The sequence below is a fragment of the Diceros bicornis genome, chromosome 1 (assembly GCF_020826845.1).
Source record: "Diceros bicornis minor isolate mBicDic1 chromosome 1, mDicBic1.mat.cur, whole genome shotgun sequence".
In the NCBI taxonomy this organism is placed as follows: Eukaryota; Metazoa; Chordata; class Mammalia; order Perissodactyla; family Rhinocerotidae; genus Diceros; species Diceros bicornis.
The window spans coordinates 80963664-81238953 of NC_080740.1; the positions used below are offsets into that span (position 1 = coordinate 80963664).

The window sequence follows — 275290 nt, forward strand, 5'->3', positions numbered from 1 at the left end:
CTGGAGGAAAAAGAAAGGCACTCTTGGCAGTAATTGTTCAAACATAAGTGCAGATAAATCATCTTAGAGACAGTAATGTGAGTCACCAGTCAATGGGATTCTATCTGCCAAAACAATAATTGAAAACAACCAAAACAAAATCCTTCTAAACTTTTCTGGAAACCAATGATAGTGTGGTAGAATATGCTCATGCCTGTGTCCTCTTAAACACGAATTTTCTGACAGAAAAAGAGTAGCAGTCATGCCTGTGAAAAAGAAAATGAAGTGGAGAACAAAGTAATTACCGGATATTTCAGATCCAGGAGGTGTTACTTGGAGAAAACATCTATGCAAAGGCACATCCACACAGCTAGAAGTGTTAGGTGAAGGGATTCATGTTGCTACCCATTTTTCCCCTTTTATGTTGTTCTAAGGGATTATAGTCATAGCCTCTTCTTTGTCTTCCTGTAAGAGAGAAGAGAGTAAGCCAAATAATGAATTGCAATCATTGTCAGTAACTGATGACTTTTATGGCTGCTTCATTAGAACAACTGAAAAAACAGAGAGAGGGAATGGTTAGATATGTATCAAACATAGTGGAAAAGATATTTTACATGCTTACCCTAGAATTCTCCTTAGAGAGCAAATTGCGCTTAAGGAAATACCTTGAGAAGCCGCTTAAAGTAGTAGGTGAGACTCTTCCAGGAACTGGTTAGCAGGAGACAAGGTAATAAAGTGATACCTAAATTGCTCTGCATTATAAATGACCTAGGAGAGGTGAGGAGGGAAAAAGGAGATGGCGAAGAAATATATCCAAAGACATTTTTTTAATTTATTTTATTTTTTGTATTTAATTTTTTGAGGTATAATTGACATGCAACATTATATTTGTTTCAGGTGTACAACATAATGGTACGATATTTGTATATATTGTGAATGATCACCACAATAAGTCTAGTTAACATCCATCACCGTACATAGTCACAGAATTTTTTTTTCTTATGATGAGAACTTTTAAGATTTTCTCTCTTAGCAACTTTCAAATATGCAATAATTCAGTATCATTAACTATAGCCGCCATGCTATACATTACATCCCCATGACATTTATTTTATAACTGAAAGTTAGTACATTTTGACTCCTTTCACCGTTTCACCCACCGCCCCGGCCCCCGCCCTGCCTCTGGCAACCACCAACTATTCCATCTGTGAGCTTGACTGTTTTTCCCAATTTATTGAGAAATAATTGACATACATTACTGTATAAGCTTAAGGTGTGCAGCATGATGGTTTGACTTACATATATTGTGAAATGATTACCACAATAGGTTTAATTAACATTTTCACATAGAGACATTTTCATATAGAGAAAAGAAAAGAAAAAAAATTCTCATAATGAAAACTCTTAGGATCTACTCTCTTAAAAACTTTCCTATATATCATACAGCAGTTTTAGCTACAGTCACCATGTTGTACATTACATCCTTAGTACTTATTTATCTTATAACTGGAAATTTGTACCTTTTGATCACCTTCCTCCAATTCCCCCTCCCCCCAGCCCACCAGCCCCCACCTCTGGTAACCACAAATCTGATCTCTTTTTCTGTGAGTTTGGTGTTTTGGGTTTTTTTAGATTCTATGTATAAGTGAGATCATACAGTATTTGTCTTTCTCTGACTTATTTCACTTAGCATAATGCCTGTCAAGGTCCATCCATGTTGTTGCAAATGGTGGGATTTTCTCACTTTTTATGGCTGAATAATATTCCATTGTGGTGTATATATACATATATATACACCACATTTTCTTTATCCATTCATCCACTGAGGGACTCTTAGGTTAATTCCATGTCTTGGCTATTGTAAATAATGCCTCAATGAACATAGGGGGTGCATATATCTTTTTCAGTTAGTGTTTGCGTTTTCTTCAGATAGATACCCAGAGATGGAATTGGTGGATCGTATGGTAGTTCTATTTTTACGAAGACGTTTTTAAAAAGTGATGTTCTGTATATGATTTCCAGGTGTTTTTGTTGCTACAATGTTAACGCCTCTATCATCCTTCTTAAACCCTCAGTTAACACTGCCATATAGACAAATATTGTGCAAAGATTGTTGTTTTGATGACAGTTCAGAAGGCGTTCCCTACCTGAGTCAGTGTCATAGAATAAAGGCAACATGGACATGGCGTTGGGGTGACCATAAACTGAACTTAGAGGAAAGAGCTGGCACCGAAGGAGTTGAGAATGTCAGCTCTGTAGGAATATGCAGGAATCTGGAGAAATTGGATTTTCCCAAAGAAGTGTATCTTATCTATACATATGATTGGGAAGATAAAGCCAGCTGACGTCTGACTAATATGGAATCCTAGGTTTTTGAAGAGACAGCTTTTCTCAAGAAAGTTATTTATTTTTAACGTGCACACAGAAATATGGCCATTGGTGCAAAGCAGAGGGTTGCATGTCTCAGAATCATGGAATTCCAGCACTTGATCTTTGAGAATATCTCACTCAAGTGAGTCATTTGACAGAGGAGGACAAAATCCATGCCATAGTTATCAGCAGAACTGAAAGTAGAACTGAACTGACTTGGCTGTCTAATGCAGAGCATTGTCTGATCTATCGGGTTGCTTCCATTTTAAATAACAATGACTTTTTTCTTAAAGACTTATTAATCACTTTTGCTCAGTTTTATGTGTTTGAGCACTTAATATATGTTAATTTATAGTATTTGGACCCTGAGAACCTATTAGATATCATGAAAATAAAAACAGAGAGAGACAAAGTTGAACTTGAATCAGAGAGGTTGGGGGATGGGAAAAGACTAATTACAGAATTAAGAAAACAAGGCATGTGTCAGATTCTACTCTCAACGGCAACAAGTTGACCGCCAAACAGAGCTGCATTTGAATGTCTGAGGACAGTCACAAACTTTTCAAGCTCTACAGGGAGTGCATTTGGGATGAAAATATGAGAAACGGAAGTAGGCTGTGACCCAAAAGTGAAGTTAGTGGCTTGAGTTCCAGAATGTTTCACAACATTTCACATCTCATCTCTCTCGAGTGGAAGCGATAGAAAAAGCATTTTTCTTAAACATATACGAAATTACATTAAAAAACAGCAACAACAAAAACAATTCCTTTTTTTGTCCTCCTGGAAAATCATGCCAGGACCTTCAGATACAACAAAAGTCAAATAGCATAGTCTATCCCTTAATTGCAAAGAAAAGTAGCTATACTCTGCTAAGTCAGTAATTACTAGACGTGAAGCATTTTACATATGATGCTCATTTAATAATTCTGAATCTTGAGGGATATTGGATACTTAGCAAGGGCAGAAAGCTCACCCAAAGCCGAGAAGGTGACATAATGGTAAAATAAGGCGTGGATCAGAATGGACTCACTAGTCAATTTCTCCATTTTTATACACATCTCTTTCTTCAAAGATTATGAACAGCACCAAGAGAAAACAGGCGTTTGGCAGAAAAAGCTTTTATGGCCCTGATTTCTTCTCATGTTGTCTGAATTAGAGGACATTCAAAGATTATAGGTTGCTATGACAGGGCAAAACGTATTGTCACTGGATTTTGAAATACATTTCAGTGATGTCTCATGGCAGTGTTATGACTTTAGCAACTGGCAGTAATAATGGTCAGGAATTTGGGGGAACTCCATGTTGTAAAATCAAATCAGTACTAAGCTACTGAGAACACTTAGAACATCATAAAGCAAGGAGCAGAAGTTTTGCTTTGGGATTTTAATCTCATATATTCTATAAATCAAGAGCTTATAATATATTTTAATACATTCCTTGAAGGCTCCAAGCTTTGATCTTTGGCTTCCTCTTCTCTCTGTAGATTGTGTACAAAGCAAGCTTTGAGAGTAGAATTTGGCACCATTTGTTGCTAGTCTTAGAGAAACCAAGTCCAAAGCCAGAGATAAACATTTTTCTACTGTAAAATTTTGAAAGCAATAGTGCTTATCTCACTCTGTTTGATAAGCAATGCAAATTCAAGTGGCTCTCATTTTATCCACACTTGCTTTAATTTAGAAGATTCTCAATAGCGTATATGTGAAAATTGTATTGTATATTTAAGAGAATATTTAAATTGACTTGAATACGTTTTTAAAATCCATTACCAGCACTATACTTTTTACTTTGCAATATTAAAAATCTCTTTCATTTCTCTTTCTTTCACGATGAGTTTTTCCTAGTGATAGCGCATCTTTACAATAGGAATGCAGCCCTATTGAATAGAACCGTGGCTATGCATGACAAATCTCTTTTCTGGACTGGACAGTGAAACACATACTGAGATAAACTGACAAAGATTATCTTTGGCATAGCTGCGTAGGACCTGACCACTGCCCATATTATTGGGCAGTCAGATATGAAATTTTGATAGAAAGGTGGATCAGTACAAATCCTGACATACTGACAGTGAGTCTCCTCCCTCCTCCCCCCAAGTTCTTATTTGCTCTGCACACATTAAAATTCTGTTTGGATATCAGCAAAATTCCTCCTCTGCCACAATCCATCTTAAACCAGACAAGCATGTGTCCTATGTTTCCAGCAAGGTAACCTGATCACCAAGTGCAACGATCCCATTGAATTTGCTCTATTTGCCTGGATTTCTCTAGTACTTGCACTAAATAATTGAGATGGGTCCTGGCCCAAGCTCGTTGACGGAATATACCTTTTTCATCTGTGGGTTTGGCTTTTTCACCCAACTTTAAGGGAAGTTTAAGCATTTACTGGGATGACTCCTTGGAGGGTATTTCTCCTTGGGGTACTTTCTATAAACACATATATCATTCTTTTCTGGCTTTCCTCACTAGGAAAAAAAGAGGGTGTTCGCATTTTTAAAGGCTGTCTCTCTGCATTTTATTATATAAATCAGTTTTCTTGCTGAAGTCAAAGGCCACTCCCCCTGCTGCATAACAATACTTTTCAGCCTGATATTAAACGCTGGCTTCATTTTACTTTGTAATATAAAGCTTCACTTTGGCATTAATATCATTCAAAAGGTAGCTGCCCACATAATATGTTCCTTTTAAACAAAATGGGAAAACACACATTTATCAAACAATTTTCAGTATGGAGGCTATAGTTTTGATTGCATCAACAAACCTTAGCCAATCAGGCTATTACTTCTGAAAGATGCCAGATCCATGCATCTGACAGGATATTGAATAGCCAATGAGTTTATTCCTGCATAACATATTTGTAGAACCCTTTATAACGTAGTTTTTTTTTTAATGTTTTCTAAGCCAGTGTTAAAGAACCCGTGTCAAAACTGAGACATACTTTTGTAAAGAAAACAGTGTGCTTTCCTGGGTACTCGAAGATGATGAATGGCAAAAGCAAAATTGAATTTGTTTCGCTATTTGTGCCATGTACTTGTGTAGATTTTATGTCAGTGAGGACACTAGAAATGGAAGCTTTCTGTTTTGCTTTTTGTGAATTATTCTAATAAAATCCATGTCATGTGTACACAGCCAAGCCTAGGTCCAGCCTGGACACGAACTGTCCTACCTGTGCTGACGTGAATTTTATCCATTGAGGGATAAATCCTTCCTGTGTATTGCATGTCACCTTGTAGAAATAATGTTACAATATAGTTTGGTTTACAAAGTTATGTAAAGCCTCTGTCCAGTATCTGTACATATATTTTTCTTTTCCTTTTTCTGATGTATTTCCAAAGGATACACTGCACTCCCTTAGCTTATGATTCTTGAGGGCATCATTTTCAAATAATTTATTAAAGTAGAAAAATAATATGGTGGTCAATCCATCTACATGCCCACCTGCAATTTCTTTTTCCTATTGCATTTGACACTTAATTGCAAATACTGAGATGAAATTGACCCAGAGAAGTCTTGCCAAACCAACCCACAAACAAAAGCCACAGTCCATTCTGTCTGTCACTGTGATTGATAAGGAAACCAGTGCCTTAATTTGTCAGGTGATTTTCCCCTCATCCTGATGAACTTGCCAATCAAACTTAGGAGACAAGCAAGAGAAGAAATAGATTTCAAAAGAAGGAGCAGCAGCAGGTGACGGACTTTGCTGCTGTTGCGGCTGCTGCTTCTGATTTCATTTTTTCTTATTTGTTCTTCTCTCTTCCTCTTGCTCTTCTCCTTCTTCCCTTCTTCGCTCATTTCTATGACCTCTAACTCTTGGAAATCTTCAACTTCTAGTCGTAATCTCCGGTTATGGCAAAATACCCACATCCATCACTTAGATGCCACAAGTGGCTATGCCAGGCTGTGAGTCACAGAGCTCTCATGTTTTTATGTTTCAGTGTGGTTTTTATAACTTTCCAATATCAGGCCCTCTGACATACAAGTCTCGTGATCCTCTTTCACATCACAAAATGATGTTCTAGAACCATCTGTGCTTAGATTGCTGTGTGTGGTGGAAGCTAAAAACGTGACATGCGTTTCCAGGGTGCCCCATCATCCACCTCTGGCATTTTTCTCTTAAAAAGTAAACACATACACATGCGTGTGTGCATGCACACACAATTCTGAATGGAATTCAGAAGACATATAACACTGGGAACAGCTCGCCTCTCAGACATTCCTGAGAGCTAGAACTGTATCCTCCCTCATGGTCAGAGACTCAATCGGCCTCCACTGGAAACAAAAAAAAAAGTGGCTGCTGTTGTAAGAGACAGCCTGATCTAATTGATCCCAGCCCCTCAGGGAGGATGTTCTCACTTAATTAAGAGCACAGCCACCTGCTTGGAGTACTGGCATCTAGCAATTCGCTTGAGCAGGTCCATCCGCGGATTAGGGCACCAGCTTTTACTGACCACGGTACTGAAATACTAGCACAGTAAGGTCTAAAGCAGGTTCTTCAACTGTCATAACGCTGGCTGAATTATAGCTGATTAGACTACCGAACATGAGAATGCTGATGGGCTGAGAACAAATCAAATCTGAGCGAAACCACACTGCACTAATAGAATAATAAGACAGAATGCTTGAGAGAAATTATTTATACATTGCTTTGCAAAGGTCCTGATCATTCATTTACTTTATGTTCTCCAGCAACTATCCTCTCTAAGATGTTTAATCAAAACCAACTTTAGCTGTTCTGTTTACTTTGGAGTGCTATTGGGACACTTGCCCAATAAAAAATTCATATGTTAAGAAAGAATAGCAGCTCTTTTTGGCTTCTACCACATATGTGTTAATTCACACAGGTAAAGCCATTTATGGGAACAGGTATAACTTGGCTTTTGCAGAATTTTAAAGATCCAAAACATGACCAATTTCTAAACAAATTTCAAGGATTCCTTGAATTATTGGTTAGCAAACAGAAGGCCCAGATGGATACAGTTTATTATTTAAAGAAAATTAAAGGTTCTAACTACTGACATTGTGGAGAAATTATAAATTCACTAAAGTACTAATTAGAACTACTTATCATATGCAGTTAAAGGGCACCAGCGAGCAGGCTCAAACTGAACTTGCTTTTGTTTTACGTGATTTAACTGCTCCACGTTTTTCTTTCTGCTCCTGATTGCTTGGACTCTACGTAGCAATGCCAATAGTTAGTAACGCCAGTAGTTAGTAGACCTAAGATAAATATTTATAAAATTCTTTAGATATTAAAAAAATCTAAATTTTTTTTTTTTTGTGAGGAAGATCAGCCCTGAGCTAAGATCCATGCCAATCCTCCTCTTTTTGCTGAGGAAGACCAGCACTGAGCTAACATCTATTGCCAATCCTCCTACTTTTTTTTTTTTCCTTTTTCTCCCCAAAGCCCCAGTAGATAGTTGTATGTCATAGTTGCACATCCTTCTAGTTGCTGTATGTGGGATGCCACCTCAGCATGTCCAGACAAGCGGCACATCGGTGTGCGCCCCGGGATCCGAACCCGGGCCGCCAGTAGTGGAGCGGGCGCACTTAACCGCTAAGCCATGGGGCAGGCCCCTAAAATATTTTTGATCAAGTATGTGACGTTCCTACCCTTTAAATTTTAAAATACACTCTCTAAATTCTAAAATATATTCTCTTTATGTTGTTGTTGATTACCTTTAAAAATTTCAAGCCCTTTCACATTAAAGGTACTGTGGATATGCAGAATGATGTTGCTTTTTTAATGTTTTGTTTAATCACCCATGTGTTGGTAAACATATTTATATGGTAAGAATAGTTAATATATATTTATATTTAAACATTTTTGAAAAATACTTTTGTTTTAATGGAGTGGTCTAACACAAAGACTGTCACCCATTACATATTTTTAGGCAGGATCTTTTTTGGTTTTCATTATTTGTCATGAGAATTAATAAATGGAATTTTTGTACTATATTGCAAGTTTCAAAAACATACACAAAAAAAGCAAAAGTCTTTTTTGCTCCCCCACTCAGCCACAGAGATGATCACATTTATCAATTTTTATAAATATCCTCAATTTTTTGAAAATATATACATAGTGTGCGTGTGTTAGTTGTGTTTTTATAAATTTTTAATATGAATAAAATCAAGTTCTTTTTTTTGTAACATTTTTTGGTAACTAACTTTTTCACAGAGCAATATTTTTAGAGACTTTTCCATGCCAATGCATATCAATTTACCTATTTTTTTAAGGGCTGCTGAGTCTTTTATACAGTAGATGAGTCAATTTATTTAAATATCCTTTCTGTTGATGAAGACTTAGGTTGTCTTCAACATTCACTCTTAATGTTGCCGTACACGTAAATACAAGTATACCACCCATATCAGATGTCTAGAAGTAGAATAGCAATGTCGAAGGGTAATGCATTTTATACTGAATAGAGATGTGGGTCCTTTAATGTAGGTGAAAATGCACATCATTTCTTCACTGTTCCTTCTGCTTGATGAACTTTACCCTTTGTGTAGTCCCGTGGCTTCTTTCTCACTCAACTAAGATTTCTGAATCTTTCTCCACTCTCTGTAATAAGACTACTACTCCATTTCTCATTGCCAAACCTTTACTTAGTTTTCTTTATTTCACGTACAAGCACCCGATCTACAGTACATTTATTGGTTTAATTATTTATTGTCTGTATTTATCTGTTTTGCTCTCTGCTATATCTCTGGTACCCAGATCAGTGCCTAGTGCTTAATATTTGTTGAATAAGAGGAAAAAAAATGAGTGGAGAAATGAACTATAATTTTACCTATATCAACTCCTTGTCTTGGTATTTGGTTTTCCATCTTGAACGCATGAAAACATGGAAAATCAAAATGTAAAAATCACATGCTTTCTTTTAATCATGCTTAAAGCTTTTAGTAAAATTTTTGTTAAAAATATATATGAGTTTCTGTGCTAGGGGAAACATCGCCTTTGTCTCTGTAAGAAGAAGCATGTAATCATTCATGAACACCACCAAAAGAGAAGGGAGGACTGCAAAGGTTTTGTGATCATCTGAAGTATAATCCACTTAAGGCATTAGATAGTTTGATACAAGGCAATTTATCTACTTTTTGATATCAGTACGGAAGGGAGTAATCTACCGGGACCTCTTACAGCAGGTTTGGTGCTTGAATACTAAGAATCTTATTGACCGGTATTAATGTAGTCACATCAAGGTCTACTTCCTGGTGTTCTCCAGAAGCTCTGCCCTGAGAAGCTTCCTTCTTTACTGCCTCTTCTATTTTCTTTCCTTTTGTGTTGCCGAGTCTTCAATAGGATGGTTTTGCAGACGATGATATTATATACCATTTATAACCAAATAGAAAATAAGAATTTAGAACATTGTTGTCAATCTGCCTTCACTCTCTTAATTTAATTTTATTTATTTAGCACTTCAGAATGGGAGGTTTGGAGGATTTAATTCTTAAAAGCTAATATTCGTTTTCTGATCATTTTTAATACCTTGACTTCCTAAGTAGAATTTCATGGGTTGAACAACTAATCAACCCAGAGATGCTTCGAATAAAAGTAATTCAGGAATTTCAACACATTAAAGGTCAAAGGACATAAAATTATAGAGTAAAACTAGCTTAAGAGAAGTAAAAGTAAATCCAGGGTTGATTCCTGAGATAGAATTTATTATCTTATATCATAAATCTGTGGAACACTTAAATTTTCACAAAATAAGTACAACAAATTAGTGCTCTTTTTAAATATGCACTCACTCATATACTCAGCATCTGAAAGGAGAAAGATAAAAACTAACGGAAGCCAGGGCTAAAACAACTGATGAGAGTTTAAATATTTTGGTCTGTCCTTTTTTAGTCTCTATTACATTGTGATTTTCCCTGGCGTCACTGTTTCTAAGAAATTATAAATGACAAACTTCAGGCAATGATTGGTGTAGCTAGAGGTACGAGGGTTATGTAAAGCTTCAACCTCTATAGTTAGAAAACATTCTAAAAAATTAAATCAGTAATAAATTGTCATACCTTAGGATACATAAAAATGCTGTGCATTCCAAGTGCTTAGGTTGTCACTAGCTAGTAAGGAAAAAAAACATTTGTGCCAACTTCATGCATATTAAACATATATATGCCATGTGGCCAAAAAAAAAAAATTGGTTGGAATGTAAAAGTAACTTTTTTAAAGGCTTCTCATGAATGTCTGCACTTCCTTTTAATCTCTTTGGCATTTTATAGTTGGCACTTTTCTCTGGGCTTTAAAAAAATAAAATGCTTTCCTCTGAATAAGAATGAATCACCAACTTATTTCCATGTTTACCAAGAGTAGTTCAAAAGTTAGTGGTGTTATGTAGTTTCAAAGGATTATGTCTCTTATGGAAGTCATTATGCTATAAAATGTGATATTTTTTAGTTAAGTTTACAGTCAAAGATGTTAATTGGTTGCTCAGTCCACTCCACAAAGAACTCTTCTATTTTATGATGCCTAGATTTTGTATTGTTATGTTAGGGAAAAAAGGAAACTTCATGTTTGAGTCAGGGGGGGAAAAAGACTCAAATCAAAGAAAACTATCCTAAACTCTTTGAAGTTGAACCATTTTTCTGGACTTAAAAGTCCAGTCTATTTTGTGAATTACCTTTAAATTTGATCCTAAGACAAACTTTTGTCATTATTTCAAGGATTATGATAGTGTGAGAACTTGCAAATCTTAAATCAAACTTCTTGGACATTAAAAAAAAAAAAGTAATGATTATGTGAACATACTTTATTTTATTCATTTATTCAAATTCATCCATTCATATATTCAATAGATATTTACTGAGTGCCTACTATGGACTCAGCCTTGTGCCCAAATTCCTGGGGATGTAATGGTGAACGATAACAGACAACATTTCCTCTCTCGTGCCTTAAGAATCATACATAATAGTTTTCAAGCAGAGAGGGAATCATTCCACAAGAAGGATATTTTCTCATCTGCCAGCCCCGGAGAAGATTATGAAACAATCTGTGGCAATACTAAAAATTTGTTACTTCATTTGTTTGCCAGAAAGCTCTGGCCACTGCCAATTAATTCAAGATGAGAAATAATTCGGAAAATAAGAAAAAAACCTCAAGGTATACTCAAGGTTGTGTTGACAACCAAGTGACCATCAGATGAAATAAGGTAATTTTTGTAATGGTAAGAGAATGAGAATGTTGGTAGGATGACAGGAAGAGAGATTTCAGATGAAAATAAAATTTCAACTCAAACAAGATTGGTAGAGAAATACCATCTTTAGAAAAAGAGAGTTTGGGTGGTAAATATGTAATAAAGTTATTTTATGATATGCAAGGTAATCTGAGTTGAAATATGAGAGATCCACATCTTTCTATTTTTCTTCATGTTCATCTTCACGTTTAAAGTTTAAATCAGGGCCGGCCCCCGTGGCTTAGCAGTTAAGTGCATGCGCTCCGCTACTCGCAGCCCGGGTTCGGATCCCGGGCGTGTACGGAAACACCACTTCTCCGGCCATGCTGAGGCTGCGTCCTACATATTGCAACTAGAAGGATGTGCAACTATGACATACAACTATCTATTGGGGCTTTGGGGAAAAAAAGGGAGGAGGATTGGCAATAGATGTTAGCTCACAGCCGATCTTCCTCAGCAAAAAGAGGAGGATTAGCATGGATGATAGCTCAGGGCTGATCTTCCTCACAAAAAAATAAATAAATAAATAAAGTTTAAATCAATTGAGACTCAAAGCGCCCAAATTAATCTCTGAATACACCATGTTCATTCGAGGTTGCAGTTTTCTCCTTCGAGGAAGACAGGAGCGGCTTCACCAAATGGGGGAGAAAAAGCAGGGTTTATAAAAAGGTTGAAGAGGAATCGTTTAATTCTCACCGTACTTGGCTTTCCCAGGAACGATTATGTGCTTCTTATGTATGTGACATTGAAAATCTGTACTTTTTATAGTACGCAGTGGGAAAAAATGTAAGCTGTAAAATGTTGCTTTAAAAACGTGTTTAAAAACACTGTTCTGACACTTTATTGCACAATGAGCTTTTACATTAAGCATTTATGGCAGCTACAAATTCACAGCATGGTTTTGATGCAGTAATAAAAAGGACCAAAATGGGTCCAACTGACATTTTACAGCCAGAACAAAGGGTTGAAAGTTTAAAGCTTGTCTATAGCTACTACACGTTACATATTAGCTATGTTATCTATAACAAGATTACATGTTACCACTCCAAAGATATTTCCATCAGTAAATTATTAGTAAATTCGGTATTCAACCACTGTCAAGGACAAAGAACATGAATTTATACGGTCTAACAAACTTAAGGTAATTAGGAGGGACTCCAGTGTTTATTTGTGACCACTGAGTGCATACACAGTTCATCCAAAAATCCATGCTTGCCCAAAGGAATGGACCAATCTCATTTTTACTCTTCCCTGAAGTTCCAGCCAGTCCCTAGTCTTTTTGTACCCATTGAGGGTATTGAGTCAAAAATTCCCTCAGGTATTCTATACATTTTCTGCTTGGATTTTGGCAAAATATTGAGAATGTCTTTGATGCTCTCAATTAGCCAACACAATCACAAACATGTAGTTGAGTCCAATCTTCCATCTACTCAAATTCCTCCACTACCCCCACACAACTGTGGCTCTTTATCAATATCAGATTAGTATGTTGGCTGAGTAATATTTTGCCTAGAGCTTATCCAAAATACATGACAAACTCTAAATTGCTGGTTTGAAACCTTAAGAGAATGAGTATTTAAAAACAAGTGTTCTGTAAAATTCTAGCAGTTCATATACAGGTTTCCTAGGTGTGTTTAAGTCTTAAAAGATACCCAAAGTAGCTTGAAACATACCTCGTTAACTAGGTACCTAGCTAGCTAGAAAGCATTTTCAATAAGAGCAAACAATCTGAGGCTTTACTTAGTTCATGAATTTGTCTATGGAAAAAGAACTAGAATTATTTTCCCAAGCCAATTTTTTGTGAAATTGGCACTGCCAAAGAGGCTCATGACTTGGACATAGCATAGTCCAGTTTCTCAGCATTGTAACAGAAGCCACGATGTGCTTTTCCCCAAGGGCTGGTAGCATTTGCCTGAATGCCATGTTCATCAATTTTAATGTTGGATAGACATTTCAGGGATTGAGTTATATAAAGATATTTACCGGCCAATCTATTCTCAATATTCTGGACAAATCAAGTCTATGGCATCAGTGATCAAACTATTGTGATTTTTTTGAATTGAAGGGATCAAAAAATATAAATCCATAAATATTTTACCAGATTTTATTCTTTTTTAGAAGACTTTAACATACTGTGTTTCATTTAATTTATTCGTATGCTCTTTGATAGCACAGGTATCATTTACATATATGGCAACATATATCTAGAGTCAGAAATCTTTAATTCCTTGAAAAAATATCTCACAATGACATAATGATGTCAGTATAATTAAAATCCTGCATTTAAAATCCTAGGATGATACTAAAGTTCCATTTGTTTCTTCTTGGAGCTACTTTGGAGTCCTTAAATCACATGGTTCATAATGCTATCTTGCATTTATAAAGTTGGTACCACCCTTGAAAATACTGTGTTTAGTTGGCAGCCTGTAACATATGACTCTCCTTATAGCTCAAGCGTGTCTCATCGGGTTCCATTTTATATATTATTCTATTCATTTCATAATCTCATAATGGCAGAGCAAGCTGCTCATTCTCATGACCAAACATGAGAAGCATTGCACTGAAAGTTAAAAACATATTTGGAAATTTTTAGTACTTTGTAAAACTGAACAAAAGTAGTCATGATAAAGAAGGCATAACCTCTACTCCTTTGTTATTGTTACCGGCTTTTACTAATTCAAATGTTATTAATACTATCGTAACAAATTCAAACAATGTAGGAATGTGTAACATGCATTAAAAATGTCTGCCACAACCCATGCCAATCTCCTTCTCACTCTTAAGAGTTTGACATTATTCTTGCCATACTTTTTTTTATACCTGTTTAAACATGTGCATATTATTATTATTATTATTATTTTATTTTGTGTGTGTGTCAGGAAGATTGGCAACAGATGTTAGCTCAGGGCCAATCTTCCTCACACATAAAAAAAAATAATAATAATATATACATGTTTGTTAATAATATACACATGTCTAATATCTGTATCCATCTTCCTCTATTTTTTGTATGTGAGACGCCTGCCACAGCATGGCTTGATGAGTGGTGCATGGGTCCACACCCAGGATCCAAACTAGTGAACCCCAGGCTGCCAAAGCAGAGCATGCAAACTTAACCACCATGCCACCGGGCCTGCCCTGTGTGTATATTATTTTAGTGAGATTATACAACTTGCTTTTTACAATTAGCACTGTAACTTAGACCTCAAGTTTAGAAGGCCATCTCTCCTTGCCTCAAAGATCATTTTAAAAACTCTTATATTTTATTTTCTTCACTTAGATTTTTTCATCCACCTACAACTTGGGGAAGTTGTACTGTGCTGATATACCAATTTTATTTTTATTTCAAAGTGCTTAGCCAATAGTCACAATGACATGTAATAAGTTATTATAACTTTTTGACTCTGAGTTTCAAATAAAATCAAAATGCCATAGTGGACAAAAGGGCAGAGGTTTATGAAAGGAATCTTAACTCTAACCAGGCCAACAACCAAGCTACATTGGTTGGTTGGTTGTTTTATTTATTTTTGTGTGTGTGTGTGTGAGGAAGATCAGCCCTGTGCCAACATCTGCCAATCCTCCCCTTTTATTTTTATTTTTTTTTTATTTTTTGCTGAGGAAGACTGGCCCTGGGCTAACATCCGTGCCCATCTTCCTCCATTTTATATGGGATGCCAGCACAGCGTGGCTTGCCAATCGATGTGTCGGTGCGCGCCCGGGATCCAAACTGGCAAACCCCAGGGCACCACAGTGGACGCACGCACTCAACTGCTTGCACCACCAGGCTGGCCCCTGGTTGGTTGTTTTAAACTGGAATCTAGTAGGAGATGAAATGCAGAAATGTCTACCGAGAATTCGTAGTAAAGTTTTCAAATTACATTTAAAAAGCTTTAAAATGTTTTATAAAAAAGATTTATAAAAAATATAAAATCACAATATATATCCTGTCAACACAAGAAGTATCTGATTCCATAGTGCTTTAAAAAGTCAGTGTACCGGAAAGAGAAGGACACGGTGTCACGGTGGGTGTATGTAGGGCTAGGAAAGAGAGAAGGAAAGAGAAACAGTTCAAGATGTAATCTGTTTTAATGCAGATTCAAACTCCCATGTTTTTTTTAGGAATCATCACTAAAAATATTTTCTAGATGTATAACTATAGATAAGAATGGAAAATAGTGTCTGAGTCATTGAAATGTTAAATCAACTAATTTAAGCCTCTAAATCTGGATGTTTATTTAAAAATTCTTGAAAATAATTTGGTGGTGGTAATGATGAGAACAGAAATAAAAATTAAACATCAGTCTTAACAATATCCATTTGAGGAATTTAATATATCAATATTGAAAGTAATATTTATATTAAATATTGATAATAAATCAAATGAAATTCAGTAATTTAATTGTAGTAATTATTTTTAAAGTTATTATTGAAGTAATAACAAAAAGGAAAAGAAAATTGGCATGTGATCAGGTACCCAAAAAATGAGAAAGAGGAAGTTGAGTAGAGTTGCATCCTGTGCTGCCTTTTCAGAAGATTCTTCCTTGTAATTCAAAATAATAATCTCTTACATTACTATAGACCTGGGGTTCTGAACTTAGGGTCAATGGAACCCCTACCTCTTTATGGGAGTCCACAAATCCCCTGAAAACAGATGCAAACTTCTGTTGCTGCTTGTGGTGGTGATGTGTAGATGTGTGCATTCTTCTCACATAAATAATCTGTGGCATTCATCACAATCACAAAGGAATCCATGGCCCCCAAAAGTTAACAATCAGTGATGTAGATGTCAGAGTGTACAAGGCACTTGCACAGTTATTGACTAGTTTGATCCTTCGAACACAGGAGCAGACCTGGCACTAAGCCCAGGACGCTTTATTTCCAGCTCTCTGTAGTCCAGAGAAAAGTGGCCTGGAAAAACTATTCTCACTCAACTACAGTTGCTACATGTGTAAGCCTTTCCTACAGTATTTGCATTTGCAACTAAAGGAAAAAGGCATGAAGATGTTTTATAGATCCTTGGATGAAGATAAATATTTTTTGTGGGGAGGGAGGGTGGGAGCCTTCCCAGTTTTTCTTACCTAGTCCCCGTTAGCCAAACCCACCACTGATGAATGAAGAAATGAGTATCTCATAAGTGTAAACATTCTACTTTAATGGGATCACTTGCCGGAGGGAAAAAGCCTTCCTTTAGATAGTGGAAGCTGCATGCATTTCTTTGAACCTCAACATTTGAATACCAAGGCATTTGAGACAGAAGAGTTATTATCCTGAAACTCTAGTTCAATTGCTGTTCTTCAAATTAGTTATTAAATCACATAAGGGGGAGAAAGATCCACCATTTCAAAAAAAAAACCAACTCAAAAAATTGCGCCATTATAAATGTCCATCCTTTCTTAGAAGACTGATTTTATGCACTTTCCTGTCCTGAAACACACAGACATCCCATCATCTGAACATCAGCCAAGCTAAAGCAGAATGAATAGAAGCTAAAATATTTTTTAAATGTCTAAATTTTAGCTATTCAGAACCTTGACCCTCTGCCTCTCCAAGTCCTACTCATTGCTAGTGGCCCAACTGAAGAAATTCTCCTTTCCGGTGCCCCTTTTAAGAGTTTTTGCCTTACTGTTGTCCTTTTTTAAGATCATGAAACATATACCAAATCATTTTGATAAGTATGCACTTTTTATGTTTGTTTCTATTTTCCATGTTATTATTAAAGTTTCTTTAGAATAGGAAAAAAAAAGTCTTTATACAACATTGTGATTAAGAAGACATACCCTGGAGCTAGAGAGTTTGATTCCCAGTTTGCCACTTCTTAGAATATAATACTGAGCAGGTTACTTAATGTGCCTGAGGCTCAGTTTTCTCATCTGTAAAATGGGTATAATAGTAACTATACCATAGGATAGTTGTGATGATTAAATGAGCTAATAAATGTAAAATCTTAGCATGACCTAACCTATGTATGTATTAGATATTGTTGTAATTATAATTGTTGTTGTTATTATTGTTATTATTATTATGACATGCCAGTTACACATGAGAGACACGGGAAGTATTTGTAGACTGATGAATCTCAGTTTCTATATCCTACAATAATTCCTGAACCAAAGAAGACCTTGAGCTTATTGATTCTTGTGATTTTTGAACTTCTTGTTGTCATTGGTGGTGGTGTATTTATTTGCTGAATATTTTAAGAATAGGATTTCCCAAATGGAAACAAGCACGGACTTCAGGGCTTCTCAACTCCTTACTCTAAAGTATTGAAAATCATCACTAAAATATAGATGAGGAGACTTAGTCTGAGAGATTTATTTATAAATGTCAAAGATTACATAAAAACTTGAATCTCCTTGTTTCCAGGGCAGTTCTTTTGCTTCAGAACTTAATGTTTTACTCTCCATGTAAACTACATATAATATTTGATGCTGTTAGTTATGCATTTACTGTAGTAAGATGATTCAAATAGTAAATTAGTAGCTCAGTCTGCACTATTACCTAAGCTAGACATGGTATAATGAAGTTATGGAAAAGTTCTGAAAATTGGAAAGTAGATCAGGTAGTTCTGCTTATCATCACTAATTATCAAACAAGCTATAGTCTGGGCGTATCAAGGAGAACACAGCTTTTGAATCAGGTAGACTTAGGTCTAAATCCTCCATTTATCCTAACTAGGCAGCTCTAAGACATCATCTAAATTATTGGATCTCTTTGAGCCCTAAGAGTGGCAGATGCATACAAATTCACCACCTATCCCTGAAATTCCTTGCAGTCTTCCCATATATTAGGCCAAATTAGACTTATGGGACCTAAAGTTTCAAGAAAAAATAGTGAAGGGTACATTTCCTTGTAGAAATCATTTGCCCTCCTACTTAAAAACTTATACTGTAATGCCTAGCATACTATATATAGCAAATGAATATTAATTTCCTTTTTACCCTTCTCTTACCCTACAATCCTAGGCTAGGAAAATAAAATACAGCTGATTGTATAATACATCTAGGAGATAGATATAAATATATAAATTTCATAGTTGCTTCATCATTTTAGGTTTCCTTTTGCCATAACCAAGTTTTATACATATCCCAGTGTATAGCCTACATTCTTATATGATCTTTCTAGTTTTTAGGTGGGCTATATTTTAAATTTATTGAAAGTTTCTAAATAAAAAAAAAATTTTTTTTTTTTGTAAGGAAGATCAGCCCTGAGCTAACATCCATGCTAATCTTCCTCTTTTTGCTGAGGAAGATCAGCTCTGAGCTAACATCTATTGCCAATCCTCCTCCTTTTTTTTTCCCCAAAGCCCCAGTAGATAGTTGTATGTCATAGTTGCACATCCTTCTAGTTGCTGTATGTGGGACATGGCCTCAGTATGGCCGGAGAAGCAGTGCGTTGGTGCACGCCCGGGATCTGAACCCGGGCCACCAGTAGCGGAGTGCACGCACTTAACCACTAAGCCATGGGGCTGGCCCTAAAACAAAATTTTTTTAATGAATATAGAATTAATAGATTTTCTACTTCGTTTTGTGTCAGTTATGGTAAATTGTGTTTTATAAGAAATTTTTACATTTTATCAGATTATTAAATTTATTGGCATAGATAAATTATCCTTTTAATGTCTATAGGATCTGTAGGATATCCTTTTTTTCATTCCTGATATTGGTAGTTGTGTCTTTTCCTTTTTTTCTGGATCATTCTTATTAAGGATTACTAATTTTATTAAACATTTCAAAAACTAAATTTTGTGGACCAGCCCAGTGGCATAGTGGTTAAGTTCGCGTCCTCTGCTTCGGCAGCCCAGGGTTCACAGGTTCAGATCCCAGGTGCGGACCTATACACCGCTCATCAAGCCATGATGTGGCAGCATCCCTTATACAAAATAGAGGAAGATTGGCACAGATGTTAGCTCAGGAACAACCTTCCTCAAGGAAAAAGAGGAAGATTGGCAACAGATGTTAGCTCAGGGCCAATCTTCCTCACCAAAAACAAACAAACAAAAAAGCTAAATTTTGTCTTTGTTTATTTTTTCTATTTTTTTGTTTCATAAATTTGCCTTTAAGGGCTGCTTTAGCTATATCCTACAGCTTTTGATATGTTGTGTTTGTATCATCAGTGTCTATCAGTTCATTATTTTTAGACTATTCTTTGTGATTTCTTCTTTGGCCCATTGGTTTTTTCAAAGTATGTTGTTTAATTTCCAAATTATTCCTAAATATTTTAAATAACTTCCTATTATGTGTTTCAAATTAAGTAACATTATTTTTAGCAAATTTATTTGGTAGGTTTATGGTCCTTGATATTTATTAAGATTTTTTTATGGCCCAGCATATAGTCTATCTTGGTAAATGTTCTATGTGAAATTGAGAAGGATATGTATTCTATTGATGATACATAGTGTGTTGATGGGTTGATAATGTTGTTTGAATCATCTATATTCTTACTGATGTTTTGGCTTCTGATCTATCAGTACCCATGAAATCAGTGTTAAGTTATGAAACTCTGAGCAGATTTTTCAGTTTAACCCTTCAATTCTGTCAATTTTTGCTTCATGTATTGGGAAGCTGCGGTTTTAGGTACACACTTAAAATTGTTTATTGTTGTTGTTTAAGATTGTTACATCTTCTTGATGATTTGACTTGTAATTTGAAATGCTTATCTTTTTCTCTGGAATACTCTGCATCCTGAAGTCTACTCTTTACTATAGCCACACCAGCTTTTTTATAATTTTTGTATGACATAATTTTCCTTTCCTTTTAGTTTCAACATATCTCTATCTTTATGTTTAAATTGTGCTTCCTCTAAAAAACATGCAGTTGAGTCTTTCTTTTTCATCCACTCTGACAATATCTGTCTTTTAATTTGGGTTTTTAGTCTATTTACATTTAATGTAATTATTGATACATTTGGGTTTAAGTCTGCCATCTTGGTGTTTCATTTCTCTTTGTTCCAAATCCTTTTTATCTCTCTAGTCCTCCTTTCTTGTCTTATTTTATTGGATAGAACATATTAAGTATTCCATTTTTTCCTGTTTATCTTTTTAGTCATGAATCTCTGTATTACTTTTATTGTTTACTCTAGACATTAGAATGTATTTCTTTAAGTTCTCAGGCTAACTTCAAAAAATTCTTCTATTTTGTCAATAAGTAATAATCTTACAATAGTGTACATTTATTTATCATCCTCTTGCCTTTTGTTCTCTTGTTTTCATGTAGTTTACCTTACCATATACTATAAATACATATCATATTGTTTACACATAGTCAATATTGTTTTAAAGAGATTTAAAATATTTATCATCCATTTATCAATTTGCCTATCAATCTACCTATTTTCCTATCTATGTATATCAAGTTCCTTTACATTTATTGACACATTTACTCCTGATGTTTTTCATTCCTTCCTGCAAAATTGATTTTCTATCTGATCTCATAGTCATTAAGCCTGAAGAATTTTTTTTAATAATTTCTTGTAGAGCAAGACTATTGGATACAAATTCTTCCAGATTTAGTCTCTGAAAATAGCCTTATTTTGCTTTCAGTTTTGAAGTATATTTTTGCTGGATATAGAATATAGGATTTACAAGCATACCTCAGAGATATTGCAGGTTAGGTTCCAGACCACCACAATAAAGCAAATATCTCAATAAAGTGAGTCACACAAATGTTTTAGTTTCTTAGTGCATATAAAAGTTATATTTACACTATACTGTAGTCCATTAAGTTTGCACTAGCATTATGTCTTAAAAAAAAACCCATATACCTTCATTAAAAAATACTTTATTGCTAAAAAATGCTAACCATCATCTAAGCCTTCAGCAAGTCATAATCTTTTTGCTGGTGGAAGGTATCATAAAAAATGCAATATCTGCAAAGCACAATAAAGTGAAGTGCAATAAAATTATGTATGCTTTTATTTATTTAGCTCTTTAAAGATGTCATTTTGTTGTTTCTGATGAGAAGTCAGCTGCCATTCTCATCGTTTTTCCCTGTATGTAATGTGTCCTCCTCCTCTAGCTGATTTCAAGATATTCACTTTATCCTTGCTTTTCAGTAGTTTGACTATGATGTCCCTTGATTTGGTTTTCTTTGTATTTATCCTGTTTGTAGTTTACTGAACTGTGGGATGAATTCTTCCATAAATGTTGGAGAAATTCATGGTTATTATCTCTTCAAATATCACTTCTTCATATTTTCTCCCTCTTCTCCATCTCTGATGCCAATTACACATATGTTAGACCAATTGATATTGTCCTTCAGATCTTATACACTGTTTCATTGTTCATCTTTTTGTTTGATTGATCTGTCTTCACACTTACTGATACTATCCAGTGCTATTCTCTGTCTGCTGATAAACCCACTGAAGGAATTCTTTTTGTTTCTGTCACTTTTTAAAAAATTTCTAGCATTACCATTTAGGCCTTGTTTATGGTTTGTATCTCTCCACTGGAATTATCTATCTGCTTATGCCTGTTGTGAACCTTTTCTAGTATACCTTTTAGCATATTCATCATAGTTATTTTAAAATTACTCTCTAAAAATTCTAACATCTGATGATATCTTGTCTAATTCTATTGACCATTTCCTCTCTTGGTGATAGATTACATTTTCTTGATAATTTGTATGTCTCATAACTTTTTATTGAATTTCCAACATACATAAAGATTAAGGTAAATAATATCTACAACTAGAAAAGATCATGCCTCTTCCATCTGACCATAAGTATGTGGGTTGTCAATCTAGTTCTAGTCTAGTCTGTATTTGAAATGAGTCTGGGCTTTTTGTTCCTTTGGTTAGATTCATTTCACCACAAGCTTAAAATTATTTGACATGGGATCTGAATGTCTAGAGTGTTTCTGTTTTTTTCCTGTCTCTGCTCCCTGTAAATGACTCTTGCCTAGTACATCATGAAAAGCCTCACTGCCTGTGGGCTGTCTCTCAGACTTCTTTCTTCCTGCCTTGCCCTCAGACTTCAACAGGCCCTGTGTGCCTCTGCCTCAGGAGAATTCCTTTTGGCTTTCCTGCTCCACCTCCAGCTATACAGCCACTGATAGCCACCGCTTCATACAAAGTGGATGAGGCTCAGAGTGTCCATGTGGTTTCTCTCAGTTCTAAATCCTTATCCTCAGATTTCAGCAGGTTCTGTGAGCCTGTTTCATAGGTGGCTGGGCAGGTGGCGGGGCAATCTCAGCTCTCTTGCCCCTCTCTCAGTGGTAGCCAACATCTTCCAGCTACTCAGAGCAATGACTAAATTGTCCGTGGGATTCCTCTAAGTTCCCGGCTCTACCCTCAGATATTAGGGAGCCACATGTACTTTTGCCTCAGAAAGAGTCTCTTTCAGCTGTCCTGTGCTGCCTTCTGTCCTTCTCATCAACATTTGGTGAAGACCTATAGAAAAGAATGTGGGTGCAGATTTCCATTGTTTCTGGATTTCCCTGGGTTAGTAAACCACCGTACCAGAATACCATATATTCAGACTCTAAATTTTTGATAATTTTGGCTGCTTTTTACTCAAAAACTCTATGGAGCTTTTCCACCTCTTCCTGGTGCTCTGTCAAGGAGGAAAGCAGCAATGGCTTGCTTCTGTCTTAGGAGGAGTTTGGCATTTTTAAATTTTTTATTTTATTAAGTTTCTTTGTGATTTCTGCTTTCTAATAGGCTTTAATAAACTGTGATGTTTGTATGTTATTTAGTTTGTTCTTATTGTTTGGGTCAGGGCAACAGTGTCTTGTGACTTTGTATATCCTACTTGGAAAGATGGAGCTGGTATATTGAAATTTTCATAGAACTTTAGCTACTAATTGCTTTTCATCTAGTATGTCTCATAAAAGATAATTAGTCATAGCAAAAATATATTTAGTAATAATTTACTAACTAGCTCTTAGTCTATGCGAGGCAACATTTTAAACATTTAAAAATCTATTAACTCATGGATGCTTCACAACAACCTATTGAATCCAAATATTATCCTAATATTAATGCAAGGAAACTGAGCTTGTAGAAGTTTGTGTAAATTACCCAATATGCAAAGAATTCAAATGATTCAGTAAGATAAGGCAAGCAATGAAATAAAAAATGGGGAAAAGAAATGAGTGGTAATACACAAAAAAGGAAGAAAAAATGGCTCATAAACATATGAAAACGTGTTCAACCATATTAACCACATTATATAAAACCACGATAATATCATTTCCTCCAGATGAGCATAAAAGTCAAAAAGTCAGGCAATGTCAAATGTTGTCAAAGATATGGGACAATGGGTACTCTCATCCAGCAATGGTGAGCATATCTACTGGTACAACCACTTTGGAAATTAGTATGATAGCATCAGTTAGTCAAGCTGAACATTTGCATATCCTCAGCCAAGCAATGCTAGTACTTGGTATATACTTCTGAGAACCTCTTGCATAAATGCAACAGAGACTTTTTCAGAATCAGGATTCAGACCTGGATACTCTATCTTTTGAATTCTTGCTCACAGCTACTACCTTATGCCAAAAGTAACCGGAAGTTCAGTTGTACTCACACAATAAGATTCCTACCACACGTAGAGCTCCAGTTAAGTCCTTGAGAGGCTTTAGAAGGAACAGAAATGTAGAGAGCTGATGGTATGTTCAGAGACAGTGAGACATCCAAATAGACACCAGTCACCAGTCATCAGTCACTCTCCAACTGGGTAAAGATATATGGATTTTTACAGTAGCAGAGCACTCCTATTAAGAAATAAATACCTATAATGAGCTCTAATGGATCTGTTTAAGATTCTGATTACAGCAAAATAGCCCCCTCTTTTGTGGTGAGTGTTTTGGATCCTGACAAAATCCTTCTCACTTAGAGACAGATGCTGCACCTAGGAATTGGAGAAAAAGTATCAGTTTTTACCTAGCTGAAATACAGAGTCCATGCAGTTCAACTCATTTAAACATAGAAACCATTTCTGTTTGTATGTACTTACAGACAGCAATCTCAGCATCTGCAGTTAACAGATCATCCAAAAAGAAATGCTCTCTTGTAACTAAACTCACTATATTTGAATATCCAAACCATTCCAGCAAATGCACCATTCAAAATATTACTTTAAAACAATTTGTTTATGACCATTAAGCCTATTTAATGGATTCCAAAAATCATGTCTTAGGGAAATGTTGGCAAGTTTTCTGTCAGAAGAATGCCTAGCAAAGTATTTTCCAATAATGTCCCAGGACACTAGAGGTTTTTTCAAGTATTGTGTTTAATTACAGGGTTATATACTCTACAATGAAAGAATATTGTTTTCTCTTTCTAAAATTTCTAACCACACCCAAAATAAGTGGCAACAAATTGAATTTTATAACACCAAAGAAAACATTCTGAACTTAATATTTAATAAGTAATTTATTTTCAAAGGCCTATATTCAGTCATAGTCCTATAGCACGGTGCAAGCATTTATAGATGAAGGTCAGTGTTTTTAATCAAGATCAACTTTCAAATAATGCTTATTGGTGTTGCATCTGAGTGTGTAAAAAGTGTGCTAGGTGATGGTGTCATGTCAGAACCACCATCTTCAATGTTACCATTAATCATCTAACCTTCTTCCTTAGGCACCAACTCCAGTACAGGTGAGAGAAAAAGAATTGCATTTAGTTGTGTTCTGCTCTGCTGGGCCCATTCAGAGTGGCTTTTCTGTTTCACTCCAATGGTTTCATGGAAGTAGGGATTGATCTGTGAATCTCTTGCATGATATGTTTGAAATTTTTATATGAGTGTGAAGTGTCAGATGGTGTCAAACTCTCTCATTACCAGGCAGCAGAGGGAAGCTGGGTTGACAAGGAGTTATTATTTTCATAAGATATGGCTCTGTTTTTATTTTTATAGACAACAGGTTCTGTGCTTTGTTGCATGATGCAAAGAAGCTAGTGTTTAGTACCTGATTTAAGTACTATGAATGGTAAATAAAAGTTAATTCTATTACATGCCAATTCTCTTAAAGCACTCAATTCATTGAACTTTTCTTGATTTCTTTCCTTTTCCATGGGTTTCACTAAACCTTCCAGATTCTACTTTCCTTAATAAAAAATATAAGTGTCTACCACTTGTCTGTTCAGCGGGCTACATCCTCTCCTCAATCTGTTCTCTAGCGCTTAAGTACACATTTCAAACAGTGTTGGTCCATGAGCCAAGCGTAGAAGAAATGCTTCATGGGACCACTATGCATGGGAATTCATTTTCAAGTTCCTTTTCTCTTAAACTTACTAATGCCACAAATTACTTAGCAAGAAATGAAGCACCAAGGGAAATGAGACACCTTGATTCCCTAGATTTTTTTCTGTTTACCCTTCCTATTGTCACAGTGCATTTGGTGAGAACCTACAGTAACACTGCTAAGCCCATGGCTTTCTGTCTTTTGTTACACTGGAACTTGACAGAGACATTTTTACACTATAGAATCTACTCCACATTGTGTTTCTTAGATGTTTTCATTGCCTGAAACTCACATGTTGTAGCTGCAGGAATAAGAATGTTATCTTTAGGTCAAATTACTGTGTGGTGAAGCATGGGCCAATTTTCAGTTTAATGCAAATTCTATTTTTGGGTTCTGCATGAAATATCCATTGCCTTTGAGGTGATTATTTCCATTTTATCAAAGAAATGCTGATTGTAAGTTATGAGATGCTGTTAAATTGAAACAGCTTTATTTAAAAACATCTCCACTTATATGATGATATACCAAGATTTGAGTTCCAATTGCAGGGCTTGACAGAGGTAACATCACATTGTCTTTCATATCGCAGATGTCTTCATTTGCGCAACAAAAAAAAAGTGTTGACACTTTACGTTGTAATTATCTTTAATTTTCATAAAACCATAACATAACCACCTATGGCATTATAAAAACATTACTTCAAAATCAGCAAAATTTGCTTAAAATTTCCAATTAATTTTTGCCCCCATTATGATACTAGAACTCATCTTCTGAGGGTGGGGATGTGAGAGTTTGGAAGGTCTCTTTCCACTGATTCATGAATTTAATTTGTCAAATTAATCAAACAATAGGTGGCATTTGTTCCTTCCATAACCTCCAAGTTCATTTGCCATTATTATTCCATAGGAGACTGCCAACTTTTCAAAACTACTTTTGATAAAATCAGACAGGTAATAATTAGAAATCTGATCCAGAGAATTGTGGGGAAGTTGCCTAAATCTGTTAAATAATTTTTCTATCCAGGATGGCAAAAGGCATTTTGGTGTTTGCCATTTTGGTGGGAAAGCCATTTCATATTTTATTACCTCTCTCCTTTTATTGCAAAGAGGGATTCTTTTTTTTTCTGAGACAAAAATGGAGTTCTTCTTTGGGCATTTTCCCAAAGCACAGAATCTTTCCCCAGTTTTGTTCACTGTTTATTAGATTATGATCATATCATTGAACAATATTTTAAGACTATACCCCAAACTCATTTATTTAGATGTCCACAAAACCAGAATAAGAAAATTGAAAAAAAGATTTGAAGAATCATTTGTCTTTAAATGGTAATCTTTTTCTTCAATGTTAGTATGTATTAAAAGTATAAACCAGAAAGAAGGAAGTGCTTGAAGTATTTATGAGAATATTCATTTTTAAGCCCCTTAAAGCACTTCAGGAACACCTACTTACCTACAAATAATTGGTATGCTAATTACAAATCTTTCTTATCTGGTTTCTTTCTGCCTTTCTCAACCCTAAAGCCTTATTACTGAAGTTCTACCATGGGTTTTGATGTTATTACAGCTTCAGAAAACCCAAACCAAATGTCATGTGTCTTTTTCAAAAGAAACACAGCATGCCTCATAGTGAACTGGACTCCTTCTGATTTTCTGTGATTTCTTTGATGGAATTTTTATTTATGTCAAGATCAAGGTCAGAAACAAGTGATTTTGCTGCATAACCATACTTGTATGCAAAGAAAAGTTTATCAGTCTATTTATGCTTTGATCTATCCTATAAAAAGGGAACTTAAAATCATAGAATCATGACATTTTGGAATTGGAAAGGTCCTCAGACATAATCAATGCCATCCCATTTATTTTAGACTAGATCTGATCTAGAGGAAATTGAACCCAAGAGAAATTAAGTGACCTACTGAAGGCTACCCATATTATTAACAGCAGACTCTGGAATAGCCATTGAATCTTGTACTGCAACTCGTCTACTGGCTTTGCTTTACTAGATTTAAATATTTTCCTTTGTCCCTTTTAACTCAGCTTTGATTTTATTTCTATTAGCTAAATTTTCAAACCAATTGGTTATGTTGTCTAATAGGAGATGGATCTGTATCTCGCTGTAAAACCAGTTTTAAAAACCAATTCTTAGATTGTGTATATGCAATGCAAAGGAAGGTAAAATGTTGTAACATATTCAGGGAATCTGGGATTAAAACCTATATATTTTTAGCAACATAATGCTTATATTAGATGAGTTAAAGAAATGAATTTGAGTTATTTGGAGCACCCAAATTCAGTTTAATTAGATACCACCCTTTTAAAGTTGCATCATTCTAGTTACATAGTAAAATTGTGTGATATCTTTTATATTATTTTTCCTCTTTTATTCCATTTTGCAAAAATACAGTTTATTATTATTCTTTAGACTGTAAATAAATTCTTATTTTCTGGCTTGGAAAATACTCACATTTATTTAGTGCCTACTAACATGACAGGCATAGTTTGAATGTTTTCCCAAAATATTCTCATTTAGAATACTAGAATACTCTAGAACCCCACGAAGTAGGTTTTGCTATAACCATTTATCAGAAGAGAAAGTTGAGGTTTAAAGAATTTAAGTATCTTGTCTGGAGTCACAAAGCTAGTAAGAGTTAAAGAAGAGATTCAAACCTAGGAAGTCTAACAATAGAACCTCTGATATCATGTTTAAAATATGATCTTGATAAGATCCCCAATGTCAATTTCTTTCTCAAAGGAAGTTATACCAGTAAATGACACTCTTTTATTCGTTTCTCCATATTTTTACCTTGTAGAACCTAACAATCAGCAGGTCACTGGAAGTGTTCAAGCAGAGATGAGAATCATCTTTCAAAGATATATGCAAGTTGAATAGTATGGGTATAAATTCTAAGATTCCAAGAATTCTAGGTTCTTTGTGAAATGAATTTCATGAGGATACGGTATTGAGAATAATTCTTCTAGGGTTTTTATTTAGAACCATGTCTGCATTGCCAATAAAATTTTTAAATTGAGATGTTTGTTGTTGTTCAAATAGTGTTTCAAAGGCACATATTTCTCTCAGTTTCTCCCTTTTGTTTAGCTTTTATTGATTGTAGCATGGCAGAGTAGTTTTAAGAATGCTGTCATTTGAAACTGGACATCAGAATATCAGTGTCTTTAGATGCCTTCTAAAGAAAAAAGTATTGATGGTACTATTTAGCCTGGGTACCCCTATCTCCCAAAGCAGAAAATGTGGCAAACATTTACGTGTAAACAGTTTATGTGGAAATAACAGAGTTGTGAAGGATGGAGTGATGGAATACAGAAAGAAAAAAAAAGAATACTAGGATGCTTGTCAAGTTGGCCACAGAGCTCAATGGCTCTGGAGATACAATTTAATCTCCCCTATGACCTTCTGAATAGCCATATGAAATGCTTCTCAGTACTATCCACCTGGGGCAAGAAGGGGGAAGCATTTGTTCACCTGCATTTGTCTCCTACTATCAAGTCCCCTGCACTTTCTGTTTGCACAAGCATGAACACTGAGATGGTTCTCACAGGCTCTACACTTTGCATTCAGAGACGCCCCAGGACAAGAAGCAAGAGGAATACCAATGTGAACTCAGGGCAAAGCTCTTTCTGGTTGCATCTGCCCAAAGCTGGTCAAAGCCTGCTCAGCTGGTCACTGTGGAGCAAGAGACAGTTTCAGGAGGATTTGGAGTAGAATATAAGAGAAGTTTATTTCAAGGGCTTATTACACTTTCCAATTCTTCATTCCATTATTTCTGATAGATAGAGAAACACATGCAACATAACAGGAAGAGAATCTATAATTTGGACTAACAGGTACCCTCGAGTTTGGAGTGTGGCTTACTTACCTACACTCAGAGAACTAACCGGTCATATGGTAACATTAGTTAGAAATGTCCTGGGGAGAGGAAGACAGCCTTATGGACTCAGGGGATTGTAGAAATAGAAGAGATCACGAAATGTCACTTAGTCCATATGCTGCCCTGAAGCATTAATTCATAACATATTTTATTGTCTTGACATTTAAATATAGTCAATTGGCACAATTACTTTTCAGAGCAAAGTTTTACTTACTTTCTTCAATAGGGTATCAGTGCTGTCTGCTGCAGCCACAGAATGAATTAAGAAAGTTATTCATGTGTCTACTAAGGGTAATTTAGCAACCCTGGGCTCATCAAATTCTTACTTATGGATAAGGTTATTTGATAACTAAGAACTCAATAAATACGAAACAGGCATACATGAGCAGGAACATTGCTTACGTATTTTCCAACAAAAAGTTTCTATGATCTTTAGTTTAAATATGAGCTCATGTAAAACTGGTTCTTAGTTTTTGGGGTTTTTTTAAACCTTGATCTCTAGACTTAAGTGAAATCAACATTTCCACTCGTGCTTTTGGTAGGGTATAAACATTCCATCTGAAATCTCTTCCAGAAATCTTTTACTGCCTCCTTTTTGGGCCCATATTCTTAGAATTCTTTGTTTGCAATCTATAGGTTCCAATTCAAACTACACCAAACAAAACACAGGCATACATATAAGCATATGTATAAGATGCATATATATAAACACGCATTAGCTGCCCTAATAAAAAGTTCATAGAATTTCTGGCTTTAGTTATGGCTAGATCCAAATGTTCAAGCGATATTATTAGGATTCTCTCCAACTCTTAACTCTTCGTTTGCCATGGTGGCTTAATTTCCAAATGTGGGCACCAAGAACTTCAGATTTATGTTCTATCAGCCTAGCAAACTCAGTGGAAAGGGCATGCTCTTTCCCTCTAGCTTTAGAAAAATTCCCAGGAAACATTCTGATTGGTTGTTGTGATAATTATCCATTCTTGTGGCTAGGAGGATGGAATGATCCAGTTGGCCAGGACTGGGACACACGCCGACTCTTAGAAGAAGGGGGTAGAGTCAACTCCTCCCTAACTGTGTAGATTGATATTAGAGGAACCAGTGAATCTTTAAAAGTAAATCTGAGTGTTGAAAGTGCAAAAGAAAGTAGGTGCATCTTCCATGTTTCTCTAATGACATCTGTGAGTTCAGAAAGTCTGTTTCTCCACTGGTCCAGAAGCCTCTTGAGGACAGAGGCTGTTTCTTGTTCATCTTATTGAAGCTATCATCTATCAGAGTGCCTAGCACTCATTATTGATTAAAAATTAAACTGATCGCAGGTCTTCTAATTAAAAATATCACAACAGTGTCATTCAGTTCAGTTTATTTGTAGAACAAACTGAACCCTTAAAACTACAAGACAAAGAGCAATCATCATCTAATTCAGATTATGCCATGCAAAATAGATCAATAATCAAGATATCTACCCAACAGAGACGATTAAATCCTTAAGAAAAATAGTGTGGACAGCGCTATTGAAATCTGCTTCAATTTTTACCCTCAAAATATTTGGTGATCAGTAGTAATTCTGCAGATTTTTATGCATGCAAATAAAGTAAACGTGCAAATTAATAAAATTCTATCGTGCTTTATCATGACTAATGAATAGCTACAAAATTTTCAATGAGAAAACTAGGTTTGCTACATTTTAAGCATTTCAACAAAAACGGAAGTGGGAATCTATTAATATGAGGTCTATGTGTTTTTTTTTGTGTTTAATCTGTTATAGAAAATAAACTGTAATGTTTTTAAATAAAAAGAAGGCACTTGAGTATATATGCAGGTTTGGACATTTTCTTACCATCACATCTCACCTGTCAGTCACATGGGAATAAAATAATATCTCCTGCTTTAAAAGAAAAATTTCCAAAGTGCTGAAATAGTTTTACACAATTCATGGTGAATGTAAAAATAACCTACAATAGGGTCTTATGCCAAATTAGGCAGCACTTTAGAGAAGCAGGGAATAAAGGCTCAAAGTGAGAGGGAGCTAGGAAGGGAACATTCTCCTCCTTGTCAGAATAATTGGTTCATTAAATGGAAGGAGAGAAGGGGAAGAGATAAAATGGGAGCAGAGTCTCCCACTATTAAATATATATTCCACAAGGTCTCTCTCAACTTGCTTTGCAGCATAGTGACTGATGTACACAGACCCTAATAAGCAACAAAGTGAGGGGAGCTGGACTCTCAATTGTTCAATTCTGGGTTTTTCCAATGACAAAGAGGAGGGTGCACTGGTTTCCCTAATCCCAGGGATCAGGACCTGAAGCTAAGCAAAAGGAAGAAAGGGCTGATTAAAGCCACAGCAGTCAAGACCTTTGTGCAGTTGTGATATGTGGGTGTATATAGACACGTGTCTGTATAAAGAGCACACATGTGGTCAGTGGAGTGCTGTGAGTGAGCCTCTGGGATGAATAGGGCCATTATAAACATAAGTCATTATTAGTAGCCAGCATAAATAGGTTGGCCTGTCATGGGGTTAAGATCTGTGATCCACTGGGACTTGCTACTCTTCAGAGCAAGAGGATGCAGCTGCTGTGTAACAGAAAGAAATCTGTCTTGAGAACACATCCAAGGGCCCATGGAAAAGTGGTTGCTCATAGATGTGGTCTTTAATTAAAGTGGTTGTTGTAGAGAGAGGGTCATCAATTGGAGGTGACCCTTGGATCACGTTTTGATCTCCAACTAACTGTTCAGTTTTATTCAAGGGACAAAGAGTCAGGAGGGAACCAGAGGGAATAATATCAAGGCAGGAGACACATTTACTTGTGATGTGTAAAACCATAAAGGGTTCAAAGTTTGGGTTTTGGTTCAAATAAAATCCCAAGAGTTCAGATGGTTTTCTAAACCCTCTGAACCTCATCAATGCAGGAAAGCAGCTGAAAGAAATCTCACAAGAGCAAAATTGTCCTCAGAACGTTTGGCCACTTCACTAACAAATCTGGCCAAAAAAATACCATCAGCAATTTAGGCAAGTCCAGGCAGATAACAAGGAAAAGTGTGCCTTAAATGCCCTGCAAGGCAGCTTTGCCAGATTTTAGCTACTATTTTCCCAAAGAAAATGGGAATATGAATGGAGGCACGAATGGTGTACGTAGCATTTTAAATGTCTGGTCAAGAAACAAAAAACTACAAGGGCTTACAGAGTCATAGATGGTTGAGATCAGAAAACAAACCGTAGAACCACAGAACGCTCAAGATTTGGTGTAGCAACACTGTCACCCAAAGCATATTCTGTCTTGCATGTTTCCTGACTTCCACTCCTAGAACAGAAGCTTAGAAAGAGTAATGCTGGAAAAATCAATGAGAGGAAAGAGTGAATCTAAATTTTCGTAACAGCCTACTCCCTTTTCATCCCTTCACCCCCATTCCCCTTACTTATCCTCTGAAGGTGCGGAACTGATGGTGGGCAAATCCAAATAGCCTGTTTCTTCTCTTAGCATCCTCTCCTTGTCATCCATGATATAACGCTCTTCTAGAGTCTTAGTACGCTCTTTCTCTACTCTGACAGGGTTTCTCAACCAAGAATTTCTCTCACCCTCTATATCCTGGGCTGTTCTCCTTATTCAGCCATAAATATGCTCTTAGCATTGTAGTTAGAAAAGACATGATAAAGTAATTCATAGTCAGGTATAAATTTTAGAGAATAGCATCATGTATTTTCTCTTCTGAGGTAAAGGTCCTTTAGTGAGAATAATTAATAAAAAAGAAATGATAATGTCCTACTGGTGGGGGGGAATCCTTAGGAGAGGAGGTCCTTAAATTTCATCATGTACAACTATGGTGGATATTGTTGTGCTACCTGGATCCTCTCATCCATCCCCCAGCTTCTGGGACTCTGCATCTGCTGAGAGATCACAGCTGCATCTCTCACTGGGAAATGCCCTTGACCTCGAGATTGGCTTCCCCCAAGAATACCCTCTCCCAGGGACAGCTGTGGCCAAAGATTGGCAGATGCAGGAATGAAAAGCCTTTTATCCCTCTCCCCCTACCACTTACCTCAATGTGACAACCCTAAAGAACCAGCCCAGCTCCAGACCCCCTCTTTGTTTTAGGATCAGCTGAGAATTCTGGTACAACCACATTGTCAGTTGTCTTCTCCTTCTGCCTAATCCTGCTTTCCTCATTTGCTTATAGATGTGTCTCCTGAGATCACTTCCTAATAAACCTGCATATAACTCTCTCATTCCAAAAAACTCAATGTAAAGCAGTACTTCTTAGATTTTCAAGGAGTCCAGTCAGCTTCCCGTAAATACTACTGTTTGGCAGAATGCAGCTGCAGATAGCAGAGTAGCTTACACCTTGCATTAAGAGGAGGGTGTTGTAGGAAGAGCTGAAACGGAGACTGCAGGAGGAAGAATAGATAGAGGTCAGTGGGAGCCTTGGCAATTATGGGTGCATAATAATGCGTCTTAGCATACGAGAGGCAAATCCTTGCCTCTGTCAGACAAGCTATCATTCCATTTTCACCTCCAACCTGCAAATTTCAAAATCGATCCTTACTTTTTATATCTGCCTTCCATGTTGCAGGTACAAAAACATTTCAGAACAAATGTGATCTGATCATTTTCCTATGAATAGAGATCTTAATTATCACATTTATCCATTTTATTTCTTTTGAAAGGTTTTTAGAGGTTGTATATCAATGACATCTCTTCCGAAGGATTTGCATTTGAAAGGCTGTTGTTCAAATTTAATTCACATTTGACACAATGTTTTCTCTTGCAGAAGTTACAGGGTATCTGAAAATCAGTTTTCAGCAGGCTCTATTCTACATCCCTTTGATCATTTCTCTTTTTATTATGGGTATATTCTAAGTGAATTTCATGTATGTTGTGGAAATGAAAAAAAAAAAAGCAGAAATTTTCGTACTCTTTATTCAGTCTCATTTTGATTTTTAACCTGCACTTCCTATATTGTCTTCCCCATGGGGAGTGCTGCCAACAGTAGCCTGCAGGACAGTGTCTCTGGGCTTCCTGGGGTTTCTGGGGGCCTGAACAAGCAATAAACTGAAGGGAACACAGTGCCTTGTTGACGGAGAGTCACGATTCATTTCTATCTCTGACTCTTTGTTCTTCTCCTGTGAGAGCAAACCTGTATGAAATCACTCCATACACCCCAATGGTTTGTTTTGCACGTTAAGCTCTGGCAGTTCTCAGTGAAAACTAAGGTTACGTTCCTCAAACTCAGGCTAGAGTGAGGGCTTTCTTTAAGGGTAGCAGGACATACAGCTTTCCTCCCGGCTAATCCCATCATCTCAGGGCAAAATACTAATGTTGGGTATGGATAGAAGAGGGCCCCTTCTTGAGGAGAGCTGTCCAGCAAGGAGATGAGAGGCAGCTGGAATTAGCAGCTCTTTGTTTTGTATGTTGTTCTCATACTAGGCATCTTTTGTCCCTGTAGTGAGATTTCTACCCCTCCTAGTAGAGATACACCAAAATCAGATGCAAATGCGGGGTACAGAGCAAACTGCAGGATGGTATACTGCTTTGTATCATTGCTCATTTTACAGGTTTTGTCAGTTTCTGAAAAACGGTGGATGATAATTGGCCTAAGATATAAAGCCACACTCGGCTGTTCCAACGAACAAAGAAAGACAGCTTTAGCCCACAAGGCCATATTTTGTGAAATACACTCTTCCTTTTTAATAATGAGCAGATACACAGTGCTCCTTCTCAGCCCTGAAAAATCTGTGGTTTTCCCCCTACAATGTTGTACAAGGCATTTAAACTGGTGCCATTTGTAATGCCGTGGTCGGCGGCATTGAACAAGGAGAGCCTACCTTGTTATCTTAATGAAAGGCGAAGGACTGTAGCACTCTGGCGTGGCTGTGTGAGAGCCGCAATATCCTTCCAGCATATTTGACCTTAGGACGATAGCATCAGAAACAGCGATAGCAAATAATCAGGACCCAGAAGCTGCCATCACAGCCACTATCATGATCTTCTGGATGTATTCAATGTTTCCTGTTTAGAAGTGGGCAAATATTTGTCAAGAAATATAAATATGAAAATCTGACTGCGGAATTCAGGTCACGCGTAGAATGATAGAACAAGTAGCCATTACTCCCCTGGGGAATCAGGAATAGGTTGTCATAAAGAAAATATATTCCCCATCCAAATTTTGTCATCCTGCCACACTGTTAGCACTGTGGCATTGCCAAAAGTGACAAGTGACTCTGGTAACACCAATACCTTTTATTCTTACTCTCTTATTTGAACTCCATCACCATTCAAACTTTTCTTCTTTAAAATCCCACCACTGCTCCATGATTTTTTCCCAGTAATTTACTTGATTCCCTCCAGTCTACTCTAGATACAACAGTCAGAGTGATCTTAAAAGTAAATTTGATTATGTCACCTCCTTAATAAAAATTTCCAATGGCTCCCATAAGTACTTAGAATAAAATCAGACTCTTCAACATTGCCTCACGACTTAGCATGATCTGTGCTTGCCTCTCGATGATCGCTTACCTCCTCTCCCAAACCTTTCCTCAGGTTGCCCCTCTCCCGTTTGTACCTTAAACTGCTTGTTTACTGAACTGCCTCTCACCACTCAGGTCTCAACTTAAGTGTAACTGCCCAGTTGCAGTCTTTCTTAACCAACTTACTCATAGTTGTTTTCTCCACTCGCTGAAACTCTGTATCTAAGCTTTGAGATTGTTTCTTACATAGCAGGTATAATCATTTATAATTGTTTTATGTACTTGTTTTCTGCCTCCTTCTCTAAGCTATAAACTTTAAACTTCTTAAAGTCAAGGATTAGGCTTTTTCTCCTCCATTCCCTTTTTTTCCCTGTACCTCCAGAGCCTACCACAGTAGGCACACATCAAGTATTTAGTAAATGTTTACTGAATAAAAAAATGAGTGTCCGTATAGCCTATTGTATATTAGACCTTATTTTAACTTTCTTCCTCATTTTTCCCATTGAAGATGGAACTTGTTCAACATCCTATCTTATCCTCAACCTCAACATTCTCGTGGGCTGATGAAGCCCCTTCCTTTCCCTTCCTTTATCTTGTGTATTTCAATAGGGAAGGGCAAAGCCAAAGTAATGTCATTGAGCGTAGGAGAGGGCATCACAGATGGGAAGGAGAGAGAACATATGATGGAGGGCACCAGCATGGTTCCGTGTCTTCTCAAAAGGCTCCTGGCAAAATGCGAGCAGAAATAAGCTAAGCAGATGGTGAAAGTCATCTGCTTTTGCAATTCACTTGTTTATGTTTTGCCTGCCTTCCTGTCAGTTTCAGCTCTTGAGCCCTTATAGGTAGGGTCTTGTCCATGGTTATTATTGAATGTGTCAACTCATGAAGGTTGGGTATTTTATAAACATTGACTGTTTAGTACTAAATTGTGTTAGGCAGTGCAGGGACCTTCGGGAAGTATATGTGATAAACTTGACTTGAACCAATGATATTTCAAATTAGTTAGATGACCTTGAATAGAATTGGCCAGAGTTTCCTATGTACGTTTTCTCAAACAGCTTTTACAACACTAATTTCTCTAGTGATATCAGGTGGACTTACCACCTGAATGTGTAAAATCAAGCCATTTTTCAGTAGTTGAATAGTCCTAATGCATGGCAGCAGTAGGAGCTCTTAACATACAAAGTTCATTCATTCAATTAACATTTATTATGGTAGACACTATTTGTTGGTGGTATAGAACACAAGGAAGAATAGTCCTCACCTTCTCACCTTACACTATTTAAACTAGAAAGATGAACAAAAAGGAAAAAATAAATATATACAACTATTTACTTCTATAGCATGATCAGATTTATTTATTGAAAAGTATGTCTAATACTACCCTGGCATAGACAGTGATTTTTTCAAGACTGCAATTTTTCTTGGATTAGGGCTTAAGCTGACAAAAGTGTGTTGCTTGTGGGTTTTAGCCAACACAAAAGCTTTGAGTTTGATAATAATAGGGAGGCCCACAAATCTGACAAGAAACCATTGGTAAAAGCATTTATACGTACGATGTTGTACTTGGTTTTTTGTTTGCTTATTGTTTTCTATGATAATAAACTCTGAGAGTATATGTTAACATTTTAATATACAAATAAAACTGCAATTTTAATATGCTGGAGCTAAATATATGTTTTTTCACAAAAAATAGAAAGCATGTAACAAAACTCCATGATTTATAAATGAACGTGTAAAATGATGACCATGGATGACCAAGATGCACATTATATTATGCTGGTCTCTTATGATCGTTGTCATAGAGGTTAGGTATGTGGATTTGGCAGTGTATTTTTATTAATATTTACATATTATGTTAAGAATATCAACATTGTGTGAGTCCATGTTTAGAAGCTTATATCTGTGAATAACTGTGAAGGGTTTGAGATTTTACCCTACTTTCAAACTACCAAGGTAGATAGCCAACATTTCATAGATGCTGACAGAAACATAAGTCTTCTGGGTCAGAGATACATGACTTGATTACTCACAGCACCACAGGCAGCATAACTTCATGTTTGCATTAGTTCCTCTTGACCTCCAAGTCCCATGGGGCAGTGGCAAGATGGACCCAAGTGGATGCTATGCACATGCTGGGTTTGTGTCATTCTGAGGAACATTGACCTTAGAAAATGGCAATCTTTTAAAGACAGTGCTAGCAAAGCTACCCAGTCTTTGCTCTAGAGGGAGAAATTATCTTTTTTGTATTCTTCGGGAAAAAAATATACCCTTTTCCACAGAAGGAGACACTATCTCTATCTTCCAAGGTTGTTCTGCTATATAAACATTCTTGAAAATGTAGTCTGGGACAAAAGCTGTTTCAAGACACGTACAAATGCAAAAGTATTACTCACTACTAAATAGGCATACTGAAAAGATTCTCAGTTTTAAATAAAACACTTTAAGCAATAAGCTAAAAGACATAATGAGGGCAGTTTATGTTTATAATTTGAATCAAGATGTTTGCATGAAAAATTGATATTATTTAAACTTCAAATTTGAGAAGTCCCATTCTTACACTTTTTTAAAGAATGAGAGCCCAGCTTTGATATATAATAAGCAATCATGCTTCTGACACAGAGACTAAAACTGTTACCAGAATGTTTATTACAGAAATTTTGAAATGAAATGTTTAATTTCTGAGAAAGATAGAAATTGCTTCTTTTAGAAAAATGTTAAAATTTCAGATTATTAGAACTTAAAATTCTTCTAGAAATTCTGTCCTGTCAGAAAATTTTTCATGTTCATTAGCATGATTTAACTCATACAATCCCCCCTACTGCACAGTTATGATTAATTTCAGCATATAGATTTGCATCAAAGATTCAGAAACACAAGTCCACATGTTGCAATGGCCTGTAGATGGTTGGAATGTTCTGCCTAACATGACGAAAATAGAGAAGATGGAGATTTCCAACAAACTCTATCAACTGAAACTTTACCCGTTGTGATATTTTCTGATTTAATTAATTCCTCACACATCTATCAAATACCTACTCTATGTAATACCACCTACAGGGAGTTGGGAAATAACCAAATATGAGATATTGTTTATGCTCTCCAGGAACTCACAATCTAGAAGTGGAGTATAAGAGAAACGACATGGATCCAGCCATGATGTTCTGTACATTTCCTAAATAGTAATACATCATTATAGAACCAAAGCATATTTAAGATTAATCAAGAGCAAAAAAAAGAGGACACTTGCTTCACTTAACTAGACTTTCTTCACCCTCAGAAACACCAAAGTTCAATTCCTTAATGAAAAAAGCCTTGATGCAAATGCATACTAAGCCAAATTCAGCTTTTTAATCTTTTATTTCTGACCTTGGGCAAGTTTGTAAACCTCTGTTCACCTCAGTTTTTTCATCTGAGGGTGGATATAATGATATCCTCTACCCAGCAGTGTTATGGCAAAAAATTAAGAAAAATGGAAAATACTGATGACAGTGCTTGGTACAAAGTTAGCATTCAAGAAATGTTAGATATCATGGTTGTGATTGTTGATTTAAAAAATAGCTTTACTGGGATAGTTTTCAAAAGTGCTTTACTTGACACTAGTGCAATTTATCCACTGAAGTTAATTTATGTATATAACAAACAAATTATAATATTTGGTTAAATATTGGTTAAATATCTGGTTAAATATTTAAAATTTTTTTTTCTTTTTTATCAGGTTTTTGAGACATAATTCACATACCATAAATTCACCTATATGGTGTGTACAATTTTATGAGTCTTAGTCTATTCATTGAAATGTGTAACCATAACCACAATTAATTTTAGAACATTTTATCATATCACCTCCAAAAGAAACACTGTACCCTTCATCATTTACTCCCCATTTCCCCCAGTTCCCCTCCACCCAGCTTTAAGCATCCACTGATATATTTTTGGTCTCTATAGACTTGCCTGTTCTGGAGATTTCATATAAATGAATCATATGATATGTGGTCTTTTGTGACTGGCTTCTTTCACTTAGCCTAATATTTTCAAGGCCCATCCCTATAATAGTGTTGATACCATATTCCTTTTTATTGCCAAATAATATTCCATTGTATAGATTTATCACATTTTGTTTATCCATTCATCAGTTGGTGGATATTTGGGCTGCTTCCACTTTTTGGCTATGATAAGTATTGCTACTATGCACATTTGTGTACAAGTTTTTGCGTGGACACATGTTTTTAGTTCACTTAGGTGTATATACCTAAGAGTAGAAATGCTGGATCATATCTTTAACCTTTTGAGGAACTGCCAGACTGTTTTCCAGAGTGACTACACTTTCTCACCAATGTGTAAAGATATCATTTTCTCCCTATCCTCACCAACACTTTTTATTATCTCTCATTTTCATTATAGCCATTCTAGGGGGTGTGAAGGGGTACTCAGTGTGTTTTTGATTTGCATTTCCCTAATGGCTAATGATGTTGAGCATCTTTTTATGTGCTTGTTGGTCGTTTGTGTATCTTCTTCAGATAAACGTCTATTCAGATCCTTTGCTCATTGTTTAAATGGGTTACCTGTCTTTATATTATTGAGGTATGACTTATTTGTATATTCTGTAATCAAATCTCTTATCAAATATATGATTTGAAAATATTTTCTCCCGCTGTGTGGGTATCTCTAGTTCCTTGATAGTATCCTTTGAAGCCCACAAGATTTCATTTTTAATGAGATATGATTTATCTCTTTTTTCTTTTGTTGCTTTTGTTTTGGTGTCATATCTAAGCTTAAAGATTTTGCCTTAGCCCAAGGTCATGAAAATTTACTCCTATATTTTCTTTTTTTTTTTTATAATTTTATTTATTTATTTTTTCCCCCAATGCCCCAGTAGATAGTTGTATGTCATAGTTGCACAACCTTCTAGTTGCTGTATGTGGGACGCCGCCTCAGCATGGCCGGAGAAGCAGTGCGTTGGTGCGCGCCCGGGATCCGAACCGGGGCCGCCAGCAGCGGAGCGCTCGCACTTAACCGCTAAGCCACGGGGCCAGCCCTCCTATATTTTCTTATAGGAGAATTTTAGCCTTATATTCAGGTCTTTGATCTATTTTGAGTTGACTCTTTGTTTATGATATGAAGAAAGGGTCCAAATTCATTCTTTTACATGTGGATATCCAGTTATCATAGTACCATTTGTTGAACATTGTATCATTTCCCCATTGAACTGTCTTGGTGAAAATCAACTGATCATAAATGTAAGGGTTTATTTCTAGACTCTCAATTTTATTCCATTGATCTGTATATCTATTCTTATTCCAATATCACATTGTCCTGATTACTGTAGCTTTGCAGTAAGTTTTGAAGTAGGGAAGAGTGCATCCTCCAACTTTATTCTTTTTCAATACTGTTTTGGCTATTCTGTATCTCTAAGATTTCCATAGGAATTCTAGGATCAGCCTAAAAATTTCTGCAAAAGATGCCAGCGGGGATTTTGACATGGATGAATCTGTAAATCAGCTTGGAAAGTATTACCATCTTAGCAATATTGTTTTCCCATTCACAAACCTGGGATGTCTTTTCATTTATTTATCTCTCTTTTAATTTCTTTCAACAATATTGCATAGTTTTCACTTCTTTTGTTAAATTTATTCCTAGTTATTTTATTTTTGATTCTATTATAAATGAAATTGTTTTGTTAAATTCATGATCAGATTGTTCATTGCTAGTGTATAGAATAAAATAGATTTTTATATATTCATCCTATATACTGCGACTTTGCCAAGTTAAGTTATTAGTTCTAATAGTTTTTTAGAGGATTTCTTAGGATTTTCTATATTCAAGATCATATCATTTGCAAATGTAGATAGTTTTAATTCTCCAATTTCAATCTGGATGCTGTTTATTTCATTTTCTTGCCTAATTGCCCTGGCTAGAGCTAACAGTACAATGTGCATAGAAGTGGTACAAGTGGACATTCTTGTCTTGTTCCCAATCTTAGGGAAAGCATTCAATCTTTCATCATTAAGTATGATGTGGGATAAATCCCACTTGGTCATGTTGTATAATTATTTTTAAAGGTTGCTAAATTCAGTTTGCTAATGTTTGTAGAGGAGTTTTGCACCTGTATTCATAAGACATATTCATCTGTAGTTTTTATTTTTCTTGTAATATTTTTGTATGGTTTTGATATGAAGATAATACTGGCCTCATAGAATAATCTGGGGAATGTTACTTCCTCTTTTATTTTTTGGAAAAGTTCATAAAGTTTGATATTAATTATTTTTTAAATGTTTGGTAGAATTCACCACTGAAGCCATCTATGTCTTTGCATTTTATTTTTCGTGGGAAATTTTTAATTACTTATCCAATCTCTTTACTTTTTATAGATCTACTGAGATCTGTTTCCAGTTCAGTTCAGTTTCAGTATTTTGTGTCTTTTTAGGAAAATGTCCATTTCTTCTAAGTTATCCAGTTTGTTGGCATACTGTTGTTCAGAGTATTCCATATGATCCGTTTTGTTTCTGGAAGCCCAATAGTGATGACTGCCATTTCATTCTTGATTGTATTAATTTGAGCCTTCTTTCTTTTTTTCTTGTCACTGTAAAGGTTTCTTCAATTTTGTTGGCTTTTTCAAAGAACCCACTTTTGTTTTATTGATTTTCTTTCTTGCTTTCCTGTTCTCTCCTTCATTAATTTCCACTCTAATCTTTATTATTTCCTCGATCTGCTTGCTTTAGGTTTAGTCTGCTCTTTTTTTCCAGCATCTTAAGGTAAAAGGTAGGGTATTGACTTGCAATCTTTCTTATTTTTTAATACAGGTATTACGGCCATACATTTCTGTCTAACCACTGATTTAGCTGCATCCCATAAGTTTTGGTATGTTGTGTCTTCATGTTCATACATCTCAAAATATTTTCTAACTTCCTTTGTGATTTCTTCTTTGACTCATTTCTTATATTGGAGTGTACTATTTAATTTCAACATATTTGGGAATTTCCCAAATTTATTTCTGTTGTTGATTTGTAATTTAATTTCATTTTGGTTGGAAACATACTTTGCATGATTTAAATAATTTGAAATTATTACTTGTTTTGTAGTGTAGCATATGATTTATCCTGGAGAATATTCCATGTGCACTTGAAAGAATATATATTCTGCTGTAGTTTCTAGAATGTGTAATAGATGCCTATTAGATCTAGCTGGTTCTTAGTGTTACTTTATTCTTCTATTTCCTTGTTGATTTCCTTAAGAGCCTAATTCTTCTGACGATTATTTAAAGTGGAGTATCAAAGTGTCCAACTAGTATTGTTGAATTCCCTATTTCTCTTAAAGTCTATTTTAACTGATATCGCTATAGCCTTCTTATTACAATCTTGCGTTCTTATTGCTGCTATTTGCATGATGTATCATTTTTTTCTCATTTTCTTTTCAACTTATCCTCATCTTTGAATGTAAAGTATATCTCCTGTAGACAGTATACAGTTAGATCTTTTCTTTTCTTTTTTTTCCTTCTCTTTTCTAGTCTCTTCTTTTCTTTTCTCTAATCCGGTCTGGCAATCCCTGCCTTTTGATTGAGTTATTTAATCCACTCACATTTAATGTTATTATTGATATAGTTAAATTTACATCTGCCATTTTACTTTCTGTTTTCTATATGTCTCCTGTATTTTTTATTCTCTCTTCCTTCATTACAGCTTTTTTTGGGGGGCAGGGGTGATTAGGTGAATATTTTCTAGTGTAACATTTTAATTCCCTTAATGATTTTTCACTATTTTTTTAGTTATTTTCTTGGTGGTTGCACTAAGGCTTACCATATACACATCTTAACTTATGAGAATGTAGTTCAGATTTATACTAAGTTAATTCTAATAAGATATAGAAATGTTTCTTCTCTATAAGTCTATTCTTTCTTCTCAGTTTTTGCTATTATTGTATACATATTACATCTATATATGTTACAGCAGCAATAGGACATTGTTATAATTATTACTTTATATAATTATATGTCTTTTATAGAAGCTTAGAGAAGAAAAGAGATCAAGTGTATATTTATGGAATTTGTTATATTAACTTTATTATTTATCATATCTAGTTCTCTTCATTTGTTCCTGTGGATTTGAGTTCCCATCTGGTGACATTTTCTTACTTCAAAATAGTTTTGCTTCCACCTGCCTCCTCCTTTTATTATCAAATAGATTTCTATATGTTACAGGCCCAAAATAAAATTATTTGCATTTTTTTATACAATTGCTTTTTAGATCAGTTAAGAGAAGCAAGGAAAAGAAATATGCACTTATACTGTCTTTTATAATTACATAATTTCCTTTACCAGCACTCTTTATTTTTTCATGTGGATTCAAATTACTGCCTGGATTCACTTTCTTTCAGCCTGAAGAAATCTCTTTAGTAGTTCTTGTAGGTCAGATCCATGTCAACAAAATTCTCTCAGTTTTTGTTCATGTGGGAATGTCTTTATTTCACTTTCATTTTTGAAAGATAGTTTTGCTGTGTAAATAAGATTCTTGGTTGACAATTTTTCTCTTTAACACTTTTAACATGTCATCCTGTTGCCTTTTGGCCTTCATTGTTTCTGATGTGAAGTCCACTGTTAATCTCTTTCAAATTTCTTTGTACATGATGAGTCGTTTTTCTCTTGCAGGTTTAAGATTTTCTCTGTGTTTGGCTTTCAACATTTTTACTATGCTGTGTCTGGGTATAGGTCTCTTTGAATTTATCCTCTTTGGAGTTGTTGAGCTTCTTGAATGTGTGAATAACTGTTTTGCATCAAATTTGGGAAATTTTTAGCCATTATTTCTTCAAATATTTTTTCTTTCTTCTTTTTCTATCTCCTCTCCTTTTGATACTCTCATTACACATATGTTGATATGTTTAATAGTGCCTTACAATTCTCTGAGGCTCTGTTTATTATTCCTCAATCTTTTTTTCTTTCTTCTTCAGGCTGCCTGATCTCTATCTACCTATCTTTCAGTTCACTGTTTCTCTTTTCTGTTAGCTCAGATCTAGTCTTGAGCCTTTCTACTGTAATTTTCACTTCAGTTTTTGTACTTTTAAACTGCATAGTTTCCAATTAGTTCCTTTTTAGAATTTCTATAACTTTGTCATTTATCAGTATTCTTTGTTTAATGAAGTATTATCATCATACTTACCTTTACTTCTTTAAGCATGATTTTCTTTAGTTCTTTTAACATATTTATAGTAGCTTATTTGAAGTCTATACCCGCTAAGTCCACCGTCTGAACCCCATCAATGGCAGTTTCTAGTATCAGCTTTTTTTTCCTAAGTATGGGTCTCACATTCCTGTTTCTTTGTATATCTAGTAATTTTTGTTGTTGTTGAAAACTGTACATTTTAGAAAATGCATTGTAGAAGGTCTAGGTTCTGATCCCTACATTTAGAGTCTTGTTTTTGCTGTTCTTTTCTCGTTTAGTTATTTAGTGACTTAGCTGGACCATTTTAGTGAAGATTATTTCCCCTACAGTGCACAGCCTCTGAGGTGACTCCTCAGATCGTGCAGTCTTGGCATGCACATAGTCTCTCTGCGGTGATAGTGGTTTTAGCAGGACTCTGACAGTCTCTTTCCCCAATTTCTCTATTAAACTGTTTGCCTTTGCTGATATGACACCCAGCTGTTAGCCTCCATTAATTGTGAGCTGATAGCTGTGTTGTTTTCAACAATGCCTCAGGGCATAAATTGCTCTAGTGCCTGATCCAATTAAATTCAGTCCTCTTGAAGGGGTAGTCTTTGGGTTAGACTTTGAGGCTTGCTCCAACCCCAAGAGAAATCTTCTTAGATTCTTTCCCTGGTTCTCCCTAGGAAACTTCTACTTCATTTACAATTTAACTCACTGCTCTCATGGAACTACCAGCCTCCTTTTAATTGCTTATCCCCAAAATCTCCATTGTTTTTGACCACACCCTTAGTCTTGAACTTCCCCACATACTACCCTAAATATAGTTTTCTTGAGGAGAACTTTTAAGCTCTTTGTTCTTCAGCCTGCCTCTCTCCCTAGGCAAAATCTCTACACCACTGCTCTGTAGCAGTGAAAGAGAAAAGTGGCCTTCTCTCAGAGTGATGCCCCTGCTTTAGGAGTGGGGTGCTAAGTAGGGTTGGCAGCCACTGGTCTCCTCAGCTTGCCTCTCCTGGCATAGAACCTCCACCCTACTAGTGAGCTGTGCTGAGGGCAACTGGTACCCCGGTATTCTCAGTCTGCCACTCCTGTAGTAGAGTTTCTGCCCTATGAGTGAGAAATGGGTCGAGGAAGATAGCCCCAGACTTCTCAGCTGCTATTGCAAGACAGAGCTGGGGAGGATGAAAAATGCTGGTGACCTAACCCTCCCACAGGGAAACCATGGTTCTAGACTAGGAGCTGAGGAAAAAGGATGCCCTTTGTTCTTGGCGGCACCTTCCCTGGGTAGGGCTTCCATCAAGCTAAACTGGGGTGGGGGTGAGATTCTTGGTTCAAATAACACAGACTCTTGCTGTTCTTAATAAGATTTAACAGATTTTCTTAAATAATTGGTTTTCATTTGCTGCTTGCCCTTAGACAATTTTCAGACTTTATATGGTGGTGGTGGTGGTTGTTAACAGTTTTCACTAGTTATGGTTGTTTTGCTGGGAAGATGGTCTACAGAGCTCCTTGCTCTTCCATTCTTAAAGTCATTCTATGCTTTACTCCTCGATAATAAATTTTAGCAATGTACAAAATAATCTTAATGCTATACATTTTGGAAGAAATCAACTAGCTGTTGTGCAATCTGCCTTACTCATTACAGCAGGAAATAATGTGTTTGTCATGCTTTCTACAAATAAGGGCAGAGATATATTCTTACTGGTTTCTCAAGTTTTGTATTTCTTCCTGACTTGGAATAACCATAGGACTTTTATGGGAACAACAGTAAGACTTGAATTGCTTTATAGGGCCATTTTTAAGAAGGACACTTGACTTTTCCTGTAAGTATTTCCTTAATACTACTCCTAGGCCATACTCCTCAAAGTGTGGGTCTCTATTCTGTCCCATCATGCAATTTCATGTTTACTTCAGTTCAATAATGAAGGAAATCAGAAGGTGCCTTTTCCAATCCAAAAAGTCCAAATTATTAGAAGGCTTAGACTGCAGGCATTCAATTTTTGAAGGCTGGCCTAACATAAAATTTTGTTTTGATTATCTGAATGAGTTTCCTGCCCTGTATTTTCAACTGAATTAGAGAGAAATTATTTTTTCTTGACAAGCACTGACTTTTGAGCAGGTGGGTTAATCGCAAGATTTTCACCAAAGCCAGATTTTTATTTTAACATAATTTTTTCAAAGTCTTAACCAGAAGTTTTTTTAAAAACTAGCCAAAAATGCTTAAATCAGTGGTTCCCAACCAAGGGTGATTTTACCCCTTCCATACCTTCCACCCCAGGGGGACATTTGGTGATGTCTAGAATCATATTGCTTTCACAGTGATAGGAAAGTGAGTATCTAGTGAGCAGAGGCAAAAGATGCTGTTATATATTGTGTAATGCAAAGGTGAGCCCCCAATAATACAAAATAAAAAAATAGTCCAGCCCAAATGTCAATAGTGCAAAGTTTAAGAAGGCTTGGTTTAGAGAAAATCAGGAGTTCTCATATCATACAACCCTAAACTTTGTTCTCTAGTGCTAAGGACTGCTAACCAATTCTCAATTTCTACACCTTTGATATACCTTAGAGATATAGACATTCTAGTTTCATTAACTTGTAGAAATAGTTGGTTTCATAACAGTCCCTAGGATACTTTTCTTTCCCTTTCTCCAGGAGATGATACAAATTAACAACCTCACTGTGATCTAACATCATACCAGTGACTTTCTCTAGAGAAATAATAGTTGTCATGTATACATATTAACAAATACTCAGCAGGAAAGTGCAAATGCAAAACACTTCTAAACAAAAGCAGTCATACTAACAAAAGCCAGACTCCTGAGTTATGTACTTGATGTCCCCATTCTTTCTCATCTCCAAACTGTCAATAAACAAATGTCTTCACTTTTTCCTCTGTCGTAGCCAGCCTCCAAATATCCCTCAATGATTTTGCCTCTTGGTATTCATACCTCTGTGTAGTCTCCTCAGATTGAATAGGGTAGCCTCTCTGACCCCTGGTAGTGCAGAAATGATGGTTTGTAACTTCCGTGGCAGGGTCCCCTTGACTCTCTTTGATCACTTGCTCAGAGGGAAACTAACTACACAGCCATGAGGACACTGAAGTAACCTCATAGTGAAGTTCACATGGTGAGGAACTGAGGCCTCCTGCAACAACCAGCACTAAATTGCAAGGTATGTGGCTGAGCCACATAGAAATAAATTCTCCAGCCCTATTAAAGCCTTCAGAATGACTGCATTTCTGGTCAACGTCATGATCCCAACCTCTTGAGAGATCCTAAACCAGAACCATTCAGCTAAGGTAAGACCAGATTCTTGTGAGCTGTGTGAGATAACAGAAATGTGTGGGATAATAAATGTTGACTTAAGCTGCTAAATTTTGGATTAATTTGTCAAGCAGAAAAAGATAACTAATAAACTCCTTTTAACATCTCTGAAAGCCAGGTATTTTTCTCCATCCTCACTGCCAATGTGGTCCAGACCACAATACCACCTCTGCAATTCCCCCAGGCAGAAGCAGCCTTATGAAATAAGTATTCTTCAGCAAACTTTTTTATCTGGGCTCCAGAGTGTTACATCTCTTAGTGGTACACATACACACACACACAAACACACAGACACACACACACACACACACACACCCCACCATCTTTTTTTCTCCATGGTAAGAAAAGATCCAAATAGAAAAGGCTAAGCTACATTCAGATGTCTCCACATTGTACCAAGAGTCACCATTGGTCTGTGAGACCTTGGTGCTCCAGTGGGAGAAAATATTCAGATTCCCATATTCTTTTATTCTGTTTATCTTTACAGACCGTTTTATCCTATCTTGCAAACTTTTCAATCAGAAATGTTTGGGACCTTTATTTTTTCACATTCCTCCCTATTTTCATTGATTAAATTACATAAGAGATGAAATTTATATCAGTGAAAAATAGATATGAATAAAGGTGACCACCTCTACTCCCAGCAGCATCTTAGCCTTAAGTGAAATTGTGTGAATTAAAATTGGTACTATCCAGCTCCTGTCATCAGCAATATTGAACCCCATGTCCTGCCTAAGCAAAAATTGCCAGTAACTTGGCACTTGTATCACTACATTGTATGCTTGCTTATGTATCTTTACCACTCCACTTTAAAGTCCCTGACGGAAGGGACTGTATCCTGTTAACCATTATATTATATTCACATTGCCTAACTCAATTTTTGGCACACACTAGATGATCAGTACTTGTATTATGGCATGAATGAATAAATGAGTTGATTAATTAACCACATGGATAAGAAAAGTATGACCTTGTTAAAAATCTTACTACCTGGGCCAGCCCGGTGGCACAAGCGGTTAAGTGCGCATGCTCCGCTGCTGCAGCCCAGGGTTTGCCAGTTCGGATCCCAGATGCGCACCGATGCGCTACTTGGCAGGCCATGCTGTGGCAGAGTCCCATATAAAGTGGAGGAAGATGGGCACGGATGTTAGCCCAGGGCCAGTCTTCTTCCACAACAAAAGAGGAGGATTGGCAGATGTTAGCACAGGGCTGATCTCCTCACCAAAAAAAAAAAAATCTTACTATCTTCTTTATTTTTTTCTCTTTCCTTTTTCAGACGTCTCAGTGACTGACAAAGAATCATGCAATTTTTGCTTAAATGTCAAGTTGTTGCTCAGTGTCCTGTCTATAGGTATTTACATACTTCAGAGCCTTCTAATGATACTCACTGGGCTTCCATCCAGAATCATATTATAGCCTAGATTGCCCAAGAAAGTGAAGTTAGAGTATAATTCTTATAGAACTAACCCTGTAGAATGTCTGGAAATATAGCATCATTCTAGCCTAGAACAATAATTTTTTTTTAACTTTTCATAAAATAAATAGCAAAAGAGTTTTCTCAAGCATCAAGCTGCTTTTATAAGGATAAAGAGAATATAGATGTTAGAGCGACTCCAACTCAAAGTAATCCTCCATCTGCTAAGTGCCTTATTTATGACCATTTGTGATGGAAACTTGTCTTACAGGATTCCCCTGTTTGGGCCTTTACTTCCTGGTCCTGGCTGGGAGCAGGCACCATAAACTGCTTATATATTGGCTAGATCTCGAAATAGGATGTCGACGGATTTTTTTTTTTTTTATTTCAACTAGCAACTTTTAGAGGTGACTTATCTGTGAGTTTTTCTAAGCAAATGATCCTGTTCTTCCTGTATTCCAAGTCCTCAGAGTACCATGGTTATGGTTAAAACTATCGAGCTAGCAATTAACCTCCTGCTGTCAATCTAATAAAGAGTTAATGGGCTAATTGTCCATTTTCCTTTCATACTAAATTGACTCTGTTTCCTTCAGTATTGGAGCCCTCTTAAAAGTCTTAAATATTATTCAGGTTATCACATACCCATAATTCACTTCAGGAAAAGAAAACCAGAGTTAATTTTGCAGTGAATGTATCTTATTATTGTGAGAGGAAGAAATAGAATGTCTATGTTACTGCTTAGAAAAAAGCTGCTTAAGTAGCACAGTGCTTTATGATGTTGAGTACATTTTTTGAATAAATGAATGAATGAATAAACATTGAAATAGTTGGCTTTTCTCTTTAGATGTTTTACTACTTGTCCTCATGATTGTTTGGTATGATTATTACCCTTTCAAAAGTAAAAGGTGATAGTTGGATCATCAGAAAACATGGATTAACTTTCAGAATTTGGATCCCTAAATTATCCTATGAATTAGATATAAAGAAAAAGTATTAATTTGGATTTCAATTCCTTTTATCCACACACTTACAGGTTTTAAAGGAGGATTTGGTTATTAGATCAGCTGTGGGAAGCTGGACATATCTCCTGAGCTTCAGTTATTTCATTTATTAAATAGCAATAATTATACTCAATTTAGAGAATTAATGTGAGAGTTAAATATAATTAAATTAAATAATATATTCATGTAAATAGTATGAATATTCAGTAACTAATATTTATTATTATTATTAACTTTAAAGTTTAAGGGCTGGCCCCATGGCTTAGCGGTTAAGTGCGTACGCTCCGCTACTGGTGGCCGGGGTTGGGATCCCGGGCGCGCACTGATGCACTGCTTCTCCGGCCATGCTGAGGCCGCGTGCCACATACAGCAACTAGAGGGATGTGCAACTATGGTATATAACTATCTACTGGGGCTTTGGGGAAAAAAATGGAGGAGGATTGGCAATAGATGTTAGCTCAGAGCTGGTCTTCCTTAGCAAAAAGAGGAGGATTTGCATGGATGTTAGCTCAGGGCTGATCTTCCTCAAAAAAAAAAATATTTTAAATAATTTCACTTAAAAATAGATTAGTTCTAGATAATTAGCTTTTTAATAACCTCTATAGTTCTTTAATAGACAATAGAACTTTTCAAAATGTTTCTTCTCTAAATAAAGAGACTACTTCAATTACAATAGATTTATGGATTTGCTGGTATGTACAGCTTGCATGGCACACCTTGGCTTTGCTGATTGGCCCCATTCTGGGTTAGTGTCTTTTCTTCTGACCAGGGGAATTAGTGAAATGGATTTGGTGCCTACTGAGTGGTGGTTCATCCTGTGCCCATCAATACTGTGTTAGGGGACTTTGTGTATGTTTTCCATAAAGAGTGTTTTCAGCTGGTAATTCAGCGAATAGAGCTTTCCACTCTGATAGTTTCTGTTTGTGGTTAAAATTACCCCCATCCAAATGTTGACTTCAAATGCTATGCTCATCTCCCAGACCAACATCGTTGTTTAGTCCAGCCTCCCAACAGAGCAAGAGAGAAACTCAGTGTTGAATATTTCTGTTCATACTTCCTGAGTTCATCTCTCATCACTGAGGTACTAAGTTTTACTATTCATGTCTTTTGCATGGCGAAAATTTATGAAAAATCTTCTAAATTTGAGGTGTAATTTCAAAGGATATAATTTTATTTTATATAGCACAACCCAAACTTACATGAATTTAATTATCCTTACCAGGAGGAATGACTTCTGAATGCTTTATTGCTTTGAAACATAATGAAAAGGATATCGTTGTTGAAGCCACAGAGTTCTGGGATTCAAATTAGTTCTCCACTACGGAATATGTATATACCCACACAAGCACACAAAAACAAAGTGTTTAGAATCTCTATTAATTTCTAACAATTTGACGACCAACCAGTGACAGTTTAGGTTATCAGTCAAAACCATCTCAGATATCTACCTCATACATTTTGCTTAAATATGAGGTAAAGAAATAAATATGAAACACACTTTTCTGTTTTCAAAAGTACCACAGAGAATGGTGACATTAATTTGAAGTGCAAAGAATTGTTTCAGCCGTGCGCCATGAATAGGTTGGTTGTCAAATGGCCAATGGACAACTCAGAACCAGAATGGATATGGAGAGCATTTCGGCACTCTTGAGAGTTTAGGCATTCTTTTAGTCCTTATTTTTCTTGGCTATTGATTTATCTCAAGATAGAAGATATATTACCAGAGTTTTTACCTGGATGTGGTAATCATCTTTCTTTCTCCCCTTTTATTTCTGCAGAATAAGGTTCAGAAAGCAATGGGATCAGTCAGTCAAGGGAGAGTAGGTATTCAGAAACTGAAGAGATTCATAGTCTTGAGTTAAGACTGCTCAGACTAGGAAAGTGGATTTAAAAGTGATTAACCAAAGCCATGAATGAAAAGGCAGGTCCATAATCAGAAGAGCCTTCTAAAAAGACAAACAGGATGCTGATATTTTTAGCCATGGGTTCGACTGAGTCAGTTCCCGTATTGTATGGAAGGTCTGAAAGACAAGGAGATCCAAGGAGAGAGTTGTCAGATTTAGCAAAGTCAGAGAGCATGCAGCAAGTATTAAATCTCTCAACTGCAAATGAAGGGATAATAATGGTAGAAAAATTATACAGCTACATAATCACATTCCTTTATAATGCCATAATAGCCTGATATCTATAAGCTTATAAAGACATTCAAATATCTGTGATATTGGTGTGTGTATATTTCCTGTCTCCGAATAACTTAAACTTTAGATGGGCAAGCAGTATGTATAACTTGCTCTGTCCTTGAAGGCAGAGGTCCTTGCATATTATAATTTTCTTTCTCTAAATCTAGATCCTTCTTGTTTCCTTTATAGCCCCAGATTGAAAACAAAATGGCAATGCCTCTGCAATAGGGTAAATTGAACTAAAGATGATGTACCTAGGAATAAAGATTTCTCTGCTTATTATAAGTGTCATTTACTGAGGGGAATGTCCTTATTAGAAAGGAACTAATAAGCTTCATTTTTATCCCTTCGTTTTATCCCTAATTTTTATTCCTTCTTCTCTGACCAGGCTTTCTAAGGTGATCCACGTCAGTCACTACACTAGGGTACCACACTGGTTCTCTAGAGATTACTCAATTGCCAATTTTTCTGTATTTAGTAAGTGTGGACTCACCTATTCCACTCCTAGCTCCTGGAAACCCAGATGGTATTTTTCAAAGGAATAATTGCTGAAAAACTAAGGACAGATTTTTAAAAATCTATCATCTGATAAAAATATATAATTTTATGGAATTCAGATCCCTCTCTCTAACATCTCAAATATCTCATCACAGACCATTTTGCTTGGTTCTGTTTTTGGAGTGTCTAGCTCTTACTTACTTCCCATCATTTCAACCTCACGTAAGATGGTTTGCTGAAGGAAGATAGTTGCTATGTTAGCCTGAAGTAAATTTCAGTTGTTCCAACTTTCAGAACTGGAGAACTGATGGGCTCCTTAATACCTTCCAGTACCTACATTTAGGAATAATCTCAGGGAACTGAATCCCAGGATAGCTCAGCTGGCCTTTAGTAGTTCACATTTCCAACTTCTTGGTGAAAAATTTGATCATTCTGCAGAACAGCATCCCAGATAGATTCTGAGCACCTGAGGAATCCAACTTTTTAGCTTCTGATATTAACACTATGCCATCAATCTCTAAGATTTCCTGTGGTGATAAATGGTTTCTCTGATGCACCACCAAAGGGTTAGCACTCTTCTCCAAATCCCTTTAATTATTTCCCTTAATATATGATACTTCCAGCCCCCAAACTGTATAACAAGTAATTTCGAACACAATTCCTAGTCTTCTAAAGCAAATTGATTATCATATTTCTTAATGAAAACCTGTTTGGCTTGAATTCACAGTTTTCACTATCGAGAAAAAAGTTTTTCAAAGCTTTCTTCATCTCTACTACCCCAATAACAATTTAACTGTTCAGGTGAATTGGGCTACGTTGCTTCTTTCTCTTTATTCCCTGTGGGTTTATTCTCATCTAATCAGGAAAAACCTTGAAGGTAAATTTTGGCCCTCAATTTCCTGTTAAAAAAACTCCTTCTTGAAGTCCTTGCAAAAGGATTGACTGTTCCCAACTAACAATGATTTTATATATATATATTTTTTTATGTATATATTATTTCTTTCTTTTGTTACTTTGTTTTGCTTTTGTGTGCATGTGGAATTTTTTTATGTTTATTATTTTGGGGATTACAGGGGAAAAGAAAAAAACTAGTGGTTTCAAAGAGCTTAAATCCCAGCCGCTCTGAAGAGATGTATGCAGAAATGAGAGTATCTATGTGGAACTTTAAAAGGGATACATTTGAATTGAACCTAATAATTCCTTAAGTTGTCACAGGAAAAAAAAAATCTGTCAAATTATTTTTGACATTCTGTGTAGTTTATTTTTATAATTAGTGCTGCTATATTCAGTTTGCCGAATTAGGTCCATTTCTGGGTATTTTATTCTTACAGAACATGAGCGATTACAGTGGAAACCAGCTAGGAAGAAGAATTATAATTGGATAAAAAATTTAAAAGAGTGAATTAATTATTGGGAACTATAATTAATCAGGGTTATTCTTCTCAAGGTTAGCACTTTAAAATGTATTTTACAGGTGATATAAAACACCTCACTTAGTTAAAACCTTTTATAATGATGATAATACACCTTATCACTAAGGCAGAGAGAAATCCTTTTTATATGAAATCTCTGTTTTGTTTAATTTTGTTACCTTTGCTCTATCATCAATCCAGTGGTCAGCCAGCAGAACAGAAGGCAGGATATTTGGGTTTGCAGCATTACCACCCGCTTATGGAAACTTGGAAAGCTGCAGTCACAACTGACACTGGTTTCAGCACTGTTATACCAATTCCTAACGGACATCTGTCCACTTCCTCAAAGCCTTCACCCGACATTTCCGCCTGCCTGACTAGCGTGTGTTTGAGAGAGACCTTTAGTGGGGTGCCCAGGTTATTTTAAATAAACAGGCTTACATTTCAGAAACTAGAATCTTTTTTTTTAACTTTATGTTATGGAGAATTACAAACATACATGAAAGTAGGTAGACTATATATATACGTATGGGGGCAGAGGGTATATGGAAAATCTTTCTGTTTTCCTCTCAATTTTGTTGTGAACCTAAAATTGCTCTAAAAAGAAAATAAAGTCATATAAAAAAAAAAAGTGATAGACTATATAATGAGTCCACCTATATCTTTTACCCAGTGCCAAAACCATCCACCTATGGGCACTTTCACCCCTTCTACTTTTCTGACCACATTCTTTCTCAAACTAATTTGAGTGATAGCAGACATTATATAATTTAACCATCAATAATTTCAGTATGTAATGCTGACATAAAACCCTTTTTATTAGAATGACCATATATACCATTCATACCTAAAAATTAATCATTCTTTAATATTATCAAGTATATTCAATGCATTCAAAAGGGAACTAGAATCTCTGGTAAAAAAAAAAAATTCTTTCTAAAAGTCAACAATTTTTTTAATTTTAATTTTTTTCTATTTCATTTTTTTCTTTATATAGTCAAGTAAACTCATATGTAATGCTTTCTGTAATATCACTTAAAAATTATTTGTGTCTATATGTTTCTATCTATCTTTCTATTTGTATATATGAATAAAGTGATACTTCAAATTACATTTACGTAAAACTGGTGTAAGCTATTTCTGGATGGTGGGATCCAAGCTGATTTTTTTTTCAAAAATGTTGTTTGTTTGTATGTCTATACGCACATACGTATTTTTTCTTTCAAAATAAACTCATAATAATATAATAGAGTCCCATTTCATTGCTGAATTCATGGGTATAATTTAAAATTTTAAACATGTATTCCACAAGGTGGGATATATTGTATATAATCAGAATAATCTAAGTTATCCTGCAGTGGCAAACAACTCGAAAATCTCAGTGCCTTAAAATAGCAAGGATTTATTTCTTGATCACACCATACATTTGTTGAAGACCTGAAGAGAAGTGGGGCTCTGCTCACTGTAGTCATTTAGGAATCCAAGACGACTGAGCAACCAATATCTTGAAGGTTCTTGGTTGCCATCCCAAAGAAAAGAGAGAAAGAGGGCTTTGGAGGGTCTTGCACAGGCAACTAAATGCTCAGCTGGCAAGTCACTTCAGCTCATAATTCATTGGCCAGTCCTAATCATATCACCCTATCCAACAATAAGGGGCTCAGCAAGTGCTTTCCTATTGCGCACCCAGAAGTGGCTGAGAACTGGAAATGCTTGTCAAACAGCACTAACCACAATAGTTCAATCAGTTCCTACATGGATGGGCTACCTGGTTCAGACATATTATTTTTCTATTCGTGTTATCTTTTCTTTTTCAATTTTATCTACCAAAGGTGCTGTGGGGTAAAGCAGGTATAAGAAAATTTTCCTTAAAAGGACATACCAAAGAAAGAGCCTAGCAACATCCTGGGACTCAAAGAAGGTGAACATAATTGCACGTACAATCAACTCTCCTGTACTCAAAGACTACTGTGTGCCAGATACTGGGGTGAGATACGAATTATTTTCTCAGAGGTTTCAGGGCCAAGTTGATACATCATATTTTGCAATAAGAAAGTATCTACTATTGTCACTTGCTGTCCACCTGGAATGGTAATTTAGTAGAGCAGCACTGTGTATAAAGCCCTACCAAAAGGAAATCAAAGAAATTTGTCTTTATTCCATAGGAAATTTTTCAAACTTCTTCTCAGTTACACAGACAAAGACTAAGGCAGCTTACATATTTACTAGGAATCTTCATAAGGGTCATAATGACCTCAGTTCTCTAACCTAGCTAGTTCTAGTCATGCATCAATATCAGTAACAATAAACTTTATTTTTTCAACATGGTTTTCTGTTAATGTTTAAGGGATACCTGTTTATTATGAAAAATTATTTTTTTTAAAAAAAGATACATCCAAATATAAATTACTCAGTACTGAAACACCCAGAGATAACTACTGTCAACTCTTGGGCATATGTCCATGCAGATAGTTTTATATGCATAAGTTTGATTTTTTATGGGTTAGTATTGTCAGTAGCATAATGTACATCTTGTACACTTAATGTACTTAAATGTACTATGCCATTTTAAAATAGTTCACAGTGTCATAATATTGTTCCTTGTCACAATATTACACAAATCATTTTTAGTGTCTGAATTGTGTACAATTTTACTACAATTTATTTAACCATTTTTATTTTTGTTGAACATTCATGTTGGTTTAAATATTCCAACAGATGTAAGCAATGTTGGGCTGAACATCACTATAAATACATAATATACTCAACTTTATTTCCTTTAGATAAATTACTAAACATGAAATTGCTAAGTCAAAATGTATGTACTTTTATAGACTTTTGGTGTTTCATGCTGATTAATCTTCCATACTGTATAGCAGTGTATACTCCCACTAGAAATGCAGAAGAGCACCCTTTATCTTAGAAACTTTGTATGTTAATTAGGGAATTGTGTGTAGCTGCTAGTAAAAGATCTGAAATTATAGTGGCTTTTCTTACTCACAAGCAACAAAAATTCAAACACAGGCAGTTCAGGGATATATGGCAGCTCCTCAATGGCCCATGATTCTTCTGTAAATCTGCTTTCTCTTTTGGAATGCAGTTTTGTTTCTTAATTTTGTCTTACCACCCACAATATGGATACTGTAGCACCAGCCATCATACGTCAATGAGTCAGAATGAGGAAAGAGGATGGGAGGAGAAGGAGGAAAATTGATTTGTAAAATTGTAAAAACCTACCACCTGAGTAAGCTATCCTAAAAGAAGTCATTTTAGGAAGCCCCACCAAATGGTTGTTGTTTACACATCATTGGCCACCTCTATCTGTACAGGAGGATTGGAAATATAATTTTTAGCTGGATATATTGCTGCTTCTAGTAATGTAGGTATTCCTTAGTAAGGAAGCAGTGAGAAATTGATATTGAGTAGGAAATTAGCAGCTTCTGTCAAAACATTGTGTGTGCATATACATAAAAATATATATGTTTAAATCTTTATCAATAGGTCAAAATTATATAGGTTTTTTTTTTTTTTTTTTTTAGTTTACTTTTTGTTCAAGATTTGCCAATAGTTTGTAAACTATTTTGGGGGGAGTTTAAAAAGACCAAGAGATTAATTAAAGTAAATTCAGGCTCAGGAACAGATTTCTAAAGTAAGAAGAATTGGATATCCAATAACTTCATACAAAGATAAATTTTAAGGATATTGTTGTAAATTCAAATGGTATATGTATAACCGGATTAATTATCAAATGTACCTTTATTTTCTCTACTGAAAAAGAAGAGTAATTTATCTATTTAGCAATCCCAAAGAAAACGAAAATTTTTAGAGTATTTTGAAAAATCACCCAGAGAAATGAACTGAAAGTCATGATTGAAAATGATAAATGATCTTTCAAATTACAAAGTCACTTGTGGCAGGTTCCCTAATAGTTTAATCTACTCTCATAGTACCTCTCATTATACCTTTTAATAATAAAATATCCCTGAAGGTAATTATCCCTTCCATTTGGTTTCTTAGAGCCCTATCTCTGATAAACCTTCTGTTAAACCCAGTTAAAAACACACACACACACGCACACGCAATAAGTGTGATAATGTTTTTTTCAACGTTGTTAATTTTGGAGTTTTCAACATAGATTGGCCGTCATGAGATTCTCATGTTTGATCATATACCTTCTACAGAAGAGTCAAGTGAACAACAATGGAGCAAGGCATAGTAGTACCTGGATGGAAAGTTCTGAGATGTAAGTGTAAGAGCAGGTGCTACCTTTTGCTCTGGAGCCTTGGATAAATTCTTGAATCCTTCTGAGTCATAGATTCTCTAAATGAAAGTGTAGGAAATACCTGATTTATAGGCTTGGATAAGAATATGGAAGGTAATAGATTCAAAAGTACTTTGTGCATAACAACACTCTATTCAAGCATAAAATGATATTATAAGTATCATATTAGCTAAACACTTATAACAGGAGAGTCATTTGCCACACATTATTTGTTTTCCTAGAGGTAAAGGGCAAAACAATATAGTTTTAGCTGTTATTGACTTTATAAGTAAATTTCCAGAAGGCCTCAAAAATTATTGGTCCTCCATAAGATGTAGAAATATGAAGAAATAGTTTGCCTTAAATTTCTCTCTTGGGAGCCTCTGGGACTCAACGATAGAAATCTATAGACATTATAAAACTTTTGCATAAAATTTGATATATTTCAAGAACTTGAAATTATTTAATGAACAACAGTGTAATATTATCTTTTAAAATCAATCTTAAAATATAGAAATATATAGTGAGTTGAGATTTTCCATTTACTTGACAATTTAAACTACCTTTATCTGAACTCAGAATTGGGTAACTGTTTTCAACAGTAATTTTCAAGATTCTTCCTTGAATTCCAAATCAGAACGTATAGTGTCCTCCTTAACATATACAGTGTGAAGCTTTTCCAGTAATAGTTGAGTGATTTACACTTTTAGCATCCTCCAGCCCTGTTTCAATCCAGCTCCAGTGAGGAAACCAGAAAACACACTAGGTATTTCTACTGATGGAATTTAATATAAGGAACTGATTTTGCAGATGTTAGAGGACTAAATCAGCACAAAAGGACCACTGAGACAATGCACATGATAGTAGTTGCAGGGTGTAGCCACCACCTCATGAGCTGGGTGAACAAAGATAGTGGTCAGGGTTATCAGAACTGGGAAGATTGAAAGCAAGGCTCCACAAACCTGGAACTCAGACATGAGAGGAGTGGTCCTGCCTCCCTGGTGCTATTTCCTCAGGGTCTCATAGAGCCGACAGTCAGACCTCAGCTCTGAATGGTGCTGGTTTCTCTGGGGGATAAATGACGTTGGTTCAGGAAGCTATGGAAGAAGCCGGAGGCTGGGAACTAATTGCAACTGCAAGACTAAAAGAAACTTATCAGGAAAGTCTGGGACCCTGCCCTCTTTATTGGTGCAATGAAATAGGATGTATTATTGTTTGAGTAGTAACTGTGTTCCTCTCTCCTCTTGTTGCCCCCTCCCCCCCAAATAAAACAAAGCATTTGCTAGCACGGTTCCAGAATCTTTTGTGATTCAAAATTAGGAGAATGGGAGGAAATAAGAAGGACTTTCAGAAGTGAAGAGAGCAGGGGGAGATGCTTCTAGAAAGTTTTCAGGGCTTGAAGGCCTTTAAAATAAGGATGAGGTAGGAAAAAATTAGACAGTGGAGGGAAGGGCTTCTAGAAATAGCGGTGTGGGAACTTCAGTGTTCTTCAAGAGATGCAAATAAAAGTTGGAGTTCCTTTTTAGTTACTATCTGGTAGACAGAGTTTGCTCCATGCAGAAAGTGAGACGTGGGTTTCAACATTTATTAAGTTTGCATAGGAGAGAAGCCTAATACCTTCTTAAAATTCTATAGAAAATACATGTATATATTCCTCCCTATGTAATATTTACATGATGTTGCACATTTATAATAACCACAGACAGAAGACTACCCAAATGAAACCTCTTCTTCATGTTAGGGAAAGGAAGATAGAATCATGGAATGGAAAGGATGGTGTCCACTAATCAAACATAAAACATTATTGAAGTTCTGTAACAATTGTGCTCTTGTATGTCCTTTAATTAATAAAATGTTAGCACAATTAAAAAGAGTGATAATATCTAAATGTTAGTAAATGTCATAATGATTAATTAGATTGGTTATTTCCTACTGACATCTCAAAATAAAAACACTTTCCTACTGACATCTCAATAAAAGAAAATACTCAACTCCGTCATGTTACTTAGAAATAACAAACACCCTAAAATCTTATATTAGAAAAACACACAGTTAACAAGCAGCTTTCAAACTTTTGAAAAGCAATTGAATGGAAAATAGACATTTGGGGCTAGCTCATGTTGCTGCTGTAGAATCTTTTTAGAACTCTCTTTTGCTTTTGGATTGATTTTTTTAAGTGTACCTGAGACTGACAAGGCTTTCATCTCTGCACTCTCACACAAATGTAGATTAAAAGTAAAAGTGAGCAGACAAACAATGGTTATAATTTACTTTCAATCAAAGAGTTTGTCTGGCTTAAGCTATTCTAGGTTTTTGGGCATCTCAAATAAGATCTTCTCCTAAGAGGAAGATTGCCACGTCTAGACAGCAAAGCCTATGACAAAGTATAGTCAATTTGGCAAGTGTTTAGATACAACCTTGTATAAAGGCATCAGTCTAGTGCTCCAGCTTTTTCAGGGATTATTATTGACCTTTCCTATGCCTCAGTTTCTTCACCTGCTTAATGGGGAAACTGATAGTGCCGATGTCATGGATTTGCTGAAAGAATTAAGTGAAATAATGCTTATATATCACTGAGACATAATTGCCAACCCTTAGTAGCTTTATTATTAGCAATTTTGTATGTCACCTAGTCTATGTATATATCAAAAGAATTACTGGAATTCCTAAAGATTTTTGAGTTATTTTACCCATTGATCATTTCTGTTCTTAAGATGTCTTCCACACAAAGATTAATTGATGGCATTTATTTCTTTTTCACATTTAAAGTTTAAGTAAATCTGTTTTTCTATTTGATGGTACTTCTTAAAAAATAGTGTATCTGCTTCTGATAATACTAAGATTAGAAATTACTTACCTTCCAAAACAAGAATTTGGCCTAAATATTTTAACTATTGTTGTTATTAGAAGATAATCATGTGCTCAAAATAACATTACTACTAATAATATAAAAGCTGCAGAATATGAAAGTCCTCCATACCTACTTCACATATGCTACCACTTTTACAGTCTCCCATCATATTTTCCTCTTATTTCATCTCTCTTTATGGCAGGCCTTTACTCCTCACCCCACCAAGTCAAATATTTTACCTACACTACTTCTTTTGCCTTCTTTCTTCTGTCACATAAGCCTACAATAGTTTCCTCATTTAAAAAAATGCATAGCATTACTTTTTTTCTGAATTTTACTCTTTAGAAAACATGTACATAACACACACACATACAAACATGAACACCTGTGAACACTTTCAGATAACCATTCCTAGTTAGAATCAGGAAACATAACTGGAACAGGATCTTAGTGAATGTTAGCTCCCACTTTCTTATCTAGAAGAAATTGAAACCCCCGGGGTGGTTAAATAACAAACCCAGTGTCACTCAAGGACTAGACAGAGACCCATTTTGCTTCCTTCAGCCTGGTCTACAACTATTTCCAAGGTAGGATGTTTACAATTTATCCAATAAATATTGATTGAGCACCTTCGATTTGCCTGGCACTATCCCAGGCACTGGGGACAGAGCTATAAAAAAAAACTGACAAAAAGCCCACCTTCACATTGCTTAGTGGTGGAAAACAAATGAGCAAATAAATATTTAATGTCATGTCGAGGAAAGAGAATTTCTATAAGGAAAAAGAAAGCGTGCGGCCAGCCCCGAGGCTTAGCGGTTGGGTGTGCGTGCTCCGCTGCTGGCGGCCCGGGCTCGGATCCCCGGCGCGCACTGACGCGCCGCTTCTCCGGCCATGATGGGGCTGCGTCCCACGTGCAGCGGCTGGAAGGATGTGCAGCTGTGACATACAGCTATCTACTGGGGCTTTGGGGGAAAAAAATAAATAAATAAAATTATAAAAAAAAAAAAAGAAAGCGTGCAAAATGACACAGAGGGCCACTTTTACACCCCCCTCCATCTGCTCTGCACAATTATATTAGGCTCCATGCTCTTTTGGAATGTCTTCCTTGTTTCTCTAGAACTACTGATTATCCTATCTTTAGGTCACTGATCTGGCCCAATCCTGGATTGCCAACCCCCTTTTTGCTCTATAGGCCTATTGGCCTGCTTTGCTTTCATCATTAATATATCGTTCCCTAATCTTTAGTGGACTGGTCTTCAAACTGTGGCATAAGAAGAGTGTCCAGAGGTTACATGGGCATAGACAGCTTTAGAGCAATTCATTTTCTTAACTGTTTTGCTTTTCAAAATTGCCTTCTTGAGAACCTTTCTGTGGTCTGCCAGTTCTTTCCCAGCTCCCTTTGCACAGTGCTCATCTTGTGCTGTACTAGAAAAGGTGAACTCCCACCCAGTCTGAATCTCAATATGATATATGCCCCAGGTTCTAGAGACTCCCTGGGGTAATTTGAGAATGTAGAGATTTGGTAAAGTGAATGAGGCATTTTATTTTATCCTGGCTACACACCTGTGGTGGAGCTCTGTGCCTATCTATTTATATCTATCATCTATCTGTCTACCTATCTACCTATCTATCTATCTGCCTATCATCTCTTCTTCCATCCAGTATTAAATACTTATAAAGCACCTACTATGTGCTTACTGTTCAGAGAACATATCAGTGAGCAATAGTCAAAAATCCCTGTCCATTTGAAGCTGACATTCTACTGGTAAACTAACTTCTTTCCTTCCTTTTATCCTTCTTTCCTGTCTTTATTTTTACCAATTTATCTTAAATAAGAATTAATAAGTGAGAAAGTTGTCACGGGGATGCACATTATCATTTTTTTAAATAAAAAACTAAAGAGTCAGACATTTTTCTGATTGAAGTTACATTTGATGGGAAGGACTGGTTTGACAAGGAGGATGAGCTTTGCCAGTTGGCTTATTCAGTTGAGTGAACTAAATCTGAAGCTATAAACTTTTGACAAATGTATATTTAAAGCACATGTGTAATATACCTCACTTCTGGAAAATATGTAATTTGCAATTCTAAACAACTGATAATTAAAAATTTGAATATCAATTTAAAAATGTGTGAAGACATATATGATTTTTCAAAATTCTTTGGCGAATACCCAATCTACCATTTTAAAGCTCACTGTGCTAGGGTTCTTCCACTTTAAAATTGATTGTGGGGTGTGGTAGGGGCCTCAAGATTTCCTTGAATTTGCTTTCTTATGTACTGGAAGATCAACATACACTTGATAAAGTTCTTTCCTAATGGAATAAATGGAAGAAAGGAAGGTAATGAAAATGTTTGAAAATTACAAAGTCTTTCTATTCATTGCCCTTTGTTTATAGTTTATGGTGTGTTCCTCATGTGAAGAAGAGTTTCTCCACCTCAACACTATTGACATTTTAGATCAGATAATTCCTTGTTGTGGGAGCTGTCCTGTGCATTGTAGCATATTTAGCAGCTTCCTCAGCCTCTACCCACTAAATATGAGCAGCACCTCCGAACCCTTCTCCTGGTTGTGACAATCGAAAATGTCACCAGATATTGCCTGATTGTTCTCTAGGGGGCAAAATCATCCTTGGTTGAGAACCACTCTGCTATTGTAAGCAGGTGTGTTGATTTTCTTCCTGATATAATAACCAGTAGTCCACTTGGATTTGCTTATCCCTGAAACCAAAATTTCAGTATATGTCTCAGTTTATAGCTAGTCAGAGCAGAACAAAAGAAACCTTTTCAAGATCTATCCTCCTGGGGTTAGTGGCAGAGTGTCTTATACTGGGAGGCACCTATTTCATGGGAACTGTTCCTTTGGGAAATTTCCTCACATTCTACAACGAGTTAGTTCATTTATTCTTTCAGAGATATGTAATTCACTCAGCATGCAAGTGTCAAGTAGATTAGTTGACTGAAAATTAAATCTAGACATTAAATGTATACAAGCAAGGTAAAAATAGTTTCTTAGTTATTCCTAACTGTCACATGTATGGACAACTACAGATTGATTAACTGTAGAACATGATTTTAAAAATGGAAAATGTTATGGTATTTGGTGAAACTGCTTTGAGTGGAAGAGATTCACATCAATGGGCTGTTTAATATGACACAAATTTAACCAAAGCTCTAAGAAAGTAGGTACCAGCTATCCAAATTCCAAAGGGAGGAGCTAGATTATACAAGTAGGACTTACAAAGAAAGAGGTGCCTTAAAACTAGTTTTGCCAAACTTATAAAAAGTTTGAATTTGTAAGGGCCAACAGGTTGGAAACAAAAGAACTTCTTGAAAAAATTACTCCTGATGGATGATGGGTTGATGGTTTTCACTTCCTCCCAAACCTAGTTAAAAAGGCTATAAGGAGGCCCCATGGAGTCTAGAGATGTGACTCTTGCAGTTTAGTGGACATGGTGGACTGGAGTCTGATTAACTCTTGAACAAAAAGGCTACAGCAGAGGCTACCTGAAATGTCTTATGGCAGCAGAGAAGAGGGTTTCATTTGGAAGAAACCACCCTCTCTCCAAATGCAAGTCAAAGATAACTACATGGCATCCCACGGTGGGATTGTTGGCTTAAGGCTTCTTCCCTGGAGAGCATCTGCTCAATGACAAGTGACCTCAGCAGAAGAGGCTGGAAGTACACAGCGAGGTGCAGAACTGAGGAGGAGTGGTAAACAGCTGGCTGAAGGACAGGTACCACCCAAGTAAGAGGAATATGGAGGACATCTGCCAGGAGTAAAGGGGAGCACACATGAAAAAAAGAATTACCTTTACACATCTGCCAATTCCGGAGGAAACCAGCACCCCATTACACAGTGTCAGCCCAGAGAGGTATTTCCTGTCAGCATCCTCCCCTCCCTCCTCTGTTTCATCTTAGAGGAGCCATAGGCAGCCTAGTGAGTGAAGGACGAGGAGCAGCAGCCAAGGCAGAAAAATAAAGAAGCCAACCACGTGTCCTCTTCCTGCTACAGGAGGCAGCCAGAGGAAGGTGGGAGCTGGTGGAAGAAGGGTCCACTGGGAGAAACTTTTAACTTGGAATGACCTTTACAGTTTGTGATCAATACAACAGAGTGGACAAAGTAATTGCTAAAAGGAGATGATTTTTATGGCTGAGATAGACTGAAGCGTGGTTTGTCAAGTAAAGGGAAGGAGCTAAGCTATGAGACCTGCCCAAGATTTCTTCTAGGTGCAGAAGAACTGGTTGCATGAAAAGCATTTGAAGAAGCAGTGAAGGGCAAAAATAAAATTGTTTTCTGATTGCACTCTACGAGTCTTTATTGTTCAACATATCAGTTACACACAAGTAAACACTGAACAGCTTATTCAGTGATAATCCAATTGACAGCTTTATAGTATAATACAGTATCACTTTTATTTTGCTATAAATTATGTATTGTCTGCTCCTTCATCACTCAGACAAAAATGTTCTCAGTTCTCTTTCATCATAATATAGTGAATTCTTGCTCTAGTACTGTACAAGATTTATTAGTCTCTAGTTCAAAAGAACAGGAAATGAAAAGAAAACCACACACAGAAACAATTCAGAAATGCTTGTTTTTGCTTATAAATCTTCCCTAAACATAGTAAAAATAATTGATTAAGGGAGACATTGATGACTGATGTTATAATTCAGTCTCTGGATTTTGATTATAGCATAAACCAACTGGATTTCTGCAACAGAAAAATAGCACTCAAATCAATTTTGCCTTATTGGTATCCTTTATACTACATATGCAATTACACAGCTTAGTGAAATGTCAGATTCCACAAGCATTTATTCTTCCAATGGATATTCTCTTGAATATCTAGAGAAAATTCTCTAGAAAAGCAAAATTGAAATGAATGTTTGGGTTGGAAGTATATCTCAACCAAAGGGGAAACAAGTGCCATTTTCTAAGGAAGTCTCTTGCTACTAGAGAAATTCTATATGCTATATATCAGTATACCTATGTTCCAGATCAGCAATTAAGACTTGGAATTTGGGCGTGTATTATTATTTAGTATTATTAATCTTGTGCCTGCAAAGCTTAGTTAAAGCGAAGGAGAGGGGGGAGGAGAGACAAGAGGAAGAGGGAAAGAAGAGGGAGAGAGAGAGAGAGACAATCTATTTTTAATGTAACTGAAAAATTCTAAGGTAGTTACCTCTAAGTATAGCTGGATCCGGGTGCTCAAGTAGCGTGAAACTGTCTCTCTACATCTTACCTTTTCTTCTGTGTTGACTTCAAGCTCATTTTTCACTCTGTGTTGACCAGTGCAACTAGAGGCTTATGTTCTTTGAGCTCCAAGTTCAGGGGAGGAAGATGCCGCCTTCATGGTCTTCCTTCTGAGATTAGCCCTAAATAAACTGGCATGTGTTGCATGCCCATTTTGAGCACATCATTGTGATCAAGTGCATGATATATGATGATTTTCCAGGTCTGAATAATATTCCCATTGCCAGTTAGGATGGGTGGAACCAGCCCCAGACAAACTATAGGGACTAAAAATTGCATAGGAAGAGGAGTCTTCAAGCAAAATCTGCTCTTATAAGATGAAGGGAGAAAGGAAACTAGGTAGACAAAAACAAGAGATTCCACTTAAGATGATTTGTGTAGTCTCTTAGGATTTAATCTCTACATCTGTAAAACAAACATTAATAACACAAGCTCTATAGATTTCCTAGGCTCGTTATTATAAAGCTTAAATGAGATCATAGATATAGAAGTGCATCAAAAGAAGTGTTGAGTTATGAAAACAAAATTTTGTAGTATGGTGAAAAAGTCTGCAGGTCAAAAAAAGTTGAGTAAAACTGTCTGCATGTATAGAATAACTAAATATCTCCTTAGTGGAGGGTTATGTGATATTTCTCACTGTGCATCAGCAATTATTGATATTTTCTTTTCTAGGACGTAAGGAAAGCATAAAGATGATAATATATATCCAGTTGTTATAGTTCCTCAGATATATAACCCTATGATATGAATAAGCAAGAGTGAAATATTTAGATTCAGTTTATTTCTGGGCAGTCACAAAGCAAATATCCTCTAGAGGATGAGAAGGCTACTTCTTTTTCCTAAGATGACAGCTTGGTGCAATAAAAAAAATATGAACTTCAGATTTGAACAGAACTGCACTTGAGTTCCTGCTTTGCCGTTATATAGGTGTGAGATATTGGACAAGTGACTTAATCTCTCTGACCCTCAGTTTCTCATCCGTAAAAATAAGGATGATAATTAGCTTGTAGGATATTAGTGAATTTTAGAGATAATATGGGCCACAGGATTTTTCACATAGTAGGCACTCAATAAATGGCGATTTCATTCATTTTTATTATTATGCAGTTCTCAGTACACTCTGCTAGCAGTTCTAGATAATAAAATGCTTTCAAAGGATAAGGGAATGACATGGGACTTGAGTTGAGATGAACAGGTCAAGTGCTTGCTAAATCACCTTTGCTCTATTTCAGGAAACCAAGGGTATGAGTCAGAGTTTGAGGGAGGAGCAGAGCCACTGTAAGTGGTATAGAATAAGGGATTTTTAGAATAGGGGTTAGACCTCACACAACTCTGGGAGCTGGTGGAGACAGTCACAGAGGAGAACTGGGTGTAGCGGTTAGCCAGGACACACGGGAGTCCATGTCTGTCTCACACCGCCTGCAACTCCTGCCAGGGTGACCTGCAGGAGGAGCCATGCTCTAGTCTTCACCACCAAATTGAAACACATTTAATCTAGGACTAGCAGACACTGAAGGAGGAGATCAGATGGAAGCTGAAGGACCAACGGGTCTAACTGATGTCCCACACCAAGAAAGTAAGCTACCAGATCAGTGACAGTATGTGCGAACTGCCTGAATGCCTGGAGTCTGCACTGACTTGCAAGGAAAAAATAATGGTCGCTGTTTCACTTCTACCTTCCAATAATGTATGAATTCCTCTCGTGTCCAACATTGACTTTGAACCACGCCGGAAAGGCAATCTGGGAAAGGCAGTTCCAGATTAGTTACGATGATACAGTACAAAGCCACCTCACCAAGTAACAAATCAGAACCCAAAGATTACTAATAAGGAGGAGCTGAAGAAGTAGCCGTTTGTGGTTCACATTAACGAAAGGGGAGAAGCAATCAGAAGCGTTCTCATCCTAGTCTTCTAACGTTTGTACTTTTAAATAATTTCAGACTTATAGAAAATTGTACAAACAACTCCATTATATCCTTTACCCAGATTCCCCTATGTTGCCAAATTTGCATATTCTTCTCCATCTCTTTTTATCTCATTTATCTATAAATAGATAGATAGATAGATATAGATATACATATAGATATAGATATACATATAGATATAGATATAGATAGACAGACAGATACACATACACTTTTACACATTTTTTTCTTGAAACATTTGAGACTAAATGGTACACTTGGAGCTCCTTTATCCCCAAATACTTCCATGTGTATTTCTTAAGAACAAGGACCTCCTCTTACATGACCACATTACAATCATCAAAAACAAAAAAACTAGCTTAGATACCATACTGTTATCTACTCTTCAAAGCTTGTTCAAATTTCACCCCATTATTACAACAATGTCCTTTCTGGCCAAAAAATTTAAAACGTAAAAAGGTCTGGTCCACATTCCAATCCAAGGTTACATGTTGAATTTGGTTATCATGTCTCGCTAGTCTCCTTTATTCTGGATTCCTTAGTCTGCCTTTGTCTTTCATGACCTTGTCATTTTTTAAAAGTACAGGCAGGCACTTTTGTATGTTGTCCCTCTGTTTGAGTTTTGCGATTTTTTTGTCAAAATTGGACTGAAAGATTTGGCAGGAAGAGCAAGAAGTGATGTTGTGTTGTATCTAGTGCATCATGTGAGATAGTATCTGCCTTCTCCTCTAATTTTTAAGATATATTTCTGCACCATCTATGCACTGGTCCTATCATTGCAGAGGGTTTTTTCCTCGAGACTAGAGTTGGCAGATTTTTCCTATAAAAAGCCAGAGAGTAAACATTTTTGACTTTGCAGGCCAGGTTTCTGTCACAAGTACTCAACCTGCTGTTGTAGCATAAAAGTAACCATAGATAATATGTGACAAAAATGTGCAACTGTGTTCTAATAAAACTTTATTTCTGGACATTGAAATTTGAATTTCATGTAACTTTCAGATGTCACAAAAGATTATTCTTGTTTTGATTTTTTTCAACTATTTAAAAATGTAAAAACAATTATTTGCTCCTGAGTCATACAAAAGTAGATTGCAATCAATAGTTTGCTAAGTGCTCCTCTAGACCTGCAGGTATTCTTATTCAAAGCTGCTTCCTCATCCCAGCTTCTCTATCACACAGACATCTCAGCTGTAAAGGCCATCTTTGAATGTTCTCTTTGCCATTGAATATCCTGAAATGTGTAGAGGGAAAGCAGAGTTGTTTAACTTATATTTATAGAAACTGATTTTTCTTTATTACTCCATATTTTTCTCCAGTTCTCTTCTTGTATGTGAGTATTGTAGTTAGAACTAATTTTCATCTATTGCTCATTATACAATACTATTAGTTTGATTAATTAATGCATAATACATCCTGGAGACTAATTTGTTTACTCCTAGTGGACTCATTAAGGCTTGCTGTATGAATGTGAGATTAGGTTTAAAAAGGGAATCACCTTAGAATGATTGACTCCCATGTCTGTTTAAAAAGAAAAAAATCTGACAAATGAAAATCAAGTAATCTATATCCCTCTCTTTAACCATAAAAGAGCATTGAAAGTTTCCTAACGCTATGTGCATATAACTTGACTTCCTATGGTGATATTATAGATTTGCATGATTTACTTTCAAAAATTGGTCATAGAAAAAGCCCATTAAAGCCGTGTGCTAATATTTTCCTCCATAGGTGAATAGAGCAATGAGGACCTGCATCTCTGCTTTAGTTCTCCATGCCAGTGCATATTTTAAGTTTGGTGTCTTGCCACCCATGTTAATGTTATTGCCCCCATGCAGGAATAAAGCAGCTTCTAATAAATAAGACTGCTGTTAGGTGAGCCCTAGCCAGCAAGTATTGTCAAAGGCAGGAGAACACATTTCTTGATGATATATTTTTGTACTGTTTTTTGCCTGTTAGGAATAGTTTATGCACGTTGGTAGGATGAGATGGTGGACGTAATAAATCGTAATCCTTCCTCATTTCTGTTTCTGATGTGCTGGTTTTGGCTGAGTATTTAGATATTCTGACAGAGCCACTATTCAAAAATTCAGAGATACGTAGATGTGTGCACCTGTTCTGTGCGTGTTTCTCCAAACTCTTATCTGTCACCCTGTGCCTCTTCCAAGGTCTTGCCCTTTGAAGAGAGCTGAAATTCAGTTATCAGTGGGGTTTCCGCAGTTGTGCATGCCTGAGGGTTATTTTAGTAAGAACAGGTTTTGTAATTAGAAATCTTGGTGCTGTGAGTGTACCACTGGGCTGAGTATGCAGACACTTCCCCTTTCATTGAGAAATCTCTGTAGAAGGTTTGAGGCAGATCTTCACAGCTTAATTTGCAGGAGAGCAAGTGTATTGTGTTTTTATTGCTTGTGCAGCGCCGAGTCATCTCAGAGAGTGGCAGTGGCGTAGTTTATAAAGAGTTCTTATTGTTGCCTGGCTTTGAGTATTTATGCTTTCAAAGATGTGGAGTAAACAGTTTGTGATAAATTCTCTCTGAGCCAAGGTTATTGGAACTCCTTCACTGGAGATATTTAGGTATTGGATAGGAACCCAACTGTTCTAAGCGGTTTCAATGCAATCAAGTCTGCAGGCCTGGGGTTGAAGATGACCTCCATAGATAGGCTGGCCTTGGGCGAGATTGTTAAGTAGGCAAAGTTCCCAGTTCCATTTGTCATTTCACCAGAATGCCCTCAGGCTGTTCCCTGCCTCCCAATAGTTATTCTACCCCTCATTTCATCAGGCAATCTCTCCAGCCTTCTCACTCAAATTTACCTGGTTGGTGCCCTGTTCCCCTAGGATCTGCATGATTGTGTGAAGTGGTTATTTAAGTGAAATCATTTTAATAACTTACTAAAAAATTCTGGCTTACTCTCCTATTCCTCTATATCGTCTTCCCTCGCTCTTCATTCATTTAACATATGTGCATTTTAGTAGGAGCCTACTGGAACCTCAGTGTCTTCATGGGATAATTCCAATAACAAATATTTCAGATATCACGGCAGAAAAGGGAGGAAAATATTTTGGAGGCCTTTTCACTCTTTTACAACTATTTTATAAGAAAACAGCTCCTGTGATGAGCCAATGCCTTCTCTAATAGTATCAGCCTTTTTTTTTTGCTGAAAAGGTTAACAAATATTAACAAATATTAAAGCTGACTTTCAGAATAATTATTTGGCAGGCTTCCTTGAGTCTTTGCAAATCAGTGACAAGTAAAGGGGCAGGAATCGCAGAAAAAACGAAGCAGCAGCTTTTAAAAGGCAAATTTGGGGGGAGAAGGGAGTGGCAAGAAGCAAGAGGCAGAATAAAATTATAACTCGATTTAGTTTTTGTATCAGCCAGAAAGGAAAAGATTAGTGGATTGGTTTTGTTGCTTTAATAATTATTTTATCTGAAAAGCTTCCTATAAGCTATAGACTAAAGAAGAAGTTGTAGAGCCATAGAGCTTTAGGGCTGGAAGGGAACCTCAGAATGGACCAACCTGTACATTTGGCCAAGCCATGTGTTTTAGAGGTAAGGAATTTGAAACACATAATATAAAATTGACTCATTCAAACTCAAGATAAAGAGGTATTCAATACAATATGGGAAATATTAGAGCCCCTAAAATATGGAAGAACAAAGTTTCAGCTTGAAACCAAGCAATCATAACAGTACAGTGCAGTGATTAGAAGCACATAGTTTGAAGTCCGATATGTATTGAATCCTGTTTTACTAGTTGTAAGACCTTGGACAAGGAATACTATTTTGCTACACCAAGCTTAGAACACTCACTTGTAGAATTCAGATTATTAAGACATATGAGGACCAAATGATGTATCTTGGTACAATCCCTGACATAATGTGGACAATCAATAAATACCTCTTGTTAATATCGCTGTTATTTAAGGAGCAATAATTCTCTGGCAACAGATAATAAATTGGGTAGCATTAGAGAGAAAAGCAAAGTGAAATTATGAAAGTGAGATCACTATGTGCAGTATCTATTATCTGCTCACATGTAGGTATACTCCAGAATTTTCTCAATAGTGAAAGATTTTTTGTTTCATTGTGAGTAACTGCATTCTAAAAAGAGATAAGAACAGAAAGGGAAGAAGAAAGCCCATGATTAAATTATATTGGGGTGATTTAGGGCAGGAGGCTTCAATCTAGGTACATGAACTCCTGAGTCATAAAGATTTTCTAAAGGGTCCAGAAGCATGGAAAGTTTAAAGGGACTTGATTCCCAAATCCCAACTTTTCTATGGATCCCTTCCTAAAATTGATCTGCCCAAGAACCCTGCTGTGATCTTTCTTTATCATAATTGCCTTATCCTAAAGTCACAAAAGAAAGCCAGATATTTTATCCATGCCAGTCCTAAATCTCCTACCAGTATTATTCCAGAAGAGAAAACAAAAGCAAAAACGAAAACCTCTGGGGTGACAAACAAAGGACATTTCAAAATGTACTTGTAATTGATGTTGAGAATCAAAATAGCAGCCCACCCTCACTGTCCATCTCATTGAGAGAGAGATTTACTCTCTGTGTTTAATAACTATTTTTCAAAAATTCATAATATGTGTGTTTTAGTCAATTATATATGAATGATAATTGTGATGCTAACTAAATTTGGAAGAATTTCTTTAATCCTTAAAGCCATATATTCATGACTATATATTATATTCCTGATATAAATCTAATCTTATAGGTTTTCTCTCTTAACTTCTTTAATTTTATATTTGGTTCTTTTTTCTCATGTTGAAATGCTTGGTTCCTAATATTACTCTATATATTTATTTGATTTATCCTACGTTTCATAATTATATCAACAATGCACTAAAAATAAAACCACTAAGTGAACTTTAAGACATTTTTGTAGTTCTTTTTCTTTTTGTCTTAGAATATATACTACTATGGATATATTGTCAGAGTAATGTATTATCATACACTTATATTACCTTATATCTGTATAATGATGAAACCAAATTTTAATAGAATTTTATTCATATTTTACTTCGATTCTAGAGTTATTTCTCATGATTCATTTGTTTTAATATACAAGTAAAATCATTTACATGGTTTAAAAGAGAAAACTATTTTAAATTTTTGTCAGAGAAATCTTGTTTTCATTCTAATTTCTATTCCCTTTATAGGTAAACATTTTTATTATTTCTTATTTCTTTTCCAGTGTTTATTTATTATCAAAATAAGCAAGTACATGCATATGTGTATTCCTTTTTTTTTCTTTTTGTGAGGAAGATTAGCCCTGAGCTAACATCTGTTGCCAATCCTCCTCTTTTTTGCTGAGGAAGATTGGCCCTGGGCAAACATCTGTGCCCATCTTCCTCTACTTTATATGGGACACTGCCATAGCATGGCTTGATGAGCAGTGCGTAGGTCCACGCCCAGGATCCAAACCTGCAAACCCCAGGCCGCCGAAGTGGAGCATGCGAACTTAACCACTACACCACCAGGCGGGCCCCGCATATGTGTATTCTTATCCCCACTTCTTTAAAAATTTCATTTAATATAACCTGGAGGTCATTTGCTACCAGGACATAAATACTGGTCTTCATTCTTCTTTACAGGTGTGTAATACACTCTTCGTGGAAGTATAGTAGTTCATTAAACCAGTCCTCTAATGCTAAACATTTGAATTGCTTCCAACCTTTTGCTGTTTCAAATAATTCTCATATGAATAACCATTTGCCTTGATATTTCATATCTGGATGGTTTGCTTTCCCTCCTGAATGAAGTCCTTGTAGTTAAGTTGCTGAGTCAAGGGGTTAATGCTATGTAATTTTGTTTGATATTGCCAAATTGTCCTCCATAGGAGTTACACCATTTTGTAGTCACTCCAGTAACATTATAGAGAATCTCTTCCTCTACAGCATTGTCAACAGAACTTATTGTAAAACTTGAATTTTTGTCAATTTAATAGGTGAGAGATTACATCTCTTTGTATTTTAATTTTTATATCTCTTATTATGAATGAAACTGATCATTTTTCTTCATATACTTAAGTGCCATTTGCTTAGCTTTTCCTGGAACTCTCTTCACATTTTTTGCCCAATTTTACATTAGGATATTCGACCCATTTTCTTCTGAATTTTTTTAGGAGCTGTTTATGTGCTAAGAGGATAAATTGTTTGCCTGGAATATAATTTCCAAATATTTTTCTGTTTGTAATTTATTTATGGTGTTTTATTTTTCTTTTAGGACTTAATATATCAGTGTTATCTTTTGTTGCTTCTGGAGTTTGAATGCTTAAAGCCCATCTCCATTCCTTGATTATAAGGTAATCCATTCATAGTTACATCTACTGCTTGTAGTTTTTAAAATCTTTAATCCATTTGGAAATATTCTGGAGTAAATTGTGGGATCTAGGTCCAGTTTTAGCATTTCATGAATGACTATCCAGTTGTCCCAACATTACTGATTAAAAAGTTTACTTCTGCTAGTGATTTCAGCTGTCACTGAAAACATACATAAGAATTCTGGACTTTTCTATTCTAAAACATAGCTATCTGACTATTCATGTGCCAATACCTACACTTTTTGAAAAAAAAGTACATCATAGAGGGTTTCTAGTAGATTTAAATTTCTGATAGGTCTATCCTGCCCCTCCTCCCAACTGCTTATCTTTTTCAGATTTTTCTCTTATTATTCTTATTTGGTATAGTTTTTTAACAAGGTCATTGTAATAAACTTGTCTAGCTCCAGATAATAAATTGCTATATTTATTGTGATTATAATAAATTTACTAACTTGGAGATAGTTGACATTTTTATGATATTGAGTTATTCTATCTAAGAATTAGTTTGGCCTTCCATTTGTCCTATTCGACTTTGGATCTTTCAGGAAATTTAAAAATTGTCTTTATATATATAGGCTTTGCTCATTTTTATCAACTTTGTTCCTAGCTATTTATTCTTTAAATTTGCTACTAGAAATGAGGTTTTTCCCTTTCATTATCTGTTCTAACTCATTATTGTTTGAAGATATATAAAATCTATTGATATTTCATGTTAATTATATTCTGCTATTTTACTGAATTTTTATTGTAGGTAGTATTTTTAAATCAATGCTTTGGGAATTTTTTAAGTATATTATCTTATGATTTATACACAGAGGTAGTTTTATTTATTCTTTCCAATTTTAAGCCTCTAATTGTTTTCTCTGGTCTGGTTACATTGATAACATCATCAACAAAATATTTAAAAAGCATGGAGTTAGTGAGCATTTTTGAAATGTTCCTGTCTTTATTGAGAATTCAGCCATTGTCTCCCCATTCAGTAACATGCTGGCTTTGGGCTAAAGTATCTATTGTTCTATTTATCCATATAGATAGATATTTGACTGATAGATTGATAGATATGAATAGATTTACATAGATAAACATAAAGGTGTTAATGAAGCATCTATAAATTCCTCTTCTATTGAGTAATTTTGAGAATTTTACTTTTCTAAGTATATTGAAATGATAATATGATTTATCTCCTCAGATCCACTAACACAAATATCTACTGGTTTGGGGATATTTTCCCCCACTTATGTGCGAATTGAAGTGGGTTGGCTATATTCATGGGTAATGGATCATTTCCTTTACTCTTCTTGTTCACTGTTATGGTTTCCTTGAGGATTGTAGGATTAAACTTAGGCATTAAATGAGGCAAATTTAGATTGTAGGATTAAATTATCCTCTGGGTACTTGGAAGGCTTGATAGATTTCTTTTTGTTGAGTACTATATTTGTAATTTTTTTTTAAAGGAAGATCTCTTTGAGTTCATTCTCTAGAGGTTAAACTTATAGAGATAAATCACCCAGGTGAATGTATAAGAACATTGTGATGTTCTTTTCCTAGAAATTATGTAGTCATGATCTTCTTCCCATGGAGCGTCCCAAACAACTTACATTTGCCTTTGAAATATCTTCTTCCTTGAAATATCTCTAAAGGGTTTTCAGCTCAAAGTCCCAGTATGAGTAGGTTCTCTCCTCCAGGAGAAATCTTCTCTAAGCTTCCTTAGTGACTATCTATCTCCTGAGTATATACAGTATCTTAGACTTTTTTTTTCTTTAGTTCCAGTAGATAAATATCCTCTCAAAAACATATATTGAAAACTTTTTAAAAGGTCCGAGTCATAAGATTAATTTCTTTTTTACCTACTCTCTAAGTTTTAAAACCTACAATATACAGATATTTCTATGTGTAATTATTAGCCATATTTTTTAAAATAGGAAAGCTAACTCTGCTTTCTTTTGAAGTGTTTTGCAAATAAGCCTTTGGTTAAATATAAAAACAAAAGTTTCAAGAAATTCACATACTTTATGCAGGGAATCATTAAAAATTATGCAGCTATCCCTCTATTGAAATGATTACTGCTTCAATCAATTATTACATAATTTTAAGCCAAATAATTCCATATTCCCATAAAAATCAATTTTTTACTTAGCAGATAGTTCAAAAAGTGTATTTAAATTTTAGAACCACTGAATTACATCCCTTATAAAAGATTTATCACTGATGAATATTGAAAAATTGCTAGAGAACTATTCAATATTACTGGAACATTGCTTTATTTTCACTGACAGTCAGATTTTTTTTTTTTTTCTGGAAAAGGCAACATATTTTTCATTTCTTTAAGAATTTAACCTCTTGTGACCCAGCTTCTAAACCAGCCATTGGAAAATAAGAGTGGTCAATGCCCATCTTCCGAAAGAAACAAAACAGCTTAGAACAGATTTTAAAAGATTTTGAAGTTTGTGGGTTTTTTCCTTCATAATGTGAATCCAAAAATCTTCTGAGAATAAATCCTGTTTTCAAGGACTAGTAGAGGTCATCTGTGGCATCGAAAAAGTAGAGGTGGGAGTGAGGAGAAATGAAAACATTTATAGACCTAAGCCCACTCATAAACATCACTTAGTATGTTTATTATTTTATCAGATGGATGTAAGGTGAAGAAAGAAAACTAAATTTTACTAGCCACCTATTATTGGCCCTACCACATAGTCATGTTGTTAATCCTCATAAGTGCACTTTGAGAAAGGCATTCCATATTTTTGGATTAAGAAACTGAGGAAGACCACAGGAATTATAGTAATTTTGTCAAAGGTGACCCAGCTGGTGAGCCATCTCACATCTAAGTCTGAACGTGCATGTTTGTTTGTTTCCTGCTCCTAAGAGTATCTTGATCTTTTAAGACAATACTCTCCAGACTTCTCTCATCCACATAGTACCATCGCATGTTTTGCCATTGCAACGTACCACTTATAGAATTACTTAGTGTTTCCCCCTCTTTACATTGACTTTAGATCTACTCATTTTGTTAACTTTGCCTTGTTCCAAGAAGTAAGAAGCAAACATAGATATGATAGACTAATTGTGTTTTTGTGCGTATATTATAATAAATACACAATTTTTAATTTGTGTTATGTTCATCCATGCATTACCTAAAATATTTTCACTGGTTTTGTACTTACCACCTTTTCAGAACACTGTACTGGAAAGAAATGTACTGTCACTAAGATGCTTTTCTCCTTAGCTCATTTTCAAGAAACTGATCTTTCCTTGGTATTGGGCCACCAGCGTCCCTTGGGCTTTTCCTGCTCTAAAGAAACTATTAAGCAGAATAAAGTAAAAGCAGGAATATCAGTAATCTAGTAGCACCTCAAGAGAGTAAAATTATAAAGGTGAAACTTAGGAAGATGGAATGCAACAAGCCTAAGTAAGGATGCAGCTAACTTTGCTGTGGACAATTCTTGAGGTCCTGACAGGAGGAGAACTGGCCTATGGCTTCCCTGAAGCAAGAGGAAACATGCAGACTGTGCACGTCTCTCCCAGGTTTAAGTGAGTAAGATGGTGGAGAGATTCCAAGGCTTGCTCTGGGGAACCTAAAACGGGTCAGTCTGGCTTTGAGCATCCCACAGATTTTAATGATCCCATCCTCAAAGGAAGAAAACATAAGCAAAAAATTTTCAAACATGAATAAATTTAACTCTATTCAAGCCAATTTAGGTTTTGACCATTGCAGTTCTGGGAAGCCAATTCAAGCAGTCCTTTAAATTAAATGATTTTTGGATATTATTTAAGGTTTCCATGAAGAAAAATCCAGAAAAAACAGGATAATTGTTCATGAAATTATAAATTTTCTATGTTTGTCACCCTTCTGTTTCTCCATTCTTAGAATAGTAACAAAAACCTGACAACAAAAAAATGTAGTCCTGTATTTTTTATTTGGATGTTGTTATGGACTGACTGTATGTGTGCCCCCCAAAGTTATACATTGAAGCCCTAACCCCCAATGTGATGGTATTAGGAGGTTGAGGCTTTGGAGCTAATAGGTTTAGATGAGATCATGAGGGTGGGGCCCCATGATTGGATTAGTGTCCTCATAAGAAGAGGAAGAAACACCAGAGCCTCCCCCTCTACCATGTGAGGATCTGGGGAGTAGGTAGCTGTCTGCCAGTCAGGAAGAGAGCCCTCACCAAGAACCGAATTTGCCAGCACCTTAATCTTGGACTTTTTTCATCCTCCAGAACCATAAGAAATAAATGTCTGTTGTTTAAGCCGCGTAGTGTATGGTATTTCGTAATAGCAGCCCGAGCTGACTAAGGCAGGTGGCAAGGAAATAGCTTGGGGGAGAGTGGGGCTTGGGAGGTTGTTGATTCAGAAAGTAGAACCAGGTGCAAGACTAGTGTCCTGGAAGAGAGATTGCAGAGAATAGCTGGCTTTGAAAGGAGAAGAAATCTGGCAGAATGGTTGGGGATGGAGTAGCATGGCAAAAGGCCAAGGGCAGAGAAACCCCCTGCAAGGTTTAAAATGAGAGAAGTGCCTAGGGGTTTCTGGCAGCTTGTGTGCAAATTTGAGGTGTAAGAGAGTATGAGATAAAGCATGGCGTAACGGTAAAGTACATGAACTCTGGCCTCAAACTGTTTGGTTTTGTGTCTCTGGTCCTCCACTCACTATGTTTGAGACCTTGGAGAGTATAGTTCATCTCCTTGCCCTCAATTTTCTCATCCTCAAAATGGGGAGAATTAAAGTTCCTAATTCAGTGGATTCTTTCCATCAAGTGAAGTAATACATGAAAAATGTTTAGTGTTTATGTCAGCTCTTTATAATCAGTATATTTCTGTTAGCTAATATAATTAACATGAAAGTATTCTTACCGTCATACTTAGACTGCAGAATCAAAAGGTCATGAATAGAAAATTGCCTGGAAAGAATAGATATCGGTGACTTTTCATAAATGGAAGAAGACTACCAAATCTCCTTAGGGATATCAACTGTTTATATTTATTCCAAATGACAATAATTAATGTGAACTGAAAAAAAAAAACATAGATAATTTACAGATGGTCCTGGTTACTTGAAAGAACTGCTGGTGTTTATAAAGGCAACTTCGTTTACTCATCTGTAGCAGATGTTGGATTAATTTTTCAGTTAGTGGTGATAGGTTTGAATTTATTCATTTACCACTGTTTCTAAGAGTTAGCATTTTGTCTGTAACTTCCCAGAGTTCATGGTATTGTGAAAGACTGAAGCCAGTTGGGGTTTCCAACATCATACTCTTAACTCCCTGGATCAACTAGCACCAGAGATTGTAATAATAGCCCTTCTTGCCTTATAGGCAAACCCTCAGATAGCCATAGGCCAAATAATTAATTTTTTTTCCATCCTTATTTAAGAGTTCATGAAGAATCAAGATACACTATTGCTTCTTTTTCTCTTCTTTAGTTAGCAAGGAGATAAAAGAATAAGGAGGGTGGTTTTAGGATAGCAGCATCAGAAACTATACTTGGTTGAATACTCCCGAAGTGTCCCCTCAAAACTGATGTCCACCCAAATGACCTCCTTATTTGGAAATAGAGTCTTTGCAGATGTAATTAGTTAAGATAAGGTCACACTGGATTAGGGTGGGCCCTAAATCCATTCACTGGTGTCTTTATGAAAAGAGGAGAGGACACACAGACCCACAGACTCAGAGGAGACAGAGACACAGAGAAGAAAGCAATGGAGGCAAATATTGGAGTGATGTGTCTGCAAGCCAGGGAACAGCAAGGATTGCCAGGATCCACCAGAAGCTGGAAAGAGGCAAGGAAGCCTTCTTCCCTAGCACCTTCAGAGGTAAGAACCTTCACGGCCCTGCTGACATCTTGATTTTGGACTTCTAGCTGGTAGAACTGTTAAAGAATAAATTTCTGTTGTTTTAATTCACTAAATTTTTGGTAACTTGTTATGGCAGCCCTGAAAAACTAACATAGAAACCCTTTTCCCTCAGTCCTGCATGATAAGGAATGAAAGATACAGCAAAGAAACATAAGTTGACAGCTAAGAGTTAAAATATATTCAGAACAGATTTGTTATCCGGGTCTTGTGACTTCCTCTATATCTTACTGATTCTCAAATATCTCTTAAATGCCTTTAAGTCCTGTGAGAAATGCTGAAGTTCTGTTCTGTTTTTGTTTTTTTTAAACACGTTTTGTTTCATTGCATTAAAGTGTTTCTTATGTCTAAATTATGGCTTTCATTGCTATGCACCAATTATTATTTTAAAACAATTTCGGTTCATTTTCCTTTATGCATATGTCATTAGAGTCAGTGAAAAGAAAACTTCAAAATATTTGTTAACATTGAAATTCTTTCTGCTTCCCCCATCTATCGCCTATCAACCCCAAATTTTTGTTATTGTGTGTCTTTCACAAGGGCAACTTCACAAGATAAGGAATAGTCTTAAAAGAGAAGTGCTTCGATCTTAAAACATAACTCTGTTTAAAAATTCTGTTTGATGACAGAGATTCTTAGAACATTATCTTTAGTATTCTCATTTTTAAGGGATTGAGGTTGTTTGTTACTGCCTTGCATATTAGGAATAAATTGTTTTTGATTTGCTCCACAGTTTTATTTAAGGAACAGAACAATAAATGTTTAAGTAGTAAAAGATAAATATAAAAAATATTGTCAGGGTAATTGAGTTATGCTGAGCCATAAGTATACATTTTGACGGGAGTTTAGTGATATCCTCTCAGAGAGGCCCTAGGAATGGAAGTTTCAGGAAATAGTAACGTATGTTATTTGGGTGGTAGGAGCTTGCCTTAGGAAAGTTACCAGACACTATGGTGACACTAATCAGGAAAATACAAAGGCAGGCTGATTTCATGGGTAAATGTACATTGTCTTTGGGGGAAATGTGTTTCATTTACATAATCAGAGTAAACCACAGTGCTATCACATTCACAGGAGAACATTTGTACCTCCGGTGTTGTTTTAGTGTATATGAAATGCAGTGCCATCTTTTCACTTATATCGTATTGTCCATAGACTCTCTAAAGGTTCTACCAAAATAATTACCATGAATTTTCTGAAATCTTTCATTTTTATCATGTTGTCTTGAAAATGGCCCTCAAAAAGCAATTCCTTTGGTTTCTAAGCATTCTCTCTAACATATCTTGGCAAAGGAAGAGGAGTGACTGAGTAAAAAATGTGAAATATAAGGGAGGAGGGCAAAGCCAGTTAGGTTTACTTAATAGCCAGTGTCTTCCAAACACTAGTGAATCTCTTTTTCCTAAGCTCACAAAAAGATTCTCAGAAAATTTAAATTAACAGTAATTATCCCTGTAGTAGTTTCCTAGGGCTGTCATAGCAAATTACCACAAAGTGGGTGGCTTAAGACGACGTAAATGTATTCTTTCACAGTTTTGGAGGTCAGAAATCTAGAATCATGGTGTCTGCAGGGTTGGTTCCTTCTGGAATCTCTGAAGGAGAATCTGTTCCATGCCGCTCTCCTAGTTTCTGATGGCTGCCAGCAATCCCTAGCATTCCTCGGCTTGTAGATGCATCACTCTAATCTCTGTCTCCATCATTAGATGCTTCCCCTTTGTGTCTCTGTGTCTCAAATCTCCCTCTCCTTTCTCTTATAAGGACACCAGTCATTGGATATAGCGCCCATCATAAATCTAGAATGTTCTCATCTTGAGATCCTTATTTATATCCGCAAAGACCCTATTTCCAAATAAGGCCACATTCACAAATACCAGGGGTTAGGACTCAGATATACATTTTGGGCAGACACTATTCAATCCACACCAATCTCGTGTATTACCAGGCATTCGTAGTCATCTATGGTCAGATGTGTCTTATAAAGCATCGCTGGTTTATTCTAGCCTCCCACACAATCTAAGTAACTAGAGGTGATGTACCCTATTCAGTAGAGCACAACAATCAATAGGGCACAATAAAATGAATGAAATTAGAAATGCCTTGCTTAATTTAGGATATTATAACATTAGAACCAGAATGCACAACTTTCTTTTTATTTTGTATTAAGAGCTGGACGTCTGTCTCCATCTCTTTATCACTAATATAAACTGAGCATCTATATTACAAAACAGGTAGGCTCAAGAGGTGATGTAGTGTCTAACCTTCGAAGATTCACTGAGCACCCAACTGAAAGTTCTTCTGTCTTCTACCTGAATAGAGATGTCTAGTTAGATGATAACATTTCCTCGCATTTGGCTTGCTTTTCAGGGTCGAAGAAGGAACCTCAGCTGTCCATTCTGTCATTCGTTAAAAATAAACGGTTCTTTTAAAGAATATTAATTATAATAAACTTTAAAGCTTAACTTTTCAAAATGGGACTTTGGGTGAAATTGAAGAGCAAGGGTGAAGGGCATATCAGAGTGAGCAGCCTGTAACTCCAATGCTTCATTGAGAGCAGATGGTGTTCAGAAGCAGGCCACTTATTATTACTCCATAATAAAGATTAAAGTTGCATGTCCCCTTCCAGAGGTATGCTCGGCAGGCTGCCAATGTTCTGAACAAGTTCTTGGCCCACCTTGTTCCATGTTAGATTTTTTTCCTTCCATTTATCTAAATCACTTCATATTTCTACTAATAAATCTGTCCATTAAAAAGTTACATTTAAAAAAAAATGCCAGTTTTATGCCATCATTATTTTTCTGTTAGATGAGCCCATTAAGAGTGACTGGAAATTTTTTATTGTTCCAGATCTAAATCTTACAATAATGTTTTGAATCATACACATGTTTGAGCTATTTCCACATGTTTGAGTCTGTTTCCAAGGTATGTGAAGTTGATAATTAGACAATGAATAGAGGGCATTTTTTCTGTGAAGCTGGCCTTGTGACTGATGAAATGTGGGTGTTATAACAAGGTAGCAGCTGTAACTGAAATTCTAATGCACAGCAGGGAGTCTGATACAAGGCAGTTTCAGTCTTCTCATGAGTTGGCTGGAAGCCATTATTTCCAGGGGATAAAGTAGTGCATTGTTCCGATCCATGACCACTTGTGAGTTTCCATGGACGGCCCACACAAGACCTTGGAATGATTATATACACACAAAAAGCAACCAGTGGACAATTTTTTGATGCAATTTGTGTAACCCTAAACTCTTGAAAGCATGTAGGTAACTACAAAGTCAGAAGAATATATGTTTGAGGAATGTTTTAAACTAGTGATGTAATTAACCCTAAGGGAGCCTGATTTGTTTCTTTGTATTAGTAGGTATAATGTTACACATTAGGTAGGTATAAGAATAGGCCTATCTGAGAGATCCATTTGCATTTGCTCAGCAACAACCCATTTCTTTGTGATTGTTTCTTCTCTTCTTCACTACGTATAATTTTTAAAACTATTTTGTTAAAGTATAATATAAATATAGAAAAGTATACCACATAAGTATCATAAAGGAACAACTAGATAGATTTTCTCAAACTAATCATACTGAAGTAACAGAGGTCACGGAACATTACCAGAGCCCCATAATTCTTCTTTGTGTCTCCTAGTCACTATCTCTCCCAAAATAACAACTATGCTGATTTCTAACATCATGATTTTTTTTTTTACTTTATATCAATAGAATCCATACAGTATATACTCTTTTGTCCCTGGCGTCTTTAATTCAGAATTATGTTTATAAGATTTATCTATATTTTTCTGTGCGGTTATAATTTGTTTATTCTCATTGATGCATAGTATTCCACTGTGAGAATATATCATACTTAATATATCAACTTTACTGATGATAGGTTTTGGATGGTTTCCATTTTGAGGTTACTATGAATAGAATTTCTAAGAATATTCTAGTACATGTGTTTTGATGACTATTTACACATTTTTGTTGAGTATATATATCTTAAACTGAAATTTCAGAAACATGGGCAATGCTCTGTTCAGGTTTTGTAGAAATCAGGCATCATTTTAATATGGTTTCTTCTCCTGCTTGTATTTCTATGAATACATGATTTTTGTTCTTACTGATCCTTACACTTACTTGGAAAGCTGATATTTTTCATAGTGGGACTTAAAATTGTCATTCACAGGGATAATTGCCCCAAGAGTTATTGGGTAGATGAATTTTTTATCTTTCCATTGAATATTGATTATTACAATTATGATTACTAGTTTTATCCTCTTAATTTCTCTCAAATCCTTTCCTTCTGTTATTCCATGCCATGCCTTTAGGTCAGACTCTTCTTTCTCACTTATACTACACATTAGTTACGTAGCTGGTTCAATTGCTTTCAGCCACTGATACCCCCACCAAATCACCACTGACGTCTCCACCATGGATTTAATGGCCAATACTGAAAAATCTGCCCCACTTCTTTAACAGTTAGGCTTATTAAAATTGAATCATAGTTTTATTATTTCAAAATCTTCAATGTTATGTCACATCCAAGATTTTTTTCCCATCAAACTCCTGCCTTCATATGTAGTCCACATAATCTGTTGATCTACCCTTTGCCAACACAGTCATACTTTCTAGGCTCCACCTTGCTCCTTTAGACCTTCTTGTCTTTAACACTGTTCCTTATTCCATAGATTGGGTACAACAGATACTAATCATTCTATCCTCTATGATGCTTTCTTTAAGATTATACATTATTATATTACTATGTATGGTATCACAAAATTTATTTGTTTTCCCTATTAGACTAAAAAAAATTTAGTTACGTTGTGGGTAAGGGCTATCTTCATTTTAGACCCTAAGTACATTGCAAAGTCTTTGACACATGGTACACACTCATGGAAAAAGCTAAAAATAATATTGACTGATACTTACCTTTTGTATGCTGCTATTCCCAATTATTTGGACACTTGAGTTGGTTATTTCTTATTTTTCCTTTATTGTAAATGTCATGTATACTCAACTCAACTGCTGATGTTCAAAATAAAATTCTTAACCAGGATTGATTCTTGATTATTTCTCTTGCTATCTAACATTAAATATAGTGTGCTTTTGCTCTCAAAATCGACTAAGCTGGAAATACTATCTTTACCAGGAGAATGAGACATTAGCCAGTTTTTCAAAGGGCACAAAGTTATGTTTATACAGTATTCTAACCCTCCAAATGTCAGAATTTAGTCAAGGTGGGAAACACCGGCTTCATATTACTGATCAAAATTTTTACAAAAATGCTAGGTCTCCCTTCTACAAGCTGGTCAGTGACCTCACGTCCCTCCAGGCTGATTGCCAGTTCACGGCACTTTGCTGACTCTGCATAGAGGTGTCTAGAATGCTCATGTAAGTGCAAGATAAATTATGTTTCAATTCTAGATGTGCATTTTCAAAATGCTTAGCATCGAGTCATATGCCATGTTCATTTCCTTCAGCTTTCTTTTTACTTTTTGAAAACTGAACAGCACATGTATCAAATGTGTTAAATTGATGATTTCACTTGCTGTTATAAAGTACCTGTAGTGCTTATCCCATCAAGCCCCAGGGCCTGAATTTGCTTCACAGGATTGTAAGTGCTGGAGGTTTAACTGGTGCATGTGCAAAGTGTTTGTCTTAAACTTGAAAAATCCTGAACTCCTGTTTTTTTTCTGTAGCTATCAATCCTAAATTACAACTTCAGTTTTATGACGCTGAGAAGGGGCTGTTGTAAAATACAATTGTTGTACGGGTTTTATCCTTTCTACAATGAAAAGGAAAGATGTGTGTACTAACCTTCAATAAACATTTAAAGGATTATATTGAAGGCTCTCCAGATCTGGTAGAAATCTGTCAGCAGTATTTCTGAGTCCGCAACCTACGGCAGAGAACTATGACGACTGGCTTACTTTGTTTCTTAGTTTCTAAATCCAGGTAAAGATTTCTTGCAAAAGACAAATATACTGCTGTAAATGTAAAGGAAGTCCAAAGAGATGCTTGACTCACAGTACAAAGATATAAGAAGTAAAATAAGAGATATTATCATCACATTATGATTCAGAAAATATATATCATCTCGACTCAAGCATTTGAAGTCCAGGGCTTCACAAAAGCCATTTGACTATAGTCTAGGGTGTTATGAGATTTTCACTGGCACGACTGCATCCTCTTTGTTTGGCCAAGGCTACCTTCCCTTTGTTCACATTTTTTTGGTCAAGTCTCACTTTCCCTTTGTGGTTTACAGAGCAAGCTCTTTTCTCATTTATTTGAAAGTCTTATGTTCTTCCTTAGAACTGCATAAGGAACCTCCATCCAACAAGCAGAGAAAGAATACGGTCCAGCCAAGATTGGCAAATAAACTACTTCTTGTGAGTGTAGATCTTGCACAATCTTATTAGTTGGCTTAAAATAGTAAAATTCAAATATATGCCTGGCCCTGGCAGAGCAGCAAATCTGCTGTTGTTGTCCATGGTGCTGAACCACCATCCTTCAAGTCCGTGGCAATTTTTACTCTATCTTTGGCTCATCAGAGCTGTCTGTCCAACATCTCCAGAACTCTGAAGCAAATAAATCAAGAAGTAGTAGATGTATGGAAGGTAGAAAGTTAAAAAAAATACAAATATAGGAGGCCGTTGGAAAGGCACAACTTCTGAAAAGAGAATAGGATAAAAACATCTTTTTTTAAAGTGACATTGAAGCATTCAGTTTCAGGGAAACAAACTATCATAGACTTTGGCCAAACTGAAGTGGCTCAAGAAAGGCAATAAGAGAGTATATTTTATTTTATTTTAAAAAATATCATCAGGAAAGAAAGTTCTAAAGTGCAGAGAAAGGACATTTCCTCTAGGCATAAAGATATCATTATTGAAGGGCCACTTGAATACTCCTAGTCTTCTTTCTGTCTTTCAAATATTGAAAACGTATTTTCAATTGTCATACTGTAGTAAAAAATTATTTATATTCCAAACTAAGCACAGCTGTTTTCATGTACCTTTTGACATTTTTATCATATTTCTGATTGTTACAGGTGTTTTTTTCTCCCTCTGGTAATTTTAATGAGCATGCTCTCCTCTATTGACCATTTGCTTATGCTTGTGGAGCTTATAAACCTGACTAATATTTAGAATTATTACAACTCAAGGTGCGATTAGGTAAACATTTTTTTTTTTTTTGGTGAGGAAGATTGGCCCTGAGCTAACATGTGTTGCCAATCTTCCTCTTTTTGCTTGAGAAAGATTATCCCTGAGCTAACATCCGTGCCAATCTTCCTCTATTTTATATGTGGGACACAGCCACAGAATGGCTTGATAAGCAATGTGTAGGTCCACACCTGAGATCTGAACCAGCAAACCCCAGGCCACCAAAGCGGAGTACACGAACCCAACCACTATGCCACCTGGGCCAGCCCCTGAACTTTCATTTTGCAAAAGGAATGTAGAGAAATGAGAATTGAACTGTTTATAATTGCAAATTTCTGGAGATTTTAGATGTTTTGAGTTATAGTTTGGGTAACCAGAGGATTGTTTGACATGAGTTTCTTATTTGTGAAGAGTCAATTCATCCTTTTGCTCTTTAAATCTAGTCTCTTTAGGCCCACGTGGAGTACACAGTCTGTTTTAGGGTTTTAGAAAAGATAGAAGTACCTCGTTGTTTAAAGCAGCTGTTTCTGAAATACCCTTGCTTTTGTATGCTGAAAAACCGTTCTAGTAACGTGTGTTGGTTTAGTGTTGCACTTGATATTTTTAAGTGTTACCACTTATATTTCACATACATTATCTTGCTAAGTGTTCCCAACTAGACTGGAAATTAATTAAATAAGTAATTTACTTACCATTGAATGGATAAAGACAATAGAATTCAGAAAGATCAAATGACTTGCTTAGGGTCACTAAACTAATTCTTGATAGATCTGAAATTAGAAATTAGCTCAATTGGGTCTAGTGTTTTACAATTCCAGAAGATCAGGGCCATTTCTATTGTTCTACATCAGATTGTTTGAAAGTAGAGTGGACTCTCATGTCTCGCCTATTGGACAGAGACTAACAACTTTTAGATTCTCAAAAAGCTCCATTACAGTCACCAGATTTTCTTGCATGGTACTTTTAAACAGTCTCCTCGGTTGTTATGTGTTAGAACTGCTATATCTATGATATCCGATAATTTTAAGGAACCAAGAATATTCCTTAAAATGAGCTAAATTTCTGTTTTCTGATTTTTATTTTCTTTATTTTTTCCACAAACAAGTAATAATAATGCCCCTTTATATTAGATAGTACTTTTATATATCTAAAGTATTTCCACATCAAGCCTCACATTTACTTTTGGTTATTCTAATTATTATATAAAATAAATTAAAAGGTCATAATTTTCTCAGTTTATATAGATAAGGTCTCTGAGTCTCAGATAAGTTCGAGAATTTCTGAAGTTCACAGAAAGAGCAAATGATTGAAGCAGGACTGCAATATGGGTGTCTTGAATCTAGGCCCTGTGCTTTACCCCTGGCTCCTACAGAGCAGTGATTCTCAAAGGGGGCAGGGAAGTGTTTGGCTTCACAGGGGACATTTGGCAATGTCTGGAGACATTAGTGGTTGTCAAACTGGGGGTGCAGTGCATCTTTCGTCTAGTGAATAGAGGCCAGGAATGCTGCTGAACATCCTACAATGGAGAAGACAGCCCTCCCCTACAAAATAATGATCCCACCCAAAATGTCAATAGTACCAGTGCTGAAAAACCCTGTCTTAAAGAAATCTCTTTCAATATTCCTTCTCTTTCCTATTTTCCCTACATATACTAAAGAGTTAAATGCTGATTTAAGGATACTAAATTAAATATTTGAACCCAATCAAATATAGACCAAAAATTATTAGCAAAATGAAAAGCACCAGGCTTTGGAGGTAGATAAAACTGCTTTAAAATTTTAATTCTTCTACTAAATATTATATTCCGTTTGAACAGGCCGCTTAACCTCTCTGTGCCTTAGTTTCCTCTGGTATAAAAGATAATAATTCTTACCTCCTAGGATTTTTGACAGGATTAGAAGTTTATTATTATTTTCCATCTCTCCCTTCCAAGCCTCTATCTCACTTCTATCTTTTGTAGCATAATGCCCCTAAGGTGTTTCCTCTATGTCCAAGGTCTCTCACTTTAGTGGCCTATAGCTCTGGCCCATTCTCTGGACATTGGTACCGTCAACATGACCTGTCTAGTAATTCACCTTTTACTGGTAGACACACAGGCACCAGTAGGAGCCTGCCTCTTTCAGTCAGTACCTGGTTTTCAGAGCTTCACCAGGATCCTCTGGGATGGGTAGCATCATTTGACATAAATTATGATTTATTGATTCACTTCACCCTTATTTGTCTCCCTCAGAATTAGAATGAGCTTGGGGTGTGTCATGCAGTCTCCACTAAATTCCCAAAAGGAGAGCAAAATACTACAAAGGGAAAAGAATAGATGGTACAATTAGTTAGATTCAGTTCAGTCCCAATTTGCAATCTTGTCTGTTTATTTCTATAACTCACTGATGTTTCTGAGTCTTAGTTATCTTTTCCATAAAATATGGCTGTCCTATGAATGAAAACAATGCATGTAACATACACCTAGCTACATGCTCAACAAATGGTAGCTATCTATTTATTGAAATTTACAAGTATCATGTATGTATTTCAATAGTGAATTCTAACTACGCATCATGAAGCTCACTCAAAAGTCATCCCTATTGCATAAAAAATAATATAAGCACAGTCTTCCCAAGACATTTTTGTACTTACTTTTGTATGTTCAACCTCTTTTTTCCTGAAACCTTCAAATTGTTTGTTACAATGTTTGTTCTGCTTTTAAAAAATCTTGACTTATATTTACCTATTACGATCTAAAATTGAGTAGTTAACTTTAACATTAGGACAATGTTAACTCTGGTCCTTAGGGGGTTTTGAAGTGATGAACATTTAGCAGAGTCTAGTGATATGACTATCAGAATAAACTAGGCCCATTGTGAAAATGGAGATACAAGAAAGAGAAAAACTTCTCTCATTTCAAAGACACCTTCTAGTTATATCCTCTCCCAACTACATCAAAACCTGTTTTCTATGTGAGAATGTGGAGGAAAACATTATCAGCAGAAATGAGGGAAGTAAGTTTGCCTCTAAGACCTTTATTCCTAATTCAATGGTGCTTGCCCCGAGGGACTGAACTGTTTTCTTCAGAACCTTGAGACATTTAGTTGAGCATCTTCACAATTGAATTCAACATGAAGAGATTGGATGGATATTGCAATGACACTAATACTACATATTCTAGAAAAAAAAAGGAGACAAAATATCTCAATACAAAGATATTCCAAAGTATTCCAATACAATTCTTTCAACCATAAGGAAATACAGGAGTCTAGAAGAGCATGAAGAAGAAATGTGAACTAAAACGGCTTCAAATTCACACACTTACTGCTTTAGTGGACAGGTCAGAAGCCATTCCCAAGTCTAGTTAATTATTCCTTGTTTTAAACCACCCAACCACTCATGTCATTTGGAATATTTGAGTCATCAGATCTCCAACTTGGGATTCTGTTCATTTATTCATCCTTCCATTGATGTATTCATTCATTTCACAATGATTTATTGAACAGTTAGGGATTCTGGGTACAACAATGATTTAAAAAAACAACATGGTCATGTGAATATGAAGTTTGTAATCTACTGACAGAGTCATAAAAAAAAGTAAAAAGTAAATAAGTGAAATAAATTATAAATGGATGTATTGCTATGAAGGAAACAGTGTGAAATAGAGAATAATAAGAACATACTTTAAATAGAGTGGACAGGCGAGGCTCCACTAAAGAGGTGATAATTACGCTTATGTGTGAGTGTTGGGGTGAGATACAGAAAACGAAAGTGCAAGAGTATTTCAAATTAAACAAAAGCATCTGAAAAGTTCAAGTGCCCTCTGACTGGACTATGTCCCATTGCCTCAAAACCTTGCTAGGTGCCTTGTGGGGTTAAGATAACTTGAAAGCTATAGTTTTATTATATAATGCATTGATGCTGCAATGCATGTACTTAACAAAGGCCTGTCTTCTAGTGTTATTGCTTGATACAATGATTCTTGGGTGAATTAGAGACCCTTTGGCAAACAGGTGGGAGACATTGCTTGGATCGGGGTTTTTATGTGTGAATAATGCCTCCCAGTTTCCATCAAACAATTCTACAAAGACAGAGTTGCCAGCTGCACTTAGAGTAGCCTAAGTATCTGGCATATTTAACATTGTAGCTTATGGAATATCAACTTATTCTAAAAGATAAATATTAAGGTGTATCCTTTATTTCACATATTGTCCTCTTTTTTGAGGAAGAATAAAGAGACATCTTATTTCTTCCTTGACCTTGCCAGGTCATCTCTTCCCCCTTCACCCACAACCTCCACCCCTCCACCAACTCCTTCTCGATTACCTCTGCCCTCCCAACCTCCCCACACATTTTGTTCATGTTTCTTATAAAAGTGCTTGGTGATTGCATTACTAGTTATTTATTTGTTCACCTCTAGACTTTGAACTCCTTGCAGGCAGCCAGGATGCCAACTTTGTATGTCCAAAACCTATCATGGTATCTGCATTAGAATGGGGTTCAGCAAATGTTTGTTTAACAAATGAATACATGAGTAAATGAGTGAAAGCTGAACTAGAGACTTTGGCAAGGGCTTGGAGGAAACCATTCCAAATATCTGAATCTCAGAATACTTTTGTAACCCAAATCAAAGGAAATATCTACATAAGAAGCGTGGCATATTTAAACTGAAAAACTTAAACATTGACTTTACTTCACTAACAAAAAAAAGAGTTTGGTCAGAAACTTTCAAACTTGAATAAAAGTATTGCTCTATAACTTACCTCTCACTTTTCCTAAATTAAGAAGATTCTTTCTCCTTTCTTTGATTTTCTGTTCCCTCTCTGGGATCTTTCTTACCTCCTATATTGGCAAAAGATGTTTTGTTTCCTCATCTGAAAATGAAGAACATTGGAAGGAACTGAAGAAGTAAGTTAGAAACATTTATCAATCTCTTTCACGAAATGCACCTAAAGACAGAGAATAGGGAAGGAAAGATGGAGAGGAACCTGAGGGTGTGAAACGAGGGAGGGAAATCGTCTTCTACAAATTCATAATTTATTTTTGAAATTCCTTTTTTCACCTGTGGAAATGTTTATATAATCCATATGCATCTGTTTTTCATTTTTCAAAATAATTTTTCTCAAATCTTTAAGTAACACTGACTTTTTAGGAATACACAATATTTTATTCATAACTTTACACAGTCTCTGGCACCCTGACTCATCTCACCTCCTTTTTACTACTTTAAGAAACTTGTGTGCAAGAATGCAAAATGTGTGTACATTTTTGCTGGAAGGAGGGTATATCAGAATCTCAAGAAGATCTTTCCTAGAAAGTAAAATGGAAAGGAAAAAGAGACGTATACAGTGAGGGCATGAACCAGTAAAAGAGTGCAAATATGGGAGACTAAAGCCCTAAAAATAACTGTGTTGTCTTTAATAGGCTTTCTCTTCTTTCCAGAAGCTTCCAGATATTTCCAGATGTTTGGACTTGGGTAGGATATTTTCTCCAAGTGCTGAAATGCAGACGTTAAGAGTATTATCAATGAAGGCTATTTTTCATTGTTTTTGATTGCTGTAGAAGAATATACAAGCCTGCAGCTGAGATTCATTGAAGCACCGTTCCCTTCCTCAGGGAGCTGTTATTTCAATAAAAACAATGGAATCAGTTAGCATAGGTAATAAAATAATTATAGTAATTTATTTTGGCTATTAAATGTTGCATCCCCTTAGCTAATCATCCACTTCAAGCTATTATTCAAAGTGTTCTGCTCTTTTTGCCTTTAAGTTAAACATCATGAATTTCTATGCACTGATAAATCCAAATCTAATAAATTCCTGATGTGTTTCTTTGCGCTGTGACTGCCGACAACTCTCTCTATCTTGTTAATTCAATGTTACTCAACACCAGTAAAAGATGTTTTCTAATACAATAGAAACGCAAATAATTACTTGTTACCTAACTTTGTACCAAGTTACAAGTATATTTAGCCTTCATTACTTTATGACTATAGCTAGCACTCTGTGTTATAAACAAAGGAAATATCTGAGAAGATTTTAATCATGGGGCCTTAAAGAACTGTACTTTCTGAACCAACGCTGAACATCGTCTGCCAACGTTTAGTCCATGAAAGGATATCTTTCAGGATTCAGAAAGCCTAATGCATGTTTCATCATATAACAGAGTTAGGTTTCTAATTAATTTTTGTTCTATTCAGTTTCACATCCGTTTCATTTTGATAAGGTCTAATCAGGCATATCAAATAATCTGGATGTACAAAGTTGTTTTCCTGTTTTGCAGGCATATTATATGAATTGTTCAGAGAGAAACCAAACTGGCATTCCTTATTCTCATTTTCAGACTCTAGATCATTAAACAAAAGAAGGAGCAGAAATAGCTTCAAATGATTCCTATAGAGACTGCATATTCAGAGTTTAAAACTCAATGTATCTTTGTACTACTATCAGTGCACTTTAAAGGAAACAATTCATTCTTTAACCTTCCCCATCCTTCTCATGCTTCTGAACTCACCAAATAAATCAATACCGGTTTGACTTTAATTAAAAAAAATACAATTACTGGAAAACTTTGTCCTTTAGTATGAGTTCTAAGAATAATTTCCAAACTGAAAATATAGCACACCTGAGAATTTTTTTTTTATTGTTAACTGTATTTTGGGTTTTCAACATTGTTTTGAGTTTTTGAGGCGTATCAGACAATTGAAAAGCACCTTAAAAACTAAAGGTGTAGAATCAGAAATTTCAAGAAGCTTGTTTCCAAATGGATAGTTTTTCGTTGATATTCTACTTACAAAAAAATTCTAAAGAAATGGATACAAATTCTAAAGAAATAGATTTTTTAAAAAAACCCTTCCTATTGAACAATATAGTTTTCAGTTGAAATTGAAATTATGTTTATTTGTTTTTACTCCAGTAAAGATCTCGATTATACACCATCTACCTGTCAACATCTGAAACTTTATTTAGGTAATGGAAAGAGAAACCTCACTAGGAGGTAGGATTTTTCTAACATCTTTGGCATAGTGCCCTTAAGTTAATGAGGCTTTTCAATAAAGTAATACACACACACACACCCTGCAAAATAACCATTGAAACAGATTGATTCTATTTCCTGAATTGTCGTGGTATTTACAGTACATTAGAATACATTGCACTTCGTATTATCTATGATTCATTATAGCAGGGAGAGAGTGTCCAGCAAGTGTTGGATAACTCTACTTGCTCAAACTCACTACAGAGTCACAATATCCCATCTAGCTCGGAACCGTCTGTTTTCCTTATCAAGACATCAGTTATTTATGGTGATGAAAATCAGAACTTGAAAAACGTTCTGTAGGACCTTCTGAAAGTTGTTCTCATTTTGTTATTTTAAATCATATTTAATAAAATTCTCTCTTAAAAATAGATGGGCTTCGTATGGTAACCAGATTGTCTTTACTGAAATATGTTTTGATATGTTTGAACATATCAGGCTTACACTACTGCAAGTGAAACTACTGAGTATCCATTCAGAAAGGCTGCTGACAAGAGGAATGAGGTGTGGGTTGCAAATTAAGAAGGAGGTCATTATGTCAGTCACAGGGGAGGGAATTAGAGGGGAACAAGAGATTATAGGCATATATCCACCAATAAGACATAAAAACCACTCCTCCAAATCAGCACCTGAGTTAAGCATGAGAATTTTTTCTAGGCACTAGTAATTTCATGCCCCACCCCACTTCCTCCTTTTTAAAAAATCATGTCAATTTGCTCTGTCTGGTTTCTCAGGCCCCTCAATCCGTTATGAATAGTTTTGGTATGAGCTGTTAACCATGCCAGAAAATATTATTAACTATGTTGATAGTGGTCTTGAATGAATGATCTTTCCCAACCTGTAAATATATTCTACTAGAAAGGAATTTTTTTTTTAAGGTTTTATAGACCCTGTTGCTGAATTAAAATTGGTTTATTGGAAAAACCATTGAAATTAGCTTCTTTTGTTTAAATAGTTATGTGTTGAATAGCTAGGAGCCAGGAAGTGATTTCACAAAGGAAATATAAATGCATTATGATGAATTTAAGTAGTACAAAGAATACAAAAAGCTTTGCATGTAAATTGACTTTATAAATTAGATACCATAAGCTGGTAATAGAACATAGTAATACTCATGGACAAGTTCCAGTCAACATAAAATTTGAGCTCTTTAAAGATACGGCTAAATCTGTTCTCTTAGAAGTAATAGAAATTTTCTGCCAGTGATGGACTTAACACAGCGGATAACCTTTTCATTAGGCAATTATGTGTTTCAGTCCACAGGATATTCAGTATACATTTTTGTTGTAGTTTTTGAGATGTCAATGACCCCATTTCATAAAATTTAAGTCACACTGAGGTTTTAAACATCTGAAGAAAATCAATAGATGAGACATTGAAAAAATTTTTTTTCATTATCTCTTTTTAAAAAATTTTTATTGCTCAAAGTTCCACCTAAACATCAAAAAAATCATTGAAAAACCTGGATGATAATTACCCATGTCTTGGATTTTACAGTAAAGCTCTTTTGTATCTTTGTAGCATTTGAAGTTCTAATCCACTTGGTACAATACCCCAGGAAAGGCGGCAAGGAAAGTAAAACCACACTAATCCATTGAGCAATGTTAAAAAAGGAAAAAAAAAAAAAAAAAGGTATTACTCTAAGTTGGGCTTTATTACGATCACAATCAATAGAAACAAATTTGTAGTCACAGTTCACCTTAAGTGACACTAATTAAAAAGAAAATAGTGTGTAATTAATGTGTAATTAAATTGTAATTCCTAATTAGTTTATTTGGGCTATTAGGAACTTGCTAACATTTAGGCTTTCAAGAGAAGCTAGTAGATTTTGTCTGAGTATAACTTAAAATATGTTTAAACCGTACAGAGAGTTCTGTGTTACTTTAGAAAGTTGATCCAACACCACTGAGTAAAAATTATAAAGGACTTATAAATTAAATTAGAACATTAAAAAAATGGGCCCATCTAAAAGTGAGATAAGCTGCCTGCTGTAGATGGATGATCCCCATCATTGGAGATAAGTAAGGAGAGGTGGGATGACTGATACACTGACCATGTAATAGGCAGGCTATAGAATGCATAGGTGGAAATTTGGACCAACAGACTTTAAGGCTGCTTAAATCATAAGCTGCCATAATCTATTGTTCTAGTAACTAGCTCAGGATACAGGCATTAGACTGAGAGCTCCTAGGCGTGTTCTGTATTACCTGAAATTGCCTCTCACAATACGTGCTAAAGTTATAAATGAAGATATTTCTGTGACCACCTCTAACTTAAAGTAGTCCATGTGTCTTCCCACTATCTTCATCGAAAAGCTATAGAAGAAAGAAAACAACAATGATTTTAAGCATAACCATTTGTGCTTCATTTTGTAAACAGATCCAGATCTCATTCCCCCTTTTTGGAAACTTCCAGCAGCAGATAGGAGCAGGGGTTTTTCACATTATAAGGGATGAGTAAGCGATTGTCTCTGACCTGGCCCTAGATCTTAGGAACAGGGTTTAGCAGTTTCCCAGCATCACTCTGTAACCCTCTAATCAGAGGAAGCCATGCAATGTCTTTATAAATTAAGTATCAGAATTTTATTTCAATTGGTTTACTGAATATGTCTGCACTAAACGTGCAATATGGGTACTCAGTAACAGAAAAGCTAAATTACAGAGCGGCAGAGGTGGGTAAGTGCTGGCAAAGCCCAGATCTCCTAAGGGAGAATGGGCCTGTGGTCCTGGGGAGGATTAGAAAAACAGGTTTTAGGGATCCCAAGTGAAGGAAATGTAGAATTCCGGCTTGAATGGTAAAGCAGGGCCATCACAAATTGTCACAGTCTCCAAGATATTCCAAATAGCTCTTCTTCAAAAATACATCCATTAGGCTTATTTTGTTTGCAATAAAATTGAGATTAAAAAGATGAAGTTTTATTGTTGTTTTGCTTCGTTGGTAACCATGGAATAGAATTAAAAGAAGAGCTGGAAAATGCCAAGCAATTGAGCACTGGCTAGTATAGGAACCAGGATGACTCTGATGTATCTGGAAAACAGAATTTAATGGATTGCCATAACAGGGCAACAGCACATGAGAGAATCAGCTCCTACAATTCTCCTCTTTTGCATTACTCCACTAAGAAATCACACATCCAGGAGACACAGTGGGACTGGTCTTGGGTTGTGTGTTTATCTTCTGGCTTGGTGAGGTCGAGACTCTTCAGTGTCAAGACCAACAACACTTGCAAAGCCAATTCTCCTAGAAAATCTATATAACTCTTATTAAAAGAGAGGGAATTGGATGTTGGGCAGGAAAAATAAACAACTACCAAATAATAGGAAACAAAATAAAAACAAGAACACTTGTCTACCAGTAGGAGCAGAAAAATAGGCTTTCAACATTCATTCCACAATTATCGATTGAGTGTCTGCAGAGAGTGAGACACTCTGCTCTCATTAAAACAAGCTTTTCTTTCACAGAGCTGCCTGTCAATGAGGGATACATCATGAAAAGAGACCCTTAGCTTTTAGTGGTCATTTCACATTAAGACTACACATCCACATCTATGTTCACAGAGTTATTTTTCTCCAGTTGAAGATCTTTCTTCTCTCATTCAAAACTTCTTTTTTAAAATTTTTCATGTTTAGATGACTGTAAATCACAGGAGACAGAAGGCTTCAGTCTCAGCCTCAGCTTCAGTATGTTTTTTAAGTGACCCATATCAGGATATTCACACGCACACACACATATAATCATGGTAATATCATGGCAGATAGAATATCTACGATCCGGTTTTCTAGTCTTGGTCACAGTTCTTCATTTGCAGGAAATAAAAGAATGGGCTAAGTTATGGTGCTAGAAACAAAACTCATTCTAATGAGACTGAGCACAAAAAGAGAAATGATTGGAAGGCTACAAAGGTATCTCATGTCAACTAAGGTCAAGATGTCAGCTGAGTCTCATGATGGACAAACTGGGGACTGAGAAGAAAAATTCAAATCACCACCATCTAACACACAAACATACTTGTTCCTTTACCTTCTTTGGGTCTTAGATGAAATGACAGTTCAGTGTGGCCTGCCCTGATTTCTCTAGTAAAACCCTAAATACCACCCCCTCTCCCACTGCAGCACTCACTATCTATCTTCTCTACTTTCTTTTTCTTCCTAAACACTTAACATCTGCATCAGTCGTGATAGGCTAGGCTCTACTGCAGTAAGAAAGGCGCTCAAATATGTTAATGGCTTATAACAACCACAGTTTGTTTCTCACTCACACCACGTGTCTATCATGGCCCACTACACTTCTGCTCTATTTGGATACAGAGACACACACACACACACACTCACCTGTGTTTATATATGTATGTGTAAATGTGAATACAAAATTTAATTAATTTTAATTTAATTAATTTTAGGTTAACATTTTCAACATTTGTAGCAGAATGTTGACTAGGACCCTTCTTGTTATCCAAGTGTTGAGGTTGAGGACACTCTGAGTGGGAATTCAAAGAATTCTGCACTTTGTGTACTAAAAAAAGAGCTGCTAAGGAGCCTGTAACCTGTGAGGCCAGAAGACTCAGGGCTAACCAAGCACAGACATAACTAGTCCTTCTCCTATCAACAACAACCCCCCTTAGCCCTCTTCGTACTCTCCACGTAAAGAGTGGATAGGAGAAAGGAAGGGGAGCATCAGGGTCCCAGGCCTTGTTGAGAGTGCAGAACTTGTGGTACAATGTTTTCCTCTGCTCTCCACAAGGTGTTTCTTCCTTAAAAAGCCAAGTAGATATATGCTTAAGGTGGGAAAAGCTGTCTCCAGGTGAATCGCTCATAAAGACTGGAAGTGTCAGTGAGAAGGAGGAATTAGCTTTCCTTCTGTACCCTGGTTAGATCTCTGCTTAGGTAATAAGCTTACTGGTCTGTGCTCATGCCAATCTGAGTGGAGGATAGAGAATTGGTACGATATTTCAGGTGAAATACACAGCCTACACACCTATTATCTTACCAAGGATGTGAATTCCCAGTAGGTCAAGTAGGCACCAGGAAAGTAGCTGGCTTAAGGCATCGTGTTGGCTCCACCCACGGAGGGCCACAGCAACTTGAGTTGTGGTGGGAGATAAAGGAGTGGAAGAGATGATTTAGAGCTGAAGCTCCCATGTCAAGGGATCTGGCAAATATTGAAACTGTGTGGGGCCCTCTGAAGAATCCATATGCATGTACTTATGAGAGCCAGCTTAAGGATGCCTGCCACGCAGGAGCAGTGATAATCAGCGTTAGCCAATACAATGATCAGGCTATAGCCTCAAGGAATTTCAAAAAGAGTTGAATTTTCCTCTCTTCTTCTTCCCACTCTCATACGCTAAACGTGTTTGAGCCTATAAGAAGGAGGAGGGGACAACAAGCTTTGAATCAGTTAAGAGATTAAAATTTTACAGTGGACAGCTTGAAGTTGTAATATCAAAATTTATCCAGAATGTCACAGAATCTACCCAAGATATTGTTAAATAGCCAGATAGGAGAACTTGGTAGGGTTGAAATCAATAAGTGGAGAAAAAGAAAATCATTTCATTTTTACACACCAAAGATTTGAAGATTTCTCAATAAGCTTGTTACACATGAAATCAAATAAATGCCATTGTTGTGCTCAAAATCTCTTAAAGCTTTTCCATTGTTTTTGGAAGAGTATTTTCCAAATTGTTTTCCTAAATGGGCATACCATGAAAAAATGTTCCATGGTATGTTAAAACAAGTCATTGTATACTGCCTTCTCAGTCCAGTGCACAGTGGCTTTTTAAAGGCTATGAAAAGTCCCGTAGCTAAAATATCTGTTAACTTTGTTAATGCAGCTTTTCCCCAATTATCACAAATCCTATTTCAGCATTATTGTTATTGACATCCTGCAAAAAGTCTACTTCACAAACATCAGCTACTTTAAGAAAAGAATTCAGTGTTTAATGTCTTAAATATGGTCCTCCACTGTCTGGTTACTACCTAAATTCACAGCCTTACCCACATTCCCGTGCCCTACTCAAATCAGACTATTTCATTCTTCTATGAACGCAGTCTTCATTTCTACTTCTATAAGTTTTTTTTTCCCTTTGGCATTTTCATCATCAATATTATTTATTTATATTTAAATCCTTCCCACTCTTGTAGTCTTATTTCAAGTGCTACCTTCTAATTTGTAAAGACTTCCCTAATCTAATTAAGAATTGCTCCCTGCTCCTCTCTACACTCACAGCATTTTACAATGCATTCATTTAATCTACTTAACTCAGACTACCTTTTGTTATTATTAGTGATGTTACCTCTAACAATATCATTACAAGTTTACAGAGTGATTACTATGAATCAGACACTGTGCTCAGTCCTCATTAAAATAACCCTGTAAGATGAGTAATATTATTATCTCTATCTTACAGATAAGGAAACTGATGCTTAGAGAGGATAAAAAAGTTGATCTGGCCCTATGGCTAATAAATGGCAGAGCCAGGACACTACTCCAAGTCCATCTGAACCCAAATCCATGCTCTGAACCACTATATAATAATTACTATGCCCCTTCGTGTGCATGTCTTTCTTTTCCACTTGATTATCAGCCCTCAGAGGGCAAGGATCATGTTGAGTTCATCTTTATACACACTCTGTGCTTAATAAAGTGCCTTCCAGATACCCAGGAAACATGTTTAGAATTAAATCAAAACTATGTGCCCTCAGCATCATGAGGTAATAGTAAGGTATCTCCATGAGAATCATTTGTCTGTAATTTCAAGGTGTCCAGTTCTTTGCATTCCACCTGTCATTTCCTCCTTTTGAATTCTCCTCCTGGGGTTTCTCATTATGATGCATCACCTAGGTTCCTCTTAGTTGCAACATCTAATGCAACATGACTAGCGCAACATGAGCACATAAGCCCTAGAGAACTGAAGAGCAGGAAAGTTGTTTTCTCCACACTAGGGATTAAGGGAAGTTATAAAAAAAACATGTTAAAGGTCAGCAGTGAACCTCCAAGTTAAGAGCCCTGCTGTGGAAGGGTTCCATCCTTCTTGATAGTACACCACACCACTGTATTCCCACGGAAATTGAGTTGAATAAGCCACGAAAGCAGCCCTGTTTATTTTTCCAAGAAAATTGTCTTATTAATGTGCATTATGGAAATAGTGTTCCATGTCAGACCTAACAAGAAAAATTTGGACTGGCTGTGCACATGGAAAATTGCCTCCTGTGCTTTTCATCCCAGTGGATCTCGGGGAATTTTCTAAAACTCATTTTCAGGCTCTGCCTGCTTCTTTAACAATCCCTTGCTCTGAAAACAATCCCCTCTGAAATGACCTCCTTCCAAAACACCCCAGATGCCAACCAGACATGGCAACCACCTCAGCAGTTCAGTGACCCCAAATAAATGTTTCATGGGGACTAGGTCTCCAGGCCAGGAAGAAATCGACCTAAAATAACAGGAAAGTCAGTAAAGTGTAGTGGTTAGCTTAACCACGTGAAGTGGAGCCCTGCAGACCTGGGCTTAGATTCTGGCTCTGTCCCTTAGTAACTGTGTGACATGGGGGATTAATACATGCTTTCTAAGCTTAACCCTGTAAATAAGTAGAAAAATTAATAGTAAAATTCTCCCTTCCTCTTCTTAGAGTTACTTTGAAATTAAATTAGATAATATTTGTAAAGTCTTGAGCATGATGTATGTCTAACACAAAATAAACCTCAAGAGGTAATAGCTAATAGATTTAGTAAAAATAAAATTTTATACTCAAGTTTATGATACTTAATGTGTTATCTGCAGAATGTCTCCTCTTAAAAAAGACAATGAGAGAAGTTAGCTTAAAGAAGAAGCCTAAAAAATGAATCTAAATGGCAGAATTTCATATACTGGGGACACTACCCCAATTTTAACATTCGGAGCGGGGGTGATTTTTCAGGTTACAGAAAGCAGACTGCAAACTACCTCCTCATTCACCTATATATCTTACTTACCTAGTCTGTTTCTAACTCTACGGTGGGTCAGAATTAAAGGCTGATTTGGTGTTGCAAAGTGAAGAAAACATTTCTTCAATACAAACACTTGATTACTACCTTTGATCTCCTTAAAGCAGGCTGGCAGAAACAACCTTGTAATTTTCAAATTCCAGAGGCTATAGAGTTTTGCTCTCTTTCTCGGCAAATCTTCTTTGCCCCTTTCCCATATGAAAGCAAGAAGGTCATTAATCACACTTTTATTTAAAAGACACTATCATAAACATCTTTTAAATACCCCAATTTTATACTGAATTTTATACATTTGGAATCATAGGCTTCCTCCTAGAGAGTCTAGATTCTGTGTATAATTTTTTTAAATGTTTTTACTGATGCACTCTGAAATTGCGAAACTGTGATAATCTTGACAATAGTGGTAATCTATTATCCAGGTTGTCCACCCTATATTTAAAATTTAAAGGTAGATTTTAGGGGAAACACCATACAGGATAATTTCAAAATTACTTATATTGTTAACTCTTGGGTTTTCTGTATTCTCCTCGTTTTCTTACCAGTTTACTGCTAAAAAAAATGAAGAGAAAAACCAGTAGATCTAAGGACATGAAGATGATGTAACAGAAAAAAAAGGTCAAGGAAAAGGGAAAAAAATACAAAGATTTTAAAAAGAAAAAGAAATAAATGAACTAAATTGAAGTGTATGGGATATAAAAGGGAGACAGACAGCAAGAAAAAGGAGAAAAAACATGGGAAAAGGTAACTATACTAAACAAATTGCGATTCAGATTTCTGGTGCCTAGTAGCAAAGATCTTCTACATGGTCCTAGGAACAAGTTTCTTGAGCCCCCTTTCCTCAAAGATTTTGCTTGTGCTTATTCAGTGGCTCTAGCAAAATAAGGATGCTTTTGAGCTATTGATTGGTGTAAATGTGGCTTAATAGCAGCATCATTACTTTTTTAACCTTGGAACTGCCAGTCCCTACTATTTTCAACTGAGCTTCAAGTTGTTCGATTACAGGCTGCCATTGCTAATTGTTTTTAAATTTCACGGGACATATCCAGTTCAGGAAGTTTTGTTCTTCAGAATAGATTTTTTTTTTAAGGCCCCAGTTTTTAGAACTTTATCTGCTCACACTTATGGGCATCTCATTTGGGATGTCTTAATCTTGAAACAGATTGAGCTTAGTTGATCACTTAGAAAAATGTGGTCTCATTGACTCCTCAATAAAATATAATTTGGGTCACCATCCCCATTTGCTCAGTAGCATTAAAATGATGCATTCCTGTAGGTTTACATGGGCTGGTATCCCCATCTGTCCTACAGTTCTTTACTGGAATTGAGCAGAAAAGGTCAAATGGGGGGTAATATGTCAAAAGGCTGTAATTAAGATTTAGAAAGATTAATACTGATGGTATTTAATGAAATTGGCTTTTAGAGGAATGCTCATCTATTACTTTGATATTTAACATTTTTTTCTTATTAAAATGTTAGTGCCGAATAGAAGCACACAATCAGTGACAGAAATATGAGTTTCTACAGCCATAAACAAGAGGGGTCACAACTAATAAACAATCAAGAGTTTTTTTGTGCGTGGTACCGATGATAAAATTACTTAGCTTTTCCACTTGAGATATAATTTTGTGTTTTTTTTCCAGAGCTTGCAAATTTTTTTTTATTGCAGTAAGCAGCAAACTGACATAACTGTATCACTTCACTGCACTGATGCAGTTTTTTTAATTAGTCATTTCAGATGTTTATAGCAATCTCAAATACACATAGAAAGAAACTATCAATTTTTTACAGAGAGGGGTAAATTTTGCCTCTAAAGAGAATATTCTGGTTAAACCCTGCATATCACATTGAAAAAAGACTGTAGTCTGAAGTAGCGGCTGATGCCTTTTGGTGTTTTGAAGAAGGAGCTGTTTCAAATTGTAAGGAAATTTCCATTTCAAAAATAGCTACTGAACTATCACAATGACTGCTTTGCATATATTTTTGGCCACAAAAATACCATTGTTATTTTTTACTATGGATATGCAAATGTGACGTTGATAGGATTAATTTCTGTCACTTTCTGAGGCAGTCTTATGCTTACACTATTGAAGTTTTCCTTTTCCCCCTACTATTTCCTTTACATTTAATTAAAGCCATCAAACTCATTTTGCTTTCCATTCTGCATAGGGTTTCCTCTTCCTTCTTTTTGGCTTTTTCCCTAACGACTTTTTCGCTGAATCCTATTCAGTCCTCTTCATATTTCCTCCAGATTGTGACTTATTTCATTGCCTGACATCTTCTTCTACTTTCAGTTAAGAAAACTATTTTTTGACTTATGTTTCAAACACAAGAAAAAGTCAATAGTTTATCATAGGCCTATTTTGACTGATTATTTTCCCATTGAATTTGCTAGGTGCTTTGATATCGTAACTGTTTGTTGCATTTGTTTGTAGATAAAAACTAAAATATGCATTCTGGGAAGCTCATGATGTTATCAAGTGTGTGTGTGTGTGTGTGTGTGTGTGTGTCTGAAAACCAATTCTTAAAGTTGTTATATCTGTTTCCGTGTTTCTAAATCCTACCAATCATACAACTTTTAAAAAGTACACAAACACACACACACATTATCACACACACACACAAACATGCTCCAATAATCAGTGTTTACATTTGAGTATAAATGGAGTAAGGTAGACTCATTGAATTAGGTAGAATGAGAACTACCTCCTTACAGTGGGAAGAGCTTTCACAGCTGAGGCATTTCAGAAAGGATTTCCTGGTGGGGCAAAGAAAGAGACAATCCATTTCGTGAAAACATTACCATACTTCCTGGGTTGGTTTTGCTGAAGTCATAAATTGATGATAACTAAATGAGTTGTTACATTCCCCATTCTTTATATACATGCATACATACACACAGACACACATTACTATAATCCAATTAAAGTAAATATATTTTTTATGTTATAAGCTATTTCATACACCTTTTTATAACTATAGCATAAACATCCCTATCTTTAAAGTTTTTTCTTAATCCAAATTAACATCAAAATCATCATTAAAACAGTTATTCATATTCAAATGTTATATGAATATATACTTTGATTAAATCACTAACTATTGAAATTTTACTCCTCTTGGCAAACTATTTTGTACACCTTCATTTTTCCATTCATATTCTTTCTTTGGAAGTGGAATTTGGTGAATGCCTCTAAAATTAATTTGCTTTTGAAACATCTATTCTGCCCCCAAAGCTAGAAATTATTTGCAGATTATTTTAAAAGTTAAAATATGTACATGTGCAATATTTAAATATTAAAATATCTGTGTCCAATTAGGAGATTGTGACTAGTGGAGACAAATGTTCTCAAACCAAAGAATGAATAAGAATGCTTGTCAAAACTCACCAATTCAACTGAATGTTTGGTCTGGAGATTAAGAAATTGTGAACACTCATTCTCAATTAAATTTTTCCAATTTTGAATATGCAAGGACTGTCTAACAATCTTCTATTTAACGTGTCAAGTTAGAGTTCAGATAGGTTGACAAAGTTATTTTTACTACTCAATATTTTTATTGTCAAGCATTTTATTGTGAGATCTACAATCTTCTTGGAATTTTTTCCTTGACTATACAACATCCATGTCATTTTTTTTTTTTTTTTTTTTTGCTGAGGAAGATTTTCCCAGAGCTAACATCTGTGCCAGTCTTCCTCTATTTTGTATGTGGGTTGCTGCCGCAGCATGGCCACAGACAAGTGGTGTAGGTCCACGCCTGGGAACCAAGCCCAGGCCACTGAAGTGGAGCATGCCAAACTTAACGGCCCCACCATGTCAATTTTTTTTACTGTGCTTGTGGAGTTTCTCTACTTGTGGAAATTTCTCTCTTTTGATTTAGTCCTCTTTGGAGATAGATGAACTATGTTATAGAAAAGATATAATTTCAAAGCTTTGCAATACAATGTAAGAAAACGCTTTAAAAATTAGAGAATAGTCAGATGAGATATTTTGTTGACTGTTAGCCCAAGACTATCCAGATTTCAACAAGTAAATGGTTATAACTCTGATAAAATGGACTGAAAGAGATATCCTTGTACATTCATGGGGACAGGGACCACGTGTCACACACGATGCATGTTTTAGTCTTAAAGAGAGTGCTTGGCACATAGGAGGCTTATAATGAACGTTTGTAAATCTTTGCATTATTAATAAAATTGGACAATATTTTAATCTAAGCCAATTTTTTCTAATCTATTAGAATCTTACCAGTTCCTACTCTATGATTTTAGAAGTATACCAACATGGGGCCGGCCCCGTGGCTTAGCGGTTAAATGCATGCGCTCTGCTACTAGCGGCCCGGGTTCGGATCCCGGGTGCGCACCAACGCACTGCTTCTCCAGCCATGCTGAGGCCGCATCCCACATACAGCAACTAGAAGGGTGTGCAACTATGACATACAACTGTCTACTGGGGCTTTGGGGGGAATAAAAGGAGGAGGATTGGCAATAGATGTTAGCTCAGAGCCAGTCTTCCTCAGCAAAAAGAGGAGGATTAGCACAGATGTTAGCTCAGGGCTGATCTTCCTCACAAAAAAAAAAAAAAGTATACCAACATTATTGTCAGACACTAGAGAAAGGCACAAGCTCAGCCACTTGCAGCATAAGGATTTCAGGGATGCCAGATGAAAGACTTCCATCATCAAAGACTGCCTTGTGTCCCTGGTCCACAGTGCCTGGATTGTCCACATGGAAGATTCATTTTTTCTCTCAAAGTCAGTTTTTCTGAAAGCCTGACCTATATAGATAGATTACCTGCATCAGAATCATCTTAAGTGTTTGTAAATATTTAGATTCTTGGAACTTACTCCAAACCTATCATTTACACTAAAGTTTGAGAAAATTGGGTGATGGTAATATTTCCAAATTTAGACTCTCAAATAGAACCTTAACAAAATCTCAAAATAAGGATTATATCAGCTCCCTTACTCCTTGCCTTGCAAAATCTCTTTCCCAAGTAGGTTTTCGCATATGGCAGAAAGGGTTTGTACTCTACAGTGGAAGAATGCTCTGGAACAGTTGAGGTGAGCCTGGAAAAAATTTAAAAGTTAGACAAGTATATTGATTCATCAGTAGAATTACATTGGAAGGTTCTTTTTTAAGCTTCTTGTTGAAATTTAACATATATACACAAAAGTACACAAGTCGTAGGGGTACAGTGGGAGGAATTTTCTCAAATCTAACATATTGGCTCATCCAGCCATCAGATGCAGAATAAGAGCCTTTCCAACATCCAAGAAGCCCCTGTGTCCTCCTTCCTATCATAACCCTCCCACTGACCCAGGGTAACCACTATCCTGACTTCTAACACCATAAATTGTTTTTGTATTTTCTTTAACTTCATATAAATGTAGTCAAACAGAATGAATTCTTTTGTAATTGGCTTATTTGACTCAAAATTATGTTTGATTTATCCATATTGTTAATGTAATAATAGCTCTTTCATTCTCATTAAGACATGCTATCTTTTTGGTTAAATATGCCATGATGTTGTAGGGTAGGAAGAACTATTCCTCTACCCTCTAGGTTCTTCTGGCTGGTTTAAGAATTAAATTGACATGACACAGAATACCAGGAGAAGATCAAACAGATTTAATAACATGTATATATACGACAAACCCAGGAAAACTGAGTAACTCGCCAAAATGGCTGAAGCCATCACCTTAAATACCATCTTCAACTAAAGACAAAAGAGGATGTTGGGGGTAGTGGTTTGGGATTTCAGAGGGGAAGCAGGCAATTCACATAGAGATAGAAAAGCAAATGTTTGGTAAACAAATGTTTACCATACCTTGCAGAGACAGTGGAACATGGAGAGGAGTATGATGAAATGGGCCTTGCTAGGGTCCTCCCTGTCTATCACACCAAGTTCGTATTATACCATAGTTATCTTAGGTATTAGATCCTTCCTGAGACAGGCTTTCTGTCTTAAATTCTTTTAGGCAGCTAGAAGGAAGGTCAGAGTTTCTTTCTGAGTCTTTCGTTCTTAAAAATAATCAAGTCAAAGAGACACATTGTAGGGTGGCAAATTCTGATCTCCTACAATGTATTTGTCCGTGGATACAGATATGGATGGGTATTGTAGTAGTTTCCCATTTTAGACTATTACAGACAGTGCCACTATGAACATTCTAGTATATATCTTTTAGTAGACATATGTACACATTTCAGCTGAATATACACCCAGGATTAGAATTACTGGGTCACAGAGTATGCATAATATCAGCTTTAGCAGACACAGTCAAATCGTTTTCCAGAGTGATTATATCAAATTTCCCTCTAGTAGTGTGAGTGTTCTATTTGCTCCACATCCTTACCAGCACTTGTCATTTTTCTATCTCATTTCAGCGACTCTGATGGGTATATAAGCATCATATAGTAGTTTAATTTCTGTTCTGCATAGGAGGTTGCTGTTATTGCAGTTGTTTGTTTGTTTTAAATATCTGTTTTCTGTACTTCAACCTCAGAGTTCTGATTCAATAGGACTAGAAACGGTTTTGGGACTCAATATATTTTAAAGCTCTCTGAAATGATACTGATGACCATTCAGGTATTTGAACCACTGGCCTAAGATACTGGCTCTCAAGGACAGGGAAGGGAATGGGTTCCTTAATGGATTCGTTCAAAACATTCCCACTGGGATGTGAACATAAGGAACTCATAGATAATTGCTTTAATGAGGGAAGACTGTTTTAAAATTTGTATAAACTGTTTTAATGCTCAGAGATTTTTAGATATTCTACCAAGATATCCATCAAAGCAAGTTTGTGCCCAAAATGTACATTTTGGTATTTCAAAGGTAATTTAAGATGTGGCATAGGGATCTGTATTAGTCAGAGTTCTTTAGAGAAACAGAACTGATAGTATATATATAAGAGGAGATGTATTATAAAAATTGGCTCACAAAATTGTGGAGGCTGAGAAGTTCCACAACCTGCTATCTGCAAACTAGAGAACCAGGAAAGCTGGCAGTATAATTTAGTCTGGGTCCAAAGCCCCAAGAACTGAGAACACTGATGTCTGAGGGCAGGAGATGATAGATGTCCCAGCTCAAGCAAAGTACAAATTTGCCCTTCCTCTGCTTTTTTGTTCTATTCAGGCCCTCAATGCTTTGGATGATGCCCACCCACCTTGGTAAGGGCAATCTTCTTTACTTAGTCTACTGATAAAAATGCTAAACTCTTCTGGAAAAATCCTCACAGACACACCCAGAAATAATATTTTACCTTAGCCCAGTCAAATTAACACATAAAATTAATCATCAACTCTGAATACAACATCTAATTTCACTGTTGTAAATCTGAGGATAATCTTATAAATTGTTTCAGGTATCTTATATTTAGTGAGTTCTTGTCAAGTTTTACGGGATCCACCAAGATTAAGTTGACAAAGGAAGGAAAATAACCACAGCCACCTGCTTTTTATAGTTGGCATGATATCTATATATTAATAACAAATAAATGGATTTTTTTAGGATTTAGGATTAGGCTTTAGGATTAGGTGATAAGAATCTAAGCTTAGATACCAGAAACTACTGCTGAAATCTTGAATGGGCAATGGATAATTTTTAGCCTTTTGGCTTTAGAACTCAAGAAAGTGGTTGGTGTTAGGGATATCAAATTTTTTTATGTATGTCATTAGGTCATGGTGCTTTCCCTGACAAAGAATCAATTTGAAATCTCATCCAGAGAGTGAATGAGAGGGTTAAAGTTGCTTTACCTTCTTCGTTTGTATCCTTCTTTGACATGCTGAATGACATCAGTGGGTTTTTTTGGAGATATTTACTTTAGCTTTGGTTTAAGGCATTAAATGTGTATATTTCTTCTATTAAAGCCCACCATGCTTATGTGAGTGTAATAAAACAGCGTAGTTTGGCGCCATCCATCTTTTGTTATGGATTGCTGAAATGATGTCGGAGAGTGTATTTATAAGTAGTGCATATGAGTGTTGCCAAATATTGACTTTGCTTGCTAACTCTATCACATAAAACTTCTGATGACAACCTAGGTAAAGTTCAGTTGAAGATAAAATATTGCAAAATAAATGCCAAAAATGGAAACCATTTTTCAAAACACTAAATTAGGAAGTTAAGGAATCAAGGCAATTAATCAATATTTCAAAATGATGAATATATTTTACAGAACACCACTTAAAATGAAAAGCTCAAAAAGGAGGTTTTTCTGTATGTTTAACACAACGTTTATTTTAGGCTTCTGTGGCAGATTTCAGGTGACACTTTTGAAAACACTTTACTTAAAATTTTCCCTACAATTATATTCTTCATCAAAATGATCTGAAGAAATATGTGTAAATCATTAGCATTTGATGCTAATAATTATACTTGCCATTTATTAAGAACCTATGTTCCAGATGCTTTACCTACATTTATTCTATTCTCTTTACAGGCCTGTATTATTATTATCCAGATTTTAGAAAATACACTAATGTTAAAACAACATTCATTCAATTATTCCACCAACTTGTGTGCTAGACAATTCCAGAATTTAACAGCAAGTCAAAGTCCCCCAAGCTCATGGGCTTACATTCCTTTAGGGTAGGTGAGGTGAGAAGAAGGCAATGAACAAATAAGGAAATAAATAGAATAGAAAATGTGTTAAGATGAAGCAAGAGAGAAGATAGGGAATGTGTGGTTGCCTGGCAGACGGGATGATGCAAAGAAGGGGGAGGTAAGACAAGATATCATTGTTTACATGCAGAGATCCACATGCAGGCAAACTTGGCATATCTAAAATAACCAAAGAAAACAAACCAAACAGTGTGGTCAGAGCTGAATTTAAAATTTAGTTGAGGAGATATATTAGTATAAAATATTTAGATAAGAGTTCAATAGTGGCTTTAAATATCACCTATACACTGATGACTCTCATATCTAATCTCTAGCCTAGTGTGATGCCTAGACTTATAAATCCAAGTGCCTAGGTGATGTTTTGATTTAGGTGCCTCCTAGCCATCTCAATCTTTGACATGATAGTTTATACATCTGTATCTTATAATTTTAAATAACATGAGTCATTTCTCTTTGATCCTGATTAATTATGAGCCAATTGAGAAGACTGAATTTCTAGACTTGAAAAAGAACAAGGACTGATCTTGTAATATGATGACTGTAAACAAGTTCTACTAGTAATTGTTTGGGAAACTTACAGGGAATGTCCTGATTTCCTTACTAATACAGCAAATAATTGAGGACCTATTAGAGCCAGTCCTGCGACTACAGTGGGAGAAAAGAAACCAAATCCCTGTCTTCAATGAATTTATATTCTAGTGTGGAGTATAGTGAAGCAAAGATAATGAAAAAAAAACCCCATACATATCTAACATAATGCCAAGTGGTGATGAGTGATATAAAGGAAAAAAAGAGCAAGATAATTATAGCATATACTTATCTCAGCACAGGGAAAGGTCATTGGGAGTTGCTGTAGTCAGGAAGACCTTCATGAAGAAGGATGCCTGATGTAAATAAAAAAGGAAAAAAAAAAGCATTAACTCTATTAATATGATAGATAGGGAGCTAAAATTACATTTTTGAGAAGACCTAAACATCACAAACTAAGTTTAACATGAGTCACTACATATTACTATCCTTCAAGCTTTATGCCATAGCAAGTTGGTTTTGCTCACCTCCACTTCCGCCATATGGAATTTTGTGTTGCAGACTAAAGTATAGCAAAGTACCGATATAATTTCTTTAAAATTTCATTTATAAAGAAAATATATTGGCCATCAATAAAGTAGTTATGATGATTACTAATTTAGACATTAAACCCATCACTGTCATCTCATTCTTTCCTTTCCGGTAATCATCTATGTATTTTTTAATGGTAATTAGCTAACTTTTATTATTTAGCACTTTGTGATTAGAAAATAGCTTGCAGTCATCATTTAGTTATTTCTACCAGCATTACAATTAAGTTATTGGAAGTCTATGCCTTGCATGCTATCTGGAAAAATATTAAATTTCTTCCATACTATTTTGCCATTTTCAATGAATATCTTTAACTATATCTCACTTCACTTGCTTTATACCTAACATCTTGCTGCAAAAATACCAGTTTGTGGCTTAATCTCTGATGAGAGGACAGAACTTAGTTTTTTTTTCTGGTGAGGAAGATCGGCCCTGGGCTAACATCTGCACCCATCTTCCTCTACTTTATATATGGGACGCCTGCCACAGCATGGCTTGACAACTGGCGCGTAGGTCCATGCCTGGGATCCGAACCTGTGAAGCCTTGGCCGCCAAAGCGGAGCACGCAAACTTACACACTATGCCACCAGGCTGGCCCCTGAACAGAACTTTTTAAAATATGAAAATAATTCATTTTGGTGACATTCAACATTTAGATACTAGTATAATTACACGTGCTGATTTTATGGCACAAAATTTTGGGAAAATAAATAGCAGTTTCCTATTCCTTAATTTTTGTTTTACTTCTAGTTATACCATTTCAAAATACGTGATTTATCATGATTTAATTGAAATCAAGAAACCTTGTTATAAAGTGAAATCAACTGATGTACTTCAAGTTCAGGAGAAATAATTCTAATTAAAAATTGGACACAGAGAAAGCTTGATATAAATGGAATTATTAGAGACTCATTTTGTGTTACTTTGGATGCATGTTTGATTAAGTTCTTATGATTTGATATCAGCTTATTTGAATCCTACTTTACTGGATGCCCGTTGACTCTCTGGCTGTACAGTTTCTAAGCCTCAGTGTTGGGATCTGCCCAATGGGATTAAATAGAGTAGTTAATGCAAAAGATTGCCATGAGGATGTTCATGACTGCTCAATAAATGTTCCTTTCATGATTGCAGAAGTAAAATTCTCCAGGATGGAGAAGACCTTTTTCCTGTAATCCTGATATAGGATTACATAAGCAGAATGGATCTTAGTAGCATATACTCGTGATGAGTTTATTTGTAGAAATAAGCAGATAATACTTAGACACTTTGAGATTAGCAGCCAGAGAAAGCCAGTGTTCCGTCTTAAGTCACAGAATTCTCAATTCAGCAACCTCACAGCCAACCCACACTTCTGTGTGATTCTTGTTAAAGAAGAAAAAGATTTTAAAAGCAGAATCCACCAGTTCATTGGATCAGTTAAGTCTTTATTGTATCCGTAGACCCTTCAAACTTTCTTTGTAATCAGCCACTCTGTCATTTAACAGCCTTATTTTGTGTTTTGGCAACAGACCCCAAGTGAATGGGCCTATCTGGGGATGAGAAGAAAGGAAGCCACCCAAAGGCCCTTTTTTGCCTTTGCAAACTGATGGTTTCCAAGCAGTTTTCTGGTGTTTGGAAACACTGCGTAGTAACTGGGGGAAGAGGCAGCTGTGCTTTGGCCCACATGAGGTAATTTGCAGACACATTTTAATTGCCTTTTAGGGAGCATGAAGGAGTTCCAAATAGTCTAATGAGTTCCAACAAACACCTGTGAAATGCTTTTAGACGGCCATGTAATACCGAAATTAAGAATGTAATGCAGCAATTGGAGGCATGGTGTTTTCTTTTTTTTTTTTTCCTCCACTGAAAAGGATAGTGAGAGATGTTTTAAAGACCTCTTGCCTATAGTAGGTTTTCCACTCACCAAATGATGCTTTATCTTTGACTTCTTGGACTAATATAAGGAATTCAATAATGTTTGATAGAATGTTCACATCAAATTTTATATTAAAAAAATGAAGACTCTTGATGAAACAGTAAAATTCAAGTGAGAGGGATATCAATTATAAATTTAAAACTATACACCTATTAGTCAATAAACAATATTAAATGGATAGATCTGAAATACACAAAAAAATCATAATAATGGCGTGATAGATGGAGATTGTGGAAGATACCTTACAGTTTCTCTCCCTCTTTTCCTCCCTCCCTTCTTTCTTTCTTTCCCTCCCTGCTGCCTCGATTCCTCCCTTCTTCCCGTTCCTCATTTTTTTTAACAGTTCATTGTCAATTTAAGTGAAGACATTTTTGAGAGATGAATGACATTCTAATCTTCCTGGTATGCACTTGGGAACAAATGAACTGCAACAGAGTAAAGAATGGTATAATTTGGAGATTAAAAAAAAGACAAAATTCAGAAGTTATATCCTCATTCTAACTTCAGACCCATAGTATTATTTTGTGAGCGTATTTGTGTGTATACCATTATGTAAGCGCATTATTTTTCCTTCTCCCAAGAAGTAACAACTATCCTGAAATGTGTTTATCATTCCAAAAGATCTCTTTATACTTTTAATATGTATGATATATAATATTACATTACATACATACATAGACACACACACACACTCCAACAAAATAAAATAAAACACTCTGAAATCACACTGCATTGTACTTCTTCAGGGCTCTTTTTTCTTAGCATACTTGTAGGATTATCCACTCTTTATTCTTCTGTTGTAGACATTTAGGTTGTTTTCGCTTTTTCAGTATTATAAGCAATGCTCCTCTCATCTACGGCTGTAAACGTGTTTCTTTAGTCTACTTAGGAGTGGAATTGGTAGGTGACAAATTATATGCATTTTCAACTTGACTAGATTTTGCTATATTTCTCTCCAAAGCGGTTATACTTATTTACTTTCCTACCAGCAAAGCGTAAGAATTCCTATAGATCTATATCCCTGCCGGTGTTGTTAATCATTTTCAAGTTCGTTCATTTGATGAATAGGAAATTCCAATTTGGTTTAGTTTGTATTTCCTGACAATTAGTGAGATTCTACATCTTTCGTATGCATATTGACACCACATAGAATCTTCTGTGAATTGCCATTTTCCATTTTGTTGTTTTTTAAATGGATTTCAGGAGTCTTTATTTATTGGGAACACAAAAACTATCTTGGTTACATGCATTACAAATACCATCTTTCTGACTATAGTTTATCTTTTTCATTTGGCTTATGGTTACTTTTGACACACAAGATTTAAAATTTAATTCATTCTGGTTGTCATTTTATGACTTATTTTAGAAAGCCTTTTGTACTCTAGAGAAATAATAAAGTTACTATTTCATAGTTTCTTCTATATATAATAAAGTTTTGTTTTTCCTATTTTTGATTTAATCCACGTGAAATTTGGGCTGTGTATTTTATGAGGTAGGGATCCATGTCTTTCCTCTTATGGGTAACCCATGTTCTTATCACTTATCCTGTTCACCCACAGTGTCCTATGTTATGTGTTTCCGTATATGCATGCTTTTAGAGCTGCACTGTCTAATGTGGGAACCAATAGTTATAGTAGCAATTTACATTTAAATTTAATTAAAATTAAGCAAAATAAAAAAATTCAGTTTCTCAGTTGCACTAGCCACATTTCAAGTACTCACTAGTCATATATGACTAGTCACTACTTTATTGAACATTAAAGATGTGGAACATTTTTGTTATCACAGAAAGATCTATTGTATGTGCTATTAAAGAATTAGGCCCTCTATTACCATTTATTCACCTCTCTCTGCTGCTGCCCCAGCTGCTGCCCCAATACAACAGTCTCTTAGTTAGTATGGTGTTTCTATAATCTTAATATTTCATGAGGCAAGTCATTCTTCCTTATTCTTATTTTTCCTAGATATCTCCTCTATTTTTTGGCTTTTTATTCTTCAATATAATTTTCAGTATCATCTTTAGGGAATTTGGAATTTCATTGAATTTATACAGAAATCTGGGGATAATTTATATCTTTATATTATTACATTTCCAATCCTTGGACAATGTACATCTTTCTGTTAATTTAGGATTTATTTTTTAAATCTTACAGTTTTCTCTACATAGATCATGTATATTTTAAATAGCTTTAATCATAAGTGCCTTAAACGTTTTTGTTAATATTGTAAATTGTATTTTTCTTTTATATTACTTGTTTATTTTTGGTGTATGATAATTTTTATATATTAATCTTTTTTCCAGCAACCTCACTGAATTCTTATTAAACTTTTTTTGTTCTATAAAATCTCTTAAGTTTCCAACGAGACAATCTTAGCATTTGTGAGAAAGATCAATTTTTTTATCTTCCATTTCAATTTTTATAACCTCCATTTCTTTTTCTTTATTTATTGCTTTAGCAGATATTTCTAGTACCAGGTGGACTAGGTGTTTTAGGGAATGATGGTGCTAAAATTGAATGTAGGGGTTTTTTTAGTAGATGACTTTTTATAAGGTCAGTATTTTTGATATTCCATTTTCCCTGAGTCTTTTATTTAATTATCAATTGCCATTAAATTCTATCAAGTTACTTTTTAAAATATATATGTTATAATTTTTTTTATTGTATCAATTAATACATTAAATAAAATAATAATAATCAGCATTCTGGTATTAAAATGTTTTGGCATACCTGAAAAATACCCAACTAATCATGAATTATTATTATCATTATTACTATTATTATTGTTATATTGCTGGATTTGGTTTTCTAACATTTTATTTCAAATGTTTTTTATATATTTAAAAATAAAATTGGCCTGTACTTGTCCTTTATCAAAATATCCTTCTTTATCTTGCCATTGAAAGTTGTGCTAACTTGGATGCATTTGCTTGATATATGATAGAACTTGGAAACAGCTGTTCCCTTGCCATTCTCTGGAAGAGTTTGTGTTTCAATTATGGACTATTCCTTGAGTATTTGTTCGAAGTTATTATCTGGGCCTTGTGTCTTTTTTCTGGGTGTATTTTTAATTTACTAATTAAATCTCTTTAATAGTTAAAGGTCTTTTGATGTTTTCTATTTCTTCTCAGTCACTTTTAGTAAGTTAAATCATTATGGAAATTTTTTTTTTGTCTATTTCCTAAAATATTATTCTCATTATATTTTTAATTTTTGCTCTGCTGTCTTTCATCTCAAATATTATTTATTTTGCCTTTAAAAAAATTTATTTGACTAGCCTGCTTGGAAGTGTTTATTCACCTTTACAAAGAACCAACTTTTGGTGTGACTGACCATTGCTAGTCTATCTTCTTATTATTTTTTACTATTTTCTGTACAATTGCCTTTTTTTATTTTTCTTTGGATTTATTCGGTTGTTTGTTTTCTAATTTGTTGAGTTGGATAAATGCTTAGACCATTATTTTTCAGCTTTCTTCATTCTTAATGTAAGTATTAAGGCTCTGATTTTTTCTGATTGCGACTTAACTTCATCCCATCATTATTTACAACATTGTTCATTTATAACTATTTCATAATTCTCATTTTGATTTTCTCTTTAACACATGATATATTTTGAAAAATTTAGAAAAATATTTTTGGAGACTTAGTTTTTTTTCCTACTTTGATTTTATCCAATTATAGAATATTGTCAGTGTGATTCCAATGCTTTTAAATGAGCTATTTCTATTATAGCTTAGAAAGCATTTGCTTTTCTTTTTTTTAATTTTTTAATTTATTTTTATTTTTATTTATTTATTTTTTTGTGTGAGAAAGATCAGCCCTGAGCTAACATCCATGCTAATCCTCCTCTTTTTGCTGAGGAAGACTGGCTCTGAGCTAACATCTATTGCCAATTCTCCTCCTTTTTTTTCCCCCAAAGCCCCAGTAGATAGTTGTATGTCATAGTTGCACATCCTTCTAGTTGCTGTATGTGGGACTCGGCCTCAGCATGGCCGGAGAAGCGGTGTGTCGGTGTGCACCCAGGATCCGAACCCGGGCCGCCAGTAGCGGAGCCCACACACTTAACAGCTAAGCCACGGGGCTGGCCCAGCATTTGCTTTTCTAAATACAGTATTCTATGTAGGTTTGAGCAGAATGTCTGTTGTATAATGTTGAGAAAAATGTTCTATTATATGTCCATTAGATTGAGTTGGGTAAATAGGCTGTTGAAATCTTGTCTATTCTTACTAGATTTTTTTCCTCTATTTTTTTTTGTTTCATTTAAATGAATTAATAGCAGAGATATATTATAACTCCCCAGTATGATTGTGGACTCATCACATTCTATACATTTTTGCTTATATTTTAAGGCTACATTATTAGGTTTATACAGTTTGAAATTCTTTTACCTTCTTAGTGAATTAAATCTTTTATTATTAAACAGTAACCCTCTTTATTTCTAATAATGTTTTTAATGTTATGATTTCTTGGTCTGATGTTAAAATAGTTACAATGCTTCTTTTTACTAATATTTGTATAGTAAATCTTTTCTCGTTTTTCTTCAATCTTTCCGTATCCCTGTTTAGCTTATATAAATTGTATACTACATAGGGTTTGGGTGTGTGTTTGTTTATTTTATTTCATTTTGACAAGCTCTGTATATTAGCTAGGTGTTGTAAGTTCCATTTATAATGATTGTGATTACTTATAAAGTTTAGTTCACTTTTACCATCACATTTTATGTGTTTTCCTCCTCTTTAATTCTCTTATCCTGTCCTTCTTATTCTTTCTTTATATTCTTCCTTTTGTTCATTCAAAATGATTTATTAAGTGCTAAGTGAATGCCAAATACTATGTTAATTGTTCAGAAAACAGCAGTGGAACTCCCTGCCTTCAGAGATCTTACAATGTAGGATGATAATAGACAATAAACACATAAAGAATTATAAGATATTGTTTGTCAAAGGTGACAAGCACTAAGGCGAAAAATAAAGCAGGAAATTATCAGTAAATAAAATGATTGTTGGCCTCCTAATTCAAGACCTTAAGAAAAAGGCAGTGATTCCTTTCAGCAAAAATAGCAAAGTTCTAGCTAGTGCGTAGACATAGACTTGGCAATTTACTCTGCTGTACTATGAGAAAATAAAGATCTTCTTCTCTTATTATTATCCCCATTTTCCCTAATCTTCCTCATTTTAATAACAACATGATAAAGTCCATCCATTCAGTCCTATTGTCTTGAACATTTCCTATGGGAAGATGATGGCTGCACCCCCATCAGTGTTCTTTAAGAATGACTATGAATGTATCCTGGGTATCACTATCTATCTAGTCAGCCTCTATAATTTCAGAAATTACAAATTAGATTTCATACTATATGCCCCAAATCTATGTCATAGGAGAACTATGCGTGTTAATGAGATTAACCTGATAATTATGATGAATAATCATTTGAAATGCTGGTATTCAGTCATTTTGACTTTAGAACATGAACATTTCATGTAGGTCAACCTTATTCAAGGCCTCATAATATACTTGTGATATTCAGATCTACTGCTTAGTGTGATTATTCTATGTGTTGGTATTGTTAAAAAAAACCTTAACTCGATTTTCTTAAAAAATGATATGTTTTAAATTGTTTTCTGCTTTATTTGCGCAATGTCACTTTTTACCCATCAAGCATCAAGCACTGTTGCTTATTGGTAGGTTAGAAAAAATAAATAGGTGTATTAAATATACAGTGAATACTATCATTTTAACAGAAATATATATTTGACATTTCATATTTTGTCACTTGATCTTGCCAGATTGACTTATGACAGACAATAAAGTTGTCAGAGGCCTTTTGTTGGCAATGTTTTAGTTCTCAAATTATGAGAACACAGAGTTTTGCTGTAGAAGGAGAAGAAATTTCTTTGACTGATATGAATGAAATGACAGTTCATCCTGAGAATAAGGCTTGGTGCTATGAAACTGGGTTGTCACTAATTCCTTAGCAATGAAAAATCCCATTAAAAAATCACCTCTATGACACATTTGGCCATAATGTGTAGTCCACTTGGCTACCAGGGGCAAAGCTGTTTAGAAAATGGAAAATGAGGAAAGGAGTAGTTCAACACAGACTCCACATAAGAAAAACTATTTGCCCTTGAGAGATTTAAAATATCGTATTTCTCTGGTCTGAATAATCTAGGAACATTGTTTTACTTTATCTCAGGCATCTTGAACCCACTTAGAAGCTTAGTTAATTTCTTTTCTTCCCCTGGAATTACTTTCTTTGCGAGCAAGGTAGACATTTTATCTCTGCTACATTTACAAATAAATAATAAAATAAATAAATAAGGTCCCATCAGATCCTTTTTGCCAGTAATCTTTCACCAGAACCAGAATATTCTAATATAAGAAGTAAGGATTTCATTATATATATCTAGGAAAATCAGGACATGTTGATAGCCCACAGAATAACTGGACAGATACCAATTTATTAGAAGCTGTCAGATTGCATAGCATGGGTAACATAAATATTGAGGTGTAAAAAATAACATTTGGAGTATGATGAAAAAGACCCTTTGATTCTTCAGGATGAAGAAGAGGAGGGTCAGAGGCCATCATGGGGGTGAATCTGAAGACAATTGGATTTTTTTTATTATGAAGGTTAACAATATGCTAGAATTTCTCCTTTATCTTCTTTTGCTAAAATTATCTGCCTCCCTCCCAGGCTGGGGTCACATTAGAAAATTCCTCCAATCCCATCCTCAAAAGTAGAGGATTAAGGAGGTGAAAGGGGGAGGTCGTTTTTGGTTTTGTATGTAGGACTACAATAAGGGAGGCAGTGATTATGAAGGAATGAAATTTAGTTATTTTACTAACTCCAGAGGAAATTGAATCTTGACAATCATGGAACAGTCCCATGATTATATAACCAAATTTGAGAATATCAATTCTTATATCCTGCCATTTCTTTTTAAAGTATTACATCCTGCCCTCATAAATTTCTCTTTAGGATTTTCAAAAGTATGATGTTTTTCCTCACTTAAATCAAGGTTTCCCCAGTGATTCTTCATCTAGAATAGGCTGAATTTCAGTGAAGTCTCAGGTATCATTTACTCCTTCTCATAATTGCTTTGCAAAGTACATGAGCTAGGACACTATACTGTGATAGACTGTCACTATGCTAGTATGAAAGTGCTGTTGTCTTCTAATAGCATAGAATATTTACTTTTGCTATGAGAAGTTAATATTATCCCCCAAATCAGAACACATAAGATGGAGTTGATAAAATTTGTTCCTTGCCTGTTGGCATGTCATATATAACCATTTCCTGCTATAATTCAATGTAGACCTAGTAGGGAGGGTTTGTGTCTAACTTATGCATTCTATGAACATTTATTAAGTGTATCATATACTCCAGACCAAGTAGTTACATTTTATTTTTTCCCCATCTGATAATCTTAGTTTTTAACCAATATATTTAGTTCACTTATATTTAGTGTAATTACTGATATATTTGTGTTTAAATCTAATATTTTGCTATTAGTTTTATATTTTTTCCAACTTTTCTTCCTTCATTTTTTTGCCTATCTTTATTTCTCTTGGAATAATTATACATTTTTGTTAATTAATTTTATTTTAAAATCTTTTAGTGATTACCCTAGAAATCACAACATGCATTCTTAAATTATTAGCATCTACCTTAAAATAATACCTTTATAACTCCTTATACTTTTAGAACCTTACAGTACTTTAAATCCATTGACATCCCCACTTCCTTTTGTGCTGCTTTTGTCATATGTTTTAATAATGTGTGTGTTTTCAACACAAGAACTTATTATTGTCTTAAGTCAATATTCATTTAGATTTAACACATATATACCCTTTTCAGTGATCTTTATTTCTTCCTGAATTACCATTTCCATTTGGGATCATGTTCCTTACGTGAGTATAAAATAACTTGAGTATTTTTTGAATATGGGTCTGTTGGTGACAAATTCTCATTTTTGTTTATCTGAAAATTTTTGTATTTTACCATAATTATCAAAGAATATTTTTATTTGTTATGGAATACTAACATGGCAGATATTTTTCTTTAGCATTTTTAAGTAGTCATTCCATTGTTACCTAGCTTTCATAGTTTTTTTCTGAAAAATCATCTATAAGGCTTATTTCTTCTTTGAAAGCAATGGATATTTTTTTCCTATGGCTGCTTTAAATATTTTTTCTTTGTGTTAAATTTCAGAATTGTTTTTGTTCTGCTTGGAGTTTGTTGAGCTTCTTCCATCCATGGCTTTACGTATGTCAATGTTGGAATATTTTTAGCCAGTATCTATGTTAGTTTAGGTCTTCCAAGAAAAAAAAAGGACAGAATAATGTGTAAGAAACTTATTAGGGGAAACGTCTATGAGAGAAAATACTAAGGATCCAGAAGAAGGTAAAAGAGCTATTGGACCACAATTCATGTATGATTCTGAGTAAAGGAGAAAGAAGAAGATGTTTGAATGAAAGCATCTTAGACTGCAGTGAGGTCCTAAGGAAAGTTTGCCAAGATCATTTGAGCCAAAATCACCCAGAAGAGACTTATCTCCCCCAGAAAGATGCCTGTCTTAGTATCCATGCAGGACATAGTCATTGTCTGGGAACAGCCATTTGGAACTATGGCCTTGGTACCAACAAGGTGATATTTTCAGATCAGTTGTAGGCTAATTATGTTTCCTACAGTCAGAGATCTGAGAGGCATCTTCTCATATCCACCATAGTATCTCTTCAAATATTACTTATGCTTCATTCTCTCTGTGGTGGGTAGTCTCTAAGATGGCTTCCAATGATACCTTCCTTTAGTATTCATGATCTTCTGTAATTCCCTCCCTGAGTGTGGGTTGGACATAGTGATTTTCTTCTAGTGAATAGAATATGGTCAAAATAATAGCAGATTAGATTATAAATAGACTATGACTTTAGTCTTGGGATCTCTCTCTTTCTCACTTCCTCTTTAAAGAAGCCAGTTGCCGTGGTTTGAGGTATCAGTTGCCCTATGGAGAGACCCGCGTTGCAAGGAGCTGAGTGATCTTTAGCCAATAACTGGAAAAGAACTAAATCTTTTAGTGTAATAGCCCAGGAGAAATGGAATCCTGCCAACAAGCATGCTTAGCAGCAGATCCTCTCAGTCAAACTTTCAGATGAGACTGAAGCCCTAGTTGTTAGTGTGACTGAAATCTAACTAGAGGCATTGAAATAAAGGCATCCAGCTAATCCTTACCTTGATTCTTGACCCATAGAAATTGTGAGATAATACTTATATTAAGCCACTAAGTATTGTAGTAATTTGTTACACAGCAGGAGAGAACCAATTCATCCTCTTCTCTTTTTGGAATTTCATTTATATGTAGGATAGTCCTTTCAAGCATGTCTTATGTGTTTCTTACTGTTTTTTTTAATCTTCTTTAATTTTACTCATGTACTTCAATATAAATATTTTCTATTAACTTCGCTTTCAGTTTACTAATCCTCTTTTCTGCTATATCTATTCTAATGCTAGATAATTCACATTTGAGTTATACAATTTCTTTCTTTTTTTTTTTTCTTGTTTTTTGCTGAGGAAGATTCACCCTGAGCTAACATCCAGGCCAATCTTCCTCTATTTTTTAGTATGTGGGCCACCAGTATAGCATGGCTGCTGACAGAGTGGTGTAGGTCCATGCCCAGGAACTGAACCCAGGCTGCCAAAACAGAGCATGCTGAACTTAACCACTAGGCCACTGGGGCTGGCCCTGAGTTTTACAATTTCTATTTAACTGTTTTATATTGGTCCTACTCGCCAAGTAAAAATCTCCATTTTTTCATCTATTTTTGATACATATTAATCTTAGCAACTTAAAACTCTATGTCTGATAACTCCATTATATGAATCACTTATGGTTCCATTTCCATTATCTGCCCCCACCCCTACTTGATCACTTGGTTCTAAACATGATATGCTGGGTAATTTTTTACTGAATGATAATCTCTCATGAGTAAAATTCTTCTTCAGATTGTCATTGCACATGCTTAAATATGAAGTAAACCCCTTTAATATTGACATTACACACTATTTTGTAAAAACTTATCTTCTTGTTTTGGTTAACCAATATCGTAGAGTGTCTAGATTGGCATAAATGTGTCAATCACTACCTAGGTAAATGGACCCAAATGCCATAATCCTTATGCATAAGAGATGGAACATCTGATGTTTATGCAAACTGTAATGAGAAACATTTAGTTTGTTTATTAATAATGGTAATAATAAAATGTATAGTACTTTAAATGCTCTACATTATTTTATCAAATTGCTCAGTGTAGTAGAGAGAAGGCCATGGATCAAAAGATCTGCATCCTTATCATACCTGTAACACTATTTGGTTTGTGTCCTTGAACTTAATATATAACCTAGTTGTCTTTTTTGTGTGTGTGAGGAAGATTAGCCCTGAGCTAACATCTGATGCCAATCCTCCTCTTTTTTGCTGAGGAAGATAGGCCCAGGGCTAACATCCATGCCCATCTTCCTCTACTTTATATGGGAAGCCGTCACAGCATGGCTTGACAAGCAGTGCCTTGGTGCACGCCCAGGATCCAAACCCGCGAACCAAGCGCTGCCGAAGCAGAGCGCACGGACTTAACCACTCCGCCACTGGGCCGGCCCCCTGGTTTTCTTTTTTTAATCTATAACATTGCATATTCTCTAGCATACCTTTCATAAATGTTATTCTGAGAATATGACTTTACAAAAGAAAATGAAATAAGAACCATGCATCAATGGATTTGAGTCAGGCTAAGAAGATATTAAAACAGTGTAGTTATAAGTATGTATTTTTGAATTAAGCTATCACAGCCATTTACTACATTGTGGTCTTGGCAAATTATTAGATTAATGTATGCTTTAGTTTCCAAATCTGTATAAGGGGGATAATGATAATAATAATATCTATCTACTAGGCTGTTTTGAATAAATGAGATAATTCTTGTAAAGTAATTAGAAAATGCTGAAACTTCAAATAACTCAATAATTTTATATAATAATATTACTATTAATATCAACATTATTACTATTATTATTATTATGTGCTTAAGTATTTCTTAGGCCTGAACAGCTCTTGAATATGGTTAATTATAAATGAAAAGGAGGTTTTCTAAGTGGAACATCATGGAATGAGAGTATACGTATACTTCTGCATTAATTTCATTATTCTATAGAAAGAAAAAGCACCCTGACCAGGCTATGATGAAAAGGTAATTAATATAAGAGCTGTGCTACACATTCTAATTATAACATAACCAGGCTTGTGTCTACATCTTAATCTTTCTATCCCAAGACATCTGCACTGCAATAGTTAACAATAACTATAGGCTCAATTCCAAGCTAAGTCTGGTCTTTCTAAACTATATTGAATAAATGGTGACTTGTCCACTCATATACTCTTTCCATTTGCAGAGTGAGATGCCCACAAACAGCGCAGTACCCATCATTGATTACCTAATTACACAATCACTCCATCAGTAAATCAGTGCAACATCTGTGACTCTATATGTCACCACCACAACCCCCTCTGTCTATTCCCCTGGAGCTTCACTGAGGCAGTTCTACTGACATAATATATTCATTATCCATTAGATCTGGCACACGCTCTGCAGTGCTCAATTACGATACAATCGAGCGAAGGGTCTGGTGTCGGCCAATGTAATGACTTTCTGATTATCTGTCTTTAAATGATGAATGAAACGAAAATGTACTGCTCAAACCAAATATAAGATTGTTAGGATGCCAAATGAAAATTGTACATACCCTTCTTTATGGAAGAATGGCAGAGGCCTGCTTTTATTCAGCAATATCTCCCTAAAGATAGTTTCCAAGTCATTCCCACTTTTCGGTTATAAGATTACTATGAATCCACTGAATCTAAGTGCTAAATTGACATTTTGGGGTCATTGCAATACCCTTTGACTAAGGATTTAATTCACAAGAAGTTTCAAATACTTTTACATTTGCCTAGTCTTTCAGCTTTACTTGCGTAAACTGACCTCCCAGTAATAGTCTTATTGCTTCTAGTTTGTCACCTGGATCAGATTATTTTTTGAGCTGTTTTTGTCTCATAGAGAGCTGTAAAATAATTAAGCAGATTGATACATAGACAGGCATTTAAAAAAACATGCCAGGATTATAAATAAGTGGGAGACTCAAAAACATTTTGTTGTTCAAATAATTATGAAGCAGGTGTTTGATAGTAGTCATTTCTGTTTCTGTTTACATCTTTAGTTATTATTCTGTTAATTATAATTGAAAATCCAATAAAGCTTCATATTGGAACACTCAAAAATCAGACAAATTACAGCTTCTCAGTTTGTTCTCTTAAATAGAACATATTGGACTTTTGGTTATAAAATAATTTTTAAAATCCAATCCCCTCCCCAACTCTTTAAATCCTGTATAATAATTGAACCTTTGGAAAGATACAGACAAGAAAGAAACATAAATGTATTAATTTTCCATGTCACAATTAGTCTTACAGAATGTTGTTTGGGTATCTGGAAAGTTTCCATAATGGCCCCAGCATTGTATAGCTGTATAAGCTGAGGGGCAAATCCTGCCACACTCTGTGCTTCAGTTATGTAAAGAAATTACGGAAAATATGAGATCTTCTGAATTAGAATTTCTAAAATAAATTTCTAATTTATTTTCTGACTTTATTTTCCCTATTGAAGTCGATCTGAAATTCAGCTTCAAGATCAAAATAGAGTTTGCTTGGATCACATTTAATTGGAGCAAAGAGATAGTCTTGTGCTTGTGGGAGATTGATAACTCCAGGCATAGGGATTTATAGTCCAACGACCGTCGAGAATAATTTGAGAGGTGGTGTCCTCCCTATTTGTTTTTATTTGGAACAGAATTAAATCTGCTTTAGGGTGAAGAAATGTGCATGTGTCTACAGGATGTTCCCATTCCTAAGATTATAACTGCCTTCTTATCTTTTACTGTAAAGAATGACTTCACTAGGTATTGGTTAAATGTCTTGAGACCTTTTACGAAAAGTAAAAACATGGAAAAATTGTCTCTGATGTCCCTGTTCAAATGAACTCGCTAATTAATTAAGTACATCTCAGCGTTCTTGATTTGGAAACTCTAACAAGAATCTCATGAGCTCGTTGTTTGTAAAACTAGATAGAGTAGATAAATATTTTTTTCCTTTTGTTTCCAGCTAGAATCAAAAATATTTAAGTGGAGACATATTAGAATCCCTAGAGAATTGTGAATTAATTTTAAGGTCATTGACTGCCTCATTTTTATTTAATATTTGTTTATTTATTTAAAAATAATAATCCTAATTTGAAGGATCTGCTGGTTTTTATTTATATAACTGATGTAGTAGCAAGAAGATCAAAATTTCCTTTTAGTTTGTAAAGACAGAATTTTCTTGGAATATATTTTTTAAAGAGTGCAGGTTAATCCAGCATCCTCTTCACTGCCTCTCCATCTATTGTTGGCTAGGAAATAAATATAAAACATACCGAAATCAGAATCTTGAATATGTTTTTCTTTTAATCACAAGATTCAAATATATTAGAAGAAAATAATTTAATTATGTCAATAAAATATCCAAGGTCATGTGAACTACAGATTTCTGTCTCTAGGCTAGAATAAACACAAATTATTCCAGAAAGATGCCTGCCTTCTGTCAAAAAATGTCAATTTAGCCTTCATGTAAAACTTGGATCAGAGAAAAATAGTTTTATTTATCATAGAAATAGCAGTATCCAGAGGATCAGCATTTCATATGCCAGTTATTAGAGCTCCAAGTTCCACAGGGTGATGCCGAGTGACTCCTGCATACACAGTGGGTTGTGTTACAGGAGAGGAACCCTGGTCTTAGGGAAACTGAATCTTTTATAATGAAAAGTAAGTGTGCCTGTTCTTTATTCCAAAGGGAGACACTCTCTCTCTTTTCCAAGGTCTAAGGAATCATGCCCTTTACCCTAGAAAAAAACATTGTTTCGGGCCGGCCCTGTGGCTTAGCGGTTAAGTGCACACGATCCGCTGCTGGCGGCCCGGGTTCGGATCCCGGGCGCGCACCACTTCTCCGGCCATGCTGAGGCCGCGTCCCACATACAGCAACTAGAAAGATGTGCAGCTATGACATACAACTATCTACTGGGGCTTTGGGGGGAAAAAATAAATAAATAAAATCTTTAAAAAAAAAAAACAAAAAACATTGTTTCTATATTCCAAGGCTGTTTGCTATACAAACATCCATGGAAAGATACTACAAAACAATAGTGTGCTCCAGGGCATGCTAAAATATGACATGAAGTATTATCTCCAAACACATATTTTATATTTTCTAGAAAATAATAATATTAAGTCTTTATATTGGTTTAAAAATTCTTGATTTAAAGAACACATTCACAACATTTGTATTTCTTTGACAGCACACCTCTGAGCCAGGTTTTACTAGTCTCATTTTACCGGTAAATGCACTGAGTCTGATAGACTAAATAAATTGTCCCAGGTCCCATAGCACTAATTAGTGAAGGAGAGACCTCAATCCAGGTCTTCTGCCCCCAAATGCTATATTTTCCTCAAGACCAGAGTACCCCCTTAATCTACCATACTTATTGGTAACTGTAGGTAAGAAGAATTAGTTAATTATGTGATATGATTTGAGAAATGTTTTGAGAGGCCCATCATCAAATAAACAAAGAATTTCCTTCTTTATCTTGTTTCATGTGCCATAAAATCCACTCTTGAGGATTTTTTTCATTTGGAATACTCTCCCAGTGCTCTTCAAACTTTGAAGACCCTTGGGATTCTCTGGAGTTCATCCAGCAATATTCTGGGCATAAAAAAGGCATGAGGAAAAAAAGGCATGAGGAAAAAAAGGCTGAGAATCAGATTCCTAGCTACCCTACCCAGGAGCTGATAGCGAGAATGTTTTGTTCTCATGATACAACTAGGAACCCAGGGATTTGGATAAAAACAAATTGGGGAAAGAGATAAAAGTGTTAACGTATTTTGTCCAGTTTGTAACCTTTCTCAGTCTTGACTTAGATGTATCTCAGTCTCGAGATGAGTGGTTTCCTCCAGAGTCACTCTTTCTTATAATAATAAGTTTTCTTCTACTATCTTTTATATAATCATTTTATGCAATGTAAACTTTCCCTCTTGTCCTCAAAAGTTAGAGAAAACTGGGGCCAGCCCAATGGTGTAGTGGTTAAGTTCACGCGCTCTGCTTCAGCGGCCTGGGTTTTGCAGGTTCGGATCTCGGGCACGGATAGATGCACTGCTTGTCAAGCCATGCTGTGGCGGTGTCCCATATACAAAGTAGAGGAAGATGGTCACAGACGTTAGCTCAGGGCTAATCTTCCTCAAAAAAAAAAAAGTTAGAGAAAACTTTGCTCTCTATTATACTACCATTACTATACATAATTAAAGTATTTTCCAAACCTCAAAATAGTAATGAGTGAAGCATAAAAGAGGGTCCTCCATCAGATAAATTTGGGAAAAGCTTAAACAAAGCTATTCATGTCTTTACATGAGGATTTCTCAGTGGGTTTAATATGCTGATGTGAATATGAGCCTCCAAGGGAAGGGTATATCCTATATATAGAAGGATACAGCAGAGAATTTTCCAAATTTATTCCATGTTGGAGTTCTGTTTTCATGGAGTGCACTTGGGAAATGCTGCCTTAAATGTCTATAAAGACTGTCTATAAGGACAAAACCACAAAATATTAGGCAAATCATTTTTTGGTACCTTAAAATACCAAAATGCCACTGTGTGCCAGCATAATGGAAAATAAGATGTTGCCTGTGTTTTCAAGTTGTTTATTGCAGCATAGACAAATATATGGTCTGGAGATATATATGTGTGTGTGTGTGTGTGTATATATATATGCACATAAAATTATAATAGATAATTTGAAGAGAGAGAGAGAAAGATACATAATTATATACAATATGTTTTTCATTTTAATTGTAAGAGTCCAGTATATTAAAAGGAGGTAACTTAGTAATATCAATAAAATATCAAAGGTCAGGTATATAACATCTGATACTTTATTTTGCTATATGTAGACACTCAAGTTTTTTTAGTGTTCGTTTTGAAAAAATCTAATGGAGCTGGAAAAGTCCCTATAAATGTTTATAGTACTCAGAAATTATAAATGCAGGACTATCTTATAATTTATTATGCCAGCTTTAAAGTAGGCTTTGGAGACTTTAGCACTCTATCCTTAGTAATAATTCCTGTGTGTACCTTGACCTGATCTCATTATAATGCATAATACTCGTTTAAATATTTTTAATGAAGTTTCACTTTCAATCATGATGGAGTAATTATTATTGGACTAGCTCACATGCCATAAGCAACTATAATAATGGACAAAGTATATAAAGCAAGTGTTTTCAGGTTTAGACAACAGGAATACAGGATTGTAATCCCTCAGAGCAGGGAAACATATGAGGCAAGCCCCACAGTTGTCCCAGATTTCTGCCTGCAGTCAGTTTCCACACTGTAGCATAGGCAGGTAAAGTCTGTGGCAATACTCATTGAGCTGAGGTGGTAGAGATGAGTTCAGGACTGCTGAAGTAACTGGGAATTATGGAACAGTACAAGAGAGGAGAAAGTTGTGTAGAGAATCAGCCCAAAATATCTGCATTTATACCCCTTGGTATCTTTGGCCCAATATTAAACTATGCATGCTCAGGCAAGACACCAAGAGATCTGTCAGACACTGAGGAGCTCTGAGCTGAGCAAATATTCCAGGGACTGCACAGTGCTTGGAGATTTTGGAGTTCTAACCAGCCAAAATGGAGAGATTTTGCTGATTACCCTGGTCATTCAAATTAGGTCATTCATCCTGATCACCCAAGACCCCCAATGGACATGCCTTAGTAGTAATGCAACTCTAGATCCAGAATAAGGGTTACTCTAAAGCCTCCCTAACAAAACATAAAACAAAGCCTCAACAGAATCATATGTAGTCATCAATAAATTAACTGGCCACCTGAATAAAACTTGAAAACTATTTAAAGAAATACCACTCAATCCAGACTCTCAAAAATACAGCATTTAACTGTCTAGCAGTTAATAAAAAATTACCAGACATATAAAAAGGCAGGACAATGTGACCCATAAAAGAGAGGTGGGGGGAACAGGAGAGAGAGTTGAGAATGCTAAAATAGTCAATTGAAATAGACACAGTGATAATAGAGATGTTGGAATTACCAGACAAGAACATTAAATATAAATAAATAGGTTCAAGAATTTAAAGGAAAAAATGATGATGTAATGGAGTATAACAAGTGAAGAGATGATGAACATCAGTGTTTAAAAAGGAGCAAATGAAGAATACAAGAATAAAAATAAAATATCTGAAATGAAAAATGCACTGAATAGGCTTTTCAGGAATTTGGACACTACAGAGGAAGATGACAGAAATTCAAAAATAGAGCAATGGGAACTATTCAATCTGAAGCAAGAAAGAGAAAAGGCTGGAAAAAAGGAAAAGAAAAAACATGAACAGAACCTCAGTGAACCTATGATAAAATGTCAAGCAATATAATGTATGTGTAACTGGAGTTCTAGAATGAAAGGAGAGAGAAACAAAAAAAAAACCACACACACACAAAGAAAAAGAAATAATGGCTGAAATCTTTCCCAAATCTGATGAAAAATATCAACACAAGATGCCAGAAGCTCAACAAATCCCAAGTAGGATAAATGGAAAGAAAACCACCCATGTAAACCATAGGCAAATTGTTGAAAAACAATGATAAAGGAAAAGAAATGTTAAAAGTGTCCAGATTGGGGGTGAGGTGACTTCAGTACATACAGGGGGAAATACCAGCTAGAAAATGATGGAATGACTTTTTTAAAGTCCTGTCAACCTTGAAGTCTATGTCCAATAAAAATACCCTTCAAAAGTGAAGGCAAAATTAAGATATTTTCAAATAAATAAAAGCTAAGACTTTTTTATCACCATGAGATCTGTTCTATAAGAAATGTTAAAAGAAGTCCTTTAGGCTGAAGGAAAAGGATTTACCCCTAGGAATGAAGAGCTGTGAAATTGTAAATATGTGGGTAAATATAAGATTTTTACACTCATTTTTTAATGTATTTAACTGATAATTGGTTGTTTTTAAAGCAAAAATAATAGTAATGTATCTTGTGGTTTATAATTATATGCAAATAAAATGCATTACAGTAATATTACAGAAGATGGGAGCGTATAAACAGAACTACACAGTTGTGAGGTTCTTATACATACAAGTGGTATATTATACAAATGGAATAATATTAATATATGGTGAACTGTGATAAGTTAAGGATGCACATTGTAATCCTTAGAACAAGCACTAAAAAGTAAAACACAGGGGTATAGATAAAAAGCCAATAGAGGACATAAAAGTAGATTGCTAAATTTCTCTAATGAGACTTCCTGTTTCCTCTCTTGGGGAATAATGAATAACAAGAATAACAAGGTAGACGTCTTAAATTGTAATCTTGGTCTATATATAAATTGGCTGTTGCTGTTTATTTCAGAACCAGGGCGTGGCTCGAGGGTATAGAGTTTTGTTCATTTTTTACCTAACCTTATTCTTGTTTGCTTTTCCGTGGAATACATTTCATAGAACTAATCTAAACATAATCCTGGAAGCTACCCTTAGTATGAATCAATCAATCAATCAGGTTGGGTATAAAGGGAAAGTTTGAGGACAAATGGACAGAATTTACAGAACGATGTCTGCTTCAAATCTTAGTCACATATTCCAATTTTCAATGACTCATTGTGCTGAATGCAACTTAATTTTTATCTTTTAATTTTGTTAAAACAAATAACACTATCACATTTTCTTTCTTCTGATGATTAATGTAATCAGATATCTCAAACATTTGTTTGTTCAGTTGAAGGACTGGAATAACTAATTTGGGGCCACTGCATCACACACACATGCAATTGCATGAGTCACCCATGCGTAATGTTTACTTGGTTATGATTTCCCAAATGTGGAAATTGGCTATCTTTACCATTTTATCTACTGAACCACATTTTCATTATATGCTTCTTTTTCTCCACCATTCTTTTCTTTTTTTCCCCCACAGGCTCTATTTTTATTATTATTATTATATTCATTAGACATAAAATCAGTCAATTTGCCATATGTCTGTACACCTTTACTCTCAATCTCTTTAGTTCTGTTACTGTAGACCAGTAGCAAACAGCTTAGGACTATTCATATTGGCACTGGTTCATGGACTACACTTGGAGTAGAAATGGTGTAAGCTTTGTCAGGAGACAATGACGTGGCTTTCCTAAAGAAAAAAATAATCAGCAATATGATATTAACCTCTGTCTGCCACAGACACTAACTCAATGTGCTAGCATCATTATATTTTTTTCTGAAGTTCAATACTGGCACAGACGGCCGCTTTGGAAGCCCATGATGAGAAATTAGTTCATATATCAGCAGCAACAAATTCTTTAGTTTGAAACTACAAAGAGAGAGTTAAAAAAAAAGACGGTTTAAATATGTGAAATCAAACATAAATGAATGGTGTCACCCTTTAAAGCCTTGTAGGTCTGAATGACAAGTACACCTCTTTTCTGGGAGGATTAAGCCTTTGAAGATCGTAGATTTTTACAAAAGCACACCATTCTTTTCTTGTAAATAAAGTTCATTTACCTTATTAGCACCAATATGTAGTGTCAGGTAATAGTCCTGAAATAATAGGAGCAGGAACAATGCGAAGACCAATCCTGAGTGAAGAAAGTGAGCAGGATGACTAAGTAGGGAAAACTCGTATTGGCACATGATTAAGCCAACATCGAATTACAACAATGGTTTGTTAATCTTCATAGTCCAAAGAAACAGAGTCCAAAAACGATTTCAGAGGTGATGGACTGGACAAGAGAATCTCTATGAGATGCTGTCCAGTTCTGGAAAAAGAGCTTTGCGCAGAATTCCACAGTCAGGGCCATCCAGGCAAGATTAAGGAACAATCAGCTAAAACCTTAGGATTTTCCTAATTGCATAATCACCTGATTAGTGTAGGTTGAATTACATAATTGCACAGTGAGGCTTGACATTTCAAGACAGAGCATGCCATTCAAAAAGGGAAGTAGGGAGGGGGTTGGAGATGGAGTTAACAGAGAAATATCACTGCCTAGCCAAATGCTGTATACCAGGGAAAGCTGCTAAATACCACCCGAGTTTTCATCACAGCTTCCGACTTCCTCTTTTGCCAAGCAAAGGGATCACAACGGCAGGATATTTCTCCATTTAGTGAACTTCAGTAAAGTTAACTTTGGGTCTTGGGGAGTTCTGTGCTGTTATAGAAAGGACAAATATCTATCTATATATACCTAGCTATTATCTATCTATCTATCTATCTATCTATCTATCTATCTATCTATCTATCTATCTATCTTTCTATCTTTCTATCATCTATCTATCTATCGATCATCTATTGTCTCTGTAGGATCTCTTGCTACTATTAAGCCTTCTAATTGTGTTGAATATAACCAAAAATGTACTAAACACTTGACACACTTTAGAAAATAAGCTCATTTATGTTCTCTCCTTCCTTTTCATTTACTCTCTCCCTCTGCGAGTTTTTCTGTCTTCCTAATGGCTCTCTCCTCTGACCCCATCACACTTCTATAAGTTGAAAGGAACCACAGTATGTGAATATTTGAAGTTTTAGAGTCATATTTGTTCTTATTCAGGGTCTTTGATTTCTTTAATAGTTTTTTCACCGTTTTACTCCATGGGTATTATTTTTTACCATATTATATGAAATGTGTTTTAATCATTTGACTTTTTTCCAAGAAGATATTATGATTCTTAGATATAGCTAAATTATTAGTCCCCAAGAGAGAATTCAATAAAAAATACCACCTTTCCTTTTTAATTAATACTGAAACACAACTCTTCTCAATTTATTCTCACTCCCAGTAGAAGAAACGTGAACAAGAATTTGCATCTGTTATTGCTGAATAATACCTGTACAATATATTTTTCTTCTCTATTTCTGTGTTCTATGAGATTCAGGTTTTTAGATTTTTAATAACTATGTTTTTATATCCAATAAATGATTAGTTGAGCAAAGCCCATATTTCAATGGGAACTCATAGTTATTGCTCTTTTTTTTTTTTTGAATCTGAATTTTTTTTTTATTTTTTATTGATGTTTTAATGGTTTCTAACATTGTGAAATTTTGGGTTGTACATTTTTGTTTGTCCATCACCATATATATGACTCCCTTCACCCCTTGTGCCCACCCCCCACCCCCACTGCCCCTGGTAACCACAGTCCAGTTTTCTCTGTCCATGTGTTGGTTTATATTCCACATATGAGTGAGATCATACAGTGTTTGTCTTTCTCTTTCTGGCTTATTTCACTTAACATAATACGCTCCAGGCCCATCCATGTTGTTGCAAATGGGACGATTTTGTCTTTTTTTATGGCTGAGTAGTATTCCATTGTATATATATACCACATTTTCTTAATCCAATCGTCAGTCGAGGGACACTTAGGTTGCTTCCACTTCTTGGCTATGGTGAATAATGCTGCAATGAACATGGGGTGCATAAGCCTCTTTGGATTGTTGATTTCAGGTGCGTTGGATAGATTCCCAGTAGTGGGATGGCTGGATCATAGGGCATCTCTATTTTTAATTCTTTGAGGAATCTCCATACCGTTTTCCATAGAGGCTGCACCAATTTGCATTCCCACCAGCTGTGTATGAGGGTTCCTGTTTCTCCACATCCTCTCCAACATTTGTTGTTTTTTGTCTTGGTGATTATAGCCATTCTAACAGGCGTGAGATGGTGTCTTAGTGTTGTTTTGATTTGCATTTCCCTGATTATTAGTGATGTTGAGCATCTTTTCATGTGCCTATTGGCCATCTGTATATCTTCCTTGGAGAAGTGTCTGTTCATTTCCTCTGCCCATTTTTTGATCGGGTTGTTTGTTTTTTTGTTGTTCAATTGTGTGAGTTCTTTATATATTATGGAGATCAACTCCTTGTAAGATGTATGTTTTGCAAATATTCTCTCCCAGCTGGTTGGTTGTTTGTTCATCTTGATTCTGGTTTCATTTGTCTTATAAAAGCTCTTTAGTCTGATAAAGTCCCACTTGTTTATTTTTTCTTTAGTTTCCCTAGTCTGGGTAGGCATGTCATCCGAAAAGATTCCTTTAAAACCAATGTCAAATAGTGTGTTGCCTATATTTTCTTCTATGAGTTTTATAGTTTCAGGTCTCACCTTCAGGTCTTTGATCCATTTTGAGTTAATTTTTGTGAATGGCGATAGCACATGGTCCACTTTCATTCTTTTGCATATGGCTGTCCAGTTTTCCCAACACCATTTATTGAAGAGACTTTCCTTTCTCCATTGCATGTTCTTAGCACCTTTGTCGAAAATTAGCTGTCCGTATATGTGTGGTTTTATTTCTGGGCTTTCACTTCTGTTCCATTGATCTGTGTGTCTGTTTTTGTACCAGTACCATGCTGTTTTGATTACTATTGCTTTGTAGTGTGTGTTTGAAGTCAGGGATTGTGATGCCTCCTGCTTTGTTCTTTTTCTTTAGGATTTCTTTAGCTATTCGGGGTCTTTTGTTGCCCCATATAAATTTTAGTATTCTTTTTTCTATTTCTGTGAAGAATGTCATTGGGATTCTGATTGGGATTGCATTGAATCTGTAGATTGCTTTAGGTAAAATAGACATTTTAACTATGTTTATTCTTCCAATCCACGTGCATGGGATATCTTTCCATTTCTTTATGTCATCATGGATTTCTTTCAATAATGTCTTGTAGTTCTCATTGTATAGGTCCTTCACCTCCTTGGTAAGATTTATTCCTAGGTATTTTATTCTTTTTGATGCAATTGTAAATGGTATTATCTTTTTGAGCTCTCTTTCTGTTAGTTCATTATTAGCATATAGAAATGCAACTGATTTTTGTAGATTGATTTTGTACCCTGCAACTTTGCTGTAGTTGTTGATTGTTTCTAACAGTTTTCCAACAGATTCTTTAGGGTTTTCTATATATACAATCATGTCATCTGCAAATAGTGAGAGTTTCACTTCTTCGTTACCTATTTGGATTCCTTTTATTCCTTTTTCTTGCCTAATTGCTCTGGCCAAAACCTCCAGTACTATGTTGAACAGGAGTGGTGAGAGTGGGCAGCCCTGCCTCGTTCCTGTTCTCAGAGGAATGGCTTTCAGTCTTTCCCCGTTGAGTATGATGTTGGCTGTGGGTTTGTCATATATGGCCTTTATTATGTTGAGGTACTTTCCTTCTATTCCCATTTTATTGAGAGTTTTTATCATAAATGGATGTTGTATCTTGTCAAATGCCTTCTCTGCATCTATTGAGATGATCATGTGGTTTTTATTCTTTGTTTTGTTGATGTGATGTATCACGTTGATTGATTTGCGGATGTTGAACCATCCCTGCATCCCTGGTATAAATCCCACTTGATCATGGTGTATGATCTTTTTAATGTATTGTTGTATTTGGTTTGCCAATATTTTGTTGAGGATTTTTGCATCAATGTTCATCAGCGATATTGGCCTGTAATTTTCTTTCTTTGTATTGTCTTTGTCTGGTTTTGGTATCAGGGTGATGTTGGCCTCATAGAATGATTTAGGAAGTGTTCCATCTTCCTCTATTTTTTGGAATAGTTTGAGAAGGATGGGTATTAAATCTTCTTTGAATGTTTGGTAAAATTCACTGGAGAAGACATCTGGTCCTGGACTTTTATTTTTTGGGAGGTTTTTCATTACTATTTCAATCTCTTTACTTGTTATTGATCTATTCAGATTCTCCATTTCTTTTTGGTTCAATTTTGGGAGGTTGTATAAGTCTAAGAATTTATCCATTTCTTCTAGATTGTCCAATTTGTTGGCATATAATTTCTCATAGTATTCTCTTATAATCCTCTGTATTTCCATGGTATCCGTTGTAATTTCTCCTCTCTCATTTCTAATTTTATTTACTTGAGCCTTTTCTCTTTTTTTCTTAGTAAGCCTGGCTAAGGGTTTGTCAATTTTGTTTATCTTCTCGAAGAACCAACTCTTTGTTTCATTAATCTTTTCTACTGTTTTTTTGGTCTCAATTTCATTTATTTCTGCTCTGATTTTTATTATTTCTCTCCTTCTGCTGGCTTTGGGCTTTGTTTGTTCTTCTTTTTCTAGTTCTGTTAGGTGTAATTTAAGGTTGCCTATTAGGGCTTTTTCTTGTTTGTTAAGGTGGGCTTGTATTGCTATGAGTTTCCCTCTCAGGACCACTTTTCCTGCATCTCATATGGTTTGATATGGGATGTTATCATTTTCGTTTGTTTCCAGATAGTTTTTGATTTCTCCTTTAATTTCATCAATGATCCATTGGTTGTTCAGTAGCATTTTCTTTAATCTCCACATTCTGTCACTTTCCCAGTTTTTTTTTCATGGTTCATTTCCAGTTTCATAGCCTTATGGTCTGAAAAGATGCTTGTTATGATTTCAATCTTCTTAAATTTATTGAGGCTTGCTTTGTTTCCCAACATATGGTCTATCCTAGAGAATGTTCCATGCGCACTTGAGAAGAATGTGTAGTCAGCTGTTTTTGGATGGAGTGCTCTGTATATGTCTACCAGGTCCATCTCATCCAGTTTTTCATTTAAGTCTAACATTTCTTTATTAACTTTTTGTCTGGATGATCTATCCATTGCTGTAAGTGGGGTGTTAAGATCCCCTACTATTATTGTGTTGTTGTTGATTTCTCCTTTTAGGTTTGTTAATATTTGCTTTATGTACATTGGTGCTCCTATGTTCGGTGCATATATATTTATAAGTGATATGTCTTCTTGATGGAGTGTCCCTTTTATCATTATATATTTCCCTTCTTTGTCTTTCTTAACCTGTTTTATCTTGAAGTCTACTTTGTCTGATATGAGTATGGCAACACCTGCTTTCTTTTGTTTGCCATTAGCTTGGAGTATTGTCTTCCATCCTTTCACTCTGAGCCTGTGCTTGTCTTTAGTGCTAAGATGTGTTTCCTGAAGGCAGTATATTGTTGGGTCTTGCTTTTTAATCCATCCTGCCACTCTATATCTTTTGATTGGAGAGTTCAATCCATTTACATTTAGGGTAATTATTGATATATGAGGGCTTAATGTTGCTGTTTTGTCACTTATTTTCTGGTTCTTTTGCATTTCCTTTGATTCTTGTCCCATTTGTTTTGGACTGCCAATTCAGTTTGGTTGTTCTGTCTTATGACTCTTCTAGTTTTCTCTTTGTTTATCATATGTGGTTTTGCTTTGATTATTTGTTTAGTGGTTACCTTGAGGTTTAGGCAAAAAATCTTCTGTATGAGATAGTCCATTATCTGATAGCCTCCTATTTCCTTATACTAAGTCAATTCAGTCACTTTCCTCTTCCCCTTCTAAGTTGTTCTTGTTATACCTTATTCTATCTTGTGTTGTGGCTGTGTGTTTACAGTGATGAGGTTAAATTTATTTTTGGTGAATTTCTTCCTTTGATCTTTGAGTTTAGTATTTAAGTGGTTGCTAACCTATTCCGGTAAAGATCTACTATTTCTCTGATTTTGTCTACCTACTTTTCTCCTTCCTCCAAGCTTTGTGTTCCCTTTCTCTTCTTTTTTTCAGGCCTGAGGGCCTTCTTGAGTATTTCTTGTAGTGGGGGTCTCGTGGCCATGAACTCCCTTAGCTTTTGTTTATCTGGGAGAGTTACTATTTCTCCATCATATTTGAAGGATATTTTTGCTGGATAGAGTATTCTTGGCTGAAAGTTTTCGTCTTTCAGTATTTTGAATATATCATTCCAGTCTCTTCTAGCCTGAAAAGTTTCTGTTGAGAAATCCGCTGAGAGCCTGATGGGAGTTCCTTTGTACGTTATTTTTTGTTTTTGTCTAGCTGCCCTTAATATTGTTTCTTTGTTGTTGACCCTGGCTAGCCTTACCACTAGGTGTCGTGGTGAAGGCCTTTGTCTGTTAATATACATAGGTGTCCTGTTGGCTTTGCTTACTGGTATTTCCTGCTCCTTCCCCAGATTTGGAAAGTTCTCAGCTATTATTTCCTTGAATAGGCTCTCTGTTCCTCTTTCCCTCTCCTCTCCCTCAGGAATACCTATAATTCTTATGTTACATTTTCTAATAGAGTCAGATATTTCTCAGAGTCTTTCTTCATTTCTTTTTAGTCTTAGTTCTCTCTCCTCTTCCATCTGGAGTATATCTGTATTCCTATCCTCTAAAGTACTAATTCTTTCCTCCATATTGTCAGCTCTGTTCTTTAAAGATTCCAGATTCTCCTTTATCTCCTCCATTGTGTTCTTCATCTCCATCAGCACTGATTGGTTTTTCTTTATGATTTCAATCTCTTTTGTGAAGAAACTCCTAATCTCATTGAATTGTTTGTCTGTGTTGTCTCGTATTTCGTTGAGTGTTTTTATGATAGCTATTTTGAAATCTCTGTCATTTAGTTTATGGATTTCTGTGTCTTCGGGGTTGATTTCTGGGTGCTTGTCATTTTGTTTCTGGTCTGGTGATTTCATATATTTTTGCATTGTGGTTCCTGTGTTGGTTTTGTTTTTCCTCATCCTGGAAGTCTCTGGTTGCAATTTCCACCTGCCGCCACTGTCTGGTGGTAAAGGGCTGTGTAGTCTAAGCCCCCTGCGCTCTGCCCCGGTTTTTCTGCTGCGATCCGCAGTTTGGTTTTTTTTTTTCCTGCTGCTATCCACAGGTCCAGTCGTTTGATCAGGTCTGCCTCGGATCGCTAGGTCTGGTCTGGTCGGTTGAGCTGCAGAGTCTGGGTTGCAGGGAGGGGGGAGCTCTCTCTTTTGCCCTCTGGGTCCCTGACGTGGGAGGCTTCTCGTTTGCCCCTCTTTATCCGCTCTCTGGGGTGCTCAGATGTTGCTGGTAGCCCTGTGGCTCCTCTAAGTCCTCTGTGCGGGAGTTTCCCAGTGGCTGAGAGAGTCCGAAGAGCCACGGTTTCCCCGCCGAGGGCCGCCCCTCCCCCCTCTCTGGGAGCCACGCGGACCGGGATCGCTGATCTGATGGGGAGGGAGAGGAGTTCTCCTTACCTCTCCCCACTTCCTCTGGGGGCCCAGCACGTTCCGCTCTCAGATGTGCAGCAGTGTGGATCCCTCCGCTCTAGGTTTTCACTGTCTGGGATTCCGTTGTTGGTCTGTGACTGCTGCTTTTGTTGTATCTTGTCGGGGGAAGAGTTCACGGGAAAGCTCACTCCGCCGTGATGCTGACGTCACTCATAGTTATTGCTCTTTAAAGAAGGAATTGTTGGGGTCAACTTTAAATCATTAATCTGGGAATCGTACCTGTTTCCAGCTAAATTTTCTGAGCCACACACTCTCAAACATGCACGCATGGACCCCTGAAGCATCACAGGTATATCAATGAAGATGCTTTTGCTTGCAAAAGAAAATGTCAAGTCAAACTGGCTTAAACAATAAAGGTGTTTATAGCCCAAATATGTGGAAGGAGAGAGGCAGTGCTCGCTCCAGGCATAGTTCCTTAGGCTTTAAGTTCTCTTTCTCTGTGATTTTTCTTGACTTTGTTCCCCTCCCTCTTGTGTCATCATGCTTAGGTCATTAGTTGGGTGACCGCCTTAGTACTATTAATCACATTCATAAGTAAGAATATCCAAAGGGAAAATAAAGCGAGCATTTCCTCCTGTTTATTTTTCTTAGTAGCAGGAAGCGTTTTCTAGGACCCCATTTCCACTCCCAGATGACTATACTTCATGTCTCATTGGCCAAAGTTAGTTCCCATGCCCATTCCTAAACTCTTCCCTACCAAAAGAGATGGGATTATAATATTTGGCCTAGACATGTCAGGATTTACCCTTGGGCCAAGAATAGGATCCCTGAATCACATGGAGGAAAGATGAATATTTTAACAAATTCAAGGTTCACCTAAGAGTTGGACAGAGGAAGGGAATAAATTTTAGTTAGATAACTAACAATGTTCTACAAATAGGATAAGAAAAATCAATAAGAGAATTTCATTCCATGCTACAAATCAGTAAGGAGCTTTTGATCAAAATGTTCCAAATGAGAGTCAATCTTGGGGTTTTTTTGAGGGAAATATTTGAACATATAGGTTCTCTACCTAACCCGTCATTATGAATAAAGCAGAGCAGAAAAAATAAGGAGATAAAGAGAAAGTGAGAGTCATGTTGACATTATTTGAATTCTGAATACAGCCAGACCTAAAGCTAGCTTTAAATCCGACTTCCAGATATTTGAAACAATAAATTATCTTTTGTACTTGACCCTGTTTAAATTGGGTTTCTGCCATCTGTAGCCCCCTCCAACCTAAATTATGTCTAATACATACAAAGTTTCAAAATAAAAAGAAATTATATCCTTCTTCAGACTGGGTCCTTGCACCTTGACTTTAGAGCCAGTCATAATGGTAATCATATCATGGTGAAGTTCGAATTTCTGCTGTAATATTGAGAGCCTTGTAATTTTCTAGAACTAGAGTGGACACAAGGCCTCTGCACTATCGTGTGAGAGAACAACAGGGAAATTTTACTAGAAGTTTAGAAATGAGAGTTGAGTTTTCAAACTCAAATGGGGAAAAATGATGATGATGTCTTTCAAGACAGAAAGCCAAAAGAGATGAGACCTGACAGGAACTAGTGTTTAAATCTCATTGCTACATGAACAAAGGACACGATTGAGAACTAACCGAAAGAAGACAAAGGCCTGAAAGATTCTAAGCCAGAATTCTGCTGCTCACTTGTTCTGAATTTGGATAGTGACAGTTTTGAATGTAGACATGATAGAAACATTTAAAGCATCCTAGACTAATGGGACAATGGAAGTCACCAACATGATCCAAGTTTGGTTTAAGAAAAATCATTTAGCAAAATTGTTTAAGATTAATTACAGTAGGAAGAGACTACAGGTAGGCAAGCAAATTAGAACACATGTATTATTCCAGCTAAGAATGATAAAGGCTGACCTACATACTAACAAAAAGAAGGAGAAAATATTATAAGATAAAATTTATTGAATTTATTGTAATGGGAAAAACATTAAAATTATTGCCAGATGGTTTGGTTTTTACTTCTGGTTCTGGCAATAGCTATATGATCATGATCAAATGTATAAGGACAAGAAATATTTTGTAAATATTCATTAAGCTCCAAATTTATGAATTCTTACATTGTGTTTTTCCCTGCTTATTATGATCTTCCAATTAGAGAGCAATTGTTATGTTTCCTGCACAGAAAATATAGCAAGTAACTCAAATATTATGGCCCTACCCACTTCCATCTACAGTAGAACAACACAGCAATTAGAGCCATTTAATGTTAGAGTGGCAAGTACAACTATCAAAAAACTTTCAGTATACTAAGAATAAATGCTCCTAAAATAAAAGTACTTAAAGGAAAAATATGTCATTAAATGAGTTCATTGGTACTACCATATTAATTTACATCTGTCAAATCTACAATCAGATGTATTCCACAGAAGCCAAATATAATGTGACTCCATGGAGACTGTTATTTTTTAAAATATTTATTGTTTTCTTTTCTTGTTCACATGTGAAGTGAATAAGCTGGCAAAAAGCAGCCCTGCCAAAATTAATTGAATAAAAATATGAGAAATGTGCCTTTTCTTGGCTTCTCATAAACTAAAAGCTACCATCTGATCTCTAGAAACTTAGCTATAATCAAATACGTGATAGGACATAAGGAGGGTTCTCCAACATGAACTGGAAAGCCTTAAAATACAGTGAAGAAGTAGGGCATAATGAAAAGTTATGAAAAAACGAACAAAAATATAAGCCAAGTGTCAAAGCACTCTGTTGATACATTACACATTAAATGAAGGACACTCCTGTAAAGAAATGTGGTCCATTTAAATTAACTTATTAATATACCATTATTGTCTCCTTCAAAATAATCATGTTTATTCCAATAAAGTTACTGTTGCTCACATATATCAGAAATTCGTTTTAAATTATTTTCAATGACTTTATCACCTCCTTTTACATGTCCACAGGAATGGTAAATGAACTAAATATCTCATTTACAGAGAAGGATTATCAGAATGATAAAAATGCCAAACCCAACTATATGCTGTCTATAATACATGCATTTTAAGTACAAAGATATAGATAGATTGAAAGTAAAATAATAGAAAAAATATATGCTGTGAAAACCATAAGCATAAGAAAACTGGCACAGCTAAATAAATGTCCAAGAAAGTAAATTTCAAAACAAAGAATATTACAAGATATGAAGGGGGATACTGAATAACGATAAAAGAAATATATCATCTGAAAGACATAGCAATCCTCAATATATATGCACCTAATAAGTGAGCATTAAAATTCAGGAAGCAAAACTGATAGAGCCAATAGGAGAAATAGAAAAATTTGCAGTCAGAGATTATAACATCCATTTCTCAGTAATTGATAAAACAAGCAGACAAAAAGAAGAAAATCAGTGAGATACAGATGTAAACAACTATCAGTCAACTGGACCAAACTGACATTTATAAACCCCAAAACTCATATTAATCCCCAAAACTACAAAATATACTTTACTTTCAAAATAAAGTCTTCATATAGAGACTTCACCAAGATTGACTACATGCTGGGTCATGAAATAGGTATCAATACATTTCAAAACTGAATGAAATTTTACAAAGTACATGTTTTTACCAAAACACAATTATATGAGCAATCAATAATAGCAAGATATCAACAAAAGATATCTAAATATTTGAAAGTCAGCTAATTTATTTTTAAATAAACTGTGGGTCAAAGAAAAAATAGCAAATTAGAAGATATTTTAACTGGATGATAATGAAAACACAATATATCAAAATTTGTGGGACAAAGCTAAAGCAGTGCTTAGAGGAAAACATATAGCTTTAAATGTCTATACAGGCATACCTCATTTTATTGCGCTTTGCTTTATTGTGCTTCACAAATATGGCATTTTTTACAAATTGAAGGTTTGTGTCAACACTGCTTGAACAAGTCTATCAGCACCATTTTTCCAACAGCATTTGCTTACTTTGTGTCTCTGGGTCACATTTTGGTAATTCTCCCAATATTTCAAACATTTTCATGATTATTATGTTTGTTATGGTGATCTGTGATCAGTCATTTTTGATGTTACCCTTGTAATTGTTTGGGGGCACCATGAACCGCACCCATATAAGACAATGAACTTAATCAATAAATGTTGTGTATGTTCTGACTGCTCTGCCGACCAGGCATTCCCCCATCTCTCTGCCTCTCTTCAGGCCTCCCTATTCCCTGAGACTACATTATTGAAATTAGGCCAATTAATAACCCTAGAATGGCCTCTAAGCATTCAAGTGAAAGAAGAGTTGCACATCTCTCACTTTGAATCAAAAGCTAGAAATGACTCGGCTTAGTGAGGAAGGCGTGTCAAAAGCTGAGACAGGCCGAAAGGTAGGCCTCTTTCACAAAACAGCCAAGTTATGAATGCAAAGGAAAAGTTTTTGAAGGAAATTAAAAGTGCTACTCCAGTGAACACATGAATGATAAGAAAGCAAAGCAGCCTTATTGCTGATATGGAGAAAGTTTCAGTGGTCTGGCTAGAAGATCAAACCAGCCACAACAATCCCTTAAGCCAAAGCCTAATCCAGAGCAAGGCCCTAACTCTCTTCAATTCTATGAAAGCTGAGAGAAGTGGGGAAGCTGCATAAGAAAAGTTTGAAGCTGGCAGAGGTTGATTCGTGAGGTTTAAGGAAAAGAGCCATCTCCACAACATAAAAGTGCAAGGTGAAGCAGCAAGTGTTGATGCAGAAGCTACAGCAAGTTCTCCAGAATATCTAGCTAAGAAAATGAATGAAGGTGGCTACACTAAACAACAGGTTTTCAATGTAGATGAAACAGCCTTCTATTGGAAGAAGATGCCATCTAGGACTTTCATAGCTAGAGAGGAGAAGTCAATGCCTGGCTTTAAAACTTCAAAGGACAGGCTGACTCTCTCATTAGGGGCTAATGCAGCTGGTGACTTTAAGATGAAGCCAATGCTCATTTACCATTCCAAAAATCCTAGGGCATTAAGAATTATTCTAAATCTACTTTGCCTGTGCTCTATAAATGGAACAGCAATGACCAGACAATAACATATCTGTTTACAACATGGTTTACTGCATATTTAAAGCCCAATGTTGAGACATATTGCTCAGAAAAAAAGATTTCTTTCAAAATATTACTGCTCATTGACAATGCACCTGGTCAGCCAAGAGCTCTGATGAAGATGTACTCTGAGATTAATGTTGTTTTCATGCCTGCTAACACAATATCCATTCTGCAGCCCACGGATCAAGGAGTAATTTCAACTTTCAAGTCTTGTTACTTAAGAAATACATTTAGTAAGGCTACAGCTGCTGTAGACAATGATTCCTCTGATGGATCTAGGCAAAGTAAATGGAAAACCTTCTGGAAAGGATTCACCATACTAGATGCCATTAAGAACATTCATGATTTATGGGAAGAGGTCAAAATATCAACATTAAAAAGAGTTAAGAAGATGTTGATTCTGACTCTCATGGATGACTTTGAGGGATTCAAGACTTCATTGGAGGAAGCAACTGCAGGTGTGGTGGAAAAAGCAAGAGAACTAGAATTAGAAGCGGAGCCTGAAGATGTGCCTGAATTGCTACAATCTCATGAGAAAACTTTAATGGCTGAGGAGTTGCTTCTTATAGATGAGCAAAGAAAGTTCCTTCTTGAGATGGCATATACTCCTGGTGAAGCTGCTATGAAGATTGTTGAAATGACAACAGAGGGTTTAGAATATTACATAAACTTAGTTGATAAAGCAGTGGTGGGGTTTGAGAAGGTTGATTCCAATTTTGAAAGAAGTTCTACTCTGGGTAAAATGCTGTCAAACAGTACAGCATGCTACAGAGAAATTGTTCCTAAAAGGGAGTCAATTGATGTGGCAAACTTCATTGTTGTCTTATTTTAAGAAATTGCCACAGCTGTCCCAACCTTCAGAAACCACCATCCTGTTCAGTCAGCAGTCATCAACATGGAAGCAAAATATTCCATCAGCAAGAAGATTATGACTTGCTGAAGGCTCACATGATGGTTAGCATTTTTTAGCTATAAAGTTGGTGTTTTTTTTTTGGTGAGGAAGATTAGCCCTGAGCTAACATCTGTTGCCAATCTTCCTCTTTTTGCTGAGGAAGATTGGCCCTGGGCTAACATCCGTGCCATCTTCCTCTACTTTATGTGGGACACCTGCCACAGCATGGCTTGATAAGCAGTAGGTAGGTCCGTGCCTGGGATCGGAACCTGTGAACTCCAGGCCGCCGAAGCAGAGCATGCAAACATAACCACTATGCCACTGGGCTGGCCCCTAAAGTGTTTTTTAATAAAGGTATGTGCATTATTTTTTAGACATAATGCTATTATTGCACACTTAATAGACTACAGTAAAGTCTAAACATAACTTTTATATGCCCTGGGAAACCAAAAAATTTGTGTGATTGACTTTATAGTAATATTTGCTTTATTGCAGTGGTCTGGAACTAAATACTCAGTATCTCCAAGGTGTGCCTGTATTAGAAAATAAGAAAGGCATGAAATCATTGAGTAAGTTTTCATCTTAAGAAACTAGGAAAAAGAAGAGCAAGCTAAGTAGAATTTGGGAAATAATATAAGACTAGATATCAATGAAATAAAAAACAAACAGATAAAATTAACAAAGCCAAAATTTGGTTCCTTGAAAATATTTATAAAATTGATAACCCACTAGCAAAAGTTATCAAGAAAAGACAAAAATCACAAATAACCAATGTAAGGCATGAAAGCGAGGACCTCACTACAGTATTATGAATGTCTCTAGGAGACGAAATGGACAAATTCCTTGAAAAACGCTTTGCCAAAACTGGTTCAGGATTTTCCTCAGTCATGGCTAATATTCATCTTTAAGATAAGATTTGATTATTATCCAAAAGCAAGTCAGAAGAATCAGGATAATTATTAAGTTTAATAATGATATTTTGTGTCAAAATGGTATGATGCCTATTAAATAATTATGTTGAATTTCTTATGATATTCATAAAGTGATTACTAATTTCTAATTGAAAACAAATTATTTCAAAAATGTTTTGAACAATAGTATCATCTTAGAAAGAACATAGCTTTTCGATATGATTAGTTTAAGAGGCATGACATTATTTATTATGTATACATTTTTATCAAGATTACTGATAATTTTATAGTCAGAAAACATATTACATTTTCTTTGTATTTCTGCATTAAATGTTCAGCTTCAACCTGCAGATATTCTCTCCAGTATTTTTAACATAAATCCTCTTTCTTTTGGTCCTATAACCTTAAACTCCTCTCTCTGCTCTTCCTTGTATCATTAGACTTAGAGAATTAGTGAGAACACACTTATTCATTAATACAAAGGATACATATTCATGGACTGCAGATGTGTTTTTCTTTGCCATCCTGGTAATTAAAAACAAAAAAAAAATGAATACCTTTATGGAGCATGCCATCTTCTGCTTATCACAGACTTCACCACTTGTTCTTATCTTACAATCCAGTGCTTCATATACATTAGTTTACTGTCTGGTATCTGTAGGTATCTGAATTTAAAAATGCTTCTTCTCTCACCACTACGCTGAAAGTGATCCCTCAGTGATCATTAAGCAGCACCTAATTATCAAATAAAAGAGAATTTGCTCAGCCTTTATACTCAAGGACATCACTACAACATTTAGCACTGTTGACCTTCCCATCCATCCTTTTGAAACAGTCTGGTCTTGTATATGTGTGTGTTTATGTGTATATATGTTTGTTTTTCAATAGAATCTCTTGGTTTGCCTTCTGTATTACTTTTCTAGGACTGCTATAACAAAGTACCAAAAACTGGGTGGCTTAAAACAACAGAAATTTATTCTCACAGTTCTGGAGGCTAGAAGTGTGAAATCAAGGTGTTGGCAGGACCATGCTCTCTCTGACAGCTCTAGGGGGGATTCTTTCCTCGTCTCTTCTAGCTTCTGGTGTTTGCTAGCAGTCTTGGGCATTCTTTGGCTTTTAGTTGCTTCACATCAGCCACGCAACTGTCTTTTCCCTGTGTGTCTTCAAATCATCTTCCCTCTGTTCTTGTCTGTACCCAAATTTCCTGTTTTTATAAGGACATCAGTCATATTGGATTATGGCCTACCCTAATAACCCCATCTTAACCTGGTTAAATCTGTAACGACTCATTTCCAAATAAAGTTACATTCTGAGATACTGGGAGTTAGAACTTTAACATATCTTTTTACGGGGACACAATTCAACCCATAACGCCTTCTGTCTCCTTGATACTCTTTGGTTTCATTGTTTGCTTGCCCTTTCTCCTCCAATTCTGTGAAAGCATTCTCAAAGGATTGGTTCTTGGCCCTCTGTTCTGGTTTTCTATATTCTCTGTCTTGGCAAAAGTGTGATTTCAAATATTTCCTCTGTGCTAACACTTTCTAAATATCCATTCCCGGGCTGTCTTTTGAAGTTTAGTCTTACATTTCAAGTGATCTTGCTAGAACTCTCTATTTGGATACCCTTGAGGCATCATAGACCCAATACATCCTAAATATAAATATAAACTTTTCCTTCTATTACTATTATAAGTTTGAAATCCTACAGTAAAGTAGGAGGAAACTCCTCTGTTTTTACTCCACATCTGGAGAATTGCTGGGAACTTTAGATTTAACTTCTATATAACTAAGAGATGCTACGAGCTTAGGTTCAGGAGTTACATTGCCTGAGTTCAGATTCTGGCTCTACCAATTGCTAGGTGTGATCTGGGTGCTTCATCGTCTCAAGTGTAACATAAGGTTAATATTATATACCTGATAAGGTTTCTTTGTGGAAACAATAAAATAATGCATTATTGCTTTTATTATAGTGCCTGGAACCATGAATGATTGTCGTAGCTATCCTAATTGTTAACAGTAAGAATAATTACTATAGGTCACTCTATCTCCATTCTCACTTCCTTTACTCTGTTTTCAGACTTCATTGTTATTCACTTGCAATTTATAGCTAACTTGTCCCCTTACCTCCAATCTCTCCACACTCTAATCCAGTCTGCAGACATCTCCCAGATTAATCATGCTGTACCATAGCTCTGTTCATTCTCCAGGGCTCCATCCTTCACTGACTCCCCACTGTCTCCAAAATAAAAGTAAAACTTCTTAGATTGAAATAGAAGGCCCTCTGGTCACAAACCTCCTATGCAACCTCATTTTCTATAACTCACCCTCATATATCAAATACTTCAACCAAACCAAGCTATTTGACATTTTTCATACATGCTGCATATTTTGGCACCTCTGTGCTCTTGTTTATGCTGCTCCCCTGCCTCAACCCCAACTCATTCAATCCTTACCAGGCTTGCAGGCCCAGGTGGAATGCTGTCTGCTACAAAAAGCCTTCCTTAATCATTCCAGCTAGAAGTAACCTGGCTCTACTTTAAAGTGCCTCTCATTTATGCTCTCACTTCCCAAGTATTTATTGAATGCTGATTATATTTACATAATCCACTACAGTAGGGACTGGAAGCAGTAGTAAAGAAAATGGCTCCTATCTTCATGAAGCTTGTGATCAGAGAGACATATATTAAATAAACTTAGAAATCAGAATACAATTTAATTCTATGACAACTACTATGAAGTATTATTTAATTTATTAATTAATTTATCTTATTTCTCTAAACTAGAATGTAACTCACTTGAGGACAGACCATACATGTTAGCAGTATTTAGATCATAGGAAACTTTTTTTTTTTTGGCTAAAGGAACAAATGAAATGAGTGAAGGCAACATGGTAGCTTAATATTGGAACCATCTTTTGGTCATCTCTATCTAGTGAAACATTTTGTTTTGTTCAGAATTTAAATTACTAAGGCATTATTAACATGCTAACTTTGGGTGTAATTTGATGACTGTAAACAGAGGTATAAAACAGAGTTCCACTGTAATTCTAGGGTCAAAAAGAGAATAATGTAGACAAACGACCTATGATTAAATATATTTTGTAGAACAAATAGAGAACAAAATTTTCAAATCAGCATATGAAAATATATTTTTTAATATTCTGTCACCATTTATGTAACCTAGGTTGTATCGCTTAAATCCAATGTGTCATAATTTGCTCAACTGTAGAATGAGGGTGATCACAATTCAATTGTCTTTCAAAAGTATGATTAAATAAAATGGTTCATGTAACAGTACTGTAAGCTCCCTATATAAGGTTATTTCCTCATTTTTGCGTTGGTTTTAGAGATAATAGTTTGAAAAGAAGTCTTTGGAACCTATGTCATGAGCCAATTTGATAGTTATAACAGAGTAACTAAAATCTAAATGTTTTATTACAGATAAAGAAAGTCTAGTAATAGTCAGCACTTGAGATTGCAAGTGACAGAACCTAGCTCAGACTAGTTTAAGTAAAAAAGCCCTACAAAACAGAGAGAGAGAAGGGTGGAGCTAGCTTCCAGGTCATCTCTCCTTTCTGGCTTTCTGCTCCAGATGGGCTTCATCCACACGTAAGGAGATTTGGCTTTTTTTATCTTTCTTCTCTTCAGGGTATGTAAATTCCAAGGAAGGACACCAATTAGCTTGGCATGGATCTCATAATTGTACTATTGACTGAAAAATGGGGTATTATGGTTATCTAGGCTGAGTTCTTATGCCTATCTCTATAGTATTAACAACTCCATCAAAATAAAATAATTGGATTAGGTGAGGGACAGCTCCCCCAGTGGAAGCAGAGGGTATTTTCTAAAGTGAGGGATGGGATACCATGCTGTCCAAACAGATAGACATCTACAACAATGTCTACTATTTTCTACAACTCACTTTCATATATCAAATACTTTAACCAAACTGAACTAGTTGACATTCTCTATGTATGCTACATATTTTGACACATGTGTGCTCTGTTTATTCCCCTTCATAGAGGGTTGAATTCTTCCCTCAAACATGGTTGAATTTCTTACCTAAGAATTAACAAGGAGAGACTGCCACTTTAGGTACTATGTAAAAAGTTTCAAGATAAGGTCATACTCAGCCAAACAATGATAACTATCCAAATGGGCCACAAAATCATAGAATTTTAAAAGCACATCTGAGAGCAGAGGACACAAAGATGCTTAAATGAACTAAAATCTAAACGTAACAAGTCATCCTTAAGAGGGGTGGACTTATAACTGAAAGAGACACCTCCCCCCTCCCTCCAGGAGCATAGGCCTTTTTAGAGTGCAAGACAGTGACCAACTGAAAGCTGGGGCAAGGCATGAGAGCTGAAAGGAAACTTCTTGGGACCTCCAGTTTCTTACTGAATGTTATCCGGTGGCTTTCAAAGACTGGGGATGGGGCAAGAGAACTGAGAAAAATCTCACTGAGGTATTCTAGGCCTTGATCAAGAGTACTGCAAAGATCCTTCAAAGGTTGGGGCAGGGAACAGGGTAAAGAGAGGATTCTCCAGGCAGAGACATCTGGATGTGGGACTGAAGAGAAAAGAGTATTAACTCCCCAGGATCCTCAAAACATCTGAAACCATGAGAGAACTGAGTTTATATAAAGCTGCAGCAAAACCTAGACCCAGTTCCACTAATGTTTAGATTGATTAACACTCCTCCTCCCCAACACTGTTGCCTGAGAAGGAGAGACATGCCATGTTCTAGGGGTAAATATGTACTTCAATCTCTACTGCCTGTGTATACACAATGTGTAGCATGCTAATCAAAAATTATGAAATGTGAAGAAACAAGAAAATGTGACCGATCCTCAAAAGAGGAAACACTCAGTAGAAGCAGATCCAGAAATGGCCCAGATATTGGGATCACACAAAGATTTTACAATAACTGTGATAAATACGTTACAGGATCTAGTGATGATAAATATATTAAAGGATTTAGTGGAAAAAGTAGACAACATGTGTTAGCAAATGGAGACTTTCAGCAGAGAGATGGAAACTGTAATGAAGAACAATATGGAATGCTACAAATGAGAAATACAATATGCAAAATGAAAATTTTTTGATAGACTTAGCAGACTGCAGACAGAATAAAAAAGATTCAGTGAACTAGTTGACAGATCAATATAAATTATCCTAACTGAAAACATATAAAGATAATGTGTTTGTTTGCTATGGCTATCATAAAAAAGTTCCACAGACTGGGTGGCTTAAACAACAGAAATTTATTTTCTCCCAGTTCTGGAGGCTAGAAGTCCAAGATCAAGGTGTCAGCAGGGTTGGTTTCTCCTGAGACCTCTCTCATTGGATTGTAGATGGTCATCTTCTTTCTGTGTTTTCACATGGTCTTTCCTCTGTACATGTCTATGTGCAAATTCCTTTTCTTATGAGGACACCAGTCATATTGGACTGGGCCTACCCTAATGATCTCATTTTAACTTAATTATCTCTTTAAGACTCTGTCTATAAATATAGTCTCATTCTGAGGTACTGTGGGTTAGTACTTCAACATATAAATTTTTGGGAAACACAATTCAGCCAATAACAGACATACAGGAAAAATATCAAATGGTGTAATATGCATGTAATTACAATCTTAGAAGGAGTGGAGACAGACAGTGGTGCAGCAGAAATCTTTAAAGAGATTATAGGGGAGAATTTTCCACAATTGATGAAAGACATCAACATAAAGATCCAAATGCAGAGAATCCCTAAGCTGGATAAATACACCCAGACACATCGTAGTCAAACTGTTAAAAACAAAAGATAAAGAGAAAATTTTAAAAGCATCCATAAGGTGGGCAGAGATGTATTGCATAAGGGGGAATATATATAAGAGTGACAAATAGTGACTAAATTCTCATCATAAAGGAAGACTAGGAGACAATGAAATGATATTGTTAAAGGGCTGGTGGCTGGGGGTGGGGTGGCTGTCAATTTAGAATCCCATAATTCAGCATAATTATCATTATAATTCTCTTTCAAAAATAAATGTGAAATAAAACATTTTTAGATATCAAAAATGGGAGAATTTGTCTCTAGAAACCTGCATTACGAGAAATGTTAAAATAAATTATTCAGGCTGAAGTGAAATAATAGCAAATGGAGCCCCAGATCTGCAGAAATGAATGATGAGCATCAGAAATAGTAAATATGTGGGTAGGCGTAAAAGACCACTGACGATTAAAGCAAAAACAATAACAAACGCATTGTGGAGTTTATAACATATATAGAAAAAAGCAAAAAGAATTATCTAACATCAAGGTGGTTAATGTCTTTAATACCTAACCATCATAGTTTCTATAAGGAAATTTTTATTGCGAACTCTGAAGTCCTACTGAGCATATATCAAGAGAGAATTTCTTCTTCAAAATTAACAAAGAAGAAAAAAAGTATTCATCTTTCACTTCTTTCTTTTTTTTTTAATTTCTCTCTTTTCTTAAGCTCTCTATATAATATATAAGGATATATTATATATTAGAATATGTATGTATACAGACACACATATATTCTCTGAGTTAATACCAATCAGTACTGTCTAAAATTCTCTGGTCAACAGGAATTTGAGAAAAAGTTGGAAGCAACATCAATATGAGCTAGAGAGCAGAATTTGAGCACACACATTTACTATAGAAGGCTTCTGTGGAAGCACGAAATTCCTTTGGATCCATTATCTCTCTCCAGCCACGGGCTTTGCCTTGCCTTGGCGCAACAGAGGCCTCATCATCCTTCCTCTTACACTGGGCACTGATTATCAAACATCCTCTGTTGTGCTGCTTGAACTACCATCCAATTCCCCTGCAGTCAATCTCAAGTAAAACTGAAAGGCTATGTTAAAAGAGCACCAACCTTCAAAGTTCCATGTGGAAAATATTCATTTTCGCACTCTGTGATTGAAGTCAGAGATGTCTTACTGTCAGAATTCTCAAATGTCACTCCTTCTCTGAGATAGTAGAGGCCATAGGAAGTGTGTGAAACTTTCCTTTTAAAAGAACTCCAAGTGAATACTTAGTGGCAACAAAAGGTGCCAGGTTGAAAAATGAAAGCAACCGGGGCCTTGTGAAAAAACACAACTCTAGGATCTCAGCTGGCTGGGTTCTAACAATGATAATATCACTGTATAATGCGGCATTAATTTCTTGATCCCCATTTCAAAATTGGAGGTTAAAATGATGACCTGGCTCAGGGGTCAAATGTTGAAAGACTTGATGGGTTAAGCACTATGAATTAGAAACGGTAATTGGCTCTGGTAGCCAGGAGATTTGGCTCCCTGTCTCAGTTCTTTCATGATCTATCTCTGTGCCCATAGGTATTTTACATCTCTGAGGTTCCATTCCCTTGTCACAGAATGAGGGGTTGGAATTGATGAGGGCTGAGATTCTTTTCAATGCTGAAATTTTATGAGTGAATGTTCTGAATTTTCTTCGTGTCGAGTTAGTTTTACATGGAGAGTTTTACATAAAGCAAAAAATGGCTTATGGTCAAAATTAACCTTGAAAACTGCATGTTGAAGGCTACTTTAACATCTATCATTTTTATATAATATAATTTTAACACAGCCAGATTTTTCTTTGATGTTGATTTTTTTTTTTTTTTAATTTGGTATATTGCTGCACACAAGTTGGAGTAGTTGGCTTGGGTTTAAGGGACTGTGTGAAAAATCCTAACCCTTATACACTTAGTCGAGAAACATCAGTGTTTTGGTTGTCTACCATGCAAATTTGAACTACATAAAAATTATTCAGGTGTTTACTTTATTTAAATTAAAATTCAGTACATTAATAACACATTCATAAACCTGTTTCTTTCTTAAGCTTTTCAATTGAGTATACAAAAGTTACTATTCTAAGTATAACAAATTTTAGCAATTACCTTTAAGGAAGCCTTTGATTACTGTTTGATCCCATTTATAAATTTAGTTAAAGAACTTGCAACTTTTAAATTGCATGTATAAATTTAATATATTTGATTTCCTTTTAATTTCTTCAATTTTTTGAGGAGCCTTAATAAGAAGTTAAGTAATGCTTATATATTTCATAAATAAAACTAATAAATATAGCTATTTTAAAGTTTTCTTATATGTTTCAATACTATATATAAGCACAGTAAGATTTCAACTTAAAACACATCTAAATTAATTCCTCAATTTCACATTTTAAAGACTGTCTAGTTACTTTATTAGGTCAAAATCTTGTATACATTGTAAGTACCTGAAAAAACCAAACACACATAATTTCTTCAATACTATAGTTTTATTCTCTTAAATATTTTATTTTTGTATTTCATTGTAAATGTGCCCAAGTTAAAAATATTACCCATTAAGAAAATAATTGTTACCTTATGCAATTTAGGAGATATCTTCTTGGCCAGTTGCAATCAAATAATGAAGAAGATAGTAAGCAACAGAGATATGTAGATGGGAAGGCACTCGGGGTAATTTCTCTTTATCAGTTGCTGGGCTGAGCCCGTCCCTACGGTCACTATACCTTCAACTCCATAGCTCAGGAAAGAAGATGGTCATAAACTCCATTTCCTTCAGTTTGAGACATATCATTACTACCTAATTAACCTAACCATCTCACAGAAATCTGCTATTCGACCCAGACTACCACATTACTTGACTGAATCTGCATCCTTAAGCCTCTCAAGATTTTGAAATATTTTTCTGTATAGTTCCAAAAACACATTTAGAATGATAGAGTCATACATTTTTAAGAAATATTCTTCCTATCTGGTGAAACTACATAACTTTTAAAGATATTACAAAAACTTCTGCCTGATTCTGTGGATCACACATCTTTATGGTCTTACCCAAGGCAAGGAAGGCATTCTCATTCTGAGTATCACGTAGAAACTAAGACTGATCAAAGAAACATTCAATTAGTATCATACTTACTCTGGCTCCTAAGGTACATACCCATTGAAGGGATGGAAAACAAAAGTACCAGCTTTATTTATTTGTTTTTATTTTCTCTTTATTTCCCCACCTCCCTTATTCACATGAAGTTGAATTCTCATAAGATAAATGCACTTGTAATGCAATCCCTCCATATTTTCTTATATATCGTGCTGTAGTTCCCAAATGCTGCTCTAGGAACTGCAGGGCTTTAGAAAAAGATATAACCCTAGGATCTTTTTCCAGAGATTCACCTTTATAAGATCTCAGTTCAACCAAGGATTCTACATATTTTTCTAAACTATGAAAAAGCAATTAAGATATGTTTAAAATCTCTAGCCTACTGGGCCAGGAGCCGGGAATTCTTAATACTCATATTTGGCAACTATCTATATGATTCTGAGCAACTAGCTTGGTTTCTCTGGGTATAACATCTTCCTATTACACATGAGGAAACTGAGAAGAAGGTGCCGTTATGATCTGAGCCTATTATTTTCTCCCTGACTCTAAGCCCCAAGCTGTTTGTAAGCAAGTCATCAGTAATATATTTTCAAGTAGAGAGGAATTAAAAGCAATGCATTGAATACAAAGGTATGGGAAGAGTAAGAAGATTAAAAGGACTAAGACAAGAGGTTTAAAGAGAGCAAAGAGGGGCCGGCCTCGTGGTGTGGTGGTTAAGTGCGCACGTTCCGCTGCTGGCGGCCTGGTTCAGATCCTGGGCGCACACTGATGCACTGCTTGTCAGGCCATGCTGTGGCGGCATCCCATATAAAGTGGAGGAAGAAGGGCACAGATGTTAGCCCAGGGCCAGTCTTCCTCAGGAAAAAGCGGAGGATTGGCATGGATGTTAGATCAGGGCTGATCTTCCTCACAGAAAAAAATATAAATAAATAAATAAATAAATAAATAAAGAGAGCAAAGAGTTGAGGAAGGTCGTCAAAGAATGGTGAGGAAGTTGCTGTTACTCCAGGGCCAAAGACAGCCCACTCCCTCCAGGAGTCAGAGGGTCAAAGTGGGGACTCTGGCAGTTATTCGGTATGTCTATTCCAACTGGAATCCAAGAATTGGGTAAACAATCCCAGGGTGGTCTGTGGCCCCACTAGGCTAACTGCAAGATGGAAACATGCCAAAATTCCATTTATCGTCTAATCTCCTGTCTTATTGGTGACCACAGCATTTTGGGTCCTCAAGAATGAGCATCAACTCAGAGCCCATCTCTAGTAATTCCCCAAAGATCTAAGTTTCCTTTGCCCCAGTACACAGTTATGTGGCCAAATAGATGCAGTCCACTTTACAGAAGGTCTAGAGGAACATTTTCAGTATATACTATGGCTGGGTCACTTGGAGTGTGCATGTTGGGGGGTATTTCTGCAAAAACTCTTTCATTCAAAGGGTTCCAGATCTGCTAACCTGTTCAGGTCTAGGAACTGGGTAAGAGGCCATTATCTCCTTTATAGTGACTCAAGTAAAATCTCTGTATACCAGATGTAGATGTTTGACTGATTATATATATAAATCAATACAATAGTTGGTTAGCCATCTAATTCAGTGTTGGCAAATATTTTTCTGTAATGAGTCAGATAGGTATTGCAGGCCATATGATCTCTATTGTCACTGTGGTGCAAAAGCAGCCATAGCAAATACACATGTGAAAGGGCAAGTCTATATTCCAGTAAAACTATTTACAAAATGACTGACATGCCAGATTTGTTCCACGGGCCATAGTTTTCCAACCTCTAATCTACTTCCTTCCAAGGGACCTTTGATTTATTAGCCACTACTAAAAATCTATTCTTAAAAAAGTAGTCTAACAGCCACTCCAGCCCTGCTGCCCATTATTGTAATTATGCTCTCCTTGCCATTTGATCTCTGCCACCTCATTATTCCCACTGAAATCAGGGAGCTCCTTCAGTGATGTCACTTTCCATAATAATCACCTGCAGAGGTCAGCCATCATAAAGCTTTTCAAAGATCCTAGTAGTCCTGTCATACAGGCTTTCTCAATGCCATGGTGAGTGAAGAATTTTCTGGACTCTGGCAGGGAATATGGAAGGCGGTGGGCAAGGGAGTGGGTAGCATATGATAAATATACTGCAGCACTCCTGTCTCCTAAATCTTTGGATTCCTTCTTAAACATTATTCCAGGGAAGTTCTGTCATCACAGCCTCATTAACCATGTAGCACTATTGAGTCAATGTTCCAGTCAACTAACCCAGCAAACTGTTAGACCCATTCCACCTGATCAATCTAACACATTGAATCCATTGTTGTGTTCTGTCCTCCTTGGCCTAACAATCTCAGAATACTTTCCCATACATGTTACCAGAGTTCTGCCCATATAAACTAACTGAGTCTTACAATTTCTTCAGTATATAAGCTATCTCCTTCTAGGCTAAACTTTGCTTTTATAATCCTGGACCTACAGGGATCTGACTGTAATTTGGGGCAGGAAGGCAGTAAGTGGGGATGAGGGTGTATCTTGAAATTAATTGGCAGCATCTTGCAAAGTAACTGCCTCAATTGAGCTTATTATAGTTTCTTAAAGCAGGGGAAGGCTCTTCCCTTCCTCTTCTTTGGGGAACAAGGACTGCTTCCTCAAAGAGATTTGGAGTTTCAAAGATTACAGATTAATCTGAATCCACTCAGAGATCCTCATGACAATTTTCAGAGTTCTACTCCTTGGTAACCATTGTCCTGATATTTACATAAGAAACATGCTAAAGCTGTGAATTCAACTTATGTTGTTATTCTACAACTCATAGGGTCAAATTTTGGGTCTGATTTTCAGTGGCTCAGTTCTACGACCTCATAAGAGACTTTATTAGGGCCATCACAGAACCTCTTTTTCTATTTCAGGCTGAGAATTTAAAGCCAGGAGATTGGCGTTTTCTTTCTTTAAACTCTCAAGTGTAATCAGAAGCTACCTAACTTTCCCTCAGTCCTGGTAATCATGTGCACCATGAAGCAGTCACTTGGCATCTTCACGCTCAGCATTAATAGGTACATCATCCCAGGTGATGACGGGATAATTTCAATGACTGTGTTGTCACTGCATGGCATAGACTACCAAGTTCCAATTTTTTACTGGCAATAAGATCATGACTGCATTTAGGCCCAATCAGATTAGTAACCAATTCCAGATTTATTTATTTCTGGGGACATTCTTGGTATAATGCTGCATCAATTAGTGTACAGTAAGGAAAACAGAAACCACTCTAGACATTTCAAGAAGACAGAGGTTTAATACAAAGAATTGGAGATGTTGAGGAGCTGGAAAAGCAGCAGAGAAAATACAGGAGGGCTGGAGGACCAAAAGGGTAAATTGTTATTGCCTAAAGTTCAAGTTGCTGCTCCATATCTGGCTGCAATTGCTGCTGAGGTGCTGGAGGTGTTCATCGCGCTTTTGGAGCCACATCAGTGCTGCTAAGAGAGCCTGCACTCCACGATGCTGCTGAACCTGCCACCCATGCTGCTGCCTGGGGTCACACTCTTTTCCTTACTGCTTCTGCTTTACTGCCAAAGGCACTGAAATAAGCAGCAAAAAAGAAAGAAAAAGAGAAACAAACCAATGAAACAAAAAACCCCTCTCGTTTGCTGTAGTCTTCTAATCTGCAACTGGTACCTCCCACTGGCAGAACCTAAGAGGAAACCAGTTGGCAAGGGGATCTGAAAGCAGGGTTTTCTGGCTTCCAGCCCCAAGGATGGAAACATTGGTATCAAAAGGTAAGTGTGAAGCTAAGGGACAACAGACAATAACTAGAATTACAAAGCATCTTCAGGAGTTGTATGAACTACCTTTGCTGCCTAAGATGCCAGAACAGCCTGTACTGTTTTACATGCGTAACTGTCACTGGATTCAGTTGTCCCGACATTTTTGCTTTCCACATGATATTGCCAGTGATTTTTGTTTTATATGTGGGAACTAAACCTTTTGGTATTTCGTTTTTGTGGTAACTGAAGCAATGAATTCATTATACATACTCTAGTTGGCTTTGTGGAATTCATTTTCCTATTGTAACCAATCACTACAAATCTTCAAATGACAGACTCTTTCACCATTTCAATCCCCTGAGTCATTTATTATGACTGCAAATGAATAAATTGCTTAGGGCCCAATTCTGCTGGTGATATGTGAGAGAGTTAGACTAGTGAATGTAAATCCCCTGCATATTGACTAAAAAAAAAAAAAAGAAATGGATCCTGTTTTCTTTTAGCTCTTCGCACTGTTAATCAAAGCTAATTAAAATGCAGTGGATTAAAAAAAAAATAGCACCAAGTTGGTCTTTTGTAATGGAGAGTATGTAGCTGCCTATACAGAGGATTTAAGTGTGTGTGACTCAAAAACATAGTCTTGCACTATTCTGATATTTTTACTTTTCTCTGAATTCATTAGGTGCCTAATGTGTGCAAAGAAATTTCCTATTTTTAGAGGATTTTACAAAGTGTAGAGGATGTTCTCTGCCCTCAGAAACCTATAATTAATTTGGGGAGGCAAAAATGTACAAAAAGTGGTAATAATAAAATACAAAAATAGGTGATATTTTATAATAGCTGTATGAGAACTTAATGTGTTACCACCACTCAACTCTTGCTCCCCCATCAAACCCCACTTCTGTAGTATGACCCCTTGAAGCCCTGAGATAATATTGAGCAGAAAGAAACCCATGTAGTACATAGAATTATAGAATATTTTGTTGAATACATGTTGTGCTTCCCCTGGCCCTACTCAAGACGTAAATTTTCTCCAAAATTTATATAAGTTAAATTCTTTTTCTAAAATTATGATGTCTTCTCTGAATTCCACCTTTAATTCAAACTCTTCTAGCACCTCAATAACCCACTGTATTCTTTTGCTAGGACTGCCGTAACAAAGTACCAAAAAATGGGTGGCTTAAAACAACTGAAATTTATTCTCTCACAGTTTTGGAAACTGGAAGTCTGAAATCAAGGTGTCTGCAGAGCTATGCTTTCTTTATTAATTCTCGGGGAAAATCCTTCCTTGTCTCTTCCAATTTCTGGTCTTTGCTGGCAATCCTTGCTATTTCTTGGCTTGTAAATGCATCACTCCAATCACATAGACCGTCTTCTTTCAATGTGTCTTCACTTTGCATTCTCCCACTGTGCGAGAATGTCCGAATTTCTCTGTGTCCAAATTTCCCCTTGTTATAAGGGCACCAGTTATATTGGATTAGGCACACCCTAATGAGCTCATTTTTACTTGATTATCTCTATAAAGAACCTGTTTCCAAATAAGGTCTCATTTTGAGGTACTGGGGGTTAGGACTTCAACATATTATTTTGGGAGGGATACAATTCAACCCATAACATCCATCTTCCAAAATAAATATTCAGAGCTATAACTTTCTCATGGTCTTTGGCATATTTGATTTACTGTACCACCAATTAGGCTGAAAACATTCTGGATTCCTCCAGGTGCCACTTTCTTGGCATTTGCTATGGCACTAAAATTCAAGGTGTCTTTGCCCCAGGACCAGAATGCACTCATAAAAATATTGTTACATAAATCATACATAACAAATAAGAGAGGTAAAAATAATGTATTTATCTGTACTTTATGTATGTCTTAATCATAAAATAGTCTTTAAAAACTCTAAGCAAAAAGCCAAATGGCTAAAATGTTTCTTTGAGATAATGTGCATCATAAAATTATGCACATCAAAAAATAGGAGAACAGTTATAGACAAAGCATTATTGATCATGGAGGACTGTGGCTAGAACACAAAGAGAAGAAGAATCTAGGCAGATTTTAAAACTTTGTTTCTACTCTATAAGCTGGATGCTCAGCCCAGCCTACCCAAATTCTGATCATTCCCTTTGTAAGTACCCTTATTCGCCAAGTGAATGTTACTGATATTACGTAGAAAGTCAAAAGATATGGAAGTGAGCCGTCTTTCCCTTCTATTTCACCCATTCTAGCTGCCTCAATTACTAGCAAGCAACTTAAAAAAGTGTCTATGAGAAAGAGTACCACCAACTTCTAGTCCAGTACCTTCCATGGAGCACTGACAGCAAGTAGGAAAGGTGAAGTAAAATAAATTTATAGACATGAGTGAAATCATGTGGGGGAACAAATAGGATTTGCAATCATATAGCAACTTTATTTTTGATCCTCATTTTCTCTTTCAATTCACTCAGTGGGTTTACTTTTTCCCCTGCTCCTCTGTGAAATTTTAGGCAGGCACCGTGAGTTTCTGCTCAATTCTGGGTTAATAAGAAAAAAAAAAAAAACACAACCAAACTGTGGTCCTTAAAGTTACAAACAGTTTTCATTCTGATAGTAAAATGTATATCCTCTTACAATAACAAAATCACTACATTTGATTAAAGTTAAATCTTCTCTCTCCTCCTCCAAGTGAAATCTTTTATAGGTAGAAATGCCTTCAGTGAGGAGTGTTGGGGGGCGGGGATAACAGACAAGAAAATTCTTACTGTGATAAATTTGGGAGGTGGCTTCACATTCCCTGGTTCTGGCAGAAATTTAAAATAGTTTTTTTTTTTTCCTTGCTTTTGTGGACTCTCCACAGAAATCCTTGTCTCCCCCACCACTGGCCTCTCTCACCTGCAGATCTTTTGATGCTGGAAATGCCCTGTTATCCAGCCTGTCTTTTAGAGCTTCCTCCTACAGCTTCTATCAACTGAACAACACTTGCCACTCTAGATCCCTTAGACAAGACATAAGGACACCCATGATGGTTCTCTCACACACATGGATCATCTCTGATCTATAGGACAAATTACACATCCTTTACTCCAACAGACTAGAAGGGCAGGCTGTCTTATGCCATCACCTATTCCTGACCCATCATTTCGCAGCAGCCATCTCATTTCTCCACCTTTAGATTTCTCAGGTGCAAGTCAGACCCCAGTCCTTACACACCCTAAGCATGAAGGGTACATATCAAACTCCCTAAAATGGTTTCATTGAAGCATCTCCCAACAAAGCTTGAAGTGGGAGTCATTTTATCCAGTCCCTCTCATTGGTATAGGTGGGACTCATCACAGACATTAACTCAAGTCACAAACACTCCTCTTCTCCAGGTACTTTCAGATCCTTGATACAGATAAGGGCATTCAGGCTGATCTCATAGATTTACACAAATTTACTTTGAAAAATATGCATCTTTATTTAGCATCTCACTTGGGAATTTGGTATTGATTTTCTTCGCTTCTTGGCTGAACCATCTACCTATCCTGTTACTGTTACATATTCTAAGCTATAAAGACTATACCATTGCGAGAAGGAAGACACAGGAACAGTGGCCAAGCAGATTCTTGCACTTGTAATCTCAGCATTTCCATTTTCTTCACCATCTACAACTTCCCCAGCTGATTTCACGCTTTGCTGTGAACTCAAATTCCTCCCAAACTCCACTCGGTCTCGCCGGTAAGGTAAAGCTCACAAGAGCGCATGCGTCTCCAGGCACAGGACGAGAGCAAAGATGGCGCCCGCCAGTCGGCTCCTGAGAGAGCACCGTAGCAGGCCCCAAATGTGTGTCAAATCAGATGCCTGCCCTGCGGGCTAACTGCAAGTCAAGCAAATGAGTCTCGCAAAGTGCAGGAGCCCCTAGAATCCCAGCTTCTGCGCTGTGGCCTGAGGCAGGTGAGTCCCAGCGGCAAGCTCTTTTCTCAGATCCTTATAGCCCATGGGTCTCCTGGACATGAGCCCTGTTGATTTTCAAAGCTAGATGTTTTGGGGGGTCATCTTTCAGGTGCAGGTCTTAGAAGTAAGGGGTGCACAATGTGGGGTTCAGATCCTTCTCGGGGAGAAGATCCAGGTTTTGAGTTCCTTTCGGACTGTGAATCGCTGCCAGGGGGAGGGTTTATGACAAGATTGTGTCCCAGCCTCTTCCACCCCCTTCCAGGTGGGCCTGTCTCCTTCCCCCGTGCACAGGAGTCGCTCAACCAGTTTTTAGGTGTTTTTTCAGAGGAAGTTGTTCCATTATAGCTGTAGATTGCGTCCGTTCATGGGAGGAGGTGAGTTTAGGATCCTCTTACGTTGTCATCTTTGAACCAGACTCTATTAATATTTAATTGAATGTGGACATGTGCCTTGTAATATCAGTAAAATGGAGAGGGAGTCCGTTAATAAAGGGCAGCGGGGAGGTTCTCTTCTTTTTTAGTTGTGACCTTTATTACTCTGTCCTTGGCTGATTCTATTCTTGTGATCACAAGAATTTAGTTTCTTTACAGCTTCCTCCTCATATATTTCCTGTGTCTTAATATGTCTTCTGACCAAGTCAAGGCAGTGGGTATCATGAGCGGGCAGTGGAAGTGCCAGGTGCACTTCCACAGGTGCCGGCAATAAAGGAGTGCATTTTTAACAGACAATTTAAAAACAGTAGTAAGACCAGCTAAAAGTCAATCTGCTTTTTATTATTACCATGTGCCAGCAATTCTAAACAATGCTATTACGAGTTAAATTGTATCCCCCCCAAAAGATATGTTGAAGTCCTAATTCCCACTACCTCAGAATGTGACTTTAATCGGAAATAGGATTGTTGTAGTTGTGATTAATTGAGGTCATGCTGGGGTAAGATGGGCCCCTAATTTTCAATGAGTGAGTTCCTTATGAGAGGACAGGCACATGAAGTCACAGAGACCCAGGGAGAATGCCATGTGAAGATGTAGGCAGAAATTGGAGTGATGCATTGGAGTGAAGGAATACCAAAGATGGGAGAGAGGCATGGAACTGATTTTCCCTCAGAGAACTCAGGAGGAACCAACCCTGTCAATACCTTGATTTCAGATTACTAGCCTCCAGAACTGTCAGAGAATAAATTTCTGTTGTTTTAATCCACCCAATTTGTGGTACTTTGGTACAGCAGAACTAGGAAACTAATACAAATACTAATGATAAAATACTCCTCCCTCTCTTAAAAATCACTAAGTTAGTTACTAATGTAACAAAAATAGAATAAGTATTAGTAACTTTTTACAAATTCTTCAGCCAAATAGATTATATTTCCAAACCTAATAAAGTTTCCTACTGCAGTATAATAGATTTCTTTTCGGAATGAAACTTCACCTTGGATTTGGGTAGGAAGGTTAAGGGAGGAGGAGGAACTTGACAAGCGGGGAACAGTCAGTACAGTAGTGGAAAGCCATGGCAGCCTTTATTGGCAATACTTAAAAGAAGTAGGTGTGCTGACAGTATCTATCCAATTTTTACTCTACCTTCTCATCCACTTCTGCACTCTAACTTCCAATCCCAGCTCCCCTCTTCATAAAATTCTGGATGAAAGCAGTTTTTTGCCTTAGTTTACCACCTTTGTGTCTAAGAGTCTGTGAACAGTCAGTCTGGAGCACCGTAGAAGGATGCCAGCATGACCCAAAATGTCACATCGAGTCTTCTGAGTCCAGAGAGGATTATTTCCCAAATAAGTTACTGAAATTTATAATTGTTGGTTTGCAAAATTAACTGAACAATAAAAAAGAAATAAAAAAAGAGGAAAAGTAAATAAACAAATTTTTGTCTTTTTAAGTCTTCTCTTTTATCCTGGTGGCCTCTTTTGACCAGCAAATACTGTTTGCCCCATACTTTTCCCCACATTCAAAATACCTGGGATGGATATTATGCATTCCCAACCTGTCAGCGTTGGCTGAATTACAGAGTGCTCAATTATGCTCTAATCGAATAGCTGCCCAATACAGGCCACGTAATGACTTCCTGATTATCTGCCTTTAAATGATGAATGAAATGAATATGTAACATTCTGTTCAAATATAGCATACTTAGCCTGCCAAATGAAAAGTGATTTTGTGCTCCTCTCTCTGAAAAACGTATATTTTATTGTAATTCAGTTCGGTGGTTGTTCGGCTGCTTGTTTTCTAGTCATCAAGATAAACATTGAATGAGCTATCTAGGAGAACATTAGTCTTCATTTTTGCTTTCCAACATATGCTAAAGGTGTTAAACATTGTTTGGATTATTTGGGTTCCTCTCTTTACATCATCTCGTTGGAAAAAAAATGAGGGAGGTCGTATTTTTATGAGCAGTTCTTGTTGGCAATGTTCCAATACACATTGGCAAAAAAACAAATCTGTTATGATGAATGTGTTGCAAAGACAACATTAAAATGTGAATAAATTATTTATTGGCAAGAGTGCTTTTTATAAAGCAGCGATTTACAGTATTAGCACCAAAAAAAGACTACATGCGTGAAACCTGATTGTATGCCTGGTCTATGATAATAGTAGTTTGCACGACTATAGTAGTTTATTTTATTATCATTTTACGTGATTTTACCTTCAATATACTAATTTCCAAAAACCAACTCAAGAAACTGTATGGAGGAGCTCATTGTATGTTATAATAACTTTTAAGAGACAACCTTTCCCACCAACTAGAGAGAGAGAAAGAGGGCACTCAGGGGAGTAAGGAGAGAAAGAATTATAGAGGGAAAGAAGGAAGGAATGTAGGCAGGCAGGGAAGGGGGGTGGGGAGGAATTTTGTTATCTATTCTGTCTAATATATGGTTAATATTGCACAGTTAAATTGGTGCTTACAAGGTTTTGCATGATATATATCCTGGATCAGCTTCCAATAAAGTGCTGTTTGAGATGAAGCTCTTGAAATTTTTCCTTAATTTTATTTTTAAGGGGAATTTTTTAATTAAAATGGAAAAAAGCCTTTTGCATATGACATTTCAAGAGGTTAAGATAATTGATTTAGTAATCTCCTCAGAATGTGTTTCTTCTCCTTATTTCTCCTCCTCTTCTTCCTCTTCCTCCTCCTCTTGTTCTTTTGCTCTTTATATTCTTTTTTCTATGTGCTCTCTTTTATATCTAGTTACAAAAAATGAACTGGCAGTCCCATGGATAAATCCAGCTCACATATGGTTTTGGTTTAGTCCACTAGCATTTTATAAAAACTTTCAATTTCTTTTCAGCATTTGAAAATGGACAAATTTCATGTAAACATGTGGCTATCCAGTTTCTCACTAAAATTCAGATCTAGCAATACTAGGCCTATCTATAGGAGTTGCCTCCTTTGATGAGCCATGCACTGTCTAGTTTGCCAAAATCCAGCCCATTTTTCCCATTTACATTGTAAAACTGGCACCCATTGGCTTTTAAGTTTGCCACCTCTAGGACCCATTTCAAAATCCAGTGTTGGTCCAGTGCTGTCGAACAGAGGGTGTGCCCATCCCAGAGACACACAGGACTGTTCACTAGGTTCCAGAAGGCAATATGAGAACTTCTGCTTATGATTATTTTTATATTACGATGAGAAAGAAATTGTACTTTGCTGAGAATTAATACATCCATTGACATCGTGCCCATATTCATTGCATGTATCATATGGTGATGTGTCTTATGTGGCTCATGGGCTATTTGGAGAATAGTAAGCTTTCCACATTGTGGAGTAGTTGACAGTTACACCATCATTTTTAGGTCACTTTCAACATGGTATGATGTTAGAGTTTAATTAAAAATAAGGATTATATGATAAACTGTCAGAGAATGGACAGCTGATATTAAAAGATGTCTATAAAGACATACAGGTAATAAATAATGTTGGTAGTATTAGCACAAGTGAACAAGAACATAACAGAGCTGGCTGTACTCCTACTGCTAGTACAGTCTTCCTCAGCCACATTATGAGCCAAAACCATTATGATCTGATAAGAAGTTGTCCACTAAAAATGAATTTTTCAAGATAAAGCTGACATTTTAACATTGAGCGTCAAAGTGACTGTTTTTGTGCTATGAAGAAAACATTTTGGAAGTGGATGCTTAAAAATGCTTCCGTTGTTCCATTCTGCAAACTATAAGTGTGTCAGCTATAAGAAGAAAAATGTCTAAGATAAACCTCTGTCTCTTACACACACACACACACACACACAAACACAAACTTAGATGCAGAATCATTGAACTTGTATTAAAGTCTTCCACATATGAAGTTTCAGTGCATTTTTAAGTCATTTGTAAAAATTTTAAAAGGTACTCCTTCCAGAGAATTTGCAAATACAACACTAAAACCTTTCACATAAATGGTAGATTGCATTAAAAAGTTTTTATTATTGAGAAATGATCCAATGTTTTATTTCTTATATTTGGATCCATATATATATTTGTAAAGTATCTTTTTCCTAGCTATGGCAGCCATGAAACCTAAGATTAGAATTAAAATAACGTTATAGCAAGGCAGTTAAAGTGTTGTATTATGGTTTTAAAACATAATCTTCAAAACTAATGAACTATATTCATTGGATTTTCCCTTAAAAAAAAGTTACTCCTTTCCATTGGTTATAAATAAAGTGTGCATTTTAACATCTCTGAAATTAGAGTTGTACCTTATGATTGATGGGTAGCATGTGATAGTTAAATTGGCAGTATTTTTTCTTCCCTAGTGATACATGAAATAATAATACATCTTACATTTAATGGAATATAGCACTAATAATGCTAATGATAATATCTTTAATGAGAAAAAATTGATTTTGTATAATTAATAGATGATATAAATAAAATTTATGAAATATTTTAATTTCATCTTTTTATAAAAGTACACTTTGTACATTTCATTATCTTCTAGGATTTATAATGTGTAAAATACATTGCACAGTAGCAAATGTATATAGTTCATGAATAAATAAATAGTTACATAATGAATGCATATCACAAAAAGATTTATGGCCGGGCATATAATCAAAAAAAGTTTGTATCCACAGCTCCAGCCAGTATACCATGTTGTTTAATACTTTTTCTCTTTTGAAAATCTGATCAATCAAGAAAAAAGCAAAGAAATGAAAGACTCTTCATGGAGAAGGAGATCTGTGTCCCTTGTTTGAGCTGGGCCTGCCTGTCTGGAAGAGAGCTTCAAAGATAACAGCAATGTTCTATATCTTAAGACAGCTGTAGCCATATGGGTTTTCATTTCATTGTTATTCAAAACATGTATGTATATTATGTATACTTTTTATGTATAATATGTTAAAATGTATATTTAGTAATATATACTTATTTAACAGATAGTAAACTTTTTACTGAACTATGGCATACTCTTTAAGATCTAGTTATTTCTATAATGTTTTTATATTTTGCTTATTGCTTAATAGTGTTGAGCACTATTCTTTGGTGCTAGAGACATAGGGGTGGAAAATCCAGAATTCTCTTGTCTAGAAGCTTACATTCTAGTGGGAGAGAAAACAATGAAGAAGTAAACAAGATATTTTCATAATTGATAAAGGCTAGGAAGAAGATAGAATCAGGGTAATGTGATAGAGTTGACTGGGGTTTAGGCTTCAATGCTAGTTAGGGTGATCGTAGAATGCCTAATGTTATAGTGATTTCTGAAATGAGACTGATTGGTTCTCCAAAATATATCCCAAATCTGTCCGCTCTTGTTCCTTTCCCAAGCAAAATAATCTGCATCTTCATAGTCAACAGCAACCTCCTCCCTGGCAGCCCTGCTTCCAATACACCTACAATCTATCCTTCTCCACCCAGAACCTTTGAGTCCGGAGCCTTCAGGTTTCATAGCACTTTGTCTCTTCACTGTCTTCAGATTCAGACCATCTGCGTCATTAGCTGTGGTTGGTGAGGTTCAGCTGTAACACTTTCTGTTAAACTGAATAAAGCCTGTCCCATAAGCATTCTCACTACATAGAACAACAAAGGACAACAACTTCCCTCCAAAAGCCAGAAACTGCATTTGGGATATTTGCTACCTTCAAAGGCAAATCTCCATGACCCATTAAGAATCTGCTGGATTCTTTTGTCTAGACTCCACCTGTTGAATTTTCCAAAACAGTAGCATCTACATAGTGTGAATGAGAATGGGGTAATCTTACATTTGCTCTGTCATTTTGGCTTTAGTTATGTTGTTTTCTGAAATGACTGCTGATGAAAAATATAGATATATAATTTTTAATCAGCTAGGTCCCCTTCGCCAGCCCTGATGATCTAGTGGTTAAGATTTTCTCACTACTGTGGCCCAGGTTTGGTTCCCGGTCAGGGAATCACAGCACCCATCTGTCAGTTGTCATCCTGTGGTGGCTGCATGATGGTGTGATGCTAAAAGCTATGCCAATAGTGTTTAAAATACCAGCAGAGTCACCCATGATGGACAGGTTTCCGTAGAGCTTCCAAACTAAGGCAGACTAGGAATAAAGACCTGGCCACCTAATTCTGAAAAAACTGGCCATGAAAACCCTGTGAATAGCAGTGGAGCATGTCTGATATAGTGCCAGAAGATGAGAAGATGGCACAGAAAGACTAGGCAGGGTTCTGCTCTGCTGTACACAAGGTTACTAGGGGTCAGAATAGCCTCGATGGCACTAACAGCTAAGGTCCCGTTGACATCCTGCTTCCTAATGTGAGTCAGCACAGTAAATAGTGATGTGTTTCCTCGAACGTATTCCTGGAAGGAGAGGGCAAGTTGAAATTGCTCAGTCATGTTTCCTATCAAACTATGTCGTGTTTTTGTTGTTGTTGTTTATTTGTTTGTCTTTTAAATTTCTCAGTGTTCCAGACCTCTATGTATAGATAACAGACTTGTGGCTATAAACTTTTCTTTTGAGTAGACAAACACCATCCTTAGACAAACACCATCCTTGTTTAGCAAAGTGGAGAAAAAAATAAATGAAAACATTTCTAAACAGTATTTAGCTCTACACTTAAAACTGAAACCTGAAGCTCCTGTAAGACAAAAGTATTAACTGTAGGCTAAGATCTCTGTGTTGTACAACTACTAACAGCTTTTGGGGGACTTTGTTTCTATTTGTCAGCTCATGAACTGCTAAGAAATTTGTTGTTCCAACAAAGATGGTTGTCTATCCCAGGTGTATCCTGATGTCTGTCTTGCCTCCAGAGTCTGTTTTCCAGCTCCGCCTCTGAAGTCTAGATTTGTCACAGGCAGGAGAGGGTGCCTTGGCTTTGTCAATGTGACAGCTCCTATCCCTGCTAAGCTTCTTAGCATTTCATTTGTATTGTTATGAAAATCCATGGCCTCCAATTTACTCCCTCTTCACCCTTTGTATGTAACACTCCAATGATATTCTGTTTTTATAAGAATTAATGAATTCACTGGGACTTCCAAAACCCCAAATCTAATCATGCCTTTTGGGGGAGATTGGTGACAATGCTTATTGACTCCTCTTTTGCTTCTTATTTTTGCATTAATGGAATGGTATCTGGGAAAAGGTAAACTAATAAATTAAAATGATCCAAATAAGAAATTTAAAAAATTTTTGTTTATATTAAAATAGCATTCAGTAAATAGGTTTTTAATTTACCATAATAATAGCTACTCTTCCCTGAGCTTCCACAACTTGATGCCTTGCTAAGAGCTTTATATATTTAACGTAATATATTATCATTATGCTGTGTGTGTGTGTGTGTGTATGTGTGTGTGTGTGTGTGTATGATTTAATGCATTATGTTATCATCAGAATTTCCTTTTTGGTAAAATAGGAACAATACCTATCTCCCAGGGCTGTTGTCGTAAAACTGAGATAATGCTTGTTCAAAGTGCCTTCACGTGGGTAGTACTTAAATACAGTTGCTATTGCTGTGATTTTTACTTATTCTGATTTCTATCATTCTTACTTGATGGACGAGGAACCTGTTTCACAGAAATTAACTTGCTTTAAAGTTCACTTACTATGACAAGGCTTATGTTTGCATCAAGGACTGAAATCCTAGTTTATGTAACCATTTTCTTTCCACTTTCCACCTAGGCATTTTGATTGTTTGTTTTTGTTTTATTTTACTGAGTAATGTGTCTTCTTGATTGAGTTCTTTGCTCTCTGCATACTATGTTTCTTTTTTCTTTTTCTACTGCTTTTCTGCTGGTTTTTTCCCTAGTACTACTGACTTTGCTTCTCTTCAGTGCACCTCCTGAGGGTAATTATTTCTTACCTTTTCTGTCTACTTTAGATGTTTTCATTGATTTTCTCAATTATATATGTCAAAATTCATGTTTTCTTATTTAAGTTGCAGTTGTGTAGAACATATTGTCTTATAGTTCTATCAAACACATGAAGAGTATTTTTTATGGTTGTTGTTTTAATGTTTATCAATAAAACTTTTAAATTAAATACCATTACCACAACTGCCAGAGGACTGACTCAGAGCTAGGATCAGCGTGAAATAAATGAGGTGCCTAGGCTGCAAAATTTAAGGAGGCCCTTGCTCTCAGCTTCATGCAAGTGCAGAGTCTAACTCTGAGTGAGTGCCTCCTTAAAATTTGTGCTGTAGGAGCTTCAGTTGCTGGCCCTGAGAGGACTGTCTAGATATTTTTTTCTTAGATCACAGTTTCCTTCGATAATTCCTGGATTGGGAAGGAGGACACTTTGTTATTTTGGCTTTTTAATAATAATGGGCTTAATTTATAGCCCTCTTAGAATTTGCTGTGGTGTGATAACAAGTTTAAAACCAGACAACGTTTTACTAAAGGCCAGGTGTTCAAAGTGTAATAAACAGCTCCCTAAAGATAAGAAAATGAATATTTAACTAGATGACTATATTTGATTTTCTTCATTTATTTTTTGTTATTTCAGTGAAAACCTTCTTGATGAAAATCACATTGACAGGATTTTAATATTTTCTGGTAAATGAAACATGTCATTCTAATGGGTTTAGTATTTCTTTACAGTACCATTTGGTAAACTTTGGTGGCAAGTAATTTTCTCCATAGTTAAGACTTAGGGAATTTCGTGCAGATTTTACATAAAGAGTACAAAATTTGTTCTGAGAGGTTGATAATTATGATGAAAGTAGTTGTATAGGTCCTGTTTCAAAGAGCTTGATGATTTTTTTAAAAAATAGAAAAAAAAACCCCTCATCCATCGAAGCTTTAAGTGCTTAATTATTGTTATTTTCCTTTCAAAGGCAAAGAGAACTATCATGCCCATCAAAACAGTTTTATGCAGAGGGTTTTAGGTTCTTTCTTAAAAAACTAGATCCAAGAAGCAAAGCTCTCTAGAGCTGACATTCATTAAAAATTAGCAGTTAGTACAGTTACCTTGGAAATAGAGTCCAAAACATCTGCGTGTACATTTCCACTGTTTATCTTATGACTGTAATTCCAGAAACTCTAATGTAGGTAGAATGAGAAACATTTTAGAGCTCCAACATCAGATTTTGCGAAGTAAATATTTTCCAATTATTACAATTGACAGTTTTCATCTGATTGCCTATTGAACTCAGAGAAAAGTCCCAAAGCAATGCAAAAACCTGATAAAATCATCAAGTTTCTCTACACTTGTGCATGTTCCTAAATATTGCCTTGTCACCTTCGTTCTCATGCTTATGCTTGGAGAAAGCCCAAATGTAATTTGTTATTGTTATTGTTTTTAACTTGTGCTACCAACATTAAAGGAAATTCACAAATGTGTTATTGTTGTTTGTTGTAAGTTCTCTAAGAGTCTCATGGAAGATTGAACCCAGTATAAAGGCATGTGCATGGGATATCGACACAATATCAAGTGTCTTGTTTCACAGCTTTCATAAAGCTTGTTCATTGCGTGTCTTTGCACTGAATTGAATTAGGTCCAAACCTAAGACAAATAATGACTTTCTGATTATCTTTCTATAAATGATGAATTGCATACAGTCACCCAACAGAGAGACAAATAAATAGCTAGTGTGGCCTTTGGTAGGAAATCAAAACTATTAAAAGCTATAGGTGGGTTTTTTTTAGTTTGCTTTTTGTTTTTTTAAATATTTTTCTTTTCTTCCGTATCATATTTGTTAATGGTTATAGTGACAGGCATTGCGTCTCAGAATCGGCTCAAATCCTCATGGAAGCAGCAACTGAGACTGAAGAAAAACTGGCTCTATCGGGTTAATCTAGGATTTCCAAGCTGGGTATAGATCAAAAAAGAAACCCAAGGTTTCCCAGTGAATGGGGATCTTGGTTTTATTCACATAAAGCTCTTCCATCACCCACTCCAGCATGATGCTTCTGAAATGCAGAAACCTGTCACTTCTGAGATAAACTCACTAATCCACTTCTGTCCTTGGCGTTCTCTGTGTTTGGTGGGCAGATCTTTTTGGTGTGGATATTTCATATCGCTTATTCTCAGTGCTACCTGTGTGTCATAAGCTGATAGCTTTAACGATGCTTTTCTTGTCTTTTAGATTCAACGAAGACAACCAGACGGCTCTGTGTGGTGTTTTGAGAGCAGCCCATTGAAGCTCTTCTGCAGGTAATCACCAGGAATGACAGCATGTGTGTCATAAACCAAAAGAGTTGCTACTGTGTTCACTCAATCAAAGTGTCTGTGAATTCTTGTTCCTAAGTAAATATGCAAGTCAACAATAGCCTCATTTGGTATTTTTCTTGTTCTTAATCAGGATTCTAACCTTTCTTGCTGCTCACATACATGAAAAAAAAAAAATGCATGTGTTTATCGAAAAAACAAACAGCTGCTCCTCCCTCCACCCAGGCTAAGTTAGTTATCCAGGGCCCTCATTACACTGTCAATTTACCACTTATCATAATTCTCCTACTCATTGATTTCATCTCTATGCCAGGAGCTTCTTGCTGATAAAGACAGTGTCATAATCATTTTTTAACCCCCAGTGTCTATGTAGGTGCGTAAAGAAAGTTGTTTAAATGATTGAAGGAACTAATAACAGAAAACTTTTAAAAAATTATATCGATGTCCATATATAGACGTAGATATAAAATCCACCATCTATGACTCTATCAAGTTTCAATTTTATGTGTTCACATTTTTCACTAGTGTGATCTTTCTTTTCAATCTAAGCAACCTTCCTGACTTGGGAGTTCTGTTAAATGAGCACACAACCGAGTGTCCTTTTCCTTGGTTGTATATATTACACCTTTTGCACTGGAGAGAGAGTGTCCATAGTGGGGGCAGACTTGATATGTTCTAATGAGTATGACTGTCTCAGAGTTGGTGGCCCTCACCCTGAGAGTTCTTCCTGTCACCCAGTGTGTTTCAGTCTAAGTGTTAGCCAGTTGGTGAATGAGATTTTGGAAAAGTTCCAAGCTATAGTTAATTATGTGCTTTTGCGAAATTCAGCTGTCTTTGCTGCCTTCATGGATACCTTTTCTCTGTTTAGTAAGTGATTTGTTTTGGTTTTTTGCACCTCTAACCTTATTTACAGTTTTCTTCCATAAAATAGAAACACAATATAGTACTGAGGCAAATTGCACGTTACTTAGGATTTGTTCAAAGGTTTTAAAAAGACAGATAACATATGTAATAGCACTCTGAGAACTATTAAGAATTCTACAACTAAAAGGAATTTATCATTTTTTATCATTCATTTTACTTTTTAAAAAACACATGGTGGGGCCGGCCCCATGGCATAGCGGTTAAGTGCTTGCGCTCCGCTGCTGGCGGCCCGGGTTCGGAACCCCGGGTGCACACAAACGCGCACTGCTTGTCATCCACCGCTTGTCAGGCCATGCTGTGGTGGCATCCCATATAAAGTGGAAGAAGATAGGCACAGATGTTAGCCCAGGGCCAGTCTTCCTCAGCAAAAAAGAGGAGGATTGGCATGGATGTTAGCTCAGGGCTGATCTTCCTCACAAAAAAACAGAAAACACATGGGAATATCTGACTTTTGAACCTGTGACATGAGACATTTCTGTATTTTTTGTGGAGTTTTGATGGACTTTTTTGGTCTTTTCTTGTTTTATATACAAGATGGGTTGCTTGTGTGTTATGTGTGTATGTATGCTTTCTAGACATTTCCAGGTGTGCTTTTTTTTTGGCTTTTCAATCCATTCTTTTCACTTTCATTTTGCTTGTTTGTTCCTATAGAGAAGAAACTTCATGATAAAGCTAATACTTCAACTCTAAAAATGACAAGTCTGTGGGATTTGGGGTGGGGTGGGGTTAGGAAAAAGAACAAGCTGAGGAAAAATTAAATAGTTCCCAAAGAGCATGTTACTTACTGCGATATAATCCCAAAGGAAATTGCTATAATGTAAAAGACTTGGAATAAGAAATCTTGATGTTAGATACATGTAAGCTATGGTCAGAGGAGCTAAGAAATTGATGAGTTGCAGATAATATCGGCTGTTGTATTTGAAGACATTTCATGGATGTATTCTGAAATGGAGTCCTCTGTTGGATAGATACTTTGGCAACCTCAGTATTATTGATCTATTGAAGACAAAGAGAAAAATGTTCTGATCGGTATGCTACGAAGAGTTTGCTTCCTGGGGGAGTCAGGCAGTCTCATGCTTCCTAACTTTTCATTGCAGTTGTGAAGCCCACCTAGGAAGACAAAGGTTTGAATTATTAAAGAAACTGAGTTTTCTAGCCTTGAAGGGGAATTTTCAATATTCTGCAAATTTTACAGCATCTTGTTTGAAAATACACATTTTTTCCCTCGTATTTAGAGACAGAAAGAAAAATAATTCACTCAGGAGTGAGAAAAGTTAGCTGTGACACTAAAATTCAGTTGAATGTATTAAGGTGTAACTTGAGTTTTAGACACTTGTCTTAAGAATTGGTAATTTAGAATTTGAACACCTGGCCTGCTGTTTGATATTATGTCAATCCCAAAATAATCTGTGGGTAAAATTAATGTTGTTATTAATATTTTAAATCTTTTCTCTAGATAAGCTGGTATAATAATAATCAAGTTTTTGACTCATACATGAAACTTTCTCCTTAAAACATCCTATTTTCATATTATGACATGAATTAAATCTTTTTTAAATATAAGAATAAAGCATAGTATATAGTGTGGAGGAGTAAGTGTTTCACTTTCTTCTTTCCCGGATGACACTCGAGCTAGTAGCTGAGGGTGTGGATTTTTAAACAACACAGACTTGAGATGAATTTTGTCTTTGCCCTTTTTCTAAGTGTATAATCTTGGCAAGCTGTTTAACATCTTCAAGTTATCGTTTCCCAACCTGTAAAATGGGAATTATAATAGAACCCATCTTATGAGCTTGTTATTAAGATTAAATCAGATAACATGTGGAAAACGTAGCAATGTCTGGAACACAATAAATACTCTGAATATGTTGGATATTCATATTATTCCAATAACTCTATGGAGGATACCATGTAAAAAGGTAGAAATTTGTTTGACTCAAATGCTAGGGGCCCTTGTACAGTTAGTAAGATATATCCAAAGTAGAACCTTTTATTTGTGTGATGGCAAGTTTGTAAATGTATTTTGATCTCACTCTTCTTTGGGGTGGAAGTGAGGCCTTGGCAGTACATAAGTTCCAAGAGACCTAGAGGTGTGACAAGGTCTTCTCTCTGCTTTGACCGAAGTGCTCATTAGTGCCTGCTAATGAGAAAAGCTTAGGTCAGAAGCCAAAGAGCGTACACTGTCAGGGTAAGAAATGGGAGAGGTCAAAAGGCCAAGGTCAAAAATCAGTGATCCAGGTCAAATCATGACAGTGGACAACCCAGTGTTGAGAATCAGGTGGCCACAAGCAGAACGTGCACTTTCACGGAGAAGAGAAATGAGCACACATTGTCACAGCTGGAACGAATTAAAACAGTGTGTTCCTTGACATCAATCAGAATATCATTACAAGAGTTTCCTTTGGAGTTCAGGCAAAAAATTAGTCTGAGGCATTAAATTTTTTTATGCCAGATAACAGAAAAATATTGCTTTCAAAGCAATATGCCTATAAAACATGAAAATATTTGCCTGATGGAGTGGGAATTAGGGATAGGATCATGTTACATGTTATAGTTCAAATTAAAGGAACTTGTTTGAAGATAGGTATTCTTTGTCTACCCATGATGCTTGTAGGCCTTATAGGAACAAATGCCTCAGTTCATGTTTGGGTTTGATTCACTCATTCATTCATTCGTTTGTTCATACATTTTTTAATTTATTTTGTTTTTGTTAGGTAACATGATCATGCCATAATCTTTTTCTGGCAGTTGTTTCATTTTCACCTCAGTATGTTGACATATTTGTTCTGCTCTATTTCGTTTCTCCCTGCAGCCAAGACAGACAGACACTTTCTCTATTTACAGAGCCTCATGGTTATTGGTGTTAGGTATGTTTTCCCGCTCTCTTGCTTGCCGCTCTGAAATGCACTTTTCACCAAACATTCGGAAGGATCTTTGTAAAATACACATCGAAAGGTGTCATTCTTCTTCGTAAAACCTTTTATTCACTTCCCCTTGGTCTCAGAAGACAATCTAAAATAAACTTTTCTTCTGGACCTAAATGGCCCTGCATTATTTTGCTCTTGCCTAACTCTCCAGCCCCATGACACACCATTCTTGCTTGCTTACCATTCTCCAACCGGCATGAGTTTCCTTCTCTACCTGGAATATTCCAGCCGTTCCTCAACCTGAGATTTCTGTGTCTGGCTGCTCTTTAGCTATGCTTCCCAAAGTGGACTTGTTCTCCTTCTTCGTTCATGTCTCAGCTCAGATATTACCTAATAGTGCTTTTTGGACTAACATATGTTATTCTGTCATTACTCTATTTATTGTCTTTATAGCATTTATCATAATCTGTTATTTTTGTTGATTTAATTACATTATTATGGTCTCTTTCCACCCCATTAGGATGTGTACTCCATAAGAATAAAGGCTTTTTCTGTATTGATTGTGACTCTACCCCCCAGAGACCTTGGCAGTTGGTAGATGCTCAATAATATTTTTTAACAAATGAATGAATAAATCACAGCCTTATTATCTTGTCACTGTCATAGTTCATGATCTTCCTTCATGCTTTGAGTTATGCAATGTTTATTGAGGACTTATCGTGTGAAAGGAACTTGGATCTTGGGGACAAGCAGATAAATAAAGGCTTGCTTCCATCCCTCTATGATAGGGCTAACAAATATGTTGCTGCTTGCCTTGGTGAATTCGTGGAGCGCTATGGTAGAAAGATTCTGGGGCTATGTCTTAACTCATGAAAAGATGCCAGCAGCACAGAAGAGGGAAGAGGAAATACTCATGTCATAGATTGTCCATTCCTGCTTAACTATCGAACAGAACAGATACATTTTCAAAATATCTTTCTTGTGGGCAAAAAATGGCTTTTTCTAAGTCCCTCTTATGTGCCATGCCACCTTTAGCCATGGAACTTTTTTGCATAGGCTCCCTTGTTCGTCCTCCTCATGGCCCCTTTACGTAGTGGTCATCCTTCATTTCTCAGCAAAGGAGTCTCCAGGGATTCATCCTCTAACTACCTCTCCACTCTCTCCAGACTAGGCTAGTTCTTCTGTCCTACACTTTTCATGGCCTCCTTAACTTCCCTTTTATAGCACCTCGCATTGTTGTCATTGTACATGGATCTGTGTCATTAGTGGATTAATGCCTGTCTCTTTAGCTGGACTGTGAACTCCATGAGGACTAGTCGATCTTTGTTTTGCTCGTGATTTCCAATACCAACTTACATGGGATTATACTCTTTCCCTTGGAAACTCTCTGTTAATATATTATGCTAATTCTGAAGCACTGAATCTAAGAATATGACATAAATTTTTAACATTGCCCTTAATTATGTTGATACATTTTCACTGCTGTGGTTTTGTGCTTATATCTAGAGATGATTTCATCAAATAGACAATTTTTGAATCTATGACAATAAGTGATTATGAAATGGTGAGAAAACTACAACGATAAATAGATGTTTCTACCACACAGCAATGGTAGAAACTTTCTGGGTCTAACCAAATCTCACCTCTTCTATTTAGCGTCATGCAACTACTTTTGCCTATGTTATTCACCGCCATTTCTGAATTTCTGTCACATCTTATATCATGAGATTAGCAATTAAAACTTTCCCTATCCAGATAAAAAACATAGTGTAAACAGCCAATTTTTTTTTTTCTCATGCTGCCTTGTGTCCTCTCTCCCCTAAATGTTTTAGGCATAAAAAATATTTTTGTATTGAGTGGTTTACTTCACTTATCAGCTGATTTTGTTCAGCTTAAAAAAATAAAAGCCTCCAAAAACCCTTTCCCACTTTTTTAAAAAAGGTGAAGATGTGAATATGAACAAGATATTTATACTTTCAGAGCCAGCTACTTACATTTATAACCTTCAGGTTGCCTTTGATCCTAAATCAGCTTTTAATTACCATTGTAGTTACATTGGTGAAAAAATGATTCTGTTATTTCCAGAACATAGCAAGGATATGACCAATACTATCTCATGAGTAAAGTTATTTTAAGGCTTTTATTACTAATTATAGTTGGTTTATTGTAATTCATTGTTCACTGGCCTTCTAGGCTATTTACTTAAGGTTCTATTCAGTATTACAGCTGCTGCTGCAGCTGCTATTCTTCTGAGATTCTACGACTTCCTGAGAGTAACAGGGCTCCTATTTGGAAGAGGGTATAATTGGGCTCAAGGGAGATGCTTAACTTAGTGTCCCCTAGAATGTGCTTACAAGAGGATGCATTATTCCCAACTCCAAGAAGAGGTTAAGAATGTAAAGAGAATGGTAGATGAGCCCTTTAACCATTACAAACTGGCATACGCAACAGTGAAACCGTTTATTTATTTACTTATTCAGTTAGCAAGCTATCCACAGCCAGTTTTCCCTTTGTATTAGATTTCCACTTTATAAAAAAATTTTCCTGATTGCTCAGTTCCCAGTCCAGCCTTATTTCTTCCTTTGCAAATGAAAAATAGGTTTTTTAGGTTCCTATGCAATTCATTTATTCCACAAACATTGTTGAGTGCCTACTATGTGCCTGGAACAAATTTTGCAACTCATGCAACTCATTTAGTGTTAGCCAGCAGACACAAAGATAGTCATGTGACCTCTTTCTGTAATCTCGAGGAATTCCCACTCTGGCTATTGGGTACTTTGACAAGTGGTTGCATGAAAGTTTGCAACAACACTCTGACGGCATGATCACCTAATTTTCTAATTGAATCAAGTAACAGAATACTTCAATAAGTTTGAAATGGGGGGAAGGGCAGGAGAGAATGATGAGTGTCATGGACTAAAGATATTTCTCTAAATGTGTTAGGTTGTGAGGGTAGCCAGATTCATTCTGTTTTACCCTGTTTATGCAAGGGCAGACATTTTAGCCACTCCCATATTTTAAATTTCACTCTTTTCATAAATGAAAAATTATTTTCATACACTTTATCCTAGTTAACAAACCCTCTAGTGAAGATTTAGACAGGGATTTTTAAAATACTTGACTTAGCTGTTTGTAGATCTCTAATTGAAAACTTTCAAATGCTCGCTAGCCTCCATTGGACTATGCGTTTCTGATTAGAATAGGTCGAATGTAAGCTAATGTTTCCAAAGAGTGAATTCAGAGCACAAGCCATTATATCCCACTGTCTAAAATACCGGAAGTATTTTAAAGTAAATTACAGGCAACATTAAAGAGGGGCTGGCATCTCACTCTCTGCTTGGGTACTTGCTGAGTTACAGAATCAGCAGTCTTGCCACAGGGCTGCAATGGGAGCAGAGCCAAGAGGAGTGAGAGAGATCTTGGGCAAGCACGCCATACGTGGAAACCAGATGCCAGCAGAGGCCACCAGCAGCAGTCAGACCAGACCAAGCCAGATTTGTTCCATTAAAATCAAACCTGATGTCTCCTTCCTCCCTTCTCCTAGACTTTAACCTGGACAGCTAGAACTAGAAGAGAATAGGAGGAGACCAAAAACAAAAATAAACAATCGGCAACAAACACAACTTACCTTTTTCACCTGACCTTCCCCCACTTTAGAACCCTAAGTTTGAGGTTTACTTAGTGACAGAGAGGAGGAGATCAGTGTTCATTTAGATGATTCTAAAGATTTAAACTGGTCTGAAAGGAGTTTGCTTGCTTATAAGGTGTTTATTTGGTTTTTTGTTTTTTATTGTGGCAAAATTTACATAAAATATACATAACATGAAATTTACCATTTTAAGGTGTAGAGTTCAGCGGCAGTGCGTACATTTCCAACTCTGTGCAATCATCCCCACCATTAATTTTCCAGAATTTTTGCATCTTCCCAAACTGAAACTTTGTATTTATTAAATGCTAACTTTTCATTACTCATCTCCAGTCCTTGGCAGCTACCATTCTACTTTCAGTCCCTATGAATTAGACTATTCTAAGTGCCTCATATAAGTGAAAACAAACAATGTTTGTCCCTTTCTGGCTAGCTTATTTATTTCACTTAGCACAGTGTCTTCAAGGTTCATCCATGGTATAGCATGTGTCAGAATTTCCTTCTTTTCAAACACTATTCCTTTGTGTGTGTGTGTATACCACATTTTGTTTGTCCACCCATCTATCAATGGATACTTGAATTGTTTCCATATTTTGGCTATTGTGAATAATGCTGCTATAAACAGGGATGTGCACATATATGATTGAGTACCCGCTTTCAATTCTTTTGGATTTATACCCCAAAATGGAATTGCTGGTTTATAAAGTAATTCTGTGTTTAATTTTTGAAGAATATACCATTTTCCACAGAAGTTGCATCATTATACATTCCCAACAGCAGTGTACAAGGGTTCCAATTTCTCTGCATTCTTGCCAACACTTATTATTTTCTGGATTTTTTTTCATAGTGGCCATCCCGGTGGGTCTAAAGTGGTATCTCATTGTGGTTTTCGTCTGCATTTCTCCAATGATCAGTGATGTTGAACATCTTTTCATGTGTTTATTAGCCATTTGCGTATCTTCTTTGGAGGAATGTCTGTTCAAGTTCTTTGCCTATTTTTAAAATTGAGGTTTTTCTTTGTTGTTGAGTTCTAAGAGTTTTTATTATTTTTTTAATATATTCTGGATATTAATCCCTTATCAGATATATGATTTGCAAATATTTTCTTCCATTTTATGGATTGCCTTTTCACTTTGTTGATAGTGTCCTTTTATACACAAAAGGCTTAAAAAATTTTGTGTTCCCTCCCCAAAACTCTAGTACATAGTTGTAAATCCTAGTTCTTCTGTGTGAGCTGCTGCCGCAGCATGGCAACTGACAGATGGGTGGTGTGGTTCTGCGACTGGGAAGCAAACCAGGGCCACCAAAGCAGTGAGCACCGAACTTTAACCACTAGGCCATCAGGGCTGGTCCAAAAGGCTTTAATGATGAAGTCCAGTTTATCTAATTTTTTCTTTTGTTGCCTATGCTTTTGATGTCATATCCAAGAAATCATTACCAAATCTAGTCTCATGAAGTTTTCCCCTTATGTTTTCTTCTAGGAGATTTATAGTTTTGCTCTTACAGTTAGGTCCTTGGTCCGTTTTGAGTTAATATGTGTGTATGGTGTAAGGTAAGGGTCCAAATTCATTCTTTTGCATGTGGCTATCTAGTTTCTCAGCATCATTTGTTAAAAAGACTGACCTTTCCCTATTGGATGGACTTGGCACCTTGGTTGAAAATCGTTTGACCATGTATGTGAGGGTTTATTTCTGGGCTCTCTGTTCTATTCCCTTGGTCTACATATCTGTCTTTATGCCAGTACCACACTATTTTGTTACTTGTTTGTTTTTTAACATATGACTGAAGAAAACAGTTATGGAATTTGCATAAGATGTCTGATATGTAATGGAATAATGGGAAGAAGACATCGGGCAGTATGGTTAGAGGCAGTGATTTGAAAAAATAAAAAGTTATTTAAAAAAGTAAAAATTAATTTTAATACTCTAACAAGTCAGAACTGTTTGTATTGGTCAGCTTTTCTACACTGAAACTGCAAATCAAACAAACATAAACCTTAGTGGCATACAACATTAAGCGTTTAGTTGGCACACCATTCTGCAGGTGGTTGGGCATTGGCTGTTTTAGGCAAGCCTCGCTCAGCTGTGGTGGTTCTGCTCTATGTGTCTCTTATCCTTCTCTTGAGACCAGAGGCTAAACGTGATCTTTTCATGGAGATGGCAGAACTATAAGAGGGCAAATGGAACAAAGGAGCCTCTTAAGGCCTCAGACTTGGAACTATCACACTGTCATTTCTGCCTCATTCTGTTGGCCAAAGCAAATCCCATGGCTGGACCCATTGCTAGGGGTGAAGAAATATGGCCCATTCCTTTAACTGGAAGAGTGAAAAGTCACATGGCAAAGGGAGTGAATTTAAGTTACCTAGACCAAAGTCCTTGATAGTTTTAAAGTCAAAAATTAAATTCTCTTGTTATTATTTATATTTCACCTATGACTTTCCTTTAGGGAAGAATGGAGAGTAAAATCTAATTTAAAGGAGGGAGGGGAAGTGGTGGAGTTAAAAAAAAAGATGTCTCTTTCTCCTTTGGTGTATGTTTGGATTCATTTTCATTAAATGTACAGGTTCTGCTACTTCACTGCACACATGCCTGGTTTCCTTACTAACTGGGAACTACTTGAGGGCAGATGCCTTATTATCATAAAAAGTACTACTACTAATAAACAATATCTATAAAGCATTTACCATGTGCCAGACTCTCTGCTAAGTGCAGTACAAATATTATTCCATTTAATCCTCGAAACAACAATCTTAAGTAAATAATAGAATACTTATTTCACAGATGAGAAAATTAAGACACAGAGAAATTTTATTATTAGACAAATTCATGCAACTTCTTTACCTCCTAGCTATCCCTGTGTAGTGGATGAATAAGTGTACAGTGAGGGCAGAACTGCCGTGATGCAGAGGCCTGGGACGCTATTTTTGCCACCTGTCCCAAAGTAAATTTTCCAAAAGGAAAAAAAATACATTTGTCAGAAATACTGTAGCAAAAATTACATCAAAGCAATCATAAACAAAATGAATTAATTCTATTTGATCCTCACTGTTGTAAAGAATTCACAAATTATCCATTGGTATAAAAGTATAATAAAGGCAGACGATAGACTCTCTCTTGGAGAGACCTGTCGCCACCATGGGTATGATACCCACTTCTCAGGTTTTTCTCTCCGACTTTACTTTTTGTTTCTGTTTTTTTCACCTAAGCTTTGGGTGCTTAGTCAATTTTGATTGAATGACTAAATGTCATATATAATTTAAATGATGAAGACACTTTTATATTAAGGTGTACAGAACATCTCTTATGAGCTCAAGTCCTTACATTTTCTTTCACTCAAACAAAGTTACACTAGCTTCACATTGAGTTATAATTCAATCTTTGGGTCAAGATGTATCCTATTTTGCCTTGGTCCATAAACTTATGCTTAAAGACAAAAAAAAAAAAAAGAGTCTGTGACCATTTTTATACAGCCTACATTTATTTGGATTCAGAATAAGACATAAGAATTTTAACATTTATTGTGAAAATAATATGGTGGGCTAGAATAAGATGGTCTGAATGATTAATTTCTAATGGCCAGAGCACTGTGCAAATTTAAATGATATTAATGCTTTCATTTTTTCATAGTCAATATTTGCATTTCTTAATAATGAAAATCTGCTAAAAAAATCAAATGAATCATGATCCTGAGGCCTTGAGCAACTAAGGATTATTTTAAAAGAATTTCAGGCTTAGCTATACATCTCTTGATTCAGGTCAAAATTCTGAACATTGGGATGTTAGAGGTCTAATTCAGCAGTCCATCCTTTCTAACATATTTGAATGTTAAGAATAGTTATACTGGAACCAATAAGCATTTAGAGCTGTTCTTTTTTTAGAATTGCCTTTGGTCTGCAAAGGACAAACAGGAGCCTCAGTTAAACTTTTAACAGGGTTATTTTTGATGGGAATTATTTACATAGAGATTCTTTCCAAACTAGTATTCTTCCACCTTCTGTAAAAAATAGTCCCTCTTTAAAAAACAATCAATAAGATGGAAATAGAAACCTCTCTAAACATTAAAACCTAAACAAAAGCATACTGGTAACATCAAATATCATTTCTAGAGGTGATCATGATTACAAAATTCTTTATGAGACCCTATTTTCTGTCGCAAAGGAGCAGAGTACCACCAGAAAACAGTATCCTAAGCCAAATACAAAACAACTAGTTAGTATTTTTCTGTATATTGGAAATAAATCATTAAATTTATTCCAGAAGAGACATTGATTTCTTTGTTTTAAGAATTTTTTTGTGAAGCATAGATAAAGCTAATTTCTCCCCACATCAAAAAATTTTTAATTCTTCCTTATAGAATAAAATGCAAAGCCTCTGAAAACTGACAGTAGCATTGTTTGAAAGGCATAATGTGGTGCTTTTAACTTTCCCTAGGTTAGGAAAGCAAGTAAGAAAGCTTGTTAGAATTGTGTCTAAAACAAGGATAAATAGGCTTTAAAAGAGACCTAACAGACCCCATAAACAGACACAGCATAAACTGTGATGTTTGTCTTGACACATTTCTGTGGTTAGTCTCATTTCCCAGCATTTGCTATGTTATAAATAGTAGAGTATAGGAGAAGGGTGTTACTCTTTTAACAATAGTGGAACCATCCAGACTGGGCTCCAGAGCAGCATGTTTTATAAGTTGAGTGTGAATGCTTGATTTAGGACAATCCTTTCAAAAGTATATAAAGCCCTGCTTGGATTCCTCTCATCCTGTAAATTATTATCATTTCATTTCGTTTGTTTAGCTAAAGTTTTCTACTTCAGTCCTACCTTAGAGAATAACCAAAATATCAGGACTAAATCTCCATCTCTCCCTACTGCTACCTGCAGAACTTAACTGATTTGTCACTGACCTGTATTCTGTTTCTACTGGTAGTACCAATTTCACATAATTCTATTGTTGTTTCAGGGATATAACTTTATGTCACACTCCTGTTTTTTTTTTTTTTACAAAAACACTTCAATAATTTTAATTGCCTCAAAGCCCAAATGCCTTAGTAAGATTTTCTAAAAAAGTGTCACAGGTACATGGAAAGTTCTTCTATACCAGGAGATATTTTGCAGACCCCTTCCACTCACAAGTTCCACATAAAATGTCACCTCTGCTCTGAAGCCCTTCCTGAATGTCCTGACTTTGTCACTCTGTGCTATATCTTTTATTCTCTTAATACCAAGTACATACTTATCATGGAATTTATTTACAAATTTTATATTTCCCAATGGATATTGTAACTCTTCAAAATATGGGCTATATAATATTCATCTTTATTTCTGCGAAGATTAACCTCCCAAATAAATACATGTTCAATAATTGAAATAGTGCTTAATAAATATTTGTTGAGTGACTGTAATTATATGTTTGGTTTTCTTCATTCGTTTTTATGTCTCTCTCCAACCCTCAGACTTTAAGTTGTAAGGAGTGAGAATGCATATATATTTTGTTCACCACTGTGAACCAATGTCAAGTACAATACCTAGTGTATAGAATAATACCACATAGGAAGTGGGTGGGGGGAAACAGAATTTTGAAAATAAAATAAAGGTAAAAGTTCATATTTTGAAGAGGTTTTAGTACTACTGTGTCTGCTAAGGAACCACATTTTTTTTTCTAGCTTTCTAAAACTCAACTTCATAGTTTAATAATAGAAGAAATAATACAAGTAATTAAAAAGAAAAGAAAGGAAAATATTAAAGAAGAACTTATAAAGGAGACATTGTCTAGAATATGCTTCTCACATATTTTTAAGGAAATAATATCATTCTACTCAGCAATTAAAATAGAGAAATTAAAGTGCATTTCTAATATCATATCTTTTATTTTTTATAGTTTTATTACTCGCCTCAAGTCACTTCAAGTGTCAGGGATGGAGGCAAGCATCCGCTCAAGTTACTGTTACTAAGGCTTATGAGTTTTTGCCTTTGCTGAGCTGGGAATTGGTTTGGGACAAGCTGTGAAAGCCCCCCAAATCAAGCACAAATGCTGCTGTCATCTGTCTCTGCCACCAAGTGGAAGCCAGTGGCAATGAGGAGATCATACACATTATACTTTGATTGTTATTTGGACATGCAGACTTTCCAAATTGCTCATAAATCAATGTCAGTTTTCCTAAACCAAAGCATATTTTGATTAGATAATTTTATTGTGACACACTATCCGTTGTTCATGCACTGGAATACCATTGTACTTCAAAGCTTAGGTTGAAATTTTAAAGCCTCTGTCTCATCTTCTAATATATCAGCTATGGAAAGGGCTGTTCTGTCTTTAACATTGAAGTATTGTGTGCTGTGCAAAGAAGTGTTTTCCCTTAGTATCCTGAGACTTTCTGTTTCCAAAATGAGCTCAGATTCAAGGTTAACGCACAACAATCATTTCCTGGGCAGTTAGACGAGGATATGTTCAGTTTAATGATTGTGAACCAATTGCCAGAGGACTGGCTGTCTGCAATTGTCATAAAGTGCCCTTTATTTCCTTATTGCCTTAAAATTTCTCTCAGAGCCATTGTCTTCTATGATCCCTTGATATGTCTCCCATATATCGATAGTATTTTTCTTTAAGGATCTCAAAGAACTTAATGAATATGTCTCTGTACTCTTATATTAATGTTGTTGATTAGATTTATGGATTTATTATTTGGGCTCATGAAAGAGTTGTCCCATTGAGACACAAAGCCTGAGAGATTAATTAAACCCCTCTAATCCTCACTCTTCCTTCATGTTCCACTTCTATTAGAAAAAAATAAGCATGGAATGCAAAACAAAAGAAAGAATTATAGTTGTCACTAATTGATTGTTTTTCAGCAATCATGTACAGTGTATAATTATCCAAAATTATGTTAAAATCAATAATTTTATATGAAATGAAAAAGGAAATAGAAGCTCCATCTAGAAGGTAATCTAAATATTATAAACTCTGTTAAAGCTAACAAAGTACTTAGAATGACAACCTTGAAATCCTTGAGTCAAACCCTTTATCTCCTGCCCATGAGTTCTGTAAAGAAAGCTAAAAATAAATTGTTTACTCATTTTCCTGTAATAGAGATTTCAGTTGTCTATTTGCACAGCTTTTCTTAGTGATGTTGCAGCTATTTCCACTTCTGTGTGTATTAATGCAAAAAGAGTTCAAGGGTAGATGTCCTTCGGATAATTCAAAATACATGTTATAGTTGCAAAAGTTCAGTTTCAAATGAATAACCTGCACTTAGTACAGAGTGACATTTAATTTAGATGTTTAGTAGTATAGATTATTGGTTCTGGGGGTTATACCTTGGCCGGTAATGAGTGCAGAAGTGACATATGACTGATGTTATTGTTTGCAAATTATTATACTGCCAGTGAAGGTAACTATTAAAGACAATCAAATATAGCCCAGCTGTATGGTGAAATCGTTTCTTTCTGCAAATATCTTGTGATTTATTCAAAAGCTTTTGCATTATGAAGCAAAGAATTTGAGAGACTACCCACCATAATCCAAGGAGGTTGTGACCTCATAGATTAAATGAAATGATGAGTTTTTGTTGTTATAATCACACTGCCTTGAAGACAGCCTTGACAGTACAAGGTTAGCTTGATGGGATTAAAGCAATGAATGGATTTACATAACATTTGAAATGCTGGTATATGATCTTTTTTGTCAAAGAAAATATTGACTTATCAGAGATTGATTTGCTGTTGAAAACATTCATTTCTGATGTAGAATAAAATTCTGGAAAACATTTATCTTATTAATAGCTCTTACTCTCCAAATATTTTTTAAGGGCAGTTTCTATTTGGCTAGACTACAGCTCCGTCAATCTCTGGGCTCTTACTATATTCAGATTCCTTACCTTGATAATATTCTCTTAGCGCTCTTCCCTGAGATCCACAGAATAACTTTGCAAAGATGGTGATTGGCAACTTTAAAAATGATCTCAGGTTTTCAGATATTCTTTACTAGTGTAATTGAGCTCTTACCTGAGGTTCATCAAGACTGAGTAGCTTGACTCATCAAAAGAAGCCAAAAAAAAAAAAAACAAACCAAATACCTTCAATTCTTCAGTCTACCATTTCACTAGAAGGATTAATGGCATATTTAAATTTTCAGTTTTCCAAAGAAGTTCTTTCATTGGTCCTCATGCTACCACAGTGCTGAGTTTGTATTTAAACATTTCATTTTGTGCATTTCAATCTGTCAGGCTCAAGAAATACCAATAAGTGTGTTAGGTTTAGATAATCGAAAATTCCCTTTACTCAGCTTCTTAGTCTATATTTATCTGTCTGGCTGTGAAATCTATTCCAAGAGTATTCATCTACCACCCAAATCTATTCACCAAGCATCAAGACTCATCAGTGAGATGGAATAATGCCATTTAATTAGTCTTTGATATACAGCTTAATTAGGTCTTAATAAGGGGTAGTGCATCCTAAAATCAATTATCTTGCTCTTTTTAATAAGAGCAACTAATTAGTAGGAAAATCACCACAGTTCTCTTTTTATCCTGAAGCTTTCCATGGTGCTAGGAAGAAGGTTATGAAGAAGAAAATAATATCCTCCAAAATATTTGGAAGAAATGTCATACTGAACCTAAAAGGATATATTTAAAATAGTTGCAATAGGTTAAAAATATTTTACAGAAAGTGCAATGCTACCAATTCAGCATCTTTGCATATTTCACAGTTTCACATATTGCACAGTTCATGTAATAAAGGAAAGGCAAGTGCTTTCCTACCTGTGTAACTAGCTTTTCCCTTTGCATTGTGGATAAGTATCCTAGATGTAGGTCCATTGCAACTATGTCTACAGTGGTTGGGGTGCCATATTTACAATGAATCATCTTTGTCAACTGGTGCCTCTTTTGCCTAGGAAGTGCCCCCATGAACTGCTGAAGACAGTTACTACATGAGTGGCTATGTGTTCCAGGTTTTAGGGTTTTTCTGTTTACATTTTGTTTGTTTATTTCCCCCAACATAGTAGATTCTAGTTAGCTGTGCAAAAGAAGGATTGCCTTCTCATGAAATTCATAAATTCACTCAACACATATTTATTCAACTCCTAGTAGGCGCTGGGACCTGCTCAAGCTCCTGAGATGTGGATGTGAATAAAACATCCTTTCTCTTGTAGAGCTCACATTTTAATGAAATAAATAAAGGTCCTTTCTCTTGTAGAGCTCACATTTTAATGAAATGAGATAGAGATGAAATGAACACAAAAGCAAACAAGGGAATTTCATAGAGTGGTAGATGCTATAAATGCAATCAAGTATGGTATTGTGGTAAAGAGTAACTGGGGGCAGAAGATATGCTTCAGAAGGGAAGGTCAGGGAAAGGGTCTCTGAGGAGGTACAGTTAAGCTAAGACTAGAAGGAGAAGAAGGAGATGGTCAGGGGAAGATCTAGTAGAAGAGCTAACGTAAAGGCCCTGAGTCAGGGAAAAACTTGATGCATTTGAAGAATATGAAGAATGGCAGTGTTCCTGGATACCAGTAATGGAGAGGAGAAGGGGTAAAAAAAAAAAAAAATTAGTCTACTATATTGGGAGTCATATAGTAGCTAGAAATTAAATCAGGCTGAGCCTGGTAGACTATGGCAAAGAATTTGGATGTTATGTCTGAGTACAATAAGAATGTGTTCACTCAGGGAATGGTTTGATTGCTCTAACTTACAGATATTCAAAATCAATATGAATATTGATTATAGAATCTAGGTGTTAGTTATATAGGTTTTTATGATACAGTTGTTTTAACTTTGCTGTATGTTTGAAAAGTTTCATAATAAAATGCTGAGAAAAAAATTAATATAGCTATTGAAGTGGAAGAAGTAGGAGCGTGGAGTGGTCCAAGTATTAGATGATGTTAGTTTAAATTAGGATTTTAGTGGGAGAAATGGAGAGAGAACCGCCTCCCCCAAATTAGGAGGCATAGTGATTGTATTAAAAATTAAGATCAGATTATGGTGCTCCTCTGAAAAAAATTATTTAATGATTATTTTATTGCACTTGGAGTAAAATCAAAGTTCTTTCCATGGTTTAGGGTCACCCAGCAGAAGAGAAATCCATTAACAGTCAGAAATGTCTGCTTTGTCAAGTTTGTTCAGAGTTGGAAGAGTACTTCATGGGGATCAGACTGAGCCTATGGAGAGTACTCTGAATTATGCTCCATTACTTATGGACTGAAGCAGCGCTGCACTATCTGCCCAGGTGTATATGACTCTTTTTCATTCAGGCGTGCTTAAGGATGCAACTTGGAAGCCAGGTTCAGGCTTAGCCTAGTTCCCTTTGGGAAAGTCATTTACCTCAGTAGGTGGCCAGTTTCCAGGAAAGTCCTTCAGAGAATCCATTAATAACAGCTAATTGCTGTTAACTACTTCCTGGGAATGCATACTTCATAGAAGGGACAACAAATGAGGAACCTTTGGGAAGAGCATAGAACCTTTTGAAGAGCAAGCTCAAGAAGGTATAGGTCATGAACTTTCTGCTTGGCCCCAAACACAGTCATGTACAATGGTACTTAATAAAAATAACTCTATGATGATAAGGGCATCCCTATACCAGGGAGAGCAAACACAAGATGAGGTTTCTTTGGTACTAAAAGCAGTAAGCATCCTCTCACTCTTGCTTGCCTTAGAAGTATGCAATCAAAAGATGCACTAATACCTGTACAACTTGGCCATATGACACACTTAAGAAGTCCTTACTGGGCTAAGTCCTTCAATAAACTCAACCTGTATTTTTAGCTTGAACAATTCCGGAGAACATAATGATTTCTCTTATAGAAAATGATTAGATTTTACCTGGGAGATTTAAGAAAGCAAGAAGCTGAAAAGAGACATGTTATGCCATTAAGGAAGTACCGTAGTTTTAGTTGCTTACTAAGAATTCAGGAGACTGTACAATAATGATGAACAGGTGTGTTCCTGCTTTTGTCTCCCTCACTTAATACTGCATCTTTTTGTCTTGCCTTCCCATAATAGTCAATGATCATAGCACACCACTACTATTTAACAAGTCTAACATGTTCTATGCCTCTTTGTATCTCCTCTTCAATGTGTTAGTCATGCTTTTTTCTGGGAAGAATTGTTCTGAAAAGCCAATTCCCCTTATGAGGCCTAGTTAATGGTTACCTTCCTTTGATAGCTAATCCTGATTCAAATGTTGATTCTGATAGTTCAAGTCTCAGCTTAACATCTTTGTGAGTAGTATCTCCTGAATGGGAAAAGCAATAGAACTACTGTGAGACAAACTATATCAGAGATGCCACAGAATACAAGAACAGATGTACTGGCCTCATTTAATCCAAACACAGTGGAATTTTGGGAGGGAAAATAAGGAGGGAGGAAAGGAGAGCCTATTTTTGAAAGAAATGGATAAACAGTTTGAAGTCTTTCTAAGGAAGAGATTGGATTGAACATGACATTTACACTTTCAGAAGGAACAAGATATCTAACCTAAGCAAGAGCAAAGGATTTAGTGAGAAATCTTGGTATGGTTATAAAATGAGAAGATTATCAGAATGAGATTTTCAACCAACAATTTAGGTTTATTAGTATTCTTCCAACATACACACACAAGTCACGCTCAGGTTTAGGGCCCCAGTACAGAGCTCAGCTCCATAAAGGATTGACTAATGGAAGGATAGGTGGATTGATAGCTATAGAGGTGAAGGGAGGCCCTCTTAATAGAATGAGTGAACACAATTTCTGACACTAAAATACCATAATTGGTAAATTTTAGAAGTGAAAGTCAGAGTTCCACTTCATTATTGTAGCCATATGCAGGAAACAAAGATTTATGCCAAAAGTCTTCAACCTCATCTCTTCCCAGGCAGTGTGGTGAAATGTCACATTTGCTTTGTCCAGAGTAAGCCAAGGAACTGCTAATACTGGAAACTCTGGATAATCAACACATATCAACTGCCTAGAGAAAACTTGGCTCCACTTGCAAGCTCATAGAGGCCTTCAGTTGACTAAGGCCTTAATCATTGGCTCTGGCTTATTATTGCCTCTGTTTCTAAAGCTTCAATACTTGCCCTGCTCTGAGGTCTCAATAATTGCCTGTTCCACACCAGTTATCACTTTATTTTAAGCTTTTATACTCATTGTTTTTATACTGGATTGTTATGTCGGCGTGTCTTATCTTTGATAATAGATGGATAGAAGATACAGTTAAATACAATTAGTTAGCTACAGTACTTCGGATCCAAGCTCCTTCATTTTCTTTGCTTTGTGACCCTCATTGAGGAAGTTAAGTTGTCTGAGCCTCGTGGATAGTGGTGAGGAATGAAAAGATGCTTATAAAACTCTTAGAATAACATTTGGCAATAGTGAGCCCTCAAATGGTTATTGTCATTATTTTAAGGTTTTAAAGAATATTTTCTCTCTCTTTTGCATTAACATAACTGAGCATAATGTTAAGGACTTAGGTGCTCCAGCCCTTTTTGTATTGCCTATAGAAAATATTTTTTCTTCTTCCTATTATCTTCCTTTATAAATTGTACTCTTTCGATATGTATTTTTTCAGTGCCCACACAGAAACCTTGAAAGTTAATACATAGCCGTACTTTCACTATAACCTTCTCTTCTCACCCCCACACTAGGTTGTTACAACTAAATTTATTAGTATTATGTTTTTGTACAAATGAGTGAATTAACACACCATGATAGCATTCATGTCCAACAAACTTTGCCATATGACCAATAACTAAATAGTCTTAGGTATCTGTTTTGGCTGCTGTGGACGCTCAAATAACAAAATTTGATGCAAGAGTAAAATATAATTGATTACAATGATGATAGGAAGCACAAGAATGCCTCTGCCATCGTTTTATTTCCTTCTGTGTAGAGATCTATGAAGATCGGAAGCAAAGAGAAGCCTGTTTCTCTATATGGCTCACTTCTGTATAGTTCATGTAGCCATTTATGGCTTCTTTTTCTATTCTCTTTAATTGATTCCTTATTCAGCAAATAGAAGCAAGATACAATTAACCTTGTGTATAGTTCTTTAGGGGGGTACATATTCAGATTTGATTGGGTCTCAGTTGGGTCACTCTCATTGACCTGAAGGTCAAAAAAAGAGCATGCAGGCTGCTTTTGGGTAAGTAATATTGAATTAAATCTCTTCAGAGACTAGTTTAAAGCCTGGAAGAGTCTTCTGGCTTAAACAGTGAAAGATAATTGGAGTGTCTTGGGGGGTGGCATCAAGTGTTTGAGTGCAAATTAATATTTGGTGTGATTGCTTGCTGTATGTTTTTAAAGGACTCCCATTGAAAGTCAGTTTAGTTTACACACAAGCCTCACAGTTTTCTGTTGAGAACATTTGGCAAGTAGCAGTTACAGCACTAATTACTGGACAACCATTCTTTTAGGATATGAAGATCAGGTCATGTTTTCATGACATCTTAAACAAGTATCTACATGTGTCAAGGTGTTTCAAAAGTTAAATACCTTCTGAAGACATATATTTCATTGAAATTCCATAGAACAGTATTTGTTTTTCTCTTGTTTTGAGATAAAGATTCCCTCTTCTGTCGCTGAAGAATGAGTTGTGAAATTTGGGGTTTGGAGGTCAGATAAATTAAGGGCAAGAGGGATCTTTGTGAAATCTTGCTATAAAGATGTCTGTGAAACTACCTCACAATGGAATGGCTTTCTTGAAGCTTTTAGTCTCATGAAGTCACCCACCTTGTTTGTTCTGCACTCTGATTCTCCTAACTTGATGAACAGTTGCAGTTTATTAAGAGAGATAGTTTTTCTGCTCACTTTCTTGACTCCAACATATATTTTAACTTTAAAATATTTCTATTCCTCAAGGTAATACTCTAGACACACAGCACTCAGAAAGGACCATCTCTAAGTCTATTTTCTGATATCCTGTATTAAAACCTAGAGGCTTACTTTTTACATAGTTTTAGAGGTGTAATATTTGGTCCTCAGGTGTGTTTTATCCATTAAGTACTGGGTGCTTAGGGCCTATGATCTATTGAGGGTCTTAAAAAGCTTGAAACATAAAAAAAAAAAGTATGTCTCAAATATGGGGGAAAAACCCTGAATTTGAAATCAATGCATTTTAATTCAATGTCCGTAATATAGCATATCAATTCCATTAATTGTTAAGTTTGGTATCATTAAAATTTCATAACATTTAAAAACACTTTGCAGGTTAAGTAGCCTTGTTTTATAAGAATTCCTTTGTATGCACAGTGACTAGGAATCACTGCCAATCATAAATTGTTAGTGACATACAGCCAAATAATTTCCAAAACAAAACCATAAACAATAATTCCTCACCAATTTAAAATCATTTTAATGTCAAACATGGATGTATGTTAATATTTTTAATATGATGTTGGGTAGTGCTTCCAAAAATAAGAGCGCCTTGAACATCTAAGGAACACTAAAGGTGGTCCTCTTGATCTTCAGCAAATGGAGATGTTCTCTACTTACCTGTTATCATAAAATGTTTGTTTTAAGAATTGAAAACAGGATCTCAAATTGCTAATTGCACACTTCTGTTCATAACAGCATTGTCCACAATAGGCAAGACGTGGAAGCAACCCAAAAGTCTATTGATAGATGAATGATTAAGCAAAATGTGGTATATGCATACAAAGGCATATTATTCAGCCGTAAAAAAGAAAGAAATCCCATCATATGTTACAACATGGGTGAATCTTGAGAACATTTTGTTGAGTGAAATAAGCAGGGCACAAAAGGACAAATATTGTATGATTCCACTTATATAAGGTATCTAAGGTAGTCAAATTCATAGAGACAGAAAGTAACATAATGGTTCCTAGGTACTGGAGGTGGGGGAGGAGAAATAGGGAGTTATTGTTTTATGGGTATAGAGTTTCAGTTTTTTTTTTCTTTTTTTGTGAGGAAAATCTGCCCTGAGCTAACATCTGCCAATCCTCCTCTTTTAGCTGAGGAAGACTGGCCCTGGGCTAACATCCATGCCCATCTTCCTCCACTTTATATGGGACACCTGCCACAGCATGGCCTGACAAATGGTGCATTGGGGCATGCCTAGGATCTGAACCCGCAAACCCCAGGCTGCTGCAGCGGAGTGCACGCACTTAACCGCTTGCGCCACCGGGCCGGCCCCTAGAGTTTCAGTTTTGCAAGATGAAAAGTTATGGAGAGCTGTTGCACATCAATGTGAATGTACTTAACACTAATGAACTGTATACTTACAAGTGGTTACAACAGTAAATTTTTTTTTTTTTTTAAGATTTTATTTATTTATTTTTCCCCCAAAGCCCCAGTAGATAGTTGTCTGTCATAGCTGCACGTCCTTCTAATTGCTGTATGTGGGACGCGGCCTCAGCATGGCCAGAGGAGCAGTGCGTCAGTGCGCACCCGGGATCCGAACCCGGGCCGCCAGCAGCAGAGCGCGCGCACTTAACCGCTAAGCCACGGGGCTGGCCCTACAACAGTAAATTTTATGTTATATGCTTTTTATCACAATTTTAAAAAATGTTTGTATTGTAATAAGTTTTTAGTCCTTACTCTATTCCTAGGATTGTGCTATATATAGGAATACTTTGATAAACCAAAAAGTTCTCTTCTCTTCTTCATATCACTTTTCCCAATATAGTGGAAAAGAAAACCATAAAAAGACAACTATAATATTATTTCTCAAACGAGTAATTGAAAACCCATTTTAAATTAAAAAGAAAAATAAAAGGGATGACAAATTAATTTTGTTAAAAGGTTAATCAAATATGAACATAAGAAAAACTTGAATGGACAAATAGTATTTAACTTTTGGACAATTATAAAGCAAACAAAAATTATAAATGACACTATTCTACAATGACCTTTGTTTCCTTTAAAATGTGAACTCTTCTTTGTATGGCAATGCAGATACATTTGTTAGGCCTTCACTTGAGGAAAATTAATTTTACATTGCTTCATTTTTACATTGTCTGCTTCGTATTCCTTTCTTGTTAGCACACGACAATAAAAATAGTATGATACCTCCAACATGTTTAAAAATGTAAACACAGCCTTCAACATTTAAATAGTACCTAATTATAAATGCTCAACTAGATGATTTAGAAATGCTAATATTTATTTTTTTAGATTATTATTGAAATAAAAATATAAACTTAAAACATTTTCGAAAAGAATTCCAAGATACCCTCTGGGAATACAAGTTTCCCGGTTTGGGAAAACCTAGGTTATAATGCAATGTGAGAAAAGGTATCATAGAGATATACACACATTTTTGGAGAGTGACGTCAGCATCATGGCGGAGTGAGCTTTCCCGTGAATTCTTCCCCCACAAAATACAACAAAAGTAACAGCCACAGACAAACAACGGAATCCCAGACAGTCAAAAGCTGGAGCGGAGGGATCCACACTGCCGCACATCTGAGAGCGGAACGTGCTGGGCCCCCGGAGGAAGTGGGGAGAGGTAAGGAGAACTCCGCTCCCTCCCCATCAGATCAGCGATCCGGTCCGCGCGGCTCCCAGAGAGGGGGGAGGGGCGGCCCTCGGCGGGAAACTGCAGCTCTTCGGGCGCTCTCAACCAGTGGGAAACTCCCGCACAGAGGGCTCAGAGGAGCCACAGGGCTACCATCAACATCTGAGCAACCCAGAGAGCGGATAAAGAGGGGCAAACGAGAAGCCTCCCACGTCAGGGACCCAGAGGGCAAAAGAGAGAGCTCCCCCCTCCCCACAACCCGGAGTCTGCAGCTCGACCAGATCTAGCGGTCCGAGGCAGACCTGAATAAATTGGACTGGACCCGTGGATCGCAGTGGGGAAAAGAAACAAAACAAAACAAAACAAAACTGCGGATCGCAGCAGAAAAACTGGGGCAGAGCGCAGGGGGCTTAGACTACACAGCCCTTCACCACCACACAGTGGCGGCAGGTGGAAAGTGCAACCAGAGACTTCCAGGATGAGGAAAACCAAAACCAACACAGGAACCACAATGCAAAAATATATGAAATCACCAGACCAGAAACAAAATGACAAGCAACCAGAAATCAACCCCGAAGACACAGAAATCCATAAACTAAATGACAGAGATTTCAAAATAGCTATCATAAAAACACTCAACGAAATACGAGACAACACAGACAAACAATTCAATGAGATTAGGAGTTTCTTCACAAAAGAGATTGAAATCATAAAGAAAAACCTATCAGGGCTGATGGAGATGAAGAACACAATGGAGGAGATAAAGGAGAATCTGGAATCTTTAAAGAACAGAGCTGACAATATGGAGGAAAGAATTAGTACTTTAGAGGATAGGAATACAGATATACTCCAGATGGAAGAAGAGAGAGAACTAAGACTAAAAAGAAATGAAGAAAGACTCCGAGAAATATCGGACTCTATTAGAAAATGTAACATAAGAATTATAGGTATTCCTGAGGGAGAGGAGAGGGAAAGAGGAACAGAGAGCCTATTCAAGGAAATAATAGCTGAAAATTTCCCAAATCTGGGGAAGGAGCAGGAAATACCAGTAAGCGAAGCCAACAGGACTCCTATATATATTAACAGACAAAGGCCTTCACCACGACACCTAGTGGTAAGGCTAGCCAGGGTCAACGACAAAGAAACAATATTAAGGGCAGCTAGACAAAAACAAAAAATAACGTACAAAGGAACTCCCATCAGGCTCTCAGCGGATTTCTCAACAGAAACTTTTCAGGCTAGAAGAGACTGGAAGGATATATTCAAAATACTAAAAGACAAAAACTTTCAGCCAAGAATACTCTATCCAGCAAAAATATCCTTCAAATATGATGGAGAAATAGTAACTCTCCCAGATAAACAAAAGCTAAGGGAGTTCATGGCCACGAGACCGCCACTACAAGAAATACTCAAGAAGGCCCTCAGGCCCGAAAACAAGAAGAGAAAGGGAACACAAAGCTTGGAGTAAGGAGAAAAGTAGGCAGACAAAATCAGAGAAATAGTAGATCTTTACCGGAATAGGTTAGCAACCACTTAAATACTAAACTCAAAGATCAAAGGAAGAAATTCACCAAAAATAAATTTAACCTCATCACTGTAAACACACAGCCACAACACAAGATAGAATAAGGTATAACAAGAGCAACTTAGAAGGGGAAGAGGAAAGTGACTGAATTGACTTAGTATAAGGAAATAGGAGGCTATCAGATAATGGACTATCTCATACAGAAGATTTTTTGCCCAAACCTCAAGGTAACCACTAAACAAATAATCAAATTAAAACCACATATGATAAACAAAGAGAAAACTAGAAGAATCATAAGACAGAACAACCAAACTGAATTGGCAGTCCAAAACAAATGGGACAAGAAACAAAGGAAATGCAAAAGAACCAGAAAATAAGTGACAAAACAGCAACGTTCAACCCTCATATTTCAATAATTACCCTAAATGTAAATGGATTGAACTCTCCAATCAAAAGATACAGAGTGGCAGGATGGATTAAAAAGCAAGACCCAACAATATGCTGCCTTCAGGAAACACATCTTAGCACTAAAGACAAGCACAGGCTCAGAGTGAAAGGATGGAAGACAATACTCCAAGCTAATGGCAAACAAAAGAAAGCAGGTGTTGCCATACTCATATCAGACAAAGTAGACTTCAAGATAAAACAGGTTAAGAAAGACAAAGAAGGGAAATATATAATGATAAAAGGGACACTCCATCAAGAAGACATATCACTTATAAATATATATGCACCCAACATAGGAGCACCAATGTACATAAAACAACTATTAACAAACCTAAAAGGAGAAATCAACAACAACACAATAATAGTAGGGGATCTTAACACCCCACTTACAGCAATGGATAGATCATCCAGACAAAAAGTTAATAAAGAAATATTAGACTTAAATGAAAAACTGGACGAGATGGACCTAGTAGACATATACAGAGCACTCCACCCAAAAACAGCTGACTACACATTCTTCTCAAGCGCGCATGGAACATTCTCTAGGATAGACCATATGTTGGGAAACAAAGCAAGCCTCAATAAATTTAAGAGGATTGAAATCATAACAAGCATCTTTTCAGACCATAAGGCTATGAAACTGGAAATGAACCAGGAAAAAAAAACTGGGAAAGTGACAAAAATGTGGAGATTAAACAACATGCTACTGAACAACCAATGGATCATTGATGAAATTAAAGGAGAAATCAAAAACTATCTGGAAACAAACGAAAATGATAACATGCCATATCAAACCATATGGGATGCAGCAAAAGCGGTCCTGAGAGGGAAACTCATAGCGATACAAGCCCACCTTAACAAACAAGAAAAAGCCCTAATAGGCAACCTTAAATTACACCTAACAGAACTAGAAAAAGAAGAACAAACAAAGCCCAAAGCCAGCAGAAGGAGAGAAATAATAAAAATCAGAGCAGAAATAAATGATATTGAGACCAAAAAAACAGTAGAAAGGATTAATGAAACAAAGAGTTGGTTCTTCGAGAAGATAAACAAAATAGACAAACCCTTAGCCAGGCTAACTAAGAAAAAAAGAGAAAAGGCTCAAGTAAATAAAATTAGAAATGAAAGAGGAGAAATTACAACGGATACCATGGAAATACAGAGGATTATAAGAGAATACTATGAGAAATTATATGCCAACAAATCGGACAATCTAGAAGAAATGGATAAATTCTTAGACTTATACAACCTCCCAAAATTGAACCAAGAAGAAATGGAGAATCTGAATAGACCAATCACAAGTAAAGAGATTGAAATAGTAATCAAAAACCTCCCAAAAAATAAAAGTCCAGGACCAGATGGCTTCTCCAGTGAATTTTACCAAACATTCAAAGAAGATTTAATACCCATCCTCCTCAAACTATTCCAAAAAATAGAGGAAGATGGAACACTTCCTGAATCATTCTACGAGGCCAACATCACCCTGATACCGAAACCAGACAAAGACAATACAAAGAGATATACACAAAGTGATATTGGAATATAAGAGGGGACAATTTATTCTGCTAAAGGGCATCCAGGAAGGCTTCAGAGAGAAAGTGTCAATTAACATTTAAATTGGACTTTGTTAACTAAGTATGGAGTACCAGTGGGATAAGTGTTTGTGTTGCCAGAGCAGGAACTTCAAACACAGGGACTAACTTTAGCAAAGGCCAAGGCATGAGAGAGAGTGTGGTACATCTGATGGAGGAACATGTAATATATTTGGGAGAGTAGCTGGAGATAGAAATAGAAAGGTACAGAGGGCCAATTAATGAAGGGCTTTGATGCCATACTTTAAAATTTTGAACTTTATTTACTAGCACTGTGGCACCATCGAAGACTATTAAATTATAGAGAAAAGGCTGGTCATATTTGTGTTTTAGAAGTATACTGAAAAAGAACTACCTAAGGACAGGTTTTGTAGCACAGAAAATAAAAACTGCTACCGGGATTACAAATAAACCTGAAAGATTTGTCAAGACTGAAGATAAATTAACTTAAAGGCAATTACTCTGTTTAATGTTGAGGAAATAATGAAAAAATATATATTTTTTTCTTAAGGAGGGACCAAAATTATAAAAGAAACTTGTAGATTGCTATTATTTAGTTTTTTTAAATATAGTAAGTACTTCTTAAACCCTCTTTAAATAAATAAGCTGGAGTTTCAACCTAAAAGGACTCAGAGGAAGTCATCTCATATTTGTAAATATTTTTCAAGTGAGAGCAGGTCACTGAATTACAGATGTGGGAGAGATGAGGAACCCAGCATTTTAAGACTCCCAATGCTATGGTTTTTCCACTGAGTATGATTCATGCTTCCTTCAAGAATAGAAGTGAGAAGATCTATCTTTTTGTGATAAGCCAAGTTGAGAAAAGTGCAGGCATGGGAATTTAGGTGGGGGTCATATTAGATTGATTTTGGTTACAACTTGAATTGGAAAAAGAACAGATGAAAGAAAGATTCTCACTCATTTTTTGGTGTGATAAGCCATTACTTAGAGAGAAGTTGAAGCAATCATTAAAAACATGTTGCTGGCCTAACTTCCTGGATATCCACAGATGATTTAAATTCATTATTTCAAAAATTGAACTCATAAACGTCCCTCTCTCAAATATTGTTTCTTTTTCTGTATTTTCTGAATTTTACTTTTAGTAAAGGGCATGCCTGTTCCCCATTGACAGTCCCTCCTGGTTGCTGAAACTATAACCGTGGGAATCATCCTAGAATCTTCTCTCTCCCAAATTTTCTTGCTTCTATATTTCTAGAATTCATCCATTCTTCTCTATACTCACTGCAAACAACTTCCTCCATTTAATTTCTTATTATCTCCAGCCTCTATTCTTGCAATATTCTTGCCTCTGGTCTTGCCTCCTTCTCAATTCATCCCACACAAATCGACCATAATAATATTTCTGCCTAAAATATAATCATTCCTTTGTGGTCTATTGGGACAGTATGGTTTCAGTCTCTTGGAGTGATATAACGGGTCTAATATTGAGCACAGCACTTACCGGCTGAGGGTAGTGAGACAGTATTAGCCTTTGTGTCTCAGTTTCCCTCATAATAAAGCTCTGATGATTAAATAACACTTAGAACAATGCCTCGTGCATAGTAAATACTCAACAGTGTTGCTATCGTCTTCAAATTCCTTCTGGCGCCCCATCTCCATCTCAAGAAAATCCAACACGGTAGGTAATCAATGTTTTTTGTAATCTGGCCACTGCTTACCTCTCAAGTCTCATTTTTCTTCCATGACATTAGGAACTATGGGCTCCAGACATATGGAGGGACTTATATTTCCCTGAATGAACCGTGATTACTCATCCTTCCAGGGCCTTGTACATGCTGTTCTCTTTGTATTAAACACCTTTTTACCCTGTCAGAATAATTTAATTTCTAATATTCTTCTTTGTTCATATTAAGGAGTGCTCTCTTGAAGAGCAGTTCCTGAGTCCTATCAGAACATAATAGTCCTAATGTCATACTCCTGCAACTATATACACTTCTATCATGACAGTTATTACACTGTTTGATTTCTTATCTGTCTCATCAACCATGAGCTGAACTCCCTAAAGATAGGATTCTAGGCCTTCATTTCTGAAATCTCAGGATGTAGGCCAAATATATTTTGAATGAAAGTGGCATGGATTATATTAATAGCAGTCTGAAATTTCAGGGTATCCTCACAAGTCTGTCTGTGGAGAATAAACCTATTTCAATGATAAACTATTATTCATGTATACAATTCAAAATTGTAAAATTGATGAATATGTATGAGCTATTTAAAATTAACTACATTATATTTATATTTTGCCTGTTTTCCAATTTAAGACTCTGAATTGCGCACTGGACACAGCTGATAGTTTGAATTAGTTAAATATAATTGACAAACTATATAGTTTTTAAATGAGAAAAGATAGACATGCATTTCAAAAGAATAGAAGCTACAAAATATTTGAACACAAAGGAAATTTAGATCAGAGGTCTCTTGGAGGCCTGCTAAAGAAACCAAAATGTTCTGGTAACTGGAACAGTTGAGATTAGGTAAACTAATTCCACGGTTCTCCTTTCTCGAAGTGGTCTATTATTGCTTTGGTTCAGTTTACGAAATAATTTTTCAGTTTTATAAAAAGCATTGTATTGATATTGGCAGAGAAGACAGCGGGGAATTGTAATTAGATTGTGGAGAAGAAATTACGATGATACATCTCCTCTTATCTAGTAGAGTTGATTTTTATTTTCTATTTTCCGTTTTTCTTTCCTTCTTCTTGGGTTATCAGTTTTTCTCCAAGCTTCCTTTTCCTTTTTTTTTTTTTTTTTAAACTACAAGGTTCTTTGAAATCCCCAAAATAGTATATCCTCTGAGGAACTTATTTTCTTCTAAAAGAAAAGGTCCTAAGTTAAAACTGGGACACTGGCATTGCTCTACAGTCCCAAACTAACTCCCAAGGTAATGCTGAAATCATTCATGATCTCCTAATGAGAATATGGTATGAAATGTGGACCCAATCCTTTCTTTAGGGAAAAAGTTTACATGGAACCCTATATATTTATTACCCAGGAACCAGCGGTCTCTTTGTCTGTCTTTCTCTCTCCCTCTCTCTCTATATATACACACGCGCACACACACACATATTTATTTCCCCACTCATCATATATTTGCTCCTCTTGTAAATGTAACACTGTTTCTGTCTGGATCACCATTCCTTCCGTCATGTGCTCCCACTGAAAAGAAATCCATCTCTCACTGCAGAGCTAGGCAGCTGACTCAGGGCTGGCCATGTAGAGCATCAAAATCCCCTACTCCAGTGATTGGTTTAGAGCCAATGAGAGTAAATGAGCATGTGGATCACTCTACTTAGTACAAATATGATCAGTCTGGAGAAGATGTAGCCAGCTTGCCACCACAGGGCAAAAGCCTGACTGAAAAAAGAATTAAAAACAAGTTCAATGTAAGGAGAATGAGGCAGAAACCAAGATCTATTTGAGCCCTCTACCAACTTCATTCTGCAGCAACCACAGCCCCTTAAATTTTCAATCATGTGAGCCAAATAGATGTAGGGTTTTCTGTTACTTACAATAAAAGGTATCCACAAGAATATTAAGTAGTTGCTCTTGGATTCTAAAGTGTTGCAACACGTAAGAGGCCCTTGAGGAACTTGTTAAAAATGTAGATTCTCGATCCCCAACCACAGAGACTTTGATTCAGTTGGGAGGGGGGACAGGCAGTGAGAAAAACACTGGGTTCTACATTTTAAAGAAGCGTCTTCAATTACTCTAATGCTGATGGTTTCATGCTACATACTAGAAAAACTAATGTAGTGATGACCCATTTCCTTTTTTATAATTGTCCAAAAGCTCTGCTGAGGGAATATTTTAGACTAATACTAAAACTGAAACGAAAAACAACTTGAATTTATGCCCCTTAATCATTTACCTTTTGAATTTTTGCTCCTTTCCTTGAGATAGCATCATGCTGCCTACAGGGGGCTTGGGGAAATAAAGCAATGTCAATACCTCTACTGTAAATTATAAAAATCACCTGTACTTATAATTTAATTTTAAATAATCTAAGACTTAAGGGTTATTAATCTTTTTTATAGTTTTATGAGCAGTTTATTAATTTACTATCAGAGTTAAAACTTCAAGTGAACCACGATACTCAGGTCAGCTGACTAGCACATCTGCCTGTTCAACTATCAAAGCCAAAGAAAATTTTATTGTCCAATGTTTTCTAGACCAGGCTCAGATAAAAGAGTTTAAAAATCTGTCTTTTTTTTTTTTTTTTAATTCAGGAAAAAAGGAAAGAAGAGAAAAAGGAAGGAAGGCAGGAAGGAAGAAATGAATTGAGGAAAAATGAAGGAAACTGTTGAGCATTGATTATATTAACTATTGAATCTATGGAGAAGGATAGAAAACTATTTTTCTAGCAATTCCACTCCACATAGTTTATTTAATTCACTGATTTGGTGAATGAATATTTATGGAGCACTATCTATGTTCCAGGCATTGCGCTAGGAATAAAAAGATGAACACATAGGGTGCTGCCTTCAAATAGTTCACAGACTAATAGAGAAATCCAAATATATTCAATGACTAGCATATATGTATTCCACTTTGTGCTTTACATTTGTAATAGAAATGCATTTCTTCTTATAAAGACAGTTAGAGGTGTATTAAATGAGTGATTCAAATAGTTATTAATCGGACACACCTCAGAGAATCATCACACACACTGGGGTTGGCCCCCAGAAATGACATTTCAAAGGATAACAACACAGAAAGCAATTTCTGTACATTGGTTTCTTGATGGAGGGCAACCTGAAACATGCTTAGCATAATCTGTTGACCCACTTCTATGTCTTGGAAAAGCTCTATGAGTTCTAATAGTTGTTTTGCTCTTTACTAGCAGTCACTAAACCTCAGTTTCCTCATTTGTAAAAGAATGATAAAGTTTATTGCATAGGGCATTTCGAACGCTCTTCATTCCTCTATGTAGATCTATATTTTTATCTGGTTTTGTTTTCCTTCTGCCTGAGGACTTCTTTTAATATTCCTTGTAGTGTGAATCTACTGGTGATGAATTATTTCACTATTAGTATGCATAAAAGTCTTTATTTCATTTTGTTTGTGAAGGTACATTTGCTGGGTATAGAATTCTAGGTTGACATTTGTTTTTCGGTACAGTCATGCACTGCATAACAACATTTTGGTCAACAGTGGAACACATATATGACAGTAGTCCCACAAGATTAGTAGCATATAGCCTAGGTGTGTAGCAGGCTATACCATCCAGGTTTGTATAAGTCCACTCTATGATGTTTGCACAATGACGAAATCACCTAATGACACATTTCTTGGAACATATCCCCCTTGTTAAGCGATGCATGACTGTACTTTAAAGATATTGTTCCACTGTCTTGTCACTTGCATTATTTCCAATGCAAAATCTTCTGTCTTCCTTATCTTTATTCCTCTCTAGGTAATGTGTCTTTTTTCTTTGCTTGTTTTAAGAGTTTGTCTTTATCACTGGATGTTAGAAATTTTATTATGAATTACCTTGATATAATTTTATTCATGTTTCTTGTATTTGTTGAACTTAGGTCTGTGGGCTTATAGTTTTCATCAAATTTGGAAACTTTTAGTAATTATTTCTTCAAATATTTTTTTGCCCTTTCCGCTTTTAGGGGATTCCAATTGCATGTGCATTAATCCACTTAATGTTATCTGACAGCTGAAAAGTGTTTGGTTTACTTTTAAAATTCTTTTTACTCTATATAGTTTTGTATAGCCTTATTGCTCTATTTTCAAGTTCACTCATCATTTCTTCTACAATATCCAGTCTGCTGTCAATACTACCCAGTATACTTTATTTTTTTATAAATTTTTTTTATTGATGTCATAATAGTTTATAACATAGTGAGATTCCAGTGGTACATTATTTGTCAGTCACCACGTAAATGCACCCCTTCACCCCTTGTGCCCACCCCCAAACTCCCTTCCCCCTGGTAACCACCAAACTGTTCTCTCTGTCCATGTGTTAGTTTATGTTCCACATATGAGTGAAGTCATACACTGTTTGTCTTTCTCTGTGTCTATCCAGTATACTTTTGATCTCAGACATTGTTGTATTCAGGTCTAGAATTTTGATATAAATCTATTTTTATATTTTTCATGTCTCTTCTTAACTTTTTGGATACATAGTATATAATAACTATTTTAATGTCCTCATCTGCTAATTCTAACATCTGTGTCACTTCTGCATCAGTTTCAATTGATTAGTTTTTCTCTTCATTGTGGATCGTGTGTTCTACTTCTTTTCATGCCTGTTGTTTTTTTATTGGATGTCAAACATTTTGAATTTTAACATGTTGAGTGCTGGATATTTTTGTATGTATAAAATATTCTTGAGGTTTGTTCTGAGATGTAGCCAGGATACTCAGGAACAGTTTGATCTTTTGGGTCTTGTTTTCAAGATTTGTTAAGCAGACTAATAAGGCTATAGTCTTGTTAGCTTAGGGCTCATTATTCTCCACTATAGAAGCAAACTCTTCTGAGTATTCTACCTAATTCCTTGTGAATTTTGAGGTTTTCCCAGTTTGCTTCTTGGGAACAGATAGTTTTTTTGTCCCTGTCTGAGCACTGAGTATTGTTCCTCTCATCCTTTTAGGCTGTTATTTTCTTGGCCACAGCTAATTTTCTTATATACACACACTCATCATCGCCTGACAGATACCTGTGGGTACCTGCTAGAGATTTCATGGAGTTTTCTGTTTGTGTAGGTCTCTCCCCTACAGTAGTCTGATTTGCAAACCCTGTCTTCCTTAGTCTCCCTGTACTCTCAGCACAATCTCCTTAACTCATGAGTTCTGCAAGGCTTGGCCTGGTTTCCCCTCCCTATGCTGCAGCCTGGAAACTTTCTCAAGGCAGTAAGCTGTGGCAGTTGTCAGGCTCACTTTGCTTTCCGGATGCATTGCCCTTCGTTACTTGGTATCCAGTGAATATCCAGAAAATCATTGTTTCATATATTTTGCCCATTTTTTGGATGTTTTTAGAGGGAATGTAATTCTGGTCTCTGTTACTCCATTTTGGCTAGAAGCAAGCATTCCAAAGCATCTTGACTCTTAGGGCATATAGGATGCAATTTCATGTTTCATATTCCTTGGAGGGCAGAAAGTATTTCCTTTTTCAGGTTCCCAGGAAAGGTACCCTTGCAGAGGGAGATCTCATTATTTTGATAGACTCTGGAGAAGACAGCAATAGCACAATGTTTGGTGACTTGTGTGAGCTTGCTTCTTACCAAGAATAGCACACCTTTTGGGAATCTTAGCCAAGGCTTTAGTGTTGTTTTGCGCAGTATCCTGCTGATTGCTGGAATTGGTTGAATTGTCTTCTAACCTCTCATGAAATTCATTCAAGGTACATATAAGGCATGTTTGTTTTGGTTTCACATTGTTCTATGAGATACTGGCAGAATACTGAGAGAATGGAAACTTCATCTCTTGATTCCAGGAGTTAAAAGTCTGTTAGACAATAGAACATATTTCACTGATGAATATAGAAAATTAAGAAAAAGATTGTGTTCAAGTCAGCCATAAATTTCATTTTTAAAATTTTAATGAAATACTTTACTATTATTAATGTCATACTTTGAATGTATTAACTTTAAACTAGTAGGACTTAGGGTAACATTGATCATAGTCTTCATGTTCTATGTTTATTTCTGATTATATATATATGGCTGGCTTATTGTTAAGAATACAAAAATATATAAGTGTATAAATTTTAAAGTATAAGTACCTCCACCCATTCACTCCCAATTTCCAAATAGCATTATATAGTCTAGATAGCCCATAATTTATTTCACAACAGTCTTATTGATGACATTCATATGTCTCTAATTTTCTCTTCTACAGTCAATGTTTTGACACACATTCTTGTTCACATATCTTTATAATATTGTACGAATATTTCCATGAATTAGGCTTTTAGAAGACATAGAATGTTCACAATTTTACTCTGATTGTAACTCCCTGATTTCCTGTTTGCATTATATTACAATGTATGTAAAAATGATAATAGTAATAATAATGATAATGCTTGCCACTTTGATCTGTCAGATCTGGTATGAAAATATTTACTTGAGATATAATCAAATTGTACAACATAAGCCACTAAATTTTTCAGTTTATTATTATTATTAATAAATAAGAATAAGGTGTCAGTTACTAATTTAGAACTACTCAACTAAATTGGCAGTCTAAATAATAACTATCCATTATGAATCCATAATTATATGTTATTAGCTTATTACAAAATAGGTGTATGAATCTTCCGTGTCAATGTCTTAAGAGATCAAATGAGAATATTTACCTTCATAAATAGATTTTTGTGCCAATGATGTATAGTAAATACTCCGTTACTTCCCTATTTTGTGTTAAGAGCTAATATCATAAACAGTTCTCTCCACTTTGAGAGGTCTGGCCTATAAGTAGGTGAATTTCCGTATTTAGCTCTGTATTTGTTTTAGGGGAAATAGTCAGAATTAGATAAAATTATATCGTGATCTCCCAAGAAAGGAAGTTTGTAGGAACAAAATGAACAGTTGTAACATAATAACAGCAGAGTTTCCTGACTAACCTTTTAGGATTTGTGAGAAGAATCCAGACCATATTTCTTCTCAGTTTAAGTGAGAGAACCAGACCAGACATTACTGACCATATTCTGGACAAAACATGCCAAGAAGAATCCATAATATTGCTACAGATCCTTTTGGGATTGTTACCCAAGAAGCCTTTTTTATTAGTATTACTAAATTATCTTAACTGTCGTGTGGACAGCAGCTTCAGGGACGATGTCTTTATATGCATCTGTTACTCTGCTAACCATGGGAATGGCAAATGGAGAGAGATGAGACCACAACCCATTTGCTCTTTCTTTCAAGAGTATTACCAGCAGTAATACAGATAATAATCTGAGGAAGATAGGGTTGTTGCAATTTATTGGACATGTTGCAATAATGCTTCCTATGGGCACAGAATGAAATAAACCAACAGCCTGCATTTTAAACATCAAGTTTCCCTTGTAATGGCAGATGTGGGTAAATAGATCATAGCCTCTTAATGAGAACATATTAAACTTTAGCTCTTCTGCCTGATCTACACACATTGTGAGCCTTTTTTTTTTTTAGCATTTCCAAGTGCTACTTATGAAGAAACTTGTTGTGAAATCATCAGAAAGATCTTTTGTTTGGAAGCTGACATAAGATACATAAACCTTTGGGCTGCAGAATTAGCATGGAAAATTCAGGAAAGCTATACTGTATATGTTAAAACCTACCTCTTTTGAGGAGTTTGTTATACCGGGACTGCCTTAACAGAAGGTTTCTTAAAATGTGCAGGTTGCTGTTTTTCCTCATTGCATGGACCAGTTACTGTCTGTCAGTGTTCTGTCCAAATTGCAGTAGATAAGAATTTCACTGAAGCTGAATCCCCATCAGGAAATATTATAAAACTGTTTTTTAGCACGTATTCAGAGTAGTTGTCAGTTTCTCCTTATTTCCGTAGTTTTAAATTATAACAAATGTCTTTATTGAACTGAAAGCTAAACAAAAAGGCGTTATTAGTATCCTCGTTTAAAATGGAGTCACCTGCATTACAAAAGAAAACTAGATATCTCATTTATTAATCCAAGAAATATTCTGAAACCCAATTTTGTATACATGTTCTAACCATTATAGTGGAAACTTGTGATGACAGTAGACTCTTGAAGTAAAATAATCTCGTGCATTCAGCTGCCATTGTGGTATTTATGATGCTGTTTATGCAGTGTTCCAGATAGCAGACTGTCCACGTCTAATTCAGTCAGGAAAAAATCCCCAGCTTATCCAGAAATTACCAAGCATGCTCAAACTTTCTGTACCAAGTTATGATATGAAATAATCTCTGCCTTCTCATTTGAATAAACGTCAAAAAAAAAAAAACTTTAACATACTTTATACCAACTAAGATGCAAATATTGTCCTGGAATGCCAGGAAATTCATCGACAGCAGTAAATTTGATTAAATGGAAGCTTTTGGAAGCAGGCTTAAGTGAACTTATTCCACTATGTGATGTGAAACTAACCATTTATACTCAGTAATAATTAAGGAATCCTCCACTGCATCTTTTTTCCAAGGCTGTCTTTTGACTTCTGCATCTCAGTGTTTTATGATGGTAGTATATTGCATGTGTACATCCGTGGAAGCACTTCCGACATCCATGCACTTGTTTAGGAAGAAATCAAAGGAGAGATTCCATTGAACCGTGAGACTATCAGGGCTTTGTTATAAGTATTTTCCTTGGAATATTTGAAAACACCATTTATTTTCTCATTAACTTTCACTTAGTGGTAAATTTTTATTAAAAGTCTGACTTTCCATTTTCTGAGATGTATGTTTGGAAGTAAGCACTAGGAAAACATTCAGCTGTTTCCCACACATCCAGTATTACATACTCTCTTCAAGAAGCCTGGAACCATGGGACCCAGACATGGTGTACTTGGTAGGTAAATACATTTCACCCTAAGGATTGAAAATAAGCTCACCAAAAGTTTTGGACAAATTAATAGACAAGTTGATGAAGAAAAAAATTTTCTGAAAATTATTTTAGGAAGGGGTATGAACAACTTTAGAAATATATGACAATCTCTGTCATCAGCATATCAGTGGGCAAATATTGGTATCAACAGGGCAAAGATTACATCCCCCTAAATTTTGTAGGGAAAACGGAATTTAGCATTTATTTGAGATAACATGTTTCTAAAAGTCAAATTAATTTTATGCCTTCTTTTCATAAATGACCTCAATTTAGAATCTGTGGTCTGTGGTCCTCTGAAAAATATCGAGAGGAAAATTGACAGCAACTGAGTGTTGAATCATAGATTTTTCTTTCGAAATAGAATCATATTTATAAATCTTAAGAACGAGACTAAAAGCTTCGTTTCACCTTTCAAGAGAAATTCAAGGAAAACCTCACTTAGGATAGGGGAGGACTGTTGATGGACTTAAAATTGATCTTTGCCCATATAGGTTGACAATATTTATGTTTCTATAAGTTAATTATAAGAAAGATTGCGAGGGTCAAACTGTGAGGGGTCTCTATCTCTGAGAGTGAGAACTGATGGGGTGGAGTTAGATAAAGGAATAGAAAGCAGTTGTAAAAAACATTTTTTTGTTGGTTGTAAGTTGACTGTACGTTTTCATCTTTAAATGTCCTCTGTAAGTATCTTCCAAAGGATGAATCCTCCTATTTCCTTTGAGAATGGACAATGAAAGCATGTAGAAAAACAAATTTCAGACACTTAGAGGACACGCTGCATTGCTGAAGTGCCATTTTGATTTTCAATCCATACAGGATTTTGTTTTCCCTAATTCTCATTTGTGATGGTAAGTAGATATCCAAAATAATTTTGACCTACCAAGACATGTCTTTGCAATATGCTGATGTTTCCATGAATACAAAAAGACCTTCTCCTGCAGGCGGTTGCATTGGTTTAAAATGCTAGATCTATCCATTTTGAATGTAATTATGCAAAATAAATGAAAGAAATCTACCCTGCTGATATTTATGTAACAACTTCTAGAATAAATCTTCTGATTTACAAATATACTGGGACCATTAGCTAGAAGCCACACCACATCATTATTTCACAGAACTTGAGACTTTTTTTCAAATCAGCATTATTTTGCAAAGTAAAAGAAAACAGAGAAAACCAATTGACTTTTCCCCAGCATTTTTGAAGAGGAAATAAAACTGCTTAAAAATCAATGAAGGTTGCACTTTTAGAAATATTTTTAGAAGTTCATTTTTTTTTAAAGTATGATTCTTTTTCCACAATTCATCTTATTTTTTAGAGCCACTTAATATTCTTGAACCATATTTAACTTCCCTGGGACACTGTAAAGAGTGGGTTGAAATCCATAATTGTATTAAAGCTATGGGTCCCAATAACAATAGCTATTCCACAGGTGCTGGCAAATGCCTTGTCATAATAATATAAAAACAGAGAGAAAGTGAGATTTTTCTCTGCTTATTTTTAAGTAGTACCAATCCAGAAAGGGAGGCTGAAGGATTTTGGGAAAGAGAGAGATGGAAAGGAGGGGTTCCAGCCAGAGAAGAATTGTCAGTAGTCAAGATGGTCTGTAATCGCAAACATCATGATATGTACACACTTAAATATCCCATCTCAGCATCCCTGGGGAGCTTTCATGCTTTCCTTCCTACTGCAGCCATGTCTGATGTCCTGTGCACTTCACAGATGAAATTTCTTTATTATGTCCTGTTCCTTTAACATCTTCATTCTGTGCCAGGTGATCAGTATTTTATTTTATCTAATACTTCCTAATTATAGAGTGCTTTTAAAAAAATTAATGGGTGACATATTAGCATTTTTATAAGAACTTTCTGGAAGCAATGATTTGACTCAAAGGAATGTCTCCAGGGGTACAAACCTCAGGTGCAACTTTATTAGGAAAGACTCCTGTACAGATGGGGCATTCATTAATGCTTTAGTCTCATTATATATGATGACATTCCTTGACCATGAATAGATAGCCCTGGAGATGACAGAAAGGTAATATGAAGGTGTCAGGGGTATCCTTTTTACCTTTTCTCCTCCAAGTTGTATATATGTATGTTTAAAAATTCAAAAACTTCTATTTAAAAATTCAAAAAATACTATTCGTGAAGTGTATATATGAACTTTTTAAAGAATACAATTTTGCTTTCTGAATAAAATATCTGTTTATATATCTATATTGTGATCCCAGAGTTTCAAAAGCAGCTGTAAAAATCACAACCCAAAAGCAATTAAGAATATCTAATATAAAAAGAGAATGCAAAAAAATATTTTCAAGTAAAGTGTCTAAGTTCTCCTAGTCATAACAAAGAATAGGTAGAAACAATAATGATTGTCTACTTAAGTTAAATGAGTTCTCTAGACTGCTAAGGTAATGAGAATAGGTACCTTGGAAATTGAAGACTTACTTCTTTGAGTAGTTATTTAGTTGTTGTATGTGCTTACTGTGTGTCAGGTTCTGTTTTGAGCACTTCACAAATATCAGTTTATTTACTTTTTAAAATAACCTTCAGAACAACCCTCATGACAACATTGAGATAGGTACTTTTTTTTTCAGATGAGCAAACTGAGGCATAGAGAGGTTAAGTAACTTGGCCAAGATCACACAGCTTATAAGTAGTGGAGCTGAGATTCAAATACAGGCAGTCTGGCATCAGAGGTCTTGCTTTAAACCACCACGGTGTGCTAAGGTCTAAGGGAGTGCTTCTCACACATTAGTGTGCATAAGTATGGCCCAGGGTACTTGTTAAAACATGGATTCCCCAGAGATTCTGATTTGGTAGGTCTGGCTGGGCATTTACTGTTCTAACAAGTTCTCAGGTGATACAGATGCTGCCCGCCTGTAGACCACATTTTGGTTAGCAGTAACCTAAGGAACGCTGTAAATAAACAAGATAGACTAGACTTGCAAGTAGGTTACAAGAATCCAGGCTCGGATTCTTTACAGGGTCTTATGGAGCTTTAGCTTTAGCTACAAACTACAACCATGTTTCCCTTTTTGAACCCAGGTGATTGTGGCAGAGTCTCTACTAGTCTAATTCCTGGCAATGGCCCGTCACATTCCCTACCTCAGATCTTAGCTATTACTAAATAAAAGTTTTCTAGGACAAGTGTGCACAAATGCTCAGGAAAAGGTTCTTCACTGTGTTCCACTCAGCAGACTCATCTCACTGCTAGGACACTGGCTCTGTTGCTAAGAGTTTGTCTTCCCTGGACACAGCTAGCCTCGTCAAGGGGCCCTCCTGGCACCACCTCTCAGGCTCCTAGGTGCACCTGCTGCTCTTTCCTGTCTCACTTTGCTCAGAGTAGGTGCTCAGCCCTTTTAAGTACTACATGTGGGTCTCTGCCCGCTGGCTCTCAGACACCCTTGCTGGCTTGCATGCACATGACCAGCTACAGTTTTCTCCCAACCACAGGGATGGCTTCACACACCTTCCCAGTCAGGCTGTCTTTTCTCCTAATATTGTTTTAGGTCCAACACCTTGTCATTGGTTTCAGTTTGGGGTTTAAACTTTTCCCAGCATGATTGATGGTGGGGAATCCCTTCCTTTCAAGAGAAAACTTTCTCTCACCCTCAAGGGTGTTGTGTGACCCCGTGGCCTTAACAAGACCATCTTAAAATTCTCCAACATTTATACATCTCCCCTAACCTGAATTACTTAGCCATGTCCACAATAACCTTGGTAGAAGGAAAACCACCTCCCAGAATATGAGCCAGCTTTCTTCCCTGCTTCCACATCTGGCAGAATCTGCTGAAGATTTACTGTGATTTCTTATCTTACACCTCTAGGATTCATCAACTGGTTTGGGAAGTGGTAATTAAAAAAAAAAAAAATCAGAAGATCTCTTTTAAGTGAAGAAAGTAACTTCTCGAGCACAAAGAGAAAAAATTCAAAAAGACTGTAATTGGTTTATCTCATTTGACATTTTTGAAATGAAAATATACACATGCCATTGTTTAAAACAATTTTTTAAATTACACTTTAAATCTTTGTAGTAAGAGGCTTACTGAACAGATTAATTTACAGATTCTATTCCAGGGAGAGTTTATTTATTGTATTTGGTTTATTTCTGATATATAGCTGTAATAATAAGCCATACATTATGTTAGATTATTAAAATATCACACTTAGTACCCATTTCTGAAGCATTAGATAGACCCATGTTAATGCCTAGTTTGCCCACTTACTGATTAATTGCATAAAGATATAAATATAATTTTCTCTTGAAAAATTAAAAATCTCATGTACTCGGTTTTTGGATTTATATAATCAATGGTATTTAAAGAAGGTGCTTTGGAATTGTCATAGTATTAAAAAACAGGCTAAGCTTTCTACCAATCCAAAGAACATATGGTCTTGGAAGATACCTGTGGGTCCTATTAACACATATATTCTACCTGAACTGTTTTCTCCTAAGATTTTTTAACATTATTTTTTCTATGCAACTCAATGAGAATATACAATGGATCTGTTCTGTATTTGGAGGACATTTTTTATAGTTCCTCTCTTAAAATACCTAGCTTCCCCTCTCTAAGACTGATTCTTGGACTTGGTAAATAATACAGGTTAAACAATTGGATTCACATCTAGTGAAAATGGTTGCTAGAACATCACCTTCAGAACTCTTCTATTTGCCTACTTCTCAGGATGGTGTCTGAGGATTACTATAAGATTTGCAGTGGACCATCTCTAAAAATTCTGCCTAGCATCATAACAAAGAAGAAAAACACCTTAGTTTATTCCTTTCTCTAGCTGCGCATTGGAATTCACCATTTTGAATGTACTGGCACATCCATCTATTCATCCATACACTTGTACAATAAACATTGAGTGTCTGTTGTCTTACCTAGCCAATTATCAGTCATATGCAAGCCCAAGTGAAATATATGGCCCACATTTTCCACTTCCTTTATATTCTGGCTACAGGCTCCTTTATCTGAATCTTAAAACATAACCTTCCCTACCCTGTCCTAATCCAAATGTAATTTTAAACTGTTTCTATTAATGATGCCACCATTCTGCTGGGGTACACAGGTTCTTGACCTACAACTATCCTTGATAATTCCTAAGTACAGTCCAACATATGAAGATAAATCTTGTTGAAATAAGAAAAAAATATATAAGAATATAGGATTCTTGTCTAAGGAGATCTTCTAAAAAATCCTCTATGTACATTTAGCTCTCTAGAAATCCTCCAAATGTCCAGAGGTAATTTGGGAACCTGTTCCCAAACATGTTCTATGAGCTTTTTACAAAATTACTAGTGTGGAGCAAGCCTTTCTCTTTACATTGAAAGCTACATTCTGTGCTAACTGATTAAACTAGTTTTTCTTTCACTTTGCATTTCTCTTCTACCAGTGGCTATAGGGGAGGAAAAAAACTCGTATAAAACAAACTCAATATACAAGTACTAATGGACTCAGTAACATTTAGTATTGGCAAATTGCTGAAAATTTGTCAGGTAATGTGATTTTGTTTTCAGTTTATGCCACTGAAAAGTAATGTAATGTCTAATGCCAAGGAAAAAAAAACTACACTCCATAAAACTATATTACTGTATATGGGTTTGGCATTTGAGAAGCAAATGAGAGCAAGTTGCCCTTTTCTATATTTCTTAAACAGTGTGTAAAGTTGTTAGATTATACTGTAACATTTTAAGAAATCTTTTGTGCTATAAGAAAATTGCTTTCAAGAGCGTGGCAATGTGTACCAAATGTAAAGCGTATGAATGAGAACTCAAATGGCAATGTGAGCAGGGAGGACCTGGAGCTCGGTTCAGAAAATAGGAGCACCCAATGTTCGATAATTATGTCAACCTGAGATTTTAGTTTCTTGACCAAGAAAAAGAAAAATGGTTAAATTCCAGATACATAAATGCAATTCTTAGTAATGCAGATTTAAATCAAGTACTTAGGGCAATTCTATATTCTTTTTAAATACTGCAAATGCAAATTCTTCAGAGTAAGAAGTTAACTGTTTTATTTAGGAATCTAATATGCTGCTTTGAGAGAGAGGAATGAGAAAATGTTGGGAGTATTTTGGGGTAGCTTTATGGAAGTTCTAGAGAAAATCTAGGTTTTAATTTTTACTGTCATATTCTTCATTAGCTTGAATAGCTTTCTTACCTTCTTGAACCTATTTCCTCATTGGAGATAGTGGGTTAAGATGTTCTCTACATATCTCGCAAGGTTGTTATAAGGATCGAATTAAATGTATATGAGAATGCTTTCTAAGGTATTAGAGTCATGTGTCTCTAAAATCTCATTTCCTCAAACACACATTTGTCTGGACTTACGGCTCAAGGGATGATCTTCACACTTGTTGCCTGACTTTATTTGTGTTAAGGCAGAACAAGCCCTGCAATGCAAGTCCAGCCACGTGGATTCTAGTCCCAGCTCTGACCTAAGTTCATACTGCCAAAACAGCCCAGTAGAAATTGAAAATACCTCTGATTAAATGATAATCAAGACGTGGTTTGACTCAACTCCTCAGGCAAATTTTGCAAGGCAACTCCTGTGTTAACTCAATAAAACTTTCTTCAAGGCTTGTAAAATTCGAAGATGACTTTTAGCAGTTTCTACCAACCACTTGCTAAAAGTGGGTGACCTCATCCCATTGACGAACTCTCGACAGCCGGTATAAACTTGTGAAAAATGATTCAAAACGATGTTTATGTACTTAGGAATGCAGCCTTGTGTCATCTCAGGCATGATTTCTAACCATCCTTTCCTTTCTCATTATCAGCCTTTCTTGTTATCAAACTAATGTATGGTATTTCTTTTCATCTTTTGCTTTTGTGATCTTTCCTATTTTGTGTGGTCTTTCCGTAGGCAGTTTTTCAGTGATTGATTTCCAGGATTGTAAAATGTTAACTTTCCAGACTGACTTCAGTATTTTCTAAGTTATATCTCAAGAACTCTGTCTTGGATTTAAGTTTATGTTAACAAGTTTTGATAAGAAAAATTAACAAAATTTGAAAGGTATGCTTTTCTTTTCAGCTCTTTTATTTTTTCTATTTATCTCTCTTATAATAATAATAATCTCCTCTTATTTACTAATACTTTTATGATAAATTTTTCATCAAATAAAAATAAACTTTTGGGTGTTTGTTTCTTTTGGTTCCCAATGTTGTCTTTTTTCTGTTGTCTGTTTTAGTATATATAAATTCCCTATATTCTACTATCTTTAGATTGCCTCATAATATAGTTATAACAGTATATGAATTTAGAGTCCAGTCATATATACAAGGGTAGGGTGGGATTTGTGAAGTAGCCTAGAGTTCTCCATGCCCAACAGTACCAGCAATTCATTTTATTTTATATTTTAAGTATCCAATATATACTGGAAGCATTAGATACTGCCCGTGACTGGTTGGTCCAGATTTCTACTTGTCTCAAATTGGGATGCTTAATAATTTTTCAGCCATCCAAATATATAGAATTTTATTTTCTTTAGCATCTGATTCTCTTTGAATTTGTTTATTGCTCATATTAAAAAATATCCTTAAACTTTTTAATCACATTTTGTATTGTTTCCAATTTAGTAGTATTCTTCGTACCAACATCTCATAACAGAAAGCAGATACATAATTGAGAAAGGTGCCTTTCTCAGCAGTTCCTTCTCTCAGTAAGCTTTTTTTTCCCTAATACTTTCAGCTTTCTGTTGGCCTTTTATGTTTTCAAAAGCATTTCTGCAATTTCTCTGTCACTCTTTGACCTACCGTTAAAGCAAGCATTTATTTCTTTTTGGTTTTTGAGTGAGATGTTTATCTCACCTTATTCAGCTTAACAAAAATCTTCCTGAAACTTTTCATTATTCGTTTTCTTTGTAGAGTTCAATCATTTGTTCTCATTTGTATGTTTCAACTTATGTCGATGCATTGTTAACTTAATTCTTCAGAATCATCCAAAATCTTTTCACCTTTGCCTTGTTTTTTAACCATTTTGGGTGTTTTGTACTTTTGTCATTTGCCTTTTCAGAATTTCATATTATCCTTTTGCCATGTTTCAATTTCATGCTACACTGAAGTTGTGACTCTTCTCAAGTTCCTTTTCTTTTTGTCATTATTTACTTTCCTTTATCTATTCCTGTTCTATTTTCAGCTTTTCATCGTACACCATTCCAAAATTATATGGACATTTGCACCATTGTACAAATTTTTGTTACCTTTTTCACCTTCTTCTTTGTTCTTGATATGAGTTCTACTGCCACTTTACTTACTGCAGTTATAATTTAGAATTTTTATGGAATTATACTTAATACTTACTGGTTATAACTTCACTTACTTGTAGTTTAATTTCTCACTTATATCTTAAAATCAAATTTTACCTCCATATATTTTATTTCTATTATAATTTACCATATTGTATTCTTTTTATATTTTTTCCAAGACTATTTTAAACTAATTTTACTGTCCTGAAAATTCCCATTTCACTTTTATTTCACTTATATCTCTTCATTTGTTTAACGTGGAACACTTAGCCCCTGATCTTAATGTTATTTCAGATCTTTCTGCTTTGATTCCATCTATTGCTGTCTTTCAAATGACATGATACTAATAAGAATAAACATATTTTAGGTTTGAATCTGTCTAGGTCTTTTTTATCTAGAGTATAGATCAATAAAGACCACAGAACTATTTACACTATTAATGCATTAAAAATATTTCCACAAGATAGCCTTTTCATTGCATGTTCCATAATGTTTTATATGTATTTTCTGATCCCTTTACCTGTAAGAAGAATAATTCTGCTAATCACTTAGCATTCCTGTCACAAACTAGCAGAGCAAACCTATTGAGGAAGAACTAACATTTATAGCATCAATAGATATTTTCCTCATGAGTATTTTTTAATTAATTATACTCCTCCTGAATGTTTCAATAGGGAGTATCTCCTTTTCCTTAAACCTTGAGATGACAAGGTTGGTTTTCAAAACCACTTTATTGAGTGCATATTTCATGTCAGAATTGTGATGTCATTTATGGAAGAGGAATCAAAAGTTCAAAAAATTCAGGTGGTTCCACATTTGTATCCTAAGTCTTAGCTGCGTAGATGTTTCCTCCTTGAGTGCCTTTCCTTCTCCTTATTATCGTCAATGTTATTTTTAATTATCCTTTGCTTTCATTTATAATTTGCCATCTAGTTATCCCTAACTAATGTATTGTCTGGTTTTGCCTGCTTTTGAATTTTACAAAAAAAAAAGAGAATAATCCTGTATGTATTCTTCTATGACTTGCTTCTTTCTCAGAGAAGTAGGTCCAAGATTCATCCATGTCCAGATATGTAGCAATACCAAGGTTGTCTTCACTGCTGTATAGTATTCCAGTGAATGGAAATATATATGTGGCTAGGCCCTCTTCTGATTTGTTTCTTTGGGATAAATTCCCAGAAGTGAGATTGTTAGATCAAAGATAGGCTTATTTGAAAGATTTTTGATATGTGTTGAAAATTTGTCCTCCAAATATTGTACTCTAGTTAAAGTCATTTGAGCTGCTTTTGAGAATGCCCATTTCTTTCCCATCTCACCAACACTATAATTTTGCATTCTTTCTAATTTTTTTCGTGTTAAATTCCAAAGCTATTCCCTTAAGAATTAGTTCATTACAGCGTGGATGAAATTTCCCACAAGAAAATTGTGCATTTAGGCATGAAGATATGATATTAAGGTTGTTGGAAAATTTCTGCCTTTGGGTAAAGCTATTTAGATGTGACCAATGAATCTTCCAGTATCTTTACTGGAAGGAAATTGTTTTCACAAATCTAGTTTTGAGAGATACCAATTTTGTTCAGTTTTAAATCTGTGCATATAAAACTCAATTGCAGTGTGTGACTGGCATCTATTTTCTAGCTAGATCTGCCTTCTGCTTTCCCCTATCACACTTTGACCCTTGTTAAGTAAGTGGCATCTTTCCAGAGGAAACGATTAAATCAGAAGGCTGCTTTGCAATCAGAATCATTCAGAATGAAAGCTTAGCATTCCTGTTAAAGCTAGGAGAAAGGAACAAAACCTATTGATGATGAACTAATGTTTTGAGGGCAATAGACTTTTTTCTCAAAAACTTTTTTTTGACATATATCTCTCAATCTTATATTTCAAGACTTAAATATATTTCCTCTTCAATTCCCCTTTCTCCATGTAAGATTTGATTATATCCTAAATTGCATTTATTAATCCATTCCTTGTAACTTTGAGCCTGATTTTCAAAAGAGGGTCCAGGTAGTAAGTTCTCTGAAGAAAGAGAATTTGAGAAGACACTGATTTTTCTTTTTCTTGCCCTTCTTAGAAATCTTAGGAAAAAACAAGAAAGGGAGTGTAACAGAAGTAATCAGCTTAGACCTTTCCCCAGGTAAGGATCAAAATGATATTATAGATTTGAATGTTCTGCTTTGACTATTTCATTGAAATTTTCCCTTAATCTATGGTTGACATAACTGAAAAACATCCTCCATGGATAACTCTATTATTTGACTCCTTCTGGCAAGTAGGAAAGGAAAATGGCGAGTGATTCTACCTCTAACCTCTGTGAATTACTTCTCCCAAAGTAATGTAAGGAGTCTTTACATAAAACTGCCACTTTTATTATTTCCATTTAGATAAATAATAAGAGGCCTCAAAAAAATCAAAGAATTATATTCACATTTTAAGTTATTTTGTTATTATTTAACTTTTGATGTACTAGCATTTCATGTGTGGAGAAATCTCCACCAACCCTGAGTTGATCAAATTTGTTGAAGTATAATTTTTCTTTGTAATGTATCCAAGCACCTAGACTAGAACATACAAGGCACTGAATAAATATTTGTTTAATAAATGAAAGAATAATAGAAATTTAAACTATATACTTCAGTTAGGGAAATTAACACATTGGCTCTTATGAATTTCCTCTCAAACTTTCAGTTCTTTGAAACAGGTCCAGTTTAACTACAGAGGACTGTATAATGCTAAACATCATTTTGCTCTGACTTTTGGACTAAGTGGACCAATTCAGCCAGGTCTGGAATTCTGTGATGTATGTATGCCCACTGAGTGATCCTATCCCATTGCAAACTTAGATGCTTAATTCTGATTCTGGCCTCTTCCCTCACAAACTTTGTGATTTTAGACAAGTTACTTATCTTTCTGAGTCCCAGTTTCTCGATCTGTAAAATAAGAATCCCAAGTCTGTGATAAAAATTAAATGATATAACATATGAATTTGTAAAACTCTATAACATAGTGCTTAACACGTAGATGTCCAAAGCATGTTAATTCCTCACCATCAACAGTTAGATAGATCCGTTGTTAATATAGTTTTCCTGTGTAGCCAAAACATCTGGTTTGGTTAAAGTCAATGAGGTTACCAAGTGTAAACCTTGTGCTTGGTACAGTGGTGAGACACATAGACCAACGTGGCGTAAGCCCTGCCCGTAAGTGACTGACAGTCTGCAGGTTAGAAAATGGGAAATGGAGAGATACAAATCACTATACTTGTGGCCTAATCTAAGAGTTTATGAAAAGATTTGCAAGTGGGAGTATACTTGAGCTGGAATTGGAAGAATGAGTAAAATAAAGGAGGAAAGCATTTTTGATACAGGAAACTATTTCAAAAAGCATACAGAGGCAGCATTGTGTGGGAGGTCTTTGGGGAGTGGCAAACCAGCAAATATAGCTGGACCATAATGTTTATGAAAGATCTAGAAGGACATTACTCTAGAAGACTGGTTGGTGCCTATGTGAGTTCACAAACTTTTGACTGCAAGTAAAAGAATGCTCAAATTGACTAAAAAAGTAAAGAAATGTATTGGTCAAGTACACTACAGGTAAGAGTTGGTCCAGTGATTAGACAACATGAATTAAAAAAACTTTCTTTACATCTCTCTGCCCTGCCTTCTAGGGTATCAGCTTCCCTATGGTGAGCTCTCCTTTTTGTCAGAAATGGCTGTCAAGAACAACAAGGTTCCATGCTTTCTCATTTTTGCCCCCTGAGAGTGAGCGAGATCCTCCTAATTCAATGATCAAACAAAGTTATGTGTTTCATCTTGGTTTAGCTGACTTATGTCACATATTCATCCCTGAAACTAGTGTGGTAGCTGGGGAATTCCATTCTTATTGGCTTAGGCCTGATTGACACTCTCATCCTTAAACCAAAGCTGTGTTAAGGGAGGTAGAATTACACTGATTGTCTAAGGTGAATAAAGGCCTCCCCCTTGGAGTTGTGGGTGAAATCAAGCCTTCCAAATGGCCAGGCTGCTATATGATTGGGAAGGTGAACTAAGATGCTGAGGAAGCAAGAAGCATCATGTGCTCTCCAGAGTCTTAGCAATGAGAGCCTTCATTGTCATATTAAAGAGTTTAGAATTTATTCCACATGTAAAGAGAAACTATCATTTCAAGTGAGCATTTTATCTAGGACTGTATTTAGCTTGTTTGTGGTGGGCTGTCAGGATAGAACTAGGCATGAATGAACTCTTGTCCCTGCTTTCAAGGAAACCACATTGTCATGTCACTTATATGACCCAAACTATTTTTTGAGGTTATATAAATCCAAACTATAGATCAAGTGTAGGCATTCATCTAGTTTTTTTATGTTTTTAATATGTTGACATTAATGAGATTTTTTTCCTGACATTTTTGGAAATGATAAGAATAATAGCTAACATTTATAGTTATGTTCCACATGCTAAGTTCTGTACATAGATTATGTCATTTAATTTTCCTTCTGAGGTTGGTATTTTCCCACATTTTGCAAACAAGAAAACTGAAGCTTAGGGAAGCTAAATAATTTGCCCAAAGAAGTGGCAGACCCAGGATTCAAAGAGATTTCTGATGGTCTAAAATCTATATACTTAACCTCCAAATATGGTGATATTTGATGAAAAATACTACATACTAGGTGTTGTGAATGATCATCAGCCCCACATTTGAAGGAAAAAAAAGTAAAGTGAACCAAAAGCTAAATATGCTTTTGAAGGCTCATGCAGAGGACTTAAGAGAATGTGTCTATCATCTATATGGTTAGTTAGTTTAATTCTCAAGCATAGAGAAATTCCTACTATTGTCTCTAAATACTTAAAAATAAAATTATTTGGATTGAATAAGTAGGGGAGGAGGGGGGAGTGAGACAGGGTGAGGAGATAGGAAGTAGTTTTCTTCTCATTAGTCATTGCTTTCTTTAAAGAGGCCAGGGAGAGCTAGCAAGTGATGTTGGCACATTACTAAATTATTTTGGTTGATGGAAAGTTGGAATTCTGGAAAAACTCCAAGTGGATGTAAGCACTTTAGGGAATTAGATAGGACATGAAATATAACCTAGAATAATGTGAAAAATAATGGATATTGGCAAAAATAGTCTTGAAATCCGTCTGTGCCCTGATGGGCTCTGATTTTGAAAGCTCCTTTGAGGAAAAATGTTTAGGAGTCATTCTGTCTGTCGTGGGCTCTTGGACTTTATGCCCAGAATATGTCAGCAGTTAAAGCCAGAAATAAGATGCCAGGTGCATTAAGGAAGGGATAGAAAATACTTAAAATATTATAAATTAATGACATGATCGAACAAATGCAAATTACAGTATCTGGAATAGGATCTCCTATTCCAGTTGCTTCAGCTTGTAGTTGCCGAAGATGTATATTTAGTTTTTATAAGCACGTAAACTTTTAGATAAAAGAAAAACTTTAGAATTTGCCTTTGGTATTTAAACTTGGTAAGGCATAATATATTGGTCAAATTCTCTTAGCTTTTAGAAAGAGAGTGCTATTTCAAACAAAAGGCTTGTATGCTTATAATAAAAAACAAACAAAGATTTACATTTTCTGAAGCTTTGATTTTTCTGGCCAGAAACTCCATGTTTGCATGTAGAAGAGGTCCATTAATGTTTAACTGTGCTTCACTTTTCAGTCCAGAAATACTATTAGAGTGTTACCCTTATTTTGTATAATATATGTCTCAGTGGAAGTTTCTTTTTTTTTTAACTTCTTATGGGTTGCTTTCTTTTTATTTTAAGATTTAAAATATTTTAGTCACCACCTTTTGAGTGATTTTAACTCTACATTCTCAAATTTGAGTGTGTCTATAAGCATAGCCTCTAATAAAATTGCCCTTAGTCCAAATTAGAATCAAGTTGAGCAATATTTTCAGAGACATTTAAAGGTTTAAAGGTTCTGAATTTCATTTTGAACAATTTGTAGTCTCAGATACATGTCTAAATGGTGTGCAAGCATCAAGAAAAAATGGTAGAAATTTGTTGCCTATCCAAAGATTTTGTCAACATGACGTTCAGATAATTGTATGAGTTTCTCTGCCTTCATCTGCATACTTGGCATTGAGCACCCACAGCCTTGCTCTATTATGTAAAGAAAATGACTTCACCATTACCAGGTGTCAATCTGGAGCTTTTTCATGAGTAATAAATTATGTACTGTTAGAGGTCAATATGATAAATTATGTTGCTTTATTTTTAATGAGGGTATAATTCTAAGACCACTAACAAGACTAGTAATCATGCAAGTTGATGTAATGCTAAGTGTAATCAAATGTTACATTTATGGTAGATCATAGCACTAATGTCTCAGTTTATGTCCTTGCTTCCATGTATAGCTGCTATGGTAACAGGAAACTAAAAATACCCAACTATGTAATAAACATATATCGTGGAGTTGGATTATTTTTTTCATTTGAGTTTTTCAAACTCGTGAATGGATGCTGTCATAGACTAAAAATACTGGTGTCTACTGGCAATAGCCATAAATAAATGTGTTGTTATGACAGAGACCACAGCACCAGAGTCCATAAGCCCGCTGAGTTAGGAATTACCCACTTTGGACATTTACCCAGTTACTGGTTTCACAGTCATGAAATCAGTCAAAAGGACACAGCAATCTGATGTGCATGTACATGGCCAGAGACAAAGCAGGGTATCCTTTCATTCAATTTTATTGCTCTTTGGTATATATTTAATTTCTCTCAGGTTTGAGGTCATACCCCAATAATAAGAAAAATAACAACAATAACAAAAAAACAAAGACCCGTCACTTGTTAAGCACCTACTTGGTGTCACTTGGTTTCTGTGGAAAAATGAAAAGCTGTATAGCATAGTGGTTGAGAGTATTAGCTAGTTTTATAATCTAAATATTGTCTCACAGAAAGCAAATTAGTAGTTGCCTAGAGTTGGGGCTTTGAGGAGAGAGGAGTGGGGAGTGACTGCTAATGGATACAAGCTTTCTTTTCAAAGTGAAGAAAATGTTCTAGAATTAGATAATGGGGACAGCTGCACAATTTTGTGAATATACTAAAAACTACTGCATTGTACTCTTAACAAAAAAAAAGGATTGTCTCATAACCTTTCTGCCTGAGTTCCCTCAACTGTAAAATGGGGATATTAACAGTTTGGATAGTGGGGATAATAAATGATAATGCCTGAAGTGTCTGGCACATGCTAAGTTCTTGATAAATATCATTATTATGCTATGATAATATTTTTAATTCTCACAAAAACACTGCAAGGTAGTTATTATTAGAAAGGGGATTAGCTGACTTAATTAAGACCCATAGCAGGTCTCCAACTCAAATCCACACCTAGCTGATACGTGAGTTCACCTGTTGCTCCTGCATAACATGCAACCAAAGACTAGAAAACAGCGGACCTGCCAGCACCTTTCCACAAATGAACATTTAGGTGCTTAGTGGAGAACATAACTGGTCACTAGCTTGATTTTTCTGTTTTATTTTCTGTAAACAAATATCACATACATTTATTTTAACGGAAAATTTAAACAGACTTTAATAAGATGTTTACAACGTGCTAGGCATTTTTCTAAAAGCTTTATATGGATTAAATTATTGAATCCTCGCGCCACAGAGGGGTTAAATAAATTTCCCAAGGTCTCATATGAAGAAAGAGACAAAGGTTGCATTCTTCACCACTATGCTTTAAATAAGTGAAAAGACATTATTTTCCTGGATATGAAGACCCAATATTAATAGGAATCTATAAATTCAGTGCAATCCCAGTATGTATCCCAAGTATATCAATATTTCAGTGGAACTTAACATGATAATTTTAAAATTTATCAAAAAAAGAAATGTTCAAATCTAGAAAACAAAGAAGAACATGGTGAAACATGACATACAAGATAGCAAAATAGTACTATAAAAACTATAATAATTAAAACATTGCTGACCTAACATGATAACAAGTAGATAACAGTGGCATGATAGAGAGTTAAGAAATAGACCTGTATGATTTTGAAAATCTGACATATGATTAATGTGGCATTTTAAACCATTTCAACTTGTGGGAAAGGGGAATGATGAATCCTCATTAAATAGCATTGGTTAAATAGCTATAAAATTGGAAAATAATTTCAATTGCTCACTCACAAGATGTAAAACCAAAATTTTTATGAATTAGGAAAACTAAACATAAAAAAAAAACCCTATAAACAAGTTAGATGAAAATTTTGGGAGGGGGCGAACTCAAGATGGCGGCGTAAGCAGACTCGGAACTCTCCTCCTCCCATGGACACAGCCAATTTACAACTACTCCTGGAAATATTACCCCTGAGACAGAACTGAAAACTGCATAAGAGGAACTCCTGCAAGAACGGACAATCCTAACTGAGGTAGAAGAGGCAGAGACTCCCTTCTGGAGAGAAAAACGCCGCCTTCACAAGCGCAGCGCCTCACGGCCGCCAGGAGCAGCACACAGGTCTGCAGCCTCCCTGGAGGCACAGGGCCCTGAGGCAGGGAGCGCCCCCCGCTGTGGGCATTTTGTGGACCCAGCACAATCGAGACCAGCGGCATAATATCTGACTTTGCCTGCTACTAAAACATTGGGGAGTACCCCCAGAAAAGCTGCTTCACAAAGAAACTAAAACCAGCTCTTAAAGGGCCCACGCACAAACTCATCCGTCTCAGAAAGCATTCTAAAATCACCAGAAAGAAAGGTACACAGTGCTGTGGTGAAAAGAGACTCACCTAATAGGCCCTGAGTGCATCTCGGTGAGGGGTGAGAACACTCCAGGGACTGGGACATTGGCGGCGGCCATTGTTGTGGCCTGGTGTGGGCGTGCTGACACAGACGCCATTGGAGTTCTCCCTGAGGCCTGCTAGCCCAGGTCTGTCCCACCCGCTAGAGCACCGATTTAATCCAGCTCAGCCAGGGCAGGCAGCCCACCCCAGAGACTGGCCCCACCCAACAACAAGCCCTCAGGCAACTTGTGGGCCTGCATAGATTGGTGACTGGATTCTCTACAGCCTGGCAACTGAGCCGACTTTAGCGGGGCAGGGTGGGCACGAGGAGCAGGTGGAGAGTGTGGGGCGGTGGCAGAGTGTGTGGGGCTCCCGCCATGGAGAGACTGGGTCTGCTTCGGGAGGTCGGGGCACGCACATGGGGCAGTACTGTGTTGACTGTGTGTGTGGACCTGTGGGCAGCAGGACTTGTCAGCTGCAGAAGACTTGTGTTTCTCAAAGACCCACATAGGGGGTTTGCCCCACCTTCCAAAGCCTGAAACAATTGGGTGCTCCTGTGCCTGAGGCCAGCCCCACCCAGCTGCAATCCTCAGAGAGCTGACAAGAGACCTAAAGGCTGGAGGCTTACAGCAATTGTAAGGCCCTGAGCCTAACAACCTGCCACGCTGGGGGCCTACTCACTTAAAAGAAATACTGCAGCACAAATGTGGTATTAGAACTTGCAGCCAACTGTGCTGGGGCTCCCCACACCTGATAAAGAAACTGAAGGGCCCACAACAACTACAAGCAGCTGAGCATTACAATAGCTGGCCAGGAGCATAACTCGGCCTCCCTGGGCGCCTACAGGGAGAGCAAACAGGCCACAACAGAAGGACACACATAGCCCACATAGGGGTCACCCCTGGAGCATTGAGAACTGAGGGAAGCACACTGGAAGCCTCCTAAGGCATCACTTACATAAGGTCACCTATCCAAGAACAGGAGACGTAGCTGACCTACCTAATACGTAGACACAAGCACAGGGAAAGAGGCAAAATGAGGAGGCAAAAGAATACATTCCAAGTAAGGGAACAGGACAAAACCCCAGAAAAGGAACTATGTGAAACAGAAATGAGCAACCTACCTGACAGAGAATTCAAACAAAGAGTGTTAAGGATGCTCACTGATCTGGGGAGAAGAATAGATGAGCTCAGTGAGAATGTCAACAAAGAAATGGAAGATATAAAAAAGAACTAATCAGAAATGAAGAATACAATACTGGAAATGAAAAATTCATTAGAGGGACTCAAAAGCAGAGTAGAGGATACAGAAGAACGGATCTGTGAGCTGGACGAAAGACTAGAAGAAATTACCCAAGGTGAAGAGGTAAAAGAGAAAAGAATTAAAAAGAGTGAGGACAGTCTAAGGGACCTCTGGGACAACGTCAAGCGCACTAACATCCATGTTATATGTGTCCCGGAAGGAGTAGAGCGAGACAAGAGGTCAGAGAATCTATTTCAAGAAATAATAGATGAAAACTTCCCTAACCTAAGGAAGGAAACAGACATCCAGGTACAGGAAGCACAGAGAGCCCCAAACAAGATAAACCCAAAGAGGCCCACACCAAGACACATCATAATCAAAATGTCCAGAATTAAAGATAAAGAGAGAATCCTAAAAGCCGCAAGAGAATGTCAAGTTACATACAAAGGAAACCCCATAAGGCTATCAGCTGACTTCTCAGCAGAAACCTTACAGGCTAGAAGAGAATGGCATGATATATTTAAAGTGCTAAAAGGAAAAAACTTACAGCCAAGAATACTCTACCCAGCAAGGTTATCATTCAAAATGGAAAGAGAGAGAAAAAATTTCCCAGACAAGCAAAAATTAAAGGAGTTTGTCACCAAGAAACCAGTGCTACAAGAAATGTTAAAGGGACTGATTTAAGGGGAAAAGAGAAGACCACAAATAGGAAAAATTATCTATTTCCATGATAAGAATGTAATGGATACAAATGCACAAAAAAGAGGTTAGATATGATATATGATATCAAAAACGTGAGGGAGGAGGGGAGTTAAAGAGGACAGCTTTCAGACAGAGGTCAAACTAAAGTGACCATCAATTCTGTATAGAAGAAGAAAGGAACAGAGAAGGACTACTAAAACACTGAGAAAAAAAAAAAGTTAAAAAATGGCAGTAAGTACATACTTATCAATAGCTACTTTAAACGTCAGTGGACTAAATGCTCCCGTTAAAAGGCATAGGGTGGCTGATTGGATAAAAAAACAAGACCCATATATATGCTGCATACAAGAGACACACTTCAGACCTAAAGACACTCACAAACTGAAAGTGAAGGGATGGAAAAAGATACTCCACGCAAATGGCAATGAAAAGAAAGCTGGGGTAGCAGTACTCATATCAGACAAAATAGACTTTAAAACAAAAACTGTAAAAAGAGACAAAGAAGGGCATTACATAATGATCAAGGGAACAATCCAACAAGAGGATATAACACTTGTAAATATCTCCACACCCAATGTAGGTGCACCTAAATATATAAAGCAATTATTAACAGACATAAAAACAGAAATAGACAGTAACACAGTAATAGTAGGGGACTTTAACACTCCACTTACACCAACGGATAGATCATCCCAACAGAAGATCAATAAGGAAACATTGGCCTTAAACGACACACTAGAACAGATGGACCTAGTAGATATATACAGAGCATTCCTTCCAAAAACCGAAGAATACACGTTCTTTTCAAATGCCCATGGAACATTCTCCAGGATTGATCACATATGAGGCCACAAAACAAGTCTCCATAAATTTAAGAAGATTGAAATAATACCAAGTATCTTTTCTGACCACAACAGTATGAAACTAGAAATCAACTATAGGAAGAAAATCAGAAAAGCCACAAATACGTGGAGATTAAACAAAATGCTACTGAACAACGAATGGATCAGTGAAGAAATCAAAGGAGAAATCAAAAAATACCTGGAGACAAATGAAAATGAACATACGACATGCCAGAACTTATGGGATACAGCAAAAGTGGTTCTAAGAGGGAAGTTTATAGCAATACAGGCCTATCTCAACAAACAAGAAAAATCTCAAATAAACAATCTAACAATGCACCTAAAGGAACTGGAAAAAGAAGAACAAACAAAGCCCAAAATCAGTAGAAGAAGGGAAATAATAAAAATCAGAGCAGAAATAAATGAAATAGAGACTAAAAAAAACAATAGAAAAAATTAATAAAACCAAGAGCTGGTTCTTTGAAAAGATCAACAAAATTGACAAACCTTTAGCTAGACTCACCAAGAAAAAAAGAGAGAAGGCACAAATAAGTAAAATCAGAAATGAAAGAGGAGAGGTTACAACAGACACCTCAGAAATACAAAAGATTATAAGAGAATACTATGAAAAGCTATATGCCAACCAATTCGACAATCTGGAAGAAATGGATAAATTCTTAGAATCATACAACCTTCCAAAACTGGATCAAGAAGAAGTAGAGAATTTGAGTAGATCAATCACCAGTAAGGAGAGCGAAACAGTAATCACAAACCTCCCCAAAAATAAAAGTCCAGGACTAGACGGCTTCCCTGGTGAATTCTACCAAACATTCAAAGAAGACTTAATACCTATCCTTCTCAAACTCTTCCAAAAAATTGAGGAGGCAGGGAAGCTCCCTAACTCATTCTATGAAGCTGACATTACCCTGATACCAAAACCAGACAAGGACAACACAAAAAAAAAGAAAATTACAGGCCAATATCACTGATGAACATCAATACGAAAATCCTCAACAAAATACTAGCAAATCGCATACAACAATATGTTAAAAAGATTATATACCATGATCAAGTGGGATTTATTCCAGGTATGCAGGGATGGTTTAACATTCGCAAATCAATCAACGTGATACACCACATTAATAAAATGAAGAATAAAAATCACATGATCATCTCAATAGATGCAGAGAAAACATTTGACAAGATACAGCATCCATTTATGATAAAAACTCTGAATCAAATGGGGATAGAAGGAAAGCACCTCAACATAATAAAGACCATATATGAGAAACCCACAGCTAATATCATCCTCAATGGTGAAAAACTGAAAGCTATCCCTCTAAAAACAGGAACCAGACAAGGATGCCCACTGTCACCACTCCTATTTAACATAGTACTGGAAGTCCTAGCCAGAGCAATCAGGCAAGAGAAAGAAAGAAAAGGGATCCAAATTGGAAAGGAAGAACTGAAACTGTCACTATTTGCAGATGACATGATTTTATATATAGAAAACCCTAAAGAATCCACCAGAAAACTTTTAGAAGTAATAAACGAATATGGTAAAGTTGCAGGATACAAAATTAACATACAAAAATCAGTTGCATTTCTGTACACTAACAATGAAGTAGCAGAAAGAGAAATTAAGAATACAATCACATTTACAATTGCAACAAAAAGAATAAAATACCTAGGAATAAACTTAACCAAAGAGGTGAAAGATCTGTACACTGAAAACTATAAAACATTTCTGAAAGAAATTGAAGAAGACACAAAGAAATGGAAAGATATTTCGTGCTCTTGGATTGGAAGAATCAACATAGTTAAGATGTACATACTTCCTAAAGCAATCTATAGGTTCAATGCAATCCCTATCAAAATTCCAACAACATTTTTCACAGAAATAGAACAAAGAATCCTAAAATTTATATGGAACAACAAAAGACCCCGAATAGCTACAGGAATCCTGAGAAAAAAGAACAAAGCTGGAGGTATCACGCTCCCTGATTTCAAAATATACTAGAAAGCTATAGTAACCAAAACAGCCCGGTACTGGCACAAAAACAGACACACAGATCAATGGAATAGAATCAAAAGCCCAGAAATAAACACACACGTCTATGGACAGCTAATCTTTGACAAAGGAGCCAAGAACGTACAATGGGGAAAGGAAAGTCTCTTCAACAAATGGTGTTGGGAAAACTGGATAGCCACATGCAAAAAAATGAAAGTAGACCCTTACCTTACACCATACACAAAAATTAACTCCAAATGGATTAAAGACTTGAATGTAAGACCTGAAACTATGAAACTTCTAGAAGAAAACATAGGCAGTACGCTCTTCGACATCGGTCTTAGCAACATCTTTTCAAGCACCATGTCTGACCGGGCAAGAGAAAGAATAGAAAAAATAAACAAATGGGACTACATCAAACTAAAAAGCTTCTGCACAGCAAAGGAAACCATCAACAAAACGAAAAGACAACCTCACAATTGGGAGAAGATATTTGCAAACCATACATCTGATAAGGGCTTAATCTCCAAAATATATAAAGAACTCATGCATCTCAACAACAAAAAAACTACCAACCCAATTAAAAAATGGGCAAAAGACATGAACAGACATTTCTCCAAAGAAGATATACAGATGGCCAACAGACACATGAAAAGATGTTCAAAATCACTATCAGGGAAATGCAAATCAAAACTACAATGAGATATCACCTGATGCCCGTCAGAACGGCTATAATTAACAAGACAGGAAACAACATATGTTGGAGAGGATGTGGAGAGAAGGGAACTCTCATGCATTGCTGGTGGGAGTGCAAACTGGTGCAGCCACTGTGGAAAACAGTATGGAGATTCCTCAAAAAATCAAGGATAGACCTACCATATGATCCAGCTATTCCACTGTTGGGTATTTATCCAAAGAACTTGAAAACACCAATTTGTAAAGGTACATGCACCCCTGTGTTCATTGCAGCGTTATTCACAATAGCCAAGACTTGGAATCAACCTAAGTGCCCATCAAGGGACGAATGGATAAAGAAGATGTGGTATATATACACAATGGAACACTACTCAGCCATAAGAAACGATGAAATCCAGGCATTTGTGACAACATGGATGGACATTGAGGGTATAATGCAAAGTGAAATAAGTCAGAGGGAGAAGGTCAAATGCCGTATGATTTCCTTCATTAAGTAGTAGATAATAACAACAATAAACAAACACATAGAGACAGAGATTGGATTGGTGGTTACCAGAGGGGAAGGGGGGAGGTAGAAGGGTGAAAGGGATAATTCGGTATATGTGTATGGTGATGGGTTGTAATTAGTATTTTGGTGGTGAACATGATGTAATCTATGCAGAAATAGAAGTATAATGATGTACACCTGAAATTTTTACAATGTTATAAACCAATGTTACTGCAATAAACAAAAAATTAAAAAAAAAAAAAAGAAAATTTTGGATAGTTTTTCTTATAGTTTTGTAATAAGAAAGGTTACACAAAATGTACAGGCTATTAAAGAAAAACAGATAAATTTGGCTATAAATATTTTCCCATGATATGATTTATTATTTTTAACCAAGTGTACATTTACAATGCTTACATTGAATTCAATTTATTATTTCAGCCACCCTACATAGAGACCACAGTAGTCCCCCCTTATCTGCGATTTCTCTTTCTGAGGTTTCAGTTACCTGTGGTCAATTGCAGTCTGAAAATATTAAATGGAAAATTCCAGAAATAAATAATTTATAAGTTTCAAATTGTGTGCTGTTCTGAGTAGTATGATGAAATCTTGCACTGTCCCGCCCAGGACATGAATCATCTCTTTGTCCAGCATATCCAGGCTGTATACACTACCCACTCATTAGTCTCGTAGTAGCCGTCTTGGTTATCAGATCAACTGTCCTGGTATGACAGCGCTTGTATTCAAGTCACTCTTATTTCACTTAATAACAGCCTCAAAGCACAAGAGTGGTGCAGCTGGCATTTCGGATATACCAAAGAAAAGCTGTAAAGTGCTTCCTTTAAGTGAAAAGGTGAAAGTTCTTGACTTAATAAGGAAAGAAAAAAAATTGTGTGCTGAGGTTGCTAAGATCTGTGGTAACTTTTATTACAGCATATTGTTATAATTGTTCTATTTTATTATTAGTTATTGTTGTTAATTTCTTACCATGCATAATTTATAAATTAAAGATTATCATAGTTATATAGGAAAAAACATAGTATATTATAGGGGTCTGTACTATCTGTGGTTTCAGGCATCCACCCCAGGGGTCTTGGAATATATTTCCTGTGGATAAGGGGGAACTACTGTGCTTCCATATTTATCCTATTTGTTAAAATATAATTATACTCACAGTAATAAAGAATAGAAGAGTAGCTAATTGTTGGGTGCAAAACTCAGAAATTCCCACTTGTTATAATTAACTGGGAAAAATAACGTAACGAGCTTGATTCTTTCTACCACAGGATGGGTGCACTTAAATTTGGGGAGAAAAAAGGAGGTTTTAGAATGATAATATGTTAGATATCTTCATTATCGTCTAGTTCAGCCATTTTTTTCCAGGAAGTTCGGGTTCTATGTAATTACCTTTATCATCAGAGTTATTTATTTCTTCATATGGCTTTCAGTTACTGTCTAATGTTCTTTCATTTCAGCCTGAAGGACTTCCCTTAGCATTTCTTGTAGAGCAGCTACACTAGATACTCCTTCAGCTTTTGTTTATCTGGAAATGTTTTCATTTCCCCTTCATTTTTTGAAAGATAGTTTTGCTGGATATAGTGTTCTTGGCTAGCAGTTTTTACTTTTTTTCTTTTATCTCTCTAAAAATATCCTAATCTCTTCTGGCCTCCATGGTTTCTGATGAGAAATCCAGTGTTAATTTTATTGAGGATACTTTGTACATGATGAGTTTCTTCTCTCTTGCTGCTTTCAAGATTCCTTCTTTGTCCTTGGCTTTCCACAAATTGACTATATCCTGTCTCCACATGCATCTCTCTGCATTTATCCTTCTTGGAGTTCAGTGAGCTTCTTGAATGTGTAGATTCATGCTTTTATAAAGTTTGGGGGAGTTTTTGGCCATTATTTTTTCAAGTATTCTTTCTGTCTCTTTCTCTCCTCTTATTCTGGAATTCCTGTTATGAGTATGTTAGTATGCTTCATTGTATCTCATGCAGCTTACAATGCTTAGGCATTGTTCATTTTTGTTGATTCATTTTTTATCTGTTCCTCAGACTGGATAATTTCAAAAGACCTGCCTTCAACTTAGCAGGTTTGAGTAGGCAAAATAAAGGAACTGCTATTTGAAATCCTCTAGTGAATTTTTCATTTCAGTTATTGTGATTTTTAGCCCTAAAATTTCTGTTTAGTTCCATTTTACAATTTTTATATCTTTATTGATGTTCTCTATCTTTTCATACACCATTCTCCTGGGTTTTATTTGTTTATTTGGCTCTTTGACCATGGTTTTTCTTAGCTCATTGAGCATATTTGAGACAGTTGTGTTAGAGTCTTTGTCTAGTAAGTCCAATGTCTGTGTTTCCTCGGGGATAGTTTTTGTTAATATCTTCTGTGAATTAGTCATGCTTTCTTGTTTCTTTGCATACTTCATAATTTTTTGGTGAAAGCTGGATATTTTGAATGTTATAATATGGTAACTCTGGAAATCACATTCCTCTTCCTTCTCAGGGTTTGTGTTTGTTTCTGCAGCTGTAGGCTGTAGTTGGTTGGTTGTTTAATGACTTTTCTAAAATAGTTTAAATCTGTATTCTTTATCTGTCATCTCTAAGATATTTTACAAAGTCTGTATTCATCATCTGAAATCTCCATTCCTTTAACTTGTTGCCAAGTATGTTTTGACAGAGATTTTCTTTGAGGCCAGAAGGCAAGAGAGAGACAGAGAGAGAGGAGGAGAGACCGAGAGAGGGAGAGAGAGAGCAAATAAAAAGAAAGAAAGAAAACCTCTCCAAGTCTTTACAGGTTGATTCTGTGCTGGGACACTCATTTAATGCTTAACCATGCCATTTACAACCAGTCTTAGCCTTCACCTCCTGCTTACGTTGAACCTAGAGATCAGAGATGAAAGCTTAGGATCTCCTCAGGTCTTTTCTGAGCATGCATCCTGCCCTGGGCGTGTACATGGCTTTCTAAATTCCAAAGTATACACAGGAAGCTTTTGAATACCCTAATTTCTCAATGAAACTCTCTCTTCAAATTTTCCTCCCAGATTTTCGGTGTTCAATTATATAGCTCAATCAGTCTTTTGCCTCAGGTGGCTATGGGTTATTTCATTTGCCTTACAGTGTTTTTGAAGAATGTATACTGCTTTGCTACCCTGGGTGAGTTTTGATTTAGGTGACACAAAGACAAGCAACTTGTATCAGTCCTGCAAGTAGTCTCCAGACAGTTAGGAGAGACAAACACAATTCTTTGTGAATAAGGTCTACTATGCTTCCTCAGGAACCAGGGACAGCGTCCTACATTGAGAATGTGGGCTGCCTTCTTCAGTACCACCACCAAGCCAGAGAACAAAGTGGGACAAGAGCAAATTAAAATGCCACAAAGCTTTCCTAAAGATTTTTATTTGCCTTTTTCTTAATTGAGCATTCCCTTGGTTGCTGTAAACCTTTGACTTTTTTCCGGAGTTCTGGCAAAGTTGATCCTCACAGTTTTTGCTTGATATTTTGGTGTTTCTGTAGAGGATGGGCCCTTGGAGCTGCCTGCACCCCCGTTTTCACTGACATCACTCTGGCTATATAGATTTTTAAACTTATATATAATGGAGTACAGTATAAAGAATATTACAAGGTGAGGAACACACGGAATATATTTGCAAAACATGTGATAGATAAAAGATTAGTATCTAGAATTCATAAATTAGTTATAATAAGAAAAAGACAAGCTAGTAGAGTAATTGGGCAAAGGATGTGAACATGCAATTTACAGGGAAAAAAAAAAACCCATAGATGATTAAAAGCATGTAAAGTTTTAATGGATTACAAGATAATTGAATAATTTATGGAATATCCATACTGTAGAATCCTCTGCTGGAATTAAAAAGAATGAACACTACATACTGACAAGGAATATCAGAGAGCAATACATACAATGTGATCCTATCTTTGTTTAAAAACAAAAAGTAACAGCAGTGATACCAACATACCTCTCTCTATCCATATGCACCTACGTGTGTATGGAGCCATAAAAAATGGCCTAAGGATACACACTGAGATGGAGGTAGTAGTTATCTCTTACCCAAAGGAGTAAGTCTTGGCAGTTGAATGGAGACTTTAAATTTTTTTTTACAAAAATAAAATTACTATATCATTTGTGATATAGAAATATTCTAAAAAGTTTACTGAAACTTATTCTGACTAAAAATATGACTCACTATTCTGTTTCTTTAAGTATCTATTTTTAGTTTCCTGTTCCTTTCCAGTCTTTTTCTAAGTGATTAACCAATATTGTATAGTTACAATCAAAATATATGTACAATTTTCTTCTGCCTATAGTATGAATATTTCCATATTGTTTATTATTCATAACTAAGTTTTTCATGTTTACATAGCCTCAAACATATTTGGAACGAGACTGGGAACCAAAACTATATTTGAACAGTTCTCCGCTGAGTGAAAGTGGTATACTCCTTACTCCTTTAAACCATCCACTTACTCTTGGATATTTGGGCATCTGGCTCAATCTTTTTTTTATATAATAGAATTGGGACCCAGAGAAGGTATATCTCTTGTTTAATATTACACACTTTGGACACGTCAGAGCTGAGGCTAGGGCCCAGATCTGTTGATTCTGTATCTGATATTCTGTCATTAGTTAAATCTTAAGAGACTAAAGATCATTGAGAAAAGAAGAACTTCTAAAGCACAGTGTAGGTGAAAAATGTAATTCTGGCTTTCAAAGATGGAAAGAGGTTTCTATATGCTAGCTACATATCACTGGGCTTGAGGTCCAGAATTCTAGGAAGATGCTTTGAGCTCTTAGAAAGGTAATGGGAATAACTTAAGCTCAGCCTTGTTTCATTAAGAGCTTATAACGTTGGACTAAAACCAGCTTCTTTCTTTGAATAACTAAAATGGTAGAGTAAATTTCCTTTGGCATTCTTGAGGCCTAGATAGAAAAATAAAGACTGGGTACAAGATGGATTAAAATATGGCTTTATCAGGAGTGTTAATAAAGTAAATCTGTACAATAAGTTAATCAGAAAAGCATCAGGAGAGGTGGGAGGAAGGCGTGTGTGTTTATCACACATACATCAACTTGGGAAGCATTTCCAGGAAAAACTGTCTGGGAAGTAAAAATATGGGGCTAGGAAGGGAAGGAGGTCAAGCACAGTGTGATAACAAGCAAGGTACCATGGAGTACTTCGGCTCAATCTCACAAAGGATCTCTGCAGACAGTGTAGATCACACTTAGAGATGTCCCTACCAGGGCAAGGGAGTCACTTGTCTACGTCTGTATTAATCAGTCCTTGGTTAAACCAACTGGTGCAGCTGGGGCTGGAGGTGGGATGTGAATTTCCAGGTACTTTCTGCAAGAGATACAGGTACTGACTGTTGGGGGTGAAAGCACACTCTGAATGCTTGTGCAGGAATATAGTAAAGTGAAGAGATATACGTAATATGTGGTCTATGACACCAATTCAGCGTCCATGTGTCTCAGAGAGGAAAATGTTAGCTGTGTTGAACACAGAGTAGAATAGTCTAAAGAATCTGAGACATCCATGTAAATTATAAAACATAAGTCAGTAAACTATTTGTTTTACAACAACTCAAAAAATGTTTTAAAAATTAGCAATATAAGAAACAAAAATAAAGAAAACCATCTGAGTGAGGGGTCTGGTATACTACGCTAAACTTGTCTGGTGTCCATAGGAAAGAACTGGCTTGTATTAGATGCTCACTAAATATTTGTTGAACTCAACTAGAACATTGTATAGCCTCAATTTCTGATGATATTATTAAATAGAATAAACTCGATAAAGGTAAATGTAAGCTCCTCTACTTGGATTTTCCAATAACCAAGTTGCCCAAAAATAGGACAGAGAAGAAGTATTCATTAACTATAATATAAATGAGTCAATAGTGTCTTGTATCTGCCAAAAACAACAACAACAACAACAACAATTATGTAATTCACTTATTGAAATATAATGGAATATGCATCTCTCTTTGCTTTGCTTGTCAGATTAAACTTGATTGCCTTGGTCTAGTTTTAAATATGGCAATTAAAAAAGGACATAGACTAATTAAAATATGCTCTGAGAATGATGTTTAGATTGGCTCAATGGCTTTGATAATAGGTTATCATTTAACTGATATTTATGAGCACCTTGATGGGTCAGTTACTCAGTAAAGCATTGAAGGTAGTAAGACTCCACCTTTGCTCCTACAGTCTAGTCTTAACATCTTTCTGTGCAAAACCTTCTTTTGACTTCCACCTCACACAGCTTAAACGTCAAATCCTGTACCATGGCTACAAGACCCTGTGGGATCCCTTCCATGACGCCTCTCTGACCTCCTGGCCTTCCTTCCTACTCTCCCCCTCTGCTCCAGCCACACAGAGCTCCTGGCAATTCCTCGAGCACCTCAAGTATTCTTCAGCCTTAGAATCCTCGCACTTCTTCCGTCTGCTTGGGATACTCTTACCCCAGATGTCAAAGAGCTTGCTCTTCTCATTTCCTTCAGATATCTGCTCAAAAGTCACCTTATCAGGAAAGCCTTCCCTGATCACCATATATAAAATTCCAACATCCCAGCTGCACTGACATGCGTACTCCCTAAGTTCATTATCCTGCTTTATTTTGTTATCCTAAACTCACTCTCCTGCTTTATTATCCTTATTACCGTCTGACATATTTACAAACATATTTGTCTACTGTCTGTGTCTTTCACTAAGATAAGAGCTTCTTGAGGACAGGGATTTTGTCTGCCTTGTTAACTGCTGTATCCCCAGCATCTACAATAGTTACTGACATACAGTAGAAAAATTACTCAGTAAATTCTTCTGAATAGCTGCATGATTGAATAAATCTAAATACGAATGAGACATGCACTCTCTAGAAAGTCAGAGATTAGTAGAGTATACCTGCATGAACAAACACAATATAGACCATGTAAGACCTCTAAAGAGTTATACAGAGGAAATGATGCAGGGGAGAGGGAAGCAGGGAAGGCTGTACTTTGAAGGGAAGTTTTAAAGAGTCAATATGCCTTCTCTTTTAGGTGGTGGAAGAGCCCAGGGGGTGGGGAGTCAATGTGAGTAAAAGCCATTTAGAGCATAGACAATAGCATGTGCAAAGGCCCTAGAATATGAAACAGCTAGCAGATAGTTCAGTATGACTGGAGTGAGTTATGGAAAGTGATCAAAAAGTAGGCACTGGCCAGATTATAAAGCCTTTGATTGCTGCCATTCTATCCTGAAGGCAGTAGACAGTTCCAAAGGAATCTTAAGCAAGAGAGTGATGCGTTCAGAATTCTGTGTTACAAAGAGTAGCATAAGGTATGTTGGGTTTTATGATTTGGAAATTTGAGTGGCTGGCGGTGTACTTAGGCAAGATAGACCAAACACTTTAAAGAACAGATCTGGATGAAAATAATAAATGAGGTGTTTAATTCTGATCCTGTGAGTTTGAGGTGCTTTGGGGCCATTAGGGAGATCTGAGCAAGAGGCAGTTGGAAATACCTGTGTACAGTGTGGAGGACCTCCGTGTAGTAAAGGCTGGAGGCTTGTGAGTGAGATGAACCAGAAAGAAGATCTGAAGTGAGAAAGCAGATCAAAGTACTGAAGGGACTGAGAATGTTTTACTTGGAGAAAACAAGAATCAGAAAGATTTACTATCATCTGGAATTTGCTCTCATATGAAAAGGGGACTTAATTGATTTCCCAAGTCTTCAGTGGGTGAGCTGGGAATAACAAAAATACTTTAATACAATCTATATTAATCTACATATTTTCTATAAAACATTATCCCAAACTTAATAGCTTAAAACAACAATAAATGTTTGTTTTCTCACAGTTTCTGTGGGTCAGGGAGTCAGGAGTAGCTTAGCTGGATGTTCTGGTTTGGGGTCTCTTAAAAAGTTGCAGTCAAGTTGTTGACAAAGGCTGTGGTCATCTGAGGGCTTGACTGAGGCTGAATGACCAACTTCCAAACCGGCCAGCTCACATGGCTGGTGAGTAGCTGCTGGTTGCTGGCAGGAGATTTCCTTGTTTCTTCGCTTGTGCCTCCTCATATATGGGCCTCTCCTCAGGGTGGTTTGAGAGTCCTCATGCTGTGGAAGCTGGCTTCTCTAAGAACTAGTGATCCCTGAAGTAGCAAGTTGGAAACTAGAATATCTTTTATGACTCAGTCTCAGAAGTCACACACCATCACTTCCACAATATCCTATTAATTACAGAGGTAAGCCCTATTCAGTGGCAGGAGGTGGAGCCTTTTAGGCAAGAACAGAAATGCCAGGAGGTGAGGAAAGTTAGGGGCCATCTTGGAGGTCAGCCACCATAATAGAACTGTCCAATGACAGAATAAGCTGCTTCATGAGATGGTAAGTTTCTGGTCCCTGGAGGCACACAAACAAAGCCTGGGCTGAAATTGGGCAAATGAAGAAGAGAGGGTTCTAGAACATCTGATGATTAGACTAGACAAGCTTCCTCCTTTTAGCATTGTTCTCTTATGAGTATTTAAACTGACTTAGAAAAAAGAAGAGAGAGAAATTGAGTTGAAAACACCAAAACAGTTTTCATTTTTATAGTAAAAATATTTGATAAGTTATTTGAGGGTTACATTTATTAAGTGAGCCTGGAGGTGAGGGCAAACCAGAGCAATCCCCCAAGATGAGATGATTGGCAGTATACCCTGGAGAAGGTAGCAAGAATTTAAACACTGAGAATAGTTTAATTAGCTAACTTCATTCAAGACCTCTCAGCCTAATTCTCACTGTTTGTATTACATACCATAACATCTTTCAGTATCAGCCCATCTTTTTGCAGCATCAAGCCCCAAGACTCTGAAACAGTGTTTTAGATAACCTACTAGGCATTTCATTCTCTAAAGAAACCAATTATATATGAAATTAATAATTAAAAATTATAAATAGAACAAGAAAACATGCATACTCCATGTCCTGCGGATAGATTTTTGCATGGTGTGTAGGGAATTAGGTGCAAAAAAATCCATTTATGTTAATGGGCATTGCATGTCTAATTTCTTATGCACCCCACTGCCTATTTCCCCCTTGTGTCTTTGTAAGTACATGGGGCCAATGGAAGGGGGAAGAAAAGTGAATGATTTATTTGATGGTCTGTCAATCATAACGGTAACCAGAGAAATTTCAAAGCTGTTTTCAACCTCTATAGAAACAGTTAGTTAGACCATATGCTTTTTTCTTCCTGCCAGATGCTGTCATTTATCAATTTCCTATTAAGAAAATGGGATTCTGCAGAAACCACTGAGGTTTTTTCTCATTTGTAATAGATATTTCACAAAATCAGATTGCAAACGTATTCTGCAGCTTCTGCAATATAACTTCTGACATTTGGTAATCTCCATATTAATTTTGACTGACCTTTAATGATGTTTCTTATGTGTGGTCAGTGCATCATCCAAAAATATTATTTTAAAATACCTTTAGCCTGAGTTTAAGCCTAGAGGTTAAACAGATTTCTTGGTGATTATCCAGTCTATAAAAAAGGTAGAAACTAAATGGCCATTTAAAAATATCAGTAACCTAAAAAAACACCCTTTAGGGAATAAAGAGAGATAATAAAATGTTTGAGAATTAAAGTAAGCAGCATGAACAAAATATTGATTACCCAAAGATGTCAAAGTGAAAAAAATAAAACTATATTGTCCCCCACCTGCACCAAGTAGAAAGATCATTTTCTTTAAAGCAGAAAACGTGTTTAATTGCTAATAAAATCCTGGGTGGATTTGGTTGTTTGCTTGCTTGTTTATTGTCAAGGATGAAGACACCTAGAAAACCTAAGGGCACACTTTCTTAGGGACAATAAAATCCTTTCATCCTATACATAGCAGGAGTATGTCTTCAGACTTTGGCACATAGCTCCCTCAACAATTGTATTTTGGTTTTTAAATTTAAATGCTCTAGGTAATTGGAATATCTTGACACTTGCCGTCATTTTTAACACAGATTTTTTTGAAGTGTTCTTATGATAACACTGGTGGCTTCAAATGTATGTTTGTCATGCTGAATTCTTTTTGCAAACCAACTAACATGGAAGTTTAGGGGAAAAGAACATTGTTGCCTAACTTTCAATCTGTAGCTTTTTGTATTGCCTTATTAATGGGAACTGACCCATTGACAAACCTTGCAAATAACTTATAGAAGAGAAGAATGCTTTGAAATTCAAGGCAAATTTCTTTCAGTAGTTAAGCACGGATCAAAATTCTGAATTTTCTCTGGCTGTCAGCCAGCGAGAAACATGCAGGGTCTGCTTATTGTTTAAGATTTTGGTAGAAAGCCACTCCAGAAAAAAAAAAAAAAAATCTATAACTTTACAGCTGTCAGACTTTTTTGTATCCACTCCAGCCTAATATTCTCAAGTCTAAATTTTTTTAAAGGTCACAAACGAGCTATAATATAGTTTTTAACATTTTAATTTTCCCTTTTCTTCCCCCACTGCTTTTTTTTCCCCTGCTGGGACGACTCCACTAATGAAGGTCAGGGAAATGATAATGCTGAGGTAGCTCTGTCTTTTTATTCATAGGCCAGGTAGAGAGTGCATATAGCCATAAACGTGTGCCTCCATCCCATGGCATTGCTATTGACCCCTGCCCTGAGCTGAAGATTGTACCTTCTCAGGGGATAACAAATGATTCACTTTGCAGGTAGGCAGTGGCCTGGAGCTCGCTTAGCCAGACACTGCCAATTTTCCTGAATGATCTCTTGGATTGGTTTTCTCATATGAATAGACTATTTGTGAGTACACCACTGAACTCTGTTTATTTAGGAATATGTCTTTGACAAGAACAGCTGTCCTAGAGTTGAGATGATTAGTACTTTATCTACTAATGCAGGTTCCCGTTCGGCTGTTGGCTAAAAACACATTTTCATCCTGGGAAAACATTGCTGTCACTTTTTGGTACCAAAACAAATTTTTGGTGTTTGATCGAGCTGAGCCCTTGAAAAAAATAATTCTTATTTAAGATTACTGTGGCTTGAACTCTAACTGCCAACTAAAGTTCCAGTTCCGTAAGGTGACTCAGAAAAATGAGCCAGTTCTATATGTATAACGAGTTTCCTCTTTCTAATCCAGTCTCAGTTGGGAGCATGGTTAAAATAAGGATAGAAATGAGCACAAAGAGAGACAACACCCTGATTCTGACCTTGACTTGGGGAGAAAGGTCTTTAACAGGTCCATGAAGGGGTGAGGGTAGATGGAGCCAGAGGCCCACGGCTAGAGGATTATTTAACCTGGAGCTAACATTCTTTAAAACTTCGTATTTAGAAGCATGATATTATCTTCAAATGCAGTTGTACAAATACATACAGTCTGTTAAATAAAATACTAAAAGGCAATCACTACTTTAAAAACTATTGTTTATTTCTTTATTTTTTAATATACTTGGGTGTCTTAAATTTTTTTTTAAATGGATGCTCAGCCCACTGAAAGACTTGAGTCTTTAAGATTACTTCAAAACAAAGCTAAAGTAACCCACCAAGAATATAGTTCTCAGAGGGCTGCTGGAACCTCAAAGCTCATAATGAGCTCATCTCCTTGTGCCTCAGTGTGCTGCGTCTGAATTCCCTCCCAGAGAAGGAGGTCCAGATCTTTAGAGGGATTCTAGTCTTCAACTGAGAATTCTCCATCCCAGTCCCCATTCATTATGTTTTTGCGTTTTCCTCCTCCCAAGATCTAATAAGTCAGAAATCTTTATTTATTATTTTTGATTTAAGATGCAGTGATCTTGCCTAAGTTTAACCTCTTTATTTCCATTTCTACTACAATATGCAAGCCCCCGTAGCCTCACGTCCTAAGCATCTTTAGCTAAGGACTGATTTTTCTTGGGAGTATCCAGGCCTGTCCTTTTTACCCATCTGTATTGGTTTCCTAGGGCTGTGTAACAAATGTAAAAAATTACCACAAACTGGGTGGCTTATAACAACAGAAATGTATTCTGTCAGGGTTCTGGAGACTAGAAGTCTGAAATCAGTGTCTTCAGGGCCGTATTCCCTCTGAAGCCTCTAGGGAAGAATCCTTCTTTGCCTTTTCCTTTCTTCTGGTGGCTCCCAGCAATCCTTGGCTTTTATTGGTTTGTAGATGCATCACTCCAATCTCTGCCTCCATCTTCACATCAGCTTCTTTGTGTTTCTGTCTCCTCTGTGTCTGTATGTCTCTCTGTGTGTCCTCTACTTCCTTATCTATCAGTCATTGGATTTAGATTATACCCTAATCCAGTATGACCTCATTTTAACTAAATACATCTGCAAAGAGCCTATTTTCAAATAAGGTTGCATTTCGAGGTTCTGGGTAGACTTGAATTTTGGGAGAACACTTCAACCCACTAAATGATCCAAATAGCTCTTTCTCCAAATGACCTACTGGGATAACTAGCAGAACTAGGAAAACAGTAGGAGCAGTGGCCTACCTTTTTCTATTAAAGGTATTTGATGACCTGACAGTTGTGGAGACCACAGCAAAGACATGTCGAATAAATAATGTGAAAATAAGACTGAGAGACAGAGACAGAGTGGTCTCTGCTTGCCTTCTTTCTGGAGCCCTCATATTTCCCCAGCCAAAGCCTTGGCTGCACTTCACACTTGCACCCAGCATAGAAACTGGCCTCATCATGACCCAGGGCACAGGAAAGTGTGCCAAGCAGGGACTGGAAGGCACTGTAAAAACATGACTCATCTTCTTGTAGCATCAGTTGTATTCAATTGTAAGTTAGTGAAAATAGTATTTTAGGTTAAAATAAATATGACTGCTTTTTAAACATTTTTTTTTTTTTTTTTTTTTGTGAGGAGATCAGCCCTGTGCTAACATCCGCCAATCCTCCTCTTTTTTTGCTGAGGAAGACGGCCCTGGGCTAACATCTGTGCCCATCTTCCTCCACTTTATATGGGACGCCGCCACAGCATGGCTTGCCAAGCAGTGTGTCGGTGCGCGCCCGGGATCCGAACCAGCGAAACCCGGGCCGCCGCAGCGGAGCGCGCGCACTTAACCGCTTGCGCCACCGGGCCAGCCCCAAAACATTTTTTAATTTTAATTTTTAATGAATAGTGGTTCAAAATTTTTGGTTACTCAAGATGCCCCTTCACTCTCTTCTGACATGAGGATGATTTCATTGGAAAAGTCTCTATCCATTCTGTATGACCAAAATCAAATTAATTTCAACATGCTTGCTATGTAGTAAAACTTCAATAAAGATTTGTAATATTAATAAACCACTCTAAGAAATTGCTCTGATTCTGCCAATCCTAAACCAAGAAACTGTTCCAGAGCTTCTCCTTTTTTGTAGAGGCTCAAGTCCCTTTCCTGACATCTGAATCTCTTTGCAAGCTCATCTCCCATCATTTCCGCTAAGCTCTTCACCGTTATTCCACTGCCCAAACTAAGCAGGAATGAAGTGCTTCTGTTGGCAAGAAATCCTTTCTACCCAGAACTTGAACACAATACATTGTAGCATCTGATGGTAGCAGTAGTTTAGAGAATTACCAGGTGAAGAATGATTTTATTATTTACTGTTTGGTCCTTAATCTAGTAATTCCCTCACTGCAAACTCAGACCGTAAACAGAATAAGTTACACACAGTGGTCTTCTAAATAATTCTCTGCCACTGCTACCTCCTCCTCCTCCTGTTCTTCTTGATACTCTTTTCTCCACCTCCACTTCCTCCTCTTCCCCCCGTTGCGTTTTCTTCTTCCAAGGTAGAAGTCCATAGGTCCTCTGGCCAATTCATTTGTCCTATTTAATAGCTTTTTAGGCTGTTGAGTTGGTATCTCAGCTTGAATATTCCTAATTCCTGACATTAATTTACTCTAACTCCTTCCTCTTTACTTATCTAAATACAGACCAATGAGCATTAGCTGAGTGCCTCATCCCCTCGTCTCTTTATCAGTTGAGTCAATATAAACCGGAGGTACACAAATGCAGTGTACTTTTATAACAATATAGAAGTTTTATTTCTCTCTCCTGTAGCAATCTGGAGATAGATGGGTGGTTCAGGAAGTTGCAGTTCTTTGAGATCATTCATTCAGGGACCTGTGTTACTCCCATCTGACTGTTCCACCATCTCCTAGAGGTGTTGTTTTTTCTGCATGGTCAAACCAGCATATCACACCATGCCCACATTCCAGCCTTTTGGATGGAGAAAGAGGATGTGAATGGCAAACAATACCCTTTAAAGCTCAGTCTGAAGTTGCACACATCTCTTCTCAGTGACTAAAATATAGTCATATGACCTAGCTTTAAGGGAAATACCGTCTCTAACTGGGAGTTATATTTCTAAATGGAAAAGGTAGATATTGGAACCAGGGAGCAGTTAGTGCCAGCCTATTCCCTCTCCACCTTGACAGTCCCAGTCTGGTCTAAACTCCATTAAGAGTTTTCCTTGATGATTTCAGCAATAGTTTATACCCTTCATTTGGCACTAATTAAAATATGTATCCTAATTCTTAACTCTAAATGAAATTTTAAAAATTAGAGCAAGAATTATTATTCATTTCATATACTTCACAGCAATTAGCACACAGTAGGCACTCAATAAATACTTCCTGGTTCAAACAATGTGTTGGAATAGAGTTGGAGATACTATGCATCCTTGATTGCTTTTCTGGTACTTACCCTAATGTGTTTCAAACTTGAGCTTCTTCATTAATATTCAAGAGAGAGAACTATTATCTTAAAGCAAACTAAACTTTGCTAGCTTCAAAAGAAGAGATAATAAACTGTGGAACCCACCAAGGGCAAGTGTCTTTGAAGTGAGTATATAGAGAAGGGGGAATTAATCACCAGCATTAACTGTTTCTTGGAGGCTTAGAGAAAGCACTGTATTTGCAGAAAAGAATCATTCACTTAGAAGCATGATAGAGAGATTGGTTGAGAGAACCATAGAGGTCAATGGCTTGCGCAGCCAACTCTGGATATCGAGGTTTAAGAGGGTGTGACCCAGAAGACCTAGAGGCTGGGAAATTGAAGGACTACTGCACAGGAAATGAAGAATATGAATCTAGAGGTTATAAGACTTCATCAGTGTGAGTGATGAGAGTCAGGTCATGTGTAAGAGGTGCTGTTTTTCAGGCTCAATTCATTTTGTTCCTCATACACTCAAGACTTTTCAAAGTCAGCTTTTTTCAACTTTCTCTGTAGTTGTGCTGGTGGGACATGTGCGGTACCCTGCATTCTGGTTGTCATAATGGATGACACATCTAAAGAACAAATATATATGCTGACCTAAAAGATCAGGCTACCCCTTGTCTCTGACAAAGAGAAACTTCTGTGAAAGGGGAATAAATCAGAAAAGGAATTTCTGTGCAATTGATATTGTTTTAGTTTGACTTATTAACCAGTAAATGGGAATAATGTTCTAATAATACTGTTCTAATACTTCTGTCACCTGGTAGATGCAAAAAACTACTGTTCTGGCCACCTTCTCCTTTCTGTGGTATGGTGGGATTCTCGGCAAAAAAGGGAATCCAAGAAGCAGAAATGGCTCTTTCCCTGTTCCAGTATGGGAGGCAGTTTGGTATGTATGGGATTCTGAGGTCAGCTGATGAGGTTCTGATTTCAGCACCCCAATCCCATAGCTGCGGGACTTTGGGCAAATTGGTGAATCACTCTAAGTCTCAGTTCCCCTCTTATAAAATGGGAATAATAATAATATTTACTTTCAAGATACTTTCCTAGAACAAGTCATCATCATCTCATGGAAATCCATGCTTTTGTGCCCCTTCCTCTACCCTGCTCTCATTTTTGCAGCCCTCCTTGTCCCCTCCAGCGCTGGGCACTATTGAACAACTAGAATGATCTTTTGAAATGGTAAATCCGATAATGTCCCTCACCTGCACAGGTCTGTCTGGTGATTTTCCATTTACTCAGAATAAACTCAATCCCCATCCAGGTCTGTAAGGCTACAGAATGATTTGGCCCTGGTCCCCTCCCTGACCCCGCTCCAACTGCACTGGCTTTCCTTTTGTTTTCTAATACATTAAACTATTCTCCCCATATGGCTTTGTGCCTGAAACCTTCTTCTATCTTCTTCCTGTGGTTGGTTCCTTATAACTTTCGGACTTGAGCTTATATGTCATCACATCTTTTATAGACCATCCATCTAAAAAATTCCCTCACATTTACTGTCTGGCACATCACCTTGTTTAATTTCTCCCAGATGATATGTCACTATCTTCAATTATTTGGTTCACTTATTTGTTAGCTTATTTTCTGTCTCCCCCACCAGGAAGGTAAGCCCCACCTCCCTGCCTTGTTCACTTCTGTTTCCCCGACACCTAGAGGGGTGCCTGGAACATACGAGACACTCAATAAATATTTGTTCAATTAAGTAATGAGTGAATGGATGAATCGACATCTCAGAGATGTGAATTACAAATTAACTGAAATAGTGCACAAGAGGCATTTTTAGTGGTGTCGGACACACAGCAAGTGCCAAAGAAATGCTGGTGACTGTTGTATTAGGAACCGTCAGTGCTGTACCACCTACCCAGCTCCCACTCGCAGGCACTTCCCATCCATAGTTCCTTTCAGTTCTCTTGACAACATTATTTCCCTGATCCTAAGGATTCGCAAATAGAAACATAGTTTGAAGAGTCCTGGTTTATAGAAATTAAGTAACAATGATAGTCATCCATGCTTATTAAATTAGTCATGTCGGGGCGTTGCATCTGTAGAAATAAATGCTACTGGGGTTGAGGCATTGGTGTGAAGTAGGAGAGATATAAGCTTTGGAGTAATTCAGACATAGCTTCTAATTCCTGCTCTCTTTGCACTGGCATTTTCTATCTGTGTGGGCTCCAGAAATTTACTTAACTTCTCCAATCTTTATAATCCCTCTTAGGCTTGTTTTAAAGGATTAAATTTAAAAAGCTGTTACATAGAGAGTACTAGTGGCACACAGTAGGACCCCAATACCTAGGGCTATTAATAAAGCTAAGTAATGATGTTCATATGTTTAACCAAACTTCCAAACTTCAGGCATGGATATTGTTCCAAGTACTTTTCCAGCTTCAAGCAGTTTCAAGGTCACTCTCCCCCCAGTAAGTGCTGGGGGGAGTTAAGTGAAAGTAGAAAGGCTTTTGTTTCCCCCCAACGGATAATGTTCACCTGTGACAATCTCATTGACTGTGAGGCTAAACCACCAAGCTGGTAAAGAATAAGAGTTTAGAGCTAGCCCTGATGGCCTAGTGGTTAAAGTTCGGAGCTCTCATTGCTTTGGCAGCCTGAGTTCAGTTCCCCGTTGTGGAACTACACCACTTGTCTGTCAGTAGCCATGCTGTGGCAGCAACTTACATAGAAGAACTAGAAGGACTTAAAACTAGAACATACAACTATGTATTGGGACTTTTGGGAGGAAAAAAAAAAAGAGAAAGATTGGCAACAGATGTTAGCTCAGGGCATATCTTTCCCAGCCAAAAAAAAAATAAGAACAAAAGAATAAGAGCTTACTCCTGTATCAGAGAGTTGATGCAAACCAACATTATGGTCAAAGAGGTTTCTAAATTGTGGGAAATAGAGACATTGCCATTTTCACTTCAGAGAACCGTACCCCTGACTGTGTAGGGAAGATAGTAATTGAGAAAGTGCATAAAATGAAACAATCACCTAAAATCTCCTTTGTGCACATTTACTATAGGTTTAGTTTTGATTCAATGATGTAGAACGTGCTGCATGGGAATTCGAAGCTCAGATCCCCCTACACCATGTTGTAAGAGGCACGGACTGATTTTCAACAATATTCCTGGCTGTGATGATGATACTTGGGAATATTTTAAGACCAGCTCTGTATCCAGGGATCAAATGCTAAGTTCAGGCCAGTATTTACACAATCCAAGATTAAAAAAATCAATACTACTTTTGGGGATAATTTGAGACTTTTAAAACGTTCTGTTTAAGGACCCATAAGGACCATTTAGAGTCCATCTATAGGATGTGAATAATGGCCATCACCCATATTTATAAGTATTTACCATGGACCAGGATAAAAAGATGAATTAAGCTATGGAGAATGCAGTCCGTGGTGGTGATGGTGATTGGGAGAAGATAGTTAAAAGTTAAATGGAAATTTCAATAGAAAAAATAAATAGTAGAAATGTTGTGTAAGCATCCATTGTGATGATTTACAACATTCCTTGAACAGATATTTGAGTGCCTTCTTTACTGAGGCTACAGTGGTAAGACATATATCCCAAGTGGAAACAGATGGATTAACAATTAGTTATGTCATGAAAATTGTGTTAAGTTAGTTCTATGAAGGAAAAGTAGGGGTGCTGTGAGAACCTAGGCTAGCCACACAGTGTTCAACTACTTACCTCTCTAGTTCTATTAGTAATGACAATAGAGACATCCAGGTAAAGAGCATTAGTTCTTTAGACAGAGGAAAAGAAGAATTAGGGATAGATTGGCTTAGACAGGAAAACCTACCTCCTACATATTCCCTCCAGCCCTTCTATTTTACATAAGAAAGGCAGAATCTGCCCTAGAGCAAGTTTTTTTCTCTTGATGCTAGAAATTGATAAGCTTTTTTTTCTTTTTTCATAAAAATTCATGGTTAATACAATTAGACACATTTATTTTTTAAAAGATTTTTAAAAGATACTCAGTATCACCTACATATCTAAGTATTCTTCAGCTATTCAATTTTAAATTTATCCTTTTTTTTTTTAATTGAATCTTTTCTTACATAGGCAATTAAGGAATGGTTCAGAAGTGGCATTTGAAACCCACTGTACTTTTTTCAAACTAGAATTCATCATTCCCTCAGCTAATGTGCATGAGACATTTAAATTTTAAAAGATGGCCTTGCTGGTTGTACATGACACCAAGAACAGGCAGAAGCTGAAATCCTGAAAGGTAGCACGCCATGTTATCAAATGCTCTTTTCCCTTCTGGGTAGTATTACTTACATTGTGCAAATGTGTTATGCAAAATAATCTTAAAACTGATTCTGCATCTTTGCCCGAGGTTCATACAATATTCATTGAAAGTTTTACAAAAAAAGAAATTAATTTAGTGTAAAAATCAAGCATTTTAAAATGCCCATGTATATCAATGCAACAACATTCCAAATGGAAGCTCAGAAAAAGAAAGCAGCAGCTCAAATCAGAATTTCATACACCTTATTTAATTACCTGAGCGTATGTGTCTATATTTATGTTTCTAGCACAGTAAAATCACATGAAAACCTGAACTGAGAGCTTCTGACCCTTGGTAGTTTCATGGCCTTGGACAAGTCACTGTACTTGTACCAAGTTCATTTCCCTTAGTCACTTAAATGATGCTGCTAATGCTATGCCAGCTATTTTATAATGTTGTTTTAAATATGAAATCAAATTGTACAGTAGTCTCCCTCTTATCTGTGGTTTCAATTGCCAGCGGTCAACCTCGGTCCAAATATATTACATGGAAAATGCCAGAAATAATTCATAAATTTTAAGTTGCGTGCCATTCTGAGTAGTGTGATGAAATCTCTCGCCATCCTCGATCCCACCCAGGATGCGAATCATCCCTTTGTCTAGTGTATCCACACTGTATATCCGTCTGTTAGTCACTTAGTAGCCGTCTTGGTTATCAGATTGCCTGTTGCGGTATCGCAGTGCTTGTGTTCTAGTCACCCTTATTTCACTTAATGATGGCCCCAAAGCACAAGAGTAGTGATGCTGGCGATTCAGATGTGCCAAAGAGAAGCCGTCGAGTGCTTCCTTTAAGTGAAATGGTGAAAGTTCTCGACTTAATAAGGAAAGAAGGAAAATCATGCTGAAGTTGTTAAGATCTACGGTAACTTTTATTACAGTATATTGTTAGAATTGTTCTATTTTATTGTTACTTATTGTTGTTACTCTTACTGTGCCTAATTTAGAAATTAAACTTTATCATAGGTATGTTTTTTTATAGGAAAAATCATAGTATGTATAGGGTTCTGTGCTATCTGTGGTTTCAGGCATCCACTGGGGGTCTTGGAATGTATCTTCCATGGATGAGGGGGGATTACTGTATTTAAAATTAAACATGTTTTGCAAACTGAGAAAGTGCTGTGTAAATCTAACTCACCTAAATTATCATGAGTCAACTTCTCTCACTCACGGATAGAGGTTTGGAGAATCTGATAAACATATTGATGTTATTACATCTAAAGGCAAAAGCAAGCCTGGAGAATTTTGGACTCTCTGTATATGTAGAGTGTATGATTATTATTATCATTTGGCTAGGATAGAGAAATGAGTTGCTATTTTCATTTGCTCACAATAATGTGTATTTTATAAAGTTACTGCAACTTTAGGAGTTTTTCTCTGTAATTTATTAGACAAGTATACAGTAGGCCCTTGAATCTTCTATAATTTTATTTTATTTTATTTTATTTTTTTAAATTTTTTGTTTATTGCAGTAATATTGGTTTATGACATTGTAAAAATTTCAGGTGTACATCATTGTACTTCTATTTCTGCATAGATTACATCATGTTCACCACCAAAATACTAATTACAACCCATCACCACACACATGTACCGAATTATCCCTTTCACCCTCCTCCCTCCCCCCTTCCCCTCTGGTAACCACCAATCCAATCTCTATAATTTTAATATTTGAGACTTGTAAGCTTAATATTTCCCATGTTGCAATTATATGGTTTGGAAAGGATTACTTGATTGTGAATCACCTTATGTAAGCAAGTTTTTAGATGAATTTTTGTTGTGTATTTTATTTTATAATCCTGAGATATAAAATTACATCAGATGCCTCATCTTTTGGAGATTTTTTTTTGTTATTAATCCCTCATGCAAATCATAAAATGAACTTTTCCTTTTTTTTTCATTTTCAACTAAAGCTGCTTTGCTCGTTGACTTTTGTGCTTTAGAAGTTAATTTCTATACAATTTATTTTTATCAGTTAGTGAATTCACATCCTTGGTCCAGAGTATCACTGAATGATCATTACACTGGGAAGTTTTTCAGGCCCCGTCGATCTTTTCTCGTTACCTGATTTCATATTAATAGAATATTCTACCCTTTGGCAATTAGATATGTTTTGGTCTGAAAGCAAAATTGACACTAAATAAGTAAACATTACTAATAAACCATCACTTATTTACATCAACTTCTTTTTGTGATAGCTGGTGACTTTGCTAACACAAGTACTTCACAATGCGTTTCTTGTTTCTCACTTATAGTAACAGCAAACAAAGCAGCTTTAGTTCACACTATGGGGATGGAGGGAAATGACATGGAGAAAATTAAATATTTTGGATTTTTCATAAGACTGCCAGAATCTAAGTTAAAAAGTTATTCCAATTCATCTAATTTGCTTTCTTGAAGACCATGCTTTTGTATTTGTGTCCTTAATTGATACTCATATGCACACAATTCAACAGTTGTACGATTTACTGGCAAAAGGAAATGCAGTAATCCTTATGCCCCAGGTACCAAAGTACCTAATTGAAATGCACTACAAGGAAAAGTCAAGTTTATTACCCTTGCCTACAACTTGCAGTGTGACATTTTGCTTTATAACATTTGAAATCTTTCACTTCCCAAGAACAATGAACTTCAAAAACATAATACAGGTGGGAAAATTGCCTTAAAAATGTAATTTTAGACATGATTCTTTGAAAATACTGCTAAATGAGAAAGTTTGGTGAAAAAAATGAAACTAATATTTCATTCATCTTCTGTTGATTCATATTTAAACCCAATGTAAAGTTCAGATGTTTAGGGGAAAGAGAAAAAAAAAAATAAGCTGATTGAATAAAATAAGTCAAGATGACTCCTCAAAGCTTAACGCAGATATTGTCATTTGAGAGTCTTTGGTATGTGGCTTATGATTTTTTTCTTTGTTGGTTTTTGTTGTTGTTTTTCTCTGGGTAAAAAATCTTTTCAAGGGAAATAATTATTAAATCCATAATTTCTGTGGGGGATTCCATTTTTATTTAATATGAAGCAATTTACCCATATATAGCACAAAAATAATCAAATAAATTTTGATTGGTTTGAGGGTTAACCTAATGGAGCATATGAGCAGTGGTGGTCCTAAATGTTAGTCTGTGGGTTGCAGATGGGTCTTTCATAATACGGTGATTATAATAGGTAATAGTGAATTTTTAACTGTGCCAGACTTTACACATATTAAATCAGTTCATCCACAGATCAAAATTAGGAGATGGGTATATTTATTATCCTCATTTTACACATGAAGAAATAGATGTTTGCACTGCGACTATACTTTACATTTCGGCACAGACTTTCTTCCATAGGGTCCACCAATTCAGACCCCAAATAAGCTTCTAACGAACCACCTCAAATAAACATATGATCCAAGTAAAAACGGTCTGTTCTCTGTGCAGGTGCTATTTTCAAACTCCTACACTCCTTGTGGCTCCCACCTACCCCCTCCTCCAACTTCCAATCAACTTTCTTTTACTCCCTTCCCATATTCAAATTATGGAGCCAACACTAAGGAGGAGTTGCTCTAATGTTTCTCATTACCAAGGCAACCTACAAGTTCCGCATCTTCTGCAGGGTCAGCTTCCAAGTTTTTTTTTTTAATAACCAATGGGAATTTTAGTCTTTCTTTTTTTTTTTCTTCTACTGAGAACAAAAGAGAGAGAAATCAAAATTCTGAAACTCACCTCTTAACAACATAAAGATTGACCTGAACTGTGGTGCTAGGTCCGAGTTCTAAGGAGCACCGGGATTAAGAGAATACCACCCCAGAACTCCAAAACCCAGCTAGTTTTTATAAATTGATTATGTAAAAACAAAACAAAACAAATAAATGCTCAGGGAATCTGTCACATTACTTCAAACAACGTTTATAGCTTCCTGCCTTCTCCCACTACTTTATTTTGATATGTGAAATTGAAAAATAAACTGAATTCTGAAAATGCCTAAGGGCAAAGATTCAAAATGAAACTGATTCAGAGGCCACCCCCTTCGTCCCTGCTGTTCAAGGAAATTGCTAATGGTGCTGCTACTTGGGAGGAGTAGCCACCTGAAAGTTTCATGAGATGAAAGACACAAGAAACATTATAAATAAATCAAGAAATCAAGACTGAATAATCTCACCATTTTCATTGTTTATAATCTCAAAAATATAAACTGTAAGTCATTATCGAGTCCATAAAGTGGCTTATGAATTACAGGGAAGTCATCCATAATTTGAATTCTACTTTATGCTAATACCACAGGAGACAAAATTGCCTAGGACTGTCTGATACTTAAAGGGATCCTTCACTTCTATAAAGATTGGAAATATCAAGCTGTATAACTTTGATGTAAATAATACTATTTATATATCCCCAATACAGCATTTCGTCTGTTCTTCATACAAAACCCGTTTAAGTATCTCTATAATTTGTGGGGTACCTGGTTACCATTTCAGGGAAAAAAATGTTTTACCTGAATTATATTTCAAGGAGATTGTTTTACTTAGTTAAGAACTGACACACATGAATCTGTGGGAATTTTAGAACTGAGAATAAACATCATCTGTAGGTTACATTGCACTTTAAGAACTTTAGTTGCCAATTCTAATGTTCCTTTCTCAGGCAGGATGTACTCAAGTGGTCAGCAGGGAGATCTTCTTAGGAAGTTAGAAAAGCTATAGAATTTTTTAATGGGGACCATAAAAATCTACTCAGAGTCAGGCATACATTTCTATAAAGAAATGGACTGTCCAAATAATGTGGCCCAACACAAGCCCACTGCTTAAAGCACCAGATGTCATGTTGCAAAGAGAATGAAAATCACCCACTGAATTGGGTGCCTGGACCCAGTTTGGACACGCATGTTCCGCAGCAAAGGGTTAGTTCTATTTAACAGTCTGCAGTCCTAAAAGTGCTTGAAATGTGCACATAATTATTATCTATCAACCACTTCCCAGCCACAGTATTAGACTATGGGGACAGAATGTTGTGGAAGATAGCCATGGTCTCTGCTCTTAAGGAGTTTACCTGATAATGGGGGAAATGAACAGCAAAGAAATAGTAATTCAGATAGTAAGTGTTATAAAGAGAATCAAATAAGGCATATTCACTGGGGACCTACTTGAGATAGAGTGGTAACTTTGTGAGAGGGGATGTTTGAGCTGAGACCTGGATGACAGGAAGTGAGGCATGGAAAGATCTGGGGAAGAGCCTGTCAGACAAAGTGATCTGCAGTAAGTTTTACACAGAAAGACTCTTTTGTTTAGAAACATGAGATATAGACATCCCTCTCCCTGCCAGCCCCATCTTGGTGCATATTTGGGGGTAATATGATAAGAAAGACTAGCTCCCAATTCAGCCTGGAAGGGGTTTGCTTTCTTTCGCTTTGAAAACGTGGGTTAACAATGATAATGCCCTCCTCAACTTTCTCTGGAGCGTTGCTAGGGTGACACTGTAATTCAAAGGACAGAATATCAATAAAGCCGGGATGTACAGGAATGTAAACAAGCTTTAAAAAAATAGTCCAAGTGTTTGTTAAATAGACCACAACGGGACAGGTCCATTATCATTGTAGAAAGCTCTGTACTTAGTATGTCCAATTATCTAAATAGCTCAAAAACATAATCAATCCATCAGTAGTATTCAGCTTTCTAGCTCTGATATCTGATTGTGAATTCTCTGTGTTTATTCATATTTCTGCCAAATGTCGATCCAGAAATGTATTAGCATCTGCCAGTGATGAATAAACATAAGATTGTGCTCCTCCTGCAGTTCTTAGTCGGCCTGGTGAACAAGGGCTAGTCCAATCCATACCCATGGATGTTTCTTCGTATCACAGACTGTGTTCTTTTCTTTAAGAGAGTCAGCATAGTCAAGGATGGCTCTAACCTTGAATCCTTGGCCTTTAATGGCAACTCCTGTCTTTTTTCCCTCACTCAGCCTACCCAGAGTTACGCATTTTAAAAGACCAGCTCCAGTTGCTTTGTTGTCCTTCGGTTTTCTTAATAGGCAAATACTTGTGGGATTCCAAAGATATTGGGTCTGAAAACGTCTGGGAACTGAGAGCATCTAGCAGTGCTTGGGCGGAGAGGAGCTTGAAGATGAAGGTTGAGGCCAGCAGCAATGCCCAGCCACCCGGGCTCTGATTGCAAACATGCTCAACAGCTCTGCACATCTTTCTTTGCTTGTATGATATGCTAAATGCCTGTCAATTAGTCTCTTCTGTACATAAGTTGTGGGATCTGATTGTTCTGGCGACCGTGCAACAAGAGGCAGGCAACTAAGGTAGAGATGAATGAGTTGCACAAGGTGCTGCGTAGACATACCAATGTCATTCATTTTCTTACATACCAATGTCATTCATTTTCTTAAAGCCTTTTGCATGGTGAGTATCAGCAAGTCTTCATATATGCCCCAGCCCATGCCATTTGCTGTGCTAGAGTGAGCCATGCACCCTCTTGGATCTCAATACTGTTGTTTTTATGACACATGTTCTGCAGTCCAGATGAACATGTAGCAGAGGAGAATTGACTCAGAAGTTCTATCTGTTATTTGCCAGTCTGAAGAAGTAAAGGGAATTTCAAAATAGGTGTCAAAACTGGTGCTTATAGGGGTGTTAGGGGCCCTAACTAAACTTCGAGATCTGCAGTCTATATAGAAAGACCTGACATAGTTCTCATGGTCATTGAGCCTATTCCAGAGAAGAGCGTTCCTAGTGACGTTTCCTTGCCCATGGGAGTATATGTGTGTGTGTTAGAAGGGAGGTGTTTGTACTTCACCAATGCACCAATGTTCTTTCTTACCAATTAATGTCTGAACTACCTGCTCCCACCTATTAATAGTGTAGAATACAAGTCATTATAATAATAACCCTATCACTCTTGGTCATAGGTCAATAGTGAATTCTCACTATTTCCTGAGCTTTCTAATTTCTTTTGTATCTTATTTGCTGTTCCATCTACTGGTTACCCCTTTTGCAAATAATGAACTTCTACTTGTCTTTTTTGACCAATTTAAAGGTCATGACTTTAGAAAGCCTTCCAGATTCCCAAAGACTATTGTCTTTTCCTCAGAGTCTCTGACAGTTTTTATATATTACTACCAAAGCACTTAACACTGAATTTCATATCTCTTTGTTTACATATCTGCCTCATTTATAGACTGCGAGCTCCAAAGTTAGCTAGCAGGCAAGTTAGTGAAAGGATTAGGTGGTGACTTTCTAAAATTTTATGTATTTAGCAGGAAAGCTAGTTTATAAAGAATTTGAAAAATATTTTTTGGCTAAATTGTTTTCCATTAAACTTTTAGATCCTCAGGTGCAGGTATTGTATCTTTTTTATCTTATATCCTCAGAAACCTAGCTGCGTATCTGGAACAGTGCTTGGTAACTTTTCAATTAATGAATGAATTTTTGTCACTTTATACCTGAAAATATTTCCATGATACTATACTACCTGCTGGAAAATATTCAAGTACATTAGGCTCCTTATAATCAGAGGTTAAAGAAACTAGAAATGTGTTAGCCCGGGATAGAGAATGCAATCTTTGCGTTTTCACTTATTTGCAGAGCTGTGTCTTCTCCCAAAAACCAGTCTGCTCTTTCTTTAAGACCCAGCTCAAGGATGCCCTCTGTGTACCCTAAAGTCCTAGAGGCAAAAGTGTTCATGAGCACTTTCTCTCTCCCCCTTTCTCTCCCTTTCTGTCACTCTTTCTCTCTCCATTGTGTTATCACCATTTATTTAATGTTTCTTAATTATCGAAGATTTTAGACTGTATTGCAAATGTTTGTGAACACATTTGCCCTCTTTGCTAAACCACTGATTTTCAGCCAGGATCGTTTTTTCCCCCAGGGACATTTTACAATGTCTGGAGACATTTTTGGTTGTTACAACTGGGGAGGAGGAAAGGGTGCTTCTGTAATCTAGTGAGTAGAGGCCAGGGATGCTGCTAAACATCATACAATGCACAGGACAGTCTCCCACAACTAAGAATTATCCAACTCATAATGTCAATACTGAGTTTGAAAAATTCTGCACTAGACTATGAACTTTTTGAAGGCAGGGAATGTGTCTCAATTCACTGCTAAATTTTTTGAATCTCTGGAGTTTAACACAAGGCTTATCCTATCTATGTTCAGATAATGTTCGATAAATGAATAGTTTAATAAATGAATGAATGACTGATTAGTTGGTGGATGGATGGATGGGCAGGCAGATGGATGAATCAGTCGATCAATCTAGGACCACTTTTCAGCCCTTTAAATTCTTGACAGCATTTCCTTTCAAGTCAGAATTACTATTTATTATCCGAATTACAGAGTAATCAAGCCACCAACCAAGATGTTGACCTGACCAGCTCTCATTTTAAACATGTACTTGACCTCAGATCTTGAAACCTTCATTATCAGTGAATATTACTAGTCCTTTTCTGGTTGTTTGGTAACTGGGTCATTTGTATGCTCTTCCTTTGTGCTGATCACGTGTTTCCCCTATATTATCATCTATATTACTGTTGTAATGTTTCTTATAACTGCATTATTCTCTGAATCTGTTGAAGAATCTGATGTGACTCTTACTTAAAAAAGTCCCTGAAGGGTCTGTTCTCTGGATTTCTCCTGGGCAATAGGACTTGTCATGATCTCCGAAGTAGAAAACAAATGCATTTTCTTTTGGTCAGTCTCACCAACTTTTCTTTCAATCAACTGCCTTGTGTTTTTGTTTGTGATTTTTAAAATAATCAAGCATATCTAGAGATGAGAAAATATTATTCCACTTAGTCTGAGAGGGTCCCTCAAACAAAAGCTATCCATGTATTATGAAGTCTTTATATCTTTTTTCCACTTGTGTTATTTCTGCATTTGCTACAGCAAGTGCCCTATGGATTTTAGGTAAAAGAGTATGTGAGTCACATGTGGTTTTTCTGTCAGGCTTCTAAAGTGGTTTCCATCTGTACACAGCCCCACTGCATTACGAACTGGCTCTGGTCAGTGAACACAGTGACACCATCCAACACTTGAGTTGCTACCCTTCCTTTCAGGCTGGCTCTACTATTTAAAACACCAAAAAGGACCTTTATTTATTTTTGGATTAAAACTTTAAATAAAAACAGTAGTGTACACACACACACACACACACACACACACACACACACACATAAACATAAACACAAATCTTCCTTGGAAATAAATCAACAGGAGTAATTTGGATTGCTTGAAATTTTTACTACTAAGTGAAAATGCTGGGGAAAATTCTCCAACAGACTCTATGTCTAGTTGTGCAAAACATGAATTAATTGCAGTGAAGGTAAATTAAAAACAATAAGATGAAGGAAAAGATTGGAGTTTAGATATCTTGGCAAATTTATGCTTTCCTTATCCAGCATGCTTTACCCCATTTGTTTTCATTGTGAGACGAAGTATACATGAAATGTTGCATGACAATGTATGCGTATTATTTAAAGGACAAAATAAAATGATGGCTGTGTACCCACTACAAGGCTACAATGATCATATCTGAGACATCGTTATGTTCTTCTTGAATTCACCTCTTCTTTCTCCCATCTCCCGTAGTAGCTGCCATCCTGAGTTTTGTGTTATTTCTTTGCTTTTATTTGTAGTTTTTACCCCATATGTGCTTCAAGAAACAATACATTGTTTAGTTTTACCTGCTTTTAAGAAATATATGGAACTACACAGTATATTTTCTTCTGTCTTAATTCTTTCACTCAGTGTTATATCTTTGAGACTTGTTGGTGTTGAGGTGTGTAACTGTAGGTCATTTATCCCATTGTGTGACTATACCACAACTTATTTATTCACTTCACTCTTGATAAAGATTTCAGTTTCTTTTTTTTTTCCTTTTACAAACAGTGCTGCTATAAATATTTTGAAGAATATATCATAGTGTACATTTGCAATAGTTTTTCTAGGATACATGTTTGATAATAGAATTGTAGGTAGAGTACATGTGCGTGTAAGTCAGAATATGCTGGCTATGTAGTTAAATAACAACAACAACAAATCCCCCAATGAGGGAAAAGACCACAGCACGCAACAACTGGCAAGTAAAAGCCTCTACTCAGAAGTGATATACGTCATTTCCATTCATATTTTATATACTAAAGCAAGTCACACCACCAGGTCTGAATTCAGCAGGGTGGGATGTAAAATGCAGGGAGGGGCACTGCAGAGAAATGTGCCAATATATTTAGTGACAGTAATGCAGTGTACCACAGTGTGTATTTAATTTTACTAGTGATGTCAAACTATTTTCAAAGTGGTTGCATCAAATTGCACTTCCATCAACAGGATTAGAATTCTGTTGTCCACATCTTCACCAATGTTCCATATTATCTAACTTATAAATTTTTATCAGTGTAATAGGGGTGAGTGATAGCTCACTAGTTTAATTTGCATTTCTCTTATTATTAATGAGGTTGAAAATCTCCTCATGTTATAGGCCATTTAAAAACTTCTGTGAAGTTTCTGATCAATCATTTTGCCTATTTTTCTATTGGGTTGGGTGAATGTCTCCATCATTCTTTTTCTCACTAACTCGGGAATTCCTTCTCTGGTTGTTAATCCTTTCTCAGTTTTGTGTTGCAAATATCTTCTCCAGGATTGTAGCTACAGTTACTTCATGATAAGCTAAGAACTTAATGGTTTTCAATTATTATGAAATAAGTTTAAATTTACACTTAAAAGTTGCAGAAATATCTATGGAGATCCAATATACCCTTTGCTCAGAATTCATTTTTATGAATCATTTGAGAGTAAGTTGGGACATGATGCCCCATTACCTCTTGACACTTCAATGTGTATTTCTTATGTACGCACTGAAAAGAATAATCACAGCACATCCATCAAGATCAAGAAGTTAACATTGATCTAATATTACTGTTAATCCAAAGATACCATTCAAGTTTTGCTGTGTGTCCTAATAATGTTCTTTATAGACCCAGGATACAGTCCAGGAACACATTTAGTTCTCGTGTCTTTGGTCTTTTTCAATCCACAACAGTTCCTCTGTCTTTGTTTCTCTTCATACCCTGACATTTCTGATGAATATAGGCCAGCTACTTCAAAGGCCAGTCCTTTAATTTGGAAGCTGATGTTTTCTCGTGGTTCATGCTTTTTGCTAGGAATTCCACGGAAGTCATATTGTGCTATTCTCAGTGCCTGCTATCAGGAGGCACACCACATTGATTTGTCCCATGACTGGTGATGTTAACTTTTATCGCTTAGTTAGGATCTTGAATGGCAGGACCTTACATTCTAAAATTAATTAATTAGGCTGTTGTACTTAAATTGATAAGTAATTCATAAGTACATTATGAAGAGGTTCTTTGAAATTATGTACATCTCCTGTTCCTCATTCACTCATTAGATATAGCATCCATTAGTGATTCTTGCCTGACTTAATTATGACAGTGGTGCTTGCCAAATGGTGATTTTCTAATTCTATCTAGATTTACTAGTTGGCATTCTACTGCAAGGCAGAACTTTTACTTCCCTTCATTTAATTAATTGATCTGTAATTTACTTATATCACTATAGGCTTGTGCAATCCTCTTTTACTCAAAGGTTTATAATCCCTTCCTATCATTATTTATTTTCATGGTCAAATTATCCAAGATGTGGCCAATGGAAGCCCCTTCAACGGGCTTCTGTGACTTTTGACATGTCCCTATTATTTTTTGAGCACTTCCTTACTTTCTGGCTCAACTAGTCGTTGTAAGCTCATCCATCTTGTATTTTCCCTATTGAGTGAGCCATTTCTTTAGAGAGTCCAGGTTCTTTTAGTGGAGAGTGGTATTTAGAAACTGAGATCTGAGTGTTCAGTAGGTTTGCTGCTGCTGAGGTATCATTGCTTCTAGTTCCTCTTAGTAAACAGATAGGAAATATAAATCCATATGTGTATGCATGCCCACTCTCACACACACACACACACACACACACTTATATGTTTTTATATTTAGATAGACAGGTTGAAAACCATGAGTTTACAGTGATAATTTCCAATGCTAGTCAGACACCATGGAGTTTATTCCAGTCTTTCCTGTTGCATATTCTGAACTCCTATCTCCAACAGTGAGAAATCTGGCTCCCGTTACCCACAGTCTGTTTACTTATTAGATCAGTCTCCCCTGTATGTAGCCAAACTTGTGGATTAGTCAGCCCAAAGGTGGACCCTAACACATTGAACATTCTCCTCCACTGGTCTCCATTCCTTTCAGGTATGCAAGCCAAAAGCTCCACAAAAGAAAGGAAAGGAATAAGGAGGAAGGGCCAGTCAGCCCTGGACATGAGCCCTGCCCATTTGGGGTGCCAGCCCAAGGCCAGGACCCAAAATTCACAGGGACTGTTCAAAAATCTCAGATCCCCACAAAGGAGAAGAACACGGAGAAGTACTTTATTTTAATGTAGACAAATTTGTCAAGCTTTTCCTTTATAGTTTCTGCTTTTTTATGTCCTTTTTACATTCAAGAAATCTCCTACACCCAAGAACATTAAGATATCCTCAAATATTGTCTTCTAAATGTTATATATTTTTGCCTTCACGTTTAGGTATTTTAATGTTCCTGGAATTGATTTTTTACTGTGGTGTGAATTTGGGTTCCAAATTATTTCTCTTTTTCCATATGGATAACCAACTGTCTCAGCAACATTTATGGAAATGTCCATCCTTTCCTCACTGATCTGAAATACTATTGGTGTGATATTTTTAGGCTCTATATACTGTTCTATTAGTGTATTTACCAATTCTTGTACTAATACCAATGCTATCTTTATTACTAGAGCCAGGCCCAGCTACATAATATGAAGGCCCAGAGTAAAATGAAAATGCAGAGACCTTGTTCAAAAATTATGGAGAATTTCACAACAGTGACAGCAGAGCCTTAGACCAAGCACAGGGCCCTTCCAAGAACAGGCCCTGTGTGACTGCACGGGTCGTACACACATGATGCCAGCCCTCACTAAAGCTTTCTAATATGTCTTTTTATGTCTGTTGGAGAATTGTCTTACTAGAGTGTCTTTCTTCTTCCAAATCATCACAAATTCATTTTCTTTCTGTAGGAATCCACTAAATATCAAATGTCGAGATTTCACTCCCTAAAATAGGTCTACCTCTTGTATTGTGCTCTTTCAGAAAATAATTTTGTTTTCTTTTCCAAGGGCTGCCTCGACAAAATGCCACAGACTTGGTGACTTAAAATAAAAGAAATGTATTGTTTCACAGTTCTGGAGGCTAGAAGTTCAAAATCAAGATGTTGGCAAGGCCATGCTCCTGGAAATCTGTAGAGAAGAAAAAGTTTTTGCATTTTCTGGGCCTCCAGTGGTGGCTGTTCATTCCTGGCATTCGTTGGCCTGCAGATGCATCACTCCAGTATCTGCTTCCATCTTTGCATGGTGCTCTCCCTCTGTGTGTCTAGTCTTCATGTAGCTGTCGTCTTATAAGGACACCAGTCATGTTAGATTAGGAGCTCGTCCTACTCTAGTATGACTTCATCTTAACTAATTACGTCTGCGAAGACACTATTTCCAAAGATCACATTCTGAGGTACCAAGTGTTAGGATTTCAACGTATCTTTTTTTGTGGGGGAGACACAGTTCAACCCATATCAGATACCATGAAGTTCATGCTAAATATCTGCTCAGTGATAACAACTGTGATTTCCATAGCTGTGTTTTTTCTTCATCCTTGTTTACTAGTTCTTAGTTATACTTTACATAGACCTAATTATTTATTTTCACTTCTATCATATATTTTTTGTGTATATCTTTGTTAGAACTACCTTCAGTGCTTCGTGGGATGATGCAAGTAGTGAGTGGATAATTAAAATTTTACAAGTAAATCTCATGGAATTGTTCAGTTGCCACACAAACCTGCCAGTCTATCCACAAGTTTCATTTTGAGGAGAGAGAATATGTGATGGTTCTCATTTCAGGTCTGGAGTTAGACTGCCTGGGTTTGTGCATGTATTTAACCTTTTTAAAGTTATATAACCTTCTTAGTAATCAGGTCTCCTAAATTTAAAACGGAAATAAAAGTTGTAAGTACTTCAAGTGCCCGTCACATGATAAGTACTCACTGAATATTACCTTTCATTAGATATTGTTGTACACTTATTATGCTTAACAATAATGGATATTTAAATTTCATAAAGTATCAACCATAATTCTCCTCCAAGCAGCTTAAAAGAGAATTCATTCATTTACTTATTCAGCAGGAACTCATTGAATGCCTAAGGCATTTTCCTAAGTGAATTCATTTGTCCTCTAATCCTAGAACAATACCCAGTATGTAGTAGGTGCTCAATAAATCAGTATTGAATGAATGAAAACAAAGTCCCTGCTATCATAGGACTTATAATCTAGTTGGAGGAAAGATGCATTGAATAAATATGTAAAGTGCTGTTACATTCTATGAAGAAAAATAAAGCAAGATGAGAGAAGAGTGATGGAGTGGGGGCAGAAAGCAATTTTAGAAAGTGAGGTCAGAGGATGCATTGCTGAAGAGGGGATGTTTAAGGAGAGCCGTGAATAACCTAAGTGCCTGCCGGGCAGCAGAAACAAAATGTGAGAATTCTGAGGTGGGAATGTGCTTGACAGGTTTGGGGAACAGCAAGAAGCCATTAAGTTAGTAAGATAGAAAGTTCTTTCCACTTGAGGCATCTACTAATGCCAAATGCTATTATATAAATGTGAAATGGTACCATTTGTACTAGAGGAGCTCAAAAAAGGGAAGGAGAATTTGTTGTGGCTGGAATGGTCAGTGAAAACCTTGCAGAGGAGGAAGGATTTAAACGTGGATGGAAGAGTCCCCTAGTGCCTTTCAAAGTGTGATCAGGAGAAGAGCAGTATCAGCATCTCCTAGGAGCTTATTAGAAATGCAGACTCTCGGGCCCCACCTAGGCTGCTTCCTGGGGGTGGCACCCAGGAATTGGTACTTTAGCAAACTCTCAGGGTAATTCTTATGCACACCAAACTACTCTAGCACTGCTTCTCAAACTTTAAGGGACATGTACATCACCTGGGGGTCAGATAAAATCAGGATTCTCGTTCAGTGAGTCTGGAGTGGAGCCCAAGATTCTACATTTCTAACAAGCTCCCTGGTGAAGCAGACACTATCAGTCCATAGACCACACACGAGGGCCTGAGAATTGAGGTTGGCCAACTTTTACTGTAAAGGGCTAGATAATAAATATTTTAGGCTTTGCTGGCCAGATAGTCTCTGTTGCAAAATGAAAGGAACCATAGACAATATGTAAATGGATGGGCACGTTTCTATAAAACTTGTGTTTATGGACACTGAAATTAGAATTTCATAAAATTATTATGTATCTCAAAATATTCTTCTTCTGTTGATTTTTTTCGACCATTTAAAAAGGTGAAAACCATTCTTAGCTCACCTGCCATAGTTTGCCAATCCCTGGCCTAGAATAATGCTATATAGGGCAGGGCGATTCTGTTTTCTTATCCCCCAGTTGTATAATGAGTGTCTAGCTTTCATACAGGAGAAAGTTAAAAAAGATAAATTTTTCCAAAGGAGAAAAAAGCCTTCAGGAAAAATATGTTTCCATTGTTAATAGCATGTAAAGAATCAGTAAATGTTAATTATTTATTAAAATACAATACCCATCCTATATAACCATGTAAAATACATGGTTAAAGAAAGTGGGGGAGGATTAACCTGGATATGACAGATGACGAAAATGATAGTTGATTTCAAATACATGAAAGATTGACTTATAGGAGAAAAAGACTACATAGTCTGCTTTTCTGCAGAAGGTAAAACTAGCATCAGTGGATCCTAGTTACAGGGACGCAGATTCCAACTCAACCTGAGAAAGAACTTTCTTAAACAATTGGAGTTGTGCAACAACAGAACTGGTTTTCCTGAGAGGTAATGTTTTCCTTGTTTCTAGAGGTAGATTAGAGAGACTCTGATGAACAGGATGAAAAAGAAAATCGTGTGTTGGGTCTAGGGCAGATTCCATGTCTAAGATTTTTCTCAACCATATTCTCTTTTACATTCTCTCCAGTAGTCTCTCCATTAAGTTCTTATGTCCACTCTGCATAACTGTTTTAAAAGCCTCCTAATGCCTCTTCACCTCCAGTCTTACCGACTCAATCCAATCCAACAGTCAAGTGTCAGAGAAATTCTTTGAAATCTCAGCTCTAATTATGTTATTTCCATCTCCCTAAACCTTGAATGATTCCAGACTAGCTATTCAGGAGTTTTCTTATTCTGGCATTCAATCTTCACAGCCCTCACAGTATTTGTATTCCCCAATTCTTGCTCACTCACTTACAATGGACTACTTGTTAGTCATAGAAGTGCCTTGTATAGCCCTGCCTATTTTCCTTTGCACAGGCCATTCCCACCAGTTTCTATACCTTTTTACCCACTTCCACTCCTGTTTTTCATCTGTGCAAATCCTACTCATCTTTTAAAGCCCATCACAATTATTGCCTCCTCCATGAGAATGGATATTATTCCTATACACATACACACATATACATACACAAGAACACACACACTCCTTTATTCCTCTGTAGTGTTTTGAACTATCCTCATAGTAATTAACAACTCTTTATTTTCTGAACTGTTTCTTTGGTAACTTGTCATGATCTGGCTCCCGTCCATCTCAATATCTCAATAGTTTCATCTCTTACAACCCGCCTTTTCCTATTATGCTCTTTCCATTCTGGCCTCTCTTGGTTCCTCAAATGCTCTCGGTTCATTTCTAACTCAGGGCCTCTCCATCTCTAATATTCTTCCTCAAGTCTAGACCTCAACGTGGCTGATTCTTTTCATCACTCAGCACTTAGTCCAAATTGTTATCTCCTTTGAGTACGCTGTTTGCTCTCTATACCATTATTCTGTTTTTATTTTCTTAAGAGCATGTATTACCACCTGACACTACCTTATTTATTTGTTTACTTGTTTATGATCAGCTTTACTAGAAAGTAAGGCCCATAAAAGCAGATACTTTTTCTAATGTGTAACTGTGGAAAAGTACTAGGAGCATGGTAGACATTGAATGAATGGAAGGTTAAATAAATTAACTGTTAGATTCTATGTGCTTTAAGAGCAGATACATTACCTTTTCCTTTTTCCTTCCCACTCAGTCACTATTAATTGAGAGTGGGCCAAGATAGCTAGTGAAATATGATGAATAAATTCTGCTATATGGAATATTGCCATCAAAGTTCATTCCCTATCTAAGCAAAGGGCATCTGTGATAAGGAGCCAAAGAACAATTGAGGTGAGAGATACTTAATAATAAGTAGGAAAAGCTTGTGAGTGAGTAAAGCAAGATGCAGAGCTCTGTGTAGAATGTGATGTCCTTTTTTTGGTGAGGTAAACAATGACTGAAACTTCAGCTACAGATAAAAATATGGGGGACACATGTCAGGTGACTTTCACAGGACTGGGGATAGAACACGGGAAAAACAAGAAGAAAAGACAAATAAACCAGTTAAAAAAAAAAACAGCATGAAAGCTGAAAGCACTTTTGAACAGCATGCGTGGAAAAAGAAGTTTTTTTCCTTAACACATGGATAAAGGTTAGGGGATTTGAGGGCTGGAAGGTTAATGTAAATCTAACTTCAGGAGTGTAGGTCAAGCAGAGAGAAGGTGGGAATGGGCTTTAATTTTTCCAGTACTCATCTGATTTGATGTTTGCTCAATAATGTATCAGTGACACTTGGGATGAAATTACACTGCTGGACATCTGCTTCTGCTGAGCTTAAATGCCTTGGCAGGGGGAGTAGTTCTCTTTTGGCCTTGCCTTCTGAAAAGCTATGATGAAAGTCATAGCAAGAGAATAAATAAGGAAAGCTAGTAGACCACAGTTTCAAGAGTCACTTTCCTGATCACTATGGCAATTTTAAGTACAGGGAAGAAGTCCAAGAAAAGGAGGAAATAGTGTCAAAAGCAAAAAAACTATATTAAAATATAATAGAGACTCCTCCCTGTAGATCTCCATTACAGGTCATCTGAGGGCATGTGCCACTGCCAAAATCCTGAGAGCTCTTGAACTTGAGAGGCAAACAAAATGTCCACCACACTGCCTGTGGCACACACATCAAGCATTCTCAGCAAGTGCCTAGTGGATGGCACATGCCCGGAAAACAAGGAGCCATCCACATTATCGCTAATTGCATACCATGCGCTTTGAAAACCACCCACAAAAATATCACACTGGAATTACAAAGGAACAGTCCTCATTATCCTTATTATCTTCCTCTTATGGAATTAAAGAAATAACAGTGTGCACAGTAATTTACAATTTTTCTTAGCATTATAAACACATCAAAAACAAGCTTTGTTGAATCAAAGCAAGTTCAAGAAACAAAGGCAATGTAGACAAACTCTCAGGTACTTACATTGTAACTCTGCCTTCATATAGTGTGTGGTTAAGAGTGGAGGCTCTGGACTTGCAGAACCTTCGTTTGAAACTCTGTGATCTTGGGCAAGTATATCAACCCTCTAAACTTCAGAAAACTCACTATAAAATATGCATAACACAGTAGACACAGCAATGAATCATTGTTAAGAATTATATGAAAGAGTGGGTATAAAGTCTTAGCATATGCTAAATACATGATAAGCAATAGAAGTTAGCTCTTGTTTTCTCCTTGAATAGCACTCAAGTACATCTTTGTTGAGACGGCTTGATAGTTAATGACTTTCAGAAGAAATGAAATGTTGGTGAAGGGCAGTCTCATTTTATGCCAAAGGTGTATTCCTAAAAAGGTCTCATAACTCAAAACTGACATAATTCAACATTAATTTTGCCATTGTAACAAATAGAAAGTAATTGGAGTGAATTCTCAAGGTGCTTAAGTCTGTAATCGCTATAGCTTAGGGGTGGTTTCTGTGGCCATGTCACCAGTAATTTTTCTACCTTATTTACCTTGTTAAGACAGTTTTTGCAAACTCAACGTGTAGCTAGATTAGAGTTGCTTTTCATTTTGTCAGCATCATCTTCAATAATTTGTGGAGTATCCTCTCCTAAATTCATAGCATTGTGTATCATGCTAG

General features: G+C 36.2%; 1 long non-coding RNA gene across 1 annotated transcript; it reads left to right on the top strand.

Annotated features, from left to right (window-relative positions):
• The first annotated feature begins 75539 nt into the window (after window positions 1-75539).
• LOC131408602 (uncharacterized) lies at window positions 75540-224708 on the top strand. Its single transcript, XR_009220795.1, has 3 exons — window positions 75540-75607; window positions 176277-176344; window positions 224656-224708. It is a non-coding gene; the product is annotated as an uncharacterized LOC131408602 (long non-coding RNA).
• Window positions 224709-275290: the final 50582 nt, after the last annotated feature.